Source organism: Loxodonta africana, chromosome 6, assembly GCF_030014295.1.
Source record: "Loxodonta africana isolate mLoxAfr1 chromosome 6, mLoxAfr1.hap2, whole genome shotgun sequence".
Taxonomy (NCBI): Eukaryota; Metazoa; Chordata; class Mammalia; order Proboscidea; family Elephantidae; genus Loxodonta; species Loxodonta africana.
Window position 1 is genome coordinate 40,080,900 of NC_087347.1, and position 288,358 is coordinate 40,369,257.

Below are 288,358 nucleotides of genomic sequence, written 5' to 3' on the forward strand. Positions count from 1 at the left end.
TTCAGTGTAGGAAAGAATTTAAACACTGAGACAAATAGTGCCAAGGGAGCAGAGGTTCATAAGCAAGCAGAGGGTTAGTAGTAAATGTACACTTGACTAGGAAGCATCAAGCGGGCTACTCAGGTAGAAAAAGAATCTGAGTGGCCCTAGTCGTTTCTCTAGGGTTTTATACCCTTTTTTGTCTCTTTATTTGTCTCTGTTAACATTTAAAAGCTGGGACAAGAGACCCTATGAAGGCTATTTCCTTGGCTTAAGGTTTAATTACCAAGTTAGGGATCTTATCAAGTTAAGGACTTTATCAAATCAAAGACCCCTGTAAAGATCATTTTCTGGCTTAAAGTTTAACTATATAGGGACCATCTTATTGAGGAATGTCACCACCCCCATCTCTTCCTTTGTAGGGATTGTCTTATTGAGGAATGTCACCACCCCCTGCCTCTTCCTCTTCCCGAGTGCAAGCTCTCCCCCTCCCCCTTACAGAACTGCCCCATAGAGTTTCTAAGGGGTGCCTGGTAGATTCGAACTGCTGACCTTTTGGCTAGCAGCTGAACTCTTAACCACTACTACACCACCAGGGTTTCCAACTCTTGCTTAGGGGATGGCTAAGTGACTCAGCCTTGGTCAATGAGATGTAAGGGTAGACGACTGGTGGGGCTTTAGAACAGATCCAAAAAACCAGTTGCCATTGAGTCAGCTTGACCCTGTGTGTGTCAGAGTAGAACTACTCTATAGAGTTTTCAATGGTTGATTTTTCAGAAGTAGTTTGCCAGGCATTTCTTCCTCTGTGTGCTTCTGAGTGGACTTGAACCTCCAACCTTTCAGTCAGCAGTCATGAGTGTTAACCATTCGCACCACTTAGAGACTTCTGAGAGCTGATACTATTTTTTTTTTTTCTGATTAAAGGGACAGACATAGTTGACACATGCCTTTTTCTTCATCTTTTCTCCCCTTTCCTGCCTGAAAAGCAGGTGAGGTGCCCACAGTGAAGTAGCCAACGCACAAGACTCTAGTAGGTGCTGGGGATATAGAGGTGAACAAGAGGGTTTCTAGTGTGATGGCACTTACAGCCCAGAGGAGGAGACAAATGTGCAAATGTATAATTACAACCCAATATTGTGAGTTCTAGGATGGAAGGCACCACGTGTGGAGCGGCTGAATTTGATTTTTGCATTCCTAAACACAGCTCCTGCCTGTGACGGACAAGTGCAGAGTGCCACTTGGATGTGATTCTAGGGAGCATGTGAGCCCGAGCCCTCAGGAAATGTCTCTTTTGAGGATGATTGAACTGCTAGTACTAACCTAGGAAAACGAGTGGATCTGACAGCTTGAATTGGTGGAAGAAACACTTGGACCAGCCTCAGGCATTGCTTGGGCACTTGGCCAGTGAAACGGGCATGACTAATCATGAAGCTCATTTGGTGGCGTAAAAGGGACAATTCTATTGGGGTCAAGTGATGGGTCTGGCGAATATTCCCAGGTGTGTGTTTTCCAGAATCAAAAGCGAAATGACTTTTTAACAATGACAGGATGGGCTACATGATCACTTCCACCATCTTTGGTTTCTTTTTTCTTCCCAGTCTTCAAAATCCCAGGGGTGTCAGTAAAAATATTTAACCACTAGCACTGACCAATAAGACTAGGTGCTGGGTACAACGATAGTGTGGATGGGGGCTTGCCTGTGTACATCCACTGAGTATCAGCTCCTCGTTTCCTCTGTCTTCTTTCCAGAAGGCTCATGTATGTGTCCGACTCCCAGAGCACATTGCTGTGTGCTGTACTCACAGGACGACATGCACAACTGTCATGGATTGAATTGTGTCCCCCCCAAAATGTGTGCATCAACTTGATTAGGCCATGGTTCCCAGTATTGTGTGGTTGTCCTCCATTTTGTGATTGTAATTTTATGTTGAGAGGATTAGGGTGGGATTGTAACACCACCCTTACCCAGGTCACATCCCTGATTCAATGTAAAGGGAGTTTCCCCCTGGGGTGTGGCCTGTACCGCCTTTTATCTCTCAGGAGATAAAAGGAAAGGGAAGCAAGCAGAGTGGGGGACCTCATATCACCAAGAAAGTAGCAGTGGCAGCAGAGTGGGTCCTTTAGATTTGAGTCCCTGCGTGAAGAAGCTCTTAGTCCAGGGGAAGATTGGTGAGAAGGTTGACAGAGAGAGAAAGCCTTCCCCTGAAGCTGATGCCCTGAATTTGGACTTTTAGCCTACTTTACTGTGAGGAAATAAATTTCTCTTTGTTAAAGTCATCCACTTGTGGTATTTCTGTTATAGCAGCACTAGATCGACTAAGAATTTGGTACCGAAAGAGTGGGGTGCTGCTCTAACAGATACCTAAAATGTGGAAGTGGTTTTGAAACCGAATGGATAGATTTGCGACAGCGGCAGAGGACCAGTGCAGCAGAGAACCAACAGCAGCAGAGCCAGGAGACCAGTGTGAGATGGCACTGAAGCTGACCCACGGAGTGAGACAGTTGAGTGCCTGTGCACGGGAGACTTCCTGGTGGAGTGGGGTACCTCCGGGCACTTATTGATGGAGCTCCAGAGCTTTGGAACACTTGTCCCAGCAGGGCAGGTGAGGGCATGAGGCCCAAGGAGCCAAGAGGCCAAGAAACCAGGAAGGAGAAGCAGAAGAGACAAAGAACACAAGCTGAGCTGCCTCAGTCTCAAAAGGTATGGCCATGACCTCAGGGATTTCAAAGGGTGGAGCCATGGCCTCTGGTGTTTCTAAGGGTGGAGTTGCCACTCAGATGGACTAGGAGAATGGTGTACCTAAAGCCAAGGGAACAGAGTTTCGGCAGGGAAGGTGGTGCTGAAGCCCAGGGCTGAGGGGCCTCTACTCAGAATCTGGAGAGTGTGGCCAATACCTAGTGTCTAGAGGGCAGGGCCGTTGTGTAAACTGTTCAGAGAACAGATGATTATTTTCAAAGCCCTGAGGGCTAATGTAATGTGTTCTGCTGACTTGCTTGGTGCCTGTTATGCCTTCTTTTCCTCCCAGTTTCTCCCATTTGTAATGGAATTGTCTAGCTTATGCCTGTTCTGCCATTGTACCCTTGGAAGCAGGTAACTTGTATTCTAGATTTCACAGGTGAAGAGGAATTTTTGGATTTTGGACTTGGAGTTAAGATTTTTGGTATGATATGATGGGGTGAATATGTTTTGCATATTTGCAAGAATGTGATTTTGGGGGGGCCAAAGGGTAGAATGTCATGGATTGAATTATAAAAAAAAAAAAATATCCCCCCCAAAAATGTGTGTATCAACTTGATTAGGCCATGATTCCCAATATTGTGTGGCTGTCCTCCATTTTGTGATTGTAATTTTATGTTGAGAGGATTAGGGTGGGATTATAATACCACCCTTACCCAGTCACATCCCTGATCCAATATAAAGGGAGTTTCCCTGGGGTGTGGCCTGTACTGCCTTTTATCTCTCAAGAGAGAAAAGGAAAGGGAAGCAAGCAGAGTGGGGGATCTCATACCACCAAGAAAGAAGCACCAGGAGCAGAGCGGGTCCTTTGGACTTGGGGTCCCTTTGTGAAGAAGCTCCTAGTCCAGGGGAAGACTGATGAGAAGGTTGACAGAGAGAGAAAGCCTTCGCCTGAAGCTGATGCCCTGAATTTGGACTTTTAGCCTACTTTACTGTGAGGAAATAAATTTCTCTTTGTTAAAGCCGTCCACTTGTGGTATTTCTGTTATAGCAGCACTAGATGACTGAGGCAGCAACTCTGCCTACTGAACAGTTGTAAACCAAACCCTGATGTGGGCAAGTGGTTAGGATTCTCTGTTTCCAGGGGTATTTGTTTTGTGGAACACTAATCGTACAAGATGGTACATGGGGAAGAAATGTTTCATGGTCAAATTGATTTGCTTCATGTTTTGTTTTCATCTTGGTGATTTACAGTGCATATTTATGTATTAATTGCTTTGAGAAGTCTTGCAAGAACATAACCTATTGAATTACGATTTACCAACATTTCCCACCTTTTCTTTTTTTAAAAAAAACCATGGAACTTTTTCTGCTCTCATCCCACCCCCAAGGAACACCTGTTCATGGGACAAACTTTGGAAAGTATTTGTCCTAGGATTTATAAATAATATAAAAACAATATGACGAGATATAAGTAGATAGAAAAAAGTATGACATCATCAGCAAGCCAAGAATAAGTACATTTTTGATTGGTTGTGGGATGGATATTTAACATACATATGAATTTATGCCTACCCAGGCATTGTTTAATTAGGAACAGTGTTCTGGTTATCAAGCTCTGAGAAACTGACTACCTCATCACTTAGTGCTGTTAAATAATATTTATTATGCTCATGATTTTGTGGGTCAGGAATTTGAACAGGGCTCAGTGGGAATAGCTTATTCCTGCTCCATGATGACTGGGATGGCTCAAATGGCTGGGTATGGTTGAAGCGGTTCAAATGGGATTGTCTTTGTCATCTAGTGCAGCTGTAACAGAAATACCACAAGTGGATGGCTTTAATGAAGAGAATTTATTCTTTCACAGTGTAGGAGGCTAGAAGTTCAAATTCAGGGTGCCAGCCCCAGAGGAAGGCTTTCTCTCTCTCTCGGCTCTGGGGAAAGTTTCTCGTAATCAATCTTCCCCTGGTGTAGGAGCTTCTCAGGGCAGGAACCTTAGGTCCATCGGATGCAATCTGCTTCAGGTGTTGCTTTCTTGGTGGTATGAGGTTCCCCTGTCTCTGATCTTTTCTATATCTCAGGAAGATTGGCCTAAGACACTACCTGTCTTAGTCATCTAGTGCTCCTATAACAGAAATACCACAAATATATGGCTTTAACAAAGAAAAGTTTATTCTCTCACAGTTTAGCAGGTTACAAGTCCAAATTCAGGGTGTCAGCTCCAGGGGTTGGGTTTCTCTCCCTGTTGGCTCTGGAGGAAGATTCCTTGTCATCAATCTTCTCTTGGTCTGGGAGCATCTCAGCGCAGGAATCTCAGGTCCAAAGGGTGCGCTCTGCTCCTGGCACTGCTTTTTTGGTGGTATGAGGTTCCCCCTCTCTGCTAGCTTCCTTTTCCTTTTATCTCTTGAGAGATAAAATGTAGTGCAGGCCACACCCCAGGGAAACTCCTTTTATATTGGATCAGGGATGTGACCTGGTAAAGGGTGTTACGATCCCACCCCAATTATCTTAACTCAAAATTAGAATCACAAAATGGAGGACAACCACACAATACTGGGAATCATGGCCTAACCAAATTGATACATACATTTTTGGGGGGACATAATTCAATCCATGACACTACCCAATCTTGTAAATTGAGTCCTGCCTCAATAACATAACTGCCTCCAATCCTGCTGCATCAACATCATAGAGGTAGAATTTACAACACATAGGAAAATCACATCAGATGACAAAATGGTAGACAATCACACAATACTGGAAATCATAGGATAACCAAATTGTCACACACATTTTGGACATAATTCAATCTATGACGGGCCCTATATCTGAGTCCTTGATTCTGGCTGTCAGTTGGGTTTCTCTGTTTTTCTCCAGTCATGTCTGCTGCGGCTTAAATGTCCAAGAGAGCACCTTCAATTTCATCTCTGGTACCTGGGTTGTAATGGCTGGACCAGCTTGGTCTGACCAGTGCTCATTCTTTCTCCACATGGCATCTCTGCTTTGCTAGTTTGGACTTCCTCACAGGATGGCAGTCTCAGGGAAGTCAGGCTTACATGGTGGCTGGTTTCTCCCAGGTTTAACGCTCTACGAGGCATGGTGGAAGCCTATCCTTGAAGTTCTAGAACATCACTGTTGCTAAATTCTGTTGGTGAAACAAGTCATGGTCATCTCAGATTCAAGGGGAAGGAAAATACACTCCATCTTTTAGATAGGAGGAGAAGCAAAGAATTTGTGGCCTTCTTTTATCTATCACAGGTATCTTACTAGTTAGCTCTCTTAAGCATCAGAGCTGGAAAGCCAATTGGGTCCCAGCTGACCTCAGATTTGTCTTAAGTAATGCCTGGAAAACTCCTTTCAGCTCAGGATGCCATTCATATAATATAAAAGATTAATTGAGTTGACTGAGCCTGTGTCGTGGGATAAACTTGGTACAGAATACAGAACAATAATTTAAATGCCTATACACACAACAAACTAGAATTACTATTGTATGTGGCTCTGGCATTAATGCTCATCTTTCTGTATGAGGGATGAACTGTTGCATGAACTGTTGGAAGTACAGAAGGGGTCATGGGAAATGGCTCTTATCTGGTCCCCTCTGAGTCCTCCTCTCCTTCGAACATCTTGCTCCCGTGTCTTCTACTTTTCTGTGATCCTCATTGGTTTGGGCTGGTTTGATCACATATAGGGTTTTTATATAAACTACTGAGAATGCTCAGTCTCTTTCTAGAATTATTCTATAGTAATCTACTTTTTATTTAATTTTGAGAAATAAAATATAGAAATATACAGAGAATATATAACTAATATTCATTGTCTTACCTCCCAGAATTTATAAATACAAATGTGATAATATATTTCCTGCAAGGTGTTTTTTTTTTTTAATTTAAATAAAAGAAATAAAACATCACAGAGAAATTTGAATTAGCTCTTGATCCAATTTTCCTTCCCTACATCCCAGAGGCAACCACTATCATGAATTTAGTGGGTAGGATGATATTTTAAGCCCTGTGTTTTCATTAACTGTTTTACAGCTCCATCTTCCCCTGTTTCTAATTTACTGCTGCACAGATCTGCAGCTGAAATTTAAGGAGGCCGACCCTCTCAAAATTCTCTGCTGCCTTATTATTTGTGACTTGATTCTCTATATAGTACGCTGATGAGAGGATTATTATCCAGGCTTTGGTGGAAAAGAGCTACTTCTAGGAAGAGGCACCCTAAAAAGGTCTTTCCCTCTGAACAGAAACAATGATGTTGTTCAACTCCCCCACTGAGAATGTTATATTCTGGGATTTAGTAATTAAGTGATATGAGGCCACGATGAAGATTTTTACCAACTTCTGCAGTCTGAAATTGATCAAACATGCAATTAAAATGCATTGATAGTTACTGGTGATTGGAATGTGAAAGTTGGAAATGAAGAAGGATCGGTAGTTGGAAACTATGGCCTTGGTGATAGAAATGATGCAGGACATCACATGATAGACTTTTGTAAGACCAATGACTTATTCGTTGGAAGTACCTTTTTTCAACAACATAAACGGCAACTATACATGTGGAACCTCACCAGGTGGAACACACAGGAATCAGATTGACTACATCCACAGAAAGAGATGATGGAGAGACTCAATATCATCAGTCAAAACAAGGCCAGGGGCCAACTGCTGAACAGATCATCAATTGCTCTTATGCAAGTTCAAGTTAAAGCAGAGGAAAATCATAACAAGTCCACAAGAGCCAAAGTATGACCTTGAGTGTATCCTACCTGAATTTGGAGACCATCTCAAGAATAAATTTGAGTCAATAATTTGGCGCATTGAACACTACTGCCCAAAGACCAGATGACTCATGGGATGACATCGAGGTCATCATACACAAAGAAAGCAAAAGATCATTAAAAAGATGGGGAAAAAAAGACCAAAATGGATGCCAGAAGAGATTATGAAACTTGCCCTTGAAGTAAAAAGAAGAAATAATGAAATGAAAGAGCCGAACAAAAGATTTCAAAGGACAGCTCAAGAAGACAAAGTAAAGTATTATAATGAAATGTGCAAAGACCTGGAGTTAGAAAACCAAAAGGAAGAACACACTCGGCATTTCTCAGGCTGAAAGAACTGAAGAAAAAATTCAAGTCTCCAGTTGCAACATTGAAGGATTCTACAGGCAAAAAATGGAATGATGCAAGAATCATCAAAAGAATATGGAAGGAATACACAGAGTCACTGTACCAAAAAGAATTTGTCAACCATCAACCATTTCAGGAGGTAGCATATAATCAAGAATCAATGGTACTGAATAAAGAAGTCCAAGCTACACTGAAGGCATTGGCAAAAAACAAGACTCTGGGAATTGATGGAATACCAAGAGAGATGTTTCAATAAACTGTTGCAATGCTGAAAGTGCTCACTCATCTATGCCAAGAAATTTGGAAAACAGCTACCTGGCCAACCAAATGGAAGAGATTCATATTTGTGCCCATTCCAAACAAAGGTGATCCAACAGAATTTGGAAATTATTGAACAATATCATTAGGATCACATTCAAGTAAAATTATGCTGGAGATAATTAAAAAATGGTTGTAGCAGTGCATTGACAGGAAACTGCCAGAAATTCAAGCCAGATTCAAAGAAGATGTGGAAGGAGGGATATCATTGCTGTTGTCAGACGAACCTTAGCTGAAAGCAGAGAGTACAAGAAAGATGTTTACCTGTGTTTTATTGACTATGCAAAGGCATTCCATTGTGTGGATCATAACAAATTACGGATAACATTGTGAAGAATGGGAATTCCTGAATAGTTAAGTGTGCTCATGCAGAGCCTGTACATAGACATAGGTTCTGCCAACAGAACTAGGGAATACTGAGTAGTTTAAAATCAGGAAAAGTGTGTGTCAGGGTTGTATCCTTTCACCGTACTTATTCATCTGTATGCTGAGAGAATAATCAGAGAAGCTGGACTACATGAGGAAGAATGCAGCATCAGGTTTGGAGGAAGACTCATTAACAGCCTGCAATATGCAGATGACACAACCTTGCTTGCTGAAAGTGAAGAAGACTTGAAGCACTTACTGGTGAAGATCAAAGACCACAGACCAGTATGGATTATACCTCAACATAAAGAAAACAAAAATCCTCACAACTGGACCAATAAGCAACATCATGATAAACAGAGAAAAGATCGAAGTTGTCAAGCATTTCATTTTACTGGGATCCACAATCAACAGCCATGGAAGCATCAGTCAAGAAATCAAATGAGGTATTGCATTGGGCAAATCTGCTGTACAAGATCTCTTAAAAGTGTTCAAAAGCAAAGCTGTCACCTTGAGGACTAAAGTGGGCCTGACCTAAGCCATGATACTTTTAATTGCCTTATATGCTTGCAAAAGCTGGACAGTGAATAATGAAGACTGAAGAATTGATGCATTTGAATTATGGTGTTGGTGAGGAATATTGAATATACTATGGACTGCAAGAAGAATGAGCAGATCTGTCTTGGAAGACATACAGCCAGAATGCTCCTTAGAAGGGTGGATGGCAAGACTTTGTCTCAAGTACTCCGGACGTGTTATGAGGAGGATCTAGTCCCTGGAGAGGGACATCATACTTAGTAAAGTGGAGGTCATCGAAAAGGAGGAAGACCCTCGATGAGAAGGATTGACACAATGGCTGCAACAATGGGCTCAAACATAGCAACGATTATGAGGATGGTGCTGGACCAGGAGGTGTTTCATTCTGTTGTTTACCTGGAATCTCTCCAAGTTGGAACCAACTCGACAGCACCTAACAACAACATGCCTGTAACCTTTGGGTTCTCTTTTTGGGGTAATAAAAATGTTTTGGCACTTGATAAGGCTGGTGCTTGCACAACAATGTAAATGTAGTAAATGCCACTGAATTATATGCTTTATAATGGTTAACTTTCTATTATGTGAATTCCTCTTCTGTAAACAAACCAACAACAAAAAATTACAATCTTCCCTAGATTTACGTATTAAGTGCAATTTCAGAAAATACAGTCAGTATTAAAAACATGCCAAATATCCCTGGTGTTTAAATGTAAATCCAAGTTAGGGTCCAGGCTCAGATAATTATAAACAGGTTTTTCTCTTACATGATTATATGGTGGGACATTCAGAAATTGGACAGGATTTTGTTGTAGGGGACAGGCCTTTACATTACAGAATGGTTAGAGTCCCCATTCCAAAAACAATCCCACAAATGCCCAGTATGTGCCCTGTTGTTAGTCACCATTGAGTCTTTTCCAACTCATAATGACCCCGTGTGACAGAGTAGAACTGCCCCATAGGGTTTTCTGGGCTGTAATCTTTATTAATCTTTATGGAAGCAGATCACCAGGGTTTTTCTCCCACTGAGTAGGTTGGTGGGTTCAAACCGTCAACTGTTAGTTTAACAACCGAGCACTTAACTGTCTGAACCACCAGTGCTCTGTAGTATGTGCTCTGGGGGTGGTAATGTTGAGATTCTGGTGCTTTGGTGGGTGAGAGAGCTCTTTGTTTTCCCAGCTGCCACAACAGTCTTTGTTTCCCACCAACCTTGGTCCAGTATTCAACACCTCTGCCCTGCCCCACTGCCCTGCTCTAGGCACGGTGAAGCGGAATCCACCACGAGACTTGTGGATAATGTTAAAAATATTAAACTCTCTCCTCATTTTCAAAGAGAAAGCCTGGTACGTTATTTCCAGGTTGGCAATCTTAGTGCTGTTAGCAGACCGTTGGCTTTGAGATGCTGTTTCATTTTGTTTTTCTTTTCCCAGGCACTAGCAGCCAAAGCCACAGTGCTTAAATACACTGTTCCTTTGGCTCTGCCTTTCTCTGGCCTTTGAGACGATGCTACTGCTAAGGCTGTTTGGCCTGCCTAGTATCTTAGAAACCACTTTCTCTGTGCTTCTCCTGCTTCTGTCCGTTGAATGCACCTTCCTTGCTAGCCTCACTTCATGTCAGCTGTGGAACACCCTACTGACAATTTGCCTCTGGTGAAGTCACCCTGTTTAACACAGAGACCCTTGGGAAAGAATTGCCAGGTGCCTAGACCACTAGCTTTCCAAAATGGAGGTGGTGGGAGAGAGAACTAACTGCCCAGCCCATGGAGGATGCCACCAGCCAGGTGGGGATATCTCCTAATGAATATGCTACTCTTCAGTTTCCTGAAGCACCTGCCTGATGACTCTAGCCATTTCTCTGAGAGGCCGTGGGAAGGGCCATGCTGGGAAGGGCTGCTTAGAAGGAGCTGCCTCTTGAAGACAAAGGTCATGTGTCATTCTCTGGGTAACAGGCCAAGGGGACCCCGGGTTTGTGGCAAAAGTCCAGGGCAAGAGGGGAGGGTGAGGACACAACCCAGCCCAGAGAGCCTGCCAGGGGAACACGAGGGGAGAAAACTGGAGAACTTTCCCAGGCATCTGTGAGCGATTTCCTCTGTCTGTCAAAACCAATGCACGTCTCAGATGTTTCTACTCTGTGCCCAGCTTTCTGCCGCTCACCATCATTTTCTTCAGATGTTTACCATGAGCTCGAGGCCAGCCACGTGGCAGCAGCCTCATTTGTTTTTATTTAGTTAGTATGAATTTGAGCTGTTTTGCACATAAAAAGAACCAAATGAGTGTTAAATGCTAACCACTAACAGTCCCTCCAAGTGCACATTCAGGCTTCATCTCTGCACACACGTGTGTTGTAGGACCAGGCCGGGCTGAGTTCTGTCTGCTTCATTCTGGTAACATCATTCTGGTGATATTGTTGCCTGGCTCCCACATGTGCATTTTTGTGCCCAGGCAGGACTCTGATTAGAAAGCATCACAGATAACCTAGCCATCTCTCTATTGCATGATGTCTGGAGGTTCCCAAATTATCTCTCACATAAATAGCACTTTTATATAAGAGGCAGCACAGTATTTTTAACCTTTTCTATCATCCCTGTGTGGCGGAAAATTCTTGTGCTCAGCTACTAACTGAAAGGTTGGCAGTTCGAATCCACCCAGTGACACCTCAGAAGAAAGGCCTGGCAATCTAATTCTGTAATATCACAGCCATTGAAGACTCTGGTGCGCAGTTCTACTCCGTAACACATGGGATTGCCATGAGCTGGAATTGGTTTGATGGCAACGGGTTTGGTTTGATTTGGATCATACCTTTTATGTACATTCCTCCTAAAAGAAATGGCCGGGTTCGTCTGGGGTCTTAAACACTAGCAAGCGGCCATCTAAGATGCATCAATTGGTCTCAACCCACCTGGATCAAAGGAGAATAAAGAACACCAAGGACACAAGGTAATTACGAGCCCAAGAGACAGAAAGGGCCACATGAAAAAGAGACTACCTCATCCTGAGACCAGAAGAACTAGATGGTGCCTGGCCACAACCGATGACTGCCCTGACAGGGAACACAACAGAGAACCCCTGAGGGAGCAGGGGAGCAGTGGGATGCAGACCCCAAATTCTCATAAAAAGTCCAGACTTAAAGGTCTGACTGAGACTGGAAGGACCCTGGTGGTCATGGCCCCCAGACCTTCTGGTGGCCCAGACAGGAACCACCCCCGAGGCCACCTCTTCAGACATGGATTGGACTGGACAATGGGTTGGAGAGGGATGCTGGTGAGGAGTGAGCTTTTTGGATCAGGTGGACACTTGAGACTACACTGGCGTCTCCTGCCTGGAGGGTAGATGAGAGGGTGGAGGGGGCTAGAAGCTGACGAAATGAACACAAAAAGAGAGAGTGGAGGGAGAGAGCGGGCTGTCTCATTAGGGGGAGTGTAATTGGGAGTATGTAACAAGGTGTATCTAAATTTTTATGTGAGAGACTGATTTGATTTGTAAAATTTCACTTAAAGCACAATAAAAATTACAAAAAAAAAAAAAGAAAGAAATGGCTGGGTTAAAGGGTATGAACTCGGTTTTTTGATTTACATATTCCCCGATTACTTCAGAAAGATAGTCTCAGTACTCAGTGCCCTTGGTGAACCAGGATACCTCTCTTTCATCATAATTCAAACATTCATCCATTGCAGATGTCTGTTGAGTGCCTGACTCATGCAAGTCCTGTGTTAGCAGCTGGGAAAATGGTGGCCAACGAGACATAGGCCTTGATCCTTTCTGCATGGAGCTCAGTTTCTGCAGTACCTTCTTGAAGCCTGGCTCCTGGTTCATTCCATCTGAATCACCTGGGTGTGTGCTTATTAAAAATGCAGATTCCTGGGACTCACCCCAGACTACTGAATCAGAATCTCCAAGTTCAGAGCCCAGGAACCTGTACTTCCAACAATATTCTCTGATGTACTGTAAAAATGGTGTGGTGATGTCTGATGTTTAACTTCACAAGGGGGAAGAATCACCACCAACAAGGCTTACTCCTATGAGGCAGAGGTCAGACATACCTCCTATCTCCAACCATTTTACCATTTCTGACATCAGCAGTCCCTTCTACGGCACTGTCTAATTCTCTACTGAGTTTGATAATTTGTTGCAATGGCCACATAGAACTCACAGACCTTTCTCAAACGTGTGGGGTTTATAAGGGAAGTAACAGGTTACAACTTGGGATCAGGATCAACAGTCTACAATTTGGGATCAGGACCAGGAAGCATGTATGTAGGCAGTTTCCCTTCTTCAGTGCAGGACAGCTTTCTCAGCTCCTCTTGGTTGTGTAGGGCTACTCTCGCCTCCTGAGAACAGGCTTCTCTGGGTCCCCTCAGAATAGGCCTCCTCTCTTGGCCCTTGGCCCATGGTCCTACTCAGGCCTGGCTTCTGCCCTGTTCAGGCAAGAGTTATGAAATTCTTTAGCTCTGCTGATACATACCTAGAGGTACCCTGCTCCACCAGGAAGCCTCCTGCCCGAAGGCACTCAGCTCTCTCGTTCTGTGGGTTGGCAAGCCCAGCTCTGCTGATGAGTGCCCAGAGGCACCCAACTCTGCCAGCAAGCCTCCTGCCCAAAGGTGCTCAGCTCTTTTGCTCCGTGGGTCAGCACACCCACTGTAGCCACCTTGCTCCATCAGCTGGGAAGCCCACTGTGCTCTCTTGTGCTGGTCTCCTGGCTCTGCTGCCACTGTTTCTCCGCCCCTGCGTCTCCCTGTCTCTTGCTGTCTCCAGTGTTACAGCTTTCTCTGTCTCCGGGGTCTAGGAGGTTCTCAGCACAGGATCCTGGGCCCACTCCTGGCTCTTCTTTCTCGATGGTACTGAGGTCCCTTCTGGTCTGCAGTTGACTCTCTTTTTAAGCCTAGTGGGATGGCAAAACTGAGCAGCCCCCTCATTAGGGTTCTGTACACCTTATTTGCATGGTCCCACTCCCACAAGGATGTCATGGGCCTTATTTGCATTATTAGCAGACTGTCCAATTCCCTTGGGGGGGCCACAAACAACTTATTTGCATAGTCCCACACAACTACTTCGTGGGAATCACAAGACCATGCATGGCTAGAAGAGCCATACAAAGTAATTCACTGCAGGGCATGCACACTCTAATTTGAGCACTGTCGTTCTCTACTGGAAAACAAAAATTTCCCTTCTGCTCCAAAGGAGACTTGCAGGGTTTAGGACGTGGTGTGAGAGGTTGGTCTGATAGATCAGCTGGAACAGTATGACAGAGCTGTGAAGGTCTTCTTGCCAGAATGTCACTTCCTACAGGACACAGACTAAGCCACCGAACTCTGGGCAGGCTGTGACTAACAAGCAAACTGAGTGGATAATTTTTGCTCCAGCTGAGCTTGTCCCTCCCATGGGCGGAGTTGCCTTGGACACAGAGCAGGATTAGAGCATTCTCTGGTATAGAGATCACAGTTTCAAATTATTTGAGCTGAGTCAAACAGCACCAGGGAGGGGAAACATGTGGCTCTGCTCAGGGAGGAAGCCATGTGTGGGGTACACATGCCCACCCATTCTCTGTGTGCAATCCTACCAGGCAGCAGAGCGGATGAGCCAGCTGGTCCAGAGGCGCTCAGTGGGAGCCGGGATGGAGAGGGAGGTTGCATTGTCTCAGGAAGATAAGGCTGCTTCTGCCAAGTTAGGGAAAGGCCTAGCCCTCACTGCTGAAACCAGGGGGAAGAGGAAGTGGGCCAGCTGTGTGGGCATGGCTTGGGCATACTAGCAGGCAGAACAGGCAGGGATAATTGCAAGGTGGAGTCCTGGGAGGAAGGAGATGTAAACCCGTATGTGTCAAGTTCATGGCCGCAGGAATTCCCCCAAGCTTGTGTCAGCCAGTGGCCAAATTTGAGGTATGTTTTGCTTGTTACCTACAACCTGTCGGTTTGTTGTACTGTGGTGGCTTGAGTGTTGCTGTGATGCTAGAAGCTATGCCACTCACATTTCAAGTGCCAACAGGGTCACCCATGGTGGCCAGTGGAGCTTTTAGACTAAGACAGACCAGGGAGAAAAGCCTGGCAGTCTACTCCTGAAAATTAGCCAAGAAAAACCTTATGGATCACAGCAGAGCTTAGTCTGACTTGCTTCCTTTGGACAGGCCACCAGGAGGGATCAATTACTATAGGAGGAGATCATGATTGGTAAAGTAGAGGGCTAACGAGGGCATGGAAGACCCTGAGTGAGATAGATTGGTATAGTAGGCTCAGTGATGAACTCGGACATGCCAGTGATTGTGGAGATGATGCAGGGCCTGGCACAGTGATTAGGAGCTATGGCTGCTAACCAAAGAGGTCTGTAGTTCGAATCCACCAGGCGCTCCTTGAAACGCTATAGGGCAGTTCTACTCCATCCTAAAGGGTCGCTATGAGCTGGAAGTGACTTGATGGCAGTGGGTTTTTTAGGCAGTATTTCGTCCTGTTGTACATAAGGTTGCCACAGGGCTTCAAGCCCAGATATGCTGAATCAGAATCTACAGTTTAACACTATCCCCAGGTGATTCTTATGTATAACTAATTTTGAGACCCACTGCTTTACTAGTGGGAACCCTGGTGGCGTAGTGGTTAAGTGCTACGGCTGCGAACCAAAGGGTCGGCAGTTTGAATCCGCCAGGCACTCCTTGGAAACTCTATGGGGCAGTTCTACTCTGTCCTATAGGGTCGCTATGAGTTGGAATCTACTCGATGGCACTGGGTTTGGTTTTTTTTGGTTGCTCTACTAGTGATTCTCAGAATTGGTCCCTAGCCAGCAGCATTAGCAGCGCTTGTGATCTTGTTAGAAATGCAAATTCTCAGCAGGGGTTTGAATCAGAACAAACTGATTCAAAGCCCTGGATTGCCATGAATCAGAGTCTGCTTGAATGGCAGCTATCTATCTCTGTCTATCATAGTTTGTTATAGAGAGGGCTGGCCCCCCAAGCGATAGACCAACTTGGAGACTTGGTGGCTTCAATAGTGCAAATCCTGGGTCTCTTTTCCATGGTTGCTGAATTTACCAGATATGTGTGCAAGATTCTTTGGGCATTTTTCAGGTGTTGGCTTGGTGTGATGGCGAACTTGGCTTTGGCTTATTTCTCTATTTGAAACAGTCTCCCTGAAGTGGTAGAAGCTGGCACCTTCAACACCAAAAGCAGGGAGGGCCTCGTTGCATGGCTCTTTTTAGCAAGCAGAGTTTCTGATTTTGCCCCAAATGGCAGTCAGTTCAGCATCCATTTTCATCAAGGCCTTAGTCACCCCATGCAGTATAGTTTGAGTTCCAGTTTGGAAATTTTTCAACTGTGGCTCTATTTCTTAATTTAGGAGAATGAACATCTGTTATTTTTTTCCTGGCCTGACTCTATGGTGCCTGATTATTTCAGAGCAAAATGGTTGACCCAGCATAGTCTTTGGAGGCCAAAGTATTTCTTGGGTGAGCACACGGGTGTTGCCCCACTGTTCCCAGGACCTTCCTTTCTGAACACTGAGATCTGTTCCCGTCATCTGATCAAGAGCATCTCATGTTCAACTATTGCAGAGTGTGGTGGACATTAGTGTTGTTGTTTGTTGTTAGGTGACATCGAATTGTTTCGACTTACAGAAATGCCAGTGTATAAGGAAGTATCTGCGACCTCATGTATATGAACTCAAACTGCTCACCATCTGTGCTGGAAAATAGAATGAGTGTGTGTGTGTGTGTGTATTTTCTTAAAGAGGACAACTATACTATTTGGTTAAAAAGCAGAGAACTAAAACGGAAACAATTGAGGAGGAATATCTATTGATCAGCAGAAACGTTTTATTTGGCGTCTGTGTGAAAGGAATCATTAATCGTGAGTAGTCAAAGAGAACAGACAAGAGAGCAAGCACTTCTCTTTGTTGCCTTTCACAGGAACACAGTTTCTCTCGCAGAAAAATCTGTTTTTGGTTTGACTGAAAAGTTGCCCCTTGAGTCATAAACATCTCTATATTTGTAAGGCTCTTCACAGTTGACAAAGCATTTTTTGCAAAGTTTTTTTCATTTGATCCTATCCACAGGGGTGGAGTGACGAACCCAAGACCACACAGCTTGTACATGGCAAGCGGGAACTCGATTCTGGCTCTGATGAGATCACGTTCCTTTCAGGGGCAGCTGCTTCACTAAAGACCAAGGCTGCTATGGTTGTGGAGAGGCCGTTGAACTGGATGGAGAAGGAAGCTGTCGCCGGAGCCAACTGCAACTCCATGGTGACCCCGTGGGTGTCAGAGTGAGAACTGTGGTCCGTAGGGTTTTCAGTGGCTGATGTTTCAGAAGTAGGCCACTAGGCCTTTCTTCTGAGGCACCTCTGGGTGGACTCAAACCTCCAACCTTTCAGTTAGCAGCCCAGCACATTAACTGTTTGCACGAGCCAGGGACTCTGGAAGGAGGGAATGCCTGTATATCAAGTCCTTTTATTGGTAAATATATATGTAACAGATTGATTGCCTTTTCAACCTTCTTCATATGTACATTCAGTGACATCAGTTATATTTATCATGTTGTTCCACCATTGCCATTACCTGCTTCCAAATTTTCCCATCACCCTTAATAGAAGCTCAATGTCCCCGAGCAGTGAGTCCTTTTCACCTCCCTCCCACCCCAGTATATTAAGTCCTGCCCTGCCATTGGCTCTGGGGCAACTTCAGCCTCATTTTCCCTCTTGAGATGAGGATGGTGACACAGACCTCAGTCTCAGGAAGCAAAAATGGTCAAGTAGGCTTGACCATTCCATGGATAAAGGAATTGTGGAGGTATCGGAGCAACAGAAGATGGAGGCCTGGAATAGTTTTTAGATATAGGCACTCAACTGACTCATCAAAGACAATTCTGCTTCACCTCCCCAAAAGGTGGGGCATGCCCACAACACCTGTTGGCTGCTCACAAAGAGGGGTAAAACCAAATATCAGCAGATTTGCTTGAGCACAGATGTTTTATGGTTTGTGAGAGATTATTGCCATTCCTGGGACACATGGGGCATCCTCAGAATCATGGAAGTTAATACCATTAATATTAATATGAGCAAGGGCCTTTATACAGCAGACTCAATGTTTCATTGTTTCAATGCATTTTGATATTAAATGAATAAGTACTGTGAATTACATCTCAACTACTGAAATATGCAAGTCAGCATCTGTTCTTTTAAGTCAACAACTTGAGCTTTATTATTATTATTATTAAAGGCTACAGACATATTCTTTTTCTTTGCTTCAAATGAGAATACAATCTTAATATGCCACTATTGCCTATCACTGAGCTATATTATTGGCTTCCTATTTATATGTTTATTCACTGCCTATCATCTCTCGACATAGGTGAACGGCTAATATTGCTAAGAATATTGCTCTGAGTGAACTCGCCATTCCTTTGTTTCCTTTGTAAATAGTTATGCTAGATTTAGATCAATCACTTCCCCACATTGCCCTGCATTTCTGTGTGCAGAACTGAGCTTCTTTAATAAAACAGACCAAAAATGTGGGCGCCTTTTCCCTCTTGCCTGTCTGCATTTACCAGAGTGCACCTCAGAGCCAACTAACCATACAGGATGGAGAGTACTTGACTGTGCAGTGTGTGCGCTGAACTTTGTAGCATTGACTTTCCCACTGTTACCACTGACAGCGAACTCCTCGGTGAGAGGAACAGCCCCCCTTCACACACAATCAGCACCAGCTGTAGCCCAATTAAACTCAACAGTGAACAGGTGTTCACAGTAATGACTTCCACACAAAAGCACGCTTCCATTTAATACTCTTTACATCCGATACACTAACAGCCCTAGTGAAAGGGGACTAGTAGAAAAGGAGACGGGAGTCAGTGGAGGAAAAACAGCAACCCCCAAACTCTTCCGTAATCAGCATCAGAAGCCCCAATTAGCCTCAACATTTCACAGGTGTCCACGGGAGGGTATTTTATTCAGAACCTACTGAAATCAATTGTCCTTGAAGAACTTCTTTGAGAACATTTTGAAAAGTTTTCAAATTCTGGCAGCTCTCTCACATTACCACCCCAGCTCTATTATTACCACTATTTAATGGCTTTCAGGAACCTACCCCGCTAGGTATGCTTGGGCAGAAATATTAGTGAAACTTATATAAATCTTAAAAATCCTCTTGGCGCATTGCATTTGCTCCCAAATTCTTTTACAGCTGGGACCTGTGCTCCATTTGAAATAATGAAACTAGAGAGAGCTTCTTGGGGGGCAGAATCGGCAGATGCCTAGGAGGGCTGTTAACTCTGACCCGATTTTACTTAAATAGCTATTCAGTGTCCCCAGAGTACCTTGCCGTGAGAAAAGGAAATAGACAAGGAGAACTTCCATGCTATTGCAAACCAGCACCTCTTCAGGGTTGGTTGACAGCTCAGGATCCAATCAGGGTCTTCCCAGTGGCTCTTCCTGGGCTGGATGAAGGATGACTAGTATCAGTGGTAGATTAACCAGTAAGCAAAGAACCCACGGGCTTACAGTAAGCGAAGTACACACAGGTTGAATTGTGTTTACTTACTAATTACAATTTTACATGGGTTTCACAGACATGGTAAAAAAACAGGTAAAATTGTGCACTACAGATTAGTAAGCAAGCGCAAGTGGGCCTGTGCCTACCTTGCTTACTGGCTAATCCGTCCCTGACTAGTACCCAGAGGTCTCTGGTAGACGAATTAGTGGCACTCTCCAGCGTCCCTCATCCCACAGCTTGCTGACCACTAGAACCAATGGTGCTATTGGAGTTGGAACCTCCCTCAACTTTGTATTTACAGGGTTTTTTCACCTCTGAGGAGAACAGAAAAAGTATGTGAGTAGGTCCAAGGGAGCTTCAAATTCTGCTTCCCTTTTCAGTCAGGGAGTGAGATGTACTCCTAAATCTACCACAGCTCATGGTGCAGAAAACATTTTTTTTTTTTTAAGTCAGGAACAATTTTATAACTCATACCAGAAGGAAACTTGTGTAATAGCCAATCCCAGATGTGACACGGCTGCTGTTGATGGTGTCAGTTGGCATAATCACATTGAAAAACTAGTAATTTTGAAAAACTAAAGCTGGACATACACATACCCTGTGACCAAACAGTTATATTCCCAGCTATAACCCCAACAGAAATTGTGACAGGCAGGTTCTAAGATGGCCCCTAATGATGCCCAGCTCCTGGTATGCATGCCTTGTGTAATCCCCTCCCTCTGAGTGTGAATTAGACCCAGGGATGGATTATCCAATAGCGAGGTACCATACTTACCTTGCTTACCAGATCATCTGTAATGAGCAAGTTCACATGGATTTCACCACCCATGTGAAATTGTTCACTGCAGATTAGTAAATAAGCACAAGTAAGCCCATGCTTATCTTGCTTACTGGATCGTCTGCCTCTGTCAGGGATCGTAAATTGAAAAAAAGGTTTTGATTCTGTAGGAAGGTGCTGTGGGTTTGGGAGAGAGATAGATACCAGCCATACCCAGAAGCAGAACCTTTGAGGTGATGAAAACATGTGAAATTGTTCACAACTGATGATCTGGTAAGCAAGGTATGCAGTATGCTTACCTTGCCTATTGGATAATCTGTCCTTCAGGGGACCTGTGACTTGCTTTTAACTCATCCAAAACCAAAAGCTAAACCTGTTGCTGTCAAGTTGATTTTGACTCATAGCAACCCTATGGGACACAGTAGACCTGCCCCATAGCGTTTCAAGGGTTTTTCCAAAGGCTTTATGGAAGCAGACTGCCACATCTCTCTCCTATAGACTGGCTGGTGGGTTTGAACCACTGACCTTTCAGTTAGCAGCTGAGCTCTTAACCACTGCACCACCAGGGCTCCTTCTTAACCCATAGGATACAACAAATGTGATGGGGTATCACTTCTATGAGTATGTTACATAAAATTGTGGCTTTTGTCTTTGCTGACATATTCCTTATACTGACTCCTTGGCTAATATGCTTTGATGAAGAAGCCTACATTATGAGGCACTGAGTATGGCCTCTGCTCAATAGCCAGCTAGGAATTGAGACCCACAGTCTGACAGTCTTTTAGAGACTGAATTCTGCCAACAACCACATGAGCTTAGAAGCAGATCCTTCTCTAACTGAACCTTCAGATGAGACCTCAGCCCTGGCAGACATCTTGATTACAGCCTTGTGAAAGACTCTTAAGCCAAGAACCCAGCTGGCTATGTTTGGACTCCTGACCCACAGAAATTGTTAGATAATAAATGTGTTATTTTAGGTTTGTGATAATTTGTTACACAGCAATAGAAAAGCAATACAGAAATGTTTACAAATGTATACCCAAGAACACGCACAAAAATGTTCATAGTAGCATTCTTCAAAATACCAAAACAGGGGAGAACTCAAATGTCTATCAACAATTAAATGGATAGATACATTGTGGTATATTCAAACAATGGAATACTATAAAGCAACAAAAGATAACCAGCCCTAGCTACATGCAGGAAACCCTGATGGCATAGTGGTTAAGTGCTATGGTTGCTAACCAAGAAGTCGGCAGTTCAAATCCGCCAGGCGCTCCTTGGAAACTCTATCGGGCTGTTCTACTCTGTGCTATAGGGTCGCTATGAGTTGGAATCAACTTGACTGCAGTGGGTGGGTCAGCTACGTACAGCAACATGGGTAAGTCTCACACATAATAATAGATTGAAAAATGCAAGACACAGAAAAGAACATACTCTATGATTCAATTTACATAAATTTCGAAAACAGGCAAACTTATCTATCATTTTGTTTGAGGTCAGGATGGTGGCTTCTTTTAGGGGGTAAGTAGTGACGAGGAAGAAACATAAGGAGCTTTTGAGATGCTGGTAAATATCCTGCTTCTTATGAGTCAGAATCGACTTGATGGCAACTAATGATAACAACAATAATCTGAGAGCTGGTTACAGGGCTGTGTTTACTTTTATACACTTCTGTTTTATGTACTTTTATGTATGTATTTTATAAGTTAAAAAGTAAAAACCAAATCAAAACAAAGGAACTATTTTTCCAGAGGTTTGATCTTTTCAACATAGGGTATTGGTGGATGTGTGGTTACCCGGCGCCATTGAGTCTTTTCCGACTCATAGCGACCCAATAGGACAGAGTAGAACTGCCCCCTCAAGTTTCCAAGGAGCAGCTGGTGGATTCAAACCACCAGCCTTTTGGTTGGCAGCCGAGCTCTTAACCATTACACCACCAGGGCTCTGGATGTGTGGTTAGAACGGTGTATCATCTAACAGACAGTATTATCATACATTAGGAAAGGACCTTGAGAACACTGAGTTCAAACCCCTTATTAAACAAAGGAGAAAACGAAGGTTCAGGGAGGTAAAGTGAGTTGCAGAAGTCACTTCCAATTATCGTTGAAGCTGAAGCTACAAGGCAGGGCTCTTATTTTTTTATATACTGGTTGGATGTATGAGCAATCTGGCTGTGGTGGCTGTCCCTCATGGATCTCGGTGCTTGAGTCCCTTTCTTCACCACCCCATGAGATTGCCTATCCATGTTGCAAACTTGGTTTAAAAAGAAGACTTTTCCAGATAGTCCAGTACCTAGCTCAGTCCTATGCTTTAAACTGGCCAATACTCAGTAAGAAGGAGCTCTTGATGCCTGTGCTTTCTTCAAGCTGCCACCTTGTCTTGTTTCACCTGAACCCTCTTTGCCATTTGTTTCCAGGCCTAAACCAAGACTTCTGACCTTTACCTGATCTTCTGTCCAAAGTCTAGTTCTCACCCAGTGCAACTGAACTTGATACTCTTCCCTGGTACTGAACTTGACAACCCTTCTTGGCTTTGATTAGGACTCATCTTTCAGTGTGTATCTGCTGCCAGCAGCTCTGAGTTATAACCTTGCCCAGGAGGCCTGTAGGCATCTTGCTTGTTCTGCCTCAGCCCCTGCAGTAGAGAGAAGCATTTTTTTTTTCCCCATCAAGGATCTACAAATATCCAATCTTTCCTACTGAGACCTCAAATATGCTCTTAAATTCCATTTTAGGATAACATCAGTTGGTATAGGCAAGATGAGAGTGAGCTTCCTATTCTTTCCCTCTTCTCTTCTTCCAAGTTCTTAGAAGCTAGATTATAAAATGAATACAATGGATGAAGTCAGCCATACACAAACACACCTTAGAGGCAAAATGTCTGCTATAGCAGAGCTCAGGTCTGGCACAACCTTACTGATGGTATGGATGTGTCTAAAGAAAGAATGTGTCAATCAAAAAGGGAGTTGGTAAGCATAGAACTAAGACTATGGACAGACCAGAGGGAGCCCTGAAAAGCTGGTATGAATGTTTCAGTGGCTATGGGTTCATCAGGCCCTAGTCACTGATGCCATTAAGCTTTCAGGTTGTCTAACTAAACTGTCCTTGCTCTGCCTCCAGACTCACCAAAGAGCTTTCTGATTGTAATTTGATTTCCTCAGTAGATTTTCTTCAGGAAGAAAAAGTACTGGGGAGAAGAGTTTGAATATTTCACCTCTTTGACAGTTGTATATCTCCTTGTCAATAGAAGTATTGACGTTCTGGATAGAAGTTTTGGTGTTTTGTGAGTTTAGTTCACATAAGTCAGCCTTCCTAAGTCAGACAAATCCTGAAACACTAACAAGATTGAATTTCTGGACCAGTAAGTCTTCTGGCCAGACCTTGGACCATGAAAAATTCATTAAGATAATGCCACTTTGGAAAGCTTCTTGGTGGATAGCCAGTCAGCCATTTCCTGGCAATATTTAACATGGCATTGGGCCCACTTTCAAAATCCTGATGGTACCTAACTGGATTGAGAGGGAGAGAGAGAGGGAGCAGAGAGACAAGGAGCTAAAATAGGGTGGTCCGTTAAAATTGGAGGCTACAAAATGGAAATTGAATCTTACAGAAAATTGACTACCTATTGTTTTTGTTTTTAGGTGCCGTTGAGCTGGTTCTGACTCATAGCAACCCTATGTACAACAGAACGAATCACTGCCCCGTCCTGCACCATCCTCACAATCCTTGCTATGTTTGAGCCCATCGTTGCAGCCATTGTGTGGATCCATTTTATTGAGGGTCTTCCTCTTTTTTGTTGACCCTCTACTTCACCAAGCACGACGTCCTTCTCTAGGGACTGATCCCTCCTGATAACTTGTCCAAAGTACATGACACAAAGTCTTGCCATCCTTATTTCTAAGAAACATTCTAGCTGTACTTCTTCTAAGACAGATTTGTTCATTATTCTGGCAGTCCATGGTATATTCAATATTCTTCGCCAACACCATAATTCAGAAGTGTCAATTCTTCAGTCGTCTTTATTCATTGTCCTGTTTTCACACACATATAAGGTGACTGAAAATGTCACGGCATAAGTTAACACGTTAACTTCACTGATAACATCTTCAAAGACCCTATTTCCAAACAAGTTCACAGGTACCTCTGCCACTGGGGAAACTTGACAAAGTTTGAGAAACTTCAGACAAATTCATATAATGTAGGAGTAAAATCTAAGGTGACTGTCTAGACTGTGGAGTCCATAGTAAGTGCTCATTGAGACAAGATTGAAGTAGGCAAAATCTGGCTTTGGGATGGCACAGTGGTTAAAGAGCTTGGCTACTAACTGAAAGGTTGGCAGTTCGAATCCACAAGCCACACCACAGGACGAAGATGTGGCAGTCTGTTTCTGTAAAGATTACAGCCTTGGAAACCCTATGGGGCAGTTCTATCCTGTTCTATAGGGTCGCTGTGGGTTGGAATTGACTTGACGCATTAGGTTTTTTTTGGGCTCTCTCCAGTTCCCACCCCACAACTCAGATTGACTCCTAGTATCCTCATTCTACCTGTTAGGTATTGAATTGTGTCCCCCTAAACACCCCAAAAGATATCTTGAAGTCATAACCCCTGGTACCTGTGACCTTGTTTAGAAATAGGGTTTTCGAAGATGTTTTCAGTGAAGATAACATGAGGTCATACTGGAGTACGGTGAGTCCTAATCCACTATAAGTGGTGTCCTTATAAAAGAAGAGACACAGAGATATACAGGGAAGAGTGGCATGTGATGGCAGAGGCAGAGATTGCAGCTGCAAAATAAGGACTACCAGCCATCATCAGAGCTAGGAGAGAAAGAATGGCCCATTGACACCCTGAATCTGGACTCCTAGCCTCCAGAACTGTGAGACAATAAATTTGTGTTCTTATAAGCCACCCAGTTTGTGGTACTTTGTTACAGCAACCCTAAGAAACAATGCATTGCCTGCTAGCTGTCTATGCCCTGGCTTGCATTTTGGCAAAAATCTCCTGCTCTGGACTCTCCCTAACTGTGGATGTCCACTCTAGCTTACATTCTCTTAGAGCCTGCTCTGGTGGGACTAATGTGTTCAAAGAATTCATGCTAAGGGATAGGGATAAAAAATACACAGTGCTTCTTGTATGGAACCCCTTCCCCCAACCATGGCAGACATCACTGATTCTTCAGCTCTGCTTCCTGCTGAGCCACTGAATCCTCAGTCAGAACTGCAGGCAGCGCTTGCAAATGGAGCACTGCTGGGTCTTGAGATGAATCTGATTTGCCATGATGGATAAATGATGGGTCATAGTAGCTTCATGGGTTACCCTTCGGTAACATTTGCATTTCAACAAGGTTTTCATTACTCCATTAACCCAAAAGAGGAATATGGAAATTTCCAGCATTCTGGTAGCTCCAGTAGGAGAGAGATTTGGGCAGGGGAAGGTTTTTCCATTGCTCCTCAAATTACACCACTAACCCGCTGCCTATGTCAATTGAATTCAATTCAGCTGATATTTATTTTGCTTACGGTAAAGCAGACCCTGTCTAGGAAGTCACATTTAACTCCATCGCTAGCAAGTTTTTAATTGAGCACCTGCTGTGTACATGGCAACTAACTAGGTGCTCAGGTGTTTCTTCTGCAATTATGTTGACTTATAATCACCTAGAGAGAGGTTCTGTTTCCTTCTTTCTCTCTGTTTGTTATGGATTGAATTGTGTCCCCTGTGACATTATATTGAAGTCTTAATCTCTGTACCTGTGATTGTGACACCATTTGGGAATAGGGACTTTCTTTTGTTATGTTAATAAGACCATACCAGAGCAGGGTGGGTCTTAAACCTGATCACTTCTGAGAGGTGTCTTATGAACAGAGCAGAATAGACACAGAGACACACACACACAGGGGGAGATAGACGCTATGTGACATCACAGGCAGATTAATCCACAAACCTAGGAAAGCCGAGGGTTGCTGCCAGCTACTAGAAGCTGAAAGAGACGGAGCAGCACTTCTAGAGCTGAGGCCCTGCATTTGGACTTCTGGCCTCCTGAACTGTAAGAAAATAAATCTCTGTTCTTTAAAGCTACCCACTTGTGATATTTTTTGTTATGGCAGCATGACATAACTAAGACACCATTCTTTCGTGGCTTGCCCTGCTATCCAGGCCCCTGGGGCTGCTTTGGATATGGCTAGGCCCCTCTAACTGCCCTTCCCCACATGCTGAGTACAGGTGCACTTCAGCCCTCTGCTGGCTACGAGGCACAGCATTTGCCCACACCATTCTCCCTCCCCAACATTCCCAAACCATGGCACCCCGACAGGGCCGCAACTCTTTGCAGGGACCCAGTAGTCTCTGCCCATGGCCGATTAGACTTTCTTGTCATCGCCTTCCTCAGGGCTTGTTATAGATTGAATTGTGTCCTCCCAAAACATGTGTTATAAATCCTAAACCCTAAGCCGGCATAGTGGTTAAGTGCTACAGCTGCTAACCAAAGGGCTGGCAGTTCGAATCCACCAGGCGCTCCTTGGAAACTCTATGAGGCAGTTCTACTCTGTCCTATAGGGTCGCTATGAGTCAGAATCAACTCGAAGGCACTGGGTAAACCTATGGTTATAATCCCATTTGGGAAGGTATTTTCTTTGTTATGTTAATGAGACAGTATTAGTGTAGGGTGTGTCTTCAGTCAATCTCTTTTGAGCCATAAAAGAGCAGATTAAGCCAGCAGCAAGCAAGCAGAGGTGGGGGAAGATAGATGTCAAGCCACATGAAGATCACCAAGGAACCAAGGAATAGAAGCTGAAAAGAGACAGGACCTCCCTCCAGAGCCAAAAGAGAGAGAGAGAAAGCCTTTCCCTGGAGCTGGTGCCCTGAATTTGAACTTCTAGCTTCCTAAACTGTGAGAAAATAGGTTTCTGTTTGTTAAAGCCATTCACTTGTAGTATTTTTCTTATAGCAACACTAGATAACTAAGACAGGGCTGCTTCACTGAAGTGCTGCTGGGGCAAAACTACAAGGTCTTTTAATCTTCCAATTTTTTTTTAGGGGAGGGAACATCAGTGGGAAGAATTTTTCTCCCACCTACCCATTCCACATAGTGTTTTATACTGGCAAGGGCAGAGCCATTCCTTCGTCCAGTAACACGTGCCTAACTAGATGACTGGAGTTGCCACAAGAGAGTTACAGCTATCTTGGTAACTGGGGGGGAAATGGGAGGCAGGAAACTGCCAGGACACAAGGTCAGAGATGTGCCTCTAGGTTATGGCTGTATGGTTGGTTAGGGCTGTATGCTTCAGTCTCTGAAATGGAGTTGGAAAGTCTGGGCTAAATGGACAGAAGGCAAATCTCAGCTTCTTCCTGCTGGGGCAACCTATTGGATGCTGGGGTTTCCAAAGGCCGGGCTATGGGGGAATGGGGCCTTAGTGCCCACCATGCTGGCTGTGGGCACAGTGGGAAGGGCTGCAAACATATGATTAGTTACTGAAAACTTGGATTTTGCAGAAGACAGCCAAATCTGTGGAAGGGTGGCAGCTGCTGCATTGAGCAGGTGCCCTAGGAAAGCCCTAAAGCTGTGGAATCTGCATATTTTCATCACCCCTGCCTAGGAGGCCAGCGCAGAGCAGTCATTACAGGACTTTCCTATAGGCATCAGGAAGCCAGGGCTGGTGATCTGTTTAGATTTGTCTGAATAGTTGCAGGCTGCCAAATCGTACAGACAGCTGCAGTCAGTTTCTTTCTTCATGCTGTTCAATCCATGCCATGCATTTTATCAGCCGCATCTCTGCTCCACCCTGGATGTCTTGGGAAATCATCATAACTTAATGGAGTCCAAGAGTCCTGAATCTGTTCCTTTTCTGCAACATTACTGCATTTTTTCAACTGTATCATTAGCTGGGAGATGATAGCCGACTGCAGCTTTATCCTCTTTCTAATTTGGGCATTTGTTTATTGAATCCATGCAGAACAATGGACTATGTGTGTCACTCTTGCCATGCTTCAAAAACCATCGCTTCTTCCAGAAGTAATAGTGATGGGAGTGAGAAAGAGAAATCCAGTTATGTTCAGACTGGAAATTCAGTGTGAAGGAAATTTTGTGGGCAGGACTGGCACTGTTTTTTGTTGTTGGGTGCTGTAGCGTCCATTCTGACTTTAGTGAGCTGAAGTGATAGAGTAGAGCTGCCCCATAGGGTTTTCTGGGCTGTAATCTTTACAGAAGCAGATCACTAGTTCTTTCTCCTGTGGAGCTGCTGGCTGGGTTAACCAGTGAGCCAGCAGGGCTCCCAGGATTCCTTTGAATAAAAGCAAAGCACTTCTTCCCCTGCCTTAGTCTCCAGGTGGGTTAAGGTAAGATCTGGGTGCTGACCTTGGTTGTCATCTTTCTGGTTTCTGTACAAAAAGTCAACCTGCTGTGATTCAAGAGCCAATTACTATTTATGGATATAGGTGAATAGTTGCCCTCTTGTCAACTCCAACTCATGGTGACCTTACGTACAACAAAACGAAATGTTGCCTGGTCCTACGTCATCTTCAAGATTGCTGGCAATTACTATTTATGTTGTTGTTGTATGCCTTTGAGTCGATTACAACTCATAGTGACCCTATATGACAGAGTAGAACTGCCCCATAGGGTTTCCTAGGCTATAATCTTTATGGGAGCAGATCACCACGTCTTTTCTCCCATGTAGTGGCTGATAGGTTTGAGCTGTTGACCTTTTAGTTAGCAGCCAAAAACTTAACCATTGTACCACCAGGCAGCCTTCAAAGTTGGCACAGAGTGGGGTTTGGAGATCGGACTATAGGGATGAGTTTTATGAGGTTTCCTTGTTTGACCATTAACTTGGCTTAAATCGAATCACAGAATCTTACAACTGAATAGAAACTTGGAATAACCTATTTCAATCCATTCATTTTATAGACGAGGAAACCAAAGTGTAGATGAATGACATTCTGAAAGACCCAGATCAATGGCAGAGATCTCCAGGTATATCAGGCCTCTCTAGGTGTCAGGTCTCCAGGTGTACCAGTTATTTTACTTTTTGGTAGCAAACAATAGAAACCAACTCTGGAAAACCGTACTGGAAGTTTATTGGAAGTATTTGAAGGCTGTTAGAAGCTTTCTAAAATGGCAGAGAACCTAGAGAACCAGATCTGAAAATGGACGAGAAATAAGGGCACTCTGGATGGCTAGGAAGGGGGCTGCATAAGGAAGTTCTGATACTAGGAGCTGTCTGGATCTCAGCTTTTTCAGACTCCATGTAACTTGGTTGACTTTTCAAGTTCCAGCAATGAGCATCCACTTGGCTTAGCCTGGTTGTAGAACAGATGCAGCCCGTGGGCTGCCATGTCCACTCGGCATACCACAGAGATCACCTGCAGTACTGTCCTTTGTGCTGATGGCTTCCTGCATTTCCTTGTCTGAGGGTACTCTCTGTCCATGGGGTTACGATTGGCCTGTGTGCAGGCCAGAAGTGCTGAGAACTCAACTCCCCAAGAATGATTCCAATGAGGGTCGGGAGTTGATATATAAATGTCCCAACTTCCTTTCTCCTCAGGGAGACCATTCTGAGGAGGGTTCCACCCTCTCAGAGGGTCTGAAATAGCATTGGCCTTCAGTTGCCCACAGCAGCGATATGTTGATTAAACTATACTTTCCGCCCTCATTTCTCTTTCTTAGTGCTTCCTGGGATCCATTACCAAATAAAATTCATCCAAATCTTGTTTGGGGGCCTACTTTTGGGAAAACTAAGTTAAGACAAGTCTCTTGCTAGTATCTTGGCTAGGGGAAAATAGGATAGCTGATTAACAGTCCCAGGAGACTATATCCAATGGAAAGGAAATGATTCTTCCAAAGAAAATTTAGGGAACCCTGGTGGTGCAGTGGTTTAGAGCTCCCTGGCTAACCAAAAGGCAGGCAGTTCAAAATCTACCAGGCACTCCTTGGAAACCCCATGGAGCAATTCTACCCTGTTCTATAGGGTCGCTATGAGTTGGAATTGACTCAATGGCAGTGGGCCTTTTTTTTGTTTGTTTGTTTTTTAGCAAAGTGCCTTTGGGGGACTTCAAAAAAAAAAATGTCCACAACACTAGCCCACTGATGTCTTAATTTTGTACATTGGTTCATGGAGTGTCTTTTGAGATTTGTGTTCCTTAGAGCTTGCTTATTATTTCTTCTAAATACTTCATAAATCTATTGTTTCCACAGTCCTCATTTGGGGCAGGGCCTGCTCCTTATGTCCCAACCCATTATTCCTTTCTTCCTGTTAGACATTTCCCAGGCTCCTTTGCAATTAGTTGTGGCCAGGAAACTAAGTGTGAATTAATGGAAGGCAAGTGGAAGTGATGGTGCAACTTCTAGGGCATGTCCTTTCAAAGGAAATTACTTGTCTCTCTTTCCCTCTCTCTCTCTTCCCTCTTAGAGTATTCATAATCTTTCATTAGACCATACATGGCCATCCATCCACCCGCCTGTACTGTATTTATTTTTTATGTAATGAACAACCGTGAACTCACATAAAAGCTAGAACTGTGACAATGAGTTACATCTAACTAGGTGGTTCTCCCCCACTCTAACCTCCTGCCTTTACCCACCCCCAATTAACCAGCATCCTGAACCCTGTATACACCATTCCTTTCCTTTCCTTTCTGGATAGATTCATTTTATTATATCCATCAGAGTTTGATTATAGAAACATAACCATAGGAATGATATAGAATATGAGATTTACGAAAGGGATTTGGCTTTAGGTAGTTGCCAAAAACAAAACCCATTGTCGTAGAGTCGATTCTGACTCATAGGGACCCTGTAGGACAGCGTAGAGCTGCCCCATAAGGTTTCCAAGGCTGTAATCTTTACTGACGCAGATTGCCACATCTTTCTCCCATGGAGTGGCTGTTGGGTTCGAAGTACTGACCTTTTGGTTAGCAGCTGAGCACTTCATTTAACCACTCTGCCACCAGGGCTCCTGTAGGTAGTTGCCAGAGCTAGTTAAACAACTGATGTACAGTTGTTACTTTTTTTATCTGGTGCTAGGCTTTGCCCAGGAGTTGGAAACAGTGAAGGAGAAGATTCAATGAGAGCATGATGAGGCATGAGCTCAGCTGTGGTCCCAGGATCTGCACTCGCTGGGCCAGGACTCAGAAGTCAGATGGAGTTGTGGACCTATCTGCTGTCCCATCCTAACATAATGAGCCAGCAGATTAGTGGCAATGAGTGTGAGCTGCAACAGTGCCTGCTGCCCACTGTGCCCACCCTCTGAACATGAGAAAATTTCACTGTCCAAATGTGCTGCAAAATATCTTTTGTAGATCTTGCTAACCCAGAACTATGCAAGAAAGCCAATTCCAGCTTAACTAAGTTAACATAGCACAGATCTACCACACGCATCCATCTGTATTCCTACAAGGTACGTTTTCTAAAAATTGTTTTTAATTTTATAAAAAGTATATCATTACATTGTTTCATTTGACATTAGATTTTAATATTCATACTGCTGTGTGTAGCTGTACTTCAATTCCTGTTGACTGCTCTATTATATTCCATTGTGTGAATATTCCACAGTTTATATATACTTCCATAGTTAATACTGGAACCCTGGTGGTGCAGTGGTTAAGTGTTTGGCTGCTAACCAAAATACTGGCAGTTTGAATCCACCAGCTGCTCTTTGGAAACCCTATGGAGCAGTTCTCCTATGTCCTTTAGGGTTGCTGTAAGTCGAAATCAACTAGATGGCAATGGGTTTGGTTTGATTTTTTTTATACTTCCATTCCTTTGTTGATGGGTATTTGGGTTGATTGCAGACTTTGCTATTGTGGACAGTGTTGCTGTGAACATTCCTGTAGATGTCTCCAGGTGCTCATGGGCAAAAGCCTCTCATTGTTTTCCACTAGGAATGTAATTGCTGGGCCAGAGATAGGTTGACGTTGCACCTTGGTTTGCCTGGGACAGTCCCAGTTATGCTTGTTGTCCAAGAATAATTATTATATATTACCTTTGACTTCTCCCCATTTGTAGCTTGTTTTTTCACTTTTTTTTTTTTTTTTGGCAAATAGAAGTTCTTAATTTTAGTAGAGCCAAGTGTATCAATATTTTGTTTTATAGTTAAGACTTTTTGAGTATTTTGTAAGTAATTCATCTTTATTCTGAGGTTTAAAAGATATTTTACCTCGGATTTTTGTTGAGAGTTTTAAAGTTTTATTGTTTATGTTTAAGTCCTTGATCTTCCAGGAGTTAATTTTGGTGTATGGTATGATGTAGTGATCCAGTTTCATATTTTTCCATATGGATAACCTTTTTCATCCTCCTCCACTGATTTTCCCACTCATCTGGCCTGCCACCTCTGTCATATACCAGAGTTCCATGCATGTGAGAGTTGATTTCTGGGCTCTTTATTCTATTCTACTGCCCATTTGTCCATCCCAGTGCCAATACCACTCTGTCTTAATTACCATGGTTTCACAACAAAGTATGTTACCTGGTGGGATGAGTCTCTCCTCTATGTTCATTTTTATCATAAATGCCCTGGATTTTTTTTTCTTTTGCCATTTTGCTTTTTCCTGTAAAATTTCACATAAGCTTATCAGGTTCCGTAAAAACACGTGCTGGAATTTTGATTGGACCTGCGTTAAACTGGGTAGATAGACAACGTTATGCTATTGTCTTCCTATTCACAATGTGATACAGCTTTACATTTATTTGGGTCTCTTTTACTGGCTACTAATAAAGTTTTATAATTCTCCTATAGAAATTTTGCATGTATTTTTAGGTTTATTTCTATGTCCTTGTTGTTCTTCCAAACTATTGTAAATGTCATCTTCTCTTTAATTATATTTTCTATTTGCTTATTGATAAGGTACAGTAATGCAATTGACTTTTGCTAAACTTTCCTATTATTTCTGATAATTTGCTTATAGATCCTTTTGGTTTTTCTATGTACATAGTTATATCATCTAAAAATCATGACAGTACTATTTCTTCATTTCTAATCCTTCTTTCTTTTTCTCCTTTCATACTGGCCATGGCCTTCAATATGATGCTGAATCAAAATGATAAGAGTGAGATGCCTTGTCTCATTTCTAATTTTAAAAATAATTATTTGAATGTTTTCTCATTAAATATGACATTTCGAAGTTATTGTTTTATAGATACTCTTTATCAGATTAAAGGAGTTTCCTCTATTTCTAATTTGTTAAGAGTTCTTTTTAAATCATAAATTCATATTGAATTTACCAATGTTTTGTTTGCATGTATTGAAATCATCATATATATATACATATGATCAAGATACAAGGTAGCCCTATCTCTGGCCCAGCAATTATACTCCTAGTGGAAACCAGTGAGAGGCTTTTGCCCATGAACACCTGGAGACATCTACAAGAATGTTCACAGTAACAGTGTCCACAATAGCAAAGTCTGCAATCAACCCAAATATCCATCAACAAGAGTGGAAGTCTGAACTATGGTATACTCACACAATAGATATAATAGAGCAGTCAATAGAAATTGACCTATAGTTATATACAGCAGTATGAATAAATATTGAAATCTAATGTCAAATGAAAAAATGTAATGATATACTTTTTTAATATGGTAATGTGTTGAATAACATTTTCAGCCATGCAGATCCTTAATCATTTTACTTCCCATGTACCCTTTCTCAGAAAGGAGACCTGGTGGCACAAATGGCTAAGTGCCTGGCTGCTAACTGAAAGGGTTATGGTTCAAACCTACCCAGTGGCTCCATGGGAGGAAGACCAGGTGTTCTACTTCGGTAAGGATTATAGCCAAAAAAAACTCTATGGGGGCAGTTCTACTCTGTCACATGGGATCACTATGAATTGAAATCTACTTGACAGCACCTCATAACAACCCTATCTCAGGAAGCTACTAAAGGATGCGCTTCACCAAACAGGGCGTAAACCAAGAAAGAGGAAGACATGGGAAACAGGAAACAGAAGACTGAATACAGGAGAGAGGAGAAAGGAACTGATGGGACCATGGTGACAACTCTGCACCCAAAGTTTAGGAGTTGAGAGCAACCTGGAGCTGACAGGAGGCTCCAGGAGAGATCTACTCAAGGGGGTAAAACTGAGAGTCTCTCTGTTGCATCCAAATGTATTGAGAAGAGGAGAGTCTGGATTGAATTAGTGGCAACAATATTTATAAGAGGAAAGCAGAATAAGATAACCACTAACTCTAGAGAAAACAAAACATAAGTGTAGGCAAGGAAAAGTAATTATAGGATAGTGGCATCTTGCTCTCTCTTCCCCCTACCTCCCCATCTAGCCTATTACCAAGCCCTCTTGCTTCTAAATAGCCCTCATCTCTGAACTCTTTTCTCTGTATCTCCTGCCATTTATTACCCTAGATGAGGCCACAGCCACTCACCTGGCTTTTTGGAATCACTCTTAACAGATCTCTGCCTCCATTACTGCCCTTCTTCAATACACTGTCCACCCTGTAGTCAAAGAGATCTTTGGGAAATGCAAATTTCCTTTCTTCCATTTAAAATCTCTCACCAGCTCCTCAATGCCCTAGAATAAATGTCAAACTCTTTGAAGAAACTTACAAGGCCCTACATGATCTTGTCTCTCCAGCATTATCTCTCGTCACACTTCTACTTGTCTCTCCAGCATTATCTCTCGTCACACTTCTCCCCACCACTGAGCTTAAACTTCATTTTAGTTCCTTAAATTCTCTTACTACTAGTCCCTTGCACATGTATTTCTTCTGTCTTGAACACTGTTTACTACACCCCATCCACTTCCTTTACTAATTCCTACTAATCTTCCATATCTCTGCTTAGATGCAACTTCTACCAGGCAGCTTTCTCTGACTGTCCTCCCCAAGTCTTGATGGGTGATCCCTCCTTTGAACTCCCAGAGGATCCTTTACCTTCCTTATCATAGCAATTACTGAGCGGTATACTGGTTGACTCATTTATTCTCAACATGTCTGTAAACTCCATCTGGACAAAGACTATACCTATATTTACCATTGCATCCTCAGTCCCTAGTCTAGTGTCTGGCAGTTGTTAATACTCAGCAAATATTTGTTGACTGACTAGCTGAATGTATTACCCAATGTTCTTTGAGAGCTGGGATTTTTTTGGAGGGGTGAACCAGGGTGAAGAATGTTAAAAGCTCCATTTGTGGTCTCTTATTGTTTTTAATGCTCACTTGTAGCCTCTGATTGTTTTAAGGCCTGGAGTACAAGAACTAATGGACATAGTTTGTTTGCTCCAGATGTGCTCAGACCAAGACATGTGCATGGATCAGCCAACAGGGAACCACATCAAAGGAGGAGGAAGATGGTGCCAGCTGACAGAGCCACCAAAGGCAGGGATGACAGGGTAGCAGTATACAGAATAGTGAGCTACCCATGGCAAGGCTAGCTCTGCTTTTGGTTAACAGTGCTGCTAACTGGGTTGGGTTTCATCTGGGACCACAATAAGAGAGTCAGGGAGGTTAGCAGAAAATTCCCAGATCCTCTTCGAGAGATGCTCTTGAAGTGTGGTCCAGGTTCCCTGGTGGTCTGCAAGGCTGGTCTCCTGCAGGGCGAATGTTAAAGAAGTATCAAAGTTTAAGCTTTTGTTGCTGGTGTGAATTAGTAATGTTCTTATGAGTCCCTCACTTGATGTCTCAGTTAAAGCAGGGCCCTTTTTCTCCTGAATTCCGGGTATCATTCTGGATGGTGAACAAGAGCTGTGAGAGAGATGCCTTTTGTCTCATTCCAGAGGATTGTGGGTGGGGAAGTTTGAGAGCCATTGCTCTAAGGGTGGCCAACAAAAGAATAGAACCTGGGAACTCCTCCCGTGGTCTCTTTCTCTCTCTCATTGTTGCCCCGTAGTCATTCTTTATGGGGCTGGCTGCTAGCCTCTAGCTTCCAGCTGCCTGGAGTGAAATTTATAAGAAGAGAACTGGAATTACTCATTAGGTCAGCAGGAAGTCCCTGCTGATGATAGTGGTGATGATGAGGGTCAATGAGAGCTTAGGTCCCGTTTGAGCAATTTTAGATTAGTAGCAGAAGCAGAGTTTCCAGAGGCAGCTGAGTTACTGATTCCCTTTCTTTCTGCTCTGGAAAATTAATTCACTCACTGACTCAGCCATCAAGTATTTTTTGAGCAATTACTATATCCTAGGTACAGTGCTAGACTCTGAGATAACACTGGTAAAAATACAGACTTGGTTTCTGACTCAGGGAGCTTACAGTCTAGCAGGGGAGATAGACATTAAACAGATAAAGACTCAAATAAATGCTTAATTACAAGTTATAATGTGTGCAGTAAAGCAAAATAACAGGGTGTTGTGAGAAAAAGGGATGGCTTCTTTGAGAAAGGTAAAGAGTAGGGGGAAAAACATTTTGGACTTAAACATGTGCAAAGACACTAAGACTGGAAAAAGCCTCAACAGACCAGAGAAAGAGCAGTGTAGCTGGAACAAAGTGAGGTAGGGAGATGATGAACAAGAGGAAGGTGGAGTAGTGGATGAGGACAGGTGATAGAGATCCTTGAAGGTCATGGTAAGAATTTAGTGCTTTATCTTAAGTACAGTGGGAAGCCATTGAATAGTTTTAAACAAAAGAACAATGCATTTTAAAAAGATCACTCTGGCATCTGTCTCAGTATCTAGTGTTGCTATAACAGAAATACAAGAGGATGGCTTTACCAAAGAGAAATCTGCTTTCCCACAGTCTAGTAGGCCAGAAGTCCAAATTCAGGGCATCAGCTCCAGGAGAAGGCTTTCTCTCTCTTTTGGCTCTGGAGGAAGGTCCTTGTCACTAATCTTCCCCTGGTCTAGGAGCTTTTCAGTACAGGAACCTAGGTCCAAAGGGCACACTCTGCTCCTGGCGCTGCTTTCTTGGTGGTATGAGGCCTCCCTGTCTCTCTGTTTGCTTCTCTTTTATATCTCAAAAGAGATTGGTTTAAGGCACAATCTAATCTTGTAGATCTCATCAACATAACTGCCGCTAATCCCATCTCATTAACATCATAGTGATATGAATTACAAGACACAGGAAAATCACACCAGATGACAAAATGGTGAACAATCTCACAACACTGGAGATCATGGCATAACCAAATTGATGCACATATTTTTGGGGAACACAATTCAATCCATGACAGCATTTTTGTGAAAATATGTAGAAGGCAAGAATGAAAGCAGTAAATAAAAGGGAATGAAGTACTGATACCTGCGACAACATGGATGAACTTTGAAAACATTATGCTAAGTGAAAGACACCAGACACAAAAGGTTGCATACTATACAGTTCCATTTATATGAAACATCCAGAATAGGTTAATCCACAGAGATATAGAGCAGATTAGTGGTTGTCAGGGGCTTTGGGAGGGAGGGTTAAAGGAGGGAGGGGTGACGGCTTAGTGGGTATGGGGTTTCCTTTTGTGGTGATGCAAAAGATCTGGAACTAGATGGTGGTGATGGTTGCACGAGATTGTAAGTGTACTAAATGTGACTGAGTTATACACTTAAAAATGGCTAAAATGCTGAATTTTAATTATGTGTATTTTACTACAATAAAAAAAGTTAAAAAAAAGAAAAGAAAAGAAAGCAAGGAGATCAGTTAGGAATCTATTGGAGTTGTTTCTGTGAGACGGCGTTTGGATTGTAGAGATGGAAGTGGGCCTGGAGAGAAGTGAATGAATTAGAGATATATATTGGAGGTAGAACTAAGAGTACTTGGTGATGGATTACTGGTGGAGATGACGGAGAAAAGGGATTAAAGAATTACTTCCAAGTTTCTGACTGAGCAACTAACTGGGCTGGAGGGGAAGACTTGAGAAGAACAGACGTAGGGAAAGGTAGGGGGAAGGGCAGACCAAGAGCTATACTTAGACATGTTAAGTTTAGGATGCCAATAAGACATCTAAGGGAGATTTCACGAAGGCAGTGGATCTCTAATCCGGGTGCCCAGGAAAGCAACCTGAGTTTGAGCCCCGTATTTGGGAGCTGTGGGTATGTAAAACCAGTTGCTGTCAAGTCGATTATAACTCTTGGCTACCCCATGTGCATCAGAGTAGAACTTGCTGCATAGAGTTTTCAGTGGCTGCTTTTTTAGAAGTAGAAATATAGGCCTTCTTCTGAAGTGCCTCTGGGTGGACTTGAACCTCCAAACTTTGGGTCAGTGGCTGAGCACATTATCTGTTTGCACCACCCAGGGACTTCTGAGGGGGGTGCAGATGGTATCTAAAGCAATGAGAATAAATTCCGTTACTGAGGGAGAGACTGTGAAGGTGAGAAACGAGAGAGCCAGGACAGAGCCTGAAAAGGTCAGTAGAGGGGGAGGTGCTAACAAAGGAGATTAAGAAGGAGAGACCAGAGAGGAGGGTGGCAAGAAAGCAAGAGAAGAGAGAGCAGGGAGTACTGAATGGGCCCTATGAGTTTTTGATCATGGATTAGTGATAATAATAATAAATTGTTGTTGTTGTTGCTAGGTGCCATCAAGTTGATTCTGACTCATAGCAATCCCATGCACAACAGAACGAAACACTGCCTGGTCCTGCGCCATCCTCACAATCGTTGCTGTGTTTGAGTCCATTGTTGCAGCCACTGTGTCAATCCATCTCATTGAAGGTTTTTCTCTTTTTCACTGACCCTTTACTTTGCCAGGCATGAAGTCCTTCTCCAGAAACTGGTCCCTCCTGATAACATGTCTTAAGTATGTGAGCTGAAGTCTTGCCATCCTCCCTTCTAAGAAGCATACTGGATGTACTTCTTCCGAGACAAATTTATTCATTCTTCTGACAGTCCATGGTATACTCAGTATTCCTTGCCAACACCATAATTCAAAGGCATCAATTCTTCTTCAATCTTCCTTATTCGTTGTCCAGCTTTTGCATGCGTGCGAGGTGATTGAAAACACCACGGCTTGGGTCAGGCACACCTTAGTCCTCAAGGTGACATCTTTGCTTTTGAACACCTTAAAGAGGTCTTTTGCAGCAGATTTGCTCAATGCTGTGCATCATATGATTTCTCGACTGCTGCTTCCATGGGCATTGATTGTGGATCCCAGTAAAATGAAATCCTTGACAATTTCAATCTTTTCTCCACTTATCATGATGCTGTTCACTAGTCCAATTGTGAGGATTTTTGTTTTCTTTATGTCGAGGTGTAATCCATACTGAAGGTTATAGTCTCTGATCTTCATCAGTAAGAGCTTCAAGTCTACTTTGCTTTCGGCAACTAAAGTTGTGTCATCTGCATAATGCAGATTGTTAATGAGTCTTCCTCCAATCCTGATGCCCCATTCTTCTTCATATAGTCCAGCTTCTCACATTATTTGCTCAGCATACAGACTGAATAAATATGGTGAAAGGATACAACCCTGATGCACACCTTTGCTGATTTTAAACCACTCAGTATCCCCTTGTTCTGTTTAAACAACTGCCTCTTGGTCTACCTGCAGGTCCCTCATAAGCACAATAAAGTGTTCTAGAATTCCTATTCTTTGCAATGTTATCCATAATTTGTTATGATCCACACAATGGAGTGCCTTTGCATAGTCAATAAAACACAGGTAAACATCTTTCTGGTATTCTCTGTTTCAGCCAAGATCCATCTGACAGTAGCAATAATATCTCTCATTCCACATCCTCTTCTGAATTTGGCTTGAATTTCTGGCAGTTCCCTGTCCATGTACTGCTGCAACGTTTTTGTATTATCTTCAACATTATTTACTTGGATGTGATATTAATGACATTATTTGATAATTTCCACATTCTGTTGGATCACCTTTCTTTGTAATGGGCACAAATATGGATCTCTTCTAGTCGGTTGGCCAGGTAGCTGTCTCCCAAATTTCTTGGCATAGAAGAGTGAATACTTCCAGGATTGCATCTGTTTGTTGAAACATCTCAACTGTTATTCCATCAATTCCTGGAGCCTTGTTTTTTGTCAATGCCTTCAGTATAGCTCAGACTTCTCCCTTCAGTACCATCAATTCTTGATCATATGCTACCACCTGAAATGGTTGAGCATCGATCAATTCTTTTAGGTACAGTGACTCTCTGTATTCCTTCCATCTTCTTCTTTTTTTTTTAAATAATTTTTATTGTGCTCTAAGTGAAAGTGTACAAATCAAGTCAGTCTCTCACACAAAAACCCATATACACCTTGCTACACACTCCCAATTACTCTCCCCCTAATGAGACAGCCCGCTCCCTCCCTCCACTCTCTCTTTTCGTGTCCATTTTGCCAGCTTCTAACCACCCCCCCACCCTCTCATCTCCCCTCCAGGCAGGAGATACCAACATAGTCTCAAGTGTCCACCTGATCCAAGAAGCTCACTCCTCACCAACATCCCTGTCCAACCCATTGTCCAGTCCAATCCATGTCTGAAGAGGTGGCTTCAGGAATGGTTCCTGTCCTGGGGCGACAGAAGGTCGCCACCGGGGTCTGTCTAGTCTCAGTCAGACCATTAAGTCTGGTCTTTTTATGAGAATTTGGGGTCTGCACCCCACTGCTCTCCTGCTCCCTCAGGGGTTCTCTGTTGTGTTCCCTGTCAGGGCAGTCATCGGTTGCAGCTGGGCACTATCTAGTTCTTCTAGTCTCAGGATGATGTAGTCTCTGGTTCATGTGGCCCTTTCTGTCTCTTGGGCTCGTAATTACCTTGTGTCCTTGGTGTTCTTCATTCTCCTTTGATCCAGGTGGGTTGAGACCAACTGATGCATCTTAGATGGCTGCTTGCTAGCGTTTAAGACCCCAGACACCACTCTTCAAAGTGGGATGCAGAATGTTTTCTTAATAGATTTTATTATGCCAATTGACTTAGATGTCCCCTGAAACCATGGTCCCCAGACCCCTGCCCCTGCTACGCTGACCTTCGAAGCATTCAGTTTATTCAGGAAACTTCTTTGCTTTTGGTTTAGTCCAATTGTGCTGACCTCCGCTGTATTGTGTGCTGTCTTTCCCTTCACCTAAAGTAGTTCTTATCTACTATCTAATTAGTGAATGTCCCTCTTCCAACCTCCCTCCCTCCCCGCCTCTCGTAACCACAAAAGAATGTTTTCTTCTCAGTTTAAACTATTTCTCAAGTTCTTATAATAGTTGTCTTATATAATATTTGTCCTTTTGCAACTGACTAATTTCGCTCAGCATAATGCCTTCCAGATTCCTCCATGTTATGAAATGTTTCACAGATTCCTCACTGTTCTTTATCAATGCGTAGTATTCCATTGTGTGAATATACTATCGTTTATTTATCCATTCATCTGTTGATGGGCACCTTGGTTGCTTCCATCTTTTTGCTATTGTAAACAGTGCTGCAGTAAACATGGGTGTGCATATATCTGTTCGTGTAAAGGCTCTTATTTCTCTAGGATATATTCCAAGGAGTAGGATTGCTGGATCGTATGGTAGTTCTATTTCTAGCTTTCTAAGGAAGCGCCAAATCAAATTCCAAAGTGGTTGTACTATTTGACATTCCCATCAGCAGTGTAGAAGTGTTCCAATCTCTCCACAGCCTCTCCAACATTTATTATTTTGTGTTTTTTGGATTAATGCCAGCCTTGTTGGAGTGAGATGAAATCTCATTGTAGTTTTGATCTGCATTTCTCTAATGGCTAATGATAGTGAACATTTCCTTTGCATCTGTTAGCTACCTGAATGTCTTCTTTAGTGAAGTGTCTATTCATATCTTTTGCCCATTTTTTTAATTGGGTTATTTGTCTTTTTGCAGTTGAGGTTTTGCAGTATTATGTAGATTTTAGAGATCAGGCGCTGATCAGAAATGTCATAGCTAAAAACTTTTTCCCAATCTGTAGGTAGTCTTTTTACTCTTTTGGTGAAGTCTTTGGATGAGCATAGGTGTTTGATTTTTAGGAGCTCCCAGTTATCTGGTTTCTCTTATGCATTCTTAGTAATGTTTCGTATGCTGTTTATGCCATGTATGAGGGCTTCTAGCATTGTCCCTATTTTTTCTTCCATGATCTTTATTGTTTTAGATTTTATATTTAGGTCTTTGATCCATTTTGAGTTAGTTTTTGTGCATGGAGTGAGGTATGGGCCTTGTTTCATTTTTTTTGCAGATGGATATCCAGTTATGCCAGCACCATTTGTTAAAAAGACTGTCTTTTCCCCATTTAACTGTTTTGGGGCCTTTGTCAAATATCAACTGCTCATATGTGGATGGATTTATGTCTGGATTCTCAATTCTGTTCCATCGGTCTATGTATCTGCTGTTGTACCAGTACCAGGCTGTTTTGCCTACTGTGGTGGTGGTATAATAGGTTCTAAAATCAGGTAGAGTAAGGCCTCCCACTTTGTTCTTCTTTTTCAGTGATGCCTTATTTATCCGGGGCCTCTTTCCCTTCCATATGAAATTGGTGATTTTGTTTCTCCATCTCATTAAAGAATGTCCTTGGGATTTGGATTGGAATTGCATTAAATGTATAGATCACTTTTGGTAGAATAGACATTTTTGTAATGTTAAGTCTTCCTATCCACGAGCAAGGTATGTTTTTCCACTTATATAAGTCTCTTGGTTTCTTGCAGAAGTGTACTGTAGTTTTCTTTGCATAAGTCTTTTACATCTCTGGTAAGATTTATTCCTAAGTATCTTATCTTCTTGGGGGCTACTGTAAATGGCATTGATTTGGTGATTTCCTCTTTGATGTTCTTTTTGTTGGTGCAGAGGAATCCAACTGATTTTTGTATGTTTATCTTGGATCCTGATACTCTGCTGAACTCTTCTATTAGTTTCAGTAGTTTTCTGGAGGATTCCTTAGGGTTTTCTGTGTATAAGATTGTGTCATCTGCAAATACAGATACTTTTACTTCTTCCTTACCAATCTGGATGCCCTTTATTTCTTTATCTAGCCTAATTACTCTGGCTAGGACTTCCAGCACAATGGTGAATAAGAGTGGTGATAAAGGACATCCTTGTCTGGTTCCCGATCTCAGTGGGAATGTTTTCAGGCTCTCTCCATTTAGGATGATGTTGGCTGTTGGCTTTGTATAAATGCCCTTTATTATGTTGAGACATTTTCCTTCTATTCCTATTTGCTGAGAGTTTTTATCATGAATGAATGTTAAACTTTGTCAAATGCCTTTTCTGCATCAATTGATAAAATCATGTGATTCTTGTCTTTTGTTTTATTTATGTGGTGGATTACATTAATTGTTTTTCTAATGTTGACCTATCCCTGCATACCTGGTATGAATCCCACTTGGTCATGGTGAACTATTTTTTCAATATGTTGTTGAATTCTATTGGCCAGAATTTTGTTGAGGAATTTTGCATCTACATTCATGAGGGATATAGGTCTATAATTTTCTTTTCTTGTGCTGTCTTTACCTGGTTTTGGTATCAGGGATATGGTGGCTTCATAGAATGAGTTTGGGAGTATTCTGTCCTTTTCTATGCTCTGAAATACCTTTAATAGTAGTGGTGTTAACTCTTCTCTGAAAGTTTCGTAGAACTCTGCAGTGAAGCTGTCAGTGCCAGGGTTTTTTTTTTTGTTGGGAGTTTTTTCATTACCTTTTCAATCTCTTCTTTTGTTATGGGTCTATTTAGTTGTTCTACCTCTGTGTTAGTTTAGGTAGGTAGTGTGTTTCTAGGAATTCATCCATTTCTTCTAGGTTTTCAAATTTGTTTGAGTATAGTTTTTCATAGTAATCTGATATAATTCTTTTAATTTCAGTTGGGTCTGTTGTAATATCGCCCATGTCATTTCTTATTTGGGTTATTTGCTTCCTCTCCTGTTTTTCTTTTGTCAGTTTGGCCATTGGTTTATCAATTTTGTTGAGTTTTTCAAAAAACCAGCTTTTGGTCTTGTTAATTCTTTCAATTGTTTTTCTGTTTTCTATTTCATTTAGTTCAGCTCTAATTTTTATTATTTGTTTTCTTCTGGTGCCTGTGGGTTTCTTTTGTTGTTCTCTTTCTATTTGTTCAAGTTGTAGGGATAATTATTTGATTTTGGCCCTTTCTTCTTTTTGGATGTGTGCATTTATTGATATAAACTGGCCTCTGAGCACCGCTTTCACTGTGTCCCAAAGGTTCTGATAGGAAGTGTTTTCATTCTCATTGGATTCTCTGAATTTCTTTATTCCATCCTTAATGTCTTCTATAATCCAGTCTTTTTTGAGCAGGGTATTGTTCAGTTTCTAAGTATTTGATTTCTTTTCCCTGCTTTTCCTGTTATTGATTTCCACTTTTATGGCCTTATGGTCAGAGAAGATGTTTTGTAATATTTCAATGTTTTGGATTCTGCTAAGGCTTGCTTTATGATCTAATACGTAGTCTATTCTAGAGAATGTTGCATGTGCACTAGAAAAGAAAGCATACTTGGTTGCTGTTGGGTGGAGTGTTCTGTATATGTCTATGAGGTCAAGTTGGTTGATTGTGGCATTTAGATCTTCCGTGTCTTTATTGAGCTTCTTTCTGGATGTCCTGTCTTTCACCGAAAGTGGTGTGTTGAAGTCTCCTACTATTATTGTGGAGCTGTCTATCTCACTTTTCAGTGCTGATAGAGTTTGTTTTATGTATCTTGCTGCCCTGTCATTGGGTGCATAAATATTTAATATAGTTATATCTTTTTGGTGTATTGTCCCTTTAATCATTATATAGTGTCCTTCCTTATCCTTTCTGATGGATTTAACTTTAAAGTCTATTTTGTCAGAAATTAGTATTGCCACTCCTGCTCTTTTCTGATTGTTGTTTGCTTGATATATTTTTTTCCATCCTTTGAGTTTTAGTTTGTTTGTGTCTCTAAGGTGTGTCTCTTGTAGGCAGCATATAGATGGATCTTGTTTTTTAATCCATTCTGCCCCTCTCTGTCTCTTTATTGGTGCATTTAGTCCATTTACATTCAGGGTAATTATGGATAGGTATGAATTTAGTGCTATCATTTTGATGTCTTTTTTTGTGTGTTGACAGTTTCTTTTTCCCACTTGATTTTATGTGCTGAGTAGATTTTCTTTATATATTGTCCTTTCCTCATATTTGTTGTCGTTGATTTTGTTCCTGCTGAGTCTGTATTTTTCTCTTGTATTTTATTTTGATGAGTAGGATAGTTTGTCTCCTTTAAAAAAAAATTATTTACCCCTATTTTTCTAAATTTAAAACTATCTTTTATTTCTTTGTATTGCCGCATCTTCCTTTCCATATGGAAGGTGTATGATTACATTTCTTAGTCCCTCTTTATTATTTTAATGTTGTCTTCTTTTATATAATAATATCGCCGTTACCCTGTGTTGTGCTTTTTTTTTTTTTTTTAATCTTGCTTTGTTTTTTTAGATTTAGTCTGGGTTGACTTCTGGTTGCTCTGCCCAGTGTTCTAGTCTTGGGTTGATACCTGATATTATTGATTTTCTAACCAAAGAATGCCCTTTAGTATTTCCTGTAGTTTTGGTTTGGCTCTGACGAATTCCCTCAGCTTGTGTTTATCTGGAAATGTCTTAATTTCACCTTCATATTTAAGAGACAGTTTTGATGGATATATGATTCTTGGCAGGCAATTTTTTTCCTTTAATTTTTTAAATATGTCATCCCATTGCTTTCTTGCCTGCGTGGTTTTTGTTGAGTAATCCGAGCTTATTCTTATTGGCTCTCCTTTGTAGGTGACTTTCCTTTTATCCCTCGCTGCTCTTATAATTGTCTTTTTATCTTTGATTTTGCCAAGCTCGATTATAATATGTCTTGGTGACTTTCTTTTAAGATCAACCTTATATGGAGTTCGATAAGCATCTTGGATATATATCTTCTCATCTTTCACAATTATCAGGGAAGTTTTCTGCCGACAAATCCTCAACAATTTTCTCTGTATTTTCTGTTATCCCTCCCTGTTCTGGTACTCCAATCACTCGTAGGTTATTTCTCTTGATAGAGCCCCACATGATTCTTAAGGTTTCTTCATTTTTTTAAATTCTTTTATCTGATTTTTCTTCAAATATATTAGTGCCATGTGATTTATCTTTGAGTTCAGAAATTCTAGCCTCTACTTGCTCAGTTCTGCTCCTCTGACTTTCTGTTGATTTATCTAATTCTGTAATTTTATTGTTAATCTTCTGAATTTCTGATTGCTGTCTGTCTATGGATTTTTCCAGCTTATTAAACTTTTCATTATGTTCCTGAATAATCTTTCTAAATTCTTCAGTTGCTTTATCTGTGTGTCCCTTGGCTTGTTCTGTGTATTGCCTCATTTCTTTCCTGATGTCTTGAAGGGTTCTGTATATTAAACTTTTGTATTCTGCATCTGGTAATTCCAGGAATGCACTTTCATCTAAAAGATCCCTGGATTCTTTGTTCTGAGAGCCTGTTGAGGTGATCGTGGTCTGTTTCTTTATGTGACTTGATATTGACTGTTTTTTCTGAGCCATCTATAAGTTATTGTATTAGTTTATGCTTGCTTATTGTGTCGTAGCTGCTTGCTTTGTTTTGTTTTGGTATACCCCTATGGGTTGCTTGAGTGAGCTAGCTTGATTATTTTCACCTTTGGAGCTCTGGTGTCCTGTCCCCAGCTGGCTAGAGCTGTTATCAGGTATGTCAGTCTAGGAGTCCATTCGGTTTTCTTGTATGAATTCAGCTCAGGTTTCCAGGTAGCTGATATCAAGTGTGTGGCACAGGCTCTGTCCTACAGTCTTAGAGAGGCAGGGGTGATTGGCGTATATACTGGTATCTGATTGCAGCAGGGGGTCACGCTCTGAACAAGGCAGGGGGCTGAGAACTGACCTCCAAGTGTCTCTGAGGAAAACTCGTCTCTGTTCCCTAGAGCGTGCTGGTGGGTGGGTTCTGCAGAGGGACCATGGGCACCCAAAGTTTTTGTTGTAAGGACTGGGAGGTACCAGTTATCTTTGGACCTCTGTTACGGGTGGCTGCGTAACCTGAGTGAAGCTACCAGTCCTTAGGTCCCTGTTGTGGGTAGGTGAGGACCTTGTTTAATAGGCAAAACAATGTCAAACGTCAAACACCCACCTCTCCACAGCACAGCTGAAATGGTTGGAGTTTGCCAACAAGGGCCTATTCTCCTGAAATAGACCCACACAGGTCCATGGAGAAGGGAAAGGTGCTCGAGGTCCACGGACAGTTTATGCCTGGACAGGAGCCGCTTCTGTCCTGAGCTCCCTCGGTTAATGGAGCTAGCAAATTATCTTTTCCCCCCAGTTGCAAATTTTTTCCTTCCCCAAGACCGGGAGGATGGCTCTAGGTGCTCACCAGGGTCTATCTTAGGCCTAGGGATTCAGCCGCTGAAGCCGGCTTGCCGGTAGTGGGGGAAGCGGTAAAATATATGCAAGTACTTAGCTTTTGCCGAGAGTGCTGTTCTACTCAGGTTCCAGAGGTGTGAGTAGGCTGTGTGGCTGGCTGCTTCTCCCTGAGGAAACTGCGGCGGAACGCTAGTACCAGCTCCCCGCCGCCGCTGCCGCCGCTCCGGAAATGGTGCCTGAGGGCTCCCTGTGATTCAGGTCTGGTAACTCCTCTCCACTTCTGAACGGCTTCTTCCTCCCCCTGCCCCTCAGTTCGTTATCTAAGCTTGTCTTTGATGCTCAGGGCTCCCAGCGTGTCACAAACATACTCGTTTCACTTGTTTTTTCGGGTCTTTGTTGTAAAGAGGGCTCGACAGAAGCGTCTGTCTATTCCGCCGTCTTGGCTCTGCCTCCCCTCCATCTTCTTTTGATGCTTCCTGTGTTGTTCAATATTTTGCCCATAGAATTCTTCAATATTGAAACTGGAGGCTTGAATTTTTTCTTCAGTTCTTTCAGTTTGAGAAATACCGAGCTTGTCCTTCCCTTTTGGTTTTTGCACATTTTATTATGCTTTACCTTGTCTTCTTGACCTGCCCTTTGAAATCTTCTGTTCTGCTCTTTTACGTCATCATTTCTTCCATTCACTTTAGCTACTCTATGTTCAAAAGCAAGTTTTAGAGTCTCTTCTGAAATCAATTTTGGTCTTTTCTTTCTTTTCTGTCATTTTAGTGATCATTTGATTAGCTTTTCAGTAAGTTTTAAAATTGGGAATGTGAGTGCTCCAAATTTATTCTTTTTCAAAGTTGTTTTGGCTTTTCTTGGTTGCTTACATTTTCATATGAATTTTAGAAGCAATTTGCTAGTTTCTACAAAAAAGTCCACTGGGATTTTGAGAGGGATTGCATTGAGTCTGTAGGTCAATTTAAGGAATATTGCCATCTTAACTATATTAATTCTTCAAGAACATTGCATGTTTATTTCTTTAGATTTTTAATTTCTTTCAACAATGCTTTTTAGTTTTCAGTGTACAAGTTCTGCACTTCTTACTCCTTTTTTTTTTGGATGCTATTCATCATGGATTGAATTGTGTCCCTCCAAAAAAAATATGTGTCAACTTGGTTATGCCATGTGTGATTGTCCTCCATTTTGTGATTTTCCTATGTATTATAAATCATAATCTCTGCCTGCGGTTAAAGACGATTAGGGTGAGTGTAACGCCCTTGTTCAGGCCACATTACTTTATCCACTGTAAAAGGAGAGGGAAGCGAACAGAGAGTTGGGGACCTCATACCACCAAGAAAGCAGCACTGAGAGCAGAGAGTGTCCTTTGGACTTGGGTTTCCTGCACCTGAGAAGTTCCTCGGCCGTGGGAAGACTGAGGACAAGGTCCTTCCTCCAGAGCCGACACAGAGAGAAAGCCTTCCCTTGGAGGTGATGCCTTGCATTTGGACTTTTAGCCTACTTTACTGTGAGGAAATAAAATTCTCTTTGTTAAAGCCATCCACTTGTGGTATTTCTGTTATGGCAGCACTAGATGACTAAGACACTATTGTAAGTGGATTTTTTTTTTTTCAATTTCATTTTCATATAGTTCATTGCTGATGTAAAGAATTAAAACTGATTTTTGTTGAGGGTTTTTTTTTATCACGAATGGATGTTGAACTTTGTAAAATATCTTTTGTGCATCAGTTGATAAGATCATGTGGTTTCTTGTCCTTTGTTTTATTTATACAACGGATTATATTAATCGTTTTTCTAATGTTGAAGCGGAAACCCTGGTGGTATAGTGGTTAAGTGCTACAGCTGCTAACCAAAGGATCAGCAGTTGAAGTCTGCCAGGCTTTCCTTGGAAACTCTATGGGGCAGTTCTAGTCAGTCCTACAGGGTCGCTATGAGTCGGAATTGACTCAATGGCACTAGGTTTTTTTTTTTTTTGGTAATGTTGAAGCATCCCTGAATAAAACCTGGTATGAATTCCACTTGGTCATGGTGAATTATTTTTTTTTGATCTGTTGTTGAATTCTATTGGCTAGAATTTTGTAGAGGATTTTTGCATCTAAGTTCATGAGGGATATAGTTCTGTAATTATCTTTTTTGTGGTGTCTTTACCTGGTTTTAGTATCAAGGATATGCCGGCTTCATAGAATAAGTTTGGGAGTATTCCGTTCTTTCCTATTCTCTGAAATACCTTTAGCAGTAGTGGTGTTAACTCTTCTCTGAAAGCTTGGTAGAACTCTGCAGTGAAGCTGTCCGGGCCAGGGCTTTTTTTGTTGGGAGTTTTTGATTACCTTTTCAAGGCGTTTGACAAAGGTGTTTGACGAAGTTCAACATCCATTCATGATAAAAACTCTCAGCAAAATAAAAATAGAATGAAAATTCCTCAGCATAATAATAGGCATTTATACAAAGCCAACAACCAACATCATCCTAAATGGAGAGAGTCTGAAAGCATTCCTCTTGAGATCAGGAACCAAACAAGGATGCTCTTTATTACCACTCTTATTCAATATCGTGCTGGAAGTCTTAGCCAGAGCAATTAGGCTAGATAAAGAAATCAAGGGCATCCAGATTGGTAAGGAAGAAGTAAAAGTATCTCTACTTGCAGATAACATGATCTTATATACACAAAACCCTAAAGAATCCTCAAGAAAACTACTGAAACTAATAGAAGAGTTCAGCAGAGTATCAGGATACAAGATAAACATGCAAAAATCAGTTGGATTCCTCTACACCAACAAAAAGAACATCAAAGAGGAAATCACCAAATCAATACCGTTTACAGTAGCCTCCAAGAAGATATAATACTTAGGAATAAATCTTACCAGAGATGTAAAGGAGCTATACAAAGAAAACTACAAGACACTACTGCAAGAAACCAAAAGAGACCTATACAAGTGGAAAAACATACCTTGATCATGGATGGAAAGACTTAACATTGTAAAAATGTCTACTCTACCAAAAGCCATCTATAGATACAATGCAATTCCGATCCAAATTCCAACAACATTTTTTAATGAGATGGAGAAACAAATCACCAACTTCATATGGAAGGGAAAGAGGCCCCTGATTTTAGAACCTATCATACTGCCACAGTAGTCAAAACAGGCTGGTGCTGGTACAACAACAGATACATAGATCAATAGAACAGAATTGAGAATCCAGATATAAATCCATCCACATATGAGCAGCTGATATTTGACAAAGGCCCAAAGTCAGTTAAATGGGGGAAAAGACAGTCTTTTTACCAAATGGTGCTGCCATAACTGGGTATCCATCTGCAAAAAAAAAAGAAACAAGACCCATACCTCGCACCATGCAGAAAAACTAACTTAAAATGTATCAAAGACCTAAATATAAAATCTAAAACGATAAAGATCATGGAAGAAAAAATAGGGACAATGCTAGAAGCCCTAATACATGGCATAAACAGTATACAAAACATTACTAAGAATGCATAAGAGAAACCAGATAACTGGGAGCTCCTAAAAATCAAGCACTTATGCTCATCCAAAGACTTTGCCAAAAGAGTAAAAAGATTACCTACAGACTGGGAAAAAGTTTTTAGCTTAGACATTTCTGATCAGTGTCTGATCTCTAAAAGCTACATGATTCTGCAAAAACTCAACTACAAAAAGACAAATAACCCAATCAAAAAATGGGCAAAGGATATGAACAGATACTTCAGTAAAGAAGACATTCAGGTAGCTAAAAGATACATGAGGAAATGTTCACGATCATTAGCCATTAAAGAGAAACGCAAATCAAAACTACAATGAGATTCCATCTCACTTGAACATGGCTGGTATTAATCCGAAAAAACGCAAAATAATGAATGATGGAGAGTTTGTGGAGAGACTGGAACACTTATACACTGCTGGTGGGAATGTAAAATGGTACAACCACTTTGGAAATCAATTTGGTGGGTTTTTAAAAAATTAGAAATAAAAATACCATATGACCCAGAAATCCCACTCCTTAGAATATATCCTAGAGAAATAAGAGCCTTTACACAAACAGGTATATGCACACCCATGTTCATTGCAGCACTGTTTACAATAGCAAAAAGATGGAAGCAACCAAGGTGCCCATCAATGGATGAATCGATAAATTATGGTATATTCACACAATGGAATACTATTCATCAATAAAGAACAATGATGAACCCATGAAACATTTTATAACAGAGGAATCTAAGTGAAATTAGTCAGTTGCAAAAGGACAAATATTGTATGAGACCGCTATTATAAGAACTTGAGAAACAGTTTAAACAGAGAAGAAAATATTCTTTGATGGTTATGAGAGTAGGGAGGGAGGGAGAGAGAGGTGTTTTCACTAATTAGATAGTAGATAAGAACTATTTTAGGTGAACGGAAAGACAGTACACAATACAGGAGAGATCAGTACAACCGGACTAAACCAAAAACATAGAAGTTTCCTGAATGAACTAAAAGCTTTGAAGGCCAGTGTAGCAGGGGCGGGTGTTTGGGGACCATGGTTTCAGGGGACATCTAAGTCAATTGGCATAATAAAATCTATTAAGAAAACTCCACGTCCCACTTTGGAGAGTGGCATCTGGAGTCTTAAACGCTAGCAAGTGGCCATCTAAACTAAGATGCATCAATTGGTCTCAACTCACCTGGAGCAAAGGAGAATGAAGAACACCAAAGACGTGAGGTAATTATGAGCCCAAGAGACAGAAAGGGCCACATAAGCCAGAGACTACATCAGCCTGAGACCAGAAGAACTAGATGATGCCCTGACAGGGAACACAACAGAGAACCCCTGAGGGAGCAGGAGAGCAGTGGGATGCAGACCTCAAATTCTCACAGGAAGACCAGACTTAATGGTCTGACTGAGACTAGAAGGACCCTGAACGTCATGGTCCCCAGACCTTCTGTTAGCCCAAGACAGGAACTATTCCCAAAAGCAACTCTTCAGACGGATTGGACTGGACTATAGGATAGAAAATGATACTGGTCAAGAGTGGGCTTCTTGGATCAAGTAGACACATGAGACTATGTGGGCATCTCCTGTCTGGAGGGCAGATGAGAGGGTGGAGGGGCTCAGAAGCTGGCCGAATGGACACAAAAAGAGAGTGGAGGGGAGAAGTGTGCTTTCTTATTAGGGGGAGAGCAGCTAGGAGTATATAGCAAGATGTATATAAATTTTTGTATGAGAGACTGACTTGATTTGTAAACTTTCACTTAAAGTACAATAAAAATTAAAAAAATAAAAATAAAATCTGCTTATTGTGAGGATTTTATAAAGAGCTTGATCTGGTGTGAAAGCTCATTAAATGCTAGCTTTGTTAAATAAAAATGATTTTTGTATTTAAGCGTATATCCTGCAATCTTGCTGAACTCATTTACTGGTTCTGGTAGTTTTCTTACGCACTCTTTGAAAAAAAAAAAAAATTTTTTTTTTTTTTTCTATTCCTAAATTCTGTCATCAATGCCTAGAGCTAGTTATACTTCCTTTTTTCCAATCTGGAAGGCTTTTATTTCTTTTTCTTGGTTAATTGCTCCGCTGAGAACTTCCAGCACAATGATGATTAGAAGTGGCAAGAGCAGACATCCTTGCCTTGTGCCTAATCTTAGAGGGAAAGCACTTAGTCATTTACCATTAAGCATGATGTTAGGTTTGGGTTTTTCATAGATGCTGTTTATTAGGTTGAGGAAGTTTCCTCCTATTCCTAGTTTGTTGAGTATTGTTTTCTGTGAAAGGATCTTAGTTTTTGTCAAATGCTTTTTCTGCATCTATTGAGATTTTCATATGCTTTTTGCTCCTTATTTTGTTAATATGGTGTATTATACTGACTGATTTTCAAATGTTAAACCAACCTTGTTTTCTTGGAATGAATCCCATTTTGTCATGGTATATGATTCTTTTTATATAATGCTGGATTTATTTTGCTAGTATTTTGTTGAGGAATTTTGCATTTATATTTATAAAGGATATTGGTTTGTAGTTTTATTTTCTTGTTATGCCTTTATTTGGTTTTGGCATCAGGACAATACTGGTTTTGTAGGATGAATTGGAAAGGATTCTTTCCTATTGTGCTTTTTGGAAGAGTTTCTGAAGAATTGGTATTAATTCTTTTTTAAATGTTTGGTAGCATTTAAAGCCATCTGGCCTGGGCTTTCTTTGCGGAAAGTTTTTGTATTACTAATTCACTTTACTTACTTGGTATATGTCTATTCAGAGTATCTATTCCTTCTTGAATCAGTTTAAGTAGGTTGTGTCTTTCTAGGGATTTTTCCATTCATCTATCTAATTCTTTAGCGCATAACTTCACAATATTTGCTATAATTGTATTTATTTCTGTAAGGTCAGTAATGATGTCCCTGTTTCAACCTTGGTTTTAGTAATTTGAGTCTTTCTCTTTTTCATCAGTCTAACTTAAGGTATGTCTATTTTGTTGGTCTTTTCAAAGAACCACCCATTGGTTTTGTTGATTTTTATCCATTGTTTTTCTATTTCGTTTATTTCTTCTCTAATCTTTATTATTTCGTTCTACTTGATTTGAATTTAGTTTTTGCTGCCTTTTCTAGTTTCTTAAGATGAAAATCTATGTAATTGTTTTGGGTTCTTTTTTTTAACCTAGGTATTCACAGCTATACATTGACTTCTAAGCACTGCTTTAGCTGCATCCCATAAGTTTTGATGTGTTGTATTTTCATTTATCCCAAAGTATTTCCCTATTTCCTTTAAGACTTCTTATTTGATTGATGGATTATTTAGGAGTATGCACTTAATGTCATTTTCACATATTCATCAATTGTCCAAATTTCCTTCTGTTATTGATTTCTTATTTAATTCCATTGTGGTTGGAGAACATTCTCTGTATGATTTCAATCCCCTTAAGTTTATTGAGGTTTGATTTATGGCCTCACATGTGGTCTATTTTGGAGAATGTTTCATGTGCATTAGACAAGAATTCATATTCTTCTTTTGTTGAGTACAGTGTTCTATATATGTCTGTTAAGTCTAGTTGTTTTTCAGTGTTTTCAAGTCTTCCATATCCTTGTCAGTCTTGTGTGTACTTGTTCTATGCCTTATTGAAACTGGAGCACTGAAATATCCAATTATTGTGGTTAAATTGCCTTTTTCCTTTCAATTCTGTTAATTTTGCTTCATGATTTTGGGGCTCTGTGGTTAGGGGCCTATAGATTTTTAAGTGTTACATCTTCCCAATGGATTGATACCTTTATCAGTATAAAATGTCTCTCTTTATCTCTTGTGGCAATGTCTGTTTTGTTTATGGTATCTATTTGCATATGTTTTTCTTTCCTTACTTTCAGTTTATTTGCATCTTTGAATCTAAAGTTTGTTTTCTGTGGATAGCATATGGTTGGATCTAGTTTTATTATCCAGTCTGAGAACTTCTGCTTTTTTATTGGATTGTATAATCCATTCATATTTAGTGTTTCTATTGATATGGTCATCTTACGGTATTGATATGGTTGGGTTTATGTTTGCCATTTTGTTTTTTATATGTCTCAAAACTTTTTGTTCCTACTTTACTGTCTTCTTTTTCATTAAGTAAATGAATATTTTATAGTATAATATTTTAATTCATTTAGTGATATTTTTAACTATGTATTTTTAAAAGTTATTGTCTTAGTGGTTGCTCTAGGGCTTACAATATTTAACTTATACTAAGATTTTGTAGATTTTCTCAAATGGATGTTTCTCCATTTGATTTATCCCCTTAATACAATATCTAGAGAATTTAAATGGTTGTTCTTTTATAATTTTCGCAGTTCAGTGGTTTTTACCTGAGGAGAGGGTCTGCCATGCTTCTTACGTAGGTATTCTGATGTCATTCCCCACCATATTATTTTAAAATAATTGTTTCATGCAGCAGTATCCTATCTGGAAACACCTTGGGCACAGTTTGAACTAATCCATGTCTAGAAAAAATATCAGGAAAGGTAAGTCATTTACTGTTATACACAGTAGAATCTCTCTTTATCTTGTGCCAGCTGCTTCAAACAAAAAATTTAGAACCATGGCCAAAATAACATGGTGATGGATTGATCTGGTGACTCTTTTTAGGATCATAGCTTTCCAAAATTACGTGTTCTTACATTCAGAGGGACTCTAATTTAGTTCTGCTTTGATCTTTGAAATTAGTTTTAAAGAGCATTCTGTACCTACTCCTTACTCTGTGAGTGTTGAGAGAGCCTTTGTCCAAATGCATTAGAGCTCAGACCTAGGACAAAATTAATACAGAAGGAATAATTAGTGACCAGTTAAGAACAAAAGCAGGTGGCACTGAGTTGAAGAGCAGTAGAAGTTCAGATAAGTGAGATGTTCGTGTAGGTTAAGGAACCCTGGTGGCACAATGGTTAAGCACTCAGCTGCTAACCAAAATGTCGGTGCTTTGAACCTACCAGCCATTTTGCAGGAGAAAGACATGCTAACAGGAGCAGATTATCCAATAGGCAAGGTAAGCACAGTACTTACCTTGCTTATCAGATCATCTGTAGTGAAGAATTTCACATTTTTTCACCACATCAAAGATTCTGCTTCTAACTATGGCTGACATCTGTCTCTATCCCAACCCCAAAGCTCCTTCCTATAGCATCAAAGCCCCTTTTCAAATTTACAGTCCCTGACAGGGGCAGACAACCCAGTAAGCAAGGTAAGCACTGGCTTATTTATGCTTACTGATCTGTAGTGAACAATTTCACATGGGTTTCACTACACCTTTGAAATTGTTTCACCACATGTGAAGTTGTTCATTACAGATGATCTGGTAAGCAAGGTAAGTGCCATGCTTATCTTGCCCATTGGATAATCTACCCCTGTGTGGCAGCCTGCTTCGGTAAAGATTGCAGCCATGGAAACCCTATGGGGCAGTTTTACTCTGTCCTATAGACTTGCTATGGGTCAGAATTGACTTGATGGCAATGGGTTTGGTTTCAGTGTAGGTTAGAGGAGCTGGTTGAGGTTTCAGAGGGACTCAAGCTAGGCCTTGAAAGATGAGTAAGATTAGGTCATCAGTGAGCAGGAAATAAGTATCTGCACCTTTCTTCCTGTCTGAAGAAAATTAATTTTCAACTAACAATAGTTAGCAATTCAATGAAGAGTATTGACTTGATTGAAGATAAAGGAATGTCTTGACCTCTTCTGATAGCTCCTCCATGAAAGGCAGCGTCTTATTCAAAGTAGGATCTGTAAACCATTGGCATCAGCATCACCTGGGAGCTTATCAGAAATGCATATTCTCAGACCTTACACAGACTTATTGAATTAGAATCTCTTGAGAGTGGGCCTGAGAATGTGTGTTTTATCAAGCTCATGAGGTGGTTTTTATGCCTGCTACAGTTTGAGAATGCCATTTTCAAATGTTTTGTCTGGCCACTCTTGACACCCAGGGTGTATTTGGAATGAAATAGCCAGGACCTGCATCTAGGGCCCTTAAGCATGGATCTGGGCTGGGCAGCTATTGATATCCAATTAGGAGATCATCTAAATGGAAAACCTTGGAACTGCATCCAGGCCAGCAGAGCAGTTAAGTAAATAAATAAAAGAATGCCTGGCTCTTGTCTCCCACAGCTGTCTCACATTTCTCAACCCCAGGCTCTGGGCAGCAGAACCTACGGGGATGGTGCTGTCTCCTTGGCATGGGGCAGCCTGGCTTTCTGGGGAGACGGAGCAGTCCTTTAAAGTGCCCTCATGAAAATAACTCACTTTCAGCATTATTCCTCAGAGCTCATTCCCCTGACAGGAAAGCAGAACCATAACCAAGACTCCCAGTCATCCTGTCAACCTCATTTCATACTTCCCACCTATTCTTTTCATTAACATTAGTTTAGGGAAAATTTTCCTGATTCATTGACCCTCCAAGCTCACAAATCATTGAGTCTTTGCTCCCACTCCAGACAGTCTCTCGAGAGCATGATGAGAACCACTCGTTTATTCTCCAAATAATATTGGTTTCTTGACAGTTTCCTTTAGCATAATAATGCTATAAGGAGCTTAGCAGGGAGAGTCTCCAGAGGAAGTCAGGGTTCCTTTAAGAAGTGCCTCCCCAGATGGATGGGTTTGGTTTCCAATGGTGGTTCGATTCAGCTGCCAAGAACCCAAATTAGGAAAGGTTTTGTTGACAGCTCATAAGAGGACATTCTGAAAGACTGATTGAAGGTTATTTCGAAACCTAGACAATTAATAGGCATATACACAACCCAGAGAAAAAACATGTGCAAATATATATGTGCAAATGTATATATGTTGCTGTGTGTTACCAAAATAAATGGGTTTCTCACAGTCTTTGCCATGAATAAAATGATCAAAACCAGCTGCTTCGTGTAGTTCTTTATTGAAAGCAATGGAGGGGTGGAGCTGGCAGTTATGGGATCTGCAGACACACTTCAGTATTGGTCTGACTTATCACTTCTCTGGAAATGGTTAACATGCCTGGTTCAAACCACCCGTCATGGGTATGTGAAGATGTGCCTCTGAGCAGTTCTGTAGATGACAGGTATTTACTTCACCCCCAAATCCGAGGGGTGGAGGGTCACCTCACAGGGGGAGCCTATTGCTTCTGAGCCAGTTCATTTGCATTTCTCATTAATCCAGGCTAGACTGTTTTTCAAGTCTCTACCATAATCTTTTCAAAACAGTTCAAACATTTGACTTTGTTTTGGTTGAGTTTACTCTAATGTGGTTTCTGCATAGCTCTCTCTTTTATGGTAATCAAATGTTCTGCCAACGTTTCTCCTGCTATGTGCACCAGCTAAGGAAACCAGATGCTTCAGGCTGGTTCTTTCAATGTATCAGAGTGTTGTTTTTGTTTAGTATTTCAGAGGTTTGACTAAAGGGTAAAAAAAAACCAAAAAGTACTGTTTTATAAATCTGACCCTTGATGTACCCCATTTCCCAATCTACTAATAGTTTTGGCTACTGCTCACATCTTGATTTAAAACTGCTTCCCATCACCATGCAGATTAGCATGTGGAAAGACAAGCTCATTTAATTCATCTTGTTTGATTTGCTTAATTTTCCTCTTGATCACTTATTCCATTCTGCAGGTTAAAGAGGGTGGGTAGAAAAGTTGAAAGGGTGACCCAGAACCACACCCCATATTGTCTCTCAACCAATCACAGACCTGAGTGGGATTGTTTTTTGATGTGTGGAGTGTTTTTTTCTCCCTCTCACACCATCAGTGTGGGAAGGAAGCAGGCCAGCTCTCGTGGGAGTGTTGGCTTATAATGCAGACTGAAAGTGTTTCAGAAAAGCAAGTTGGCATTGAATCAAACTAATAAGTGGAATTGCTTGTCTGTATGGGTTGAAAGAAGACTTTTTAGGGCCTCAAGAGTTTGTGGGAAAGAGAAGAGAAGAGGATTGAGGTGAAGTCAGAGGGAGCTTTGTGAAATATGGGGATTGAAGTCAGCATATGAGGAAAGATCCCTTAGAAATGAGGAGATATAAAATGAAAATGACCTGGAAAATTTAATCCCCTCTACTTTTACATAGTTAATCCTTAATTGAATTATTGGCTATTTATTAGTTATAATGAGGCCCTGGTCTGCATGGCATCATACTAAAAATAGGATTATGCGGGTTAGCTTGGAGAAGAGAAGCGTGTTGGGGACACAGTCCTTTTCCTCTAGAAATAGGCTAAAGATGAGATACGGCAGGGACACAGGCATCTTTGGCAGAGCAGCAAGCGAGAGCTGAGAAATAAAAACGAGCAAACTCATGAATACATAAATAATGGTTCCATTTATTAGCCCAAGTAGGACATTATACCTCAATTACAAGCTTTAGTTCTAGAAATTATTGACTGAGTTTGGATCTTGTTCAATTTTTCAGACGTACTTTTGAAAATCCAGGCACATTTAATTTTACTCATGGGCTATAATGAATTTAACAAAGGGAAAACCATCTTGTTTGAAAAAAGATGATTAATTTTGACAGCAGCCATAACACCAAAAGGCATTTGACTGTGGATCCTAACAAATTAAGGATAACATTGCAAAGAATGGGAATTCCAGTACACTTAATTGTGCTCATGTGGAAATTGTACATAGACCAACAGACAGTTGTTCAAATAGAACAATATGATACTGCATAGTTTAAAAGCATGTGTCAGGGTTATATCCTTTTACCATACTTATTCAATCTGCATGCTAAGCAAATAATTCGAGAAGCTGGGCTTTATGAAGAAGAGGATTGAAGGAAGTCTCGTTAACAACCTGTGATATGTAGATGACCCAACCTTATTTGCTAAAAGTGAAGAGCACTTGAAGCACTTACCAATGAAGATAAAATACTGTCACCTTCAGTATGGATTACACCTCAACATAAAGAAAACAAAAATCCTCACAACTGGACTAATAAGCAACATCGTGATAAATAGAGAAAATATTGAAGTTATCAAGGATTTCATTTTCCTTGGATCTACAATCAACACCCATGGAAGCAGCAGTCAAGAAATCAAAGGACGCATTGCTTTGGCAAATCTGCTGCAAAAGACCTCTTTAAAGTGTCAAAAAAACCAAGATGTCACTTTGACAACTAAGGTGTGCATGACCCAAGCTATGGTATTTTCTATCGCCCCAGTATGCATGCAAAAGCTGAACAATGAATAAGGAAGACCGAAGAAGATTTGATGCCTTTGAATTACGGTGTTGGCGAAGAATATTGAATATACCATGGACTGCCAGAAGAATGAATAAATTTGTCTTGGAAGAAGTACAGCCCGAATGTTCCTTAGAAGTGAGGATGGCAAGACTTCATCTCATGTATTTTGGATATGTTATCAGATGGGACCAGCCCCTGGAGAATGAGAGCTTGCTTGGCAGTGTAGTGGGTCAGCGAAAAAGAAGACCCTCTGTGAGAAGGATTGACACAGTGGCTACAACAATAGTCTCTAACGTGGCAACGATTGTGAGGATGGCACAGGACTGGGCAGTGTTTTGTTTTGATGTACATAGGGTCACTATGAGTTGAAACTGACATGACAGCACCTAAGAGTAACATATCAAAAATACCTAGATTAATGAGTTTTTCTACAATTATGTATGTTTACCATAAATAGTGAGAGATGGATATGCAACATGAGTAGATGGATTGAAGGTTAATAGATCATTTCAGTTTTCCAGGATTTGGCTTAGTTAGAAGAAATAGGTAAAATGGATTTGAACTACTGTGTCATTTAATTTTACAATTCTTTTTCTTTCTTTCTTTCTTTCTCTTTCTTTTTTTTTAAACATCCTGCTAGTGATTCTCCTCTTCTTTTACTTTTTTTAAAGATGTGGTACACTGACCTGTGCCTATGCATGCAAGTATTTGTGAAGGATGATAACTAGGGGCAGAGATTTTTACAAGAGGCTGAGAGGATCAAAGAGGTGCTCACAGAAGAGAATGTAGATGATTTTCAGGGAGTAATAGACCTCTGGAAATGTAGAGGTTAATAAGGAAATTATTTCAAGAGTTCAGGTAGGATGTGATATTGAGAATTGAGAAAAAAGAAAAAAAAAAGACTCAGATAATGCTGAAATTTTGAAGTAGGTTGAATGATGGCTTTAAAGTTCAGCCTTAGTGAACTTAGGGTCTTGGAAGGCTACTGGCACTGTCAACAAGGTTAGGGAAGGAGGTTAGCTTTTTCTTTCCCTGACTTTATCTGATGGAAGGACATTTTTGTGGAGGTATTGTGGTAAACTGATTGAAAAAATGCCCCTAATTATTTCCTTTCCTGTATCCATACTTCTTAAAACATGATTTTGCATCTCCTCCCATCAATAGATGTCTTTTCCCCCAAACCTTGAGTTTGGGTTGACCTTGTGCAATGCTTTAGCCGATTAGAATTACATGGTAGAAATGACAATGTTCCAGTTCTCAGCCTTGGCCTCAAGAGGCCTTATACACTTCTGTTTGCTGTCTTATAATGCTGTCAGTGCCATGTGAACATGACCAGGCTAGCCTGCTGGAGAATGAAAGATCTTGTGAATGGAGCCAAATCATTGCATCTAAGGCCATCCTAGACCATCTAGTCCTTAGCAAACCCACCAAATAATGCAGATGCATAAACCTGTCCAGCTGAGATCAATCAAGTTAGGCCCAGGTCACAAAACTATTCAAAGCATTCATAAACTTACAAGCAATAAAAACTGGTTACTGTTTTAGATGATGAAGTTTTGTGGTGACTTGTTATGCATTATTAGTGTGGCAATGAATAACCGATACAGATTATCTTGGACAGATTCATGCTGGAGATATAAAAGTGTCAAGGTGTACAAGCTGGAAATTGCATATAGAGTTGATAGGAAAACCACATGTTTAGATAAACACCTTATTGGAAATGCTACATGGAGAAGAATTCGAATGGAGAATATTTAGAAGATTTGGTCATTAGACAGGAAGACAAATAAGAATCTGCCAAGGAGTTATTAGAAAATTTGGAGGTGATTTACAACTTGTTGCCATCAAGTTGATTCTGACTCACAGTGACCCTATAGGACAGAGTAGAACTGCCCCATAGGGTTTCCAAGGCTGGTGGGCTCAAACCACTGACCTTTCAGTTATCAGTCGTGTGCTTAACCATTGCGCCACCAGGGTCCTTCTCTGAAGTCTAAACATAAGCTATTACAGCACTAGGAAAAGTGGTGGAAAGAAAATACCTTTGTACAAATATTTATACACACCAGAGTTATTGAGTCTGACATGAACAAAGCTGTATAGGGTAATTGATAGGAACCACCATTGCCTTGGAGTCGATTCCGACTCATAGCAACCCTATAGGACAGAGTAGAACTGCCCCCTAGGGTTTCCGAGGAGTGCTTGGTGGATTCAAACTAATGACATTTTGGTTAGCAGCCAAACTCTTAACCACTATGCCACAAAACCCATGCCAGAGGGCCAGTGCTGTCGAGTCAATTCCGACTCAAAGCGACCCTAGTCAGGTATTAATAAGCGAAGAAGAAGAGGTAAGTCCAAGTTAATGAGATTTCTTATGGATTCTAGAGGTAAAATGGTGGTGCCTCTTGTGGAGGGTAGAGTGGCCTAAAGGCCTCTAGGAGTAGAGGGACTAATGTATTCTTAAACATAGGGAGGAAAAACCAGGCAGAAGAGAGCACTTACTTAGGAGAGGGGGTGATAATACCGAGACTGTTAATGACTATAATGATGATATCTTGAAGTCAACATTTGACCTGAAGCCCTTCAGCATTTGCAGATATTCATTAATTCTGTGAAATTCCTCTGTGAGATTCAGTTACACATTCTACGTTGGTAGCAGCCCAAGAGCCAAAAATAACATGGCTATCATATTGTTTTACTCATGTTACAGATGAGTAACTTCAGATATCAAGTAGTTAAATAACTTGCCCAAAGTCAAACAGGAAGCCTGTTATTGAGTTGCAGAAAGACCCCAGTTCTACAAATAAACTTCTAGTCCACTAGCTTTTCACCAAATGAGTTAGTTAGAAGTCAGGTTGAGTTCATTTATTTATGGATCCATTTACTTCAGCAAAAAAAAAAAAAAAGGGTTACTTCTTATGGGAGCTCCTAAACATCAAAATGTCCTTATATCTAAAATGGTGCTTACTTTTTCATCTAATTTTTTTTTTTTCCTCTTTATACACCCTTTGCCTTTTACACAGACATTTTTATTTTTGTGTTTTAAGATAAATACATGCTCAGGAGTGTTAGGACCAAGTCGCAGCAGCCAGTTTTTCCTGATCCCCATTGACTTTTCATAGGAAACACAAAACTACTAAAACATTTATTAGGCTCTAGGGTCTAAGATTCTAGGGTAATTCCTTTAATCCACTGGCTGATTCTCTGTTTCAGAAGCAAGTCTAGGATGTGAAGGGTAATCACCATCTTTGGGAAATTTGGGGGAATTTTGGGAGTTCACTTAGGTGAATTCATTCCTGAACAATTATGCTTATCACTTGAAGGATTAATCTTCTCCCCCAAGATCATTTCTCCCATCTGTCAATTTCCTCTCTCTTTGTTGGTCCGGAGAAATCATAACCACCCTAAAGCTTTCAGACCTACAGTTGCTTTATAGAATGAGACTTTATGCTTTAAAAGCAGAGTCTGCTAATCAACCAGTCTGACACATGAAAGAGTAGTATTTTTTTTTCTATTTATACTAGAGATTAAGAAAACTAATGAATACTAATGACCGAATGTACTCACCTATCCTACGAAACAACATTGCATATGGGATGCACCTTGGTTTCCAAGGCAAATGGGAAATGTGAGAAACTGAGGACAGTCAAAATGGCAGAAGAGAGAGAGAGAAGACAGATGTTAGGGAAGAAAAGTGGCCAAAGTTTGATAAGAGAAAAACAACCAGAAGAAAAGAAATGCTGACAGTAGAAAGCAAAAGGAACTGGAGAAACTGTAAGGCTTCATTGAGTGGATAATTATTTTACATATAAATACATTCCATTATCATTACGTCGACAATTAAACTTAATTTCAAGGGTTTGAAATATACGGTGAAGATATTAATTCAATAAATCCTTTCCTGCAACTGTGAAACAGATCTGCCATCTTCTTTTCCACCGGGGGAAACCGAGGCAGAAGAAGCCAGACTTCACCCTAGGACATGGGTGAAGCTGGCATGAGCTCTCGTAGTCAAAGTGATGCCAATCCTGCTTTTCCGACCAGGCTTACGCCAAGGGGAAGGCAATTTGAACTTGGCATTTTAACAGTATTTCATGGTATGTTATTTTTGTTTGCAAATATTTTATGTATTTTAATTACTGTCTTAATGTATTTTACTTGGGCCCTAGAAGGCATAATTGAAAGAAAAAAAAAAAAAATACACACACACACAAGGAGCTAAAGAAACCATCGTGGAGTTCTTGGAATCCCAGCGTGTATTCTAACCCCTGGATACTGCTACCTTTTCCAAGCCCAGTGCTTACCCGAGCCTCCACCGTTTTTTGCCCTGGGCTTTCCACGTTGATTCTGGTCGCTTACAAGGTTACTTTGCATTCCATCTCATATAGGCAGCAAGAAAGGAAACCATATCTTTTCTCTTTCCTTTCTTTGGGGATCAGTTTCAAAGTTCTCCCCACAGCCAAACGTGTGTGGCAGGGGTCTTTGTAGTTCTCCTCGGACGGCCGGCGCTGGCTCCTCCCTCCCACCCCCACAATCTGCCCCTGCTTTTCATTCTTGATTCGCAGTCCCCAGTCCCCTCCTTCCCCACCAGGCCTCTGAGGCCTTGTCTTTCTTTAAAGTCTAGGTTGGAATCTTTTCATCAAGTTGCCTGGGCCTGAAAGGACGCCTATTTTTTCCCTCCTAGCTTAGATTTATGGCCCTTGTTGGGCCTTCCTGCCGTGGCCTCTGACAGCCCCTGCGTCTGCTAACGTCAGATTCATTGCTGTTCCTAAGGTCCTTTAAGATTTTAATGCTAAGTCTATAAATTCCGTTTCCTTTCTGCTTTAACCTTTCTTTAGACCTTCCCGTTGTCTGATGGGATGTCCCGCGGGCGTTGATTTGCAGCTCCGTTCCTGCACTCTAGGGCGAGCTGGAGGAGGAGCGGGTCGGTTTGAGCGAATGGAGGAGGAAATGGGGCAATGAACGGATGAATTTAGATTTCCATCAGCTCCGACAATTCTTCAGAGTTTGATAGGGGCTGACATTTTTCCTTCAAAGCTGTGATTTGCTGAGGACTCGTGGTGGCTTTCCATTAAAATGGTATCTGGGAGTTTTTTTTTTTTTTTTAAGAGTTAGCTGAGCAGATATTCAACTTCCCTTAATAAATGCGGGTGAGCTTACATTTTTCCTCTCTGATGTGTCAGCTGCGGACTCTCTTCCATCTCCAACACACAAGGCACTGCTTAAATCACGCTGATCTCTCTCTCTGAGGCAGCCTTTTGCGGAAGAAACTTTTCACACCTTAAGATAATAAAGCCCCCAGTTGAGAGGGGTGGAAATGGCAACCTGCTTGAAATTTCAGGAGACAAGATGAGGTCACTGCAGAGAAATAAAAAGCTTGCCGCTTCAGGGAAGCACAATGAATATTTTGGAAGTCTGATTTTTGAATTCATTTTGTCTTCCGTTGGTCTTGGTGTAACGTATTGTTCCCCTAGCTTTTCTTTTTCTCTTGTTCAGAGCACCTGTGATGAGGGGGAAGGTTGGAGAGAGGAGTGGGAGAGACAGGGAAGCAGAATTTTGGTGCCTACATCTTTGATTATATTGCTTGCTGAATCTTAAATTTATTCAGAGTAACTGTCAAAGTCTAGGGAGCAAGCCATTACTGGAACTTTGCATAATATGTAAAATACATGAAAGTCTTGCTTCCCCAGGCCAGCTTTGAGTGAAGTTAAGTCAGGACCTTTGTCATGTGAGAGTCCCTGGGTGGTGCAAACCATTAAACAGCTCACTGCTAACCAAAAGGTTGCAAGTTTGAGTTCACCCAAAGGTGCCTTGGGAGAAAGACCTGGCAATCTACTTCTAAAAAATCAGCCGTTGAAAGCCCTATGGAGTACAGTGCTATTCCGACACACATAGGGTCACCATAAGTTGGAGTGGACTTGACGGCAACTGGGTTTTTTGCCACATGATAGCATTTGTCTCTGAGAACTCAGTTTTCTTGCTTGGGTTCCAAGCACTGGAATCCTGTGACTCACTGATACATGACATGCTTTTACTCTAAGTTCTAATGTAGTTTTCCATTCCTTTGAGCCGGTTTTTGTTCATGCTGTTGTTGTCCCTGCTTCTCTGCCTGCTGCTACATTCAATGCCCTCCCCCTGTAGGGGGAGAATAGGACTCCCCCTATTTTCCAGCCTTGAGTAAGTGGTTCATGAGTCCCCACAAACAAATGATTAGCACTTTTTAAACCAACTTTAGATGATTGATATTTGAATAAATGCAGCTTAATATAGAGTGTGGCAGAGTCTGGCTAACTGTCTACTGCACCAGTTGCCTTTTCCTCTAGGGCACAGTGCATTTCCCAGCCTCCCTTGCAGTTATGTAACTTGACACCATGTATCTGAGTTCTGGCCAACAGGATGCAGGTAGAAGTGATGTACGCTAGCTCCAGGACTGGCCCATAAAATTCCTGCACAAACCTCCAGGTCCCCTCTCCTCCCTTGACTGACAGTAGGGTGTAAAATCTGCCTACCTTCTGGTAGTTCTTGGCATTCCTTGGCTTGAGGATGCATCTCTCCAATCCCTGCTTCTATCTATACATGGTCACCTCCCTTCCTTCCCGGTGTCTGTGTCACATCTCCTCTTTTTATTAGGACACCAGTCATATTGGATTAGGGCCCACCCTATTCTAGTATGACCTCATGTTAACTAATAACATCTTCAAAGACCTATTTCCATACAAAGTCACATTTATAGGTACCAGGAGTTAGGACCTGAATGTTGTTTTGAGGGACACAACTTAACCCATAAAAGTTCCCAATTCTTCACCCCTCCCTTTATCTTTATGCTTTACCATTCAACTTTGCTTTGCAGTGCCTTGCACCAATAGTAGAGGGTTCTTTCCTGCCCTTTGCCCTTAAGCTCAGCTGTGTGACGTGGACTTGCTTTGGCCAATGAGAGTTTGCAGACATGATAGAAGCCAGGACTTGAAATGTGTTTGAGTACTGGCTTGCCTTCTTGTGTATCTGCCATTGCCATGAGAAGAATATGTGCTGGGTAGTCTACTGGTCTGAGGAGAAATAGAGACCTGTGAGACAGAACTGGGTCTAACCTACAGCTTGGAATCATGCCCAGCCTAGCTCAGACTAGATTGCCTCACCCACAATCAACTCACAGACATGTGAACAAGATTAAATACATATATTTTTAAAGCCATTGAGTTTTGGGATTGTCGCACGACTTTGTTTTGGCAATAGCTAACTGATACAAAGCTCTTGTTTTTTTTAAGTTGTGATGAGATATGTATAACAAAACGTTTGTCACTTTAACCATTTTCACTTGTATAGCTCAGTGACAGTCATTCATTATCTTCTCCATGTTGTACAATATCACCACTATGCATTTCTAAAGCTCATCTGTTTCACTTCACATTTCATGAGCATGCGAAAGCTGGACGACGAATAAGGAAGACAGAAGAAGATCTGACGCCTTTGAATTGTGGTGTTGGCGAAGAAGAATATTGAATATACCATGGACTGCCAAGAGATCAAACAAATCTGTCTTGGAAGAAGTACAACCAGAATGCTCTTTAGAAGCAAGTATGGCGAGACTACGTCTCACAATTTTTGGACATGTTATCAGGAGGGATCAGTCCCCGGAGAAGAACATCATGCTTGGTAAAGTAGAGGGTCAGTGAAAAAGAGGGAGACCCTCAGTGAGATGGATTGCAAAGATAGGCTCAAGCATAACAATGATTGTGAGGATGGTGCAGGACTGGGCAGTGTTTTGTTCTGTTGTATGTAGAGTTGCTATGAGTTGAAACTGACTCAATGGCACCTAATGACAACAATTCTGCTGATGTATACCATGTTTTGAGATGCTTGGCCGAGTCCACTTTTTATCATGCTCCTTTCAAACGAGGAAGTAGGTGTGGATGTCCTGAGCATATTCCCCTTCCCCCATTTCTCCTGATACTTGATATTACTTGGTATAGAGAAGAGCTGACTACCAATCTTTTTTAATTATGATCCTCAATTGAATACCAATGAGGTTTGAGAATGCTAACATGGTAAGCCCATCACAAACCTCAGTAACTCCTTGTATAACACAATAATTGTTAGGGTACAAAGGCAGCTCCGTTAACCTTTAGACTTAGTTTGTAGCATGTCTCTGGCCACTTGTTTTCTCTTTCTTCCCCACATGCAGGCTTCCCAGAGGCCAGAACAGAACTGAAAATGGTGGTGGCAGCCCCTTCTGTGAACTTAGTGATAAGCTGAAGTATCCTTGGGCTTCCTCCTCCACAAATGGAATGAAATCAGGCAAGTTTCTTACCATTTTGTGCCTCAGCCTCCTCACCAGTAGAACAAACATGCCAGTAGAGCCTATCTCAAGGGCATATTGTGAGGATTTGATGAGTTATTATTTGAAGCACTTAGAACCATATCTGGCACAGAGCAAGCACCTATAAATATTTAACTAAATTACAAAAAAGTCACGTTATAAGCAGTCATCTGCCATTGAAGTGGCTGGCTTGACTTTATCCACTTTTCCTGAGTTCTTCCCATCCCTAAACTTCATTGATGGTCTTCCTAACTATGTTTTGCCAGGACACATGGAAACAGTTCTTTTCCTTATGGTCCTTTTGTAGATCCATCTGGACTTGAGTTTGGATGGTCCCTCAAGGCTGGGGATCAATGGTGTAGAATGAGCTCTGCATTATTCTGAACCTTAGCCTCCTCTGTCTCCTCTGTGTGAGCTTGAGGGAGCCCAGATGGCAGGCTGTTCTCTGTAAGCCTCTCATTGGAGGAGAGGTGAGCCCAGGCACGTGCCTGAGTCCCATCACAGGATTGGCATGTGGCACTGGTGGAACCCTTGATGTGTGAGTCAGATATTTCCTGGAGACCCTTTACCTGAGGTAAAATTAGGAAAGGTTTTCTTCAGAAATGGAATTAAGTAACTGGTCTCTTTCTAGCTCATTCATTATGTAGTCTGTTCAGAGCAGTACATGCAAGAAAACAAATGTTTCATCCCCCCACTTTTTCTATTTCTTTTTTTTTTTATTGTCAAAGTTTCATATAGCTGCTTTGCTTTCCAATTCCAGTGTTGACATCTGATAACGGCACCACCGATTTATAGCGGGAGAACGTGGAGGTGAATTATTTATTCTCCCCGTGTAAAGGATTAGCTATTTCCACTTTTAATGGATTTTTGTTGCAGTGTGTTTATGTATTTTTAGATAGATTGAGAAGTCCTCTGACCTCTGGTATCACATCATACAAAGCTATTTGCAAATCACATTAAATGTCTGAACTTGAACCGATGAAAGCAAAGAAATGAAGAGTTAAAATATTGAGTGCATGACCCGAGGGATTTTTCTTAATTTATATTCTTGTGTCCTAGGAAGATTACATAGATGTGAGAAGAGGACCACAGCCCGATGAACTGTATTAAGATAGACAATACAGATGTCCAGCTCTCTAGGCACAGTTACCCATCTCAAAGATAGAACCAACCAGAGTAGATGGGAAAGAAGCCTGGAGGATGAGGAACATGACTGCTCAAGACATTGAACTTTCAGGACACCAACCTTGACCATAAGCGCACTGGCAGATGAATAACCCTCTTATGTAGTTGTAAGACCAGGCTGTCTTTTTCTTTTTACTTGAAAGAAAGATTGTGTTTCTCTCTCTCTCCTTTGATTAGACAATACCAGAAACTAAAAGTTTTATAGTGAAGAGTTTTCCCTCCTATCCTTTGCCCCTCTCACCCACGCCCAACCCCCATCATTTGCCTAGGTCTTCATTACCTTCCGTGGCAATCACTTCTTTCAGTTTCTTCCATATCCTTCCATAGTTTCTTAATGTAAAAAATAATGAAAGTGTATATTCTTATTCTTCCTCTTGTATATGAAAACTGGGATATTTTATACATCGTTTTTCTGTGCCTTATTTTTTTGTTTGTTTTTTTTGTTGAGAATATACACAGCAAAATATACACCATTTCAACAGTTTCTACATGTACAATTCAGCGACATTGATAACATTCTTCGAATTGTCCAACCATTCTCACACTCCTTTTCTGCATTGTTCCTCCCCCAATAGGATAAATTCCCTGCTCCCCAGGGTTCCTGTCTAATCTTTCATGTTGCTGTTGTCACTTTGATCCCATATGGATAGTTCTTAAAAGAGCATAATGCTTAAGCTGTGCCTTATTTTTTAAATTTAGCAATATATCTTGGAGATCTTCCAATACATGTACACAGAGATCTTCTTCATTCTTTGTTACAAATTTGTTAATTGCCGTATAGTTTTCCATTCTATGCTTATACCAATGGTTATTTTGTGAGCTCCCTGCTGATGGACACTTGGCTTGTTTCCATTTTGCCAATCCACACAAGTCTGCAATGAATATCTTGTACATATTGTATGTCAGTAGGTGCAAGTCACTCTGTAGGGTAAATTCCCCAATGTGACTTTCAGGGGTGAAAAGTATATGCTTTTTTAATTTTGATGGAAGTTTACAAATTATGCTGTATAGGGATTGTGCTGCCATACACTCCTGTCAGTGGTGCATGGGAGTGAGACCATGTTCTCTTAATCTTTGTATATATGTGCTTGTGGTTTAAATTTCTTTGAAAGTTGTGATAGTATTTAAATAAGAGGAATAGGGTGAGGGAAGGAAGTGGGAGAGGCCCTTCTAGGTTCCCAGAATGCGAACAAGAAGCAACAGTGGCTGTAGATAATAATAATACCAATAGCTAATATTTACATAGCATTTTTTTTTAGCTATATGCCTGGGATTAAGTGCTTTACTGTATTAACTCATTATTAGATTAGACGTGGCTGATTTTCATTTGCCTTTCATCTGCTTTTCACAAAACAAGTATTGAGCATTTACTGTGTGCCAGGCGCTCTGTTAGTTGTTGGTTGATAAAATTTTTGTTGACAGAAGTCCTGCCAAGTGTCAACAGGAAGGGAATTTTGGAGGCAAAATCTTACCCATACTGACCAAGATTCTGTGGAAAATGCCAACAGGGTTTCCACTATAATCTTGTCTCAGATGCTGTATAATGTCTCCTGAAGCATGTTTGCCTTGGAAGCTGTAACACAAGGCAAGGTGTGTGGTTGACTCACCTGGTATATGTGAAGCAGGACCAAGTCCCATAGCTGCCTTCCCATACATGTGTACTCATGGTCTGCACTCATGGTTTGCTTTGTTTCATGTCTCTTGGTTTAATAATTACAGTTCGGTGTTGGAGAAGGTAGGAAGGGGACAGAGAGAACTTGATCTGTGTGTGTGTGTGCGTGAGTGCATGCGTTGGAATACTCGTCTAAAAAATAAGTCCAGTTCAACCACATATCAGATTTCGTCAATAGCTGGCAGTCATAATTAATACATGCAATGTACTACTACAGAGGAATATTGAGAAGGCAAAAAAAAAAAAAATTTTTTTTTTGAATGAAGATAAATGAAAACATCCCCAAGACCTTCAGGCAAATATACTGGTGCTGAGCATCAAAAAAATCAGAGGCGAGAATTAATTAACGTTGAGATCCAGTTCCTTCCACTATTCCGTGATTTTTCTCTCATTTTCTCACTTTCTTTCCTCTGCCCCAGGCCGACTTCAAGATTGCTTCAGTACCCCGTTATCCCTCATGTCTGCCACTGACTTCTAAAGACAGCCCCTTCACCTCAACTAGCCTACCTTCTTGGATTTTGTTACCAAGCTATCTCATGGCACCAGAAGATGTTTGCCCTTTGTTTAGCGGCTCACTTATCCTTACATCCCACACCATGGGCACAGGATACCAGTTGTTCCTGTTTCCTTCAGGATGGATTTGAATAATAGAGGGGTCTTGGGATGGGCCATCTATGGTTAAAGGCATTAGAAAATAGCTTTGGAGTCCATATTAGAAACAAAGGAGTCCCTGGGTGGTGCAAAAAGTCAAGCGCTAAGCTGCTAATGGAAAGGTTGGTGATTTGAACCTACCCATAGGTACCTTGGAAGAAAGATCTGGCGATCTGCTTCCAAAAGGTCACAGCCATGAAAATCCTATGGAGCACAGTTCTGCTCTGAAGCACATGGGTCAACGTGAGTCAGAATTGACCTGACAGCAGCTGATTTGGCTTTTGTTTTTTATTAGAAGCAAGAGAAAGTGTTTAGGGTAGAAGGGCAGTCTTTTGAGGGTATTAATGCCATCTGAAATAAGGAAAAGGGGGGACTGACAGTAAGGAAAGTAATTTGAAGTAATTGAAGATTGTTTCTCAGTCAGAAGTAGAGGAAAGTCTCTATTCTAGAAATCTGGTTAAAATACTGTTTCAGTCAAGGTCCAGGTAGGAAAATGTAAGCCATGGGAGTGATTTAAAATAGGGAACTGGATACTGATTTCAGATCTTGTAATAACTTGACTTAGTTTAGAATCCGCTGTCCCTCTTTAGACAGGATGTGTATTCTCCTGTGTGTCACAGGCCCTGCTTGACCCGCTACCTGATTTATATTAGTGGTTGAGGCTCTGAACATGTGATCCTTGTTGCCGAGGAGTTTATAGTAGAAGAATCAAGAGATGCTCTTTGGATTAGGGCGTTTCATCTTTTTGGTGTTTTGTAAGCAGATTATTATTACCTTTTGGTAACCATTGATGGGTGGCTCCATTAATTTTTGGACCTACACTTTGAGCTCCTTAAGAACAGGTCCAAGGCCCTCTCCTCTTCTTAGGCTGTATTCTTCCCTTAGAAATCCCATTCATACCATGACTTCAGTTATGCAGGACTCTTTCATGCCTCCAGTACAGTCCTCTGCTCTGAGGTCCAGATCCTTAAAATGCAACTGCCTCATGGATGCCTCAAAGGCAATTATAACTCAACGTATCTGAGACTAAGCTCGTGATGTCCCTGTAAAACCTGGTTTTCTTCCAATTTCTCTCAGGGATGAACACCACTGTCTATCCACCGTTTCAAAACAGAAACCTGGGAGTCATCTATGATCCTGTCTCATTCCCTCACATCCAATCCATTACTAAGTCCTTTAATTTTACCTCCTAAATGTTTCTTGAATCTGTTCTTTTCTGTCTCTTTCCACCACTACCGTCATAGTCTAAGCTACTATGAATTCCCTGAATTATTAAAATTGCCGTCTAGCTAGTCTGTCTGCACCCATTTTGACTTCTCTTCATTTCATTGTCCAACTGATTCTTGTGTGCTCTTTTCAAAGGCATATTTCATACTAACATGTCATCTCCTCAGGGATGCTTTCTCTGTCCTTCATATCACTTATCACAGTGGCAGTTTTACAGTTCTGAATGTAATTCTCAATTACTTTCAGTCTTCCCCTATGCTCTATTAGATCTTGAGGGTAGGGGCAGTGCCTGTTTTTGCTTGTTTTTATTTTCTTTTTTAACATCCCTAGCCCTCAGTATGGTATACAGCACATAGCAGGCACTCAGCAAATATTCCCCATAATATTTAGCACAGAGTTTTGCACTTAATAGGTGCTCAGTAAACACTACCATCATTACCAGTTGCCGTCAAGCTAATTTTGACTCGTGGTGACCCCATGTGTGTCATAGTAGAGCTGTGTTCTATAGGGTTTTCGATGGTTGAATTTCAGAAACAGATTGCCAGGCCTTTCTGCCAAGGTGTCTCTGGGTAATGATTGTTGTTTGCTGTTAGGTGCCATTGAGTTGATTTTGACTCATAGCGACCCTATGTACAACAGAATCAAACACTGCCCCGTCCCGCACCATCCTCACAATTGTTGCTCTGTTTGAGCCCATTGTTGCAGCCACTGTGTCAATCCATCTCATTGAGGGTCTTTCTCTTTTTTATTGACCCTCTACTTTACCAAGCATGATGTTCTTCTGTAGGGACTTGCCGCTTCTGATAACAAGTCCAGAGTACATGAGACAAAGTCTTGCCATCCTTGCTTCTAAGGAGCATTCTGGCTGTCTTTCCAAGACAGACTTGTTCGTTCTTGGCAGTCCATGATATAGTCAATATTCTTTGCTAACACCATAATTCAAATGCTTCAACTCTTCTTCAGTCTGCCTTATTCATTGTCTAGCTTTTGCATGCATAAGAGGTGATTGAAAATACTGTGGCTTGGATTAGGTGCACTTTGTTTCTCAAAGCGACATCTTTGCTTTTTAACACTTCTAAGAGGCCTCTTGCAGCAGATTTGCCTGATGCAATACATCATTTAATTTCTTGACTGCTGCTTCCATGGGCACTGTGGATCCAAGTAAAATGAAATCCTTGACAACTTCAATATTTTCTCCATTTATCATGATATTGCTTTTGGTTTGCTTGTGAGGGTTTCATGATGTTGCTTTTGGTCCAGTTGTGGGGATTTTTGTTTTCTTTACATTGAGGTATAAGCCATACTAAGTAGTATGGATTAGTAATGCATACCAAGTAGGCTGTAGCCTTTAGTCTTCATTGATACATCGACATTCAATTTAAAAAACAGATTGATAATCATCAACCTGTCTAAAAGTACAAAAGGAAGTGTCTGAATCTCTGTTTTCCGTGGGATGTAAAGGAATATCAGTCAGGGATTTTAGTCGCAAGCAACAGAAGCTGGATCTGACTGATTAAGCTGAGAATGAATTTATCAAAAGGGTATCAGGGACTTCAAAAAATCACTGAGAGGTCTGAAGTATCAGACTAGAGGCAGAGCTTCCAGAAACTGTAGAACTGATGGGAAAACCACTGCTGCCACCACCATGACCTTGACACTGTAACTTGCTCTGCTGCAACTTCTGCACCAGGAATAGGACTCGCTGCCCCCACCGAAGCATCTGCTTGGTAGAGCCCAGGTCACATGTCTGTACTACAGTTGCAAGGGATACTGGGACAGTGAGCTCTTCCCCAAACATAAGAATGTTTAAAACATGTGAGGCAGCACAAACATGACCAATGGCCTCAATAAATGTAAAGTCTTCACTTGCTCCCCATTCATCACTGGGCATCTGAACATTGGCTTGTACACAATAATAAGTATAGTTATATAGATAAATGGTAAGAGCTTGACCCCAAGTACTTTAAAGTCTTTTCCTATCTTTGTAGCTGATTTTGCATTTCACCATTTCACCATTGGGTGCTTTAGTTTAACCACCTAGAAAATTAATGTAATACTATCTACCAAATGCCAAGAATCAGCAGTAATAGTAATGTGTTTTGAGGTCCTTGGATAAAAAGCACTTCAAAGATTCACTGTATCATTATTTGAAATAGATGATTTCTAATGAAAATGCTAAGTTCAAAGGGCTTGATGGCTTCGCAGGATGCAAAATGGGCAATGCCTGGTATATTAGCTTAATAAGCCAGTCCTGAAGACGTTTACGTTACTCTTTTTCCTGCCGCTTTGTGAGCATTAGAAGGCAGAAATATGCAGGAATGGTAATGGGAGTAATCAGTCACAACATGTGAGCTTATTATATTGGCTGCCTGCACAGTTGGAGCCTTCTAAAGCTAATCACAGCCCTTTTGCAAAGTTCACTGGGTTGGACTTTCTAATACATCCTCATCCCAGGTAGGTTGAGAGGCAGAGAAACCCCAGATGAGGCCCCCGATAGTACCATTTACCCGTGCGTTGTTCAGGGTGAGAGAATTACATGTGAAAAACACAAATCTCTTTTATTTTAGCCATGGGATCTCGGATCTTTTCCAACAGGATAGTAGCAGCAACTGGTTTCCTCTTATAGATCTCCTTCCTTTTCTTTTCTAGTTCTTATGTTTTTTTTTTTAAGGTGAAAGTTTACAGCTCCAGTTAATTTCTCATACAAAAATTTATACATATATTTTTATGTGACCCCAGTTGCAATCGCTATAATGTGACATCACACTCCCCCTTTCCACTGCAGGTTTCCCATGTCCATTCAACCAGCTCCTATTCCTTTATGCCTTCTCATCCCACCTACAGACAGGAGCTGCCCATTTAGTCTCATGTATCTGCTTGAACTAAAGCACACTCTTTATGAGTATTATTTTATGTTTTATAGTCCTGTCTAATCTTTGTCTGAAGAGTTGACTTCAGGAATGGTTTTAGTTCTGGGTTAACAGAGCGTCCGGCAGCCATGTCTTTAGGGGTTACTCTAGTCTCAGTCAGACCATTAAGTATGGTCTTTTTATGTAAATTTGAGTTCTACACCACGCTTTTCTCCTGCTCCATCGGGAACTCTCTGTTGTGTTCTCTGTCAAGGCAGTCATTGGTGGTAGCCAGGCACTATCTAGTTCTTCTGGTCTCAGGCTGATGAAGTCTTTGGTTTATGTGGCCCTTTTGCCAGCTGGGCTAATATTTTCCTTGTGTCTTTAGTGTTCTTCATTCACCTTTGTTCCAGGTGGGTTGGGGCCAATTGATGCTTCTTAGATGGCCACTTGCAAGCTTTTAAGACCCCAGGTACCACTCACCAGAGTGGAATGCAGAACATTTTCTTAATAAACTTTGTTATGCTAATTGATCTAGATGTCCCCTGAAACCATGGCCTCCAGGCCCCTGCCCCTGCAACTCCATCCCTCGAAGTGTTTGCAGTACTCAAGAAACTTCTTAGCTCTTGGTTTAGTCTGGTTTAGTGCTCACTTCCCCTGTATTGTGTGTTGTCCTTCCCTTCACCTAAGATAATTCCTGTCTACTATCTAGTTAGTGAATTCCCCTCTTTCTCCCTCCCCACCCTCATAACCATCAAAGAATGCTTTCTTCTGTGTTTAAACCTTTTCTAGAGATCTTATAATAGTGGTCTCAAACAATACTTCTCCTTTCGTGCTGTCTAATTTCACTCAGCATAATGTCTTCCAGATTTATGCATGTTGTGAAATGTTTCGTGGATTCATCGTTGTTCTTTATCATTTTATAGTATTTCACTATGTGTATATACCATAATTTGTTTATCAATTCTTCCATTGTTAGGCACCTAGGTTGTTTCCATCTTTTTGCTATTGTGAGCAGTGCTGCAGTTAACATGATTGTGAATGTGTCTATTTGTGTGAGGGCTCTTATTTCTCTAGGACATACTCCAAGGAGTGTGATTGCTGAACTGTATAGTACTTCTATTTCTAGCTTTCTAAGGAAGCACCAAATCGATTTCCAAAGTAGTTGTACCATTTTATGTTCCCACCAGCAGTGCATAAGTGTTCCAGTCTCTTCACAACCTCCCCAACATTTGTTATTTTGTGTTTTTTGGATTAATGCTAGCCTTATTGGGGTGAGATACTATCTCATTGTAGTTTTGATTTGCATTTCTCTAATGGCTAATGATTGTGAGTATTTCCTCATGTAATTGTCATCTAATTTTTCCTCAAATAAATTGGTGTCAAGTGCTTTATTTTCGATCTCACTAATTCTGGCTTTCGTTGCCTTGATTCTGATCCTATGACTTTCTATTGAGTTGTCTAGTTCTGAAATTTTTTTGTTAATCTTTTGGATTTCTATTTGCTGTCTCTCTATGGATTCTTGCAGCCTGTTAAGTTTGTCATTATGCTCTTGTATACCCTTCTTAAGTTCCTCTATTGCTTTGTCTGTGTGTTCCTTGGCTTGATCTGCGCTTTCCCTGATCTCCTTCCGGATCTCTTGAAGAGCTCTATATATTAATTGTTTGAATTCTACCTCTGGTAATTCCAAGATGTTATCTTCCTCTGGGAGGATTCTTGGTTCTTTGTTTTGTGCTTGTTGAAGCCATCATGGTCTGCCTCTTTATGTGATTTGATATTGACTGTTGTCTCTGAACCATCCATAAGTTGTTATATTTAATGTTTGCTTACTGTGACCTAGCTTCTTGTTTTGTTTTGTTATGATATGCCCAAATAGGCTAGTTGTGTGAACTACTTTGGTTATTGGCTTATTTGAAACTCTCGTGTCCTGTCACCAGGTGGTTAGAACTGCTACTAGGTATGTGAGCCCAGGTGTCCACTTACTTTTCTTGTGTGGATTCAGCTCAGGTGTCCAGGTTGTCAGCCACTGAGTGTGTGGTGCAGGCTCTCACCTATAGTCCTAGATGGGCAGGGCTACATAGGGGTAATCAGAGCAGGCACAGGTATCTGGCTGCAGTAGGGGGTTATGTGCTGAGCAAGGTTGGAGGCTGATGGTTGCCCCTGAGTGCATGGGTGGAAGGCCTGCACCTGTTCCCTAGAGTGAGTAGGTGGATGGGTTTTGCAGACGGACTTTGGTCACCTGATGCTTTTGCCTGTAAGGACTGGGAGGTACCACTTAATTTCAGACCCCTGTCTTGGGTGGCTAGGTGGAGTGGGTGGAGCGACCGGTCTTCAGGCCTCTGATGTGGGTAGGCGAGGACCCTGCTTAATGGGTAGGGTGGTGTCAAATGTCATGAACCTGTGACTCCCCCCTAGCTGTTGCAGTTGAAAATAGGCTTCAGGTATGTACTCTGTTGTAGTATGCTAATGAGGGCCTACACTGTTGAAATGGGCCCACACAGGTCTATGCAGGGGTGAAAGGCATTCAAAGTCCATGCACCCTTTAAGAGTGTGCCTAGGCAAAGGGACTGTGGCTGCTCTGGGGTCCTGGTTTAGGGAAGGTGGAAAATTATTTTTTCCTGTTTGTTATTTGTGTATTAATTTGTTCCCTCTCCAAAGTCAGGACAGTGGCTCAGAGTGTGTGATGGGCTCCACTTCTGGCCCAGGGGGTGTGGCAATCATGGAAGCCTGACCAGGACTGGAGCAGAGTGGGGAGGGGTCAGATAAATGGGAGAGAGGTACTTCCCTGAGGGGAAAGGGTTTTTTTGATCCCACGTGATAGGTTAGACGCTTGCACTTCACTTTCACAGACTCAGTACTGTTTTCCCCTGGTTCCACAGGCTTATGCAGACTCTCTGCCACTCAGTTTCTCCCAGTGTGGAAAATGAGTCACAACCACTACTACTTGCCTCAGCCCGTGCATGCTGGATGATCCAGCCTGCAGTGCACTGGCCAGGTCAGGTCTGGCAAATCCTTGCTGCTTTTGAACTGTCTCTCCCTCCCCCTGCCACTCAGTCCAACTCTTTGTCTTTGTCTTTGATGTTCAGGGCTCCTAGATTGTCATATATAATAGGTACAGTTTGTTTTTTGGGGGGGTGTTTGTTGTAAGCGGGACCACAGGAAGCATCTGACTACTCTGCCATCTTGGCCCTGCCTCCTCTAGTTTTTTTTTTTTTTTTTTAAGTGCACTAGCCTTAGCTCTCTTCTTCCCCAATGTACTAATCAGTTCTTTGTCATTGACTCTCCCACAAAGAACTGCTAGGCCCCAGCTTTTCAATCCCTGTTGACCTCTTGCAGCTTCCCTCTTCTTTTGTGCATTGCTCTCTGCCTCAGAAATGCCTTCACAGATCCTCATCTCCCTCCTTAACACTCCTTCCTTCTTTTCCCATTCATTTGTCGAGTCTCAGAACTCTGGTACCCAGAACTCTATGGATTTTTAAGATAAAGTCCCAATGCATCTTTATGTCTCCTATTTATGGTCTGCAGTAATTCCTTGTTGTTTCATCCTTTCTATTTCTTCTCATCAGCTGGAACAGACGAGTTGCTCTCCCTGTAAAAGACCATGGTTCTGTAATCAAAGTGAATTCCATCACCTGGCTGCCTGCCCAGTGCTCTATGTGGAGTGAGGCAGGTTCTCTTGGCCTCTCAATGAAATGAGGCCTATGTAGGGAAGGAACCCATTGGGCCCCTGCATCATGTTACACCAGCTGAGCTGCACAAACTCTAGGAATAATTTAGACAGATTCTACCAATCCCAGTACATCCAAGCTTATTTGGCAGCAGTTTGGAGGAAAAAATGCGCTGGGAGCTCCTTTATTGGATCAGCTACTAGATGGAGGAGCACAAAATGGGCTTCCAGCTGAATTTGGCCCCTCATCAGCGAGTTGGTGACTGACTATGACAAGAGAAGGAAAGACACAAAAGCCTCCCCAAACAGCCTACAAATTATAGTGGGGTGGCCATAGGCTGAGGGAATATTGGAGGGAGACTGAGTATTTAAAATATCTCATCAGCCAGATTTATTTTCGTCTTTCTTCATAAGATGTGATAGTTTTGCATCAGCGCATCTAAATGAAATAATTTGCTAAAGGTCAAACGCGAATTCCTCCAGCCAGCTTTCATTTACCTTCTAATTAATAGCTAAATGTTCACAAGTACATTAGTCCAAGGCTCATGCATGAAATAACCACTGTTTATTGAACACCTATTATGTCCCAGGCATTCTGCATACATTATCTCAAATTCTTAAACCCTAGAAGGTAGGAATACGCCTTTAATACCCATGCTATTGAGTTGATTCCAACTTATAGCGACCCTACAAGACAGAGTAGAACTGCCCCATATGGTTTCCAAAGAGTGCCTGGTGGATTCAAACTGCCGACCTTTTGGTTAGCAGCCATAGCTCTTAAGGCCTTTAACAGGGGAGGAAAATGATGCCTTCGTCATGCAAATTGCTGTCTGAAGCCAAATGCTCTTGTGATTTCTCACAATGCGCTGTAAGTCAGTGCCTCCTGCAACAGTTTGATATCTTGCTCTTACTACAGAATGGAGTACTGAATGGAGAGATGAGATGTCAGTATGAAGTCTCTACCTTCTGCATAAAACTCCTCCCCACTGAAGGAAATAGAGTTGCCCAAAGCTTATGCTCCTTGACTGTTGTCATGGTACTAAGAGCTAGGTAACTGAGATGAACCATGGGGACCTTGGAGGGGGGCCAGAAGAGCCTCTAAAATGATGAAAGTTTTAGGAAATGGGTCCTCCGAGATGTCTTTGGTTCCACTAAGCCATTGTAGGCTGAACTTCTCTAAGGAAAGATGTCTTACTTAGTTTGAGTTCATTTGACTTTTCTGGGAGGATGGTGGTCTTGGTGGGTTGGTGAAAAATAAATCTTCCTCTGTAGAATTTCTCAGCATGATTCTGAGAAACCATTTTTCTTACCTTTGTATTGACCTATGGTGGCCCAGGCTACAGAGATTCCTGGTATTGAGGCCATCCTGCTACAAGGAACTCTCTTACTAATACAAAGGAGGTCCTTGTGTTTGGGAAGGGGACAAAATTATGCACAGTACAAGGGTCCCCTTCATTCAAAAAAATTGTTTTTCTTTTTATGTCCTCTCGGTTGAGGGAGGGGTGGTAATTGACTCAGAAGAGCATACTCTGAACTGGTAAGGGGGATTTGGAAAAGCCTCACCTGGAGGAAAAAAAAAAAAAATTTGAGATTAGGTAAATTGGGGTAAACAGAGGTTTGCAACCAAATGCTGACAGCTTAACACAGGCATTAATAAACTGGCTTGAAGTTTAGTATCAGGGCATTACTTCCAGAAAGACGCAAGCAGAATTGAAAAGTAGGTAAAAAAATTTTGTAGCTCTCCAGACTTCTTAGTGTTTCCAATGTGTCATGGAGTTCTAAAGTCTACAGATAACTTAGCCATTATGCAAACACAGCTGCTTTTTTCTTTCTTCCACATTACTTTTGGTATTGAATTTGTAAATAACTTTGAAATATTTGTTGTTAGTTGCTCTTGAGTCAGTTCTGACTCGTAGCAACCCTATATACAGTAGAATGAAGCACTGCCCAGTCCTGCGCCAACCCCACAATCGTTATGCTTGAGCCCATTGCTGCAGCCACTGTGTCAATCTATCTCGTTGAGGGTCTTCCTCTTTTTTGCTGACCCTCTACTTTACCAAGCATGATGTTCTTCTCCAGAGGCTGATCCCTCCTAATAACATGTCCAAAGTATGTGAGATGTAGTCTTGTCATCCTTGCTTCTAAGGAGCACTCTAGCTGTAGTTCTCCCATGAGAGATTTGTTCAACCTTTTGGCAGTCCACAGTATGTTCAATATTCTTTGGAAACACTATAATTCAAAGGTGTCAATTCTTCTTCAGTCTTCCTTATTCATTGTCCAGTTTTTGTATGCATATGAGGTGATTAAAAATGCCATGGCTTGGGTCAGGCAAACCTTAGTTTTCAGGGTGACATCTTTGCTTTTTAACACTTTAAACAGGTCTTTTGCAGTAGATTTGCCCAGTGCAATATGGTGTTTGATTTCTTGACTGCTGCTTGCATAGGCATTGATTGTAGATCCAAGTAAGATGAAATCCTTGACAACTTCAGTCTTTTTTTCATTTATTGTGATGTTGCTTATTGGCCCAGTTATGAGGATTTTTATTTTCTTTATGTTAAGGTGTAATCCATACTGAAGGCTGTAGTCTTTAATCTTCATCATTAAGTGCTTCAAGTCCTCTTCACTTTCAGCAATCCACCTGCCTAATTAGACTATCATAGACTTGCTATGTATAGGAATCGACTTGATGGCAATGGGTTTAGGCTTTTTTTTTTTTTCTTGGTAATTAGATTATCAGGGAGCTTGGGTTCAGGAATATCCATTTTTAACAAGCTACCTTGGTGATTCTGATGCGCATAGTGTTTTGAGAATCACTCACTTGGAGAAAAAGAGAAATACAAATTTAGAAAATCTAAATAAAACTATACAGTAAGGACAGTATAGAAAGTGGCCTTCAACTTACAACAACATACAAAGAAGTACTCTAGAAACATCTATGTTCAGGCTAAGTTCTTTGTGCCACTAGACTTTGATCGTTATCAATCATTGCTTAAATGTAACTCTGCATTTTCTTTTTTTCCCTATGAGTAAAACTTCCAGGTTCTCGGTTACTCTTAGAGTATTGAAAACCTGCAATCCTTTGGTCTCTCCTCACAAGCTATTGGCAGCATTTCTCATTCTGCAGCTATTACTGTAAAACTTTAATGCTTTGACCTCCTTGTAATGTCTCATCACCTGGCTAAGGTTCAGCTAGTATCTTTCCTTAAGAAGGTAAAGCTTTATTAATCTCACAAAATCCTAAAACCACCTTCCTGCTTCCTGTGTTTCATCACTCTGAAACTGAAAAGAAAAAAGACCACATGGCAGTTTACATAAAATTAAGATTTTTTTCCCCCATAAAGAAAGTGTTCTTTTGGCAACCAAACCATACCTTTTCTTCTACAACTTGTTCTTCCAGATGTGGCAAAGGAATTATTTTCTTTTAGATGGCTGATTATTTTCCAACTAAACTAGCAACTACCTGAACTCCAGCTGCTTTTGTTTCCTTCCACATGACTTTGGGTGTTGAATTTGTAAAAACCAGCCAAACTTTTTTTCTTTCTCTTAATACTTTAAATTTGAACAAGCCAAACAAGCTTTAAGTTGAGTAGTTACTTGACAATTTCACAAAACACATTTAGACACTTCAAGGGCATTATATTAAGTTGATCTGCAAAGTATTCCTCATTCATGCATTCATTCATAGTTCCAACAAACATATATATTGAGGACCAATCCCATGCCTTGTGTTGTTTTAGACCCTGAAACAGAAAGAGGTATCTGAAATTGAACTTCTCTTAAAAGCACTCACCACAGTTTAAAAAAAAAAAGAAAAAACCTGTTGCTGTTGAGTTAGTTCTGACTTGCAGTGGTCCTATAGGACAGAGTAGAGCTGCCCCATAGGGTTTCCAAGGAGCTGCTGGTAGATTCGAACTGTTGACCTTTTGGTTAGCAGCTGAGCTCTTAACCACTGCACCACCAGGGCTCCTACCAAGGTTTAGTGGGGAAAAAATGCAAGACAATATAGGTGGTATAAGTATGTATATAATTTTATTATATAGATGCCATTCTGGTATCCTAGGCAATTAAGCAGGGGAACAATTCCTAAGGGAATGTCAGGGTTTGGTCCCACCTTCGTGATACTTCTATGACCACTTTGAATCAAGTTCCAGAGTATGCTTTTTCTCAGCCCAGGAATGCCAACACCTGCCTCTGATTGTGATCTCTGTTGCTCTGGATTATGGTCTAGATTTATCTGTACTCTTGGAAATGATTTCCCTTGTTCCCGTCAGCCTCAACCTCTTATATTACTTGGAGAGTTTGAGGTTAAGTCTTGAGAGGACCACTCCCAAGTAGTGTCAAGTTGTCATAATTTTAGGAATTTTTTCCCAAGGAAAAGAGCATGAAGGAACATCTTGGACCTTAATGTGGGCTTCAAACAATGGTGGTGAACCTAGAGTTCATTTACTTGGCAACAAAAAAGAATTCACAGCTATATCTACCCGATGGAAATAGGCAACCCTTACTTCCTAATTTGCCCTGTTGTGTTCTGGACAGTAGAAGATTCTATTGAGTGGAGCAGCCGAGAAGAATTACTGCATTTTAATTTGATATTATAGATCATTCACATTAAAGATGGGGCTTCCTTCCTCTGTGGTTAATGATTAAGAGTGTGGGCTTTGGAGGAAAGATGTCTGTGTTCACACCTGGCTCCCTCCCTTACTCTGTGGTTAATGTTGGTCAAGTTAGTTTTTAGTTTCCATATCTATAAAATAAGAAACATAGTAGAACCTACCTCATAAGGAATCATGAGATTTAAATAAATAATTCACTTAGCATATTGTAGGCAATCAGTCCATGGGAACTATTGTGAGTATTTGTAGTTCAGGAGTATCTTAGGTTCTGCTACCATTTCTCCTGGTTGTACTACCCTGGAGACACGTGAATGTGTAGGGAAGTTTAACTGGAAGTGTCTTGTTATTACTGATATATTTATCCAACCCATGCTTTTAATGAGATTTAGAGTCCCTCTGCTCACAAGACAAGCACTTACTAACCTATAGGGTAGCTGTGAGGATAGGCACTAGCCCATGTGCCTGAGGCCCAGCAAAGTTCAGGGGGTGGGGGAAATCTAATAGAGATCAGAAAGTGAGATAATATTTTCCATTTTTTTGGCTTCATAGGAATCTATGTCCCATGGCAAGCCAGTGGGTGAGAAAGAGGGCAGTTGTTGCTTTAGTCATTATAATCAGATGCTTCTGTTCTTGTGGCTTCTTTCTATTTCAAGGACCTCCACAAAGCAACATGTAGTTACCGATACATGTAGATGGGTACCAGTGTGTTTTTTAGAATCTGCGTGGGGCTTTCGGGAGCCCTGAGGACTTTTCTTAATTATTTAATTACTTAAATACATAACTCATTCGCATGGTCCAGACATTAAAGATATAAATAGATATATAGTGAAAAATTTCCTCCCACCTGCATCCTCTTACCTCCAAATTCTCACTCCCCCCCGCCCCCCCCAAAATGTAACCTTATCATTTAACATTTCAGATTTAATGCAATGGGAGCACACTAGCTGGACAGGCTTCATGGACATGCAACCTGTGCAGTCACATAGGGCTTCATGTTCAGAAGGACGTTGTATGCAGATGGCCCCATGCTTGGTTTTATACTCTGTTGTTGCCATTTCTTTAATTCTTAATTTTTTGAACTCTGTATTTTCCTTTTGTGCTGAGTCCTGTGAAGTATATAGCTGGTCCTGCATACTAGACAATGTTCTTTATCTTTTCTTTTTTCTCACTTAACTATATACCTTAATGTTTCAACAAATGGATGTAATGCTGGAAGTGCTCACTCCTCTCTATGCCAAGAAATTTGGAAGACAGCCACCTGGCCAACCAACTGGAAGAGATCCATATTTGTGCCCATTCCAAAGAGAGGTGATCCAACAGAATATGGAAATTATTGAACGGTATTATTAATATTACACACAAGTAAAATGCTGATGATAATACAAAAACGGTTGCAGCAGTATGTGGACAGGGAACTGCCAGAAATTCAAGCCAGATTTAGAAGAGGATGTAGAATGAGAGATATTATTGCTGATGGCAGATGGATCTTGGCTAAAAGCAGAGAATACCAGAAGATGTTTACCTGTGTTTTATTGACTATGCAAAGGAATTCCATTGTGCAGATCATAACAAATTATGGATAACATTGCGAAGAATAAGAATTTCAGAACACTTAATTGTGCTCATATGGAACCTGTACATAGACCAAGAGGCAGTCGATGGAACACAGCAAGGAGATACCGCGTGGTTTAAAATCAGGAAAGGTGTGCGTCAGGGTTGTATCCTTTCACTGTACTTATTCAATCTGTATGCTGAGCGAATAGCCTGAGAAGCTGGACTATATGAAGAACACAGCATCAGGATTGGCAGAATGCTAATTAACAACCTGCGATATGCAGATGACACAACCTTGCTTGCTGAAAGTAAAGAGGACTTGAAGTACTTACGGATGAAGATCAAAGACTACAGCCTTCAGTATGGCTTACACCTCAACATAAAGAAAACAAAAATCCTCATAACTGGACCAGTAAGCAACATCATGATAAACGGAGAAAAGATTGAAGTTGTCAAGGATTTTATTTCCTTAGATCCACAGTCAACACTCATGGGAGCAGCAGTCAAGAAATCAAACGACGTATTGCATTAGGCAAATCTACTGCAAAAGACCTCCTTAAAGTGTTAAAAAGCAAAAATGTCACCTTGAGGACTAAGGTGTGCTTGGCCCAAGCCATGGTATTTTTAATTGCCTCATATGCATGGGAAAGCTTGACAATGATTAAGGAAGACGGAAGAAGAACTGATGCATTTGAATTATAGTGTAGGTGAAGAATATTGAATATACCATGGACTACCAGAAGAATGGAGCCCTGGTGGCGCAGTGGTTAAGAGTTCAAGCTGCTAACCAAAAGGCTGGCAGTTCGAATCCACCAGCTGCTCCTTGGAAACCCTATGGGCAGTTCTACTCTGTCCTATAGGGTCGCTATGAGTCAGAATTGACTTGAGGGCAAAGAATGTATATATATATATATTTTTACCAGAACAAATCTGTCTTGGAAGAAGTACAGCCAGAATACTCCTTAAAAGCGAGGCTGGCAAGACTTTGTTTCATGTACTTTGGACATGTTATCAGGAGGTAGCAGTCCTTGGAGAAAGACATCACGCTTGATAAAGTAGAGGGTCAGCAAAAAAGAGGAAGAACTTCAGTGAGATGGACTGACACATTGGCTGGAACAATGGGCTCAAACATAGCAACAATCGTGAGGATGGCATAGGACTAGGCAATGTTTCGTTCTGTTGTACTTAGAATCACTATGAGTTTGAACAGACGATCACATCTAACAAGAACACAATGTATATCTTAAAGATCTTTTCATATTTACGCATAAAGAGCTTCCTCTTTTTTTTTTTTTATTTACAGCTGCCTAATGGTCTATTCCCAGGTGGTGCAAACACACTCAGCTGCTAACAGAAAGGTTGATGGTTTGAGTCTACCTAGAGGCACCTTGGAAGAAAGTCCTGGTGATCTACTTCCAAACAATCAGCCATTGAAAATGCTGTGGAGCACAGTTCTACTCTGACACGCATGAGGTTACCACGAGTCAGAATCAACTTGACAGCAACCGGTTTTGATTTGGTTTTTTAGTTGTCTGTCCTTGAGGATTTAAAAAACTATCTACATGACTACTTTAGTAGACCCTCTTGGGTTGGCGTAGTGGTTAAGAGTTCAGCTGCTAATCAAAATGTCGGCAGTTTAAATCCACCAGGCATTCCTTGGAAACCCTATGGGGTAGTTCTACCATGTCTTATAGGGTCGCTATGAGTCAGAATAGACTCGATGGCAATGGATTTGTTTTTTTTGGGGGGAGGGATCACTGTTCCAATTTTTTCAGGCTTTTGATGCTTCCAAACTTAACAGAGAGAGATAGTGAGAAACTGATTGATAAGACAAGCATCAGAATTTATCTTTTCCCTGCCTGAATCTCTCATTGCATCTGCATTGGTTTTAGAAGCCCCTAGAAGTCACTCCCATTTCTTTACCCTGTTACTGACCAGCTGTGTTCCTATTCCTCGTGGTTCTTTCCCCATCCCCCCCAGTCGCCTTCACCTTCCCACTCCCTATGACTGAAATGTTTAAGAAGGAATCATCTGGGCTCATCCAGTCACAGCAGACCTGTATTTGCCTCGATCTGGAGAAAAACATTTTGGGCTGAAGGACATAGTAGCCACCAGAGACCCACTTTTAAAACTTCCCTTCTTTCTTCATTCCTACTCATCATCACCCCTGGTGAAGTCTATGGTCATGGCTCAACAATTTGGCTACTTTTGAGAAGATGGCATATGCCCTCCCTCCCAAGGAATCTCCAAACCGTTAGAAGGCACTAGAGTAATGTTCTGAAATCCATAACTCATTGTGAAGCATCCGGTAACTCTGGCTCCATTACATATTTTTGTTCCTGAAGCCCTGTCTTGGAGTTAGCGATGGCTGCTCATTCGTCCAGGAAGCAGTCCTATGTATAAGTAAGTGCCCGGCATTGTAGCAGCCTGGAGCAGCTGTTTCTTTGGAAAGAACAGAGCCCAAAGTCCACATTCCCCTGAGAGGCTAGTGCTTGGACCTGTCCATGAGCACGTGTTTTGTTTGTCATCCCTCCTCTGGTCAGGGCTTGGGTTTGAAGACGCTGATGCCGGATCTTTGCACCAGACTTTGTTGTACCAATGTGAGTGGCAACTGTAATAGCAGCCCTCCTGCCAAGCCCGGCAAGATGCTGGCAGCCCAAGACAGGTTCATGGCTGCCACAAGGCCTCGGCCTGTCCAACAGCTGGATTGTGCACCCTGTGGCTCGCACTTACACAAGGCAGGTACACAGAAGCAAAGAGCGCAGCAGGGTGGAGGGGAGAGGGCACAGCCTTGGTATGTTAGCTCCTCTGTTCCTTACCATGTGAGAGAAACCACAAACCACCTAGTGGCTTACTTCTCCTTGTTTCAATCAAGCCGTGCCCTCAGCACCTGAAAGGAAGATTAACTAGATGCTAAAAATGCACTTTCGGCATCTAATTCCACTGCCAGGAAAGGCTTCCAGGTATCCTGAGACTCCACCGGGAGAAAACAAGGCTACAATTCCAATTAAGCACCATATTGAGTACTTTGGTCTCAGTACACTCTATTTGTTTAGTTTATTTGAATATTTGATAAGAAAAGTGCCTGGGTGGCAAAAATTAATTAAAATAAGAAAGAGTGATCTTCAGAGAGAAGGGGGGCACTAAGAAGTCATAGATGGCTTCTCCCCACACCTGCCAGCAATTAATTAATCACTAATCCGTTCATTATTTCCAATTTCAGAATCTCCATCCCCAGGACAAAAAAAAAGTTATTATTTTTTAAATGTCTAATTAAAACATGTTGAAAGACCATCTCTAAAATGGGTTTGGCCAGTGCTAATCACATCCACAATATGGTTGGGAGATGCTGAAGTGTCTTAATCACATCCACAATATCGTTGGGAGATGCTGAAGTGTAGTCTTGGGGCTTTCTGGAATTGGAGAAATCTTTTCTCATCAAAATGCTGAGCATTCGAGCCTGTTTTCCTCACATTTGCTCCTCCTCACTCACTCCCAGTATCAGTGGGCAAGGACAGGGCAAGAACATCAACAACGCTCACTTCCTCATTTCCTCCTTCCTGCAAAGATGGGAGGTGGGAGCCGGGGGAGGGGAAGGGTTAGGTGAAGATTTCCACCGCCATCATCCTGGGCTGCTGGTTGTGAAATAAATAAATAAGCAAACATACATAAGTACATACATATACACACACGTACACATATGTTGTTGGGTGCTGTCGAGCCGATTTGGACTCATAGCGACCTTATATGATAGAGTAGAACTGCCCCATAGAATTTCCTAGGCTGTAATCTTTATGGGAGGAGATCACCAGGTCTTTTCTCCTAGGTTGGCAGTTCAAACTCACCCAGAGATGTCTTGGAAGACAGGCCTGGCGATTTGGTTCCGAAAGGTCGTAGCCTTGAAAATTCCGTGGAGCAGCTCTATTCTACATACGTGTGGCCGCCATGAGTCAGAATCAACCTGATGGCAACTAACGACTATCTATCTATCATCTATCTATGTGTCTGTCTGTCTGTCTGTCTTTATAACAGTTTTATTGAGATATAAGTCACATACCCTAAAGTTCACTCTGAATTATACTTCACTGTCTGCGGTTGACTCAGGAACATGCTGACCGTCACCTGGGCTGAGAACAGATGGACAGAGTTATAGGAACAGAGTTGGCTTCTGCCCAGGCCTGCGGCCAAGAGGCCTTGTCCAGCCTGCAGCTGGCCAGCCCACGCAGCTGCCTCTCCCCTGTTTTCCTGTTACCTGTTCATCCCTCTCCATTTTAGCAACTGAGCGTCTTTGCCCAAAGTGACTTACGGTCGCATTTTGGCAGGACGGGCCTGACGCTGATTGAGTCCCTTATCTACCTCTATATTCTCCCTGATGACAGCCTCCCCTCAGGTATCAATCAGCGCATCAGCTCTTTCTTCCTGAGTGGGGGGTGGGGGGGTGGGGGCTGTCAGGGATGCATTCTGACTGTCTCTTCATCGGAACTGCCACCTGCCTTCACTGCTTAAAGAGTCTTTCTAACGTGTGCAGAGGAGAGGAGGTGCCCACCCGCTCCCAGCAGAGCCTGCCACGAGCTGGGGTGATTCTGTGCATTTTGAATGTGTGCGTGCCTGATTAGTTTTAGAACAAATTTGGGGAATGTTGTCTCTAAAAGGCAGCCCAGAGGACATTAACTTGTATCAGCTGTTCAACCTCCAAATCCTTGTCAGGAGGTTGATGGGGCTGGCGACAGCCTCACCTGACAATTCACCCCTTCCCACCTCATGCTGTAGAAAGTCAAAAGGATGTCCCTTCAGCAGGAACTGCAGCTGTAAGGCTGAGGCCTTCAAAGAAGGCAAATGAGGAACGTACAACAGAGGAGAGACAGACAGACAGCAAATGCACACAAGAAGGAAAGCGGGGGTGGGCAGCCCCTGAAGACTCCACAAGAGATGAGAGCACGGAGGGCAGGGAGACAAGCGTGAAACACAACCTACGTCTAAGCCTGGGTTTTAAATTGGCCCCAAATGCAGTGACATTTTCTTTTTTGGCTGCTTTGAAAAAGGAGGAGAGGAGAAAACGCAGACTCTGACATTAAAGATGGGTGGGGCTTAGACAAATAGGACAATTTTGAAGGGGTTTGACAAACGGAATAGTGTTGAAGGTTTCCTGGTGCTGGAAAGGCTGAGGGCAAGTCTCTGTGGTGTGCTTCCTGGACAGGCCAGCTCTCTTTTTCTTAAGCCCAGAGAAAGTTGCATGATGAAAGGACAGCTCTCAGCCTCAGCCCACCGCAGGGAGGTTTAATATTTAACAACTTACCGGCTGGTGAGCGTGGTGGGGCTCGTGGACGCACTTCAGGTTGACATTTGAAACAGGAATTGACTGGGCCACTTGGTGGTGTGAGGCAGGGTGCAGGGGACCACGTCTAGGTGCTGAGCTAACTGGTCTCCTGCAGAAGGCACTTGTAGAGCCTTCCTGTTAGGTGGCCCCACAGCTGAGCTGGCTGCCCTGGGCCTTGTCACGCATTTGACTTTAAAAGAGCTTCTGGTTGGCTGGCCCCTCTGTCTGTGAATGGCATCTTGAAGGATCAGAAATCCCATTAAGGAAGAACTATTGACCCATTTGTCTGCATGCTGTTGACTGTCTGCTACCCCTCCATTTGTGGCCTGTGATTCTTTAATATGGGAAGTGGAAGTTGGAGAAGAGAGATTAGAAAGAGAGGCAAAACGATAACTGCCTGTGACGCTGAGTAGCAAGAATTTGAAGGCCACTTGATCTCTAATGTCCTCTTAAAAAAAAAAAAAAATGTCCTCTTGGCCACCCCAAAATAGAGGCTGTTCAGAACATATTGGTCCACAGCTGCTCTGAACACAACATGTCTCGTTTATCTTAGTCATTCCACAGTCTGCTGCACAGGTCCTATGCTGGCACCTACCTTATCCTATGTCTACATCTACATCTATGTCTACGTCTATATAATGAAAGGTTAAAATCCCAGGGAACCTGGGTGCCAACAAGGATGAAGTCCAGGCACATCCAAGGGAAACACATGCAACCAGATGCGAAGCGAGTTACATGAATAGTTAAAAAAAAGACTGTCTGTTTTAATGCCGTATATAGGTGCCAGACTACAGTGGCCATAGCTGGTGCATGCTGGGCAGAAAGGATTCATGTAGCACGCAGGTCGAATCTGCCGCAATTGGCTTTGGCTGCTACCATGGCTCCTTTTTTGATTAGTATAGCTGAATTAACTTCCCCTGTCTTTGGGCTTTGCTCCCACTATGAAACACAAATTGAAAGAGTAGGGTGGCAGGCGGTGGCACTGGGGGCTGTGTTGGGGAGGGGACTGCAGGGACCTTCCATCTTGTTAATCTAACACTTCCTTATGTGATGGGAGCTGAGAGCAGCCCGTAATGAATTTCTCCTCTGGTAATCATTCACCAGGGCATTGTGACCTGTGTGTTTTTGCTGTGCTACACATTTCCAGACTTTCACAGTGACTTGTCAGCACCTAGTAAAAATGAATTGGACATGACCCATCTCTTCATGCAATGCCCTCCCCAGCTGCCTTTCGTCTAGGCTGAGAGAAAGTGTAGGTGGGACCACCTGGAATGGCCGCGGTAGACTCTGGGGCTCGGGTCTGGTTCTTGGCCCATCTCACAGGCAGATTAGCGTAGGCATGCCAAGTCTGTGGGCACTCTGGCTACGTTGAGCCATGTTTTTTGGTCCAAATGGTTCCAGAGTGGCCTTTGCATTTTGCACCTGTTGTTTCTTCCTGCACAATGAGCTGTGCGGGCAGTTTTTTTCATCAAGTTTTTTCATGGGTGCAAGCGGTGGTATAATTAGGCATCTGGGCTCCCTGTGGGGTCTTACCAACTCTGGTGTAAAGATCCATTGATGGCAGGGGACAAGGGCATCGACTGAGTCATATGCACAAGAGTCACCATCTGCAACTGTAATTCTAGCCACGTGGTCAATTGTAGGAAGGGGTTTATAAGCAGCTTTTACTGCATTCGTGGATCGTGATGATTAAACAACAGATGGGAAACCCAGCCAAGATTTCTAATCTCTACCTCTTCACTGATGGAGGGAGCAAAGGCTGAGGAAGTCACTGTAGACTCTGTTGATGGGTGAATCTATAATGAGGGCGGGCACCCTCTGCCCCCTGCCCCAATTTTCTGCTACTGTCTGTGCACTCATTCTTGTCATACCACAGCCTGGAATTTTGGTTTGGAAAATAGGGTCCCTGAATCCTGGGAAGGCCCTAGGAGGTCCGTGGTGAAGAGGCACCCACTCAACCAGCATTGCCAGATAAAATACAGGACACCCAGTGAAATTTGAATTTCAAATAAACAACAAATGATTTTTTAGTATAAGCACGTCCCTAATATCACTGGAGATATTTTTATTTGTTAAATATGGCAACCCTACAACTGTTCCAACAGTATTTTCATCTGAATATTATATTTAACCAAAATTATCATATTTAAACAGAAACAAATATTGCCCATCTTCGGCTAGAAATTGTGACCATAATTTCTCAGTTCAGACTCTAGGAAACTTACTCACACAGTTTCTACAACAGTGAAGCACAAGTAGCAATAACCCCATAAAACCAAACCCAGTGCCGTCGAGTCGATTCTGACTCATAGCGACCCTATAGGACAGAGCAGAACTGCCCCATAGAGTTTCCAAGGAGCGCCCGGTGGATTCAAACTGCGGACCCTTTGGTTAGCAGCTGTAGCACTTAACCACTACGCCACCAGGGTTTCCAAGTAGCAATAAACAAGAACTAAAACACTCATCTTTTAGTCTGAGAGCTTGATGCCTGTCAGAAAGGGGGATTTATACAGGTCACTCATTCATTTGTTCATTCATTTTGCATACACAGCAGGTGCCAGGCATGAGCTGGGGTTTTCGATACAAAGGTGACCAAGATGCTTCTCCTCACCCCCAATCTTTGCTCTAATAAGATTGCCATCTACCCCTGCATTTTTGTACATGCTGGCCCTTCTGCCTGCCAGGATCTTCCCTGGCCCTCTGCCCTCATCCTACTCACCTCTGATTTCAGCTCACAAGAGACACCACGTTCAAGGGACTCTTCCAGGGCTCTCAGACTAGGTTGGGTTCCTGCTTACATAGTTCTCTACACTTTACTTTGTATCTCTTGTCCTGACTGTTATATTTGTGGGGTTATCTGATTCACCTATGTCTTTTTCTCTAGACTGTAAGCTCCCTGGAAGCATGTTGTTGTTGTTGTTAGCTGCTTCTGAGTCGGCCCCTGATTCATGGCAATTCTATGCACAACTGAACGAAACGTGGCCTGGTTCTGTACCATCCCCAGGATTGGTTGTGGCTCAGATCATTGTGATCCATACGGTTTTCACTGGCTGGTTTTCCGAAGTAGGTCACCAGGCCTTTCTTCCTAGTCCGTGCTAGTCTGGAAACTGCTGAAATCTGTTCAGTATTATAGCAACAACCAAGCCTCCACTGGGAGATGGGTGGTGGCTGTGCATGAAATACATTGGCTGAGAATTGAACCTGAGTCCCTGTATTAAAGGTGAGAATTCTACCACTGAACCACTACTCCCCCCCATCAAGGCATATGTGCTATTGTTGTTAGGTGTGGTCGAATTGATTTTTGACTCATAGCGACCCAATGTGACAGAGTAGAACTGCCCTGTAGAGTTTTCTAGGCTGTAATCTTTATGGGAGCAGATTGCCAGATCTTTTCTTGTGCAGAGTTGCTGGGTGGGTTCAAATTGCCCATCTTTCAGTTAGCGACCCAGTGCTTAACTGTTGCACCACCAGGGCTCCTCATCAAGACACATATTAGACACTTAAGAACAAAATATGTGGATTATATGAATGTATGTGCGAATAGTTTCTGTCCTCAGGAGCTAGTGGAGGATAGACAAGTATGTCAATTTCTACGTGAGAAGATAGGAATGGAAGGTTCTGGGAGAAAGAACAGCTCTGCTGCCGAGGAGCTAGAATTTGGAGCCAGCTCCACCAGAACATCAAGTCCAAGGATGCTACCTCTGGCCTTTCTGTAGGAGAAAGCCCAAGACAATGCAGGATGGGAGTATCTGCCGAGCTTTGTCTTCACTGGGTTGTACAGCACAGACCAAGCAGAGCCACTCCATGGACTAGGATGTCAGAGCTGGGGGCTCAAAATTCAATTAGTCTAAATCCTCACTTTACAGATGTGAAATCCAAGATGTTTCATGACCTTCCCAAGGTCACAGAGTCCAAGTGGTGGAACTGAATCTCAAACCTCGTCCCCCAAACTCTTAGATCAGTGCTTTTCTACCTGCTCAACACATCCAAGTTCAAGGGGAGGGGTACTAGAAATCTCAAAGCCCTAGAAAGTTTCTTTGAACTCCCTGTAGGTGCTAAAACAGTTTGGTGGGAATAGAAAGGTGAATGCTCAAGGAGAGGTGAGATGAGGGTGAGGGGAGGAAAGAAGGTGAGGAAAGAAGGCAAATCCAGAAAGGTCACACTGCCTCCGGCTCGGGAGGGCCCAGTCAAGGCCCCCTCAGAGCGATCATTTGGGAGGCTCGGCTTTGCAGAGAGGTGGCCAGCAGGGGTACAGGGGCAGCGAAAGGCTGCACTTCAATTCCCAGTGGAGGCAGTCAAGGGCTTCAGGTTGGAGATTTATTAGCAGAGCTGTGCTCCAAACCATGGCAACTTGGCTCCGGAGCCAGTTCTGACAGGCCTGGGGAGCCGTGCAGGCTGCAGCCTGTGCCTTGCAAGCAGAACCGGACCAGTTTTCAGGGAGAGCCATTTGAGCCAGGGCAGTGGCGTCACTAGGTTTGATGTCACCCCCTCCCCATGGACCTCCTCCGGTACCAGACCATACAGAATCCTTAGTAATGTTTTTTTACTAATGTTACTCATAAATGATAATTCTTGTATATTACATCTTCTTGTCCTTTACTACTTCATTCTCAAAAAAGTTATTGGTACTAATTACCACAACACTGTAGCTAAAACACCAGAAAATCTGACAAAATCAGTGACTAGAAAAACACTCTCAGCAATGAAAACAATAGCAAGTGCTTGTAGGGAGTGCAGATGAAGCCACGTGATCGAAGCGTCATTGTAATTGGGTAATAATGACAGCTCTGACCTGAGGGCATTAGAAGGTTCAAAAAGTAAATGAGCATAGGATTTTAGCCTTGTAGATATATTGATACAGGTAAGCTGGGCTTCATGAAAAATGTTTTTCGTTGTTATAAGTAACTACAGGGTTTAAAAAAATTTTTTTTATTGTGCTTTAAGTGAAAGTTTATAAATCGAGTCAGTCTCTCATACAAAAAATTATATACACCTTGCTATATACTCCTAATTGCTCTCCCCCTAATGAGACAGCACACTCCTTCCCTTCATTTTCTATTTTCGTGTCAATTCGGCCAGCTTCTGACCCCCTCTGCCCTCTCACCTCCCCTCCAGACAGGAGATGCCAACATAGTCTCAAGTGTCTACTTGATCCAAGAAGCTCACTCTTTACCAGCATCATTGTCTATCCTGTAGTCCAGTCCAGTACAGGAATATTTTTATAAAAAGTAATAAATATCTGCTAAAACACTGCACAAAATATTTATAGACAGTCATTTTGGTGTCATGCCTCTGATAGTGTCACCCAGTACAGTCTGCACCCCCTGTACCCACCTAGTGACACTACTGGCACTGAGGCCAGGTGGGCGCATTTCTTTAGGGGGAGGGTCTATATTTCTGCTTGTAACACGTGCTGTGACAGGAACAGTGCTTCTGTACACTTACACACACAGTTGTCTTACGGTGTTTCGTAGCAGGGAGGGAGAGGAAGCAGGTGTCATAAGGTACAGAAACAACTTGGCTCATGGCTCCCTCAGAAATCTCTGGCTTTGGTCTCCAGAGAGAACACGGAGGGCATGTTCTTCCACCAGGAGCCTGCTCTTAGGGTCACCAGAAAAACGAAGGTGGACCAGCCTTGGGGGGAGCTTTAGGGTGGATGATGGGTGGAAGTTTAGGGATTCTGAAGGGTAGGAATTCAGGGGCAAGCCCTGCCTTTGCCTCAGTCTTGGCCAGCCATTAGACTTCTTAGGACCCTTCCCATTTTCTTAATGGAATTTAAATGCAGGCATTAAAATTACTGTGGGCCTTTGTGTAGACAGCAAAGTAGCTCTGAGGACCTTCGACAGACAGGTAGCATTTCCTATTCTGACCATTACACCCACTGACCATAGACCCCCATCCATCTCACACTCTACCACCTGGGGGGAAGCATTTTTCCTAGGAGTTTTGGTTAGCTCAGCCTGGGGTTAGAGCCTGAAGCCCATGGGAACCAGAATAGAAGCATTTATTGAAATTCTTCTTTAGAGTCTACACTACCCCCATCACCACCACCAGCGTTGTGGGGGCAAAGGTGGCCTTAGCATCCAGATGGGTTCTGTTTCCCTCAAGGATGGTCCTGTTCCAACTTCATTTCACTGGCTGGACTGCCTGCCTCCCCTGATGATTGTATAAACATTTCCAGAAGGACGCAGATAAGAAAAAAAAAAAAAAATCTATGTAAATACTAGATGGCTAGGGACCAGGAGATATTATTAGTTTATTAGGGCTTTAAAAATACCCAAAAGCTCAACAAAAGGAAAGAAGAAATTTGCTTTCATTTTAACCTCTTTTTTTAATTGTTGCTAGCGTCAGTAATACGATGGAACCAGGAATCTCATGAGACAAATGATATCCTAAAGATCACAGGAGGGGCAGAAAGGGAAGTTGCAGAGATTTGAGGAAGATGACCTTTCTGGTCAGTGAAGAATAAGGAGGTGGGGCTGGGCAGTGCCCTTGGTATAAATTAATGGAGGCTGAAGAGAGAGACAGATTAGAGAGCAAACTCCTCATCACGGCCTGGCTCCCCAACGTCATCTCAAGCAATCTCTCCCTTGCTGATCATGCCCTTGCTGTGTTCCTAGGAATGAACCAAATTCTCCCCCAGCAGGATCTTTCTATGTTGTTTCTTCAGTTGGCAACACTTTCCCCATCCACTAAAGGCTTGGCTGATTCCTCCTCATCCTTCAGGTTTTAGCTTAAAGTAGAAGGTCAGTGAAAATGAGGGAAACCCTCAGTGAGATGGATTTGACATAATGGCCAGAACAATGGACTCAAACATACTAAAGATCATGAAGATGACTCAGGACTGGGCAACGTTTCGTTCTGTTTATACATAAGGTTGCTATGAGTTGGAGCTAGCTCAGTGGCAACTAACAACAAATCACCTCCTCCAAGAGGCCTTGCCCGTGGGGCTTTGAACCCAGGTTCTTTCAGGTTTGAACCCTTGCTGAGAATTTGCATTCTCGAGTTCCCAGGCGATGCTAATGCTGCTCTTAGGGACCAATTCTGAGAGCAACTAAACCAAAAAAAAAAGCCGAACCCAGTGCCTTCAAGTCGATTCTGACTCATAGTGACCCTACAGGACAGATTAGAACTGCCCGATAGAGTTTCTAAGGAGCGCCAGGCAGATTTGAACTGCTGTCCCTTTGGTTAACAGCCGTAGCACTTAACCACTACACCACCAGAGTCTCCGTGAGAACCACTAGCAGAGCCAAAACCAAAACCAAACCCATTGCTGTAGAACTGCCCCATAGGGTTTCCAAGGAGTACCTGGTGGATTTGAACTGCTGACCTTTTGGTTAGCAGCTGAACTTTTAACCACTACACCACCAGGGTTTCTGCTGGTAGAGCAGTGGTTCTCAAAATTTATTATACGTAAGAGTCACCTGGGGATCTTGTTCTAATGTAGATTCTGATTCAGTATATTTGGGGTGAAAATGCAAATTCTCAGTGGGATTTGAACTGGAATGAACTGATTGGAAACTCTGCTTCCTTGAACACTTATTTAGAGGGAGGGACCTGGTAATTCTGCACTACAGCCGTCTGTTTATTACCTTCACAGCACTTACTATAACAAGTCCTTATTTTATATGTTTGTCTGTTTTTTTGTCCCCTCCCCCCACCAAAAAACCAAAACAAAACAGGAAGCACTCAAACATATCTCTTGAATAAATGATTGAACCAAATTTCCTCTCATGGGTGAACAGAACCTCAGGATTGGGGAGAGTTGGCCCAGATTCACAGTTTCGAGTCTCCCATGGAAACTCATGATAGAGCTTCTCCCTGCTCCTTGGCTGGGAATTTATTTTGCTAACTAAGAGTGTAGTTTGCTTCCTTTAGCGTCCGCTGACCAAGCCTGGTTTGATCTGGATCCAATAACCAACACATGAAAAGAATCCTAACCACTTTGTGAGACCTAACTACTTTGTGAGGCCAAGCTCCTTTTCATTTCTCCTAGACCAATGGTCCCTTAACCTTGAAAGTGCAACGGAATCTCCTGGGAGGGCTTGCTAAAATGCAGATCACTGGGCTCCACCCCCAGGGTTTCTGATTCAGAAGATCTGGGTGGAGCCCAAGAATTCACATTTCTGACAAGTTCCCAGGTAATGTGAATGCTGCTGGTTCAGGGACCACACTCTGAGAACCCATTGCTGTCAAGTAGATTCCAACTCACAGTGACCCTGTAAGACAGAGTAGAACTGCCCCGTAGGGTTTCCACGGAGTGGCTGGTGAATTTGAACTGCCAACCTTTTTGGTTAGCAGCCCAACTCTTAAGCACTGCGCCACCAGGGCTCCTACACTGAGAAGCAGCATCAAAAACATTGAAATCACTAGAGCTATTGACTATTAAGACTTTGAGCAGGAAAGAATATAAAAAAGCAGGGGATTGGCCATGTCTAGAGACAAGGAGTGTTTGTAGGGATCAGTCTTAGGAATCCACCAGTTAAAATTTTGAGTTAAAGTAGTCCACCCGAACAGGTAGCTGCCCACCACCTCCTCCCATAACATTTTCATTTTGTAAAAAAAACCAACCAGCCAATCAACCTACTAACTCCACATGAATATGCTGAGGAACATTGACCCAAGAGACTGATCAGTCACCCTAGTTTGCCTGGGACTCAGGGGTTTCCCGGGATATGGGACTTTCAGTGCTAAAACCCGGAAAGTCTTGGGAAAACTCGAATGGTTTTGTCACCCTACTGTCAAATCTTTGTCTTTAATAAAGAAAATGCAGAAAAATATCTCTGGTATAATGTTTATTTAAATAGTAATCTTAAAAAGGCTTTATACAAATCATATAAACACAGTTTGACGTTGTTGTTTATTTTTTACATTGACGCATCACAGTAAAAGCTCTCGAGTTCCCGTGATCTGGCTCAGCCAGCGAATGGTCAAATACCTTTAACTGCAAACCCTGGAAAAGTTAACTTTTTGTGTAACAGTTTAACTTTTTCCCTTGTTTTTTTTTTTTAATCATTCATGCTCATCCCTTGGCCCCTGGTCTCTGTCAACTTTTCATTCCCACCAAAGAGAGAAAGCAACCCTATGGCCCTGTTGACTGCCTAGTAAGGGAGAGCGTAGAGGTAATGTGTCATTCAGTACAAGGCAAAAAGGAGATCAATACTGTGAGTTGGGTTTCCCAAAGGGGACTACTCGAGAAGCCCCGTCAGCTAGCCTACTTGCAGATAAAGGTAACAAATGCACCAAGGTGTTCCCTGGCCAAGTTATGATTGGCACAGCTGTCTTTCTTTCTGCCTGACAACATGCCGGCCTCTAGCCTTGGTGAGGTATCTACACGTAGCCCTGTGTAGCCTGGTTCTGTTCAGGGTCTCCGAATATGGATATAGGGCATTTAGGAGATTGGAGGCTGAGTTGTCCGTAACTCAGAGGTGAACTGCAGGCCTGAAACAGGACTGGTCTTTGGGGAATTGTGAAATGGCCCACTGGGCATAAGAGGGGCAAGACCCCAAGAGTAGGCTTTCAAACTTCTTCTGCAGGAGATTTCTGGAAATCCCTAGACTTGCCAGCTTCCTGAACACTGAACTGCTTGGGAAAGTGAGCTAATTAAAAACTTACTTCTGCATGCTCAGCTCAGGGGAGGCCTACAGCTAAGCCCTTGGACTTGACAACCTTACTTCTCACCTCTAACTACCATTGTGCCAACGAGTGCCAAAATCTGCAGTACACTCGGGCCCTAGGTCAAAGTCACAATAACATCACTGAGTCCCACATGACCATTCACATACACAGTAGATACAGAGAACTCAAAGGCCGCAAAGACACACACACATATGAATAAATAGCTGTCAATATGAACTCTCCCTCTCTGCATACAAAACACTGTGACATTACCATTGGAACTATCATTTCCATAAGTTAACATTTAAAGGAATCAGCCAGCCCCATTCACCCTTTCCCTTTCGCTGGGCATGAGACAAATGAAATTGTGTGTGACCATAGCAGCAAAAATGGTCTGACAGTTTACCGCTGATCCGCGGTAGGCTGGGCATAGTGATTGGGTTTCAAACGTAATTCCAGCACACAGGCAATCCTTACACATTAATATGAAATCAAGATTCAGATCTTGATGTGGACAATCTTCTCCTTCACAGTTTCCTTCTATTCCTGATGCCTCCCTTTTTGGAGTAGTTGAGAGTCATCTAGGGCTATGACTACCACTTAGGTAGCAGGGCTCGTTCCATTAGTAGGATCACCGGAGAGTTAGGGGGACTGGGAGTGGAGCCATTGGGGGTAGGGAAGGAGGAACGCCTTAACTTGTATGATATTCGCTGATTTCTACATACAGGGGAAAATACATTTTTCTTCGTTTTGCAAGGCACTTAATAAAAAACACATAAATTGGTATGCGCATGTGTGTGTGCACATGTGTTATGTGTGTGTGTATAAGAACCTAAGTCTCTCTGGGGTTGAAGTAGTGTTGTTAGCATTTTGGTCCAAAGTGCTTGCAGACTTATGGTTGGAACCAGCTCGCATACATCTTAGCTGTGACTCATGAAAAGCTGAGGTGGTGGCTGTAGCCCAAAGGAGAAATCAGTGTTTACTAGCCTATTGGAGAGACTAGTTCATCAAAATGTCTGCCTGCACAAGCTGCCCAGCCTTTGCCATCACATGGTCACAGAGGCTGGGCTTCTCTTTCCCTCTCCACTGCTCTCCTTTCCACCCCAGGTCACCAGATACAACACTGATAGCCTGCATTTTCCCTGCCTGACCTCTGAGAATATCAACCATGCTATTTCCTAGGGCTTAGAGCCCTGACAGGAGTCCCTGGGTGGTGCAAATGGCTAAGTGCTGGACTACTAGCCAAAAGGCTGGCAGTTTGAAACCACCCAGAGGCCCTCAAAAGGCCCTTCTGAAAGGTTACAGCCTTGAAAACCCTATGGAGCAGTCCTACTCTGCACACATGGGGTTGCCATGAGTCAGAATTAATTCGACAGCAACTAACAACAACAACAGAGATCTGACAAATGTCTAGTGTGTTGTGTGTGGGTGTGTGTTTTAGAACAAGGGGAAGGGAAAAGAAAAGGCAAAACCACCACCAGAACCCCCACAAGGAAAGCCTCCCCACGGTCACAAACTCTGGGTCTAGATTTAATGAATGGCTCCTATTCACAAAGCACTTTAAGGCTTGTCCGCTTCTAACATGGAGGCATGTCTATGGGTTGTGACGTGTGAAGTTTCCTTTCTGGTTTGTTCTGAGTCGTATATAAGAAAGAGTTGTTTATGCTGACCCTAAAGTGGCAATTTTCCCCTGGATAAAAAAATTTAAAGGCAACAGCATCCTACTTAAATGCTAGGACTGGCAACGGCAGCTTATAGGGGTGGCTAGCACAACCTCCACTAAGCAAATCCCCAAAGGCCTGAGATGACCAGAGCCTGGGATAAGCCGGACGGCTTTTTTTGCCTTTTATTTCTAAAGATGGAAAGGCTGAAAAGACCCTTTGTTTACAAGTATTGATTAGAAAGAGAAAGTGAAGAACATTATCAACACTCAGCTCCCACCATTGGAAAAGTTGTTATCCTTTTCTGCCTCTTTGAGTTGCTCACAGACCAAAGAAAATATAATAATAATAACAAACGCACGAACAAAATAGAACTGTGACCCCAAAGAGATGAGCTCCTGTCTTTGTCCCAGCAGACAGCACGGCCCTGTCCCTGCGATGACTCAGTCACCACAGTGTTGGTGAGCAGTCATCCCCTGCTGAGGCTGTGTCTCCCCTCCTCCTTTGACTCGCCTGCCTGTCTTGTCCACACCTTCGGTATTCTGGATCAGTTTGACCGAGATTATGGCATTCAGTTTCCAAAGGAAAAAAAAATCTAATCTTCACCAGCCCATCTTGCTGGAATGAAACATCAGATGTGATTCGGGTGCAATCCGTCATGCCTCGGAGCAGCACTTCTGGTGGTTCATCTTGACCTTGTGCTTGAGGCCGTCGTAGAGCTCGAAGTTGTAGTTCTCTAGCGTAGTGCAGCTGCGGGAGCTCAGGCCCGAGTAGGAGCACGTGCAGTAGAGCAGGAGCCCGGCACAGGTGGCCCCCAGAAGCACGCCCAGGGAGCTCATCGCAATGATGGTGATGAGGATGGGGTCCAGGGTGTACAGCCAGCTCTTTTCTTTGTTGGCTGAGGAGACACCAGACCCTGAGGTTGGGGAAGAAGAGTTGCTCCAGTCCATGTCATACTCATCTATGATACAAAAACACACATAAACTTGTAGGTGCTGACTATTTTAAGGTGAAGCTATTGCCTAAGCCCTTCCCAGCCCACTTCAGAAGCTCCTCGAAGCATAAGAACTCAATAACTAGATTGCTTGGGTTCAAATCCCAGTCCTACCATGTTCAGCCTTGGGCAAGTTATTTCGCTTTTCTTTGCCTCAGTTCTCTCTTTGATAAAGTGAAGATACTAATAATACCCACCTCTTCCTTTCTTTGGGTAGTAAGGAGAATTAAATGAATTGATATTTGTAAAGTGCTTGGAATGGTATCTGGCACATAATAAGTACCATACAAGTATTTGATCTACCACAGCCTGTGAATTTGTCTGCACTGAGGTGGCTTGCGTGTTGCTGTGATGCTGGCAGCTATCTCACTGGTATTTCAAAGACCAGCAGGGTCACTTATGGTGGACAGGTTTCAGCAGAGCTTTCAGAGTAAGATAGACTAGGAGAAAGGCCTTGTGATCTACTTCTAAAAATAAACCAATCAAAGTCGTATGGCTCTGTCATGGACTGAATTATGTCCCCCACCCAAAATGTGTGTATCAATTTGACTGAGCCATGATTCCCAGTATTGTGTGATTTTCCTTTGTGTTGTAAATCCTGCCTTTACGATGTTAATGAGGGAGAGGATGGGGAGCAGTTGTGTTAGTGAGGCAGGACTCAATCTACAAGATTGGATTGTGTCCTGAGGCAATCTGTTGAGATATAAAGGAGAGAAGCCAGCAGAGAGACAGGGGACCTCACACCACCAAGAAAGCAGCGCCAGGAGCAGAGCATGTCCTTTGGACTTGGGGTGCCTGCGCACAGAAGCTCCTAGTCTGAGGGAAGATTGATGAGAAGGCCAGCAGAGAGAGAAAGCCTTCCCCTGGAGCTGACACCCTGAATTTGGACTTTTAGCCTCCTTTACTGTGCAAAAATAAACTTCTCTCTGTTAAAGCCATCCCCTGTGGTATTTCTGTTACAGCAGCAGTAGATGACTAAGACAGGATCACAACAGAACACCATCCAACTCGCTTGCTTAGATATGACATCAGGAGGGATCAACTGCCAGATCAAATGCCAGAGGAGGATACCACGTTTGCTGAAAGAGAGGGCCAACAAGGGTGTGAAAGACCCTTGGTGAAATGGATTGGCACAACAGCCACAAAGACGGACTCTAGCATGCTGGCAGTTTTGAGGATGACCCAGGACCGGGCAACATTTCGTTATGTTGTACATAAGGTTATCATGAGTTGAAGTTGGTTCAACAGCATCTATCCTGTCTATCTTTCTATCTAATATTTAAATAATTTGACTGATATTAGGTAAGCTTAAATTTTAACAGAACTTTCCCAGTGCCTTTGAGCACCTGGATGACCCTGTGTTCTAGGTACCCTTCTTTATTTGCTTCCTCATCCCTCACTTCCAACAAAGGACAGGGTGACTATTGTCTCATGATGGGTTCCCCAATTTAGTATTCCTGGACATGCAAGCAGCTGGTGTTTTCTGGCCACCAGGACTCATTTGACATACACTTTCCCTTACATTTCGATAGTGTGGCCAGGGCATGGCCAACACGCCCACAGCTCATTTACTGGGATCTCCAATCGTCCTATGAAGAAGGCAGACTGATGGTGTTATTTTTTTAATAGAGGAGGAAACAGGGTTTAAAGAAAATGGGTGAGTAGATGGTTGACTCAAGATCACAGAGTTAGCAAGCTGGGAAGTAGGTCAGGACTCAGGCTTTCTGCATCCTCCTCATTCCTTGCTCTTTCTGTCACATTGCAGCATTTCTGCTGCTTGATCTACTGCAGCCTCTCCGTGTAGGTCAGTCATGCAGTTCTGCCCATAAAAGGAGTGTTGGACCAGGTTTTGCAGGGAGAGTCTGTGTTCAGCTAGCAAGGTGCTGTTTGGGTTAGTCTTTCGAGTTTCTATAGCTACACTTTTGATTAAGGTCAGGTTAAAAGCAGCTGCTCTATAAACTGTTCTTTTAAACGCATCAATCTTGTGCAAAAGCCGTTCTTTGCATGGAATCTTGCTGTTGAGTCTCTTGGAGATCAGCTCTGGCACTCAGAGACCTATGCTGCTCTGAGCCGACAGGGGAAATTATATCTACGTGTTTTCTCAGTGGCCCTCCAGTCAAGACTCTTGCTCCAGCCTCTTGAAGTATGTGTATTTGAAGTGGAAAAATGTAGTTTAGAATAAATATAAAAATATGAGATGGGCAGTGTGGGAAAGAAACCTAAATCTTGCAATGAGCCCCAACTTGGGGGGTTGGATAGTGTGAGAAAGGTTCCTTAAAGCCAGGGAACCGGAAACCACAGCAGGCCTGGAAGAATATTCTCGTTACACTCATTTACTCAGGCCCTTTTGGGGAGGAGGTCAAAGGGTTCAAGCAGCAACACCGATGGAGGAGCTCGCCTTCTACTTCTAAAGGGTTTATATAAATTTGACCATCAATGTAGAAGGTTGCCAAATGGGGGACCTGTTTCAGATTAGGCAGAGCTAAGTCAATAAACTTCCTAAATCTTTAAATTTGACCTTACAGAATAACTCATGGTTTCTTCATTTTTCTGTAGACTCTTTTCACTCATGTTTCTGACTGCTAGCTCTAAATTCTGGCCCTCCAGTACACTGGACATTATTTTTGTTGATGTCTTTATAACCAAACTTGAATTTCATGATTACCTGCTAAATCATAGCAAAAAAAAAAAAATCATAGCAATACTCACCATCAATTTCCTCATCATAGCCCCCTCTACCGTGTATTTCTGGGATGTCCACTATAATGAAAAAAGAAAACAAACCAAGTTATAACAAGTTCTATCAGTATGGTTAAAAGGCAGAAATGCAATCTTCTTGAGGCTGGCTCCTCTGTATGGTGGACAGATAGAGAATCACCATCAGCTTCTGGATCATTTAATATATATACATTATTGGATCATTGCCCCTTCATGTAACTTGTTTTTATTTCCAGTAACAACCAGAAGAACAGAACAATAAGAAAAGCCAGGTTTTTAATGCTAAGTTGTGTCTTTAAAACGATTATTATTCATTACCAGTGGGCTTTGTCTTAAGGCAATTCAACAGCATCTACGCCATTACTGTGATGCCCATTTAGTGTAGCACGTGTCACCTTCTCATACGATGCACCTACATAGGCACAAAGTACAGAGGCTTTTTCCTCTCAGTTGCAAATAAATGTACAGTAATTTAAGGAAAACACATTTCATCATTATGTGTTTTAGTGTAGGCGTAGAACTGGAAAAAATGTCATAATGCCTGTCCACCTCCACATATCTGTGCTAATATCTCTCATCTCTCTCTCCCAGCCTATTTTTCCTATTGGCTTTCTTCACAGTTTAGAATAGATCACACATGGGCATCCAATCTGACTAGTCCAGGCTTGAATAGAGCTAAGTTAATTTACTCTGAATGTTCTCCAGTATTATCACTATCTATCAGACTCTTTTTTTATGATAATGTTTTAGGATAATACAGGTCTGTCCATTCACTATGCTGTCCACAAATCAGGTCCAATGAATATTACCTGTCTGAAAGGGCAAAACACAATAAAAAAAGAGAGTCAAATATGTGCTGAAGAGCAGGAGCTTATCATTTCTTCCTATCTCACAAGTTAATTATGGCTGTCCAGGCATTCAGCTCAAGATCGCCCCAGTGAATGTATGCAGCCCTTGTGGAGTTTCGTTCAGTCCAAGGTCAGGTGAAAAACTGTGAGTTCAGCACTATAAATTGATATTATAAAATGACTGCCCTGACAGGGAACACAACAGAGAGTCCCTGACAGAGCAGGAGAAAAGTATGGTGCAGAGCTCAAATTCACATAAAAACGCTAGACTTAATGGTCTGACTAAGACTGGAGGAACCCTTGAAGCCATGACCCCCAAACACTCTGTTAACCCAGAACCAAAACCATTCCCGAAGCCCACTCTTCAGACAAAGATTAGACTGGACTATAAAACATAAAATAATATTCATGAGGACTATGCTTCTTAGTTCAAGCAGGTATATGAGACCAAATGGGTGGCTCCTGTCCAGAGGCAGGATAAGAAGACAGAAAGGGACAGGAGCTGGTTGAATGGACATGGGAAACCCAGGATGGAAAGGGGTACTGTGCTGTCACATTATAGGAATTGCAACTAGTGTCACATAACAGTAAAAGAAAAGTAAACAAAAAATCAAAGTTTAAAACCCCAAACCCAAACCATGGAGTATCATATAAGACGAAAAACAACTTCAGATGGACCTGAGCTTCTTCCTCATGAGCACTACATTTAGGAATGATCTACTTGACCATGACCTAAACCGAGCCTCCATTTGTCACTGCCAGACTTGAAATCCAATCTTTTCCTGCAGGCGGCAGTTTTAATCATGTTAGAAGTCTTCTTCATTCCTGGCCAAAGCTCTCAAGCTCATCTCATCCCCTTAGTTGCTAGTGAGGGATGCACAAGATAGCGTGCCAAGAACCCACTTGGAAGGACCTTGGCCCTGCCTACCACATGCTATGTGGCACTGTTCCTCCATAAATCCAGTCTGTTCCTGGCATTTTGCGCCACAGCAACTGGCACCTGCAGGCTACGCCTGCTTCCCCACTTTGATTCCCATCCCTTGTATTATTGTCCAGGTCCCTACAAAGCAGGCTGTTTCCTTGGAATGAAGACATGAACATGAATCAACAAGAGGCAGGTGGTGTCTATCACAGGGATCAAATCAAGTTTGTCAAAGTCAATCCAGAGCTCTTTTCTAAACTTAAGGGGGAAAAAAAAAGTGAAGATGGGAGAAAATGGTCACATTTCCAATAATTAATCATTTTGATGGGATGCTCATATGTCTTAACACCTTCACAGTTAAAAGATGAGAAACACTGGATAAAAATATATGAATCAGCATAGGAGGAGAACTGTGGGGCTCTTGCCAGTGGCTTCTGGGCCAAATCCTGTCCTTGCTTTTAGGGATTTCGCCCCTGCCAAGGATGTGACAAATTCTTGGAAGCTAGAATGCCATCCTGCTCCATCTCATACCCTCAGGGAGGAACTCTTAGGGAGCTATTGATCACGGGCTAGAAAAGGGTGAATGTGGCATTGATCTTGGAGGGAGGGTAAAGTGATGGTCATAACTACGAGAGTACTCTGTCCTAGGAGACCACAGCCTGCTGTCTCTGGGGCTTCTGTTGCTTTCTTTCTTTCTTTTTTTTTTTAATTGTACTTGAGATGAAGGTTTACAGAACAAACTAGTTTCTCATCAAACAGTACACACATTGCTCTATGACATTGGTTAACAACACCATGACATGTCAACACTCTCCCTTCTCAGCCCTGGGCTCCTTATTACCAGCTTTTCTGTTCCCTCCTGCCTTCCAGTGCCTCCCCAGGCCTGGTGTGCCCTTTAGTCTTGTTTTGGTCCATGGGCCTGTTCAATCTTTGGCTGAAGGGTGAACGTCAGTAGTGACTTCCTTACTGAGCTGAAAGGGTGTCGGGGGCCATACTCTGAGGGTTTCTCCAGTCTCTTCTGTTGCTTTATTATCTAGAGGCAGAGAGCTGGACGAGATGACCGTTTAAGAACTGGTCTGGTTCTAAGGTACTAAGAAATCGATTGCCCAGATGTGGCTGAGATTTCTGCACCTGGAGAATCAAAAGCTACTTAAGGTGAAGAAGAACATTTTAGTGGCTTGACTTGAGCGTTTTATATGATTACTGCTCCCAGGAGTTTGGGTGAGTGGGAAGGGGTCAAAAAAAGGATAAATTAATCAACATTTTCCAAAGCACATCTGTTTACCAAGGCATAAAGAAAGAATGGCACGCTGGGGAAAATTCAAATAAAGGGAATATTTGTATAAAAAGCAATTTACTTTGATAGCAATTTTCTCTATTCCTCTTGATAATATCTCTGATATCTGTGTTTGATTCAGAGCTTTCTCTTTCCAAAGTCTCTTTGCCCTTAACAGGTTACTTTCCTTTCCTGTCAAGTCCAGCAGATAAACTTCAGCTTGTTTCCTGAGAATGTTGGCAGGAAGAGTGTTTCTGCACTAGGTCCCTGTAGTTCTAGCAAAGACAAGGCAAGGGAGGGTAGCTGCCAAGAAGAAATCCAGGGGGAAAGGTACTAGCCCTTCCTGGGGGTAGGAGGGAGAAGTGGTGAGTGAGGAGCTCAAGAAGCACCTCCCTGAGAAGGGGAAATGGCACTACAGGATGGAAGACCCAGCTGGGGAAGTGAGGGAAGATAGCAGGAGAATGTGAGGAACACAGATGTAGAATTTTGTTTTTAATTTCCTTTAACGGAGAAAAACTTGAAGAGGACCTTCTAGGACTCTACTTTAGTGAATGGGTGCGTTTGTGAGAAGGCGGGGGCAGAGAAGAATGGGCCACACCTCTAGGAGAACAAAGATCAGGAATGGATCTTACCACCCACAGGACTTGCACTTTCAACCTGTGTGCACACATGACCCCATTTCCTTTGGGTTCCTACGTGGATTCAATCTCAGGTCAGTCTGACTCCAAAGCCAGCAGCCTAACTCTCAGTATTGTATTAGGGCCCGAGGAGATTCCTAAGTCTGCCCACAAGTTCTTCTGTTGTGGGCAGAACATTGCAACTACCACTATATCACTACTACCCCATTCTAACAGAAGAAAGGGTCTGTCTGCCTTGTCTTGGATCCTGACTGGCTGGATGTGTACTCTCTGGCTGTTTGTCTGAGTCACTGGCTGACCATTTTGGTCAGAATTCATGGGGCTAGACATGAATGTGAAAATGTGGTGATCTAATATTTGGGGCTTCACATTTTCCCATGGTAGGCATTACCCAGAAAGAGAAAGTTAATTTACATTAGTCTTCAAAGGAAAATCTTAAGCAAGCAAACAAGCAACCGACCAACCAACCAGCCAGCCAGCCATCATTTATAAGAGGGCTCACTAGGTGCCCAGGAATCATACTGAGGACTTTGAGAACAAAGATATACGGGACCAGGTCTCTACCATCAGGACCCTTCCACTTGGATGGGGAACAAAGATTCATTCATGTCAAAATAGCATAAGAGAAAGGCTATTTGTGGTGGGAACTCCAATGCTACAGGAGTATGGGGCATGAAAACAAAAACAAAAACAAAAAACTCGCTGCTGTTGAGTTCACTCTGACTCATAGTGACCCTAATGGACAGAGTAAAACTGCCCCAGAGGGTTTCCAAGGAGTAGCTGGTGGATTTGAACTGCCGACCTTTGGGCTAGCAGACGAAATCTTAGCCACTGGGCCATTGCCAGGAAGGAAAATTTGGGAGTGGGATGTGTTGGAATTGAGGCTTCTGCAAGGTGGGGGTTGGGAGAGTCCTATATCCTTTACCTGTTTGTTTGATAGGAATGATTTCAAATGTGGCCACTGAGCCTTTTTACTCATGTACTGATCTCTCGGCTTTTTGTTCGTATTCACTTTTATCAGACCCACCAAGGACTTCAAAGTGATTGCCTTGCCTGGCCACAAATCTTCTACCCTGTATTTCCCTCGGTGGGTGTCAGGTCTCTTCAGCAGCTGCTGCAGACAAACCAGTAAGAGAAACTGGTGAACTAATGAGTAACTGGCAGGGAGGTTAATAGAGTTTGAGTAATCAAGTGTGGCCCAGTAGCTGTGACTTAAAATAAAACAAAACCTCAGCAAAACCTGGTCATTTTCATATTGAGTAAAAATTTCTAGCGCTAAACCCCATTGCTTTCCCAGGTGTTGCTTCCCTTAGCATCATCAAGAGATGTATTAGGTACATGGTGAAGAGTGATTCAAGGCACTACCCATTTCCTATTGTCCTGATTTTTCAGAGCAAGAGAGCCATACTAGTTATTAAAATCCACTGGACTGTTTCAGAGCTCCCCCATCTTAGAAGAGTCACGTCTTCTCTAGTGCCTTGTAAGTAAATTGCAACACTACAACACAAACAGTAAACAAACCAAAACTACTCCAATGAAATACGTTTCTCCCTGAGGGGTCTGGAACACGGCCTGGTGTTGTAAGACCACACTTGCTATTCAGGGGAAACACCCTCAGGGACACTTCCAACCTGCAGCCGGGAAATTCCCCAGTGAGTGCGATTTAGGTCTCAAACCAGAATGCCCTCTCTCTCACAGTTCTTCTCATCCATTCTCTCTCTCTCTCTCTCACACACATTCTTTATCTTTCCTCTCTCCCTTGTTTTCTTCCTTTTTTCATCTTAAATTAAGAGTTTTTGGGACTGGCATTCTATCATTAGTTTGCTTTTCTGTAGTTTCTTACAGAAAAATTGCAAGTGCCCTTTCAGCCCGTCCACTATGCTGGGGACTGCACTGAGTGTATTGGCCTTGACATTGTTCTGCTTACTTTCTGCATCATAAAGGGAGTTTCAGAAGATTGCTAGGAGAACAAGACTTCTGCCCAAAACCACTGACTACTTTTTGATAAATGATTTAAGACAGTCGGTCCCTGGGTCACTTGTACACAGATCATTTCAGGATGCTGACTTGCATTAGTTGTCTTTGAAGAGTCCCTTCCATGTCAGCTCTGAGCAGTGGAGTCAGAGGCCTGGTTGAAGCTGACAATAGATTTGCCATCAGGATGGATAGCAGAGACACTCTAAGGACACTTTGATGTCAGCATCTCTCTGAAGGGACCAGTATGGGATATAAGCAGCACTGGGAGTAGAGTCCCTGGGTGGTGCAAATGGTTAAGTACTCAGCTCCTAACTGAAAGGTTGGTGATCCAAATCCACCCAGGGGTGCCTTGGGAGAGAGGTCTGGCAATCTACTTCGGAAAGATCACAGCCATTGAAAACCCTGTAGAGTACAATTCTACTCTGAAACACATGGGGTCACCAGGAGTTGGAATTGACTGGACAGAGACTGGTTTGGTTTGGCTGAATTGGGAGCAGGGTGCCTACTTCTTGTTTGGGTTGTGCTACTCATCCTAGTTGTAAGCACTTGGGCAGGTCATTAAACCTCCCTGAGGCTCAGCTCACTCCATAAAGTAACCTCTGACGTTCCTTCCTGCTTGAAAATTCTGTAGTCTTTATGGAAAAAAAAAAAGCAACTGATAAAGATCTTTCTGATGAGGGTTATCTGAGCAGGCTGCTGGAACGAGGTAGACATTGTGACTTCTATGTGAGAGGGTGCTTTTGCCCCACACTGCTCACTGCCTCGTTTTTCACCCCAGGTCTGTCCTATTCAGGAAGTGGTAGCGCCCAGAAGTCATCCATCTTAAGGTGGGCATGGAAAGAGATGACAATGAAAAGGGCAGGTAAAGGGAAGAGATGAGGTTCCATCTTTTCAATACTTGATGGTTTTGCTTAGGAAACAGTCCTAGTAATACAGGAACTAAAAAGTGTCTAAATTGTGCCCCAAGTTTTAAATGTTCACCTTAACTGAGGTAGGACTGATAAAGCCTTGTGAAAAGCAGTTTTAACATGTCCACTTAATCCACCCAACTTCAACTAGCCTTTAAAGCAAGGGTCTAAGAATCGCTTACACACAGGAAATCATTGCAATCCTTCATTTTCACAGGTACCAGGCGTCATCACTTCTATTTTAAAGATGAAGGAATTGAGGAAGGAGGGTAAAAAAAAAAAATGCAGTAAGTTATTGAAGAAATCAACAGTAGAACTGAGAGTAAACCACAGATTTTCGACACCTTGTTCAGGCAGGCCTGTGATTTATTTGAGAGAAGTTCTTGGCCACTTAGAGCCTTTGCTGAATTTGATTCCAAGTTCCTGAACCCCCTAAACCAGAAAAGATAAAAACAAACAAACAAAACCAAACTGCCCCACTGGGTTTCCAAGGCTGTTATTTTTAAGGAAGCAGACCTCTACATCTTTCTACCATGGGGTGGCTGGTGGATCTGAACCACTGACCTTTTGGTTAGCAGGCAAGCACTTAACCACTTTGCCACCAGGGCTCCTCCCAACCCCCCTGAGCCAGCTAAATTACTGGATTGTTCAGATGGGTTTTCAGATGGGAGTAGCCTTCAAAAAACTCTCTCAACCATTTTGCTTTGATCCCAGCAGGAAGTATAACACTGAGACCCAAATAAGTGAGAAATAATGAAGGACTAAGGATATATTTCTTGGCTCTTCAAAGTGTTTAATTCAGTTTAACATATAGTAATAGATGAAGCTCCCCCGCCCCCCAACACACGCACTCAATTTTCTTAATTCAGTTTGTTCATCCCCAGTTGCAGTAAGAAGCCAAAAGTTCAGATGTTGATCTAAACTTTGCCAAATCTCCTCCTTTAAAAAGTCGGGCTACTTGAGAGCCATTTATCCCTTGCTGGGTTTGGCTTGAGTTTAGGAACACTACCAGAGGATACTTTATCATGGGTTTTTATCTCTTGGGCCACAGCCAAATCTATGTAAGGTCATGAAAAAATACTTTTGGAGTTTTTCAAATGGTTTCAAGCTGGAAGAGAGAAGGGGGCTTGGTTTGAGATTACTGGAAGAGTTTGATCTTGAATTTAGTCATACTTTTCTATTATTTTTAGTTGAATAACTAGGAGGAAAGACTAAAAAGGATTGGAAATACTGACTGGAAACAAGAAGGCTGTGAAATGACCTAATAATATTTTCAAGTGTGGAGGCAGATGAGCAGCTGAGGCTGGAATGGCTCCACTGAGCCCCAACAACGGCATGAAAATAAGAAAAATGCAGCCAGAGAAATGTTTCGCAGTTGTGCAGACTGGAAAACCCAGCAGCATTGATGGTGGAAAATTCTGGAATCTTTTTTTTTTAAATCTTAGGTGTTTGAAAAATCAGAGATATTTTCCATCTCTGTAGGTACATAGGCCGACAAAAAAAAAAAAAAAAAAAAGGCTCTTTATACTTTTATTTGTTGACTTGTTTTTGTTTTTTTTTCCATACTAGGGTATGCAGATGGGAAAAACACAGAAAACATCAGGATAAAGTTTCCTTTTTTTTGTATTTTTTTCCCTTTCCCTCTGTGTTATTTGTTCTTGAGATGGTAGGAAAATAGTTTTATTTCTTTACATTTCAAGTGGGCTTTGGCATTTCTTCTGTCCTCCAGTCCCAAATATCAAAAAGAGGTATGCATAATAGAAACGTCACTTAGGTGGCATGGTTTGGCAAAATCTGGGTCAAGTTAAGAGGAGGGAGTCAAAGAAACAAAACTGGATCCACTTCCAATGTGAGAAATCATGTCTTCTTAAAGGTTGTACCTCATATTTTTGAAGGTCCTTGAAAAATGCTCTTTGTATCTCACCAAGAGAACTCACTTGTATCGCACCAGGAGAATCGGCTAAACTTAAAAGCTGGTGCTTCTTCGGAACACAAGAATGAATGGCTTTGGAGGTGCCAAAAAGGTACCTCTCTCTATTCATTCAAGAGATGATTTCTTTCAGTAGCTTACTGGTGACTGAGGACTGAGGCTTAAACTTAAGGTTTGGTCTCCTATAAGAACGCCAAGTACTTGGAAGAAGTAGCCAGTGAAACCTGCCTAGACCTTTGTGTGATGAAATCTGACCCATAGCTTTCTGAAATAGGGCTTTGGGAGGGCACACAAAGTGCTGAGTGCCAGTGGAGAAGAAAACAGACCACCAGGAAAGGTGGAAGGTATGGAAAGAGGAGGTTAGAGGTTGAAGATGAACAGTATCTGGCACAAAGGCAGATGGGTGCAGATCATGTCTTCCTCAGGGAAAGAGGGGTGGGATGGTGGCCCTATCAGGAGTTGCAGAGCCAGAAGGTGATGATGATGTTGTGGATCCATGGCTTCACATGAACACCATTATTACTGAGTGCACCTTTTGGGTCTACAGGTGGCTGGGGCTAATGAGGCACCTCTGGTGCTCTTTGACATACCCATGGCAGCCCCGTCCAGGCCCTAATGACTATCTTCCCACCTTCAGTAACAGCTGTCAGGACTGCCCCTGGAAACAATGCACAAGCCCCCACCAGCCTTCACTGTCCTTATACCCCTTCTTCTAGCCCCTTGGAGGTAGTAAGGAAACACAAAAGCACAAAAAGAGTCTTTAATAGACTGTGCTAAAATGAAGCCTCACTAGGCAGCAGGCGGCTGAGAATAGGACTTTGGTCAAGGCCAACTCCTGCTCAAAGCTTTCTCTGCACTTCCATCACTACTGGAGCTGGCTGCTCTCTAACAAGTTGCAGAGAACTTGAGTCCAGGCATTTTGTTAAGAAGTCCTGCCGCCTGAGAAAGAAACTGCTATTGTTGAAAGGCAAGACATGGTACAATATCATTCCAGTATTGGATCAGAGCTTTTGCTTTTGGGAATCTTAATGATATTACAAGGGTTCAATTTTGCACAATTACACAAAGAAGACAAAACAAGGTGAGCATGTGCTTGTTGAAATGTTTTAGTCCACCCAGACCTCACACTCATGCTGTTCTTTCCAGAGCAATCCAGAGTTATATACCCATGCCCCCTGCCCATGAGGAAGCAGTCTTAGATTTCTGGCTGGTCAGAGAAAGCCCGCAAAGCACATATGTGGCCATGGCCACTATTCATCATGCTCAGATTCAAAGTCACATTATCATGACCCTTTTGTCTTAATGCACGATAGAAATCAGGGCAGTGCTGTTGGAAGGAATGGTGTTTCTGATTAACAGGTCCCTTGGCTTCTCCTCTACCCATCACTCCTTGCAGAAGCCGTTTGGGGCTAGTAGCTTTGCCTACATATATAAACATCTCACTAGAAAACAACCTTGCCTCCTGGCACCTTTCCTCGGGGGACAAGAACCTGAAGCTCCTCTGAAGAAAGCTGGATGCTTCCTTTCACCTGGAAGGTCTGTTCCTTTCAGGGCCAGTGCGGGGCGGGGGGTGGGTGGGGGGCCTGGCTCACAAGGCCTCAAGGATTTGAAGCTTTCTCTTGGCGTGTGGGCCTACCTGTGGCTGCTGGAATATTTTAGTTTGCAGTACAAGACTGTGCACTGACCTTAAAGGATGTTTTTTACATGAATTTTTTAGTAGAAAACATAAATAAATAACAGCGAGGCCCAGCACAGTCACTCTTTGAAGAAACCAAGTGGAACTCATTAATCATGGAGAACAGGGCTCTGCCGGCTGACCCCAAGGATAGAATTAACTACTGTGCCACAGCTCTGGTGAGCTGCCGTGTAGAGCCACGGCTTTTTTCTCCACAAACTGGCAATGGTTAAAAAAAAAAAAAAAGTTCTGGAGAAACCATCCTTGAGATTAAAATTCCCTTCAGCTAAAACTTGCAAACACTACATCCATTTCAGAGAAAGAGAAATAGTAGCAGAGATTGTCATTTGTGCAAATGTTGCAGGGGATATAATCCTGGACGTCCCCTAGTCTCTGTTACCCTCCCAAATGGGGCTAGATTCTTTTTAAAAAAGTAAAACTCTGCCATTTGAATCATCTATTAAAAACAAAAACAAATGCATTATCTGACCTAGAAATTTGGTCCTAGAGAAACATATACACAATGAGGCAAATTCAAGGATGTTCACTACAGTATTGTTTACAACGGTAAAAAAAGTAGACACAACCTGAATGCCCATCAATAGGGGAGAAGTGAAAAAACTATGGTACATCAATACAATATGGAATGCTTTGCAACAGCTAAAAAGGATGGGATAAATCTGTCTGTATGTACTAAAGTTATTGTCAAGAATTGTCAAGTAAAAAGCAAGTCATCCAACAAAATGAACGAACACTATGATATCATGTATGCAAAAAAAAAAAACAAACAAAAAAACCCCAAAAAGCAATCCAAACACCAGCCAAATCAAACCACACAATTCTACATGGACATATATGTTTGTAAAGTGAAAAAAAAAAAAAAAGGTCAGGAAATATATATTCTGGATCACCTTTCTTGGTTATTTCCAGTGAAGAGAGTGGAATTGGTCAAGAGTAAGGTGAACTTCTGCTTTTTTTGTATTGGTTGTACTTTTTGAGGATGTAGTCATGTATAACTTGTGAGTTCCAAAAAAATAAAAAGCCCAGCCAGCTACTATCCTAAAATTTCTCACAACGACCTCTTTCAGTATCTACAATCACTACGGAGACACAATGTGGGGATTGCAACCAATGTCACAAAGCAATTTGTGTATAAAGTTTTGAATAAGACTAATTTTGTGCTATAAACGCTTACCTAAAGCACACACACACACACACATACAAATAGCCACCATTGAAATAAGCCACTAAGAAAAGATGTTCCTCCACCAACACCCAGTCTTGCCTTCAGCATCTCTGTTGCTGATCCTTCCAATGACCTTTCCTGTTTCTTGGTCCAATGCCTCTGGAATTTTATTTCAGTGTTTTTGGATCTCAGAGGTCAGCCCAAGAACAATGACTTGGCCTAGAAGAGAGGAGAATGTTGCTGAATCTCCTGCCCACTGGGCTTGGGGTAAGAGTAGCTTCTGCTGGTTGCTCTGAAACTCTTAGATTCTCCATTGTTCCATGCCACGGTAAATGGGCTTTTGTTCTTTGGCGAGTTCCCAAATCTTATATATCTTCAGTGCTTAGATGTGGGGCCAAATGAACCTCCTCCAAGTAGTCGGTGAATGCATAGGTACTCTGGCTGAAGCTTCTAAGTGTGGATTTCTGATTGTATCTAACCTCTATACATATCCCAGTGCACCTGATCTATGTAAGGCTTAATTAAATCTTACATGATTCCTACATTTTAATTTATTTATACAAGGTGATTCTCTCCCCTGCTTATTCTAAGACCATCAGCTGGTGCTCCTGTCTCCCCTCCTTCTTCTCTGGTTGGATTTGTTTTGTGTTTTCTTTGGGCCATCACTGAAGTGGATGAAAGGCAAATTACAGCTGTGAGAGCCCCAGTGAGCTGCACAATTAAAGAGAAAAAACAAGCCCGCACCTACAGGTCTGCAGTTTGGCTCTGATGTGTGGCCCACAACGCAGCCAAATCAGAACTTGAAGATGAAGTTCTTCTTCATCACAGATTACAGAAAGGCCACAAGGCTTTTGCAAAACAACTGTAGGGTGAGTGAGGAAAACAAACACGGGGCCACATCGGGCTGGCTGAGCTTCTGTTATCCTGGCTGGGAGGGCAGTGGTTGAAGCAAGTATGCACATTCAAACCATCAGAAAGGACCTGGTAAGAGCAGAAACAGACCATACTTGGGCCTTGACACCTGGTATTTATGATCCACGGAAACACAGTTTCTGTAGTATTTATGCTCGGGCAACATCTGAAATACTACACTGAGGAATGATTACTGGTAACAGTGCTGCATTCAGTGTCTAAGATTGGAGTCCTGACAGTCTTTGTCCTTCTGAAAAAAAGGAGTCAGAAAAAAAAAAAGCCCGTGCTGTCGAGTTGATTCCAGCTCATAGCGACCCTATAGTGGAGTACCCCTAAAATAAGCCATAGGACTAAAACCAAGGTGGGAAAAGCAACGATGAAATTCCCAAATGTGGCTCCAATAAAAAGTAACGCTAACAGAGCATGCCAATGCCAGTTGCTGTTGAGTTGATTCCAACTCATAGAGACCCCATGTATGTCAGAGAAGAACTGTGTTCTACAGGGTTTTCAATGGCTGATTTTTTGAAAGTAGATCATCAGGCCTTTCTTCCAAGGTGCCTCCAGATGGACTCAAACCTTCAACCTTTTGGTTAGCAGCTGAGCATATTAGTCATTAGCACCACCCAGGGACTACCAAAGGCTTGGCGAATTTGGTCCCAGGTCAATTCAGGAAAGTGTTGACAGCCTGGGTCTTTGCTTGAAATAACTACTTTTGAGATGCTTTCGTTTCATCCTTTAGTAATGGGAACAAATGGCATTAAGGAAAGCCCAACGTTGTCTAGACAAAATGGTTATCATTATATGAACCAACAATGCTCTAGTCATGGACATTCTACTAAATTCTACAGAGGACAGATAGTGACATTTATACTGAACCATCGTACTGATGGGGCTTTCTGCAAGATCTGAAACCAGAAGCCCATCTCCTTTTAGCATCACTTGGACAGGTTTTATGAATGCTCCTCCCAGGATCTAGCTTGATAGGAAGAAAAGCCGGATTCTGGCAGAAATAGGGTCTTCTGGACATGTCCTTTTCCTCAGGACGTTCAGGGATAGTGCCCAGAGCCTCTAGGAAGGCTCTTGGGTTGATGGAATGTTCCTAATGGGTGGGGGTATTTGGAAAATCCTTCCATGACCTCTTGTTGACCACCACCTAGAAACCTTGAGCAGCTGGGAAGTTGTCTTTTTCTAATCTCCTTCTGGTAAAAACATTTTATATAACTAGATCACTAAACTATCCAAAGAGAAGGACCAAAAAAAAAAGCTTGTCAAACAAGCTCTGGCTTTTTGTGTAAGTTTCCCTAATCCCTTTCCTCAGAGTTTTTATAGTGTTGCTTTTATAGACATTTCTCCTTGATTGTTCCAGGTTCACGGAAATCATGTGATTATCTTCATTACTTGATAAAAAATGAAATCTAGGATATCTGAGTCCTGAAGATGGCTACAAGTTCCCGTTTTGTCTGAGAAAGTGCTCATAAATTGGAAACCAGCGTCCCCATGGAAGTAATAATTTGGTAGGTGAGGGTTACGATGTTGCTGTTTCTTCTCCAAAGGAAGCTCTCTCTCTCCGTAGAACTGAGTACATGATTCAGCTTAGCTGGTCCCACTCCCGCTGGGGCCTTTGAAAGTACAGTCCCATCTCCAGAGATTTGCCATCAAGAGAAATTTTGTGGAATCACATTTAGCAATTTAGCACTTAGCAACTTTTGCAAAATCCCACACCAATCGTAAAAGTTGGCTCAGCTGCACAAATTGGATAAACTCCTAACAAGCAGTAATAAAAATAAAAGAAGGAAAAGCTGGCATTCGGCCTCAAGGAGAAAACCCACCTACCTCCCACAGAAATGCCCTGTAGCTCAGAAGGTGATGTGACAACTTTGGAAACATCAGTTGGTTCAAAGCCTACATTTCAACTTTGCTCTCACAGGCAAAGTGGAAAAAAAAAAAAAAAACCCACATGTTTGTATAAAAATATCATCATTTTATTACATTCCACACAATACATTTTCAAATAGTTTCCAACGTCCACAAGTTATTTTGACACACAGGCAACTGAGCAATGCAAGGGGTGTCACAGTTACAGGGGGAGGGGGTAAGAACAGGAAGTAAAAATCTTGACGTTTTCTTGTTTCGTTGCTGTTCTTTGGTAATTTTTTTATTATTTAGGTGTTTGTTTGCCTGCTAGTTCATTTTAAAGAGAGTCTTTTTAAAGATGGGGTATCAACCTCAGACATATTACTGGATTTCCTATTCAATTCTGGCTTTAATCCCAAAAATGTGGGACAAGGGAAACGATAATTTCACTTTATTTTCAGCATCATGGTTTATCACTGGCAATGTTATGATTTTTCCCCCTTTTTCTGCCTCTGCCACTAATTAGGTGATAACAATTCCTAATATAATATCAAGGAAGGGAATGTTACCTCAGAGACAAGGGGTCCCCTCCTGGAGGTGTTGACGTGAAACCTCTACTAAGGCAAGAAGCTTTACTAGAGCGAGGCCTTGGATTCGTTCATTCATTCATTTATATTTTAATAGTTGCTATCACATCTTTGTCTTCTGAGAAGCAATTCTTTAACACATGCATGCATGCATTCACCTGTCCAGATATTTCTCTTAAAAGACAGTGACCCTTCCCTCTCTCCATGAAATACATTATTTTGCTTTTCAAAGCTGCAAGGCATGACATTTCTACAGAACTGCCCTTTTAGCATAGCACCTGGCTAATACTATGGAGTTGCTGGGCAGAGAGCAGGAAGGAGAGAAAGGAAGGAGAGGGAGGGGGAAAAGAAGGGGAGAGGGAGGAAGGAGGAGAGAGGAGAGGAGAGAGAGAAAGTGACAATCCCAGCTGAAACGTAGCCTGGCATTCACGTAAGATTTGAGCAGTCCTGTACTGTCAACTATGGCCTATACATAAAGATGATGTGTTTTCCCCACATGGGGCATCAGATAAAGATGCAGCAAGTTCACAGAAGTTGTTGTCATCTTCTTTTAAAGAAGGGAAATCCTCAAGGGTATGTGGTAACTCAGCCAGTTGCTACACTGGCTGGATTTTCCAAGTGTTATTTCCAGCCTCCAGGGGTGTCTACAGGGATGCCAATCATTTCCAGGTGATGCCTGGCCCCAAACACACAACTGGTTGTGGACATTAGCACACCTTAGATACAAAACCCTTAGGGACCTGGCACAGAAGTCGCCACATGGAATCCTCCCCTGCCCATCCTCTCTCTCCATCTAATGCTGGGGTAGGCCACTTCTAGAAGTCTCGAGGTGTCTCCTGCCCTCTAGCCTTTCATCTTTTTTTGGAAGGGCTGCTGTGATTGAGCCAGAGTAGCTTTTGAAACAGAGTGAGAGTGGGAGAGCACCGTTCTTTCGGGAGGATAAAACAAACCAGATGTGAAAGTGAGTGTGTGTGCTGGAGGGACATAACTGGATATGCTGAAAGAGTGCGAAAAGTCTCTCTCTCCCAAGAAGAAGGAAAAAAAATCACTAGTATTTTGTTTTCAGAGGTTACCTGCAGGCGTTCAGCCCAGGCAACCATCTTTGGAGAGAAATCTTACACTTCCCCAGTGAGGACCTGGCAGAAAGATGAGAAATAAACACCCCCAAGGCTGAGCCAAGGTACACTGAGAGTCTTGTTAAAATACACATTTTCTACCAATGAAACTGACTTATTTAATCTATCCTTTATACAGTATCATTAGGCAATTTCTCTCTAATATCCCTTTCTCTGCGTTGCGTTGCTTAGAGAGGACAAACGGACAGCAATGGATTTATCTTCATTATACCTTCTCTCTTACAATGCAGCAACACCTGGACACGCCAGGCCAGCCTGCTAGGGTGTATTTACCAGATGCCACTAATGCTTTAAGGGGTCGCACACTGGCACATTTAAAAAAGGCTTACTTTCTATTCTCTCATAATACTTAAGTAAATCAGGTGGACAGCTTTATATTTGAGTGGCTACAGATTCAGGCACACATGAACACCGTGAAAGGAAAGCAAATGATCCCTTTTTCCCCATATTTTACAAATGCTATTACAATGATCAATACAAAGCAAAGAATACGGTATTTAACCTTCATATTCAACCCCATCCCACGTCGGGCCCAGTGAACCCCCAGGGTGAGGAGACTTTCAAAAGACATTTCAGTCCTTCCTTCGCCCTCCTCTCCTTCTGCTCTCGACGTAAACAGACTACTGCTTTTTCTACATCACTCTCAGATTTCTTATTCTCTATGACTTATTCCAAGATTGGACTTAACCAATAAAAGCTAAACATTCATTATGAGATTTTCTTTTATAAGGCAACATGAGACAGATTTGCTTCAGGGCTGGAAGTGAGATGGTTCCGTCTGCACCAATGGCTGTTCTCCTGTTACTTCAAAGACACCAGGAGACATGACAAGGGGTCATGTCTGAGTCCATTGGGGGAACCTTCGTCTTGGGTCAGGTGGGCTGGGGGTGGGGAAAGGGATGGGAAGGGCCACATTTCATTCCGTGTGACCTCTATTTTTTAGGTACCTGGAGATGATAATGATGGCCAACAGAAACCCAGCCAGAGCTAGATAAGGCAACAAAAAGCTTCAATCTCTTCTCCAAGTAAACAAAACTAGTACAGTATATTATTTTCTTGTAAAATGTACCCTAGGAGAAGTAACACAAGAGTTAAAGGGGGCCTTCACTGAACACTCTCACATACCCCCACACACAGTGAACCACATACTCCCTCACACACCCACACACAGAGCTACTCACACACGCAAATGTATACTATGTACAGACACACAGGTCCAGGCTTCCCATCAAGTCTCCTGGCAGACTGCCCACCGAGAGGAAGTATGGGATAAGGCAAGGGGAAAAACAAGGGACCAGTCTCTGGAACAAAACCAGCTGAGCCTTGAGTTGTGAAGTGCTTAGGGTGGTATCTCTTCTCAAAATAATCCAAGATGCAGCATTAGAGTTGGGTGTTGTTGGTTTGGAATCAACAAAGGAAGAAGAAGAAAAATAAAGAAGCCAAGGAGAACGGTTGGGATGGATAAAAACGCACAGGGTTTGGGGACCTGGGAGAGAGATGTCCTAGAGTTCACACAGAGACTAGGCGAGGAGAAAAAAGTGCAAAATCGAGGCAACGTGTTTGCAGTCTTTCTTGTTTGTTTTGGGTGCTGTCCTTGCTTCGGCCCTCAGCAGTGGGAGCCTCGGTCTTGCTCTAGCTTAATGGTTAGGGTGGGCTCCACTGCCAGAGGGGCCCCGTTGGTGTAGTGGGAGGTTTTGTAGGTGATGGAGTGATCAGTCTTCTTGGCCGCATAGCGGAACCGGTGGTAGTGGAGCACGAGGGCCAGCGTGACGGAGACCAGCACCAGCACGGCGCCCCCGGCGGCTATTACGTAATACCAGTAGGCTGGGATGGGCTGCACGGGCACCGTGTCCACTGTGGGCTCGGTCCCTGGTAGAAGGGTGCCCCCTGGTGGAGAGACACAGAAGAGTGTTGCTAGGCTGAGAGCATGCAGACTAATCAAAAAAAAATTAATTAGAAAAAGAAAAAGAAGAAACACACACATGCTTTGGAGTGGGCTGGGGAGAGGACAGGGGACTAAGGTGGTACTGAGCATCCAGTACGTGCCAAGAACTTTTAAACGATATTATTTCCTATTCACGACCTCCTGAGGTAGGTACTGTCATACCCATTTTACAAATGAGGGCACAGAGGACTAGAGAGGTTAAATTAACAATGGTCATACAGCTAGGAAGTGCCAGAGTAGGGGATTCAACTGTATGATTACAAAACCCTTTTCCTTCTGTTAAACCACAATGACTTTATAATACATAATAAAAAAAAAAAGTGTAATAATACTCACTCGCACACACATACGCACAGGTAAATGGTGCTGAAATAACTTCTGAGATTCGGCAGGGTAGATCCTCCAAACGAGTGGAAATACTGTATTTGGTCTGGCTGGCCAGCATTCTCAAACAATGTATTAATTAGGCTGGCTAGACTTGAAGGTAAATTCCACTTTGGCTTGCCAAGCCTTCCGTGCCCACCGAAATCAGCCTGGTCTCGTCTAAACAGGTCAATTTCCGCTGTCAAGCAATGACTAATGTATCTTCATTTTTTAATTGGACAGGGGATTTAAAGAGCAGATTGGAAGGGAAGTTGCAACAAAAAATGTGGGCACAAAATGATAGCAGGTATGTGAGAGCGAGAGTGAGTGAGTGAGAGCAAAGAGAGAGATGATTTTTAATCACGGAAAAGACTGAGCCGGGAAGAGAAGCTAGGAGAGGATTTAGAAGGCAACCATATTCACTGGCCGGCCTCTGGTTGCCATGGAGATGATGTAGTAGATTTAAGCCCAGGGTAACTCTGGGGAAAGACTGGCTAGAGTCCCACTCGATGCAAAACAGTGCTACAACTTGATTCTCCCAAAGATTTACATCAGATGAGAATCTGGATCAGAATGGGCTGAGGAGTTTTGAGCTTGCCAAAACCAGACGTGATCTTTACTTCTGAAAAATGGTGTATGCTTAACCCATGAAAAATGCCTCCCTAGCTGCTTGTATCAAGTGGTGACGGCCAGAAAGATGTGTCTTCTCTACCCACGGGATGCTCCTGGAGGGGAGCCCTGGACAGGAGGTGTCTTCATGTACTGTTGGTCCCACCCTGTGGGTGTGTCTGGCTGAGAGGCAGGCTGGGCTCACTCATGTTTTTGTTTCTCCCCTGTGAGACTCGGAGCTCCTCATGCAGAGAAACTCACTCTCCTCTGGGTTTCCACCTAAGATGTGCGTGCACACCGGAGCCTCTCATAAGGGCTTGGGGAAGAAAAGACTGAACTGAAGCTAAAACTATTTCTGAGTTAGTACTATCCAACTCCTATGGTTCCTGGAACACCAGAACTCCTCTCTTTGATTTGGGAAGTAGCTGTAGGTCAGGCTTTATAATGTCTTCTCAGAGGTGGGACAAAATAAGAACATTTTCCTTGGAACCTCATTTGGAGCCTGCCCACCTTCCCAGCTCCTGGACACCGGTTTCTCCAGTTCTAGGGATCTCCCTCTGCTAAGGTGAAGGACTCATCAGTGTCTCTTGGGCCACGAGAGATCCCACAATACTGGAAGGGCTTCAAGGAGGACATGCTGCTCAGTACTACCACCCCCACCCCCCACCCCAGCAACATCCATAGACCCTGAGGTGGAAAGGCTCTCAGAATTCTAGGACCTCAAAAAAGCCCCTTTTGTTATCCCTGTATTCTCCCATGATACTGCCTATTCTCTTTTTCTTTGTTCCCCAATTTTCTGAGGGCTTTCTATGATTTTTAATAATTTCATTATTGTGTTGAGAAAGGACTCTCTTTCTCTCACTTTTTTTTTTTGCCATATTGGAAATTATGCATAGAAACAGAGAAAACAAGGCGTTGAAAATGGCTCCTTGAAATGGCCAGCTTGCGAGTCACAGTGAACTGTTGTCAACTCATTATTCAGGTCACCAAGAGTATCTGCTGCCTGGCAACCATCCTGCTGTTGGGTTTTCATGCAGGCTTGCAAGAATCCCCGGGAAACAACCAAGTGTGCTGGGATGGGCCCAAAGTTCCTCAGAACCATCCCTCCTCTGCCCAAAGGCGTCCTCTGGTTTGTCTCTGATTGCAATTTGGCACCACAGTGAGGGCCATCCTCTAATGAGGCTTCAGCTCATCCATCAGAGAAAAGAAAGGTGGTAAATCCACAGGGAGTAACTCCTTGTCTGAAACACCTGACCAGACCACAAAGGTAGAAGCACAAATTTTTGTCAAACAGAAAAGTCACAACTGCCCATGTTCCTTCCATTACAACAAATTCTCAGTTGAAAGGTTTGCTTTCCTTCAGCCAAAATGCTGGTTTTCAACATTAAATACACCATCCAGGACTCAAAGTGCTGGGGCTGGGGAAGGTTGAGGCTTTAATGCTACTGTTAAAAGTGTTTCTTACGACAGAAACAAAATTGGGGTCCAGTGGGAAGAATCTAGGGAACCCACTGGAGGAAGGTTAAACCATAAAATGTGGATTATAGATCCGGAATCAGAGATACTGACCCATCACCTCAGAATTCTGCTGTTCTTTCGAAGACAAGCTCCACTTCTACTTTGGACAACTAAATCTCCTTCCCTACCAATTCCTCTCACTTGAAATGATCAACATGTAGAAAATTTTTGTGATAAAAGCCATTTAAAGGACATTATATTGGCTCCTTAAACATTTTCACTGGACATTTGTTTGGAGAAATGAAAAAAAAAAAATACTATGTGAGTTTGTGTTTTTAATGTTAAGGGGGTTAGAAAAGAGAGGATACACCTAACAACCTTTCTCTCATCCCCCACAAACAACTTTTTGGTGACCTGCAGTCAGGGGCCAGAAGTTTCCTTGAACATTCTCTGGCTAATGAGAGTCAGTTCCCAAGGGCAGGTGGATTGTGCCAGTTTGGAGTCCGGTGCTGTGGCAGCCTTCAAGGGTTGTACGCTAATGAGGCTGTGCCAGAGAAGAGGACGTGACAACTCAGCAGGGGCTAAATCTCATTCGAAGCAAAGCACCTTCCCAGATAATAGTAGTAATCCAGTGAATGCCAGATGGATGGATGGATAGGCGGATGTCATGGATTGAAACTGTGTCGACCAAAAATATTTGTCAACTTGGCTAGGACATGATTCCCAGTATTATGACTGTCTACCATTTTGTCATCTGATGTGATTTCCCTATGCGTTGTAAATCCTGTCACTATAATGTAATGAGATGGATTAGTGGCAGTTACATCGATGAGATCTACAAGATTAGATAGTGTCTTAAGGCAATCTCTTTTGAGATATAAAAGATAGAAGTGAGCAGAAAGACATGGGAACCTCATACCACCAGGAAAGCAACACTGGGAGCAGAGTGTGTCCTTTGGACCCAGAGTTCCTGTGTGGAGAAGCTCCTAGTTCAGGAGAAGATTGATGACAAGAACCTTCCTCCAGAGGCAACAGAGAAAGAAAGCCTTCCCTTGGAGCTGGCACCCTGAATTTGGACTTGTAGCTTACTGGAGTATGAGAGAATAAATTTCTCTCTGTTGAAGCCATCCACTTGTGGTATTTTTGTTATAGCAGCACTAGATAACTAAGACAATGGATGAATGGATGAACAGATGGATAGACAGAGGAATATATTTTAGATCAACTTTCAGACTCGCTGGTAAACGTTGGTGACCCACTGGCACTTCACAGAACAATGAGACTAGACACTACTAGACACAATGAGTGCTAGACACTACTCTGCTAGTTCATATCATGCTTCTATGTGAAAATGGAAAGGGGTGTCCCCTTTGGGCAGATGCTACCTGCACCAGGGGCCCTGGTTGGTAAGTGGCTATATTTTAGCCTCACTTGCCTCCTCAGCCATATGGGGTGGCTGATACATTGCTTTACAAAAAGGGAGCCCGGACCAGGTGCCCCCAAATGGATGAAAGAGCATGTGTGAGCCTTCAGCCTCACCCAGAGCTTGTGAAGAGATGACCTGAACTTGCCCTTGGATTGTTCCAGCTTCTTCAGCTTACTTTTTTTTTTTAATTGGAAAATACTTTCAACTCCTGAACTATTTTTCATTAATTTCCACCCCCTACCTATTTCTCTACCAAGTTTTTTCATTGTGTGAGATAATGAGAAACAGATATCTAAATAGTCAATAGCTCCAAGTGTACTTGCAAGGTTGAGCAGGCTTCCACCTGTAACGGTCTGAGTCCTCTGGAGAAAGGGGCAATGCGAATGCAAAGATTTGAATTTTGAGAACCAATAAATTCTGAGAAGCCACACATGGGAGATAATAAGGAAAAAATTACATAGTATGAGTGTTCTCTCCATTTCTCTTGTGAAAATAAGGTTACTGAATTAATCAGCAATGGGGAAATGTAGCCATAACAATAGCTACAGTGAGCAGACATTTCCTGTGTGCGAGGCGTTGGGCCATGCGCTACACAGAATCATCCTGTTTACTCCTCATGACAATCTATGAAGTACCTACTATTATCCTCCTCATTTTCAGATGTCGGACCTGAGGATGTGAGAGGATAAGAGGTTTTCTCATGGTGTCGTCTAGAGGAAAATTGAGGAGGTGCGCAGAGAAGCACACAGTGAAATTCAACTAGTGGTCCAGAGCCCCTGACGCACATTGACGCTGATGGTAGGTGGTACAGCCAGGACTACAGCCAGCTGGACAGAATGCTCAGCCTATGCTCTAATCCAGGAGTCAGCTAACTATGGCCTGTAGGCTAAACCAGCCCGCTGCATGTTTTTGTAAATAAAGTTTTATTAGAGGAGGCCTGGTGGTGCAGTGGTTAAGAGCTCAGCTGCTGACCAAAAGGTCAGCAGTTGAAATCCACCAGCAGCTCCTTGGGAACCCTTTGGGGCAGTTTTACTCTGTCCTCTAGGGTCACTGTGAGTCGGAATCGACTCCACAGAAACGGGTTTTTATTGGAACACAGTCATGCTCATTCGATTAGGTATTGTTTCTGGCTGGTTTCACATGACAATGACAGAGTTGAGCAGTTGCAACAAAGACTATGCCCAACAAAGTCCAAAATATTTACTATCTGGCCCTTTACAGGAAAAGTTTATGGACCCCCCAGTCTAACCAAGTAGGGATGGAACAGGAAGCAGCCTCCTCTTTCTGCCTCCTGCTGCTGCCTGAACCTGAGGATTGCTGTGTCTCAGTCAAGACAGGTCTCACCGAGTCACTGAAAAGGCAAAGCATCTCCTACGGCTAAGTTTACAAAGTATCATCTGGACCTGGAGCAGTCACACAGGTTTCCAAAGGCAATGTTTTAAAAGATGGCAATGGCAAATCTTCTCTCTCAGGGGAAAAAAAAAATTTTTTTTTTTTTTTTTTTTTTGAGAAGGAGGGGAAAAAAAAAAACCTCATTTGCAAATAAGACATGTTTTAGGCCTGGCCTGTCTACGAAGTCCTTTCTGTACAGGTTGAAATGAAGTGGCTGGTGAAGGGGCATTTCAGATAAAAGGTTTATTTAATTTGTGAGATTTAAAAAAAAAAAAAAAAAGGTAGATCCTCCAGGAAAGTTTACAGAAGATAGTAGAAGAATGTAGTCACGGCCACTGATCTGTTTGGAAAGAGAATGTAAACGTGCAACGTATCGCTGAGAGATGACTTTTTCCCATTGCCTGATGAGCAGCGTCTGGGGGGTGCACCAGAAGGTTTTCCACTAGGTTAGCGCTTTAACATTCTCCATCTAAACTGCCATGCCTACCACATTCAGATCTGCGACTGGCTGAGGTCTCGGATGCTTGTCATCATTTTGTTGGTGCGTATGCTGCTGTCGTTGTCAGCTGCTGTCGAGTCAGCCCCTGACTCATGGTGACCCCATGCATGACGGAATGAAATGCTGCCCAGTCCTATGCCATCCCCATCATTGGTTGTGGGTCAAACCATTTTGATCCACAGGGTTTTTGCTGGCTAACTTTTGGAAGTAGGTTATCAGGCCTTTCTTCCTAGTCTGCCTTAGTCTGGAAGGTCCACTGAAACCTGTCTAGCATCACAGCAACATGCAAGCCTCCACTGACAGATGGGTGGTGGCCGTGAAAGAGGCATATTGGCCAGAAATCAAACCCAATCTCCTGCACAGAAGGCAAGCATTCCACCACTGAACCACGATCGTCCCCTGCGCTTGTGCTACTTTCTTTAAACGAAGGCTTGCCTTTGTGCTTTTGCAGAGGGAACAAGTTGGTGAAAAAAATTTCCTTCTCGCCTTAGACAAACTGATCTTGGCAGTTGTTTAGATTAATGGTAAACTTTCGGAGAGGGGATAAGTCAGGCCACTGTGACAGGAGGCAGCAAACTCACAAAGAACGCCTTGGTGCCCACCCCAGGCAAGTGATGGCAGCCAAGCAGTACCCAGTTTACATACATCTGATCTCCATGCTTCCTCGCTCAGCAACACCTAGTCATAATCTGGCAGCTGGAGACATGTGGTGGGTGGGGGGCCCCGAGGAGGGGGATTCACACACCACAGCTGCCTATCTGGACCCCCGGCAGGGTTTAAGAACACTTCTCTGCCTTTCATCAGTGGATTACGTGCAAGAACCCTATTTAACCCTCACCGCGTCTCTGAAGTGTTTCTAGTAGAGAGAGCCGTGGGAGAAAGGGACACTGAGGCCAACCCCAGGTCCGTGTCCTGATGGACAAAGCCTCGGGGGGCAGCCAATAGGGAATGAGAGTGGGGATGGAAAAGGGGAGATGGGGTCAGAGATGTCAGGGATTGGCCAGTTGGGACTAAAACAAACAGAACTTACAACAAAACCTAAAACAGCTAAAATCTAGCCAGTCCTACCAGTACCCAAAAATGGCTCTGTCTTAAGACTGCTCCCCTCCACTCCCACTGCAGCCACGAGACAGCCTTTGATGTCCACTTTCTCCTGCTTTGTTGCTGCTGTTAGTTGCCGTTGAGTCGATTCTGATTTACAGTGACCCCTTGTGTGCAGATGTTGTGACCTTTCAGAAGCAGATTGCCAGGCCTGTCTTCCAAGGTTCCTCTGGGTAGGTTCGAACAGCCAATCTTTTGGCTAGTAGTCAAGTGCTTAACTGTGCCACCAGGGACTCTTCCTGCTTTATCTGATGAGAATTGTGAAGTTCAGCAGAGAGGTACTTAATGAACGCCAAGAGATGGACCCCACGGCCCTCAGAAATGGCCTAAGCCATAAACCCACATTCACAGTGATAAAGGAGGTATGTCAATGTTCCTTTTAGCATCTGTAACTGGTAGACACAGCAGTTCTGAATCCTCCACTCTAACCACTACCTTCAACATGTGCACCCATGCCTGGGCTTCCATGGGGCTCTAACAGGTAGGGTACCAGGCCCAGTCTCTCTGTGTATGCTTTGTTCAAAGCCCACAGGCTCTAACACCAACAAACACTTGCTTCCACTGTGAGCTGCTGAAAATAACCACCGGATCAACAACTACAGAACTCTGAATATGGGCTTCATATATTTTTACTGGCTTCTTTATTATTCTTTTTTCTTTTATTGAAAAAAGAAAGTATTAGTTAAGAGGAAATAATCCTTCACCTTAATTATACCACTTTTCAGTTCTCCACCCTCCCCCACTTTACACAGTTTTTCATTTGTTAGAAGCTCAAATCCCAGGAAAAGATACGTGATGGCTTAAAAAAAAGAAAAGAAAAAAAAACATGTACATCCAGGCTACATTGTTTAAAATGTGACTCATAACAGCAGCTACAAAGGTCTTTTTAAAAATCACATGACAACACAGTTTATTCATCCTGTCTTCTTCTCTCTTCCCTACACAGTTCTCTTGTCCTCCACGCCTTGTTTCTCTTCGTACTGACTCATCATGGTCTACAATCAAAGTATTCCCACTAAGCAGAAAACACAAAGTGATTTGAATAAAAAGTAAATGTTTTAAGGCAAGAAATGAGAAAGAGGCAGAAAATGAAAGATACTTCAAAATCTAAAAGATAAGGATACCTAATAAGCCCAGGTCCAAAGGCCACTTTTATTGCATTTCTTTAGAGATTTACCTAGTACACATTGGTCTCTCCCAAGGAATGAGATTACTTCTGTCTCTTGGTTAATTTATAATGGAAAAGAAAAACAAATTAAAAAAACACACTATCATTGTAAATGTCTGTTGTTAAGATGGTTTCGTCATATCTTGTCTGCCCAAACCTGACTATTCCTTGTTTCTGCCTTTCAGTGCAAACAGTGCTTAGATACCAAAGCACTGGTGCCTTGGTCAACAGGGGGCCCTACTGTCCTGACCAGAAGAGGAAACTTATGCCACCGGTCACTTGGTTAGATGAAGCACCTGATCCTCCTTCCTCTCCCAAATGGACAACTTTACTTGAATTAAGACAAGGAGTTGCGTGCTGAGGTCAAATGGGCTCCATGCCAGGCAACAAGAAGAGAACTCCCACCCGTGGATTCATCTGGATGGCCACCATCTTGAAATGTCAATGTGATCACAACTGTCACTCTCAATTTCAACTCTGGTCTTGACCCTGTGTTCCTTGGTCAAGTCTCTGCTCCCCCACACTGGGTTCCCTCCTTCCAAAGATACTAATCTTCCAAGATGACAGCCACAGACCAATCTATGCAACAACCTGAACTGCCTTTGCTCAACCCCCTAGCCAGCCCATCGTAGGTGCACTGGAAATTCTTACCTTCAAGACACTAAGCCCTCTGTTTATTTTGGCTAAATGAGCACTGCTGTTCTGATACTGTTATGTATTATTTATATATTTCAGAAAAGAGAACATGACCAGACTGTGAAATCTCATGGTAAACACCGCTTCAAGGAGAGCCCATGTGCCCTGGTTTGTTTATTCTCTTACAGAAGCGAAACACTTAGCCACCACACTTGTCAGTCTTGGGCCAGGACACGCAAGCTCACAAAAAAACAGTGTCTATGGTAGTCATTGGCAAGACTTTAACCAGCCTTTCCTGGGAGTTTTGAGTCTCAACAACATAATAAGAATCACATGAAAAAACATAAGCAGGTTTTACTTCACCAACACGAGTGTTACCTTGGGTTCCGAAGGTTAGAACTTGAATTCAATTGTAATCCAAGCTGTTCGGTTTTGCTCTTTGCTTTCCCTCCAATACTTTGGATTTGCATTCACATAGATCTCACACACAAAGAGTACCAACATGTATATATGAAGACTCTTAATACTTTAAAATGCAGAATGGGCAGTGGGGATGGGGCTCAAGGAAGCATGGACAGGTAAGAGAGAAAGAAAATATATTCTGTTTAGGTCTATCACTCTCTTCCACCCTGCTGCCTCCTTGCTCATCTACTATCTCAGAGCTGTGCGTGATGGGTAGCGAATTAGGCGAGATAATTCGAAGTCAGAGAGCACAGCTAGGTGGCAAAGCAGGAATTCATCTCTCTCTAGCCACGAGCTGGACAGATTAATGAGGGTCAAGATAACAAGTCTAGACGTCAGATATAAAAATGACTTCCCTTATCTCTGAAAAGCTGTCACCTGTGGGGTTAAACCCAGGCAGTACAATCCCTCACAATTGCCTGGATAAAATGGGTTATAAAAACTCCCTGTCACTGGGTGAGGGTGAGTGTCTCTGACTATGGTTTTACACTCAGGCCAAATGCAGGGATGTGATGCATTTAGAGTGGCTTCTGATAACGCTAGCATTCAGAACCTGGGTGGAAACTTCAGCTGTGCCAATCAGTTGTTCTGCAAAGAGGGCAAATGTAAAACCCATATATTTAACAGCACAGATATTTACCATCACCCAAGGTTGGAGGCCTTTTTTTTTTTTTTCCCCTAGAAAAGCAAGCATCCCAAATTCTTCTCTTTGTGCTCTACTTTATAAAGGAGAAAATGCCCTTTTTCTGTTTTTTCGGGCCAGTCCTGTGTTTAAAGGGCTCTAACTCCAGTCATCGAATGTTCCCTTTACCAGACACCAGCTCCTGAATTCTGCAACTTTTGCTCAGGATAATCATTCCTTGTGACTTTTCCCTAACTTTCTTCCCTCACACAACTACCAGTCACTGCACCTCACTGAGGGTTAATTGCAACTGCTGCCTTGGAACCCTGGAACTGGAAAGAAACCCTCTCCAGGCTAAAATAAATCATTGCCACCTCATTTCACTTTGAATTTACTGCTTTTTTTTTTTTTTGGTTCTGTCTTCCCACAGCTTCTCCTTTCTCACCACTCATGCATTTTCAGCCTCATTGCTCCCCGCTGGACAATGCAAGGCTGAAAGGTTTATCTGTAACCTATTTGTCTCTATTATAGGTTTCTAAACTTTAATTAAACAAGGGACAGGGAGAATCTCAATCCCTCCTTCCCTGGATCTAGAGGTGTTGTTGGCGCCATCTAGTGTTGGGAAGGTATGGAGTCTAGTTTCTATTGCAAGAGTTGCCAGATTTGGACGTTTATTCCCTCCATCAAATTCACATCACATGGGGGAAAGGAAAAGACATGCAAAAAATTTTTTTTACCTTGAAAATTCTCACCTGCAAAAGCAGAGATCGGTTCTAGAAAAAAAGAAACAAAAAAATTTGAGTTAGATAAGGGGAAGAAACCATGGGTGAACACAGGATATGAAGTAGGTAGCTTAGGTGTTTTCATAATACCGTCCGAATTTGCCTGTGTCCTGCACGTGTTCCAGACTGGCTAACGCTTCATCGTCATCATCACTGGGCAGGGTGGGTGGAGAGACAATCTCAAACAGAAAGTCCTTCATGGAGTAATGGGTCCCCGAAGCACTGTAATCAGTCACTTAGCACTGATTACTTTCTCAGAGCCTGGTTTACTTTTAGATGCCCAAGGCCTGAGAGGTGCCCGGAGGGACTGGGGCGGTCCCAGGTGCTTCTGACATCACCAGGCGCACACACGCCCAGGACCTTGTGCCAAGAAAAGCACTTGGTGAGTTATTAAAGTCACTCTGCTGACTGAAAGTGGGTCCCAGTCTTTCTCAGGATTGCCCTCTCGCTTTTGGGGACGTCCGTGGCTCTGGTGGGAGATGGTCTGTGTTCCCTTGGAGTGACCCATTCCTCAGGGGGAGGCAATTCATTCATGTAAAAGAACTACTCAGGTAATTGTGTTATCACTCTTACATAACATATGCACTATTTTTAGACCCCAGTGAAGGCTTCCATTAAATCCATCAAACCTTCCCAGCATGTAATTCTGACTGGCAGTTGCTCTCGTCCTCTAGCATTTTCTTTGCTAAAAGCTGGAGTTTGTTGATGGGGTCTTGGCACCCTGGATCTCCATAAACTTAGTGCCTGTCTATTTCTGACTGGGGCCAGGGATATAAGCCTTCACCTCATCTCCATCCTCCCATCCTGAAGTCAGCCTAAGATGCAACCACACCCACACCTTGGCTCCTGCATGGAGTGCAGATGCCCTCCCTGCTGGCTAAACCCCGTGTTTGAAATGGCATGCAGCCTTCTCTTGTATATCCCAGCCCTTGGTGTCTAATTTGTACAAGCCATGAAGAGATGGATATTCACGCACCCATGCAGTTCTCCAGCGGGACATCAGTGCTTATCCGAATATCATCAATGGCGATCTCTCCTGAACGGCCTTTCCCTATCACTCCCTCAAACACAATCTAGAAGCCAGAAGAACAAGAGTCAATGTTAACCGAGCTTCCTGGCCCAAACAGTGCAAAGATTTCTAATTTTCTGTTAACTGTAGTTTAAAGTGTATGTGTGTGGGTATGTAAATATGTGTGTGTGTGTAGGTGTAAGAGTACGTAAATGTGTGTGTGTGTGTAGGTGTAGGAGTACATAAATGAGTGTGCATATGCCTGCACCTGGTACACATCTGTTGACCACATGGCTACAGCATTTGAAATCTTAATTTAAAAAGATTTAGTTCAAATCAAATGCATATTTCAGGGAATAAAAAACAAACAAACAAAAAAAAACCAAACCAACAAGATGATGGATATTATTGTCCAGTAACTAGAATGTATTGATTAAAATGACCACAATCGGGGTGTGTTTAAGGGACAGTTGAAATTTCCCTAGCTAATTTTGAGGTTCCTTTCTCATAAACCTTTCAAATGACCAATCCTGGCATTTGAAAACTCAGAAGACATGAGCAGGTGGGGGTAATCTGAGAAATACAGCACACAGGTTTGGATCCCCTTGGGGGTGACATTGCCTTATGGCTCCATTATTACGGCTCCATGATTACCACAAGGAGGGAAAGGATTTGTTCTTTCGCTAATAGTTTACTAAGCACCTACTAGGTGCCAGGCATAAGGACAGTTATAGAATGCAATAAGTCAAGACCCTCTGCCTGCAGAAGCTCACCATTAGTGGGTGAGACTAAAATGCAAACAGGTACTTATAACCCAGTGCATGAAGGAGCCCCCGGGGTGCAGTGGTTAAGTGCTTGGCTCCTAACCGAAAAGTCAGCTGTTGGAACCCACCAGCCACTCTGAGGGGGAAAAGACCTGCAGATCTGCTCCTGTAAAGATTACCACATTGGAAATTCTATGGGGGCAGTATTCTGTTCTATAGGGTCACTATGAATAGGAATCGCCTCAATGGCAATGGTGGGGGTGGGAAGGATCTCAGGACACCCTATGACCTCAAGAGACAGTGACCGCAGGCTCCACACGGGAGTCCCTCTGCTCTGTGGTCTCAAATCACCCCTCATCCCTTCCCTCCCTAGGTTCTCTCTGCAAAACTAGCGCATGTCCTCTGGCAAGCTGAGCGAGCAGTTGGCCGCCTCACCAGCCATCTGTTGCTGCTTCTCTTCTGGGGAGGAGCAGGTTAATGCTTTGGCTGGTTCTCAGTCACCTCTTCTACAGCGTGTCTACTCCTACCACAGCTGCGTACACCCATCTGTGCCTCAGTCTCTTGCTCTGTGGGACAGAGATAATAGAAGCAACTCGTGGAGCCGTGCAGAGAGAAGTGGCTTGTCAGGGAATCTCTTGGGTCTGCTGGTCACAGAGTGCAAACAGCATTCCTCCCCCCTGACTTGTGTTCACAGTCCCTGGGACAGGTCTGGGAGCTTGTTCCCATTTCCTTCTCAAATTCTAAGGAGACTCAACAGGCCTCTTCCCTTGTGTGTGGAGGGTTTGTTTGTGTTTATTTCCCTGGCTTCTGTGTGCCTTTGTCAGCCTACCTGATAGCAATCTAAAATAAAATGGAGAGAAGAAACATTTGTTGGAGAAGATTTCAGCAATATAAAAGGCAATAGGAGGAACAAAGAACCAAGTCTGGGTGTAGAGATAGGCACATTCTGAATAACAAATAAGAGTGTCATTTAGTTGCCATGACAACGGGAGAAACACAATGAAAACAGCAGGGCTTAACCACGTTCCCTAATGATGAATGGGCACAGCCCTTTGAAATATTGAAACACAGATCACAATGATCTCCTCTCCGACTCCCTTCACCACCCCACCTGATACTCCATGTCGTAGCTGGGCAAGATGAGCCGGCCGTGCTTCCACTCGCTGCCCTGGTCCTCGCGGATGACCCACAGGAGCTTGCTCTCCTGCCTGGCTTCCCGCACCACCTGCAGCGTCACCCCCTGGCTGCCTGTGGCTTGATACTGGAACTCCATGCACACGGGGCTTCGGGGCAGGTGGACAGGCGGGCTGACGAGCCGCGCGTACTGGCCCTCTCTCCTGCCGTCATTCTGCAGCTTCAGGAAATTCTTGTCATCTGGGGGAAACAAACCCAAAGACTGGTTCTTGATAAATGCTTGGGAAAGATACCACTTTACAGCCCCTCCAGGGGAAAGCTGGGACTGGACTTTGGCTACTAACCTAAAGGTTGGTGGTTTGAACCCAGCCAGTGGTGCTGCAGGAAAAAGGCCTGGCAAGCTGCTTCCCAATAATTACAGCTAAGGAAAGTGTATGGAGCACCGTTCTATTCTGTAACCCATGGGGTTGCCATCAGTCAGAATCAACTTGATGGCAACGGGTTTTTTTTTTTTTTTTCCAGTCCCTTTCTTAAGGCTCTTTCAGGACCTTGATGCAAATGCTGAGTCCCCTTGAAGCCCCTTCTTGAAGTCTGTAAGTCAAATCAATCCCTTCTGCCTACTTTTCCGGATCCCGTTCTTTTTTTATAAACAGCACTTTGCTCAGTCTGGCTTATGTCTTAGCTGGCTGTGTACATGTTTGTCTTCTCCCACTAGACTCTCAGAGGTCAGACCCACATCTTATTCATCATTAGCTTCCTCAAAGGGGCAATGAAATCTAATGACCAGAATTATAAAGGAACAGTTTACAGGGGCGAGATGGCTGCTAAATTGGAGGACGACTCTGGCCAGGTGGTTTATGCTTCAAGCCTTTGTCATCTTGGCTGGGTGCTGTCCAAATGGAAGACATTTAAAACCTTCTGTCTCCACCAATGCTACTACAAAACGATGCCTGGATTCTAGGAGCTGGGACTGCAATTCAGAAAGTCCAGCGTCAACTTCAAGCAGAACAGGGAATAGCGGCTGAGTGGAGGTGGTTCCAGAGGGCCCGATAGCCCACTTGGTTCTCTATCTCGTCTGGGAAGGCCTGAACTTGGAGGCCTTTCTCAGCCAGGCACACACAGCTCCACTGATAACAGGCACTGTCATCATTAACAGAGACTATTTTTGTGTTTAGCAGAGAATATACACATTCTGGGAAGTCGAGATTTTACCCGTTCAAATGTTTGGGGAATGGTTCTTTTGGCTCAGCGGTTTTTCAAATACACCAAACGCTATGCAGAAGACTGAGCTCCCATTACTGCTGGCAGGCCATGCTTTGCAGACACGGGTGCTGGGGCCTGCACCTGCACATCCAACTTGTGCAGGGACTCTTGGGCCACTTGTACAGAGGGCAAGGGGCGTCTGGACAGGAAAGCTCACTGCCCCTTTTGGGGCTCAAACATAGGAGCATCTTAGTTTGAACGCTTCTGCAAGATGGTAAGGATACTTTTCACCAAATACCCAGCACAGAATGTGGGGCACCTCAGCCCCGTCAGGGTCAGCTGCATCGTGTTCGTCTGAGGCACGGGCATGGGCACACAGCTCTCTTAATCCACAGGGACGCTGAACATTACATTAGACCCTCCAAGGTTACTACTCCAGAAGCCATCCTCCCTGGGAGTCAAATTAGGCCAGCTTAGGATGCGTATTTGGGATTCCAGCTTATCTCCTCAATTATCCAGAGCCATGTGTGTCCATGTACCCTACAACATGTGACCTCCTCAAGGCCAAAATTAGCACAGATAACTAAAAAGGTAGTTGTCTATAGAAGCTCTGGTGGCACAACAGTTAAATGCTCCGCTGCTAAGTGAAAGGTTGGCAGTTCAAATCCACCACCCAGTGGCTCCACAGGAGAAAGGCCTGGCAATCTGCTCCCATAAAGATTATAGCTTAGAAAACCCTATGGGGTAGTTCTACTCTGTCACGTGGGGTTGCTATGAGTCAGAATTGACTCGATTGTACCCAACAACAAGGGTCTGCTGAGGGGGGAGACAGTGACACTACAAACTAGACACTCAAAGATCTCCTAGCTTTACTCTTCCCCAATGTTATTACTACTGCTGTTAATGATAATAGTTATGACTCCTATTTGCATAATGCCTTATGGGTCACAAAGCACATTCATTATTTCATTTAATCCTCACCATACGTTTGTGGAAACTCTAGTGGCATAGTGGTTAAGAGCTACGGCTGCTAACCAAAAGGTCAGCAGTTTGAATCCACCAGATGCTCCTTGGAAACCCTATGGGGCAGTTCTACTCTGTCCTAAAGGGTCGCTATGAGTCAGAATCAACTCGAAGACAGTGGGTCTGGTTTTGTCTTGTTTTATACATTTGTGAAGGAGATATTATTCAACCTCCTTTGCAAGTGAAGAAACCGAGGCTCAGGAAGGTTAATATCACCTGTCCATGTTAGAGAGGCTAGTGAGCAGTGGAGCCGAGGCTTGAATGACTTCTAACCTCCCTGCTGTAAGCTCTTTATTTCCGTTGTGCTGCAGGTACCTTGCTCCACAGCTCTTGCAATCACTCTCTATTCAAGGCAAACCTGCTTCCCTGCTGGGCCCCTTGCTCCCTTTCCTCCTCTCACCTGTAATTCCTCACTCCCACCACACCACCTATCCCATCTCTTTTGCTAGTTCTTCTCCCAGCCATTCTGGCACATGCAACATTAATCCCCTCTTCTCTCAGCAACTCCAGCATTTACTGACTGTACCACTGATTTTGCCTTGTTCTTAAAAGGATTTGAGGCTATATTCCATGGATTTTAGCAGGTAACAACACACTGCCTTCCACTATAATTTAACTGTTCCATGTGTGGCTTTTTTTATTGCCCCAGTTAGATTGTTAGATCCTGGTCTCACTCATATAGGGCTTAATACTTCTTCTCTCCCTCACCCCTAGATGGTTGTATATATATATAAAAAACGTATATATATGTGTGTGTGTATACATGTGTATGCATATGTATGTGTGTACATATATATATATACACACAGACATGTATATATGGCTGTGGTGATTCAGTTCCTATAGAACCCTTGCCTTCCATGCAAGAGACCCGGGTTTGATTCCTGGCCACTGCACGTCTTGTGCAGCCACCACCCATCTGTCAGTGGAGGCTTGCATGTTGCTATAAAGCTGGACAGGTTTTAGTGCTGCTTCCAGAGAAGATGGACTAGGAAGAAAGGCCAAAATCAGTCAGTGAAAACCTTCTGGATCCTAACGGTTTGATCCACAACTGATCATGGAGATGGGGCAGTGGTTTGTTTTGTTGTGTGTGGTGTTACCATGAGTCGGGGTCCAACTTGATGCTGGCTAACAACACATATATACTCTGTTGCCATCAAGTTGATTCTGACTCATAGAGACCCTATAGGACAGAGGACAGAGTAGGACTGCCCCACGGGGTTTTCAAGACTGTAAACATTACAGAAGCCAACTGGCACACCTTTCTCCCGTGGAGCAGCTGGTGGATGCAAATCGCTGACCTTTAAATTAACAGCCTAGTGCTTAACCACCATGTCACTGGGGCTCATATACACATGTATTTTTTTTTTTTCCAAGACAATTTTGTTCCTGTGAATAAGTAGCAGACAAATGGATAAAAGGAGCCCTGGTAGTATAGTGGTTAAACATTTGGCTGCTAACCAAAAGGTTGGTGGTTCGAATCCATCGGGTACTCCTTGGAAACCGTCTGCAGCAGTTCTACTGTATCCTATAGGGTCACTATGAATCGGAATCGACTAGATGGCAACAGGCTTTTTTCGTTTTTAAACGGATAAAGAATGATAGGAGGCTATGTACTGGAAACAAGGACAGAGGGAGAATCGGCTAGCCTCTGGTATTCCCTCAGATTCATATAATCCCTTCTCAATTCCCTCCTGCCCTCCTGAGCCAACAGTCCTTTCTGAAGGTGAAAAAATAATAACAGGGTGACCTGGACAAGCATCCAGTCCACTGAGCCATCAGCGAGAACCCCCAAATGCTCCCAAGGTCCTGGTAATTTCCAAGCCTTTCCTATTTCTAATTAATACATAAAGGAAACCAAATTTCAGAGGCTCATTACTCAGTCTTCTTCCTTCACAGTTTCACAAATAAGACCTACGTACTTGCTGACTGAAAACCATTTGGCAGAAATACTGTCACTTGTGTGAATTTATAATCGTAAGCAGCAGGGGAATCATAGCATAACAGTTAGAATTTAGTAAGTAAAATATGTGTGGAGGTGTGGAGAACTGGGCTAACTGGGCTTTACCTGGGTCTGTTCTATTTATCCATCCTGTTACTAAAACTAGGCCAAAGGTTTCATGGACTGACTCTCCCAGGGACCCTAGACATCCCCTCTCCTCTCCTCACATTTCCTCTCCTCCCCTCTCTCTCTCTTACAATAAGATGATAATCGCTATGCATGATTTAAAGGACTGCTGGAAGACCAGGGAGTTAATGCTGGTGGCGTGCTAAGCACGAGCAGCTGAAGGGTCATAATTCAGTGCTGACATCTGAGCTAATCCACTAGTTTGCAGAATTTCAAGACAAGCAGGCCTCTGAATTTCACTTAGTTAAATCATTTGTGCCCCACTTGTCTGTTAAGTGCTATGAGCTCCAGGGAAGAAAGATGATATGTAAATTTAAGGAATTAGCAGTAGACATCAGTCAGAGGGACGCTGAGCTGCAAAACAGCTCTGCCTGTCACTGAGGGAGGCCTGATTAGATCCAGGGACATCATGAAGTGATGGTTCAGACCAGAAAATGCCCAGGAAAGGGGTAGGGAGGAGAAGCAGAGGGAAGAAAAGTGATATTAACTGAGCACCTACTATTGCCAGGTATTATATATACCACAGGATCATACTGGATGCTTTATCTAACTTTTGCGATTTTCCCAGTAACCCACTGAAATAAGTATTATTTTCTCCATTTTTACTAGTAAAGCAAATGAGGTTCAGAGAATTGAAATAATGAGTCCAGGGCTACTGCTAGGAAAAAAAAAAAAAAAAAAAAACTGCTAGAGAGTGATGGAAATAAGACATGAGCCCTGACCGAACTGAGTGTAATTACCAGAGCATGAGCTCTCACCTGTGTTAGAATCCTGGCCTAATTGCTTGCTAACCATTTAATGCCTCAGTCTTCCCATTTGCAAAATGGATATAATAACAGTATTAATGGGGTGGAGTAAATGGAACAAGCCATGTAAAGTGCTTTGCACAGTAACAGGCACATGGTAAGAGCTACATTATCATTATTATTACTACACTTGCTATACATACTGCCTCCTGTGCCTGCCTTTACTTTATTATAAAGAAAAAGGGTAGAAGGAAAACAAATAACCTGGAAAGGCCAATCCAAGACCCAAAAGGAATTATGGTATGGTCTGAGTACAATGAAGATGTTCTTAGGAACAAGATAGGATTCCCAGATCTGCCCTACCCCAGAAAACAGCCAGCCCAACTTGCCCATTATGCACTGTCTACCCAATGCCTTTTGTGTCAATCTACAGTGGGGGGAAATAACACATTACATGATCCTGGAACGAGAGTGGGGCCTCAATAGCTGGTTGAGAGCAGGCCAGCCCTGCCTACCAGAGGAACCATTCTGAAAACATCCCCAAAACAGCTGTCCACCCTTCGCTTTACATTCCCCAGAGAAGGAGATTCCATAGGTCATGTTGGCAGTATGTCTTCTGGGTCACAGCTCTAACTGTCAGGAACTTCTTAAACCCAGACTTAAGTTTTCCTGCTGTCATTTAGACACATTTCCTCCTTTTATCCCTGATGGAGCACAGCCAGTTTCTGTCCTCTGACTTTGAAACATTTTCACTTATAAAGAATTAAAACTCTTAGTCTTCACTTCCCCAGGAAACACGACCCTTGCCCCTCTAAATAACTACTTTCCAGGCCCTCAGTTATGGTGGTGGGGCTCCACTGACCCCCCCGCCCCAAGTGCACTGCCTCAGCTTTTTTAAGTCATGGCATCCACATGCGGACACCGCAATTGAACACCGTGCTGCAAGTGAAGTTTGTTCTTCTGGAATATCCCAATTTATGGCCTGCCTGACAAACACAGATTTTAAGTTCTAAGAACACGGTGGCTGTTGATTATGTGATAGAGAAAAAAGCAGGCATGGCATGGGTGGGCTACTTTATTGATTTACTTGGACATTAAGGAAAAGTCCTTTGAATTTGTCAAGAGGTGGCCAGAACATGACAGTTGACCAGCTAAGAACCGGCCTTGCCTGCTGGAGGCTGCCTTCTTGTTCTTATAGCTAATGGTTGTGTGATGTGAGCAATGGATAGCTTCCAACACAAAGACAATGGAAAGGAAATATGTTCAGTTGCTGAAAGAGAATAAAGAAAAAATGTCCCAGAGATACAATCCCTCTCCTCCAGGACCTGACGTACTCGGGAGGCATTTTGCTAGGTCCTTGACTCAAAACATCTGTTGTTGCCCATGATACAGGGAAAACAATCACACGGGAATGAACAACAGGAGTTCAAAAGGGCGGAGAGGGAGCTCAGAGGACAGGGCCATTCAGGCATTGTAACCTGCTGCTGTCTCTGGGAAGGGTCCCCTGATAGTTCACCTGGCAATTTATGGCTGCATCTGGCTTCAGAGGAATAATGCAGTATGAACACGTGACCGTGGTTGGCCAAAGAGCAATGCAATCGATTGTGTTTCCACCTTCCCAAACCCTGAAATAAATCACCAGCCTGATCTTCCTGGCTATCACAAAGCCAAACACACCATCTGTCTAACATATACATCTCCTGGCTAGCATCTTGCCCTCCTACTAGAACAACCATCTGAAAGAATATTTAGTGCTGCAGGAGATGTAGTCTCTTTGTATAGGTCATGCTTAAAACATGAGTCAGCCCCTCAGCTGGCCTCCCAAGGTCATTCCATCTCTGCTAAGGTCCTCAAATTAACAACCAGTTAAGGGAAACACTGACTTTGGGTGAACTCAGCAGGATGTTCTCAAGGTTTACAATAGACCATTTTGTGGACGTTTGAGATTTCAGGCTTGGTCTTTGCAGGAGTCTACCTATAGCTTTTTTTTTGGACTTAGGATTTCATGAAGGTTTTGTCCCTTCATTATCAACCTGCATACAGCTGGGGAACTTGACCAATCATGACTTTCAGAAAAAAAGGGTGATAGCTTCTACTCTCTACTGCTGTCTTTTCTACAAAGCCAGAGAGTTTTTCCTACCCTCCTTAAAGAAGGGTCTCTACTCTTTCATTTCCAGTTGAAATTAGTCCTTGAATATTGGCTTCCTTTTAGCCAAGCTGTTCCTGGTCTTTACCTATTAAAGTCCACAGCCCGAAAAGCTCCTGTCTCTGTATCTGCAGTGGCTGTACCCCCAGCAGAGCCAAAGCAAACTCTGGAGGCAGAGTTCTGGAGGCAATTCGGTGCTAATGCCAATTCAGTGCCTGGGTTTCCTGCTGCCATCTGCCCACCTATGAGGAAAATCTTCTAAACTCAGACAGTTGCTTTTTAACATCACTAGCTCACTGTCAAAAATCAGCCCCACCGTAAGTAAGTGAACTCATCATTTATTTCCTTTGATTTCCTTGTAATCGTCCACCCATCCATACCCACCCACACTTAATCTTCTCTTGTCCACGTCCCACAATGAATCACAGTCCTGGTTGCTACTCTCATGGAACATATTCAATGGCCCAGCTTGCATCAAAGCAAGCCAAATGAGGAGTCAATAAGTTTACCACTTACATCTCATGGAACAGTCACCGTTCATAAAGTTTTCATATCTTAGAACATTAGGGTTTTTGACTGACTCCCACTTGAGCTTGTTTGTGAACCTAGAGTAAAGGTCCTGTTCTTTCAATCCTGTAAACATGGAAATGCTAGGCAGCCAAAGCTCTGTGTTTTCATAGGCTTTGCTTTTTTCTTTAGAGCTCTCCCTACCTTGACTTAAAGTTACTGAAAAGAAATAATAGTCTAATGACACTTCACAAGGGCAACCAATGTATAAAACAGCATCACTTAGGGAGAACACACTTGTGGGTTCTGAAGCTGGCCACACTGGACTGGGATGGTATACTATTCTTCTTGTCTCGTTTTAGACAGGAACATAATTATAACATAATAATTATTACTGGTATTACTTAGTACTTAGGATGCTTTTTTGATTGAAAGAAATAGTTTCTACAACACTTAATACTATTCTACATGCTTATTTTATTATGGTTACTCACTGAAGGTAGGAACACACAATGATAAAAATTCCAGCAACTAAAAACTCCTGCCAAGGGATCACAGAGATGTCATACCCCCCGACTACTTGCTTCTTGGTTTGTGCCAATCCAGAGGGCAACAGTATCAGCAAGGGCCCTGGAGGTTGCCTTTCATGTTGATGTCTAAAGGCACTAGAGCAGCACCGTCCCATACAACGTTTTGCAAAGATGGGAAGGCTCCATATCTGTGCTGCCCACAGCGTGTGGCTATTGAGCCCTTGAGATACGCCTAGCACCATGGAGGAACGGAATTTTTAATTGTATTTCATTTAAATTTAAATAGTCACATGTATGTAAGTAGTGGCTACTGTACTGGACAGTGTAGCTCTAGACACATTAGCTTATCATATCACCTCAAGGAGTTTTTGGCTCGTTTCTTAAAGACCTGAATCTGATTTTCCCCCAAAACTCTTTTATGGTCAAAGCAGCTAAGCACGCCTGGAGAAAATATGCTGACTCTTGCTAAGGGTTATGAAAAACACGGACACTTCCTATGTCACTCTAGCTACAGAGAGGAAGGCAAAGTGGCTTCTCAGAGAACATGGGACTGGCTCCGTTGTGACCACCAGGGGTCACTGAATTCTGAACAGGGTCCCCAGGGGTGAACATGAACACATTACAGGCAGCTAAGCCACAAGCAGAAATCTAAAAAAAAAAAAAAATCTGAGCGGCCTGAAAGACTATTTTGGAAAACAAAAACAGTGGAATAAAACCAGTGGGTGTCTTGTCAGCCTTGAGCAACCATTACCACCAGCCAAAAGAACTGAATTGCTTACTTAAAAGGAAAAGGAAAAACAAAACAAAACAAAACAAAAACGAAAACAAATCTGAAAATATCTAAGGAATGTAAGTAGTTTCCACAGACACTTCTAATCAAATAGGCTGTGTATGATACTTCAACATGGCTGTTTCCTCTCTTCTCTTGACTTCTTTCTCTCCCACCCCTACTCTACTACACTTGGTGGACACACCTCCTTTCTTGAATTGAATTACCTTTGTTTGCTGGTCTAATAAGAGATAAAACATATGGCACGCTTCTCTCAAAGGAAGAGAATGGTCTCCTCTTTATGGAATGGCAAAGTGTGGGTGCCTTTCTGGCTTGCAGTTTGACTTGGAAGGAGCCAGGGACTCTGAACCCATTAGCATTTGCCCTGCCCCTAACTAAGCACAGCTGTTTCCTTTCTCCCAACTGCTCCCCTCAGGGCCCCATTCTTTTTGAAGAAGAAAGGACCACCCTGAGAAGAAAGGGCTTTCTATCTTCTCCTGCTTGGAGCCCAATATCAAGTTTTGTAAGGAGAACAAAAATGGAAAATACAGAAAATGGTTTTTAAAAATCATCAGAAGACAGAGGGAGGGGCTTTGAGAATAATATTATGATTTTGTTTTCCGGAGGTGGCTACAAGTACCACTTTTCCAAACTTTGGGGACTCCTCCTGGAAGAGTAAAATAATTATTTTCCTTCTCAATATCGTAAGGGAGGCACAACAGTAGATTTAGCAGTTCCTTTTTTTTTATGGCCCTAATTTTCTTTCTGTCCCCATCCATTCAGCCAAAGGTTGGAATTCTGCCCGCTTCAGGAGCTTGCTCTGAAAAGCCCTCCCAAACCGCAGGGTGTAATGAATCAAGTGGAATGAGGACAAGGACTAGAGTTCCCAACCAGTAGCGAGGGTCAGCTGACGGGCGTTCAGGTGACAGCGAGGACTGGCCAAGGAGGAGGCAGAGGGGAGGGGGCAAAGGGGCAGAGGTAAAGGCCAGGGTCAAATGGAGAGTAACTTAAGCTCTCCCAGAACTGTCACTTGCTAATTGGTGGCCTTGAAGGCTTGGACATTCTTAGAGAAAATCTGCTTAGAAGAGTACAAAGGAGTATGCCGCAATTACTAGAAAGAACCCGAAGACGGTGGCTGAATTACAGCTAGGAAATCCCCCACTCTGTATAGGAACAACATCAAAATTCCTTTATCCAAAGTGCCACTGCCAAGTTGCCCCCTTATACACACACCCCACAGACACACACACACATGCTCATGCATATAAACCAGAAACACACTCATACACAAATACACAGATGTGCACACACAAGACACAGAGATTCACACATAAACACCTGCGCATACATATTTATAAACACATGCACATACACACAAAACGCGCACGCCTACGCACATACAGAAAACCACAAACACCTTCAGGCAGAAATACATACACAAACATGTACACACACACAAACACACACATGAATACTATGTATATACACACTTACACATACCCAACGAGTCTTTTTTACATTTGGATAAAAGGTGGGGGTTGGGAAAGACAACCAATTAATTGGACCAAGTCTCACAGGAGAGGAAATGAAATGAAAAATCCAGGCTGGGTTATAAAAATAAGTATTTTTTTTCTAACGTGCAGGAGGCTCATTATATTAATTAAACATTATTGCAGTGAATGAGAAGGGGGAGGGTGATTATCGCTGGGACTAGGGTAAGTGTTCTCTCCTGTTGCCCGAGGCCGTGGTGATCTTCAGATATTAATCTCTCTGAGCACTCAAATGCTGAAGAGATAAACACTTGAAATATGAAAATGTTTTTCTCCGGAGCAGACGCTGTGACCCTCTGGGACAGCAAGTGCCGAAGTGTGTCAGAAGGAGCGTGCCAGGACAAGCGTGTCAGCAGGTTGGCTGTAGGTGCTCTCATGGTGCCTCCCCCTACGGCTGCCCCTTGGGGTCAGGGGGCACAGCTGTCCTTGGGGTGAGGGGCAGCATAGCAGCTCTTTGGAGCTATGTGGGGAGTAGGTAAGTTTTCTCTTCTCCCTTTTATTTTCTAGCCTTTTCCCCATTGTACCCTGGCAAAGTTTGATCTACTAATTTCTAGAATTAATCCCTGTCCCTCAAATGCATATGGGGGCCTGCGGCCTGGGCTGGGGTACAGAAAAACCTAAGGCTAGTCAGTGGCGTACTGCAACAGACTAGTACTGGCTTACAAGAGCCGATCGTTAAATTTTCCAGAATTTTGCAAGCTAGCTGTTAAGCACAGTCATTATTAAAAATTAAATGACATAAACTTACAAATAAACTTATATTAAAGACTAAAGGTAACAAATACTTAAAACTCATCACTTTCTGTTTTAATCTCTTCTCAACTATACCTCCAATGACCTCATGTTGGTAGCTCAAGTTCAGCCATGGTAGGAGTCCCTAGGTGGTGAAATGGTTAATGTGCTGGGCTTATAACTGAAAGGTTGGACGTTGGAGTGTACCCAGAGGCACCTTGGAAGAAAGGCCTGGTGATCTACTTCCAACAAATTAAAAAATTCTGAAAATCCTATTGAGTGCAGTTCTACTGTGATACACAGGGGGTCACCATGAATCTGACTTGACGGCAATTGGTTAGGAGTATTTATACCACTGAAAGCAGCAAACATTATAAAGCAGCGCCCTCTTGCCTCCCCCCCCGACCCAGATTGTAGATAGTAGACAACTCTTGCTTATACTGGTTAGAAGGGGTAAGGGCAACCCGTCTCTAACAATAGTGCCAACACAAGGTTCTGAAATCTGTCGCTCTGAAGCCAGACAGGTCGGCTTAATATTTCAAAGACTAGCAGCAACACTTTCCTAGAACCCATGTCCCTGGCAGCAATGTTGAACACCCGGGACATGGCAACATTTCAGTGCCTTGACTTGGTTTGCTATATAAGCAATGATACCCTTGAAACAGTATCAGGCTGACTCAAGGCCAGTGATCTCCCAGTGAGCCATGTTAAGAACAAACCCAGCCTGAGGTTGACAAAAAGCTCTGTGATGGTGGCAGCAAATGCTGGCTATGGGAACAAGGGGACTTTGACTTGTCCCATCTCCTAGGACCTCCCAATTCCTCCTTCTTTCTTTCTTTCTTTTTGCTTGGTCTTCCCCTCTCCCTCCCATCTTCCAGGCTATGCTATAATCACAAGAGAGGACTAGGAACCACCAACCAACTATTCTGTGGGGTGATGTCTTGAGCAAAGACTGTGGTGGTTTGTGGGCAAAGAGCAGAAGATTACTCTGCGGTGGGAAGTTATGAAGCTTGTAAGGGAATCTCGGGCTGAAAAACGTGGAGCAGGCTAGCCTTAACTCTTTCTTAACTTGCAGCTGGCTTACCTGGAAATGTTCGGTCATTTGGGCTGGAGCTGCCGGTCCAGGTGCTCCTGAGCCACTTGGCATGGTCGTACATCCAACCACAGGACTCCTCAGGGAAATCGAAGTTGCAATTGAATCCTGAAGGGAGCTGCAATTCTTTGTCTGAAAGGGAAAATAAATAAAGGACCCAGAGGAAGGCAAATGAAATGGGTTCAGAGAACAGCCACACTGGTGCTATTTACATGGCTGGCAAAGCCTAAGTGGAGAGCAGAGAAAGAAGTGGCTCCCTTTGCTCATTCATTTAAATCATCTTGGCGATCGTTAGCTTTTGGGTCAGCCTTTGGTCTCATCCTTCCCAGGCATGAAAGCCAAATCTGCCAGTGGTTCCCATAGTAAGCAATTATAAATGAGGCCACCAAATGGCTTCGGGCTCTAATCAGCCTCTTCTGTCCACCTTGGAGAGCAGACAAATGAGAAAATTGCTGTTCCCTAAATGCCAGTGAAGAATATCTCCCCAGTGCCTCAGTGGAAGTCTGGCTCCCAAAAAAGTATTATCTCATCTCCTGCCAACCTGCTCTCAGAAGTGATGGGGGCAGCCCAATAGCATCCAGAGCAGCTTAAATGCCTGCGAGGTGCCTGGCCAGGGCGGGGAAAGTGACCTCAGAAACAAGGGAGGCTTGTCTGCTCTCCTTCACCTCTTTGTGATATGTCTCTTGTTTCAGAAGACAGGGACAATGAGGCACCTCCACAGGGAGGTACTGTGAGACAGGCCATTTGGCCTTATAGGGGCAAAATGAAGGGGACAGACCAGCTGGCTCCCCCATTCAGCCCAGACCAGAAGGAAAATAATTTCACATTGTGCCCGAGTGCCTGAAGTTCAGGATCCCAGGGGCAGTAGAGAACGCTTTCCCCATGGAAAGAGAGTGACTACACACTGGCTGCTGTCCCTGAGTGGTGCAAACAGTTATGTGCTTGACTAGTAGCTGAAAGATTGGCTGTTCAAACCCACCCAGAGGTGCCTTGGAAGACAGGCCTGGTGATCTTCTTCTGAAAGGTGATAGCCTTGAAAACCCTATGGAGCAGTTCAACTCTGATATACCTGGGTCATCATGAGTCAGAATTGTCTTGACAGGAACTAACAACTGTCTGCTTTGGTTTTTTACCTGCCTAATTTTTTTTTTTTTTTTAAGCCAGAAGACTGAACCCAAAGGGTTTCTTTTGAGGTTTCATCCAGCTTTAATAATCCAGTAAGAGCTGATGCCAAATATGTGATTAAGTAGGGGTGGGTGTGGAATTCCAGGAAAGAGAGAAACTGGGAACACAAATCTGGATGCTTGCCTGAAGCAGTTGTGAGATGGCAGAAAAGTGCTGGCCAATGCTGGTAGCAGGGAGGAAGCAGGGTCTTTGGCCTTCTCACATCCCTTCCCAGGGTTCCCAGAGAGAAATTTCTGTGGGGAAGGCTTAGGATGCAGGATTAGGGAAGCCTACGGGAACAGCAGTCTGGTAGAAACAAATTGCTCACCATGGGGGAGAGGAGGGCTCACCTCTGAGGGGAAAGGACACTATCTGCCTAGGTGGCAGAAGGCAGATTGCCACCAGACTCTGTTTGTGCCTCCCCTTCCCAACAGTAAATATTTAATGTTTGCCCACCCTTGGCCAAAGTCAGCTTTCTCAAGAAGAAACACATGGAATCTACTACAGAAGCATCAGCCTGTGGCTTGGAAAAGTCAGCCCTTAGCCCTCACCATTTCTCCTTCCTACAATTTTTGAAGGTCTATTTTTCCACTCAAAAATATGGAGTAATTCAATATACCATAATTCCTTCCCAATGTTTACATGCATACTGTATCTCGGGAACCAAATTCCACAGAAAGATCTTTTGCAAAAAGAGAAGGGAGGAACCTCCAAAGAAATCTCCAATGAAAGAAACCACTATAAATGGGACAGTTGTATTAAAAATAAACATCTGAAATTTTGTAACAGAACTCTTAAATTTTCTTTTGGATTGTCATTTAGATAGAAGCCCACACCCCGACCCCCAACAAGCGAACTCTGCTGATTCAATATCATCTATAAACTCCTTATGCATTTCATTTTTGGCTCTCAAACGATCTTAAACATGTCTTGGAAGATGCTCCAAGTCTCCTTCTTCTCTTCATAAAACAAGTTCATTAAAATGTCAGAATTCTGCATTCAACTAACCCTGACCAATAGTATCCCCCCTCCGCCCACATACTACACAAAAGCACACTCCCCAAAGCATATGCGTTAAATTATCTTTTTTCAGTCACACAACTTCAGCATTTATTTTTGGCTTTCTTCCCACTCTTCTTCGCAACCACATCTTGGATAAGTCCACTCCGTCAGTGCAGTCCTTCGTCCTGTCATGTGTCTGAGCGAGCAGGCTTGACAGGCCTCACCATCCACCTACTGAGCTGGTGCTATATCTTTATGTCTCCATCACTTCCCAAGTCTCTTTGCCAATCTTCCCTCATTTTCTTCAATGAACATTCAATAACCAGTAATTTACTGTAAATTGAGGCTGTCAAGCTTAACATTCTAGCCAAAAATGTCAAGTGTTCCAAAATTTGTGCTTTATGAGGAATATTCTCATACTTGGTGACCTTAGTAGTACGGGTGAAAATGTGACTTGCTTTTGGGCTCTGCCAATTGCTTCTATCTGACTTGGATATACTCAGATGATAAAACGAAAACAATACAGATATCCCATGTGAAGAGATGAATCCAAAAATGAGGAGCCCCTATATTTTGAAGGAACAGCAGAGGGTGCCTTTTCACATTTCTGCCTTTTTCTCCGACCCTCTGAGATGGGGTGTACTATCTCAAAGAATCATACTTGTTCCATTTTCTTACTTGGTAGAAAACACAGGGAAGTGCAATGAAGTAATGGTTAACTGCTGAATTAACCCGACTATCACAGACCAAGTCACCCAGATGATGCTAGATCTTCATTTGACTGTGCCAGGAGACGCAGCTTTGCAGGAAAAACTAACACGAATGTGAACGAGAAGGACGAGAATGGCCTTCCTTTCACTGGGGGAGGAAGGTAGTAAGGACTTAAAACATAGCTTCTCAAAGGAGGAACTCTCTTTGGATGGATCCTCATCTCGGCTGACCATCAGTGGGTTCACATCAGAAGGGCTGTACTGGTTGTTACCATATCTGACTATACGGGTTGTGTTCCTGTGGTAGAAGTCTCACCTTCTGTGTGGGAGAGCTGAGTTCAGTTCCCAGCCAATGCTCCTCAAACGCAGCTACTACCCGTCTGTCAGTGGGGATTACGTGTTGCTATGATGCTGAACAGGTTTCAGTGGAGGTTCTACACAAAGATGGACTAGGAAGAAAGGCCTGGTGAGCTGCTTCAGAAAAATCAGCCACTGAAACCCCTACGGATCACAACTGATAGTGGGGATGGCATCTGACTGGGCAGCATTTCTTTCTGTTGTGTATGCGGTTGCCACAAGGCAGAGGCCGGCTCGAAGACTGCTAACAACAATAATAACAAATAGTTCCTGGGTGGTACAAATGGTTAACAACTTTGACTGCTAACTGAAAGGTTGAAGGTTCAGGTCCACCCAGAGGCACCTTGGAAGAAAGGCCTGGTAATCTACTTCTGAAAAATTAGCCATTGAAAACCTTATGGAGCACAGTTCTACTCTGACACACACGGGGTCACCACAAGTCAGAGTCAACTCGATGGTAACTGAAAATAGCCACTGCCTCAACCCCCTAAGTACCCACATCTCCCTAACCCTTTCTCTAAGAACCCCCATACCTCTGACCCAGCCACAGGCCAGCCTTCATTCTGACTGGGTCAGCTCATGCCCTTTCGGTTGAAATGCGACTCTCGCCCCATCCTTACCATCCTCAAAGCTGCAGTTCTCCCCACACTCCGTGGCCTCCTCGTCGATGGGATATGGGGTGGTCGTCTCTTCACTCTTCATGGTGGGTCCTAGTGTCTCTACTGTGGGCCTTGAGTCTGTATAAAAGCAAAGGTAGAGAAGTAAGTGCTGCACCAGCCAAAACTGTTTCCTTTCCAAACTTTTATACGAGAAGGAGAACAAAAGAGGAGAAGAAAAAGAAAAGGAAAATGAAGACGCAAACAAAACTCTGCAATCACTTCTGTGTGCTGTCAAGGAAGCCGGCAGCTTCATCTAAATTGAATGGGAATGGTCCCCAAGCTGCAGAAACAGCCAACACAGAGTCGCGGACAAAAATCCATGTTTTTTAGTACACGGAAGAGGCCCTGTGCAGATGCCGGGGCTAAAAGCCACCAATACAATAATGAATGTGGGCAATGGTGATCCCAATGTGGGGCTACACCATGCTCTGGGTATTCTGTTTAAGACCGAAGATACACAAACAAAAAAATTAATGGTGTCCATAAAAAATGGGTTGTAAGATTTTGGTGCTTAATGAAGTGGGCTTCAGTTATGTGGAAAAAAGGCATCCGTGGACGAACGTTTGAGTGGTGTCAAGGTGCCTTCATTGCTCGCCCTGTTTTCAAGGAGGACAGACTTGCTCTGTTTTAGCCTTCTCTGAGTCAGACAGAACTTTTCTGAACCAAAGCTCACCCTACAAAACCTTCCAACCTAGACGGCCCACCTATAATAAGATAATCAGAGGCAGCATCGCCAAAGCCACAAGCAAAGCCAGACAGCCTGGGAGGCAGACCCCTGGCACTGTTGGCTTGTGTTTGCACAAACCTGGATGGAAGGGCCTCTAGATTTAAAGAGACTCAGACTCCACTTTATGAAAGTAATTTGGGCTGTGCCTTTAGGTCAGGGTGTGGCAAATTCAAATGTTACTGGATCCAAACAGCTAACAGCAAGGAAAACTGACTGGGGGTTGGGAAGAGAATAAAGTGTGGCGGAGTTGGCGGCAGAGCGGAGCACAGGGACTTAGTTTAAAGGAGGTCACCATAAGTTGCCCCAGTAGATTGAGGCCCTGAGAGGAGGTGGCCTAGTGGGGCCAGGTCTTTGGAATTAAAAACCCCAAATTTTTTTTTTACAAGAAGTCAAAAATCCCTCTGTAAAATCTCTAGACTTGTAAATGCTGACAACTTATTCAAAATGTTAAAATAAGTAGCATGCAAAGAAATCTGGTAGGGCCCAACCTGGCCTGCAGGCAGTCTGCTTTGGCCTCTCTGCTCTAGGTGATTCATTCACCCAGTCATTCGCTTGTTTATCTGCTCGCCCTATTCATTCATGCAGTTACCAGTTGGGATGAATAACTGCTATGAGTCAAGGGTTCTGGTGACTGGTGTTCATGTCCATGGGTTGTGGGGTGGTGTCTTCATTCCAGAGCTGCCTTCCAATAAGGCTCCCCAAATAAGCCTAGGCATTGTTCTTCCCATTTCTATATATGCTCCCTAGCACTATTGTATGTGATTAGACGCCTTTGTCAGGCACCCTTCAGGATACCATTTAATAAAGCCAGGAGCTGGAGGAAATAGCTAAATACACTCAACAGCTTTTTCACGGTCGACTTCCCACCTCTCTGCTATTAAATACTACACACATAACCTTTCATACTTCCTTTTGCCGTGTCTGCCTCTTGCTCACAGTAAATAGCAAATAACCTCGAAGCGTCCTAATTTGTAAGTTCAAATTTGTCACTGTGTCATAGAATAGCAAATGCAATTGTCAAGCAAACTATGGACAGCAAGGCAAGAAGTAATCATTTGAAACACAAACAAACAAACTAGCAGGTGAGGCGGCCCTGTCAAATCATTTAGCTGCAGCAACTCAACCTGCCCCATTATTTTCCCTGTTATCCTTTTGGGGTGGGAATGAAGAACCCAGATGAGCCACAGAAGCTGATGGAAATGTGAAATGTAAAAACAGCCACATGGCCTAGGAGAACAGTTTCTGGAAATGTCAGGTAGTAAAATGGGTAAGCTGGTTGGTGAAAAAGACAATGTTAAATCCAGGGGCCAGCAAGGCAAGGAGAGGGCAGGGCGTGGAAATGAAAGTGAGGAAGTGGCAGACAGCCTCTGTGTCCGCAGTGTTTGTACTGGGCACTCAGAGGTAACTGCCCATCACATAGCAATGCTCCCCAGCAATTGAAACCAGATGTCAGAGACTTCAAAGGCAAGGAGGCTGGGCAGAAACTAGCACGCCTCCACTCTGATCTTCCAAGAAATGGCCAGGCAGGGCTTTGAAATGAGAAACCTGTTGCTGACCATCAGTGGAACTGGGGCAGTTTGTGGGGTGGGGTGGGCTGGGGTGGGGCAACAAGGGGAAAAGGCCATCAGTAACTGTCTGGCTGGTCATAAAGCAGGACTGGGCTGGGAGAGCCCTGGTGCAGAGGGGCAGAAAAGGGAAGTATGAGGATCTGGGTTGGCCTCAACTAGCTGAGCGATCCGTGGCAAGTATCTTCCTCTCTCTGGGCCTCAGTTTCCCCATCTATAAAAGAGGAGTGGGCCTTGATCTGTGTTTTTTCAAGTGGTGTCACAACCTATTAGTAGTAATGGAAATCAATTCAATGGGTTATGATTAGCATTTTAAAAATATGGATGATAATATTTTAGCATGCACTGTGTACGGTAAGAAGCAGCATTGCTCTGGGGAACTTCTGTTTCATTATATCTACATATCACAACCCATTTGCTATGTGTCAGGTACCAGTCTAAGTATTTCACATCCATTGTTTTATTTAATCCTCATAACAACACCTAACTAACTAACCAGTTACCACTGATAACAACATGTTGTTGTTGTTAGTCGCCATCGATTCCAATACTAGGAGGTATAAATATACCATTGTTATCCCCATTCTTCAGCTAAGATAATCAAGGTGCTGAGACGCGGAGTAACTTGTCTGAGGCTGTGCAGCCAGTGATTAGCAGAGGCAGAACCTGAACCTGACAATCTGTCCCCAGTGCCCATGCACTTAATGATACATTACACTTCATAACGGTGGCAGCTGGTGGTTCAACGGCAGAATTCTCGCCTTCCATGTGGGAGAATTGAGATTGATTCCCGGCCAACGCACCTCAAGTGCAGCCACCACCTGTCTATCAGTGCAGACTTGCGCGTTGCTATGATGTTAAACAAGTTTCAGCAGAGCTTCCACTCTAAGATGGACTAGGAAGAAAGGCTTGGAGATATACATCTGAAAAGCAACCAGTGAAAACCCTATGAGGATCACAACAGTCTGATCCTGTTGTGCATGGAGTCACCATGAATCGAGTGCCAACTCAATGGCAGCTAACACAAAACACCTCACACGTACTTGAGTGTGTGTGTGCTTATGTAAATAAATTGGGCTGTGACATAAATTCATTTTAAATTGTGGGTGATGATCAAAAACGCTTGGAAGCCACTGGTCTAGAAGCTCCTGAGTCCCCGGCTTCGAGGAGGCCATAAAGGATGCCAGCTTGTGGCCCTTTTGGAGGGTGGTTTTAAATACCTGTGAGGGCACCGGTGACGCACATTCAGCAGGCTGCAGGGAAATGTGGCCTCCCCTACATCACAGGCAGACGGTATCTTCCTACTAAAGTGTCTTCATTGGGGCTGCCCTCACTCCCAAGGTGATGGAGGCTAATTTGAGCCCGATTCCCAGCCTGCACCCCTCAGTGGGGTTCCTCACACAGGCTGCACTTTTCTCCCTGGGAGTTAAAAGCACTTCTCCGACATACCCTTATTAAGCCTGCATGATGCCCTGCTGGGTGTGCTGATGACAGGTGGGATACAGACAGGAAAATGGGGATACCTGGGGCCCTGGAGAAGAAGAGCAGGATAGCTCGGTTGCCTGCTGCTCCTGCTGGCACTGGGCTCAGGTCCTGTGAGCCCTGGGTGGCTGCCCCGAGCTCCTTTTGGCAGGCAGTGAGCAAGCTCCGGAGGAGACCTAGAGCCAGCACTGTGGAGGAAGGAGGGCTGGTGCCCAGAGGTAAGGCAGGGCCTGAATCAGGAGAAGGGGTGGCACACTCAGTTAGGGAGAATCAGGGGTGTCTCCAGCCTGCGGCATCTTCGTGGGGACAGGAATGACCAAGCGTCCTGCAGCACATAGGGGAGAGTCCTATTCCTGTCAGCTCTCCCACAACAGGGTCCCTCCTGAGCAAATAAATGCCTTTTACAGATGTGGCTTCAAAATGAAAATGAAGTCTCTTAGCCACTGACATCTGGAGACCAGATTCAGACATAAACCGATTACTTTATTATCATGAGGGGTTTTTTTTTTTTTTTCCCCTAAATCAACAGCCACAGCCCTCTGGCCTGAAGAGGCAGGGTCTAATTGAATTTGGGTGGGTGGGGTGCAGTTATGATTTGTTTTTGAGAGACTCGGGTTAGAGAGCTGCAATGATCCTTTACGAGAGACAAAGCACATCCCTTCAGAAGCTGTTCTTTCTGGGTCCAGAGGCTGCAGTACCCATGGCGGAGAAAGGAGAGCACAGAAGGTCCCAGGACAGACACCTACGTGGGGCTTCACCAGCGATGGCTGCCCTCTTCCAAAGTCTGACCTCCTCCCAGGGCATCCTGGGGAGTGAGAGTCATAAGACCGTGTAGGACCCGAGGAGGAAACAGGCCTTACCTGTCCAGTCACAGCCCAGCACCTCCAGCCTCATCCCGATCCCTGCCGGCGACCACCTCTCGGGGTACACCCGCACATACTGCGCCGGAACGGGGTCGAACCTCCTGATGTCAGGGGTGTCGTAGTGCATGTTCCCTTCAAATAGCTGTGGGGGAGACAGGCTGCTCAGCTCTTCTTGTATGGGACCACCTCTCCTCTGCTTCTCCCCTCTTCTTCTCCCTTCTCTCCATGTTCCTCATATCCAACCAGAAGGATGACTGTTGATTCATGGTCACTGGGACGTTATGACCCATGGGACCCACCTGTGAGTCCATTTTCAGACCAAGGTTTTTATTCACTGGGAAGGTGGTAGGGGCCCAGAAACATGGAAAACAGGGAGCAGACAAAAGCAGACAATTGCCAGGTTCTGTCTTTTATCCTAGGACTGGAACTGAGGACTTGGGGAAATAATTATGTTCTGAACGAGTCTTAAGCTGCACTTTGCAGGAGAGAAGAAATCTTAGGCTGGCCTAACTATTTGGAAGTCTTTGGTGTACAGAAAAGGGGATACTTCTTTTTCTGATGCAGGAAAGTCTAGATTTAGAAAGTCCAGCTGACTGACAACCCCTAGTTCACGGAGAGCCTAAAGGCAGAGTGACCACCCCCTCCTCTATGCTAATGATTGGTCACACACTGACAGTCTATGACTGTGTTTCCCAAACCTTTGCTTAAACCTGCTGCCATCAAGTTGACTCCCATGCATAATGACTCTGTAGGACAGAGTAGAACTGCCCCATAGGGTTTCCAAAGAACAGCTGGTGGATTCGAACTGCTGACCTTTTCGTTAGCAGGTGTAGCTCTTAACCACTATGTCAACAAGGCTCTAACCTTTGCTTAGTGGAGGTAATTGTCAAAATAAATCTCAGCTAGGACCCTGATATATCAAAATGACAACAGGGGAGCTGTCCAAGCTGAAGCCAGGTGGGTGTCACAGACCCAGAGCACATTTTGGAGCTACTAATCTAGGTGAATGGCAGGTTTGAGGGTGACTGGGGGGCCCCCAGGAATGCTTGAGGACCATTCTATTTTGCGGTATGCCCCAAATCCATGATTTCAAAAAGTAGTAGTCACATACAGGGTAAGTTCTGAACCCACATAAGACCATCTCCTTTCCCAGGCCTCTAGAATAATCTAGAAAAGGCGAGGTCAGCTCTCCCCGGGGAAGCCTGTGGCCCAACTTCTGCCATGTCCACAGAGGGTCCCGGTTATCAAGCCCTGAGCCTTATCAAGTCTCTGGAATTGTGAATGGGGAGTTGACATCAGAATGGCAAAACTTCCAACCCACCCTTTGCTTCTGTATTCAGAATGGAAATATTTGCTTAGGAAAGATGGCTGACACAGACACCTGACACCTCCTTCTTTTTGGGGGACCCTGCTCATCTTAGAAAAGCAAGGGGTAACTTGGAAATGAGCATAGGGAAGCCTGGCTAACCAGGAGATTAGCCGGGAGAGGGAAAGAGGCACGATGGCATCTCCTCATCTCAGGCTCCTGGGTGCCCTGTGTTGAGGCCAAGTTTCACTCTCTGACGCAGGAGGGGTGGGTGGTACTGGCCTGAACTTCTGAGCTGCAATAAGTTTCCCCTGGTTCTCCCTGGTCTCAGCACAAGAGGCAGCAGAGATCTAAGCAGTCAAGAATAGGAAAATACAAAGACTGGCAGTGACATCCAGAGAGACAAGAGTTATTTTTGGAAATAAATCCCTAGTTTCTATAGTTGAATGTCCAAAAACCACACCCCCTTTGTTTGCGAGGCCAATTTCAGGGAAACTTTGTTTCAAAGATGGTAGAACTTTATAAAGGCAATGTCGAATAGTAGCCAGGAGCTTGGAATCTGGAATCAGACTTACAGTGTCTGAATCATGACTCTACCATAGGCAAACTGTGTGACCCTGGGCAAGACAGCAAGTCTCAGTTTTATTGTCTCTATAATGGGAGTGACAAAAAGATCTACCTTATAGAGATGTTGTGCAGATTGAAAGAAAGTCTAAATAAAGCATTTAGCACAATGCCTGGCACAAAGTAATCCCTCAATTGATACTTGTCGTTTTGCCATGATTATTAAATTATAGGGGTTTGATGATGTCTCTCTAGAGGGGAAATCAGCACTTCCAATTCCCTACACCCCACTGAACCTCCCTGTCTGGGGTAAGGTTATGAGCCCTCTAGGAATGGCCCACCTTTGGCTGCAGGATCCTGGGGTCCTGGATGTATTCCCAGTCCTTGCCGTTTAGGCTGTAGGAGACTTTGAACTTGCGCACAAAGGCCCTGGCTTCCACTGCAGTGATGCTGTCTCCTCCGCGGGCTCCCTGGATGATGACACCCTTCACCATCTTGGGGGCTCCCAGATCCACCTGAAGCCACTCCTCACCCGGCTGGGCCTGAGGGATCCGAGGAAACCAGCCAGAGCGGCTGCTGACCAGGCGGGCCACACTGGGGTTCCACAGGTACTCGCGGGTGGAGGAGGCAGAGATCTGGGAATCCGCAATGAGGCCAGAGAGCATCCCCAGCATGTTGGAGCAGGGGGCATCTGCAGAGAGGGGAGGAAGACACTAGAGGTTATGGATAACACCCTACTAACTGGGATCACACCACTAGTGGCGGGGAGCTGAAAAAGAATCCAATTATCAAGCCCTTTAAGTCAACATTGTTCCCTTCGGACTTCAAGGTAGTGTGACACTGTGGTTAAGAGCACAGACTCCAGAGCAAGACTGCCTGGGCTCATGTCCCAGTTCTGCTACTTACTAGCTGTATGACCTCGGGTAAATTTAGTTGCTCTGTGACTCAGTTTACTCATGTCTAAAGCAGTACCTATCTCACGGCATTGTAGCAAGGATTCCATTAGTTCCTATATAGAAGCACACAGTACAGTGCCTGGCACATGTAATAGTCTGTTAAAATCTGATGCCATTGAGTTGATTCCAACTCATAGCCAATTTATAGGACAGAGTAGAACTGTCACATAGGGTTTCCAAGGAGTGGCTGGTGGATCCGAACTGCTGACCACGCTCTTAACCACTGTGCCATCAGGGCTATTCATTTTTACAGCTCTAACCAGATGCCAAGGACTCCTCAGAATAAGTGTCTAGCACATCCTTGAGGTTGACACCATTCCCCCACAACTGACTTTCTCAGGGACAGTGTGTGCAGTGGAGCTCAGCTGAGTGTTGAATTGGATGGTCATTTGGCCAAGTAGATCAAAGCCGCCCTGATGATCGGTATCAGGTCTCTTACTTCCACACAGGTTATCACAGCTCTTTACTGCCTCAGGTCCTCCCCACATGCTATTCCCACTACCCAGTGCTCTTCTCCTCATCACCAGACTAACCTTTACTCATCCCAAGCTTAAGTCTCACATCCTCAGAAAAAAAGTCACCAACCGTTGAATCAACAGTGAATTAGATCTCCTCAGTCATCGTTCTCATTGCTCCTTTCCTTCAGACATGCATCCTAGTCTGTAATTACCCAGTACTTGCGTTTGTTTATTATCTGTCTTGCCCACTAGCCTGGAAGTTCCAGGACAGCAAAGACCCCATCTGCTTTGCTCACTTCTCTGTCCCGATCTCCCAGTGTGGGGCCTTGCACACAGCATACCCTTAGTGAGTATCTGTGGAGTGAATGAATGCGTGGGAAATGCATGAATAAATGGTGTCTATTAAAAAAATTTTTTTTTTTTTTAGTTGAGGCAGTAGAGAATATTATTTGAGAACAGAGGTTCTGGATTCAAACTGCCTAGATTCAAACCCTGGCACCACTTATTAGCTGGGCAACTTAGCTCTCTAAGTCTCGATTTCCTTAGCTGTAAAGTGGGGAGAATAATAATACCTACCTCATAGATTCCTTACGAGGTTGGTAGTTCAAATCTGCCAGGCGCTCCTTGGAAACCCTACGGGGCAGTTCTACTCTGTCCTATAGGGTCGCTATGAGTTAGAATTGACTTGATGGCAGTGGGTTTTTTTTGGTTTAGATTCCTTGCACACACCAACCCATTGCCGTTGAGTCGATTCTGACTCATAGCGACCCTATAGGACAGAGTAGAACTGCCCCATAGGGTTTCGAAGGAGTGGCTGGTGGATTTGAACTGCAATCCCTTTGGTTAGCAGTCAAGCTCTTAACCACTGTGCCACCAGGGCTCCTAGATTCCTCATAAGGATTATAAAAGATAACACATCTTACATGCTTAGAATGGAAACTGGTACATGGTTTGCATTCAGTAAATGTTAGCTAAGATTTATTGTTCAAATCTTAGCTAACATTTACTGAATGTGATCGAACAAATCTGTCTTACTGCAAGTACAGCCAGAATGCTCCTTAGAAGTGAGGATGGCGAGACTTCATCTTGCTTACTTTGGACACGTTATCAGCAGGGACCAATCCCTGAAGAAGGACATCATGCTTGGTAAAGTAGAGGGTGAGTGAAAAAGAGGAAGACCCTCAAGAGATGAATAGACACAGGGCCTGCAACAATGGGCTCAAGCATAGCAACGATTGTGAGAATGGTGCAGGACCAGGCAATGTTTTGTTCTTTTATATAGAGGGTCACTATGAGTTGGAGCCAACTCGATGGCATCTTGTAACAAATGTTAGCTAGTAGAAATAGTAGATGCTTAATCCATACATCATACATACATACATTCATGCATACTGAATGAAAGAGAAGACAAACTGGTAGGACTTAAGCTCTTGGGCCAATCTTTCTGGAAAGGTCAGATGGTGTAATTATGCTGCTTGCAGACAGCTGAAAGAGAGGGCAGAGCCTGGGACCCAATCAGCCCCCCAAACTCATTAGAGCCCCCACCTCACCTGTGACCCGGCAGCCAAAGAGCTCCAGCCGGAGAGCGATGCCTGAGTGCCAGGTCTGAGGCCGGATCCTGACGAACCTCGTCAGCAGCGGCATGTGGAGCTTGTTCAAAACCACCTCGGTGGCATCGTTGTTGGCTTGGAATACCTGTTACATGAGACACAAAACCAACTTACTGAAATCCATGTTTGTTGTTCGTCACTGGAGCAGTCTTCTCTGTCTGAGGGGGGCGGGAAAGTTCTGTTGAATTTTATTTCCCTCAAGTTTAAAAATAATCAGTGGGTTTGTTGTTTGGGGCTTTTTTTTAGAAATACCATGGAAAAAATTAATTTCTCGCACCGCTCTAGCTTGAAAACAATAAATGGTTTTCACAGAAACTTTTGGAGGGAAGGAAAATGTTGCCTCTGGGCTGAGAGTGAGCAGAGGAAGGAGGCTTGAAAAGGAAAACACTTCAGAAGCGAAGAGAAAAAATGAAAAACAGAGAGAGATGAATAAATGGAATATATTTTGAAAACAGAGTGGAAACGTTCATCTTTTAGGGGCAGCCGACCTTACTCGGGAGTTTGAAATTGACTCCTCCTCTTCCCCATGTCGCAGGCATATAGGAATATTTGCAGGGCATTTTATAATCGTAAAGTGCTTCACAGTTGTTTTTGCTAGTTACTTAAAGGCCTCCCCTGTTCCACGAATGGGTGAGTGGGCACAATGTTCCCCCAGTGCCCCTGTGTCAATCACCACTTTCACGGTTCTCTCTGGTCTTTGTTGTAGGGTCAGGGTTGCAGACAGTCCCTTGGAGTCCTGCTCTGGCTTCCTCTTGCTATAGTCCCCGCCCTGTAATGAAATCCATCCCTGTCCACATCTGACCAATACATCTCTTATGGAAGGAAAGGCTTTTCGAAGTAGCTTCTGATCCAACATGGTAGGAACAAGTTCTAGCTTACCAGATGGCTCAAATCAATAACTGCCATATGGACCTTATGCTTTTTTGTGCCGCCCATTAAAAAGAAAAGTAACTAGAGTAAGTCTATGTGGGTTTCTCTTGGTTCCCTAGATAACGGTGGAGGGAAAAACCAACCAACCACCCAACCAACCATAACTTCTAAATCATACCTGTCATACCTGCAACAACCAAATTACTCACATCTCACTGCAACAACCAGCGATTTCTCTTGGGTAGGGGAAGTTGATGCTTTGGCTCATGATACCCAGAACACGTTTGGTGTTTGGGGGCACTGACAGGACCAGAACAAGAGGAATGGGGGAACTGGCATATCTGAATACCTGTGAGCCAGACACTGTGTAGACACAATCACCTCTATAGGACCCTGGGAGGTATTATCATCTCCATTTTCTTGATGAGAAAACTGAGGCTCTGAGATGTCTGTCTGGATCCAAAGGCCTTGCCATATTGTAGACTTTAAGCTTGTAGTTTCCCAGGCTGGCCTTCATCTCTTTTAATAAATTTACAGGGTTTTTATAGATGGCTAGGACTCATGGAGCTCTTAAAGTCTCCAAGCATGAGTTGAATGGAGCGAGAGTTGCTGTCTGGTGATGTCTTCCCACTATAAGTTTCTAATCCCATCTTAGAACGGCCTTGGGTAATAGCAAAGAGCAGCACTGACGCTTAGAGCTGATTAACAATGTAGTCCTTTCTTCTCCATGAACTGCAGCTAGGAACTCTACCATTTGGCAACCTTGAACCCTTCATATTTCCCACTTGCTAAGGTTAAAAGTTAGGGCCATTTAATAACAGACCACTGAGGGTAGGGATAAAGGAGAAGAGATTTCACACCTTTTAGTGTCAAATGAGGGGAAGTGGCTTGCTCAATATAAACAGAGGATAGTAGAGAAGGATAGGGGTTTTCACTGGTCCACCATATTCGGTTTAAACCCCTTGTTCCTGATGCTAAGCCCACTGAATCTGGGGGCTTCTACCTTGCCCACCCAACTTGCTTCTCCTTCTCTTCCCCTGAGAAGCCCTCCTGCCCTGGTTCTAGGCTGTCGGTTTCCTCCTCTGCTGCCTTGCTGACCACGGGGAGTGCAAGGGGAGGACTGGTTGAGTGTTCTCTTTCAGGTTCTATTTGGCTGCCTCCTGTATTGTGACGAGGACAAGGAGGGGCAAGAAGACAAGGCAATTAGGGAGGGAGTAGAGCCCATAGAATGAGGTCCCTGGGTGGCACAAATGGTTAAGTGCTCAAATACTAGCCGAAAGGTTGGTGGTTTGAACCCACCCAAAGATGCCTCAGAAAACAGGCCTAGAAATCTGCTTCTGAAAGGACACACCCTCAAAAACCCTATGGAGCAGTTCTATTGTACACACATGGGGTTGCCACGCGTTGGAATCAATGGCAACCAACAACAACAACAAACAAGGCACAAAGAAATAGAAGGAAAGAGAGTTAGAGCTGCAGGTTGGGAGAAGGCATATGGGGAGAGGCTCCAGGCCCTCTGTAAATTCTTAATCACAGAGAAGGATGATCAGAAGAGGAGGGAACGGGGTCCAGGAAAGCCCTGGCCTCACCGTTCCCATTCTTTGCCGTCCTCAAGGCTGCTAAGAGGCTCTGCTGAAAGGAAAGGAGGAACTGAATCCAAGGACAAGAGATGAATCAGTTCTCCCAGAATTCAGCACGAGGCAGAGGCTTTCCATTTGTTTTTGTTTTGTTTTCTTTTGGCAGGGAAGAAACAAAAGCAGCACTTTGCTTACTTTGGATGGGTGCGGTGAGTAGTAGGGGCCATCTCTGGACTGCTCCTCTCTGGGGAAGGTGATCGTGACTGTGTGTGTGGCCTCTGTCATGAGATGCTGAGAAACTCATTCATATGGGGTAAGGGGACTTTATCTGCCACATGAATGGGTAATTGGACTTTTGAGTGGATTTGAACTTTACCACAGCTGCTAATCCACAGCACACACACCATGCTGGTACTGTTTAGAAACACAGCACATTTTATGTGTTTTTAATATCCCATTTCATCTTATCTGACCCCTTTCATTTCTTAGCATTGGCAGACAACACCAAGAAACCTTTTCTTTCTCCCCCCTCAGTAAGAAAATGATTGCATTCTTGGACTGCCTTGGGGAACGCTGGCGTGTGTGTCAATGTGTCTGTGTGTGGGCAGGTGAGTGTACACGTTGTGTGTACATGGTCTGGAGAGGGGGTTGGTGTCCTCTTGGTTGCATATGGCCACAGGATTTGGGTGAGTCGCCCGTACCTCAGCCTGCAGTGGCACTAGTCAGAAAGGGAGACCAGCACAAGGATTATCTATCTAGGCAACTACCTGGTTGCTCAAACTGAACTTTATTCTGCCATTCCACCTTGCTAACCCTTCTCCCACACCTGGAACCAACTGAAGGCCCTTTTCAACTTGGCTTCAAATTATTCTTCATGTTTCCCAGACTAGTTCCTTTGTTCTTGACCTTGTGTTCATATCTGCCCTCTGCTCTCTGGACCCTTGGCTGAAGGAATACCATTTTCTTTATTAACCGTATCACACACCTTTCACTGTGAGTGTGGTGTAATGGGGGAAAAAACAACAACAACACAAAAACACCACTGAACAAGGAGCCAGGAGACAGTTTCTTCTGCTAATTAGCTCGTGAGTGTAGGCAAATATCTCTGTCTCCCCTGGGCCCCTGTATCCTCCTCTGCTAAATGAGGGGATTGTAGAGTCGATTTCTAAGGTTCTTTCCAGCCCCCAGATTCTAATGCTTTCTTCACAAGGGCTATCTAATCTAGCTCACAGTTCACACTGCCCCAAGAGTGTCCACCTCATAACAGGGGCATTTTAGTTTCATGCTGTCCCTTATAGTCTAAGTGCTTTTGTGGACAAGTGCTGTGGATTTTTATACACATCAAATAGTGCCCAGAACACTCAGTGAGTGCTCCACTCATAGGGAGAACGCACCTTGTTGATGTGTTGGTTCTATAACAGTTCGAATTATTAATAACAAAGAGTAATGAATAACAATGCCTTAGTCCTCACATATTGTCTTTTGCCCAAAGATATCAAAGTGCAATTTACGAAAATCCATTTTTAATGAAATATTAAGCAGTTTCTATTTCTTCTGACCCTATGGATTTACAAGGTCTCTGTTTTTCTCTCTGCATTTACCTATTTATAGCTGGTAAATGCTATCATATATTATACATCTTTATGACTTTCTCAATGCTTCTGTGGTCTCAGAATCACCCTTCCTATGTTTTCGGATCAAGTTCCCTGAGATGGATTCTTGGCTTCCAGTCTAGGCATTGCAAGGTAAGGGATTGTGTGCATGGGAAGTGATGCCAGGAAGCTGGTTTTATTCCCTACTCCCTGCCGACTCACTGAATCACTATAGGCAAATCGATAAACCTTAGATACCTTGGTTTCTCCTTCAGAAAATAAAGTCAATAACAGGCTTGCAGATAGACACTAAAGTTCACCCGCCTTCTCTGCTGGCTCCAATGCCAACACAGCACCCAGAACAGATGTTCCAGTGAAAGCTAAGCCACGAATGGGCCTTTGGGCCATTGAGAGAGTTCAAGCTCTGAAGGCCACTGGCTCCCAAGTCCCTCCTTGGCATATATCAAACATAATGATCAAATTTTAACATCTGCTTTAAAACCTGGATGTCACAGAGAATATACATTTCTATTAGTTTTAAAACGAAAGTCCTAACTAAAATGGTTGCCTTACTACCCAAAGGAAAACTAGATGTGTGTTCAAGGTGACCCCAGCTTTCTCGAGAGATGGGGATAGTGTTGACTCTGTTACATTTATTAAAGAAAAAATATATACATTTATGATAATAAAAAAAAAAGCTGTGTTGAACACAAAGATATCTTCAAGTGCATCTCTGTAAAAAGAGTTTTAAAAAACACTTCAGGGCACACAGCGGTTTGGATAATCCATTTGGCGCCTTGCTGAATTCCGAACGTAATCCAGCATCTTCTGATTGATTCTTGAGCCCTTTGGTTTGTTTTCAGTGAGACAGAATATGAAAACCAGCAGCATTTCCTGGGTTTTCCGATTTGCTCCTCTAGGGGGAGAGGGGGCACCTGCCAGTTAAATCTGCTGCTATCCAACCTCCCAGTTTGGTTATTATCCACATCCCCAGGAAGAGAAAATTAACATGTTTGATGGTGTCTGTGAGTCTGTAAGGAATGAACTCTAAAATACGGTATAAAAGAATACGTATATATAATCTAATAAAAGCCATCTAGCTGGTAATCATCACACAGATGGTTTTGACGTCATGTTTGCTCTGTTTCTCGCCCCATTTCTAGTCACAGCACCTCTCCCTTGCTGACCTCTCCTTATATCCAGTTGCTTCCAACTCACGGTGACACCTAGCGACCCTATATGACAGAGCAGAAATGCCCCATAGGGTTTCCTAGGCTGTAATCTTTATGAGAGCAGATCGCCAGGTCTTTTCTCCCATAGAGTCGCTGATGGATTTGTGTCTGAGTGCTTAACCATTGTGCCACTATGGCTCCTCTAGGCAGGAGCATTTTCTGTCTGCCTAAATCTATCTCCTAAACCAAAACAGTTCCCATGAAGTCGATTCCAACTCATAGCGACCCTATAGGATAGAGAACGGCCCCCTAGGGTTTTCAAGGAGCGGCTAGTGGATTCCAACTACTGACCTTTTGGTTAGCAGCCAAGCTCTTAACCTCTGCACCACCAGGGCTCCCATCTCCCATACACCATTAATCTTTGCCATCAACATCCAGGTACCCAGGATAGCGTAGACACTACACGTCATCATCCCAGCCTCAGGGAGCCAATGAGAAAATTTCTGTCAGCCTTTGAGCTTCTCTATGGAGGGAGGGAGTGGAAGCTCACAGCACTCCCTCACTGTTTAACCCTCCTAAATGAGGCAGACCCGTTGTTAGTCAGATGCAGTTTCTTATTAAGTGCACTGCCTCCGATTTGAGTGGGGCTTCAGTATTCTGTCTGCACACGCCTGTCTCTTCATTACCTATGGTGCAACCTACAGTTTATTTCTATTTTGCTGTAAATATCTGAACGCAGCTCCAGGGATTGCAAAGAAGCAGGAAATTTTTCAAAGACAACTCAGTGCTGGAGCCCCGAGGTAGAAATTGTGCACGAGATGTTCTTCTTTCCTCTTTTTATTAATAAATATTTCTCTCCACTAATAAATGTTTCATTGCATCCCAAGTTCTCCTTTCCCATCTACTTGGCACAGACACTCAAGGAGGAGGAGAACAAAGCAGGCGGAAAGGAGAGGTGGCAGGAATGAAGGGCAGAAACTGGGGAAACCAGTAGCACATTTTAAAAATGTATCCCAGCAACAATCGTACCAACTCATCCTGATTGTAAAACCGAGGGCCCATCCTCCCTCGCATTCTTTCCAAAACCAGCCAGGTTTATACATAAAAATAAATTGTTAATCAATGAATGTCATCGTATTTAATTCATTTGTTGCACCAAATAGGCAAGAGGGGGTGTTGCACGGGGGGAGAATCATGTTAAGGTCATGGGCATTTTTTTTTTTCTGTTTGTAAATTATGGCCCTGATATTTCTCTCTTAAAGACCACTAAGAAAAAAATTAAAATCTAGTTTCGTTCTAGTGGATGTAGGAACTAAGCCAGGTGTAGAGTCAGAAGGGATGTGTCTGTGTGTGTACACATGTGTATATATCTATATACACATGCATACATACACAAATACATACACAAACATCTAATATACATGTATATATGAGAGGGCGAGCAGAGCAGGGCAAAGGAAGCTCGCTCACAACAAAATGTTCATTTATGACCATGATGACCTCCTCTTGTCTCCTCCATGACTTTAGGGCTGTTTTTGTCATCAAGCTGTTTTCAGGACATAAAGGGAGAGATGAGGAGCAGGAGCGTGTCAGTGGTGTCGGGCGGGGGAGGCTGGCTGGGTTCCTTCTGGGTGGGGGTGGAGGTGGGTGGGATGTGTACGTCCCCATCTGTGTGTGCCTTGTGGGGCCCACTAGATTTACTGCAGGATTATGTTACCCCCATGGAGACGCTGAGCCCTGGAACACAGCATACTAACAGGATTAGGGTTTCAGGATTTGAGACAGGAAAGCATCAGAAAGGAGAGGAGAGGAGGACAGCTCAGGGATTTGGGGCTGGAGGAGAGATGGGGTGGGGGAGGAGGGCAGCTCGGAGCAAGGATGGGCTGGCAGGGAATGGCCAATGCTCCCCTGTAAAAGTGGATATGATTGTATCATCTGGCCATAGTTATGTATGTTCTAAAGAAGGCCAATGCCCTGGACCTCCACACCTGAAAAGCTCCTGTAACTGGCATGGCCAAATTTCTTTAGGAGGTGCCTTTAACTGCAAGGTGGGATGGAAGAGAGTAAGAGAGTAGACCTGTACAGAGAGTGAGGTTCCCAAGCATGTCTGCCACCTGGGTTCCTCTCCAGATGGAATCTCAGCAAACCACAAAGCAGGGAAATGGTGATAGCAAAGAGCTTGGCAAACTACCAGGTGAAGCTTCCACGCCAGTACTTATCTACCTATGCTGGGGCTGGGGCAAGGAGGGCTGCTTCCCCAGACCATGCATATCACAACTCTCTTCCATGTCCCCTTCCTATTTGCTCATTCCAGCTGGTCTCTGTGCACAGAGGATTGGCCTGAGGAGCACAAGGAATTTAGCACTGAAGCTGTGAGCACCAGGGAGGCTGGCCTCAGCTCCCGGAGACAGTTCAGCACTCATGGGAGTTGGGTGAAGCCAGCATGGGAGCCTGGTAGGGAAAAGGTTCCAAGCTCGTGTGTAATGAAATTTTCCCTTGAGGTTCCTAAGTGGAGAGGCTAAAGGTCTAAGCTCATCCAATGGCAAATGAATGAGGGACAAACTTAGTTACCTAGGGCACTGGATTCTTCTCAGTTATAATTGAGGGGGGCAGGTAAACTAGGGGGACTTGAACTTGGAAACAGCATTGGCCCTCTTCAGAATATCCATAACCATTACCATGGTTAGACTATGCAATCATATCCACTACTTCTGAAGGCCGATGCCCATTACTAGCTTATGGTTTCAGTCCTTGTTCTAATCTTATACACAACAAAATCATACAACAAAATGGAAAAGGGGAAGCCAGTCACTCACCAAGAGGTAAAAAGGTGTTTCTTTTGAAAACTCAAATTATCAATTGAAGGAACAATTTCTTCCCTCACAGAAGAAGGAGGCTAGGATAGGTAACGTTAATCCGAGGCAGCTCAGGTGCAGGCCTCGCCAGACTCAGGAGAAAGACCTGGATGACTTATCACACTGCTTTCCAGACCTATGATTTCAAAAGAGGCAGATAAATATCCCATGGGGCCTTGTTACTTTTTAAATTGATAACTTGCTTCTGCTCAAGAAGAGCTTTGTGGGGCCTAATACATTAATTGTATCTGCAGAGAGCCTTCCATCCCCAACTCTCAAGGTGCTTTGCCAACAGCAGCTAAAGCACCATTCCGTTTGGGCAGACAAACACCGCGGCAGGGAGCTGTTAGGAGAAATTTCCAGGGTCACATGATGTGTCAGCTAAGAGGATCTGAAAATAGAAGTCCCGGCACTCTGGACACTAGCCGCCTGATCTGGAAGTCTGGTTTTCTGACACCACTCTGATCATTTCACAGAGGGTTTTCAACTCTCCAATGCATTTATAAATGACTTGTTTTAATTTAGAAAATAAATATGGGACAGAGAACTTTCGAAGTGGAGTGTTTATTTGTTTGAAAAAGATGTAGCCAAGTCAAACAAACATCGACTTCTTCCAACTTCACATCCTTATGATTCCATGATGAGGCCCAAACTCTGAAGTGAGGACCCCAGCATCGTAAGCCATGCTGCCCAAGCATGGCTGGCCTCTGATCTTCGTTGTAGCAGAGGCTTTCAATGAAAATGCACAATTCGAGGTCACTGTCCCCCTGGATGCAAAATGACAAGGAAAGCCTGGATCTGACAGTTGAGAGCAACAGCTTGGAAATCAAAGCCTGGCAACCAGGCGCCTTTCAAGGGGACTCCCACTCCCACGGTCCCCTATATCCCTGGGGCAAATTACTTAGTCTCTGAGAGCTTCAATTCCATAGTCTGGGAAATGCTGTTAAATTCTGAAGCTAGTAAGCCAGTGCCTGAGGGCTCCCTGAGCCCCTCAGAGGCCATCATTACATTAATATGTTGAGCTTAGTGCATTTGTCACTCATTGTGGGGTAATTTTGAGAACTTTTGGACCCAAGCCTTACCTCAACCCTGTCCTCAACCTTCCATCCTCAACTTGGCCATCAAGATATAGTTAGCACCCCAAAGGCTCTCTTTTATCCCAAATTTCTTCTAAATATATAACAGTAGGCGAGCAGTGCTGTGACTAGGAGCAAGGTAATCAGAGTTATGCTAACAAGATGGTCACGTTTACCAAATAAGGGAAACCTGAAGACTAGGACTGGTGCTTAGACATAAAAGGGCAATGATGTCTCTGGGAGCCTCATCCCCCTGTCCAGACACCAGACATGGTCCCATCTCTCCCGCACAGCCTATCCCTCCAGTACAGACTCGTGGAATCAGCATCTCAGAGGTGGGCAGGACCTCAAAAGCCCCTGTGGCTTTGAGATCTTCCCATTTTTCTCCACGCACCCCTCTTGGTATGTGTATACATAATTGCGTCTATAATTATATATACACACACATACAAACCTACTACTATTATATTTACAACATTATGTCTATGTCTGGGGTGTTACTAATACAGCTGGTGAAACCAAAAGCAGTAGTTTCTGCTTGTGGTTTCTGAAGAAATGTATGTGAAACAATTTGTATAATCTAAGTGAGCACATGGGCTGGAAATGGGTTCCATCAGGCATACGAGCTCTCTGCCTTGTGGTTATGCCATAAATATGGATAAGGAGGTCTTGCCCTATATGAAAATCATAAGTTCCACATTATGGCATGTGGAACTGGATAAGGATTGGGGATGCGCTATACATGTGGCCTGCGTGACTGGGCTACATTTTGCCAGAAGGATGCTTTAATACCCCGGAAATAGCATAATTGCCTTTCTCACAGGTAACCCCACGATTACCTGTTGGATGGAAAGAGACGAAGAAGAGGCTGGCTTACCGCCTGAGGGAGACTGGAATAGAGTTCCTTAGTGTTTCTTACCTCCTGGCAGCAAGAAAGTCATTCCCCCATAGGCCTAAGTCTTGCCTCAGCCCAGCCTGGGCCCAAATTGTAAAGAGAAATTTTGCAAAGAAATAGCACAGGCATCCGCCCACCGTCTTGAGCACTCATTAATCTTGTTTTCCTCTGATTTCCCCAATTCCCTGGACTTTGGTACACTGCATCAGTGTTGACAGTGATTGGGGAATTGAAATCAAGTTCCCACATTTCCACCCCAAACATTCCCCTCTTCACACCCCCTGCACCGGGAAGGCTTTTTTAAGCCTTCCCTCCGTACCACTGAACAAAACAGGCTGCTGCCTCCACCCCTGGTTTGCTTGGCTTCTAGGTCCTGCTGTCTGAATTTCCCTTTCAGGCCCACCACTTAGCACTAGCTAGCTTGGCGCAGCGCCTACCATCCAGCAGCTACAAAGAGAACCTCAGTGGTGGCACTCAGTGTGGATGAAGCCTCTCCCCCTACTGGCCCCTACTCCCCTCCTCACCCTACCTCCCCCTCATGGCATCAAATCAAACTGCAGTAGACTTGACAAATCTATTTGGCACGGTTCACTCAACTATTTCAACCCAAACAGTGCAGAGCGCAGCACTGACGCACCATGACCAGTGTGGAATCTACACATTAAATACTGACATGATGGGGGGCGGGGCGGAGATCTGCTAATGAAGGGCAGCAGAGATCACTCTGCAAGGCAGGGACTCGGGTGGTCTTCCCCACCACCCGCCACACCCTTGGTGGGCGAGGGAGCTGGTAGGGGCCAAAACCTAATTGGTAGGCTTTCCACTTTCCTGCCTTCTCTGGGTACCTGGAGGGTGAATGTCTAACGGGAGAGAGAAGGCTTTTCCTCTGCCTCAGCTTCCTTTATTTCGACAGGACTGATTCCCTATAAAAATCTAAGTTACCCCTTGACTGCTAGGGAAAGAAATTTAGCCAAGAGTGGGAAGAGGAAGAAAAAGAGAGAAGAGAATGTATTCAATATGAAAATGCTGAGAAGAATAATTCTAAAGGAGAGCATAAAGCGAAATTCGATTCTCAGGAATATCTTCCCTGCAGAACGAATTCCAGGGATAAAGCCAGGGAGGACAGCATTCTGTCAAAATGTGCAGTGCTAAGGTATTTCCAAAAGCAGTTTTCCTACAAATGGTGTTTTAAATAGCATCCTTGTCCATCTGTGTGCTTTTAAAATCAGCTTATGCTATAGTATCCCTCTGGCCAGTGCTGATTAGTCATTGAGCCTAGATGGGGAGAGAGTCAGGTGAACTGCCTTCCTCTCCCCCAGGACCCACCCTAACCCAACCGCCTGTCCTCACCTACTGAGCAGAGCTTCAGGGCAGGGCTTCAAACCAGTTCCTTCTGCTTTGAACTCCTGCTGAGAATCTGCATTTCTAACGAGCTCTAGGTGATGCTAATGCTGCTGGTTAGGGACCAATTCTGAGAACCACTAGTACAGCAGGGGTTCTAAAAATTTATTATACATAAGAAGCACCTAGAGATCTTGTTAAAATGCAGATTCTGATGCAGTATATCTGGGGTGGAAATACAAATTCCCTCAGCAGGGGTTCCAACGCAAGCAACTGGTTTGAAGCCCTGCTTCAGGGTTCTATCAGTTTCTTATTGAAAAGGGTAGGTGAAGAGAAGGTATGAATGGAAAAGGATTGGGGAGGGATGAGGGCTCAGACCACAGTGCTCCCAGCACCCTCTGCCAATTCAGGCTGGCCATTCACCGTGTTTGGCAATTCCTCCTGAAAGAAGTCCATGAGAAACCAGACCTGCCCAGCACATCAAGGTGGGGAAGTCTTCCAACTGTTGCATACTTCATTTCCTCTATCTGTGGAATGGGGGCATTTTTTTTCTTTGTTACCTGGTAATATCTGGAAGCCATGACTTTCAGATGAAGGGCGCCATGTTACTAACGCAATTTCAATTGGGGAAAAAAAAAAAAACTACTCTAAAACACTCAGGTTTCCTTCAGTGAAACAGTGCCAGCATTATAGTTCAGGATTTTCTGTGTCCAAAATCTCCAGCTGCACCGAGAACAAGTTGCCTTGGGGTGGCGATGGGAGCTGAGAAGCGTCCCTTGGAAAAGGGCTTGGGCACCTCTAGGCTTGGCCACATGCTCCCTTTTTGATAATTCACATCCTGGCAGACCAGGGTCCTGGTGAAACTGTGGTATTAAAGAGAAGAGGCCCTTTCCCTCATTCCCCAGTTCCTTTCTCAGAAGGGTGAGCAGTGCCTGATATCACATTCTCCTCACAGACCTGAGTCAGCCCACGATGAACCCAGTCTGCAGGGCCACCATGACAGATACCCGCCCCCGAGGTGAGACCTCCTGCTGTTTCCAATAAGCTCCCCCCATAGGCTAAGGGTACTGTATAACCAGCACACTGCCAGCAGCTCCAGCTGCAGGCCCGCTCACTGCCAGAATGCCATGTGTCTTCAGAAAGCCGAGTGCCAGACATTCATCCATATGTACAACAAAAACCCCACATCACCCACACGGACCACACCTCCGGGAGCCGCAGACACTGAAGGCACCAGCCAGGAGGATTCAACGCCTTGTTGCCAAGTGCAATTGCCAGTTCAGATCCCATCTCCCTGACATACTGAATTTCTGCTCATTATTTATTGTCCTCTTTCTTCTTGGGGACATTGTGATTCCCTCTTAGGATTTGTGCCCTTTCATTTCCAGACCTCAGTAACTCCTGAACTGCAGTTTCATGTGGTTTTGTGATTGTTTGCCCAGCATGAGGAAGGGACTCAGGCCATAAATGCTCAATGAATCCTGTATAGGGAGACACGGGCTGGGAAAGCATTTTCTCCTTCATTTGCAGTCAGAGAACACACTGCAAGCAGCTCTCTCTCACTGCCGTGTAAGAGGCAACAGCAGCCAGGCTGTTGGAGAAATGGTGTTTTCCAATCACTTTAGCATAAGACAGAATATTTGCAGGGCAAGCCATCTCCCTTGCCTCCATCAATTATTTGAGCCTCACTAAACAGGGCCTCCTCCCCCATGTGGAGCGGAGGTGAAGCTCCTTCTGCCCACCCCTGTGCACCGTTTCAGCATGCCTTTGAGTTGGAGAAATGGATTCACCTTGTGGTTTTTGCCATGCCGGTACATCATCCAGTCTTCACCATTTGTGCTGACTTCCAGCTTGTACGATTTGACATAGTACCCATTCTGGGTCTCTCTGGAAATTGCTCCCTGAGTTGCAATGGCAGTGAGCATGGTCAGGAAGCGCAGGTCCACCTGGGGGAGAGAGGTAGGTGAGTAAGCAGACCACCGCTCCCAACACAAGGCAGCATCTTATGTTTTCTTCAAAGGGCACAACTGTAACACTTGGCTCACAACCTATGTCTGTGATTCACTCACATGTATTTGCAATTAGTATCAGTCTGTGATTCTACCAGACAATTAAACTCAACTTATTGGATGCTAAATTGGGCATCCTGAATACATAATTTGATTCTTTCTTGCAAATCTTAATGGACAGTATTAAGTTTATCTTAGACTAATCATTGACCATCTAGAACTACGATCTCTTCTTACTAAACTATGGCCTGCCTTGGATTGTGAAAGCAGATGCTGTTTTAAAGGAAGAATAGCTAAATCCATTCCAATCAACTCCACTTCAATCCAGTCCAATCACTTATGAGGCACTAGTTGCAGAAGCCTCGGCTCATGGCTTTTCCCCTTCCCCTCAGACCCTCACTCCATTGTATTTTAGTTGTTCAGGTCACTAAGGGGTCAGAGGGCATGCAGAGTCTGCCCAAGCAATTAAGCTTATGCACTAAGTCCTGACCTTTTGCTCTATGAAGAGAATGGCCAACATTTTGAGGCACATCCCCCTCCACAATGCCAAATCATTTGGAAAGCGCTGGATGTCATTCCTTTGCTGGCCACAGCACTTCTTAATGGCAATCTCTGTTTCACCAAAATTTAGCCAGAGCACACTGATAACATTCAATTCGACAAGTGCTTATTGGCAACTTACTATGTGATCAGCATTATTAAGCATTCAAAAGAAGTACGTAATATAACATATGTACGTCAGAAACAGGTAGAGACTAGTAAGAGAAAATGCATGATTAAGGACCAAAAATAATGAATATAATCAATGGAATGCCTCAGAGAGCTCTGTACTCCCGATTATACAGGAGAACTTTCTGGAAGCTTAGCAGGATGAGAAGGATTTTGGAGTGGCAGACAAAAATAGCCTTAGGGTTGCATAGTTAGAACCTCTGTGGACACCCAGAAGTTTATAAGTGTTCTTTCTCCCTTTCCTGTTGTCTGCCCTGTGATGTCCATCTCAGAGCAGAGGTCACTAAGTCGCATCAGAGGAAGGACAGGCTTGTCAGTGGTCCCAAGGCTATCTGTCCTGTGTCAAAAAAGCCGAAATTGCTCTAGTTTGGAAGTAGCAGCTTGCTCTTCCCCTATTTATTTCTTCCCAGGGGATGAGAACTGGACCAGTCTGTACGGCAATGGGAGATCACCCAACACAAACTGCAAGTCTTATTCAGAAGGAAAGCAAACACTAGTCTGAAAAGATGCTGCGAAGCATCTGGGCAACCTGGCTTTCATTCCTGGTAGTGACATTTTCCCATGTGTCGTTCTGATAACTATGTGCAAAAGACCTTCCTGGTGAGCTTCTCCCTAAATAGCAAAGTTCAGGAGGAGCTGTCATGCTTAGCTTGCACTTCAACAAGCCTGCCCTTAGGAAAATGCTCCCTCTACCTAGCCAATCTCTCATGCCACCCTATGCCAAGAATGAGGAAGGAAGATTTGGAACTGTTTATAGAATGATCTTTGGCTATCTATAGTGATAGGACAAACAGTATCTCCTGTCTCCTGGCCAGACAACTTCTCCAAGTCTGGTAATCTCCACAAGGGAAGACAGATATTTGACTCATCACTTTATCCCAGCACTTAGCACAGTATATTTGCATCTGGCTTTTATATATACATATATATATATATTTTTAAAGAATGAATGAAGTTCTTATACCTGACGTATTTGTTTTCTTTATGCCCTTCTTCCACTCTAACCGAGGAACCATTCCCCTGCCCCCAAAATACACACCCTCTGCACACCCTCTGGTGTCTGAATAAGTACCTGGAGATACTCTTTGTTGGAATCCAAGTTCGGGGTCCAGCCATTGTCATCACCATGAAGCCGACTTTGTTGCGGGGTCCACCTCCTGTCCGAGTAGGTAGATGATGCGCTAATCTGTTCATTAGCAATCCGGCCAGACTCCATTCCCAGGGGGACATTGCACTGAAAGTCTGGGGAATGGAGATGGTCAAGGGCAGAGTCAGGCTTCTCAACGTCAAACCCCCAGGACCCATAAAACTCGGCTCCCTTCCAGGGACAAGTCCTTGCAGGCACGTCCTTATCTTAAAGACCTAATTATATACTCACATTTTAAAAACAACTATACTGCGTCATAGAGCTTGACAACCCCTCTGGGTTGAAAGAAACTAAATTGGACCTAAAAGAAACCAGGCTGTGGATAAATAAGAATCACAATATAAAATAAAAATACAATCTAGAGCACAAGTACTGTTACTGCTGCAGGCTATGGATGCTCACAGAAACCAGATGCACCATTTCTGCACTACAGGTAAATGTGAGTGAGACTCGCGGCAATCTGGGTGGGCTGATACATCGTGGGAAGCCTGCTTCATTAATAAACACCCAGGAGGCATTTTTGCTTCTTTCTTTCACTCAACTATCTCGTGAGTTCTGGCACAAAAGACAAGACATTACAAAGCATAAATGCCTTGTCTTTGGGAAGCCTTTCCACGAGCGCTTGCATGTCACTCTCTAGTCCTCTGTACCGCTTGTCTGAACAAACAGACCCAGAAGTCACTTACTCTAGCCTTTTTGTCCATTAAATTCTTGTCCTTCCCATGGACACCATGAACACTGATCAATATTTGTATGTGCAAGTGTCTGATAAGGGCCAGCAATCTCTTTCAGGTATCAAACCTATTCTTTAGCTCAGTGACTGCACGGACCATCTGCGGAATCTGGTGCAATTTGCGATACTGCTTCTTTGTCACTCAAACTCCACAAGGACTTGGATGAAAAAAACAAAAGGAACACCCAGAACAAAACCCAGCGACACTCCTGCAGGCCAGGCTGCTGTGTGTGTAGTTACGCGTGGGGAGTTGTCCATAACCTAGGTAGCATTCCTCCAGCTTCAATCATGCTAAAGTGTTTCTTTAGTCCTAAAAGTTGTCCTTGAAATTTTCTAAATGGGAATGGAAGTACATTTGAAGTCCGTGTCCAAGAGGACCTGATCTGAAGATGTAACTCATGGCCAGAGGCTGATAGGCCTAGAATGTAAATTCCATGACGGCTGGATAAAGAGCTACATATTTCAATGCTTTGCACGGTGCCTGCCATATTAGTGGAACGTCACAAAACTAAACTTAGTGGGCATATGAGATGAATGTCCAAGGAAGCTAGGGAAACTTTCCCAGGACCAGAGATGTTTAATGTCCAAAAATATATAAAGAGAGATTTAAAATTGCTCACTTTTTGTGACAATGGCCACTGAGTCTTGGAGAGGGAGAAAATTGGCCCTGTATTCAAAAATGTTAGCACAAAAGTAGACCCTATGTAGATCATCCTAACTAGTTTCCCTTTTATTCACAGAAGAGAAAATTGAGGTTTGAGATGGTAATAACCTTCCTTGGGATTAACTAATTCTTTGTACGCATTTTTTTTTTTCCCCAAGAAACGAGCAATAGGTCAACATTTGCTCTTTTCTCACTAATCTCTGCCTGGCAAAAGGATGTGACTTTCATTCCTTGGACTCTGATGCCATAGCCAATTGGGTTGAGTTCCCACGTCCTTCCCTCAACAGAGGTCAGCCTCTCTTCACCTGTACATCCTCACAGCCCTCATGCAAGGACAGGCCAGAGGGTCCCAACCAGCCAACTCACTCTCTAGTGGTTCTTGCTGAACCAGGTAGTAACGTGCAGAAAAGCCATCCTTGGCAACCGCCATGTCCGTATGAAAGGTCAGTGAGAGGATCCCTGTAGAGGAACGGAGTTCGGAGGGTGTCTTGGTCCCACAGTACTTGCCGATCAAGGGGCCAACTGGACATGCAGGAGAAAGAGGCCAGCAGAAATGGCAATGTCAAACTCAGTGTTCGATACATTCTCCCTTCCTACCATTGCACTGCATTCGATAGAGCATCACTTTGTACACTTAGACACAAAAAGAACAACCAAAAATATGTTTTAAGAACAAGTCTAATGTTCTTATCTATTAAAAACCATTTTAACTGACATGGCCTTATTCAGTTCTCACAGCTCCGGGAGTTGGACAGGAAAGGTATCATTTTAGTACCTGTCTTTGAGAAGAAGGAATTGAGCTTTGGAGAGGTCATGTGACTTTTCCCTGTTCACACAGCTAGGAAATAGTAGAGCTGGGACTCAAACCCAGGTTTTCTGACTAAACTGTATGCTTTCCCCAGGAAATAATGTTGCTCTTCTGGCTTAGCCATCAAGTCTCCCTTATACTGCAAAATACTTAGTGACTATAAAAGTGAAAGATGAGTTTCCTTGCTGATATTGACTATGCCCAAGACCTATGTTGGTTTCCACCTGGGTGCAGGTTCCTCTTTGCCTTGGATGGTGTCTTATCCTCATTTATGGCTGTATTAATAATAAAAATAATTACAGTAATAACAATGATGATGATAGTAATTAACTTATACAGATAAGACACAGACAGGTTAAGTAACTTGCCCACAGTTGCCCAGCTGGTAAATGGCAGAGCCAGGATTCAAACCCTGGCTCTAACGTCCTTTTGTTAAGGCATAGGGGTTGGTCACTGAGTCACTTTCTATGGAAATCTCGATAACGTGGAGTGAAAAACAACACCATCTACAGGTTTGCTCATCCTCACCCAAGTATCCACTAGTCTTATCCTTTTCTAAAGAAATACATCCAAGAAAGGAGATTGCCTTTCTGCAGTTTTTCTCAAATGATCCTTGGCTAAGGAGAAGACAAAGTCATCATGGATTATATAAGAACCCTAAGGAGCTTTGAAGTCTTTGTTCTCTTTTTTTATTATTATTATTGTTACGAAAGCAATTAACAGGCAAAGGACAAAATACTGAGAAGTGTCTCTGTGACAGCGACTTCACTCACCATGCTGAATGCCATCCCAGATGTCCAGCCAGTCGTATTTGCAGTCTCCCTCTCCCACCTGCAATGGGTCATGCTCCAGGTCAAAGGTCAGAAATTGCAGGACAATCTCCATCTTGGGTTTGGCCAGGATGGTAAAGGTGCAGTCCAAGTTGTGTGGGTACTTCTCGGGGAACCCAGGTGATTCGATGGTTCCGTTGGGACTTGTGAAGTTCTTTGAACAATCTTCAGAGCCTGCATGTAAAACAACTGAAGCATTAGGAAAGTGGAAGAATATGCCTCTCTTTGCTGCCTCTGTCGCATGGGTTATTTAAATGTTTGGGCCCAGATCCCCCTACTTGCGAGGTTTTTGTTTCCACTGGAGTGGCCCTTGAAGCAGCACACACACATCCACATGGCCATCCTCTTGAGGACAGAAATTAGGGAGGCACAGCTGGCTGGCTCTACATATTAGAGTAAGAGCAGCAATTGAGGAATTTGGGGGAGAGTGTAGAGAGAAGTGTGTGTGTATGTGTGTGTGTGTCTGAGAGAGAGGGACAGTCTGTTGAAGAGAGGAACAGAGTCTTCTTTCTCAGTTACTCAGCTGCTTGCTCCAGAAATGTAAGTTATTTCAATCCTTAAGGAAGGCTTGCCGATTGCCAGCACGGAAAACAATGTTACGCCTTATTTATTGCTGACCTCAACACTGGCCCCTATTGTACCACAGCCAACTAAGTGCCCCCTTTTGCCTGCAAGATCCAAGGTGCCTCAGGGGAGGGGCAAAGGGGAGCTTGGGTCTCATTCATGTCATGACTATATTAAAACGAGCTTCTCTGTAGTGGTCAGACAATTAACAATTGATGTTTTTAGCCGGTGGATCACAGCAGGGTGGCTGGGATGCTAAAGGCTGCTCCAGAAACAAGTTTGGAAAAATGCAGTAGTGTACTGACATTTGGAAGCCTTCTGGTTCTTTTGTGGTGGGGATGGCCTTGTTTCTCTCTCCTCAGCACTGGTGCCTGCTTTCTTGGGACCCTTGGAGGCGTCCTGATTAAATGTTGTACACATTCACATCCTGATGCAGCTTGGACAGCAGCAGGAGCTCTTAAGTGGAATACAGCCACCGTGTCTTCTAATGCCTCTAGGTGGAGTCATATTACAAGGGCCCTCTTGGTGCTGGAAGAGCCAATAAGGAAGACTGAAGAAGGACTGATGCCTTTGAATTATGGTATTGGTGAAGAATATTCAATATACCATGTACTGTGTGAAGAACGAACAAATCTGTCTTGGAAGAAGTACAGCCAGGGTGCTCCCTGGAAGTGAGGATGGTCAGACTTTGTCTCACCTTCTTTGGGCATGTTATCAGGTGGGACCAGTCCCTGGAGAAGGACATCATGATTGGTAAAGTAGAGGGTCAGCAAAAGAGAGGAAGACCCTCAAGGAGATGGATTGACACAGTGGCTGCTACGATGGGCTCAAGCATAACAACGATTGTGAGGTTACTGCGGGTCCAGGCAGTGTTTTGTTCTATTGTCCATAAACCAAAAACCAAGCCCGTTGCCATCAAGTCAATTCTGACTCATAGTGACCCTACAGGACAGAGTAGAACTGCCCTATAGAGTTTTCAAGGAGCGCCTGGTGGATTCGAACTGCTGACTTTTTGGTTAGCAGCTATAGCACTTAACCACTATGCCACCAGGGTTTCCTATTGTCCAAATTGTCCATAGGGTCGCTGTAAGTCAGAACTGACTCAACAGCACCTAAAAACAACAACACGGTTCTGGAACTCAGCCACCATTTGCCAAGACAGAACCATGAGTGCGGGCAGCACGGCAATCTAGACACACTGACCCCTGGATACACATGCAGCAAGAACTGACCAGCCTTAACATGGTGGATGGAAATGCTGTACAATTAGAATTGATTACATTACGTTCTGATTTAAAAAGAAGGGAAGAAAGGTAGCTGGATTTATGAGGAGAATAATACACACTCTAAGCATGAAGGAAAAAAAACACACACAGAACTACTTGATAAACCAGGTGTTTACTGGCAGGAAATGTCCTCCAGGACCCTACTGAAATGTAACTATGTGACATCAACATGCTGATCTTAGCCGCTGTGATGTCTTTATCCCCACCTCCTGGAGCAGACCCCTCCACTAGTCTCTTTATTGATAAAGGCTTTCTGGAAAGCAACAAATGTCTGACTTGGAGAAGGTGTCATGCAAACGAGCGGAGGAGGGGGAGACTGCAACTTTCTTTAGCACCAGACAGGAAATTCCAATATAGGCTCCCTACCCATCCATCACCTCCGCCCTTTTACCCAGCATTTTACATTGGCATGGCGGGGACGAGGGACACATGAGAAATGAGAGCTAACCTTTTCGTGGACTCTTTGGGGCTCTCTAAGTGCCACACCTCGGAGGCTCTGCACTCCATCACTGGGGGCATGGTGGCAGCAGGGCAGACCCAGGGCTGCTGAGTGGGCAGCTGCGTGGGGGCAGACGGCGGGGCAGCCTTCACCCCGGCTTTGTTTACCACTGGGCCTGAGCTCCTGTGGGGCTCCTCGGTGGCTCAGGGATGAGGCAATTCAGCAAAGCCAAGCCAGCTGGCAGGTCTTCAGGGGGCCGAGAGGAATTTTGAAAAGGTTAAAGTTTATGGCTGCTGCGCAGACGTCTTGTGGGCTACTTAGAGCAGCTTCACATAGGGCTGGGAGGAAATTAACTCTATTCACAACTTGCTTGGAGAGCTAGCAAAAGCATCCTGACATTCCCTCCTATTGTCATGCTCTTTTGAGGACAAGGGACATCCCCTCCCCACTGGCAGTGGGGAATTTATGGTGGAATCTTTCTTTGGTCCCTCCCATGCATGGGGGGCAGGTGTTTCCACAATGGACATCTGTCTGGTGAGTCCAGGGGAGGCCTGGAGAAAGAGGGGTTCTAAAGTACCCGGGGTCCTGAGGTCCTGCATTTGGCTAAAAAGAAATTTCAACCTTAGGTACTTAAGGCAAAAAACAAAAACAAAAAAACCTGTCTATCGCTAACATATGGCTATAAATGAGTATACCCTCTGGCTTATTTTGAACGAGGTAGAAAATGGTTTTATCTGTTTTATGTGGAAAACAATCAAACCTGCCTATTAAAATCCTGCATTTGTCTCTACTTGTGCCATCTCACGGCTTGGAGCATGACCAAAGCGTCAGAAGAAAAAGAAGCAGCTGAATATCAAACGCTGAGAGGAAATTTCAGAAAAGAGTGACCATTCTTGAGACAAGAGTTGAGTCTTGCAGGTATCTACCTAATCCAAGATCCTTTTGGGCAATGTGTTAAAAGAATCAAAGGTTAAAAAACAACGCAGTCAACAAACATTCAAGTCCACTCGATGCTAAGATTGTCCACGGGGCAGGGTGGTGGGGAGTGGGGAGAGCTCTGTTGCAGTGAATGATTTCATACCAAATGACTCCGGGATGGAAAATGCCCACCCCATGTTTTTTGACTGTAAATTGTAACATAACTCTGCAAGCAGAAGAAACTACATGCATAAAGATATTTAAAAAAATGGATTTCTCCTGGTCTGAGTCAGGTCTGACCACAAAACGTTATTTCAGTTCCTTGTTCAGGGAGTAGGGAAAGGGGAGGGCTTGGGGGCACTCCAGCTTTTCTGTATCTGTGAATGACCCCAGAAGTTTCAGTTTCAGAAAAGCCACTGGGCACCAGGAGAGAAAACTTGATCTTGAACTAGGGTCAAAGGAGCATCAGAAAAGAAACACATTTTCCACCGTTTCATTTTCCAATGTTACCTTTCAAGTTATTTAAAAATTCCTTTCCCTGTTTTGCTCGTGATTTGGTGATTTGAGATCTTTTAAGCCTGCAAATTGTTTTGGTTTACCTTTTAATATGTGGATAGTTGTCTAGAAAAACAATACAGAAAAAAAAAAAAACGGTTACCGTTGAGTCGATTTCCACTCATGGCAACCCCATGTGTTTCAGAAGAGAACTGTGCTCCCTAGGGTTTTCAAGGCTGTGACCTTTTGGAAGTAAACCACCAGGCCTGTCTTCTGAAGTGCCTCTGGGTGGGTTCAAACTGCCAACTGTCAACCTTTTGGTTAGCAGCCCAGTGCTTAACCATTTGCACCACCGAGGGACTCTACATAAATCGCTTCATTTAAGGGAGACATGAAGCTCCCATTCCAGCTATGTGCCTGCTGTCTGTACCCTAATTGTAAGTCAGTCTTTCAGAATCATTCTTCAGGAGGGCCTTGCTAGGGCAATGTGCTGTCGCAGGCTTCCAGAGCCTGCTGTATAGTTATTTGCGTATCTGTGTTTACAGTTTCCCCCTTCTTTCTCTATAAGAACCTGACTAGCAAACATAGCTGTGTTCGTTTGGATTTCTTCAGTGTATTCACGTATTTCTTTCATGTTCTGTGGATGACGTAAACGTTGTGTATATTCTCTCAGGACTCCAACAATGGAAATACGGGTGCAAGACACGGCACCTGGCAGAGTGTTCATCTTCTTCTCAGCTGAGAATTCTGTACCCCTCTGTATCTACAGGAAACCCTGGTGTCTTACTAGTTAAGAGCTACAGCTGCTAACCAAAAGGTCAGCAGTTCAAATCCACTAGGTGCTCCTTGGACAGTTCTACTCTGTCCTATAGGGTCGCTATGAGTCAGAATTGACTTGATGGCAATGGGTTTTAGTTTTTTGATGTTATCTCTATGTTTCACGTAGGTTTGACTTTCATGCTGAGAGCTGGTGTTCTCGATGGGCATTGTGGTGGGTGTGCCTGACCCTGAGAAGGCCAGTAGGGCCTTCATTCTCACTTTCCTCAGTAGTGTGGGTCTTGTTGGCAGGGTTGTCTCTCACTACAGCAATCTTTCTTCTGTGGACCATCGCAGCCACTAAAGAAGGCTGCCCCTTTCTCCGTGCCCAAACTACCTTCCTTGACTAACCGCTATTGTTTTTGGCAGTCCATAGACTTGCTGCTTCTTTGAAATCCTGCTTCCGCCTGTCCTCAAGACAGCAATGCTGAATGATGACTTCCTTTTACTATTTGCTGTTTAAATTTGCATGATAGAGAGAGTTAACATTCACTTTTTCTGTGGCTTTCTGGAGAAGGCAGCATCATCCCTTATAAAATACTAAGATGGGAGGAATGAAATCAAAGGTGAGCTTCGATGTCCTGCTCACCTTTGCTCTGACTTCTGTTGGCTGGTTCCCGGTAAGGTTCTACTTGGAGCTGTGTTCCCTCCAGGTCAGAACAGGAAGTCTGAGTGACGGCATTTGCACTAGGGACCTACTACCTTGCTGTCCAGTAGATGCTCCAGATCACCCTGCTCCTCACCTTGTCAAGACACTTGACCACGCCATCATTTTCCTAACCACAGCATGTTAATCTGACCTTTACCTAGTGCTTAGCTCATTCTGCCTATGTTATAGCTTTCTATTCAATTTTTCCATACCTACTCATCCAACAACATCTCCTGCACATCTGTATATGCCGGGGGGCTACACATCTGCCTCTCCCACTGCTCCTGTAAGCTGGAACTACGTCAGCCCCCAACTCATGGTAACCCCATGCACACTGGGACAAAACGCTGCCCGGTCCTGTGCCATCCCCATGGTGGGTTGTGGATCAGACGGTTGTGATCTCTAAGGTTTCCAGTGGCTGGTTTTTGAAAGCAGATCAACAGGTCTTTCTTTTTTTTCCTGAATTGTACTTTAGATGAAGGTTTACAGAACAAACTAGTTTCTCATCAAATAGTTAGTACACACATTGTTCCATGACATTGGTTAACAACGCCACGGCATGTCAACACTCTCCCTTCTCAACCCTGGGATCCCTATTACCAGCTTTCCTGTTCCCTCCTGCCTTCGGGTCCCTGCCCCAGGGCTGGTGTGCCCCTTTAGTCTTGTTTTGTTCCATGAGCCTGTTCAATCTTTGGCTGAATGGTGAACCTCAGGAGTGACCTCATTACTAAGCTGAGGTGTCCAGGGGCCATACTCTCAGGGTTTCTCCAGTCTCTGTCAGGCCAGCAAGTCTGGTCTTTGTTTTTGAGTTAGAATTTTGTTCCACATTTTTCTCCAGCTCTGTCTGGGACCCTCTATTGTGATCCCTGTCAGAGCAGTCAGTAGTGGTAGCTGGGCACCATCTAGTTTTACCGGACCAGGCCTTTCTTTCTAGTCCATCTTAGTCTGGAACCGGAAGCGCTGCTAAAACCTCTTCAGTATCATAGCAGCACAAAAGCCTCCAGTGGCAGATGGGTGATGGCTGTGCATGAGGCATGCTGGCTGGGAATCAAACCAACGCCTCCCTCATGGAAGGGGAGAATTCCACCACTGGACCACCACTGCCCTCTGTCTCTCCCACTAGAGCAAGACAAACCCTGTATTAACTCTTTTTTCTCTTCTCTCTCCCCACCACCTCCTCAGTTGAGGATGGTATAGTAAGTGTTCCATCAGTGCTTGTGGCAATGACCTGCGGCTTGTACCCGACTCAAGGGAACGTAGACAGAGCTACTCAGGAGCCTCACAACAGCCCCAAACCACCGAGTGTCACGCAGATTCTGTCAATCTCTGTAGCCTCTTTGTAGTGAGGAGCACAGCAACCCAGACTGCTCAGTCCTGTGGCAGACGGACCTTCTTGGGGCTGGTCCCCTGTGACAGCAGGAGCTCCCTCTCTGGCTTCACACAGTTTCCTCTGTCTCTGCCCCTTCATTTGATTGTACGTTCTTGTTCCCAGGCAGACAAATCCAACAAATATTTAGACAGCATGGATATAAAAAGTGCTTTCAGCAGCTACCACTTCCTTTCAAGAATTGTTTAGTGAAAAAGAAAATATATATGAAGTTTCCCTCACACTGAACTCAACAGGCGCCAGTCTTGGGCCTCTTGATGACAAGGCTGACAGCCTCCCTTTTAACCAGAACTCCATCCTTGAGTTGTAAAACTTAGGCAGAGGGGAAACACACTTACAGATGGATTGTAAGCCTCTGAGGCGGGGGAGCAGGGAATTGGAGGACAAGCTTCATTTAGCCTTGAGATAATAAGCTCCACGCATATTAGAGGCAGAGAAAGACACACTATTTGGAATACTCAAGTATAGATGCAGAACCAGCGTCTTGTACCAGGGAGGGGAGTGAGTAAAATTCTCTACACCAATCACGAAATAAGCACTGGCCCTATTCTCAGGGTCTATGGTAGTTTAAGGGGGACATACTGGAAACTGTTAACATGCTCAGCAGCTAAGTAAAAGCTGGAGGTTTGCAAAGTTGAGAAGGTAGAGTGTTGACATGTTGTGGGGTTGTTAACCAATGTCGTAAAACAACATGTGTACTAACTGTTTAATGAGAAACTAGTTTGTTCTGTAAAACTTCATCTAAAGTATAATTAAAAAAAATGATTATTTAAAAAAAAAAAGGTTGGAGGTTCGAGTCTATCCAGAAGCACCTTGGAAGAAAGGCCTGGTGACCTTCTTCCACCAAATCAGCCACTGAAAACCCTGTGGGGCACAGCTCTACCCTGACGTGCACAGGAGGGGTCGCCAGGAGTTGGAACCGACTGGTTTTGTTTTTTATGATGGAAATCAAGCAGACAGCTTAAAAGAAGTACAACAGTTTCTGCCCCTCTTTCTGCTCCCTTTTTGATTGCTTATCCGGGAGTCAGCTTCCTTTGGGTTTAGGAAGCAGGGATTCAGTGGACAGAGATGGGAAACGTGGATCATCAAGGGGGATTTTCTAGGAGCCGTATTTAAATTTAAAAGGTAAAGCATGACCCCATTTCAGGGGTCACAGTAAAATCTTTAGAGACTCTAAACACTGACAAGATTATGCCTCTCAATCCCATGTAATCTGAAATAAAAGCAACATTCAACCATATAGTAATTGTGAGAAAGTTCGACCAAGTTTTGCTTTTTCTTAGGAGGATTATTTTGATTTTTAAAAGCATACAAAAATCAAAGTCTTCCCAAAAGGTCTTTTTTTTTCTTATTTATTTGGTGCCCCTGCTCTGCCGTTGCCACAAACCATGCTGGCCAGCACTAACCTGCAACTTGACCTCTCAAGTTGGTTGATAACCTAAACTGGCTTTGCATCTCCTGGTATCTCTAGGTTCACCTTGACCTTCTCTTGCCTCCACTGCCTTGCTCTAGCTTGATAAAATTGTAACCCTTACCATGTGTCTAGGAGCCCTGGTGGTGCAATGCTTAAGCACTCAGCTGCTAGCTGAAAGATTGGCAGTTTGAACCCACCAGCGGCTCCAAAGGAGAAGGACCTGACGATCTGCTCCCACAAAGATTACAGCCTAGGAAACACTAGGGGGCCGTTCTACTCTGCCCTATTGGAGCCTTATAACTTGTAATCAACTCAATCACATGTCTAAGCCCCCTGGATCCTATTGCCCACCTTTCCCTTACATAGCACATTATGGCCACACACAGATGGCCATGTCCCATCTTCTCCTCTAAGATGCCCTCCTCCCAGGTCTTTACTCATGACCACACTGACCTGTCTTGAAGATCTCGTAACGCAGGGAGAAGCCTGCCCCTTGCCGGGCATAGTCAGAGGTGAACTTGATGTAGAGTACAGAGCCAGAGGAGATGATGGTAGGTGGGGCGATGTTCCCACAATGCTTTCCCAGGAGGTCTGCAGATTCACTGTCCCCATCCCGAATTTCAATGAAGTCATATCTAGAGGGTGGCACAAAGGGACACATATGAGAAAAGATCACTCTTAAATAGGTGTCCCTGGGTGGCCCAAATGTTTAAGTGCTTGAGTATTGCCTGCAAGGTAGGAGATTCAAACCCACCCAGAGGCACTCAGAAGACAGGCCTGGCGATCTGCTGCCGAAAGGTCACAGCCTTGAACACCATATGGAGCAGTTCTGCTTTGCACACATGGGGTCACCATGAGTTGGAATCAACTCATGGCAACTAACAAGGAGATGAAAATGACTATAGTCTCACTCTAGCTGCTGTTCTCTCCATTCAGGTACAGATATTCAGGTGTTTCGGATTGATAAACAAAGGGCACTTCAGGTTTGCTTGTACAGACTGGCAAAAATAGACACAAGAAGTAGAATTGCTTTATTAAAGCCACAGGACGTATGTTAGCTAGATTTTAAGGCCTTATCTCTTGCCCACATAAGAGCAGTAGCATCATTCTATCAAAGATCTCAAAAAAAAAAAAAAACATTTTTCTTCCTTCAGTAGCACCATTTTTATTTTTAACATGATCTTTATAATAAATCTCAGTCTCTCCTTTTTAGCTCTGTGTTCTTACAAGCTTCTTAACGCCTTTGTGCCTCAATTGTTTCATCTGTAAAATGAGGATAAGATGAGGGTTGGGATTGAGAATGGATGATAAAATGTATGTAAGGTGCTTGGCACGGCATGGTGCCAGGCACACAGGGGAGTTTTGGAGATACTCCTTTATTGTCCTGCCCTCCCCCCTTTCAATTTTCTCTCTTATCTTTCTTTCTTAGTGACAATGACTCCTCAATCTGTGGGCCACCTCCCTGAGATGACTCTGCAAAATTCACATCAGCAGGGTCTAGTCAACAACACGTTTTTAAAAGGAATCAGCATATTAGATAAGGCAATAAAAACCTTTCTCCAAAAGCAGGGGGTGAATCCCCAGGGACCCAGCATCTCTGAGCACATAACTATTAGCCTCAGCAAGAGGCAGAGCAGGCTGCCTCCCTAAGCTGAGGTCTGTATTCATTTCATAAAGTCGAATTGGCTGAGGGTGCGCCGGCCACCTTGAAGACATCCCTGGCTAGGTACATGGGATGACACACACAGAATGCGCCATTTTATCTCCACAGACACACGTTTCTCAGCCTTGGTGTGTGCTCTGGCAATCTTCATGGTGCTGTGTTTGTGTTCCCCTTCTCAGCCCCCCGTTAATACTCCTGTCACAACTGCTTAGGTGGGAAACTTCTTCCCCAACAGCTCCCTCCAAAGTGCTGGCCACAGTAACATTATTTACTGAAAACCATTCATCTCCCTCTCCCTCCCTCTCTGTTTATTTATTTTGCATCAACCTGTTAAAACAACATGCAACAAATCTTTTTATTAAGGGTAAAGAGAGAGGTTAGAAGTGCTACCCTCTCTCGGATGCTGCCCGCCTGGTCCTGTTATACACACAGGGGCTGTGGGAGCTGGCTGCCTGCAGGAGAAATGGCTTGTTTAAGCTGCAGTGGCCTGAGGCCTCACTTCAGCCCCCGGGAGCCATATTTCAGACTGCTCAGCCACTTCCAAATAAATAGGCCTGCGTGGAAGTATAAGGAGCGGACCAGCATGAGTTCATTCTTAGACCCCAGAGGGCTGGAATCCTACAGTCAAAAGAAGCGCTGAAGCTGGTTAGAGTCTGGGCAAGATGAGATTGGCAGTGCTTTCCCCCAGGAGCTCCAGAGAGATGGTCAGAGATGGCGAAAGGCAGCGGGGGTAGGGGAATCTGTTGAGGTCTGTGATTTCAGTGTGGGCGATGCTGCTGACTTTCAATCATGTGCCTCCTCAATTTCAAAACAAAAGTGCAAAGAAACTTAGCTCATTCTCAAAACAAAACAAAACCCTGAACCTTCTGGAAAAACCCCTCCTTGCAATTTCCACATGAGGTGATCATGACTGTCCGATCACTCCCTACTGAGTAATGGTGATGCCCTAACAACACACTCAAAGGTTGAGAGGCACTGTCACCTATAGTCATTGATCAAACTTTATCAAATTCACCTGGGATAGGGAATTCATGGCCCTGGGTAGATGAGCCCCAATTCTAAATTAAAGCTGAGTTTAGATCCCAGCTCGGCCACTTGCTAGCTGGGTGCCCTAAGGCAAGTTACTTAAAATTTCTTAGCCTCAGAAATGGGGTAATAAGAGTAAACTGGGGGTATTCGAACCTTTCTCATAGAGTGTTGTGAGAATTAAATTATGTAAATAAAATCTAATCTATATAAAAGTTTATCACACAGCCTGGCACATAGTGCGTGCCTAATAAATGTTAACTGTTTTTCAGAGTATTATAACCACTTGCCATTGAGTCGATTCTGACTCATAACCACCCCATGTGTGTCAGAGTAGAACTGTGCTCCATAGGGTTTTCAATGGCTGATTTTTTAGAAGTAGATTGCCAGGCATTTCTTCCAAGGCACCTATAGATGGACTGGAATCTCCAACCTTTTGGTTAGCAGCCCAGCACATTAGCCATCTGTACCACCCAGAGACTTCATGCCTATTTCAGAGGGGAGGAGGCTGGGCCATGGGCAGCAGAAGTGACTTGTCCTTGGAGACAGGCTGAGTGAGTGGAGGCACAGGATATACAGCGGTGTAAACCTGTCCAAACACCTTGGAGGGCATTTGGCAAAAGGTGACAAAGCTAATACGCACATACCCTTTAATCCAGCAATCCTACTTCTAGGAATTTTTCCTATGAAAATAATCGGACAATTTTGCAAAGATGTATCCACATCTTTGTTTATAAAAGCATATAAAAAAATAAAAAGATGTTTTCTTTATAATAGCACAATGTCTAAATGTCCAACAATAGAGGGCTAGATGAATAAATTTTGGTGTATTTAGAAAATAGAATACTCTGTATTTATAATAAATAGTGCCACAGGTCTATACTTTTTAATTAAAAAAGTCCATGATATACTATTAGATTAAAAAAAGCAGATTAAAAATTTTGTGTATGTATATGTCATAGCCACCCCAGGTGACAGAGAGAGCTTCCCTGTATAATGCTTTCTAGGCTGTAGTCTTTACAGAAGGAGATCTCTATGAGTCAAAATCGGCTCAACGGCACCTAACAACAACAACCAACATATACATAAACATGCACATACACACACATATGTATCCAAGCATATATGTGTGTATGTGTGTGTGTTTTTCTCGCATGTATGTACAGAAAAAAGCCTGAAAAACTCTACACTAAAATATTAACAGTGGTGTTTGGCTGATGGAAAAACTGGTAATTTTTACTTTCTTCTTTTCTGTTATCTGAACTGTTTATGATAAGCCTGCATTTATTTAATAAACCAAAATGTATAAAGTAATAGTGCTTCTATTAAAATATGTTTTAAAGGAGAAGAGCCAAGAAAAAGAATTCAGCTCTCATGATTTAGCTGGTGAAGTAAGCTCACCATCATCATCATCACTGCCATCATCCATCTCAAAAAGTCAGAGTGAAGATTAAGACACAGTCCTCAAAGCACGCTCAATGAACATTTAAAAAAAAAAAATTTTTTTTTTTTTTTTAAAGATCACCAGGTAGCTCCAGTCCTTGTATTACCAGTTTCTTTAGGAAACTCAGGAAGGACAAAGAAAAGCTCTGGTATCCCTCTAGCTTCTTCATCAGAAGTGGGAGCATTTTATCTGGTTGCCTAATTGCCCACAGAGAAATTTAGGGGACAACAGAATCAGCAATGAGGCTACCCGACCTATGTCCCAACTACACCCATCTACAAGCCTGCCTCAGTGTACTCAGTAGATGTTGTTGTGTGCCATTAAGTCGATTCTGACTGTCATGGATTGAATTGTGTCCCCCCAGAATATGTGTCAACTTGGTTAGTCCATGATTCCCAGTATTGTGTAATTGTCCACCATTTTGCCATCTGATATGACTTTCCTATGTGTTGTATATCTTATACAATGTTAATGAGGTGGGATTAGTGGTAGTCATGTTAATGAGGCAGGACTTAATCTACAAGATTAGGTTGTGTTTTCAGTCAATCTCTTTTGAGATACAAAAGAGAGAAGCTAAGAAAGAGACGTAAGGACCTTATATCACCAAGAAAGTAGTGCCAGGAGCAGAGTGCGTCCTTTGAACCTGGGGTCCCTGCACTGAGAAGCTCCTAGACCAGAGATGATTGATGACAAGGACCTTCCTCCAGAGCTGGCAGAGAGAGAAAGGCTTCCCCTGGAGCTGGCACCCTGAATTTGGACTTCTAGCCTACTAGATTGTGAGGGAATAAATTTCTTTTTGTTAAAGCCATCCACTTGTGATATTTCTGTTATAACAGCATAAGATAACTAAGATACTGACTCATAGAGACCCTATAGGACAGAGTAGAACTGCTCCACAGGGTTTCCTAGGCTGTAATCTTTACAGGACCAGATCGCCAGGCCTTTTCTCCTGGGGTGTGGTTGGTGGGTTTGAACCAAGGACCTTTCTGTTATCAGCTGAGCACATAACCATTGTGCCACTGCCTCAAATCCTTTTTTGTAATGAGGCCAGCTGCAAATACATCCTTACATATCTACAAACACATATAGTGAAAGGATGCATTTTTTTCCAAGTTTCATATAATCAATCTTATTAAAAATTTTCTCTCAGAGCTTGTTATTTAAAAGACTGCTCTGGTGAATCCTTTTGTGAAGTAAATAATCTGCCTTTACTTGGACTTCTTAGAAAAGCTGGATTTTCCTATCAGGTTTGCTTTAGGGGACAGTGACCCAGAGTTCTAACTGGCAGGCTGAAATCCCCCTCCATGCCCTGGTTCTGCCTTGTGGACCAGCCGCACTTAACCACATGATCTCCCGGCTGGGCTTTTTGTACAAAGGGTACACTCCAGTGACATGCTGACTTCATACAGAATGTCTCATTTACCTCCTGTGTGACTGACTCATTTGGGGAAATTTTTGTTATTAGGGATTTGCTACAGCTGAAGTAAATCTCCTTAGAAATTTCAGTGTTGTCAGGTTAATTTGTGAAGAGCTAGGAAGAGGCTTAGGAAATTTGTGGCCTTAGAATAAATATGGCTTTGCATCTAGGATCTAATCTTCAGTGTTTGTTTGATGAAGGAATCTGGGATACAAACTCAGCGTCCACCCCAACGATAGTCAAGTAGGATAACCTGAAAAGCTGCCCTCCTTAAAAAAAAAAAAAATTATTCATTTTCCGGATGGAAACATAAACCTGCTAACAGACATATTAACTATTGTGTTTGCATTTCATTATTCATAATCTCTCTCAAATGAAAAAATTCCTTTCAAAGCTTTAACACTACCTCTTATTATTTTATTTTTTTCTGAGCTGAAGTAGCCATCTCTTCTCTTCAGTTCTTTTTTCTCTTTAAAATTGTTCCCCAGGTGCCTTTTTTACCTTTCTCTTCACAGATTCCGACATCTGCATGTTGCACATTTGTCTAGAGAACGTCTTCTATACTTTCTCTCTCAACTTCAAAGTCTTAATTTCTCTCCCCAAACCCACATTTGGGGCGTGGGAACCTTGACGGTGGAATTAATTTTAAGAGTCCACGGGAGAGAGATGAAAAAGCAACAATCTCATCTCTTCTTCTCATCACTAGGCAAACATGAAAAGAGATTTTCTAGTTTCCATAACTCTATTCAGGCTTATACTTCCCAGCAGGGTACCAAAGGCCAGGGTAACCAAAAGAACTAGTGCTAGAAGACTCACCAAGCCCAGGCCCTTCACCAGGGGGAGAAATGTCTAGCTCCTCCAGAGCCTACCTTTGTGGATGTCACATAGAACTGCTTGTCCAGTGGTTTCTATATCATAGAGTACTTAGATGCTGAGTAAGAGAGCTGGGCCAGTGCAAATGGTTAACACACTCGGCTGCTAAAAGGTTGGAGGTTCGAGTCCACCTAGAGGTGCCTTGGAAGATAATCAGCCATTGAAAACTCTATGGAGCACTGTTCTACTCTGACACACATGAGGTTGCCATGACTCAAAATCCACTCAATGGTAACTGGGTTTTAGGTTACCCATCCCATGGAATTTGGATTTACGAATCAGAACACACGTGGCCAAGTCCTGGTGTCATTACTCTTGCCAACCAGGCAATGCACCATAAAATATTGAAGCCATTACATTGTGTACATGCCACGCTCCTTCCAGCCTCCAAGTCTTTGCACTTGCTGTTCCCTCTGCCTGCAATGTTGTTGTTGCTGGGTGCCGTCGAGTCGATTCTGAATCACAGCAACCCCATGTGACAGAGTAGAAGCGCCCCACAGGCTTTTCTTGGCTGTAATCTTTACAGATCACCAGGTCTTTCTCATGCAGTGCCGGTATGTGGTTTGAATCATCAATCTTTCAGTTAGCAGCTGAGCACTTAATCATTGCACCTGACTGCAATACTCTAACTTTTTCCAAGGCTGGTTCCTTCACAACTTTCAGGCCTAAGTGCAATTTCATGGCCTCAGAGATGCCTTCCCTGACCATCCTATCTCAGATCCCAAGCCTTTATTCTCTATCTCACCATCCTGTTATTTCCTTTGCAGCTATTATCATCATCTGTAAAGGTTTTGCCAGGGGCAAATTAACCAGTAAGCAAAGTACACACAGGCTTAATTGTGTTTACTTGCTAATCTGCAGTGCACAGTTTCACCCACGTGAAACTGTGCACTACAGATTAGTAAGTAAGCAGGAGTAAGCCCGTGCGTACCTTGCTTATTGGGTAATCTGTCCCTGGGTCATACTGATATACTTGTTTATTTGTTCATAATCTGTTTCCTGCACTAGATGGTAAGCATCATGAGGGCAAGGGCTTTGCCTTTCCACTTCTGAATTTATAATATTACTTGGTGCCCGGGCACATAGTAGGGCTCGCTACTTATTCTGAGTGAATAACTGAATGAAGAAATTGACACTGGGGCTATCTGATAAGAAATTGCTTTCTCAGTCGACTATTCCCGGAGGGTTTGACATGTTTGGCCCATTTTATACCCACTGCCTTTGTGTTGCAACACATCCACTGAGCTATTCTGGTTGTATCTGGAAAGCAAAATGTTGGCTCGTGACTCAAAAACATGAAATATAACATTTTGAGGGGAAGAAACATCTCAAATCACGCTGACAGCATTTTCACTATTAGCGGCAAACAAATCAACTATAATTAAAATGCTGTCAAAGTGATTTGAGATTTTTCTCACACTTTCAAAGTTCCATATTTCATGATTAGATTATCCAGGCCACAGAATTTATCACCTCCTGGAGTGCCTTTCTTCCAGGAAGCTCAAAGGCGTCTACAAATGCTATCTTATTAATCCTTACATTAAAACCTGCGGGGAAAATAGGAGGGAAAAACAACACTGTCATGTCCAACTCCCCAAAGAAGCTGCCGGAGATGCCAAGAGGCTGCAGGTAGGTCTATATAATGCTGAGTTCTCTGGTCAATTCGGGCCCAAAGCTAGGCGGCCTGTTTCTGGGCTCACTACCCATGCCCTGCCTTTACGAAGGGTAGGGTTTTTAAGAATCAAATTTCATTTCTTTGGGTTTCTGTTTTTCATCAGTACCATCCATCTAATAAGAAGCTAGTATGAAGTCCCTGTCAATAAGCCCCGGTGGTGCAGTAGCTAAGTGCTTGGCTGCTAACTGAAAGGTCTGTTGTTCAAAACCACCCGTTGCTTCAAGGCAGAAAAGATCTAGCAATCTGTTCCCATAAAGATTCCAGCCTTGGAAACCCCACGAGGCAGTTCTACTCTGTCCCATAGTGCTGCTGAGTTGGGATCTATTCAATGCCAACAGGTTTGGTTTGGTTTTATGGCACCCCTGGGTGGTACAAATGGTTAGCACACTCAGCTTCTAACTGAAATGTTGGAGGTTTAAGTGTACCCCAAGGTGCCTCCGAAGAAAGGTCTGGTGATCTAGTTCTGAAAAATCAGCTATTGAAAACCCTAGAGAGCATAGTTCCACGCTGATACACGTAGGGTCACTAGGAGTCAGAATCAACTGGGTGCCAACTGGCTTTAACTGCTAATTTCAATAGAAAGAGCTCACATCTATTGAGCATGTACTATAGACCAGCCCCTGGGTTTGTATGTTATTTCATTGAATCCTCACACCAGGCCCTGTTAGATTCACATTCACCTGCAGATGCAGAAACTGAGGCTCAGGGGTCAAGAGAGCTGCCCAAGGTCATATGACAAGGAAAGGTGAGAGCCAGGCTTTGAGCAAGGTAGTCTCAGTCCAGAGCACACAAGTCTCACCTCTCCTTTGCAGCACTGTTATTCATATCACCACACCAGTTCTCTTTTGATAATTATTTGCATGGCATATTTTTTTCCAACCTTTCACTCTCAACCTGTTGATGTCTTTGTGCCTAAGGTATATCTCTTGTAGACAGCACATAGTTGGGTCATGTTCCTTTGTCTCACTGTTGAATGAGATCTGAGAACAATGAAAATACTAGATTGCCACAGCACAAAAGCATTAGAAAGTACCAGGTGTAAAGAAACTTCTTGGCCTCTGGTTTTCATAAAATGGACATACAGAATACAAGACGCTTGATAGAATCTTGTTCTTTTTTTTTTTTTTAAATTTTGTTTAGACAAAGCCTAAAGGACTTGCCAAAATCCATAAAACAAATCATCAGTTGAATCAGTGAATTGATTTGGAATTCATGGTTTCAAGACTCACCCACTAGAAATCTAGCCTGTAAGTGTTCAGATGGGATACCATATTAATGTTTTTAAGTGTGGTATTTTTATAAGCACATACACACCCGTATGTGAACATATGGCCCCACAGAGTGAGGAAACTGTATCCTGTATATTTATAAGCTCTGTATAAGTACCATCTACAGCACGTATTCTTCAGTCCATGGATTTCCAGTAAGATCCATACATGAGTTTCAGTAGGTTAGGCGACCTCTGTAATTATATGCAGAAATTTTGCCATGTTTGTGTATATACACAATTTCCTAGGGAAGGGATCTATGACAAAAAAATCTTAAACCACTGTTGCACAGAAATATATCTGTCTATTACAGTGCCACATACATAGAAAAGTGTAGTGTATGGGCTTTGTTGGCAGACCCACTTAATTTCCGGCACTCACTAGCGGTGTGGCTACAGGCAAGGTACTTAATCCCTCTAAGCCTCAGTTTCTTCATCTATACAATGGAAATAATAGTATTCCCCACCTCGTGGGTTGGTTGGAAGAATTGTGAAGGTACATAAAGGCCCAATGGGTGCCAGATGCCTTAGAAGTGCCTAATAGATATTGGCTATTTTTATTATATGTATTTGGGGCCCTGGTGGTTAAGAGCTGGGCTGCTAACCAGAAAAGGTCAGTGGTTTGAGTCTATCTTGGAAACTTTATGGGGTAGTTCTACTCTGTCCTACAGGGCTCCTATTGAGTCAGAATTGACTCGATGGCAGTGGGTTTAATTTTATTCTTATTATCAGTGTTCTACAAAATAGGGATGTCTGCTTTAGAGGTTAGAGTTTATAGGGAGAGAAGAGTCACATACACATGACACTCTGGAAACCAAACAAGTGAGAATAAAATGGGATGTCAAAGTTAGAGGTCAAACCTGTTGCTGTCTCAGAGTGACCCTAGTCCATATCAATGCCCCAAACCTTGGTGCTAGAGGGTTGTTTCTAAACCCCGCTCCCCCACGCCACACAAATCCATCAACAGTCCTTCAGTAACTTTCATTTTTGAGGTTTTTATTTCAATCTCGTGTTTCAGAGTCCACACTCTGGAACTGGCCTGCCTGGCTGGGTTCAAATCCAAGAACAAGTGATTTAGGAAATAATACTGGAGTCATTATTCCCTGTCCTTGAGCATAGAGAATGTGACCCAGCTGAAGCTGGGCTCACAAGGACTCACAAGGACATACCAGTTGGTCCCTGAGATAAAGACAACAGGTATAATAATCTTGGAAAATATCTTTTAGGGAATCTTTCACATAAGCCAGAAAACAAAAGACTTTCCACTCATCATTTTCTATTAGCATTTAGTGAAGAGAAATTTGTTGGACCAATGAAGACCCTCCTGACTGTCAGTTACTGAAACTTGTACCAATGATCGTTGAGAAAGGTAATTCAAAATGTAGGATCCCAGTTTCTAGCCAATCCATGAAAAGGTGAAGCCTTCAGTGGTTTTGCCCATTTGTATTGTTAATATATACTGATGACTATAACCTTCCTCGGACTAGGGCAGACATGGCTGGGGCAGCACGCAGGTCTGTTTTCCCATTCTTGCCTATTCTGTAACATTCTCTGGACTCTGGCAGACACGGCTGTGGCAGCATGCTTGTCCGTTTTCCCATTATTGTTTGTTTTGTAATATTCTCTGGGCTTGGGCAGACATGGCTGTGGCAGCATGCTTGTCCATTCTCCCTTTCTTGTTTATTCTGTAATATTCTCTGGATTTGGACAGATATGTCTGTGGCCGCACACTTGTCTATTTTCCCATTCTTGTTCATTCTGTAATGTTCCTTGGACTCAGGCAGACATGGCTGTGGCAGCATGCTTGTTCTTTTTCCCATTCTTGCTTACTCTGTAATATTTCCTTGGATTTGGGCAGATGTTAGCTCTGGCAGCATGCTTGTCCGCTTCCCACTTTTGTCTTTTTGAATATATGCCGAAGAAAACTTTCTTTTTGCTTTACTAAACTTTGTGATGTTTTTCCCCCTGGGACACAAGGTAGCCAACCTCCCAGCAATTTAAGTTAAACTACATCAATGGCTTAGCACAGTGTCTGGCACAGTAGGTGCTCAATAAATAGATGTCAGTTGTTATTGCTGCTACTATCATTATTATTTGTTATCTAACGCCAAGGCCTCATACAGTTCTAAAACTCTATGTTTGTGTTTTTGCGTCAGTGCCAGGTGCCTTTTTAGGAGCGGCTGTTGGAAGTTTCATTTTCCTCCTTCGTTTCTTCTCACCACAAAACTTTCATATTTTGAGTTTGGTATTCACCACCCCCTTGCAGCCAGGGTCACCAGGGTCTTTCAGAAGGGAGGAAATCTGACCACCCAGCAAAGGATGTTCGTGGGGAGAATAACCCAAAACGAACGGGAGGAATTATTCCAAAAAAACCTTGAAGGCAAGAAAATGGAAACTACAAATAACATCTATTTATAATTGTTGCTTGTTTTTCCGCAGAAGCCCTGGGATGATGGTGAGGGCCCCAACAAACTCATTGTTCCTCATGGAGGAGGCTGCCAAGAATGCCTCTCACTGTGAGGAAGGAGGCTGCTCCGGACAGGCTGTCTGATGAGTCTCACTGAGATGAACGTCCAGAGAATTAAGGGCACACAACAAAGTCCCCACCACATCTCCTCTGACCCTCTGGTTGAACTCCGCTTGCCCTCTTGGTGCCCAACCTGGCTCCCCACAAGGCTCATTCCTGAGGCTATAGGGCCCTGGCTCTGCTCAGCTCCTGGGCAAGCAGGCCCTCTGGAGACAGGCTTGGACGGAATGCAGTGGCTTATGTAAGAAAGGGTTTTCAAGGCAACCAGTACCAATGTGAAATTTAAGGCTTTGTGCAGGCTGTTTTCAGTGTGACTGTTGGGTCTTCCTTCTGTCTTCTGTACTCATTGCCACTGAGTTGATTCCAACTTATCAGAACCCCATGTGTTGAAGAGTAGAACTGCTTCATGGGGTTTTCTGGGTTGTAATCTTTATGGAAGCAGATCGCCAGGCCTTTTTTCTGCAGTGCCACAGGAAGGTGGGTTCAAGCCGCCAACCTAGGAGTTGAGCACAAACTGTTTGCGCCACCCAGGGACCTCTGTCTGCTGTATGCATCTATAAAATCCTCACCTTCTACAGTTCACTTAACGGGCCCCTTGCTAGTATTTTGTAACGATACCAGAGTAGGAAGAAGTTAAGATTGGGCCATAGTTTATTTCCATTTGTTTCTGCCTTGGAGGCAGCAGCAGCTGCTCAAAAAGGCCTCCAGCAGACAGGTACTTGGGTGTGAACATGAATTCCAGCAGTGCCAGAGACTCATAGGACTCAATTGTCCTAAGCTTACCTGGGTCAGTCAAGCTGTCATGCCTCAGTTTGTGTCACCTCATAAATGGGAACAGGGACCAGGCCCCTGTGCCTCTCAGGGCTGATTGGAAAGTGCATAAAGCAACTGGCAGCCACTGAGGGAAAATCAGGGCACATCCGCCTGGGCTGTGGTGTGCAACAGTGGTCCTTCACTCTGCCTGGTGAATGGTTTCCTCCTGGACAGACACTTCCTAACCCTGGTTCCCAGAGGGTCCATGTGAGAACAAGTCATAACCTCCCATCTGTCCAAAAAACGGGAATGGAGGTACTCAGGCACCAGGGACTCAATCACCATATCAGCAAAGTCCTCTTTGTTTTTCTAGAGATTTCGGCTCCTCGCCATTTTTCTATCCTTCTTTGCTGGCATCCAGTCTCCATAACAAAACTTGGAAAACACAAAACTTGTCTGAAAAACAGTCCATGCAGAAATCCAAGCAGGGGGCACTTTGAGGGCTGATGGGCCCTGTTCTTGGGTTTCATTCCCTCAGAGCTTCAGGTTACAGAGCCCGGAGCTCCTTCTAGTTCCAGGGGCAAACTCGTCACTGCTGTGCAAAAAACGCATGGTGATGGGCTTCTACTAATGTCTCAGGCAGGAAGGGGCTGCTGCCATGCCAGAGTGGAGATTCTGAATATAGCACTCAGTGGCTAGTCAGCTGAAACGGCTTCCGCCTCTCATACCACCACTCCGTCAGTGTGCTCCATGGCTGTGCCCCGTGCAAAAGCAACCCAGTACACACAGAGCACAGTAAAGCAGTTGCCTCTCCCATTACAGAAATGACCCTTCAGTTCTGAAAGAACTGGTGGAGGTTTGTTGGGTGTGGAAACAGCAGATGTTTTTGAATGCTGGGTGTTCCTGGCTGGAGGCTCACAAGACCTTTGAGAAACATGTCTTGAAAGGACACCAGCTTCTACAGGAAAGGCAATCAGGTTGCAGGAAGTCTTCAGGCAAGATGGGAGCAGTGTGACTCAGACCTTGAAGAGCCTTTCTTTGTCCCACAGCCATAAGCAGACTGTTTGCTGCTAGCTGGCTGGATGGCTACCATATTACAGTGGCTAGCACAGCCCACCCAGTATGTGAGGAAACATTAGTACCAGGGAGGAGTTCTGGGAGCCCAAAAGGGTAAGGGCTTTGGGGTGGGGGAGAATCTACACGTAGAAACTTCCAGAAGAAGAGTCAGGACCCCAACCTTTAACCCAGTAGCCAGCCCTTTGGCTTAGACTAAATGCTGTATTTGCTTGTGCCTCATTTCCCCAGCAGATAAGACCAAAAATAAAGTAATAACAACAATACTTTCTTATTCTCCTGCCACTCTCAAAGGGATGACACATACGTAAATCACTTTGAACTTTTAGATGAAAGGCGCTCCATAAACCCGAGGTCTCATCAACTGTAATTGTTACGGTAATTATTTTAATGATAATAATGATGATAATGGGAGATGGGGGGGGCGTGGAGAGGAAACCTCCTACCCCAAGACAAAGAAAAACTCTTGGGTTAAAACCTGCATCACGATTCCTTCTGCTTCTAGCTCTCAACTATTTCTTTCAAACTGCCAATTCCTGGGTTGAAATATTATTTACTCCTTTCCTTTCCAATAAAACAATTATTTGTTCCACCATTTTCCCTCTCACTCACTCTCTGGTGTCTAGCTTCACCCTGACAGCTCAGCCATGGTCTGTTTACACGTCTTGCTCACCCTCCAAGACTCTGGTTCAGCTCCATTGACACTAAAGGCAGGAGAATTCTCTCCGTGTGAGAAATCAATTACTTCCGCTGACACTCTATTACTAGCCCTCACTTCTTCCGATTCCAGATGGAGAGTGAAGGTGGTGGTGGGAATGGCAGGGAATTTGAAAGGGCTGGGGGGAGGGGGTGAGGAGAAGGTAGATGACAGGGAGGCAGACAGACTATTGACTGAGAGTCAGGCCTCCAGCTTTGTATTTAAAGACACAGAAAGCTCTCTCTCTCCTTGACTGCCCTGTCGGAATCCGGAATCCGGAGGTGACCACTTGGCAGAAAGAGGCAAAGAAGGGAATGAAAAAGAGAAAAGGAAAAGGCTTGTCAAGGATATCTAAAGAAATCAGAGAGGGTTCAAATACCTAAGCCCTGGGATGGCTGATGACAGCTCCTTGGCAGACTGACACACGTATAAGGAGGCAGCTTGGTGGAGTGGAAAAATTGAACATGATTCTAAAAATTGACTACCTGTTTTCAAATCCCAGCTCTACCATCACTATCTGTATGAATCTCTCAGGGCCTCAATATCCCCATCTGTAAAATGGAAGTAACAGTCCCAAAAGGTCGCTGTGGGAGTTAAACATGAAAATTCTTAACACATCTCCTGACGCATGGCATAAGGGCAATAAATGTTTGCTATTATTGTCCAGGAGTTCCTGGGTGGGGCATATAGTTACTACACGTGGCTACTAACTGAAAGATGGGCAGTTTGAGTCCACTCAGAGGCATCTTGGAAGGAAGGCCTGGCAATTTACTTCTGAAAAAAATCAGCCAATGAAAACCCAGCACAGTTCTACTCTGACACATATGAGGTGGCCATGAGTCAGAGTCAACTCCACGGCAAACAATTTTCAGTTGGTATTATTGTCTCACTGTCAGTTCCTACAAACCACCTACAAACATATAGTTGAGTCTGTAACGGGGCGCAGCAGAAAAATGTACAGAGACTGCCAAGATACTTGGCCACAAAGCTAGGGGGAAAAGGGCCCAAAACATCATGCAGATTTTCCTTTATCACATGGAGCCCTTCGCTGTCCTCCAAAACCTAAGTGCCCAATTTACATGTTTTTCTTCCTTCTTCTTTTATGTTTAATTTTTATTTTGACCCACCTAACATTTCTCAGGGAATGTCCTTCTAGGAAAAAATTTTGATTATGTAAATCAAATCCAACCGTCTACTTTGCAATCAACTGAGATGAGTTGTGAGCACTGGGTCCCATTATGAAGGACGAATAGGGAAGCTCTTTTCAGGAGGAAAGACAAGGGCAACTAATATATATTTTCTTCCCTGAGATGATTTATCTGGGCAGAAGTAGAAGAACAGAATTAAATTATCTCGAGTCTCTCTTAATCCAAAGGTTTATGTTCTCCTGCCACTAAAAAGGAAAAAAAAACAGAACTTTTTTTTTCTATAGGACTTATAACTATAGAAAAATATCCACATCCCTTTTTAGAAAAATCTCACTTCTTTACTTGGTTTATTTCCCTTCTCCTTTTTATCCCTTCCATACCTGGAGCTCCCACTGAATTTCTTACGACAAACTCTCACACGGTGTAATTAGATGAGAGAATTACATGGAGTTACATGGGGTGAGATGCCAGCCCTCTGGGATCTCTGGCTTCAGAGAAGGTGCCAGATTTGAGAGGCAGAACAAGCGGGATTATGTATTATAAAATCTCAAGTGATTTCCTCAATCAGAGGATAAAATGCATTGTTAAAAAAGGACGTCCACAGTGAAGCTTGTATTTGGACAATCATGGATGGCAGCATTGCGTATTTGAAAACAAACTGCCAAAATAACCGTTGTCCTAACTGCTCTTTAACCTTGGTGGAAGGCGGAGGACAATCTGTGGGTTGTTTTTCCCCGCTTATTCGGCAAGCTGAAGTTACTGGGTGGAGTCCTTGGTCAAGGTTGGCAAAGCGTGGGGTCAGCTGCCAGCTGAGCTCTCGTTAGCAGGACTGTTTCCATTTATTGCACCATGTACCTGGAGGTGGATCTGTTTCTGTCGTTAAAACGGTTGTTGCAATCCAGAAAAGGATTACTGCTCTTCAGTTCCTTGGTGGAATCAGAATATTTCTGTGGTTTGGTGGGTGGTCCATCCTTAATAACGTTAGGCGTAATCAACCTGAGGGTCCCTTCTGGGCTCAAGATACCCTTGTGAAGCACAGAGAACTCTCGCTCTGCTTTGCAGGATTTCCAGAGACTTCTCTGGACCCTGCTGAAGCCGCGCCTCCATTGGGCAATCTGGCCTCTAGCCCTATATTGACAGGGGAGAAGCTCCTATTCAGGGAGAGTTCTGTGTAGGAGTGCACGTAAACTGACGAGAGGAGCTTAATCCAAAGTGTTACCTGGACTTTTCCAGGCCAAGCCCCACTTTCAGGCATTAAAATGAGGGTTTCTGGCCATAGGGTATGTAACTACAGAGGCCCTGGCCAGGGTGGGTGGGGGCAGCACAGAGTCACCATAATCTCAGTCTGTTCTGCTTCCTGCCCACAGACAGCCCTTCTCCCTAAGGAGATGGTGGAAGTCGCCTGGCCAGGAAACACATTAAATTGCATTGCTCAGGCATCTCTTCACTGAGAAGGAGGTTTGTATCCACAAGTCACAGGGACAGCCCTTCTAACTCTATCCTTACAACACACACACACACACATAAAACCTCTGCCCTCAAGTTGATTCTGACTCACAGAGACCCTATAGGACAGGGTAGGACTGCCTGACAGGGTTTCCTAGGCTGTAATCGTTACGGAAGCAGACTGTCACACATTTCTCATGTGGAACGGTTGGTGGGTTTGAACCACCAACCATTCAGTTAGAAACCAGGTGCTAAATCACTATACCACTGGGGCTCCTTGGACAACATTCACAGGGAAAGAAATTGAGTGCAGCCGTGTTCCCTTACTGTGGTTCTCAAAGGCATCAAACTCTTTCACCTTATCTTTGAGTAGGCTGCTCTCTGCCTGGACTACCTCTGACACACACTCCCCCTTTGCCTGGGTAACATCTTCTTTAGGATCCGGTCAGGCATCACCTCCTCCAGGGAGTATCCCCTGATCTCCCCAGCCTAGGTAGAATACCCATGTTGTGGGCTCACATAATATGCCCATATCACATCCCCAGGCATGGGGTAGGCATTACAGCATAAAAGGAAAGAGCACAGGTAGAAAAGCAGGGTACACTTGCTTCAATTCCCTTCCCTGCCACCTCCAAGGTGGGACCTTGGGACTTCTTTGAGCCCAAGGTTCTTCATCTGTAAAGTGAGAAGAGTACCAGTGACTTCAGAAGTTTTTGTCATGAGGATTCACTGAGAAAATATCTGTAAAGTGCTTAGCAGAGTGCCTGGCTCATAGGTGGTACTCCAGATGTGGTAACTTTATTACCAATAACCATCTTTTCCTTGTCTCCTCTCACCCACGCCCACCTCTAAACTCTATGAGGGCAAAGATTATGATTTACTAATTGCTGTATTCCCAATGCTATCACCGTGCTTGGCACATTAACCCAAACCCATTGCGTTCAAGTTGATTCTGACTCATAGCGACTCTACAGGACAGAGCAGAACTGCACCACAGGCTTTCCAAGACTTTAATCTTTACAGAAGCAGGCTGTAGCATCTTTCACTAGCCGAGCAGCTGCTGGGTTCAAACCACTGACCTTTCAGTTAGCAGCCAAGCACTTACACCATTGAACCACCACGGTTCTCTGCTTGGCACATAGATATTTAATAAATATTTCTTGATGAGTGAATGAATGATCTATTGCCATTTTGTTGATGAGAGGAAGTCACTGAGAGGTTAGTGACTTCCATAAGCCTGTGTCCTATTCTCCTGCCCTCATGGTTATATCATAACACGGACAAATAGGGAAGACATATCTGTCTGCCTTCCAGTGCTGGTTCATGGCATGCTGAGCTATGTCCTAGTATCTCAAATGTGAAAAAAAAAAAAAAAAAATCACTAAAACAGTCATCTGCACACACCTGCTTAGCAGCCACCAGCGCTAGGTGCTCTAGGGGCACAGAAATGAAACATGTGGTCCCTGCCCTTGGAGCAAACCCATTGCTGTGGATTCACGGCAGCCTCAGGTATCAGAGTAGTACTGTGCTCCATGGGGTTTTCAATGGCTGATTTTTCAAAAGTAGATCACCAGGCCTTTCTTCCGAGGCAGCTCTGGGCAGACTTGAACCTCCAACCTTTTGGTTAGCAGCCAAGGATATTAGAACGTTTGCACCATCCGGGGACTCCCGGATGACTTAAGCAAACTAAAAATGATGGCCTTGAGTTGCACTCCCTTGGAGCAAAGTTTAGACCCCAGAAACTTCCCAACAGATAAGAAGTCCTCCTGAAGCAAGATCAATAAACACAATAAAAGAGTTAAATGAGTAAGAAGAGGTAGGTTTTTGGGAGCAGGTATACTGACAACAGGAAGTGACAACAAGAGTACTTATAGAAAAAAAGGAAGTCCCAAATTTTCCTACAGCAAAGCACAAAAATGATAACACAGTTGCTAATTTATTGAGCATCTACCATATGCAAGGCACAGCAATCTTGCAAAGTAGTTATTACCATCATAGTTGGACAGATAAGGAAACTGAGGCCTGGGAAACTGTACAGCTGAGGAAACTGAGGCCTGGGAAGTTTAAAGGCTTCAAATCTAAATCTGCCTGATCGCAATATGACATTACCGGGCCTCTGTCCCAAAAACTGATGTTTAGAGCTAGAAGCCTGAATCATCAAGAAAAAGCTGACGCTCCTTAATGTTGGTTTTGTTTAAGAAGAAAGGGAAGCACAGCACATGTTTTAGAAGGGATGAATCAGGAATCTTGGAAAAAAAGAATGTTTGGAATTTTAAAGGACATTTTAACGTATCTGGAAAGTTCACTCCGATGCCGCATCATTCTTCAATGATAACTGTAAATAGATGTTGCACAGAACTTAACACACAAAATCACGAGAGTTGCTTCCTTATAAGGGTTTTTGCTTCACCAATATTCTTTCGCACCTTCGTGGAGGTTTTTGGACTTTGTGAAATGTCTTTCAAGGTACCCATCTGGAAATTACCAATTCTTAAAATAACCCAGACTCTTCATTTTGGTTTTACTCTGTGGAGCCTCGCTGGGATGCCACACCTGGTTCAGGACTCATGAATCAGCTGTGCATCATATGCAAGTCAGCGTTTTAAAAAAAAAAAAATACATATATTTTTCATTTCAGAAGTGGAAAAAATGCTCAACTTTGTGTGTTTCTAAAACCAGAACATTCAGCCCGTTGGCCGATGACTCAAGGGAAAGGCCTCTGTCCGGCAGCCGAAACAGCAGCATCCTCGTCACCACCACAGGGATGGAACGGCTTCTCCCTGTGTGTCCAGACAGCCTTGAGGCCTGCCCTTTTGTCCCTCGGCCACATGAACCCAGCAGCACCACAGTGGCCCCAGAGCAGTCTGTGGGTGCTAGGGGCTGGGATCTCTACAAGTGGCTGGAGGGAGGAGTCAGTGGAAGCTCACCAGAGATGGTGGCCTTGGATGGCACTGACTCAGGCAAAGCTGAGGCTTGTGAGTGAAATTTTCCAAGCAGACAGCAAGCTTGAATGGAACAAAATGAACAAGTGGCGGTTAAGGGGAAAAGGCTGTCTGGGGCTTGATCAGCAACAGCCTCGACCTTTGGAATGTAGATTTCAAGGTACAGAGAGTGAAGGGTTTAGGGGCCACTGCCCTGGATAATCCTTTCCTATCCGGGCCTGTTCCCAGCTAATGGTGCTCGTAGGAAGAAGTGAGGACAACACGAGGGCAGGCATGCTGACCACTGCTCTTCTCCCCAGCTGGGATGGCCCTTTTTTGTCTGACTTTCCTATTCATTTCCTCTTTTTGCTAGTGTCTTCCTGCTATGGTTCTATCATCAGCAGGACAGTTTCGGCAGCTTTCTTTTGGGAAATATCCACCCTATGAGCATGGAGAGCCAAATCCAATTTGGAACACGCACCTGAAATCAAAGGGGAAGGAAGGGTAATTTCCTTTCATAGTTAAGTGCCTTCCAAACCCAGGAGCTCCCATGGAACAAAAATGGAGTACAGGAGAGAGAGGGAGGGAGGGAGAAAGAGGGCAAGAAGGAGACAGAACTTCCAGGACTTCAATTAGATTAATCGCTCCTTTCACAAGAAAGTAAAACAAGGCAGTGGGGGGAGAAGCCAATTTATTCCGAATGTAAATGGCCAGGCAGCAATGTGAAAAAATACCTGGAAGAGGGAGAAGCTGAAGGAGCCGGATATGTCTTTATAAGAAAGACAAAGGAGGAGTGGAAGAGCAATGGAGGAGGGGAGGGGAAATAAAGGACAGGATTAAGTAGTTAAGGCTTAACCCCAAACAGAGCCTGAAGACTGGGGCGTTGGGGGGAACGCACCCCCCAAAAGATTTTTTCTGACCTTCCTGATCTTCTAGGTACAAGTCAGAACCATGGGATGGGGCAGTAAGGAGAAAAACAGGAAGCCACTTAGCAAGGATGATAAATCAGAGGGCAACCTGCGACTCACTGCTTCCCCTACTCCAACTTCAGGAAGAGGCAAATTCTTTGTCCCTTCTGTTGTCAGAAGCATGATGACGGGGCTGAGCCCTGTGAAGGGAACAGTCACCTTCCAGCCCAAAGCAGGGCAGGAGCAGGATTTTCTGACCTTTCATAGTTCCTAGCATGTTTTCAGCCATGCTCACTAACTCCCGAATTTTCCCTTCCGAAAGCGGCACCTTCCCCCTCTGCCACCATGAATACACATAAGGTGACCTCCTAGCAATTTCCCTGGGAAATCTGCTGGCATAAGCATAACAGGATTTGGCTCTCAGTCGAGAGAGGTGCTTAGTCAAATTTCTCTGAGCTCAGACCCAAGCTTTCTGTACATTAGGCTTCAGTGTGTGCCTACCCTCTGCAGCCCAGCCAGAGGAACCAGGACAAAAACACCTTATGTATAGAAGCTCTTCGAACAGAAATATTTGGTCGAGTTCACTGTCAGGGACTAGGAAGCCTGCAGATGTTGGGTAAATGTATCTAGTGTGTGCATTTCACTGAGACAAGGAGGAACTGATGAGTTACCCTATGTTATCCACTGGGTCGAGGGTGGATCTGGGATTAGAAACAGCATCGTATGACTCTTAGTCACATGAAGCATTCATCCGGGAAAAACCCCTCGCTTTTCAACAAAGACTACCTCTTGTTAGAGGAAAACCATTATGTAGGTGCAAAGTAGTCCTAAAAAAAGTAGTCCTAGGAGGATAATAATGGCATCAATTCACTGCGCCTCACAGTGTAGCATTAGTTAAAGAGGGGCCTTGTTTCCTTCACAAGGAAGCCAAGGGCCAGACCTAGGCCTGCTCTGAAATATGTGCTAGGAGTTTCGCCTGCTCCTTGCACCTTTCCCGCCAGCTGGCCTCCTTTCTGAATTTTCAGTACCTCACTGCCCTGGTTACAAGGAATGCTCAGACTATTTACTAATCAGATGGGAGTGCTGAATGCCCATTGGAGCAGTGGCACCTTGCAGGTGCTTGTTTGGGACAGAACATGGTTGTTGGTGCATTCTTTTCTGCACAGAAAGCTCTCGCTTTTGTTTCAGCGAGGGAAGACTTTAAGATCACGCCCATCAGTCAGTACAAAAACCAGTAACAAAAACCTGTTGCCTTTGAGTTTTTTTTTTTTTGAGTTAACCCTGACTCATGGAGACCCCATGTGTGTCAGAGGAGAGCTGTGTTCCATAGGGCTCTCAGTGGCTGATTTTTTGGAAGTAGATCGTCAGGGTTTTCTTCCCAGGTACCTTGAGGTGGACTCAAACCTCCAACCTTTCAGTTAGCTGCTGAGTGTGTTAACCATTTGTACCACCCATGGGTTCCCAAACGGTACACGGGGCACCCATAACCTTGGCATTCCAATGTGGCCTGCTCCCCTGCCTTAACTCTTAGGGGCCTTAGTGCTAACACGACCTTTCGAAAGCATTCATAAACATCTAAATGTCCACTAGGTATCTCCTAAGTCTCACATTTCCAAGGGGGCACAACTGATGTAAGACCAGCTGCATCGCCTCAGGTAACTTACTCAAGCTCTGTGTTTCAGTATTCTTACCTGCAAAATGGAGCCAGTAATGGCAACCATCTCCCAGGGTTGCTGGGAGAACTAAATGGATTAACATTTGTAAAGCAAATAGAACAGTATTTGTTAAATAAATCCGCAAGACCAGCTTTGAGATTCTAGCCTGTGCAGCACAGAGATCAAGACTCAGTATGAATCGCTGACCTACTAGTATAGACTTGGATGTTTTAGTCTCTCTTTCTACAAGGAAACCAGCTGCCTCTTTGTAAAACAACAGCCTGATTATCCAAGGCTGGAAGTAGAAGAAGCCCCTGCTTGGGATTTAGCTATTGTTTCATAAACCAGGCTGGTGCTGTTCCTATATGTGGTAGCAACAGTGGAGAATGGGGAGATCTCCAATGAAAGGTAAATCGCAAAGTTAAGAAATGGGGTTTTAAAGTCCAGCTGCCTGTCACCACATGAAAGTTCTCCCTCCACCACCAGGGCGTTATTCTTTACACTTTTCACCCAAGAAGGCAGTCCCCAGGTGGTGCAAACTTTTAAAGCACTGGGCAGCTAACAGCTATCTGAAAGGTTGGAAGTTTGAGTCCGCTCAGAAGTGTCTCAGAAGAAAGGCCTGGAAATCTACTTCTGAAAAATCAGCCATTGAAAACCCCATGGAGCACAGTTCTACTCTGACACACATGAGGCTGCTATGAGTCGGAACTGACTCAAGTGTAACAGGTTATGGGATCAACTGGGCCTCTTTTTCCCCATGAAAGAGAAAGTCATGTTGAAGTTTTGCTCTATGATCAAGACGTACCATTGGTTAGTGGGTGCTGGGGCAATGGGTGCTGACGTTGGGTGGCAGAGGGAGCAGGAGTATGAGGGGGACAGGTGAGCAGTGTTACTCCCACGGGTACCACAGGGGACTGGGATAGTGCTTACTTGCAGTCGTGCTTCTCGATTTCAAAGTGAGGGTTGAAGTTGAGGACGATCTTCTGGTTGGGTTCGGGGGCATAAACAATCCACTCGCAGTTCTGGTGGGAGGGATAATCCTGGGGATAGCCTGGGGAGGTGATGTAGCCAGCATCCTTGGAATTCAAACGACCCCCACAGGATGGGTCTGAAAGAGAAAGCAAACAACCTAAGAACTTCAAACATGTTACAGCTTTCTCCACACACCCCCACCCCCCCGCCCCGTTTCTCTTTTCTACCAGTGGCCGATTAAAACTATTTTACAGACCTTTTATGGCAGTCCGCAAGGCTAACCTACTTAGTCATTCAGTGGAAGAGATATTTCAGCTCATCCACCCCCTCAAAACAAACACACACACACACACACACACACACACACACACTCTCACTCTCCAAATGAAAATATTCCAGAAAATGGTCATAAATATTCCCAATTACATGGTCTGAGATTAGAAAAACAAGAAAGCTGCAAATTTAACATGCTCCCCTGCCGTTTCCTGTCTCCCTTCTTTGGCCCATCTTCCCTCTCTCGTTCAAACCTTCCATCTCTATCTTTATCTCATAAATCCTTCATTTTACTCCGTGTCTCCCAGGCCAGCCCAGGCAGCCAGCGGTACAGGCTCCAGGAACTGACAATAGTGGTTTTGTGGTGCCGACCCACAAGCGAGCCTGGTAACAATTACATGTGAGACGGAGGAAGCACTTTCAGCTTTGGGCCAGAACAGGCCCTGGAGGGTGATTTTCAGCTTTTTTTTTTTTTTTTAAGAAAGAAAAAGCAAAATCTCCAAACATTTAATTTTCCATAAACCACAAATTCTATTTATTATTTCATTATACACCAAGTGGAAAAATCTGCATTGGAGAATCCACTGGCTCCAACTTCAGAGTTTTGACAAAGGTGCTTTGTGCCAAATGGACTCCTGTATTGTTTCCACGCTTTTCTGCTCACTGTCCCTCCTGCCTGGACACCAACACCAGAGTGTGCTGCTGCTTTACCCAGCTGTCATCAGCCATGTGCAAGGTGGCTGCAGGGGAGTAGCTGACTCTCCCCTTCCCAGCGGTACCTGGCTAGAGGTTAACAGCACCATGTGGGCCGGGAGGGAAGGGAACGATCTTCAAAGGCAGCAAAGGTGGGTGATGACATTTGAAGACGCTCATATCTTTGGGAATAAAGTTCTATAGTCCCCAGGAGGGGTTCTTGGGAAATGGGGGGTTTTGCTTAACACCGCAGCAGAACAGAAGACAGGAAGGCACGAGAGACATGCAAGTATTCAGAAGCCACTTGGAGATCTTCCTGAGATGTATGCCTCTCTTAGCATCAATCACGATTTAATATCGCCATCTGCATGGAACAGCAAGGGCCCGTGAATTATGTATTACGGCTCAGCAGCCACCCTCCAGGATGGGGTCTTTCTCCTGTGTTCCCTCTTTGAGGCAAAGGGTCATGCATTTTTTAACTCTACAGGTGCACTTGACTATTCCCCACGTCTGCTGGCATTACTGTCTTCCAGATCTCTGCTTTAGATTAGCGCTTGACAGGCTTTAAATGCATAAAAGATGGGCACGCTGCACAATGGTGGTTGGGACACACAACTCCAAACCAGTAGCCTTTTAGGCATCCCGCCTTCAAGAGCTCAAACTGTGCCTTGCGGAACTGCCAGAATCTAATGGATTCAGGTTCCATTTCCTACTGGGTGAAAAACAAAAGCAGGCCATTTCTCCTGGCTAGCAGAGACCACATCATCTTCTTTCTGATGACTGTGCACCTTGCCCAGTCCAGGAGGACAATGAGCCTGTCCCTCACACCCAGACGCGGATGAGGCCAGCCCTGAGGCCAGGGACTGCCTGCTCCTCTGCATCCAGTCCTGCAGGCTTTCCAGGAGCCCACACCACTCACCCACGCTGGGTACTCAGCATCTTCCAGCAAGTTGTCAGATTGTGGCCTATTGCTCCTGGCTCATGAATGTGAAATAGGGCCAAAAGTGGCCATCTGAGAAAGCAGAAGAGTGGGTACTTAGATCACCAGTTGCTCTTGCCAAGCTAGCAGAAGAGCAAATTTTCTATGATGTAGAGCTTCTTTTAAGGCCTCTGTGTAGCAGAAACCATTTGCACGTGACTGTTCACATAAAGAAAACCCTGGTGGCATAGTGGTTAAGTGCTACGGCTGCTAAGCAAAAGGTCTGCAGTTCAAATCCACCAGGCGCTCCTTGGAAACTCTATGGGGCAGTTGTACTCTGTCCTGTAGGGTCGCTATGAGTCGGAATCGACTCAACGGCAGTGGGTGATGGTGGTAGAGTTAATATAAAGGTTGTTGGTTCAAAGCCACCCAATGGCACTGTGAAAGTCCTGATGATCTGCTTCTGTAAAAGTTACAGCCCAGAAAACCCTGTGGACAGGAATAGATCACCCAATAGACAAGGTGTGCATAGACTTACTTGTGCTTATTCACTCATCTGTAATGTACAATTTCAAAGTAGTAGTGCAAAAATTTATAGTGCACAGATTTCAAAGATGTGGTGAAACCCATGTGAAATTGTGCACTACAGATTAGTAAGTAAACACAAGTAAGCCTGTGCATGCCTTGCTTACCGGTTAATCCGTCCCTGCCTATGGAGCAGTTCTACTCTGTAACACAAGGGGTCACCAGGATTTGGAAGTGACTGGATGGCAAGGGGAAACCCTGGTGGTGTAGTGGTTAAGTATGACTGCTGCTAACCAGAAGGTCCAGGCGCTGCTTGGAAACTCTATGGGGCAGTCCTACTCTGTCCTATAGGGTCACTCTGAGTTGGAATTGGCTCAGTGGCAGTGGGTTTTTGGTTGGATGGCAATGGGTTTGGTTGGTTGTTTGCTTTGTTTGTAGAGCTCCTTTGCCAGTTATTTTGCAGAAAACTGCAGCCCATAATATTAACTGTAGCCCCAACTCACCCCACGCCGTACCTTTTGACATGGAACCCATCAGAAGAAACCTGAGCTGAGCTCCTGATAGTAACCATTATGACTTCCACATCATCCATACTCTCTTCCTCCTTTCTCCATCCTCTCACTCCTTCTCTGCAATTACTCTCAAAAGAAAAACTTCTCCTTCTCAACACCTCACACCCCAGATTTAAGCTTTTAGTAATTAGACCAGGCAATGGTCTGACTGCTGTCAGCAGTAAGGACAGAAAATCTTCCTCATAGGAAGCTTCTATTTCTCATTCACATCAGAAGTGATCACTTCCCCCCTTAATTTTTTTCAACTACATATATTCCATAGCATATAGTCTACATTTTCTCCGTTTAAAAAATGAAGAAAAGGAAAAAGAAGTAGCCTGCTTGTCTTTTTTGCCCTTTCTTTAGCTGAAGAACATCAAGGCATTTATTAAAACATCTGAGAACTCATAAAAACATCTGCTTTCGTTGTGTGTGGTTAACCTCTTCAACACCCAAACATTTATATCCTCGACATTCTTATTTGGATCGCGCACACACTCAAAAACGCACACAAACACATATATTGAACACACATCAGTTACATGTACGTATTAGTAATTCACACTTCAGTCCTGTACACACTTTCACACCCTCTCACAAAATATTACACATCATTTGCACAGACGTATATCCACAAAGATAAATACTAGAATTTCCATCTCTATTTTTCTCGGAGAGAACAGAATTCTTGAAATAGGTAAGTAAAAATTGCAAAGAAAACCGACTTCATCCTTCTATACCTCCTCTTGATAACTGTTCATTTCCAGGTTTGGGGTTTCTTAAACATGCACATACCCCAAATTGAAATCAGCTAGAATTTCTTCTGAAGAGCTGTATCAAGCATTACTTTGGGGCCCTTTATTGTGTTCCAAAACGAAATTCGCAAATGCTTTCTGTTCTGTTTTAGAAGAGTCAAGCCAAGCCAAAGCAGAGTTGAACTCAAGGGCAAACCCCTGAAGGCCAGTCTCCACATACAGATGGGAAGTTGACCCTGCTGAAGCTTGAGCTCCTGAGCCTGTCTGGTGAGTTGACAAGGGCCTTCATTCTCCAGCTATTTCATGAGTACCTTCCACCTGGGGCAAATCCATTTCTCAAAAACAAGTAGCAAAACCCAGGCCTGGACTGTTCAAGGCAGGTTTCCTCTACATCAGGGAGAGAAGTCTACAGGATGGGCCAGGCCAAGCCAGATAAAGACCCGAGAGGCCCAAGAATGAAAGGATTAAAGTCACACCTCTAGATGTAGTTTGAAAGAAAGAGAACAGTAAATTATAAAGTGTAAGGAAGTCCAACAAAGTTCTGATTTTTTTCCCCATAATGACTCCTTAGGTACTTGTATTTGAAATGTAAATGTCAAATAATTTTAAATCTCTGTATTTATTCATGGTTTGTTTTTAGTTTTCTTTCAAGTACCCTTGCTTTGTTGGTGGCCTGAGCACCATCTTTTGCTGCCTGGGGATAAGACGGACCTGGATCAGGTAGAGGATTGTGTATTCATCTATTTATAATTCTAAGTCACCTGGCCAACTTCAGAAGGAGCTTATCCTAGTACAGAATCAATTTAAGAAAAATCACAGGCCCCTTGGTAATCAGGAGTCCCTGGGTAGCGCAAAGGGCTAAGCACTTGGCTACTAGCTAAAAGGCTGGTGGTTCAAACCTACCCAGAGGCGCCTTGGAAGACAGACCCGGTGATCTGCTTCCCAAAGATCACAGTCTTGAAAACCCTATGGAGCAGTTCTATTCTGCACACACGGGGTCACCAGGAGTCAACAACAAATTACCAGTTGCAGTCAAGTCAAATCCAACTCATGACAACCCCATGTGTGTCAAAATAGAAGTGTGCTCCACAGGGTTTTCAATGACTGATTTTTTTTTTTAGAATGAGATTGCCAGGACTTTCTTCTGAGGCATTTCTAGATGGACTTGAACCTCCAACTTTGCGGTTAGCGGGTGAGTGCTTTAGCCATTTTCACCTCCCAGGGACTCCTAGGAAGTATTAGGAAGGGGTTGGGATAAAAGAAGCTTGTAAAAAATCTGGTCTGCATTCTAAGGAAATTCAAACGGAGTTGTTTTAAAGGAACATGGCAAGGCCTGAACTTGACAATAATATTTACTAAAAACCAAAGCCTGGCTATAGTGAGGACTCTTAAATAATCAGAATTACAATGCCTTACTCCACAACAGCCCAGGAATCTAGTTGGTGATACCAGGCAACAGCCTGCTGGCAGCCCTGCGGTATAAGAAGAGCAATCAGATCAGCTGGTTAGTTGAACTAAAGGACAGAGTCCTTGGCAAAAACAGGGGAACCTGCAAACTGGCTGGATGTGGGGTTGGTAAGTCAGGCTGTTGTCAAGGTGGATCTGGTGTAATGGAACTGGGTTACTATGAAAAGAAAAGGGTGACTTCAGTAAGAAGAAGAAACGCAGCCTCTGGATCCTTAATTCAGTGTGACCTTCCTGAGTCTCAGTTTCCTAAACTGTAAAATGAGTGGATTGAATTAAGTCTGTAGTTCTCAATGTTCTTTTTAAAGGTGGTATTTTTTTTTTTTTCCTCAAGCAAAATTCTACCCAGAATCCCAAGGTTCAAAGAAGATAAAAGTGGAGCTCTTCTTGGGTGCTGGGAAGGAAGGTCTCGGGAGGAGTGTGGAATTCCATCTTCCCAGCCCCTCCCTTCATCCCTGAGGGGTTTTTCTGCAAGAACATGTGGGGCTTCATGGAATATGGTTTGAAGCCCACTGAACTAGATCTCAATTCCCTTATTTATTAAAATGACATGGAAAAGAGAAAGAGTAAAAGGATTAGAAGAAATCTATTTCTTAAATGTACCTGAGGACACTTGGAGGAGAAAAACATTTGGACTCATTTCTCGGAAAATAATATCCTTCGTTTACTTTATAACTTATCCTTTATCCACAGCGTAATCCCATCCTGTCCCTATTTCCACAGCATTGTTTTCTTTTAATTATTAGTAAACTCTTTCCCCTACTTAAAAAGAGAGAAGGTTGTCACCTTGCCACTTAACTCACTCCAACAGGGCAGTTTACTGGGAGTATTATGGAATCAAGAGTAAAATCAAACCAGACCAAACCTGTTGCTGTAGAGTCAATTCCGACTCATAGCGACCCTACAGTAAGAAGCCTTACATTGCAGTCTGGTCTCACCACTGGCTAGCTGTGTGACTTTGAGTGAATTATTAAATGTCTCTGAGCCTTTGTTGTCTCATCTCTATGAACGACAGGAGAGTGATTCTAAAAATTAGTTCTGTTGTTGTTATGTGCCATCTCCAATTCCAACTAATAGTGACCCTATAGGACAGCAGAACTGCCCCATAGAGTTTCCAAGGCTGTCATCTTAACAGAAGCAGATTGCCACATCTTTCTCTGGTGGAACAGCTAGTGAGTTTGAACTAAAGACCTTTTAGTTAGCAGCTGAGTGCTTAACCACTGTACCAACAGGGCTCTTCCAGTATGGATACACATTAACATAAAGAAAACAGAAACCCCACAACTGGACCAATAAGCAACATCATGATAAACCGAGAAAAGACTGAAGTTGTCAAGGATTTCATTTTACTTGGATCCATGATCAATGCCCATGGAAGCAGCAGTCAAGAAATCAAACAAAGTAGTGCATTGGGCAAATGTGCTGCAAAAGACCTCTTCGAAGTGTTAAAAGGCAAAGATGTCACTTTGAGGACAAAGGTACACCTGACCCAAGCCATGGTATTTTCAATTGCCACATATGCATGCAAAAGCTGAACAATGAATAAGGAAGACTCAAGAAGAACTGATGAATTATGGTGTTGGTGAAGAATATTGAATATACCATGGACTGAGGGCACTGGGTTGGGCCAGAAGAACGAACAAGTCTGTCTTGGAAGAAGTACAGCCAGAGTGCTCCTTGGAAGCAAGGAGAATGAGACTTTGTCTCATGTACTTTGGACATGTTATCAGGAGGGATCAGTCCCTGGAGAAGGACATCATGTTTGGTAAAGCAGAGGGTCAGCGAAAAAGAGGAAGACCCCCGATGGGATGGATTGACACAGTAGGTGCAACAATGGGCTCAGGCATAACAACAATTATGAAGATGCCGCAGGACCGGGTAGTGTTTCGTTCTCTTGTATTTAGGGGTGCCATGGGTTGGAACCGACGGAACAGCACCCAACAATAACAACATAATGAGGCACAGAAGAAAGGCCTGGTGATCTGCTTCCATAAAGATTATAGCCGAGAAAACTTACGGAGCAGTTTTACCCTGTAGAGTCAGCGTGAGTCAGAATTGACTCGACGGCAACAGGTATTTTTTTTTGAGGGGGGGTGGTTTGTAATGAAGTGGGGAAAAGGTCCTATTGGCTAATAGATTGAACCAAAAATTAAAAAGACTGTTTACCTCCCTAGACAACAAGACATTTACTCAACGTATTACCCTTTTTTTGCTGGGTAAGCTTCAAACAAAACTTCAAGATTCTTTGGACGAACACGTCTGTCTTGCATTATGGCGAGTTCGAATCTCTCTTTTCATCACATTAGCTCTGCTGACGTGGGTTTCTTAACTGAGTCTGTGGTTGTGTATTTATAAATATTATGGATACACAGTTCTGTGTGTGAGCGTGTCAACAACAGTGATGCATGAAAAGACCAGAAAGAGTTTCTTTAAATCCCTTGCCCGATCATCTAAGTCCTTTGCTCAGCATTTTAACCAAATTTTGTTCACAAGCTCCGGGTAATCTGCTTTTTAAGAGTTATTTCTGTGATCTGAGGCTGGATTTTGTTTAATTCAAAGCGACGTCAGTCTGTCACAAGACAGTCTCATAAAATCTGTATCTTGGCTTAAGCTGGGGAGAAATGAGCCAATCCATCAGCCCAGGAATGTGGCTGTTTGACCACTTCCTAAGGCAACTGGGAAGGGATACAATCTATTCAATTTATGGGGCCGGTGGCAGTGAAGGATGCACTCCTGAAGGCACAGCAAATGGAAATCTCTCCGAAAAAAAGGGCCATCTGGGAGGGAAGGAGGAAGGGAAGCAGAGAGCGGGAGAGGAAGTCTGCATGTGAGCATGAGTGGCAGTGTGGAAAAAGGAGTCAGGAATGAAGCAAACTTCGCTCTTCAAAAACACCTCTAATGATTTCACAGAGGAAAGAACTGGAAATTGGGCCTGGGAAAAAAACAAAAAACAAAACTGAACCCACTGCTGTTGAGTTGCTTCTGACTCATGGAGACCCCATGTGTGACAGAGTAGAACTGCTCCCCAGGGTTTTCTACTCCGGAATCTTCCCAGAAGCTGTTCACCAGGCCTTTCTTTCGCAGAGCGGCTGAGTGGGTCTGAACCACCAATCTTTAAGTTAGCAGCTGATTGCAAATCACTCGTACCACCAGGGATCCTAAGTCTGGAAATAGAGCCTTTTAAAAGTCTCTTTCCCTCAATCTGGATTCTAAAAATGAACCCTTATTTAATCGTTAAAATGTAAGTTTGATGTGATTACCTCCCCTGACCTCCAATCATGCCACCTGTGGTAACCTTGTTATTTGTCATCTTATATCATAAACAAATGCAATTCCAATAGGGCAGCCGATGTAATATCATTAGTTTATATTTATGTCCTCTGTTTCCCAGCCCTCATTGCAAATGCAATTTTGATGCCATTGATGAGAGATCTGGGATTACAATTCCTGGCCATTTCAACAGACATTTGGGGAAGGAAATAGGAGAATAATTTTGAGGTTTCTCCAAAAGAAAAAAAAAAAGGGAGAAAAAGGTAACACAATATTTTTTCATTTATTTTGATCAACCGAAGGCTTGTGTTGAAACGCCAATGGCTCCCCATTGGTTAGTCAATGAAATCCAAACCGCTTGGTCTAGCAATTTGGGCCTTGCACTTAGCCCACGCTATTATTTCCAGGAAACCCTTGTGGCATAGTGGTTAAGTGCTACGGCTGCTAACCAAAAGGTTGGCAGTTCGAATCCACCAGACGCTCCTTGGAAACTCTATGGGGCAGCTCTACTCTGTCCTATAGGGTCGCTATGAGTCAAAATCAACTCAAAAACGGCTTTGGTTTTTGGTTTTATTATTTCCAAACTTGTTTGCAATTTTTCCCTTCCACACATTCTAAGCTACAACTTCTGAGTGTTCAAACAAACATAATGTCCTTTTCTCTGCTTTCACTGTCCCCTTCACGTGGGATGACTTTCCCAGCTCTAATCTCATCAGCCCTCTCAAGTCCAGCTCAGATGTCACCTCCTCTATGGAGCCCTTCCTGATCTCCCACACCAGGCATATCTTTCCCCTCTCTATACCTCAAATACTGAGTCTGAAGCTCTTTAGCATCTTCTAAGAGATGGCCTTATCAATCCTATTGGACCAAAAACAACTTTCTTTCTGATTGATCTTTGCCAAATCTTATAGAATCAAACCCAGAGCCTTGCCTAAAAGTTAGACTCAATACATTTTGATGAATTAGTAGTTGACTAAGGAATATAAAAAGTATCACTAGAAAGAATCCTAAGAAATCCTAGTTACTAAGTTGTTCTGCTTCTTCAGCTACTACCCTTCTTGCCCAAGCCACAGCTGTTACTAAACACAAATGTTTTTTAAGGGTAAACACAGAGCTTAAATAACTTGTCTGGGATAATAATACCTAATCACAGGTCAAGGTAGAGTTGGTGTGAACTATTTCTCTGAGGACACACTAACCTCAGACAATACGACAAAGCTAAAAGCATACTCACATTTTAATTATGATAATAGTCAAATTAATTTAGCTGACGGTTTTCTTTCCCCTTTATTTTAACCCCCAACCCTCCCAACGGCAAATTCTAAATATCTGTTGTCAGTAGCACTAGAAAGATACAAACTATTAAATTTATCACCAAACTATTAGCTGGTTGTAGACCTTCTCTTACTTGAATTCAGCCCACATCTTTCTACTCAATCCCTCCCCATGTCCCTTCCCCTGGTCCCCAATATGCCTTTTGGGCATACCAGTTTTATTTTCCCCCTTTATCAAAACAATTATTTTTACCATCCAGTCCAGTAATTTGCAATAATTCCCTTTATCTTCTTCATTGAAAGAGGCACTAGAGCCTGGATCATTGGTTATCGTGGAATCTTAGCAGGCCGTGAGCAGGGCGTGCCTGGACATGTGCATTATGCTGGCCTGGCCAGGAGCCCCGTCCACTGCAGGCTACTGGTGAGTACTTTCCTTTTGTTATTCCCAGCCCCCTGCCTTTTTTCTGGATTAGGTCATGACTCTTTTACGAAGACCCAGAGGGAAATGGGATTATTAAGAGTCTTGCTGGGTAAAAGCTATTTTGTCTTTATGATGCCTTTTTTTGAGTTCAGCTGCTGAGGGGCCTTAATGCCAGAGTAGAAGTTATTACATATTCCAGACAGCGCCTTAAACACTGTGTTCCCTGCTGAGCACACTTTCAGGGATGAAGGATGGAAGGGAGGAAAAGGAAAGAAGAGAGAAAGAAAGGAGGGAGAGCGAGAAGGAGAGAGAGGAGGAAAGGAGAGAAAGAGAGAAGGAAATACAGAGGGAGAGAGAAATAAAAGTAGAGGCAAAAACACTGAACGCAGAAGAAAAAAACAAAAAAAACAAAGGAGACGTAAATCTTAGATGAGACTCCAGCAGAGAAGATCCACCTGTGAAGAACAGTGTGGTGGGAGATTATCTGGTCCTTATAAAACACAGACAAAGGTCTAGTGGGGTAAGAGCTGAGAATGAATGAATAATTATTTACTCCCCCCACCAAATCTTATAAAAATAACATAAACTTACTACAAGAGATATAGCGTGCTTTCTAATGACCATGAGATATAGTTAATCCCAATAAAGCTGGTTTAAAAACTAAGTGACATCCAAATAGGCTTCATATGTGCCAAACAGCATGTTATGTATTCTGACATAGCACAATGAGGTAGTACTATTATTAAATACATTTTACAAATAAGGAAGCTGAGGCACAGAGAGATTAAGTATACTGATCACACAAGAGTCTTTGGATCACGGAGCTGGTCAGTGGCTGCGCTGGCTTCAACATCTCTGAAGCTGAGAAGTCCAGTGAGAGTTCCCCCCAAAACTTCTCAGTGACAAACTTATTCAGTGGCATTTAGGGAAAGACACACATGTTGCCTGTTTGTAAACCCCTTTTTCTCTCCCTGTGCCAGTAATCTGTCTGTGTGAACAATGAGAGATGTGTCCAAGGCTGGGTTGTGAGTGGGCTGGAAGCACTTAACACCTTCTCTGCTCCTAGAACACACAGACGCTCCTTGTCATCCTGGCCCTCTTTCCTGTGCTCTGGGGACCCAGGGGGATAGGATGCTCCAGTTTGACACTGTGTCACAACATCGGAGGCTGTTGGCAACTCTCCTTTCTTCTCGATCCCACTTTTCCCTATACTAATATCACATTGTTATTGTTCTACTGCATTGGAGCAGCATTTTCAGAAATTGGGATTTATTTTTATAGCACAGCTGGTCTGCCAAAGGTCACATAATTTGGCAACATTCCCAGTAGTTAAAAATTAATTTCTCCTTATTAATACAACCAAGGTCCCCTAGGATCGGAGCTCAGCCTTATCTAAACTTGACAGCTTCCTAAACCTTTAGAAGATGCTTTCTCCTGGAGGGCCAGCCACGACACAAGGCCACTGTGTCCTGGAATCCACCCTCACTGAATCCAGCTAGGTGATGAAACTGTTGAGCCTTTGGCCATTTCTCACCAAGTCAGATAAAGTTTTGAAAAATGCTGTAGGCTCTCCGGGATAAATTTGGGCAGCATTATCCAAGAATGGGTTAATTCAGGGTGGGGGGGAAGGCAAATTCCTTACTTCTGGGGATCAAAACACATGTCTGACACTCAAGGAGGGTACCACAAACATTATCTGGTAGCAAATGATGGCCAGATGATCAATTACCTCAGATATATTAATGCCCCCTGTTAATGTCAATTAATTGCTGCCTACACTTTACCTTTTAAGTACTTCCTCATCAGTTCAAGAAACTTAATAAGGTATTCTTCTGCTCCATCCTTTAAATAATAGGATTTCATCTTTATTTCCTAAAGTATTTCCAACAGGGCCTTTGGGGAATATACTTTGAAAACTCTACCAGTGAACTTGGCTCTGAATTCTGGGAACTCAGAATTGTCCCACACTTGGGTCACCCAAAGTCAGCTGATTCTCTTGATTGTGTTCGTGAACAGTGAGTGAGATGGAAAACACCACAGTAGAGGCCTCAGAATCACCTAGCCTGTGGTCTCTCTCCTTTTAGGAGTCTCTTGGACACCCCCACCACCCCAGCCCGCCCCACTGCCAGGTGCCTCCCCAACTGTTATTCTCATTCATGCTTCATTGCATGTAAATTGGCATTTGGACTCCGTTGCTTTTTCATACCACGAAGACAGGGACAGCCCTTTCTGTTGCAGAATGTGGACTTCACATTGAGCAGTGGGGGAGGAGAGCCACTTGGCGGAGGACGGTGGGAGTCCTGTCTTCATAGACCACGTTCTAGTCATTGCACCCTCCCAGCCTTTCATTTTGCCCATTGGATGCTCTGTGGCTTAATGTCTGAGGGCCCTGTGGGATGATGACATAAAACTCTCAACACACAGTGCAGCCTGGGCATTCACATTCTACCAGGCACATCTTGAACAAGCAGGGGCCTGTGCTGGAGCCCTCTTGGGGATCTCTCTCTGCTGTTTTGCACTATGTGTTCTGTTGGCAAAGGACAACGGCTACTTATGGGGTACTTTACTGGGCACCCACTGAATGTGGGCATTGAACTCGAGCCCAGAGCAGCTGTCTGTACAGAATCTAAGAGTTTAGAGTTTTGCTTTGCAAATTATTTTACCTGCACACAGACAGCCAGCCCGCAGTTCGGGGAGAGAGACTAAAAGAAACCCTCTTCAAACCCTGACCTGGCGCCTAGACTGTCATTCCTTCTCTCTCAGGATTTGTTTGAACCCAGATCTGTTCCCTACAGCCAATTTACACCCCTTATCTGATCATCCTGTCCAGACTAAAGGTTGAATTGACCCTGTCTGCCCATGTCCATGACAATGGTGTTAAAGCCCAAGCACGGATCAAAGCTTTCCTATAGGTGGGGGTGGGGTCGGAGGGTGGTTATAGGGCCTGGGCTTTTTTGGCTAAGAGCGGTGTGTCTCGGAGGTGAGGACTTCAGGGCTACGCGTCGCCACCATATGAAAAGGACTGTCCATTGCCAGTTTGAATGATTTCTTGAGCAAAACCCAGTCCCCCGCGGCCTGCGACTAACTAGCAAAAGGGCGTTGCGTGGCCAGGCGCAGACGCGGAATGGCCAGCGCCAGGGGGCTCTCCACTCGGTCTGAAACCGCAAGGAAGGGAGGGGAGAGAGCTGAGCGGTGAGCACATGTCAAGAAACCGGGCATCAATCCCCTCCCCTTCCAGAAGAAATCCAACCGGAGCCGCAGGAGCTGCAAGACAACCGGTCGGATCCTCTAAGCTTGGTTGGGAAAGTTGATTCCCGCCCCGTTGATGACTGCCAGAGGGGCAACCCCACCCCCACCCCGCCGACCTCCAGACGCTCAGCTCTGCGGGTCCCTCCGCCCCTCGCCCAGCAGCCTGGCGCTGGGGTCGTAGAGGGAGCGGCTGCAGCGCAGTCAGCCCGAGGCAAGTGGTGGGGACACCATTTAATCACAGCTCGCCTCGCTTCTGTTAGTGTGTGTTGATATTAAAAAGAAATCAATCAGTGGAAATGAAGCCTTGGACGTGCATTTCTTTTTCTCACGTGGAAAAGCAAAGAGCGAGGCGGCGGGGGAGGGGAGGAGGGAACTGTCCGGCGACTGCAGAGGTTTCTCCCGGGGAGAGCGCCGCAGCCGCATCTTAACTTTCCGGCGTTGGGCAGCGTCGAGGAAATGTCGCAAGCTTCTCCCTAGGGGTGTCCTGAGTCAGGAGGAGGAGGAGGGGACCGGAAGTTGGAAGTGGCCAACTTCGCCGAGGCTTGAGCCTCAGCTTTGCTTTCGCTGGGAATATAGTTGCCTAATAGAATGTTTACGGCTCTCTCGGCTCTGTTTCCGCTGCGTAGCCCAAACAAATCGATGCGGCGTTAGAGACGGCGCTGGGTAGTGAGGGGTGGGGACGACCTGGGGGGCCAACACGCCCTCACCAAGTGGATACCCTAACCCTAGCGCCGCAAGCTTTTCACCTGTTCCGGCGCACGGGCGGGCGCTCGGCGCCCAGCACTTCAAGGGGAGGTGCAGATTGCGCGCGTTTCCGCGGCTCAAACCGGCTCCTCCCGGCCTCTCTCCGTCCTCCACTCGGAAATCCCACCCCGGCTTCCCACCACCCAGCTCGGTCTGTGCCTGGGTCCCTGACTCCGCCAGCCCCGGGTCCCGCAGAGCCGACTCTCCAAGCACGGCAGAGAGCATTTGGCGCAGAGCTGTGCTGGGAGGGGGGAGGGGCGGAAGGGGGCGCCCCGGGCCGGGCAATCAGCCCTGAGTGCTTGGGCCTAGGAGGGAGGAAGGCAGGCGGCGGCGCTGCGACCTGGCAAGGCAGCGTGGCCGGGAAAGGGGAACCCAGTGCGCGGCGCCCTTGCGCCCTCTCTGCCACCCGACAGCCGTCGGGACCGCGCGCCGAGGACGCGGGCTATTTGCGCAGTGGCTGTCCTGCGCTCACCTTTCACCCTCCCTTTCCCCTGACTCTCCTTTTCGGAATCGGTTCCCGCCGGGGGTGGCGGCGGCTGGGCCCGGCCCTCTCTCGGTCGGCGCGCACGGGTGAGTCAGAGGTCTCGATCGGCCTCGCCCTTTTCAACCCGGTGCCATATCCTCGGGTGCCAGTCGGCTGCTCGGGCTGAAAGCCCGAGGGGCCCGCGCGGCATGCGATCGCTTTTTGACTGGGCTGGAGAAGAGGGGAACCCAGTGCCCGGCGCCCTCACTACGAGTGGGTCCCGGCTGCCCGCGCGGCCTCGTGGTGGGTGACTTGCCCCGCGCCTCTGCGTTTCTCTGGAAGTGACGCAGCGCGGTCCCGGGTTAGGGATGGGAAGGGGTTCCGCAGAGAGCTCGGGAGGCAGGTGGCAGAGCGGGAGTTGATTCGAGCGGGTGTCGCACACACACGTACACGCACTCCAAACAGCGCTCGGGGACAGATGTGCGAACATCTGGGTTGGAGATAGCCCGAGTCTTCACGACCCCTCCTGTTGCGCACAGCACACGAAACCTGAAGTTGTGTGTGTCTGTGTTTGTGTGCCGGTGCGCGCTCTCGCGCGCCTTGGGCCTACAGGAGTCTTCCTGAATACATAATGTACCGTCCGCACCCTCACTGCGCGCGTACACACATACACAAACAGCGAATCACACAAACATACTTAATTTACGCAGTATCCAGGTCTGTAGGAGGTAATTTAATTTCGCTTCAAGCTGGGAATTTAGAATTAAGGCAAGAGGAATGGGAGGCACAGGGAATCTCCCCAAGTGTGACCTGCACCCATCCCTTTGATGAGTTTTGCAGCTGCCCTGACGACCAGTCATGGCAGAGAAGGGGCAGCAAACTGGGGAGTTGGGAGGCTTGTGCATTCCAGAATCTTCCTCCCCCTAAAATACACACCCAAGCTTAAAGTGGGTGTGTGTACCTGTGCTGGAAGGGGAGAACTGGAGTGCCAGGCACAAAGCTCCTCTTTCGTTAAACCAAGCTCTCACAGGACTCACTAGCGGATGTCGATGATGCCCAGGTGGCTGCATGGGGTGAGACCTGCAACTGAGGCCATGGCCTGGGGTTAGAGCACTTGAGGAAGGTTTTTTTCCTCCTCTGTTTTCCCTATTTCCTCCATAGCTGGGTTCCCCATCCCTAATCACCTGTAGCAGCAGCTTAGCTTTGTCAAATTCCAGACACTTTGCAGACGGGAGAGAGGCTCGCCCTGGAGTGTGGTCCTGGGAAGGAAGGATGAGTCTCACTAGATTCCCTGAGGTCAGAGATTCCTTGTCAGGGAGTATGTCCCTGCTACTCCCCACAAATGCTGGCCCCAGACTGTTCTGGGCCTTGGTGCTTATCTCCTGCAGTCCGTCCACACACCCTTTTTGGCAGTGGTTGAGTACAAATTCCACTCAAAAGTTTCTAAGCACTTCACAAGAGTGAGAGACCTTAGAAGGCCAGGCATTTTGCTTTATCTAATAATAATTTTTAAAAGAACACATGATTTACTTTCCCAGAAGACACACGGATAAGGGAAAGAGAACAGGGACCACTAACGGCCTTGGTTGCCAGAATCGACCAACCCCAAGCCCCTGTCTCAGCCACAAACCAACTTGCTTCATCAGTCAAATCCAATGATTTTTTTTTTTTTGAGTGGTATCCACCCATTCCACGAAGAATCTGCAGCATTGAAAATCCAAGTTAGTCTCTTGTCTTTCCGAAGCCCTTCGGTTAACATTGCTCAATGTAGCTAAGTGGAGGGAATGCAAATGATTTATATTTCGCTGGCTAGGTTGAGGAAACTCAAGGGAGATGTGTTCTGCTTCAAAACGGGGAAAAAATCCCCCAAAACTGTAATGCTAAGGCTTTGTAGTATTTTTAAACCTTTGATTCAGTCCATATGTGACATCTGAACACCGCCAAATTCTGTTTCAAAACACACCCGCACACACACACACACACACACACTCCTAGCAGGAGAGAAAAGTTGGGTTTTGACTGTCTCGTTGGTGTAGGGAGGGCCAGCAGGGATCTCTTTAAGTTATTGAGTATTAAGGGAGCCTACTTCTGTACTGTGCCGCGTCGCCCCCTGCATTAGCAGTCGCTTTTAAAGGAAAAGCATGTTAAAAAAAAAAAAAAAAAACTTTCTGGGGCTTACCTGGTTGGCCTCTCACTTCTTGTCCTGAATAGTAGAGCGCTAAGAAAACCCAGATGAGAGAAAACATATCCATTTCGGAGAAGGAGGCTTTCTCCAGAGCTGAATTTGTAGGTTTCTTGTAATAATTAAAGTCTTTGTGTTTCTTCTCAGTCTCTTATTTTCTTCCTTACAATGTCTTCTGCAAAGATTTCTAATGGTCAGTGTTTCCCTCCTGGGTCCGGACGGCCCGTATTCACCTTTATTCTTGCTGGAATTCCAATCTCGCCAGGAGGAAGGTGGCTCCTGAAATCAGCAAAGGGGGAGCAAGCCGGGAGGAGGGGACCAGTTTCCTCTGAAGAACAAAACACATGAATGTTCTTTTCAGTTCCTCAAAGTGTCATTTCCTTTATCCTACAACATCACGAATATTTCCCAAAAGCCAAACGTGAAAATAATAAAAAAAGAAAAGCCAGGAATTGCCGTGGGCATCGCACGGCTTCCAAGCAGCTGTGTGATCTCAGAGGCGTAAACTGACACACATCCCCCGCCGGCACCCTGGACGGACGCGCGGGCGTAGGCACCGACCGACCGACGGCGCGAGCAGGCGGCGGCCACACAGCTCTTGCCCTCGCCGGGTTCCTCTAGCGGGAGCTTCCCCCGCCGGCTACTGCCGCTTGGTCAGCCTCACGAGGGGAGCCTGCGGATGGAAGCTGCTGCTGCTGCTGCTGGCTGCTGCTGTTAGTGGTGCGGCAGCGGCGGCGGCGGCGGCGGCTGGGATCGCCTGGAGTGAGCGAGCCCCTCTCCGAGTTCGCCGGCGCCCGCCCTCACCTCCACCTCGCCCAGCGCCTCGCCGAGTGGCTTCGCGGCAGAGGATGTGCTGGGGCGGGCTGCGGGCTGCTGCCTCCCTTGCCTTCTCTGCCTCCCCTCGGGCTCCCCCCGCCTTTTCAGGCTGAGCCGCGTGTGGATGTCAGTGCCGCGGCAGAGCTATCCGATTACGCGCCGGCTCAGGGCCCGCCCCTTCTGTGTTCCTGATTAAAGAGGCAGCCGCGGAGAAGCGCGGCGCAAAGGCGAGCTCCGCGGCACCCAACTCGGGCGGGGCGGCTTCCCCAGCCGCCTCTGGATCAAAGTAAAGGCAGCTACCCAGACGCCCCTCTCCCAGCCCGCACCCCCCGCCAGTCCTGCGCACCTCTCTCTGCGCCTGGCCGCGCCGCCCGTGCTTAACGCCCGGGGAAGGAGCGCCCGGTACACCCACCCCCGGGCGCGCTGCCCTCGGCCACGTCGCCCTCGCCCTGAGGGAGACTGTGCGGGAAGCGGAGGAAATCCTTGTTCCCCCTAAATTCCGTGATTCCGATGCCACCCACGCAGAGCCCAACACAATGCCACGCGCGGTGGCGTTACAAGAGGCGCTGGGTGGTGTACAGTGTTTGGGGTAGGAGCTAGGCGGCAGCTCAGCCATGCGTTCGCACAGGCAGCAGTGCGTGGCGGCGACACACACCGTCAGCCCCGGCTGAATAAAACCCCAAACACTTCCAGCGTTTACTACTCAGATCCTTTGTTGCGTCCCAAACATGCTCCTCTGCTCTCCTGTTGAAGATGTAGCTATCCCTGCGCCCCTAACTTGTAGCTATCAGAAGAAGGGCAAAGACCTTCTTCCAGAATTTTTTTTTTTTGTAATTAAATTTGATCCCCCCCCGCCCCCCAAAAAAGTACAGGTACACGAGGGCATCTCCTCGAAGTGGTGCCGTCACTACTTCGATTCACATTGTCCCTATGGAAATGTGGTCACAATGCGAGAGGAAGAAAACAGCATTATGCCAACTGTTTTTAAATGGAGGCCTGAAAACTGTTTAGAGGAACGTGCAAGCTAACAGTGGGGGAAACACTTGTATCTTTGTTTTTGAGGATGGCTTTGTGGATTCCAAACTGTCTTGCTTCTCAAGGCACGTATTACTACCTTATCATAAAGACTATAAGAGGGATAGTATAAATAACACCCGGCATATACCTTTTCTGCCATTCTGCAGATCAAGAAAAATAAGTTTTCAGTAACAAGAAACACACATATCTGACTCCTTTTCTTCTTTGCTTGTCCTTGTGGATTCTTCTGGGTGGTTTCCCTCCTTATCTAGACTTGCCATTAGCTTTGTTTATCACTTTTAGTGTTTGAAAAATCTGTAACTCCCACTTAACTGTTATTTACACTGAGATAACCAAAACAAAATTGAATCAGAAGTGATTTGCAAATAGTTGAGCCGATCCACAGAGGGATTTTAAAGTGCCATGCAGACCCACAGGCTGCATATCACACTGTTAATCTTAGATGCCTGGTTTGAAAGGGCATGTAACAGAGGCCTGGGGAGCTCTTCCAGGGAGCTTATCTTCTGGTTGGTCTAAAGCTACCTTTCATTTTCTTCCTCTCTTCCTTCCTTCTTTTTTTTTTTTTTTAAGGCTTGAGAGCACATCCACATTATTAAAAACTCCGAATTTACATTTTTCCTGTTTAAAGTTCAATTGTAAAGAAAGACTCCCACCCCTCAATATTTAATGAAGTGAAGAGGCAGTCCAGATTCTGAACCTTAAGCAGAGATCACAGTTTAAGTCCTTGCCAAGATGCTAATCTAAGGACAAATAACACTATCTGCAGTGACACCCCCTGAAAGAAGAGGACCCTTTAGTGCCACCTTCCCCCACCACCAGGGGTACCAAACAATTCTAGCAAGTACCCAATGTGGGGCAGTCCTGTTTCTGGAAACATTGTAGTGGGGGTTTAGGTCAAGGGCCTGGGGAGAGGGGAGAGGAGAGAAAAGGTAAACCTAAGGTCACTAAGGAACCCTAAGAATAACAATTCTGGATTTCTAGTCTTGGGGTGAGGAAGTATGAGGATACTTCCAGGGTCCTTGGTCTGGTAGAGGGAAGGGTCGGTCTTGGTTTTCTGCTTTCTGTTCCTGGACCTGAATCTCAGCATTATGGATTTACATTTTTAAGAGATGTCCTAAGCTGGGGAGCTAACTCACTTCCTGCCAGTCCTCTGTACCACCTGAGGCAAGACTTCTCAGTAGTCCACGCCAGGAAAGGTCTGACTTCCTGCAGTAGGATAGGGGGTAAGGCTTTAGTTCAGAGTTCTGGGGTCTCCAAACGGCTCAATGCCGGAACAGTTTTAATCCTCTAGGGGGCAGCACTCAATAAATAATGGTAGCACTACCTAAGGTGACACTTCTGGTTGTGCTTTCGCTTCTAGGTGCTCAAAGTGCTTGTCAGACCAGGAAAAATCTGGAGTGAGACCAGATCTCTCCCAGGTCACTCTGAACAAGACCTCACTGGCCCAGGGAGGGCTTAGAATTGTTTTAACCTAAGACTTCCAAGGGCTCTTGGGAACTAAACACAAATCCCAGGCGTGCCCTATGGAAAATGAACCTTCAGGGAAATTCTCCAGTCTGGGACTGGCTCAGCCATGCTTTCATCTAGGCTGGGATCTCAGGGGTTTGGCTTCAGCTGATTCCCTTTCAACCAGAGGTGCAGTGGTGAGGAGCCAGGCACCCGTATCTTCCAGTATTTTGCGAGTTCACACCTATGACCCTCAGGGAAGCCTGACTACTGAAAGGTCAGTAGCATGATTAGAAACAACAGTTAACAAGTGAGGTTGAGTTCCTGGCAGCAACATCACTCACCAAGGATGTTTTATGTCACTATCCTTAATTGTGAAATAATAATAGACAATCCCATCCTACATTCCATTCCTTTGACAGGAAGGGATGTGGGGAACATAAAAAATAGATTTGTAAATGATGCTAAGAGAAAGGTGTTACCTAGCCACACCCCAGAGGCAACCTTTCCCAGTGGAAAGTTCGGTGTTCCCAGCTAGAGAGTCCCAAACCTGAGGGTGCATCAGAACCACCTAGGGAAAGTGTTAGAAATTCAGATTCCTGGGCTCCATGTTCCTTCAGATTGGGTTCCTTAGGTCTGGGGTGGTATCTGGGAATATTATTTTTAATCCACATTTTAGGTGACTCTGATGCAAATGTTTAATAGGCCAGCAGATGAGAACTTCTGTTCTGATGTCTTATATTTACACATAGCCTGTAATATATATTCATCTGTTGAAAGATACCTGGAAAAATATTCCTTCATCTTTCCTCTCCAGGTACTTTTCAGGTAGAGGCAGATGTTTCAAGAATATGTCACCTAAAGTGCCAGAGTGGTGGGATTCCAGAAATAGCTGTGACAACAACATCAAGAAACCTCACTTCTGGGGATATGGTGGGCTGTGTGTGCGTTGCAGGAACATGTTCTCAGTACCAGTGATGGAGTTTATAGAACTAGATCCAGCCCTTTCACCATCAACCCACTCAGCCATTGCCTATTACTAAAGGTTTGTTTCAGGTATGGTTTTCCATCTATGTTCATCACACTGTACTTATTAAATGCTCATGGATGCATGATTATGCAGGAGGTATGGAAACAAGTAAGACATTTGGGTCTTGAACGCATGATCTGAAAACTCCAGAAGTTTCATGATTCCACGAAGGCTCAATAGATGCCACCTGTCACATGGTGTTTCCCCTTATCTGAGCCTTAAAATCAACAAGCTCTCACCCTGAAAGGGGGATATATGAGGCATAATTGCTCTTTAATCTGTAATTTACTACACTGTACTAGTATTTTTTTTTTTTTTTACTAGTTAAGGCTTAGGTGCATCTGTATCAGAGGCAAAGCTTCAGTTAAAGTGTAATAAAAAAAAAAAATAACCTTCAGTTAAAGTGTTGAGTTGAATCCGACTCATAGTGACCCTATAGGTCAGAGCAGAACTGCCCCATACGGTTTCCAAGGGGCGCCTGGTGGATTTGAACTGCCGACCTTTTGGTTAGCAGCCGTAGCACTTAACCACTGCGCCACCAGGGCTTCCTAGAATTATTCTTTTGTTTGAAGATGAAGTCCAGGTTTCTGGTCAACAGAATTTGTTTTCTTACTTCCCCTCACCACTACCACTTACCCCTTAAACAATCAACATTTTTCTTTTTTTCAGCGTACTTGCATACTACCTAAACCTGTTGCATCCAGTTGAATCCGACTCATAGTGACCCTGTGGTTCAGAGTAGAACTGCCCCGTAGGGTTTCCAAGGCTGTAATCTTTATGGAAGCAGAGTGCCACATCTTTCTCCTGCAGAGCAGCTGATGGGTTGGAATTGTCCACCATTCAGTTAGCAGCCGAGCATTTAATCACTGTGCCACTACTGCCTTGTAGTCTCTATTTGAATATTTCCATTGGTGAGTTCCCAGAATCCTTAAAGATTTCCATAAAAATTTGAAAACTCCTTTACACTGTAAGCATGTCTCATCAATTTCTCAGGCACAAGCACTGGGTCTCATAAGAGGTAACCTTATTAATGAAAAAAAAGCAAAATCTACTCAAAATCTACTCAAACATCACTCAAATCCTTGGTCTTCAAGTCAATTCCAACTCATGGAGACCCCAAATGTGTCAGAGTAGAACTATGCTCCATAAGGTTTTTAATGCTGATTTTTTAGAAGTAGATCACCAGCCCTTTCTTCTGAGGTACCTCTGGGTAGACTCGAACTTCTAGTCTTTCCGTTAGCAGCCAAGCACATTAACTGTTTGTACCACCCAGAGACTCAGAATCCTTGGCAGAGGAAACTGAAGAAGTTATATTGCTCCCTCTGCTTTGCTTGGCTTAATCATGAGGTAGGCCTCCCTCTGCTATGCTAATTTTCATATCTTTGAGGAATTAATGCTTCAAAAAGAACTCAGAGCTGTGCTTGCCAATAGAACTATCTACAATGATGGAGATAACTGTACTTTTCATGTAGCTATTGGGCGTTCGAAATGTGACCAGGTAACTGAATTTAAAATTTTATTAAATTTAAGTTGCCACATGTTTAATGGCTACTATATTGGACAGCTTTGCTTTAAACAATTAGAAGACTAGAGCCTGAGATTTTTCATTGCAGTCCATAGAAATTCCATAAGGCTACCACACGTGTTCTCCGAGAAGGGAACCCCAGTAGGAGCAGAAGCTCTATGGCTAAAGTGTCATTTGAAAATGCTTGGTGTCTATTTGGCTAAAGACGAGAAAGGCTAGATCATATTACTGTCTATCTTTCTGTTCCCTTTCTACGCTCTCTTGATGGCTTCCCCAAAGCACTCACCAGGAATCAGGGCCTTCACAGTGCTCCTCGGGGTCCTGCCCTACCTCCAACCCTTAGCTGATACCACCCCAGAGAAGATGGTTGGGGCAGCAGACAGCTTGAGGCCAAGGAAAATGGACCCTAGGCTTCTGCTGTCCTTAATGAAATGTGTGCTCTTGAAATGTCTTTTAATCAATTTGGGACCCTTACCTGCTTACATGCTTTTTACCCCTTTCCAGATTTGAATTTTGGCAAGGGCTGTTTCCTTATCCCATCCTCATTCATAAATTTCATCTCATTCCATCAGCCACTCTAAGTAATTGAAACTAACCACCATTTATCCTCAAGAAGATGTTAATGGTTAAAAAAAAAAAAAAAAAAAGGATAGGAGGGGCTTAATTGGATCTTTCATCAGCACCGTAGCTGCACTGGGTACCTTTCCCCAAACAGTGAGTAATAATGAGTATTTTAGGCATCTTGGCAAGACTTTCAGAGATGTTTTTGGACAAAGGCATTTCCTAGCCCATCAAAAGATAATGACTCCACTTGGCTATCACGAAGAAAGGCCAAGCGTTTTTTCCTAACGACCTTTATAGTTGATGTGGCCAGAAATTTTAGGGTTACGAGCTGAAGTTTTTTTTTCTTTCTTTTTTTTACCATGAAGCAAAATCTTATTTCGAGCTGAAAATTCCCGTTTTTTTCACTCAATTCATAGACTAATTTTTTTTGAAACTTGAATCTTCCATTCTATGAGTGCACATTGCTTTTTTCTTCATTTGCATACCTACATATCCTATCAAACCCCTACAGATTTGTAAGGTATTTTAATTTTTTGTTATTGCTGTTTTCAAATTTGTAACCTGTGACTTGTGGTACCTTAATTAGACATCTATATGTCAGGTGATTGTTACATTATGAAGGCAATAGCTGCTAATTTGAGCATGAAAGTCATGATGGAAAGGCAAGAGTCAGGGAGCTGACCTTTTGCTATTGAGGATACTCCAGGGTGAGTTAATTCACACCCACCACAGTCATTAGTTCCCACCCTCCTCCTTCATATTTACTCCTACGCAGTTTACTGAGCTGCCAATCAACCCCTAGTATCCCGATGCGTGGGCTGATGCGGAGGGGGCTGGAAATGGTGCTTGCTTCTGTAGGACGCAAGGAATCATTTGTAGAGGCAGTCTCCAGACTTAGATTCTATTTATTTTCGAAATTAAAAAAAAGGGAGGGAATATAAGTAGTACATATACACTGTTAAAAAAAATTCAAACAGCACAAAAAGGTGTTCAGTGGAAAGCGAAGCCTTCCTTTCATCCCTGTTTTGTAGTCCACCTCCTCACTAATACAGGTTACAGGCTTTTGGGTATCCTTCTAGAGATTTTTTTCTAGAGATATTGGGATTCAATTCCAAGTTAAAAGCAAAAACTCTGTGTTCTTCTCTAGCTTTCGTTCCCTAGCTCTCTCTCCCTCCTTTTCTCAGCTCTGGTCCAAATCAGTAATGATCTGGGAAACCAGTAGGGGGCAGCTGTGACCAAAAAAGGGAAACAAGCGAAAATGAAGTTCTAAAATCCAAGAGGAACAGATGCAAACGGAAATGAAAGGAATGAATGCTAAGGAGAGAGAGCAGCAAAAGAGAAAAATGAAAAGGAAAGAACTAAATAGAGGCCAAGTGTTATAAAATAAAAGGAACTGGAGAATGAGGTAATAATATAAAAAAGTTAAAGGGTGTGTGTGTGTGTGTGTGTGTGTGTGTGTGTGTTGAGAGGGGGGACATTTGCAAAGGCCAGGGGATTCTATGAGCTTCTTCTTCTTTTAAAGCAAACCTGTAGAACCTGAATGGGCTCTAAATTGGCAGAAAGTAGGAGGCTATCTTTTTCTGAGCTGGAAGATATTTATCATGTTGGACTTCACATTGTTAGAGCAAGTTCCAGACTGAAGAGTTCGGAACACCCTCTGTAAATTTGGGCTTGTAATGTTGTGGTGGGTGTGAGGAGAAGCAGCTCCCTTCCCTTACATCTTCGGAATGCTTTCAGCCCTCAGCAAGCCAATGAAATTAGCCTGAATATAAAGGCGCAATTCTATTTCTCAATGCAGCAGAGCTCAGAAATGAAGGAATGGGTTTCTTTTGAAGCTGATGCCATAATCAAAGTGCTTTCAGGTGTACTTCAAGCAAACCTCCCCTGGATTCAGCAGGTTAACGTCATTAAAGCTCCTAGCTACTGCTTTAATGTTTTCTAACCCCCCCACCCCCCATCCCCGGGTACGTTAGGTGGAAACAAGCCCTCATGGGAGTCCTGTACCCTGATGTTTTGCATTGTGAATGGAATGCAGGCACAACATTTATGCGGGGATACCATGAAATGGAAAATTGTTTCTAGAGCACAATAAATACCATCGCTTTTCATTGTCTTATTTTTCTAATCTGAACTTCCCCTCCCCAACTTTAAAATTGACCGCAAAAACTTTAGGAAGCCTGGTTTAGGGTCACCACCTGAGACACAGGATGCCTGAATATCCTGTATTTTTATTTAAGTCTGATTCAGAAGACAGACTACCTTCTAGCCTCCCCCAAACTCCATCCCCAGTGCCACTAAACAAAGTCCAGTGAAAACTTTGATTTTAGGACCCATGTCACTGTCCCCCAATCATCTGCATCATAGTTATTAGACTCAACATATTTTCTGAAGAGTCAGGGTGGGCAGGGGACATCTTGGATATGATGGGGTTACTAAAGAAAAGCCTGTGGTACTCTTGCCACAAACCAAAAACCAAACCTGTTGCTGTCAAGTTGATTCCAACTCATAGCGACCCTAAAGGACAGAGTAGAACTGCTCCATAGGGTTTCCAACGAGCACCTGGTGAATTCAAACTGCTGACCTTTTGGTTTGCAGCCATAGCTCTTGACTACTATGCCACTAAGGTTTCCTACGCCACCAGGGTTTTCCCCTTGCCACAAGGAGCCCCTATACCCCTTGCTAGATGAAACTGGGATTTTCTCAAGTTGGCACTGAGGTTAGCTTGAATTGAGGTAGGTTGTAAGGTGAGCTATTTCAAACAGCGGTCATTTTGCAGAATTTGGGTCTTTCTCTGTATCCTTAAGTCAGAAGTTCTCTCCAATCATCTCTCTCTCTCATTGCCTTTTTCTTTGTGATAGATTCCTGGAGTTCAGTTTCTAAGAAGTTTTAAAATTCGTATTAGATACTTGACCACACACAAACTTCTCTGACCAAAAGCAATTTGCTTCCCTTTAAACGAGTTCCCCACAGCTTAACTACAAACTCACTTGACTTCTTGTCTCTTTGCTAGAGTTTGGCAAGAATCGAGGAGGCAAAACCATTTCCCATTTCTTTTGATTATAATTTAGAAGGAAAAAACAAAAACAAAAATTTTGACCTTTGAATACATCTGGAAGTCTGTTTGCTACACCTGACTGGCTGTTATTGTTACAAACACTGTGGGTTCTCCAACAGGGAGCTCCCCTGGCCCTTGGAAAATGGGAAGTTCACACATTAGGGAAGAGGAGTATTCTGGGGCAAATCAGCCTAATAACGTTAATAATTAGGTTAATGGTAAGACCACATATTAAAGGGAACTCATGGCTCCGAACTGGGGTCAGGAGACCTAGTTTCTGGTTCCAGCTTTTGCACTGATGCTGTGTGTGCCTTGTGTCAAATCTTTTAATCTCTCTGTTATTCCATTTCCTCACTCATAACGGGCATGTTGTTATTCCATGGCAATGACCCTACGAAGCTATTCAGGTGGACCTACAACTTGGTATACATCAGGGTCCAGTTTAAAGCACTTTTATTAATTCAAAAAATGTTTATTGAGCATATACTATATGCCAAGCTCTCATGGGTGGTATACCAGTTGGTACATTGTGAAGATGCCTTTACTTCCCAGTGGGGGAGACAGATAACATCCATGTCAGCCCTGAGCAGGATCATTTCAGATGGTGATAATGAGTACTAGGAACAAAATAAAATAAGATAATGTGTTACACACCACTAAGCTAATGGACAGGAAATCTGGTTTAGCCCTTCCACTAACCAAGGCTCTAATGTAAGCAAGTACCTTCCCCCAGCTCAGGCTCAATCTCTGTCTTTAAGATAAGGGATTGTGACACATTGGTGTTTTTCAAAGTTCAGGTTGGGATCCATTAATTGTTGTGAAGTCAATATACAGGGTTGTGATCAGCATTTTAGGAGTCTCTGGATGGTGTAAATGGTTAACTACTCAACTTCTAGCTCAAGGCTGGTAGTTTGAACCCACCCAGAGGTGTCTCAGAAGACAGGCCTGGTGATCTGCGTCTGAAAGGTCATAGCCTTGAAAACCCTATGGAGCAGTTCTACTCTGCACACACAGGGTCACCATGAGTCAAACTCGACTCGAAGGCAATTAACAATGATCAGTGTTTTAAAAAAAATTCAATAGATTAGAATAGAATAATAGGGGTATGTATTGTTTCATGAAATATGTATATATATATATAAATAAAATAGGAGCCCTGGTGGTGCAACAGTTAAGTGCTCAGCTGCTAACCAAAAGGTTGGTGGTTCAAACTCACCTAGCGGCTGTGTAGGAGAAAGGCTTGGTGATCTGTTTCCATAAAGATCACAGCACAGAAAATCCTAGGGGGCCGTTCTACTCTATCACATGGGGTCACTATGAGTCAAAAATCGTCTCAATGGCACCGAAAAACAGCAACAACAGCAGCAATATATATGTATGTGTTTAGGTATGTATACATATATGTATGTATGTACATATAACACACACAAGTATACTGGGTTACTGGGTCACATGTAAAATATGTTTCTTTCTGTGGGTAGCAGTGGATTAGATGACCTCTACTTTTAAACTCTCAAATTCTATGTTTCTATTAAAATTTCCTAGTAAGGGGCCCAGTGTAGCACAGTTTTGCTTAATCGTACTTATTTACTGAATAGATTTTACTATTGCTTATCAGAGAATCCCAGTGTTTAACCCAACTTCAGGCACATGATAGGTGCTTGATTAACATTTGTAATTAATAGAAAAATGAGATTTATACACTAGGTCTTAAAACAATTGTAGCAACCTAATATGAATCACCAAAAAAACAAAGTATCAAAATAATCTATTATATTTGCCCAAATGTTAGTTTTATAAACCAAATGCAGAAAGATACTGCCCCTTCTCCTTGTGATGCTTCTGGGAACTGCATTTTCTTAGAATTCTCAGAAACTCTGTCAAGATTAAGGAAAAAAAAAAAGGAGGGGGGCGCTTAAAATGTTTTTATCCCAAGTAGGACAAACTGCCTCCTTCCTACTTATAAAACTGTAATTTAATAAACCTTTGGACTGTTTAAAGATAGAAAAGAATTAGTGGAGAAATTTTTCTGTTTTTATCCTTGGAGAGCCCGATAATTCTGCCTTCTTAAAAATTCCATTGACTGAAAGACTTTTCATTTCTTAAGCCACCTTTTTCAGAGCGGCAGTCATCTTTAACACAGACTTTTTCCTTAGTTATGGCTTACGTAGTAGCTTTCTCAGTCTCAGAGTCATTTTTTTAAATCCTACATTTGATTAGAAATAGATGACCCAAGTCTTCCATCCTGCCTCGCCTGGAACCTTGTTGGCGTCCATTGGGGTGAGAGAACCAGACCGAGGCGGTCCCATTGAGCAACCAATGATACATCATCCTTAAGAAAGGCAAGAGTCAATGGCCCCTCTCAGAGTCCAACGCACATGCCTATGAGTTAATTTTCAAGTCCATTTCCTTAATTGCCTGAAAATCCATGGCCAGGGAAATTGACTCAAAGTTGATGATTGCTACACCAACCTTCTGTGTCTATCCTCTCCTGCCTTCCCCAAAGTGGGGCAGACACACATATACCAAGAAGAAAGAGCACCACCCTAGCACCCCAGTCACGTTACAAGTGCTCGCCCAATGAGGGCCACCGGCCACAGTCGTGTTTCCATTATGGGGCACCTTGGTTCAGGCAAAACGGTGCTACTGAGATGTGATATGGGAAATCACATTTTTGTGAATCAAAGTATATGATAAATAATCTAAAAGAAGAGTAATCTAAAACCTTTGAAAAAAGCCCACATTTTTAAAGGGAATGCAGACCCCAGAGTTGATCAGTTCCATAGGTTTAGATTGACATGGAACTAACTCAAACATATCTGGTGGGGATCAGTTCTGAAACCACCATGTAGTCCACAATTTGTAAAACTCATGTAAGGCCTGCACATCATTTTGTGGTCTTTGCATTGGTATTGTTGTTAATTACCACTTCTGTTACTTGTGATGAGTATACTACTAGTGATGAGTATACTGCTATGAGTGACGAGTATGCCTAGCTCAGGGAAGTTCACTGTACTTGCACTTTTTTCCCTTGCATTGTCAAAAGTAAGTCAGATCAGATGCAAGCCCATTCCATGTATTTCCTTAAGTAATTGCAGTTTTTGTAGATTTTTCGTTTTGCAGAATCTCTCACAGAATCATTTTAACAATGACACCCTGGTGGAGATGTACTAAGACTCATAATTTTTGTTTTATTTTATTTTATTTTTTTGGTAGATGAAGTTAACTGCTCTCATCATTCCGAGACGCGACACCGAGAAATGGCAGCTTTCAGTTAAACAAATGCAAAGCTGTATTTAGGCTCTTTTGCAACATTGCGATGGAAGAAATCAAAGCTTCTGCTGCTGTTATTTTTAAAATACTCACCAGGGCCATGCCTCAGAAATACAGTTACGAAAGCTTTTGTATTTTGATCCTTTCTGTTCAAGGGTAACATGTTGGAAGAAACCCCAGATCCAATGAAAACAATTTTAAAAAGTCAATTTGAACAAACACTGCATGGTTTTTGTGAGAGTTAAAAAAAGAAATCTCAGAATTTCTTAAAATGGGGTGGCGGGAGGGCTGTTTAAAGAGGGAGGAGACCTGTACTGTGAGTGGAAGGAGTGCAAAGCCTGGGATCCTACACTAAATGTTTCAGACAAGACCCTTTACCTTTGCTAATTGCAAAATAAACAGATCCCCCTTGCCGTAGAGTTGTTTAGAAAGTCTCTCTGCCTAGGGGTACAGGGACGTCAGTTTATTTATCACACAGAGAGTTGTTGGCGGAGTTCAGGAAATTAAACTCTAAACTTCTGACACCAAGTTCTGTACTCTCACCACAGGGCAACGTTCAGTCTTGCAACATACCACAAATCAGCATCAGCTGGCCAAACTGGGGTCTGTCATCAGGATGTTGAGTTAAAAAAAAAAAAAGCAATTATCACTGCCGTAGTAAAAACATGTCACCCTACAATAGCATTTACTAAGCACCTAATTGCTCCTGGTGTGGAGTCAGGGACATAGAAAGAGATAAGTACTCTTTGGGTGTATCTGTGAGCATAGACACACCAAGTTAGACTACCCATGAGCAGGAGAGGGCAAACCTCATGCATGACATCCATGGAGACTTAGATCTACGTTCCTGAGTGAAAATTCATGTGTTGCTGGCGAGGCAGGTCTGTCCAGATACCAGCAGGTGGGGTCTTCTTGAATGGAAGAACCATTGAATATTTTTTCCACTAGTTCTGATGGGAACTAAGTAAAATAAACAAAACCCCTGTCTAACTGGGGACAGGTTGCCATTATTTGTCATTTAAGCTTTCTCAAAAAGCAAGTAACTTCTTGTGGGTGTGCTTCTTTGACAAAAAAAATTACTGTGTTTAGCTCAAAGAAGGAGCAGAGTAAGGTAGAAAGAGTAGCTTTAAAGAATAAGCAGTCTAGTTTCTGTCACTAACAAGCCTTTCAAGCAAGTTTTACTTGACTCTCTGGGTTTCTGTTTCTTCCTCTATAAAATGAAGGGGCCGTAGTACACTGGTATCCTAAGTTCCTTCAGCTCCATAGTTCAATGAAGCGTGAGCTCACTTGACATTTGTATCAACAGCCCTCTTTCAAAGTTGTGTTCTTTCATGAGGTGGCTGGCTGTACATGATTTCAAATGGTTGTCCATACTTTAGGAGAAAGAGCCTGGCAATTTATAGGTCAGCACCTTTTGTCCCAAAGCAGCAGGATTAGGCTCAGGAGCAGGAATGCAAACATCTTGAGGATCAAAGGTCATGACCTTTCTGGGTAGATACCAAGACAACTGCATACCTGAATGGCACTGGGGTCTTGATCTGGGCCAGCCGCAAGATCCTTTCTGGTTGGAGTAGTCTGTGAGTCACAGGCCCTGGATATAGGAGCTCTGTGTTGGATCCATTAGGGGGCACTGGGTGGTATAAATGGAGTTCAGGCTAGGGTTATTTAAGCAAATGTAGAAAGACAATTTGGCAAACTGAGAAGTGAAAGGCCCAGTGCACATAGGCATTGTTTTGGAGACAGTTTAGAAGTGTCAGTGTGTGGCAACAGTCCTGTGCTATTTCTCTGAAATATATGTGGGCTTAAACATTGATGCCAGAACTTGTGACAATGGTAGGAAACAGTGCAATACTAGGAGCACATGAGGACAGGGGACTTTGGAAACTCTTTTTTGTACTTGGCATCTTCCAGGCAGCAGAAAGGTCCTGAGGGGTATAAAGAACCAGCTGTACTTTTAGAAGAGGGGAGAAAATGTAGTGGTGGTGGTGGCAAGGTGAGACAGTTCAGCAGATGTGGATGGCACCCTGCATAGGGCTCCCTTTGATCATGGGGCAGAGCTGCCCTTCACGGACCTGCTGCAGTGCAGGCAAGATAAACGGACAAACAAAAAATAGAATACACACACACTGAGAAATCTCACAAACGCAGCAACTAAGCACAACTCCTTAGGATAAGTCAACAGAAAAGTAATTTGTATACAACCAAAGGTTGTGGAAGAGACCATTGTGGACTGAATTGCATCCTCCAAAATATATGTTGTAAATCCTAATCCCTAGACCCGTGGTTACAATTCCATTTGGGAATGGGTTTTCTTTGTTTAGAGGCCATATCAGTGTAAGGTGTGTTTTAAGCCAGTCACCTGGAGATATGAAAAGAGCAGATTAAGCATAGAGAAGCAAGCAGAGATGGGGGAAGACAGACGCAAAGCCACATGAAGATCCCTGAGGAATCAAGGAACAAGGACCTTCCACTAGAGCTGACAGAGAATGCCTTCCCCTAGAGCTGACACCCTGCATTCAGATGTCTACCCTCCTACACTGAGAAAATGAATTTCTGTTAAAGCCACCCACTTGTGGTATTTCTGTTATAGCAGACTAGATAACTAAGACAGAGACAGAAATCTTTTTAGCATAAGAACGTACAAAAGCTTTGCTAACAAGGAGAATATGAATCTCCTCTATAAACTCAGGGCAATCTATTGGCAGAAAAACTCTTGCGGTATATCTAATTTATTTTAAATATGTGGCCAATGCTACAGAAATTCAGAGAGAAGGTGAACAAAAGCAAGCTGCCTCCCTAAATCAAGATCTTCCTCTTTGAGCCTCAGGGCTTGAGGCTTTCCCTTATCTTACCCAGCAGAGGAAATGAGAAGGAACAAGAACATCTGTCCTCATGCCCCTAAAGATTCTCAAGGCACGAGAGGAAGCTTTGGGAAGGGTATCAGTCTAGGAATGAGGGGGAGGTAGGAACTTCAGGAGAGTAGAATGAACAAGACTGAGGCACTGTGTATTTGGAGGGATTTAGGGAAGGAAAGGTGTGGCATGAAGACCAAAACCCAAAACCAAACCCATTGCTGTCCAGTGGATTCCGACTCATAGCGGACCTATAGGGCAGAGCAGAACTGCCCCACAGAGTTTCCAAGGAGCGCCTGGTGGATTTGAACTGCTGACCTTTTAGTTAGCAGCCTGAGCTCTTAACCACTAAGCCACCAGGGTTTTGGGACAGGAAATTTGGTGGGGTACACTCAATGCTTCCTGAAGAAATAGCAGTGAGCTGATGCTCCCAAAATCTGGACAGTGAGACTCCATGATAGCTCATTGAAGGAATAAACAAGTTAGCTCCTCCGTGAAAGCAAGGCTTTGAAATGGTTCATTCTAGTTCGAACCCCTACTAAGAATTTGCATTTTAAACAGGTTCCCAGGCAATGCTAATGCTGCTGGTTAGGGACTAATTCTGAGAACTACTAATAGAGCAGTGGTCTTCAAAATTTATTATGAGTAAGAATCACCTGGGGATCTTGTTAAAAGGTAGATTCTGATTCAGTATATCTGGGGTGGAAATGCAAATTCTCAGCAGGGACTTCAACTGGAATGAACTAATTTGAAGCCCTGAGTGAGAGCCTCCCCTTCCCTTTAACATCACCAACTGATACAGATTGTATAATTGGTCCCAATTATTCACCCCGTTTGCTATAAGAGGATTATATACCTTGTCTTTGTTCTGTGGTGTGCAGTGCCTTTTCTGTTGCTGTTAGGTGCCATCAAGTTGGTTCTCTCTCATAGCAACCCTTTGTACAACAGAACGAAACACTGCATCATCTAGCCACTGTGTCAGTCCATCTTGTTGAGAGTCTTTTCTTTTTCTCTGACCCTCTACTCCACCAAGCATGATGTCCTTCTCCAGTGACTGGTCCCTCCTGATAACATGTCCAAAGTATGTGAGACGAAGTCTTGCCATCCTCACTTCTAAGGAGCATTCTGACTGGACTTCTTTCAAGACAGATTTATTTTGTTTTTCTGGCAGTCCATGGTATATTCAATATTTTTTTGCCAACACCTCAATTCAAAGGCATCAAATCATCTTCAGTCTTCCATATTCATTGTCCAGCTTTCACATGCATATAGGCAATTGAAAACACCATGGCTTGGGTCAGGTTTACCTTAGTCCTTAAAGAGACATCTTTGCTTTTTAACACTTTAAAGAGATCTTTGGCGGCAGATTTGCCCAATGCAATGCATCGTTTGATTTCTTGACTGCTGCTTCCATGGGCATTGCTTGTGGACCCAGGTGAAGTGAAATCCTTCACAACTTCAATCTTTTCTCCATTTATCACAATGTTGCTTATTGGTCCAGTCGTGAGGATTTTTGTTTTCTTCATGTTGAGGTGTAACCCATACTGAAGGCTGTGGTCTTTGATCGTCAGCAAGTGCTTCAAGTGCTCTTCACTTTCAGCAAGTATGTATTTGTCCCCACTCCTTTGACATCAGACCTGGCCATATGATGTACTTTGCCAGTGGAATGTGAGTGGAAGTGACTATCTCCCTTGCTCTCTGCCATGAGAACAGCATGTATCAGTCAAGGGCCACCCCTCCATCCTGGACCCCAGCATAAGAGGTCATGAGGAGCATAACCAAACTGCAGGTGAGTCATTGCTGATGTGTGCTGTGAGGAAGACCAAAACCTTTGCTCTGTGAATCACTGAGATTTGGGGGTTCAACCAAAAAAACAAACCAGTCACTGTCAAATTGATAATGACTCCTGACAACCCCATCTGTGCAGAGTAGAACTGCACTCCGTGGGATTTTCAAGTCTGTGACCTTTCGGAAGCAGATTGCTAGGTCTTCCTTTTAAGGTGCCTCTGGGTGGGTTTGAACCACCAACTTTTTGGTTAATAAAATTAATAAATAAAAGACCAAACCCATTGCCATCGAGGCAATTCTGACTCATAACGACCCTATAGGACAGAATAGAACTGTCCTAAAGGGTTTCCAAGACTGTAATCTTTATAGAAGCAGATTGCCACATCATTCTCCCGTGGAGCAGCTGGTGGGTTTGAACTGCTGACCTTTTGGTTAGGAGCTGAGCATTTAACCACTGCACCACCAGGACTTTTTTTAGTTAATAGTCGAGCACTTAACTATTTGTGCCACCCATGGACTTCTGAGATTTTGGGGTTATGGCAGCATAATCTAGTGGAAGGTGACAGATAGACCAATTTTGAATAATGTGGGTACTCCCTAAACAAAGTGATAGCTGAGACGCCCTAGGGTCTGAGTGAGGCTGGGTCCTTGGCAGAAAAGGGTGTCGTTGGCACCCCCACTGTGGGCAGTGAGAGATCAGAAGCCACAGGCAGTCAGCTCACCTGCTAAGCTGTCAGTTTAATGTCCCTGCCCACATTTTCTCCTCCCTAAACAAAAAAAAAAAAAAAAATTTTTTTTTTATTTAAACAAAGGAGAGCTACAGCCACCTCTCTGGGCCCAGGAGAAGGGCCTAGTGAAAAAAAAAAAATTTTTTTTTTATTTAAACAAAGGAGAGCTACAGCCACCTCTCTGGGCCCAGGAGAAGGGCCTAGTGCCTTATTCACAGTTAAAAAGCAGAAATAACTCAGGGAACTGATCCACAAAAGGGGAAGTTTGGGCAGGGGGATTCTGCAGGCAGAGTTCAGGAAATTCCACTGAGTCAAATTGTGGGTGATGATGAAATGAGCAATTTTTATGTGGAGATGGGAGTGGAGCTGGTATTCAGAAAGCAAAGAATCCTGTTTTTCCAGGAACCTAAAGAGGAGAAAAACAAAAAAGAAGCTAGAAATGTGAGACGTATTGACATTTGAAAGCAAAAAAAAAAAAAAAAAATCTCTTTATCTTCTAATAGTGGCAGTGGGAAATTATCTGGGATTTGGTGATAGAATCTTCCCAGACTAAAATTTTTCTTCACCTGTTGGAAAACTCACCAAGCATCCTGTCAGCAACAAGGCCTTCTCATGGGCCAATTCACAAGAAAAGCTTTGTGTGGTTTCTTATAAATCAGTTAGAGAGCTGAGGTAGAACTCCCCATTTCACTGGGCAGGATATGGTAGACGAATCGACTCGACGGTGTTGTTTTTTTTTTACATTGGGTGGGAGGTAGGACTGGATGACCTCTAGTCAGCCAGGTTAATATTTATTATTGGTTGTTGTTGTTAGTTCCCATCAAGTCAATTCAGACTTATGGTGACCCTATGTGTGCAGAGTAGAAAGGCCAAAAGGCTGTGATCTTTCAGACACAGGCCTATCTTCCAAGATGCCTCAGGGTGGGTTCAAACTGCCAACCTTTTGGCTAGTAGTTGAGCATTTAACCATTTGCGCCATCCAGGAACTCCTTAGATTGATATTTATTATTTAATTCTATAGCCTTTGACATTAAAATGCCAAAATTGACTTAATTAGGGCAAACAAGCAGTGTTAAATCTGAAATGTAAACACACGATTTTATCGTTTTAATCTCTATAAGCCATATCAAATTCTTTATAGGAATGAAGTGGGGCATAAATAAATGAATGAATGAATGAGCAAATGCATTAATTAATAAAATGGCGTGTTGCAGCCTGATACCATTAGACATTTTAAAAACATTCAGACTAACACGAATGAGCAGTAGCAAGTTTGGGGAAGTATAAGAGCATAGAAAGGGGACCTTCAATTATGGGGAAAAATCTAATAAATTCAGGTGAGAAGGGAAAAGGACTGTCAGTGTTTGTAAGGTTCATGAGTTCCAGCACTTACACAAAATACTGGAAATGATTCAAAGGGAAAGGAAACCATTTGGTGGTTCCCAGCAGGCACCTGTGAGAGACGTGCCATCGCTACAGCTTTACATTAACTTCTTTTTTATCCCAAATGTTCATTTTTGTCTCCTGAGAGGATTTTTTTCCTCTGGTGTGACAAATTTTCCAATTTTGTAATGGGAACCAGGAGAAAATGGACTTTTCTTTATAGAAATCTGTTTTGTAGCCCACTTTCTTGAGATGCACCTATCCCTGAAACCAATTCCCTTCATCCAGGTAGATGCAGCTGAGGTGTTTAGGGCCAGTTAAGTGGATGGCTGACAATTTGCTCCTGGAGCTTGTGGGAGATTTAATAGCAAGGCCTTGGGGGGAAATGCAGGGAGGGTCACCCTCTCCAGGCTCTTCTCAAGCTGCACTGTTCTCTATTTTGGCTAGAGCAGTGATTTCACAAGGGAGCAGGCAGGATGTGAGGGCTGGAGCTGTGAGTTGTTTAACACCAGAAAGCACCAGTGTCAATTATCCTGTATATATTTCTCCAGCATGCTTTGGAATCTGGCTGATAAACCACACACCCCACCAGCGAGGCAAAGGGAAGACAAATCAACAAAGGAGAGTAGTGTAAAGGTGTGCCCTGTCACACAGATCTGAAAGGCCACTGAGGATTTGGGGGAAAGTGGAAGGGATTGTATAACTAGGACTAGAACTCACGTCTAGCTGGCCACTTTCCCTGGCTTCCATTCCAATACTGCCTCTTTGGGGCACATTTGTGATTATGTAATGGCAAAATGAAGGCATTTGGTAGTAAACTAAATCAGTTTTATACTATGTGGGTGAGTTGCATGCAGTGTATACCGCCAGGCTTTGATGCATTCCAATGTGGGAAATGTACTTCAAGCATAACAACTGGCTCTTCTCCATCTGTTCATGTTCCCCATTTGACTCATCCCTGCTCTGTAAATACTCTCTGACTTGTTAGCAAGTTGAATGAATTTCAAAGCTCTGTGAATGAAGTGCATGTAGGTCAGAAGTTACCTTGTGGGAGACCTCAGAGGACATATAAACTTGCCTTTTTTACCATGGGAAACTTTTCATCCATTTGACACTCCTGAACACCTATGCTTCTTGCACAAGCAAGGGGAGGCAAATGAAGATCAGACGAGGGCTAGTGGGGAAGGAAATTGGAGAAAAAAAGTAAAAGTTTATGCCCCAAAACTAAAGAGACTGTAAACCTACCTTTGGGTACGCGATAAGGAAAAAAAAAAAAGTGTTCACAAAGGTAATAAACCCTTCTCCCCCTAAAATAAAAACAATGATAAGAATAATAATAATAAAAAAGCTTAAGTGAAGAGCTTTGTGGTTCTTAACTGAACCATGATGGATATCTTTGGTCTCCTCTCACTGGTTTTCAGAACGGAGCCTCAGGATGCCGTCTGTGACTGGCCAAGGTGGTGACACACCATCATAGGCTTTCATGAGCATGCCACCTGCTTCCTAGTCCCACAGGATAGAGCCTGAGTGTGGGAAACAAGTGCTTGAATTTCACAGGCAAAACAGCCAGAAAAAACATGAAGTGCACCTTGTACAGTACAGAGCTGCTGATTGCTTCTGTACATATACACCCACAGTTGAATGAGGACTATAGGCCAGGTTTTATTCATAATAATACTAAAAAGATTGAGTATTTACTATGACCCAGGCACTGTTCTAAGTGCTCCAATGGTACAAATTAATTTATTTTCACAATAATGAGTTAGGTTTATTTTTTGTCCCTTTTTGGAAACAAGAAGAATGGGACAGAGAGGTAATAATTGACTCACAGTCATGCAGTGTCCAGGATTTAATACGAGGGAGTCTGATACCAGACATGGAGTTTATAATCGTGCACCACAGCTACATGTACTAGTCAACAGAAAGCCTGTGAGTTAGAATACGTACATGCACACACATACCAATTAAGCTTGAATGTATCGACTGGCCTACCCAGTCAACAGAACAAGTGGATATACTGCGTGCTTTAAAGTCAGGAAAGGTGTGCATCAGGGTTATATCCTTTCACCATACCTATTCAATCTGTATGCTAAGCAAATAATCCGAGAAGCTGGACTGGCATCAGGATTGGAGGAAGACTCATTAACAAGTTGTATTATGCAGATGATACAACCTTGCTTGCTGAAGTGAAGAGGATTTGAAGCAGTTACTGGTGAAGATCAAAGACCACAGCCATCAGTAGGGATTACACCTCAACATAAAGAAAACAAAAATCCTCACAACTGGACCAATAAGCAACATCATGAAAAACGAGAAAAAGATTGAAGTTGTGAAGGATTTCGTTTTACTGGGATCCACAATCAACACCCGTGGAAGCAGCAGTCAAGAAATAAAAAGATGCTTTGTATTGGGCAAATGTGCTGCAAAGACCTCTTTAAAGTGTTGAAAATCAAAGACGTCACTTTGCAGACTAAGGTGCGCCTGCCCCAAGCCGTAGTGTTTTCAGTCACCTCCTATGCATGTGAAAGCTGGACGATGAATAGAGAAGTCCACAGAAGAATTGATGCCTTTGAATTGTAGTGCTGGAGAAGAATACTGAATATACCATGGACTGCCCAAAGAATGAACAAGTCTCTCTTAGAAGAAGTACAACCAGAATGCTCCTTAGAAGCAAGGGTGGCAAGACTGCATCTCATATACTTTGGACATGTTGTCAGAAGGGATCAGTCCTTGGAGAAATGACATCACATCATGCTTGGTGAAGCAGAGGGTCAGTGAAAAAGAGCAAGACCCTCCATGAGGTGGATTGACATAGTGGCTGCAACAATGGGCTTAAGCATAAGGATTGTGAGGATGGTGCAAGACTGGACAGTGTTTCTTTCTGTTGCACATAAGGTTGCTATGAGTCAGAATCAACTCGATGGCACCTAACAACAACAACCCAATCAAACTGATCTCAGAATAAGAGCCACTCTTTTGTGCCACAGGAATCCTTGGATGGTACAAATGGTTAACGTGCTTGGCTGCTAACTGAAACGTTGGAGGTCTGAGTCCACCCATAGGTACCTTGAAAGAAAGGCCTGGTGATCTACTTGTGAAAAATCAGTAATGGAAAGCCCTATGGAACACAGTTTTACCCTGACACACACACGGTTGCCATGAGTATAATAGGTTGGTTTTTTGCATCAGCCTTCTCTTAAACCTAGTAAGTAGTATGTCACAATCAATACCAATTTAGTAAATGCAGAACTTACCATGCACCAGGCAGTGTACTAAACATTCTGGGGTTCCAACACTGCCTCCAAAGAGCTTCTGATCTATCCAGGGTACAACATCAAATTCTAATGAGAATAATTTGATGCAAATGGCAGAGCAACGAGATGAGAATGGAGACTTCTGATGGGACAGGAGTAGAAGACAAGGGAGAGCATGAGGGAGAACTCATACAGAGGAGCCAATGCCAGGGGAAGAGTTACTGTTTGACAATATGGATTAAATTATAAGAAGCAGGCAGGGAGAATGGATCCCAAATATCTAATGATGCTCTGCTGTATACATGAGGAAACTGACTATATTCACTTTGGGAAAGACAAGAACATCTCAAATCACTTTTTTCTAATTATACACATATTAAGAAAAGATTCAGGTAGCAACACTTTCATCCAGTCATAGAGGTTGGGTCTCCATGGTTTACCTTCCTCCAAATGTGAACGCGTGTATCTGATAACTCTTCACTAGTAAGCTGATGCCTGTATTAATCAAGCCTCTATTTCAAAGAACAGATATTCAATTCAATTTACTTTAAGTAAAAGGGGAATTCACTAGCTCATGTAACTGGGAAATCAGCAGTTTAGGCAAGCTTGGTGCCAAGGCATTAAACCATTGCCTCATAGTACTCATATGCCCCCAGGTAATCATCTTTCTCTTCAGTTTGTCTCTGCTTGATGACATTCTTGAGAAGGCTTTGTTTAAGTGCAGGCAACTCAAATCATCCCAGCTTCCCAGCATCAGTGGAAATAGAATGTCAATGAAATCTCTCCCAGCATGTGTACATCAATCACAGAAAAGACTCCAATTGGCCATGTTTGAGTTGGTGTGCATTGCTTAGGCCAGAGGATGCAATGTTCTGATTGGCCAAACTGGGTCTTATGCCCACTCTCATATAGGGTGTGGAGGGACTCCATACCTCAAAGCTCCACTGTATCACGTGATGTTAGGGAGGAATTTCTCAATGGAACTAGGAGACTAGGAAATGGGGCATGGGAAAGACCAACAAAAACATAACTGCTACGACCCATATGATAATGGCTAATAGTTTCAAGTCTTGGGGCTCTTCAACTTCCCTTATCATTGCTAGTTAGCACAGGTAATAAGCATACCACATCTTAGAGATGGGTACCTCAGTGTGATTCATAACTGTGAGCATTTTGTGTTCCTATAACTGCAGCTTTGTTATGACTTGACTCCTACTATTAATAGCCACTTACTCTTGTATAGTACTTCACAGTTCACAAAGCATTCCCACATAAAAATGATTTCATTCTATCCATACGACAACATGAAAAATATATAGGGTCGCCATCATTATTGACATTATTTCCTCAGGGAGGTTAGTGACTTATTTAGGGTAACATGATTGGTAAGTGATCAACCCAACTGGGAACTCAGGTCTTCCAGCTGCAGGTTGAAATTGGAAGATTTATGTGAGCTTAGGGAATCTTTCTGAGATCACACAGTGACTCAACCCCTGAGATAGGATTAGAGCTGGAAATCATGATTTTGTTCTAGTTTTTATGGCTAGAAATTTGCCCCCTTTAGGAAATTCCTGTCTTAAAACCTGTCCAGAACTGATGCCAGGAAGTTCTGTTTCAAAATGCATTCAGTGAGGATTCTGAGGGCTGATTTGTCTCCAGCACACACTGAGCTTCTGCAATGCTATACATGCTCTCTTGATTTTCAGGCTCCTTTTAAAAGGAGCCAATATGAGAGATTTGTGCTTATGAATTGCTGCACTTGTAATGAAAAAAGAATTACAATACATGCTTGAGATGCTCACATGGTGCGAGGAGCATGCAGCTTCTAGATGGTTAACATGGTGTCTGACTGTCCATCCTGTTAATAATCCCATTAAAAATTTTACTAAAGATAAGTTAATTTCCTTTGGGGGGGGGTGCATGCTGGAGGAAAGGTGGGGGCTGTAGAACACAACCTGTTCCTGCAATTATAGATGCTAAGGCATAGGATTCGAAGGTGTAGTCAGAATACTGTAACTCGTTACAGCTGCTAATTGGGCTCTCATCTGACAAGCACCTGATTGCTTTACAGGGGAGGGAAAAAATAAAAATAAAACAAGCAGCTCAGACAATTAGGGACCAAACAAAATTAAACAAGTCCTTATGGCCATAGGTATCGGCATATTTTGCCTTGCCGTGCACTGTTAGTGACTCATGTATTATGAAGCACTTAGGGATGCTCGCTAATGGAGGCTCTTTCCCTCCTGGAGGGCGACTTGAACATTAGACTCTGACTCCGGTGCAGAAACTCTGCTGTATTAGTGTGGGCAGAATGCTGCTTTCCTCCCTCATGGGGGTGTAGTGAGGCTTAATTAATTGTTGGGGAAGCACTTTGAGATTCTGGGATGAAAGGCACTATATAATGATAATAATTTGCATTGACAAGGTACATTTCTTCAGTGGAATTCCAAGCACTTTACAAACATTAATTAATCCTCATAACACCCTGGCGAGGCAGGTAAGTTTTCCCAGGACACACTAAACAAATCCACCATGTTATGAGTAAGAAGGAGGCTACTGCTAGGAACTCACTTTATTATTTATTTTTGGTAGGAACTTCCAGAAAGGCAGATGTGGACCCTGCTTCCCATTAGTCCAAACGATCTACCATTTGCTTTTGATTACCCACAGATATCATTCTGCTTGGAGGACACGTGTCCTAAGCAAAGCGAGTCATAAACAGCTGTCACTCCAATGGATATTAATGCCTATTGTCTCCCATTCTGCAGCTCTGCACCTTCCCTACACATAGAGAGTGGCAGGGGAGCGGGTGACATCTGTTTCAAAGAGTCTGCAGCCACACTAGATAGAATGCACCTGGCTTCCACTTTCAAACCCATGGAGCCAGTAGCTTCTTGGCCCTTTTTGTCACCAGCACATTTGATATTTTACATTCTTTTTTTTTTTTTTTTTTTTTTATCTCCAGGCAACATAGAGAAATGGCATGGACCTGGTGGGTGGAAGAGGGAATTCTGGGCCACCTGTCAATAGGGCAACGAACTGTTCCAGCATCAAGGTTCTTTCACACATCTGCAGCAGTACAGAAGCTGCCCAAACGTCAGGACCCCAACAACTTCCCCTAAACTCCAACCATTCCACTACTGACATAAGCCTAAAGGGGAAAAACAATCCTCCAGTTAGACCAACGACTTCAACATGCTGAGTGGTTGGCTTGTCAGTCTGGAGTGGCTCTCCAGTGATAACTCTGTTGCCACACTCCTGGCTTTAATTCTGCACACACTCATTGCCATTTCCCAGACTGAAAAGGAAAAGCAAAAGAGCAAAGAAACTTGCTTGCTGTCATTCTGCAAATGCACCCACGCTTCAAGATGGTTGTCTCTCAGCCAGCCTCCTAGGCTGTGGGGAGAGCGTGGGACTGATGAATCAGTGTGTCATCCAGGTGATGCAAGTGAGATGCCCTGACAAGAGAAGAGAGTGTGCTTTCACAGCTATGCTCTAATCAAAGGGAGGGTAATGAGTCTCTGGCCTGTGTTTTATTTTGACCAAAGCTCATCCCTGGTACCAATCTAGCACACTCCTGTAAGTCACCCCAAGTCTACAGCCTCAGTTTACTCCTTTGAAATGATGGGGTTGAAACAGATCGTTTTTTAAGGTCCCTTTCAGCTCTAATATTTTATGCTGTGATGACCTGGCAAAAATTCCCTCACTCTTTCCTGCAAAGTCTCCCAACCAGTGTGGCTCTGAAGAGACATGTGTGCATAGGTACTGATGCTGTTAGTCCTTGGATGGTTGAAGTTCCTGACAGGGTCACCTCCCCTTATTTTTTTACTCCAGGATGCTGTGCAAATATTTTTATTTTTTCTCTGTGCCATGACACGAAAAAGTTGGGAAGTGTTGTTCTACTGATTGGTCCACAGATGAATAAATGGAGGCTAGGAATCCTCAAGTAACTTGCCCATTGCTAGGTAGCTAGAAAGTAATAGAAGCAGGTCTGTCTGATTCCAAAAAGTTCTCAAGCCTGGCTGCTTATTAATACAGTAGAATTGCCCACACCATAAATTCTAATATCACTAGCTGGGGGTGGGATCTGGGCACTGATAATTCTTTTGGGCTCCCCAAGTGATTCTAGTGTGCAGCCAGCACTGCAAAACACTTAACTAAACTAAATGGCTTCTTCTGTAGCTGTTGTAGCCAAAGGATTTTATAGTCTGCCCTTCAAAATCAAAAGTCGGTATATAGTTGTTAATCATCTACCTTATGTAGGAGAGGCAATTTTCTATTTTCATACACACATAATGAGAGCTAAAAATGTGTTTTAAAGTTAAATATTCAAAACCAAGCAGCAGAGGTGGAGCCAACATAATGCCCTAAAGATGTATCATGCCATCTTTCTACAAGAAAGACCTGAAAAACTAAGTAAAACAGACACATACATCAGTCCTAGAACCATAAGCATCAATGGAAGGGATAAAAAAAAAAAAAAAAAAAAAAATAGATCAAACACCGAATGGAAGAAGAAATTGAAGAAAAACAAAGAACAAGGAGAGACATGGAGTGGAGGTCCCTGCCAACTAACATGGCACAGCATCGTCATCTTGGAGCACAGCCAACAATGACCCCAGACAGGGAGTACAGGAAGGCAATTTTATGGAGCTCCCAGCAAGAGACAGAGTACCTGGTGACCAGAGAAACACGCTTTCCCACCCCTCACTTTCCCTGCCCTGTACTCCTCCTCTACCCATTCTCACAGGGCCATGCTGTGCCTTGGCTAGAGAGGTACTGGACCACTGACACCACAGGTCCACCCAATCCCCGCCTGACAGCTCCCACCACACCATTTTTTTCATTTCTTCGAGTCTTTTTCCTTTTCTTTGTCCCCCCTCACCTAGCCCTGCACCCAACCCCACTTTCCCCCAGCCCTCACTGTCCTGCAACTATTAGAGTGTTCCCAGTTTGGGGCCACTGCCACAGCAGGCCCACACTGCTCCATCCCTCCTGCCACTTGACCAGCTCATAAACAAAGGGAAGTGAGCCCATACTAGCAAGGGGCTCTGAATGCTCCCACACCACTGGACCAACATCAGGAGACAGGCAGCACCCACTTAGTCTGCCCTCAGCCACCTTGCCAAGCCGGTGCAGAGTGAAATGGGCTCACCCTGCCTGTTGCTGCCCTGCCCAGCTGGACAAGGTAGTGAGAGCTATCCTGCCCACAGATGAGCAAACAGCAAAGTATACCTGGCATGCCTACCCTGACATCAAAACAAAACAAAGAAGCAAGACAAAACAAATGAACATACAATTGATAAAGAAATTAATACCTTAATGTCTCAGAGACAGCAGACAATATCAAAACATATAAACAAGCAAGACAAGATGGCTCCAGCAAGTGACCAAAATAAACTACCAGATGACCTTCTGGTAGAAGAAAAGGCAGTGGAATTACATGATATGGAATACCAAAGACTAATATTTAGGGCTCTCCAAGAGATTAGGAAAGAGATCAAGGAAAATACAGACAAAACCAAGAAAAAAATAGGCAAAACCATGGAAAACATAGACAAAATCAACACAAACATCCAGAAAAGTAATACAAGAACAAAATGTCAAAATAAATAAACAATTAGGAATCATACAAAAACAGCAACTAGGAATTCAAAAGATAAACAACAAAATTTCAGAAATGAACAACTCAATAGAAGGTTTTAGGAGCAAATTTGAAAAAAATAGAAGGAAGAACCAATGAGATTGAAGACAAAACCATGGACGCCACTTTGTCTGAGGAAAAACCAGAGAAAAGAATGAAGAAAACCTAAGTACTATATGGGACACAAGAGCAAAAATTTCCATGGGATCAGAGTTTCAAAACAGGAAGAGAAAATGGAAAACACAAAGAAGATTGTTGAAGATTTGCTGGCAGAAAACTCCTCAAATATCACAAAAGAGGAAAAGCTGACCATCTAAGATGCCCAGCAATCCCCAATAAGACTAAGCTCTGATTACTCAGCAGAAACTATGAGGGCAAGAAGGCAGTGGCATGACATATTTAACACCTTGAAAGAAAAAAAAACTTGCCGACCAAGAATAATATATCCTGCAAAATGCTCAAATAAGATGGTGAAATTAGGGCATTTCCAGATAAACAGAAATTAAGAGAATATTTAAAAACCAAACCAAACTTATAAGAAATATTAAAGGAAGTAACTCAGTTAGAGAACCAATAACATCAGACAACAACCACAGTCTAGGACACAGGACAGCATCAGCCAGATACCAACACAGGCAAAGAACTCTCAATGATAAAAACAAAGGGAAACAGAGTTGTCAATCTGTAAATGACAGCAACCTCAGGACAATAAAGAAAGAATAAACAGTGTAGGTATAGAACATTCAAATGGAGATGAAGTCAAGGATATATCAAATAATGAAAGACTGGTTCAAAGTTAGGAAGATAAGGGTAAACTTCAAGGTAACCACAAATAAAGTTAACAAACCTACTCATCAGAATGAAAAAGAAGAAAAACATAAAATCTCAGTAATCACAAAATCTATAATAATGAACGAAAAGAAAAGAAAATCCACAAACAAAAGGAGCTCAGTGCAGGAAAGTAAGGGGAACAAATAAAAAACATCAGCACCACAAAATAAAGCACAACGGTATGACAGCAATAAACCCATATCTACTGAATGTAAATGGCTTAAATGTATGTGTAAAGGGACAGAGAGTGGCAGAATGGATAAAAAATAATGACCGATCAATATGCTATCTATAAAAGACATACCTTAGACAAAAAGACATAAATTTATTAAAAATCAAAGGATGAAAAAAATTCATCAAGCAAAAAGTAACCAAAAAAGGGCAGAAATGGCAATACTGATCTCAGATAAAATAAACTTTAAGGCAAAATTGACCATAAAAGACAAGGAAGGACATTATATAACGAATTAAAGAAACAATCCACCAAGAAGACATAACCTTAATAAATACCTATGCAGTCAATGACAGGGCTCCAAAATACATAAATTCTAAAAGCACTGAAAAGAGAAATTGACAGTTCCACAATAATAGTAAGAGACTTCAACACATCACTCTCAGCAAAGGACAGAACATCTAGAAAGAAACTCAACAAAGATACAAAAGATCAAAAGGCCAAAATTAACCAACTTAACCTCATAGACATATATAGAACACTCCACCCAATAGCAGCAAAGTATATATTCTTTTCCAAAGCACATGGAACATTCTCCACAGCAGACCACATTTTAGGCCACAAAGCAATCCTCAGTGAAATTCAAAACATGAAAATAATATACAGCATTCTCTCTGATCACAATGCCATAAAAGTCTAAATCAGTAACAGGAAGAGCAAGGAAAAAAATCAGATACATGGAAACCGAATAACAGCTTGCTTAAAAACAACTGGGTAATAGAAGAAATCAAAGAGGGAATAAAAAAATTCCTAGAATTAAATGAGACTGAAAACACATCATACCAAAACTTTTGGGACATGGAAAGGCAGTGCTCAGGGGTCAATTTATAGCAATAAATGCACATATCAAAAAAGAAGAATGGGCCAAAATCAAAACATTAGCCCTACAACTTGAACGAATAGAAAAGAGAGCAGCAAAAGTTGCCAAGAGCCACCAGAAAAAATAGAAATAATAAAGATTAGAGCAGAAATAGAGAACAGAAAAGTGACAGAGCCAACAAGACCAAAAATTACTTCTTAGAAAAGATCAACAAAATCAACAAACCATTGGCCAAACTGACAAAAAAAAAAAAAAAGGAGAGGAAGCAAATAACCCAATATAAGAAATGAAATAAAAAGAATCGTAACAGAACACTATAAAAAATTACACTCCAACAAATGTGAGAAACCAGAGGAAGTGGACAAATTTCTAGACCCACACTATCTACCTAAACTAACACAAGCTGAGGTAGAAAATCTGAACAGACCCGTAAAAACAGAAGAGATTGAGGAGGTAAAAAAAAAAAAAACTTCCGACAACAAAAAAACCCTTGGCCCAGACAGCTCCGCTGGAGAATTTTACCAATCATTCAGATTTCATTCACACCAGTACTACTCAAACTATTTTAGAGCATAGAAAGGGAAAGAATATGCCTGAATTATGAAGCCAGCATAACCCTGATACTAAAGCTAGGCAAAGATGCCACAAAAAAGAAAATTACAGATCAATATCTCTCATGAATATACAAGCAAAAATTCTCAACAAAATTCCAGCCAATAGAATTCAGCATCATATCAGAAACATAATATACCATGACCAAGTGGGATTCATACCAAGTATGCAGGGATGGTTCCACATTAGAATATTAATCAATGTAACCAACCACATAAATAGAACAAAAGAAAAGAATCACATGATCATCTCAATTGACGCAGAAAAGACATTTGATAAAGCCCAACACACATTCCTGATAAAAACTCTCAGTAATATAGGAATAGAAGGGAAATTCCTCAATATGAGAAACAGCATCTATACTAAATCATCGACTTGACGACAGTGAGTTTGGTTTTTTTTTTAGTTTATACTAAATCAACAACCAACATCATTCTCAATGGAGACAGGCTGAAAGCATTTCCCCTGAGAATGGGAACAAGACAAGGATGCCCCTTATCATCACTTATTGTGCTGGAAGTCCTAGCTAGAGTAATAAGGCCAGAAAAAGAAATAAAGGTATCCAAATTGGAAAGGAAGAAGTAAAACTATTTCTATTTGCAGATGATATGATCTTATACATAGAGAACCCCAAAGATTCCACAAGAAAACTACAGGAATTCATAGAAAGATTCAGGGAGACCAGAGTGGCTTTCAGTCTTTATCATTCTAAGGTGGTGTAAAGTTCCAACCATTCGGTAAAAGGCCATGGGTCTCAGTAACCAATTTCTCAAATGAACCTATTTGTCTTTTAAGACACTTGTAGAAGAAAAAACGGTCTGGTTCTCAAAAGGTCTGCACACATGTTGCAAATCTAAGACTTTGAGTTAAGTGCTAAGTTCACACTCTTCCTTTTACAACTATCTGGTGTCAGATTACCCATGCTGGCGTGAGAGAAGAGGCAGTGAGAGTAGATGGGTATATCAGGGTCCTCTCTTTACCGTGAGCCTGGCTGGGCTCCTGAGGACAGAATTGTTGACTTTGATGGAGAAGCACCTATGCTGGAAGCCATGGGCAGAGAGTAACAGTGCTGAATCCTCTTAGGACCCTAAGGGGTGTTAGGCTTATGTTAGAATCAAATAGCAACCTGAAACAAAGATTGCTTATATGTCAGTTAAAGTGGGCTCAGCGGGTTTTCCTAAGCAGAAATTGTAAGGGCTAGAGTTAGGGCAGAAAAAACAAAAAGTATGCCAAACGAAGCAAGTGTCTGTGTCCAGACCTCTTGTTGGCTCCTGAGGCAGGTAGCAAATTTCTCTTAGTGACTGGTCACCTTTTAGTGTTTGATCACCAATGCTGGGAAGTGTGGTTTCTAAGAGGTCAGAAATCAGTTGCTTAAGATTTCAGCAGGCCTTCCAGGGTCATTTAGTGGATAGCTTGTGTGTGCATGCTGCTTGGTATAGGCAGATGGCAGGCTAAGAATGTGTTTCTGTCTTGGGATATTGTTCAATCAAGTTGGGGAAATACTGGTTTGTATTCAAACTTTGGTTCTGATGGGACTTAGGGACCATACCACGAATGTCCAAAGATGAATAAATTATGAAAGTTCATCCCAACCTCAATGAAAAAACCTGGGTGGAAAACACCCCAAAATGATGAGGTGGCTTTAGCATGACCCTTAAGATCAGGATGGGAAATGGCCCTTTCGCCATTTGCTGTTCAGAGCCTTGTTTCAGAGCTGCTCTTAGAAATATGGTTTTAATTGGGAATGAAATCATAGGAGGAGGAGAATAAGATGGAAAAATCCAGAGCTGTGCCAGGGGCCTCTTGGTGTTAAGACCCAGCCCACTGAGAGCTCCAAGACAGAGCATTTAACTTATGCTGCTAAAAGGGGATTCTCAACAGAGCAAAGGGGTGGTCCAGAGCTGTGGGAGAGCCCTCCTTTGAAGCTTTTGTTTCTCTAATAGACACAAACATGGAAGGATCCCCAAAGGAAAGGGGCACAGCAGCCCGGGTGTTCCTATGAGCAAACAACTCCAAAGGCAGAGGCAGAGCTGGAGGATGGCCGGTGGGGCTCCTTTTCCTTCCTGCCTCCTCTTGCTGGAGATCAGCCGCAGACTTGAAATCCAACTCGGCCCTGGCACTTTGAAGTCTCTTCCCGCTTGAGGTTTTGGTGGAGGGATAATGAGTGGATGAAAGGCCTTTTTAGCTGGGGCTGCAAACAGCTAGTTCCAGATGAATGGGTATTAGCAACACAGGGCAGCCTGTGAGGCTTGTTCAAGTGGGGGTGGGGTGAAGAACAGAGCAGGCCTTTGGACGGTGTCTGCCCCCAGCACTAGCCCTGGAAACAATTAGTGAGGGGAGGGAGCCAAAGGGAAGGAAGGATGGAGGATAATCTTTGCAGACCCAGTGACTCACTTAGCTTCTGGGTTTGCCTCCCTTACGCATCTGAATAGACTAAGGACAGTAGAGGATGTGAGCTTGGGGAATAAGGCACATTCTGGCAAGATCTCTTTCTTGCATTGATGGGAACCCTTTTATCCTCCTGTATTTGTGGATCAAGGGCTATAATCCTCCCATGTTTGGTCACAAAGCAATCTCTCAGACCCCCCTGGCCTTCTGGTCCCTGTAAGATCTTGTCTTCCGGCTCCAGAGCCTTGGAATCCTCCTTGTTTATTGTTGAGGAAATCTCCCTCTCTTTCCTCCGCACTGACCTGAGGGACCAAAAGCCTCAGGGATTTTTTTCCATTATCCCTGAAATCCACCCCTTCCAAGGCCATAGTTTGGTTACTATAATGTAGACCACAAACCTGTAGGCTGCAAATGGGCTATGTGAGGCTCATAGAGGGTTTAAAGTTGAATTCTTTGTCATCATTTAACAATCAGGAGATTTCGCAGAAATCAGGCTCTGTGTTTCTACTTGACAACAATTGTCTGAACACACATAGGGGTTGGAACCTTTGGAGGGGCATGAGGCCTCTTGTATCCTAAGCACCACCTCTGCCTCCCCGTGGTTCTCCAGGGCCCTAAGACTGCCTGTAGGTGCTCTGGATCATCTCACACTTCCCTGCACAGCTGCAAGCATTTGGGTTTGTGACACCAGATGAACTTTCAAGGCAGAGAACCTTCTTTCCTCAATTTCTTGTTTCTATGTGGAGAAATTTGTCTTAATAGAAATACAACAAGAATGTTCCTTAGAAGCAAGAATGGCAAGACTTGGACTTGCTTACTTTGGACAAATCACCAGGACAGACCAATCGCTAGGAAAGGACATCACGTTTGGTAAAGTAGAGGGCCAGGGAAAAAGAAGGAAACCCACAATGAGATGGATTGACGCAACGGACTCAAACATCCAACGATCAGAAAAATGGTGCAGGACTGAGCAACATTTCCTTCTGTTGTACACAAGGTCACCGTGAGTCATAGCTGACTTGACGGCAACTAACAACAACTTGTGGGGAAAGTTTTATTGGAGCAACACTCCTAGCCTCTCTCTTTTCCTTCACTTGGTAAGTTTGGAAGAAGGACCTGGTATGCTCAGCCAAGCCCTTCCCTCTTCAGACAGGCCTGCCTTGCCCAGAGGTGAGGGCTCTCCTTCTAAGCTGGAGATTTTTCAAATCTTCACTTTTGTGTTACAAATTGAAAAAAAAAAAAAAATTCTAGTAAATAAGAGAAGTGTTATGGATTGAATTGTGTCCCCCCAAAAAGATATGTTGAAATCCTAACCCCTGTACCTGTTAACATGACCCTGTTTGGAAATAGGCTTTTCTTTCGTTATGTTAATGAGGTCATGTCAGAGTGGTATGAATCTTAAATCTAATCCCTTCTGAGTGGTCTCTTATGAAAAGGGAAAACAGACATGGACACACACACACACACACACACACACACACACACGAGGAAGAGACCATGTGAGAATCCATACACAAGCCAAAGAATGTGAACAAACACTTGGGGCTACAGAAGCTGAGAAAGACAGGATCTTCTCCTAGAGCCCACAAAGGAAAGGGAGAGAGCCTAACCTTACCTACGTCCTGAATTCAGACTTCTAGACTCTAGAATGGGAAGAAAATAAATTTCCGTTCTTTAAATCCACCTACTTGTGGTACTTTTGTTATGGCAGCATTAGGGAAAAAAGAGTCCCTGGGTGGTGCAAATGGCTAAGTGCTGGACTACTAGCCAAAAGGTTGGTGATTTGAACCCACCCAGGAGTACCTCAGAGACAGGCCTGGTGATTCGCTTCCAAAAGGTCACTGACTTGAAAACCCTATGGAGCACAGTTCCACTTTGACATACATGGGGACACCATGAGTCAGGATTGACTCAAAGGCAACTGACAACAACAGGAAACTAAGACAAGCTGTATGCTAAATGTGTTCTATATACTGCCACCGAGTAATATCGAAAATGGAAGTGTTGCTTATTGGCTCCTTTGAGTGTTACATAAAAAAAAAAAATCTAACTAGAACCCACTGGAATTTGGGGCCAGATGCTCTCACATTTCACAAATTGAAAGTCTTTTACTGAATATCTCACATGTGCTCAGATTGTCTTCAAGGAGCTTACAGCCCCAAGGAGGTATGATGACAAAGTTGTGCCTGGTATTGGGGCTCCTGCAAGATTTATCTGTGTTCAGACATCAGGATAGATCAATGATTAGGGAGCAATAAGCATTACAAACATCAGGCACATGTTTAAACATGAATCACTGCAAAAAAGCTGAGGTTAGTATGAACACCTTTCATTCCCCTAGTAGAAAATCGAGCCAGCTGCATCTCTACACACAGATGCAATGATGCCTGTGTGGTTTCTGTGTGGTCAGAAGCATTAGTATGGGTCTTGTCTATATCTATTAGGAGGCAGGAAGCCCATTTAGCAAATTAAAATTGTTTTTATTCCCCCAGCTAATTGTTTTCTAATTGTTTAAGTAAAATGATTTTGGTTTTGATTAGAAGCTTTTAGTAAGTTACGGTAAATCTGCCCACATTTCACAAGTCTAATATTCAGATCAGAGAGAGGCAGTAATGGTTAGTGAAGTTTGCTATGGCCAGAGTTTGAAAATATTAAATGTTGATGCTGAATAGGCCTTAGAGATTATCTGGTTCCATGATCTCCTCTTACCATTGAAAGAACAGAGGCCAAGATAGGCTAATGGTTTTGTCCTAGATCGTACAGCTTGGGAGTGGCAGAAGCTAGGCCAGAACCGAGATCGGTTGTCCCAGGCTGAGCAAGCATTTTCAGTGGAAATACCTATGGTCAATACCAAAAACCAAAAGCCAAACCCACTGCCATTAAGTCGACTCCAACTCATAGCAACCCCGTAGGGTTTCCAAGGCTGTAAATTTCTACAGAAGCAAACTGCTACATCTTTCTCCTGAGGAGTGGCTGGGGTTTCGAACCAACCACCTTTTGGTTAGTAGTTGATCACTTGAACCACTATGCCATGAGGGCTCCTTAGGGTCAATACAGAAGGCCTTAATTAAACATTTAACCTTGAAAATAACCTGTGCGCAAAATAAATGGGGCATGCAGTAACATTAATCAGGCAGTAACATTAATGCAAATTATGTGTTTCACATTTTAATGTGAACTAGTTAGTATTTGGTATTTAAATTTTTCATGGGAAAAATTTAATATACCAAAGTAAGAATTTGTAAAAAGTCACCTAAAGGTGACATAGTGTTGCACACAAGAGTGAGCACACACTTTTCAAAATAAAGTCAATATGTTCCACTATGCTTCTTACAATAAATGTGAAAAAGAATGTTGGTGTGATGCGATGTTTGCCAAAGTGTGTTCCTTGGAACCCCATATAATTCAGCAGAATGACAACAGATTTTTATGGAGGGGAAAATGATTTGTGATCAAATGAAGTTGGAAAACAACAGGTTACAGAAGTTTAAACAGATTTTTTTTCTTTTTTACTTTCTTTCTTTACTTTTTTTTCTCTCTTTCTTCCATTTCCTTCCTTCCCTTCCCTCCCTTTCTTTCTTTTACCCTTTCCTTTTCTTTACAATCAGGCCATTTAGAGCCTTCAGCCCTGTGAATCACCTGGGTCGGATGGGGATAGGAGGGGAACATAGTATTTTATTCCTGCTGTTTTTTTTTTTTTTTTTTTTTTATGAAATCCCAAGTACTAGTGAAGCTGTTAGAGTTATAAAAATTCTTATGTAATATGCCCTTCCATTCAACAGTCTTCCATACCCCACCCCTCCACCCACACACAGATCTACCCCATCCCTTGCCACTCCTGACCTACACCACAAAGCCCTTCCCCTATTTTAGAGGGCAATTTGGTCAAGATGAAATTAGTCATAGGAACTTTTTCATGGAATTTGTGTTGTAAGAAATGTACCATAAAAACTACTGCCAGAACATAATCTTCTTTCTTCCTTTGTTTGAGGGAATCCCAGGTGGAAGGTGGGGCCAGACATGGCAGATTAGATCAATCTCTGTTGGACTCTGGTCTTTAAAGCTCCTCCACTTTGGACTTTACCCTGGTGACTCTGACTCCTTATTCCCTGCATTCATCCTCCTGGTAAGCCATGAGTATAACAGTAACTAGTGCACTATTTTATTTTTAATGTAAAGTATTTTCCTGTAGGCAATAAGAATTGAGGTACCAAAAAATCACAACATTCCTTCATTCATCATGCATGTATTCAGCTCCACTATGTGTCCATTACTGTGCCTGCTACTAGCGATACTAAATAAAGAAGACCTGGTGGCGTAGTGGTTAAGTGCTACGGCTGCTAACCAAGAGGTCAGCAGTTTGAATCCACCAGGTGGCCCTTGGAAACTCTATGGGGCAGTTCTGCTCTGTCCTATAGGGTCGCTATGAGTCGGAATCAACTTGATGGCAGCAGGTTTTTGTTTAGCCTCCACCATGGAAGAGTGCACTATTATATGATGGATAAGTAATAAACTACATATTAATTGTAACAGAGTCATGGCATTGGTGTCAGACAGTCTCTAACTTCACGACGGGGAGGAGAAACTATCACCATCATAATCAGCACTGTGAGATGGAGGTCAGACATACCTCTTCTCTCTAACTTTTTTTTTTTTTTTACCAATTCCAACACCAGTTATTCCTCCCACAGCACTCTCTACTTCTCTCTTGGGTTCAATAATTCATTGCAATGGCCACACAGAGCTCAGAGACCATACTCACAGTTATGGGGTTTGTTAGGAAAGTAACAGGATACAATTCAGTATCAGGAATGACTCAAAATACAGTTCTTCCATCAGGACAGTTTCTTCTCAGCTGTGCCCGAAGGCAGGCCTCTCTGTGGCCCTTGATCCCTCTGCCCCTCAGCACTCCCTCTGTTTCCTGGGTTTAGGAGGTTCTCAGTACAGGGACTCTGGGTCCAAAAGACGCACTTCTCTGCTGGCTCTTCTTCGTGGTAGTGAGGTCCCCTCCTCAACTTCTGAGATTGGCTCATTTTAAGCCTAGCAGGATGGCAAAGCAACCAATCCCTTTGTTAGGATTCCATACACGTTATTTGCATGGCCCCACCCCACAAGGGTCCTGTGTACCTTATATGCATTATTAGCAGGCTGTCCAATACCCTTGGTGGGTCATAAACATTTTATTTGCATAGTCTCACCTAATCGTTGTATAGGAGTTACAAGACCATGTATGGCTAAAAGGACCATATTAAGTAATTCACTGCACTGCACTAATAATAATTAGTACTTGTTGAGTACTTATCAAGTACAAAGCATTATTGTAGGTTCTTCATATGTATAAACTTTTCCACCTTCACAGCAACCCTGTGAGGTAAGGTACTATTATTCGTTTCACTTTATAGATGAGGCGGCGACACAAGGAGAAGTTACAAAACTTGCTCAAGATTGAGTAACTTATAAATAGGTAGCCAGGGCTTGAAATCAGGCAGAGTAGCTCCAGAACATGCTCTTTCAACGTTGGCTGTAGACTGCCTCCTGAGCGAGTGATACATACTCTATCTGAGTTTAACCAAAGGCTTTGGCAACACAGAGGAGGAAACAACCAGTTTTGTATGGAGGAATAAGGGAAGGTTTAAGAGAGGTGGTAAAATCCGACGAGCATCTTGAAGAACAAATAAGTGTTTGCTGAATGGAGAGGAGTAAAGGAGAGACTTTGTGGACAACAATTAGCATTGGAATAGTGTTCTACTCTAAAGAGTTCCTGTTGGTGTAACGGATTGAATTATGTCCCCCCAAAATATTTGTCAGCTTGGTTAGGCCATGTGTGGTTGTCCTCCATTTTGTGATTTTTCAGTGTGTTATAAATCATAACCTCTGCCTGTGGTTAAAACGGATTTGGGTGGGATTGTAACACCCTTACTGAGGTCACAGCCCTCATCCAATGTAAAGAGAGTTTCCATTGGGTGTGGCCTGTGCCACCTTTTATCTTACAAGAGATAAAAGGAAAGGGAAACAAACAGGGAGTTGGGAGCCTCATACCACCAAGAAAGCAGTGTCAGGAGCAGAGCGTGTCCTTTGTACCTGAGGTTCCTGCACTGAGATGCTCCCAGACCAAGGGAAGACCGATGACAAAGACTTTCCTCCAGAGCTGACAGAGAGAGAGAAAGCCTTCCATTGGAGCCAGAGCCCTGAATTTGGATTTCTAGCCTACTAGACTGTGAGAGAATGAACTTCTCTTTGTTAAAGCCATCCACTTGTGGTATTTCTGTTACAGCAGCACTAGAGGACCAAGACAGGATTCATCTGTGATCTGGGGAAGGCTGGCCTGAAGCACACCAGAAATGTCTTCGTGTCCAGGATTGTGCCCTGGTCCTCTTGGAATTGTAGTTTCTCCTTCTTCTCCACCAGTGCCTACTCACTGCTCTATTCAAGATCCCAACATCTTCTTAGCTTTTCAACTCTCCAGCCTTGTTTCCTCTCCTCTCCTGTTCTTTCAGCCTTCACTTAAAGCTCTCTTTGCCAACAGGCTGGGATAATTTCCATGGTCACTTTAATACTGGAGGGTTATCTAGCCTCTTCTAGAAAACAAAAAGGCACTTCCTGTTTACATTCAGAGAGAGACATATAATCGTATTTTTGTGAAAATTCTGGCAGAGCACAGTCCTGTACCAGGTGTGAGCTCTGTGAAAACATTATGCCTCAGACGATCTCTGCCCTGTCCAGGTTAGATCTGTGAGGGGACTAGCGGTAGACACAAACTTTCCCTTACTTATACAGTCACTTTTGTTATTAACAGCCTTGTAGAAATAAGCTTGCCTGCCTTGAAATATGGAATGACTGACAATACAGCCCTGGGATTTATTGCTCCACACGGCAGGCAGATACAATTTTTACATGGCTGCTTTGCTGTGATGACAAGATTCAGTGAGGCATTAGGCAAGTAAGTCTGAATTACTCAGCTAAAATATGGGAAGTCCCTGGACATTCAGTCCCTCTGAGAGGATACCTCATTAGCCTTGGCTGCTCTGGGGGCAGGGCAATGTTTGGAGTCTAATTTCCATTTGGCTGACTTGGAAAGGTAGGAAACAATTTGGCTAAGACAGTCTCCCTTTTGAGACTTTTGAAGGAAAGTGTGAAAAACGAAGACTGGTTAGTGAGCTGCCACTCAATGTCAGTCACTCAGATTTCAGATAAGAATTCCTTACTCCTTTTTTTTGTCTCCCTCACTTAACCTCTGTCTTGTTTCTTCTGCATTCCTTCTGGGGGTAGGGGGAGAGGAGAGTGGGGCAAAGAGGACTTTCTTTTCAAGCCAATAACCATTTTGGTTCAAGACTGTAAATAAAGGTTAAACTGAGAAGGAGCCTGAGTTAGCACAACAAATGCCCACTTGAGCTTCTCAGGGAGCTCTCTCCCCCCACTGATCAGTCTTCTGAGCCTCCCTTGAAGAAGCAGCTGCAAAGATCAAACCCTTTAGCTATTTGGTCTCTTGAATCCAATTTGACTTGGCCCCACTATCACCCACTGACATTTCAAGTGTGTCTATTTAAAAAGAAAGAAAAGAGCACAAATAAGAGGAAAAATATATGCCGGGGATGCCATATCCTGCGAGGCAAGAAAAAGAAATATCCGGCTTTGCATAGATTGAAGTGTGGGTACGTGTAGGGTTCGTTTTTGTTTTTTCTTTTTGTCTTGGTCTTTTCCTGTGTTTCTGCCCTCACACTCTCACATTTATTAATATGATGCTAAGGATGACTTAAACTGAGTTTTTCTAGGAGGTGAAAGGGAGGGGGCTTGGAAAATGAATGAACCAAGCCCACCCTTTGCTCAGCCATAGGGCAGTGCTTTGAACTGTGTCCTCAGGCTCTGGGTCACTGGCTGGTTGGGTGAGGAAAGCTCCTGGAGGAAGTTGGCTGGCCTGAGACAAAGACAACAGACATACCCAACACAGGAAGAATGTCCTTGACCTGGCCTCCGAGCCCCAGACCAAGGGAACAGGCTCCTTCCTTCAGGCTTACCATTTAGAAGTCAGTAAGCATTAGATGTGCCCACTGAGAATCTGTTTATAAAGGAGTCTGAGAAGGGGGCTGTCTGGGGAGTTCCTAATGGGGGATTGTGACATTTGTTTCTGGCATCCATAGGTCTTCTATTCAGTACTTCTGAATCCTGCTAAGATGTAGGTTCTGATTTAGTAGGTCTGGGGCAGGGGTGAGGCCTGAGATCTTGCATTTCTGACAAGCTTCCAGGTGATGCTCCTGCTTGTCAGCTACAATTTGAATAGCAAGCAGTGTTTGCTTAGCACAGTACCACACTGTTTTGATTACCATAGCTTTATAGTACATTTTGTAATCGGGAAGTATGAGTCCCCCTATTTTGCTCTCTTTTTTTTTTTTTAAGTCAAACAATTTTAATCAAGTTAATAGCAAGAATCAAAGTGGAATTACATGAAAAGCCTATTTTTTTACACATTTAAATTGTTCTTCATTGTCTCTACTTGTACGGTGTTGAAGGTGGGACCCACTCCTGAATCTTCTTTCTAGTGGTGTAATAAGGTACATACTGTCCTGGAGTGCTGCTCATGTTGAATTTATGGTTCGTCCAAATGAATTTACAAGGAGTAGGTGGTTTTGTTGTTGGAGGATCATCAGTCATACTGTGAAGCCAACGATGCCATTCAGGGGGCACCATGCTTCCATCTACATCCCAAAATGTGTTTTTGTCATTCATTTCAGTAGTATATGTAACCCATCGTTGACGACCAAAAAACTGCTTGTTGTCTTCATAGTATTTGTTTCCATATTTGTCCTCGCCTACTAATGTTATTTTTTTTTTTATTTTTTTACTAATGTACTAACCTTTGTATCATTTGTCCTGAAGAAAACTCGTAAATAGCCACGGAGGCCGCCGTGGCCGGTGACCTGCTCCAGCACCCGTTTCAGGACCTGCAGGTACTCCATCTTGTCCCGCAGGCCCAGCTTCTCCGGTGCGCGGGGCAAAAGCCACCAGCCAGAAGCGGACACTTGGCGGCCGGGCTATTTTGCTCTTTTTTTCAAGATTTTTTGTCTATTCAGAGCCCCTTGAAGTTCCATATGATTTTGAGGGCTGGTTTTACTATTTATGCAAAAAAGGCTGTTGAAACTTTGATAGGGATTGAGTTGAATCTGTAGAACTCTTTGGGTAGTATTGACATCTTAATGATATTAAGTCTTCCATTCTATGACATGGGATGTCTTTCCCTTTTTTGTAGGCCATCTTTAATTTATTTCAGCAATATTTTGTAAAGTTCAGTGAACATCCCCTTTTTAAACATGGTGTCCTTGAGTAAACCCGAGTACCTTTCTTCTTCCTTCCCCCCCATTTTTTTTAAATTTTAACTTTACCTTCACAAATCAGGTGACAATCAAGGTTTGAGAGTTTTGGATTATCTTCCCCAGGTTCTGTTAGGGTTTCACCTGCTGACTTGCTGAGCCAAGTCGAGAAACATTCATCCCTTTTCTGTACCTTAGTTTCTTTATTTCTAAGAGAGACTGATAATGCCTGCCCTTAACTCACTCATGCAGATATTTCCAGAGTTATTTTGGGACAAAATCTGTAAATCTCTTTGGATTACTGAGAGATAGAATGATAAAACATCCAAGGCATTATTGTTGTTTTTTTAGTACTTATCACAGAATTCTTAGCTGTTGCCCTGTAAGACTAGGGGCCATGGTGGCTCAGTGGTTAAGAACTCAGGCTGCTAATCAGAAGGCCAGCAATTCGAATCCACTAGCCACTCCTTGGAGACCCAATGGGGCAGCTCTACTCTGTCGTATAGGGTTGCTACGAGTTGGAGTTGACTCAACTGCAACGAATTTAGTTTTTTTTGTGAGACTACGCCTGTAAGACTAGTTTTTTAAAAAAACCACTTTAAGGGAGAAGGCAAAATATCCTCCTGAACAGTGTCTTTGTACTTCTGCAGAGACACGTTTCTGGCCTCCCCTATTAGACACTGGTGTGAAACTGTAAGAGGCAGAAGACAGGGGAATCCTATTACAAGTTATGTAATTTAATTCTACTTTGAATACAGTTTCTATAACATAGATCAGGTAAGTGGTTGTCATATCAGTTGGGTTCAACCAGAGGAGCAGAACCAGTAGGAGATAATGTGGACACCTCCCTCCTTACGCTACCACTTTTCCACATTCTTTTACTAATGATTCTTCAGTAAATTGTTAACCCTCATTTTCCCCAAATTCCTACCTCTGACCTTTCTAAGGCCAACTGATACCTCTCCTCCTTGAAGCATTTTTCAGAATCAATTCGACGACAGTGGGTGGGTTTAATAGCTATCTATATATAGAATGGAGTGCTGGTGGTACAGTGGTTAAGAGCTATGGCTGCTAACCAAAAGGTCAGCAATTCAAATCCACCAACCACTCCTTGGAAACCCTATGGGGTGGTTCTACTCTGTCCTATAGGGTTACTGCGAGGTGAAATTGACTCAATGGCGATGGGTTTGGTTTTTATATATGGAATGCTTGTAATTAACTTAGTATTTCATTTAATTTGCACACAATCCTCTGACCCAGGTGTTATTATTTTCATTCTTTAGGTAAGGAAACTGAGTCTTAGAGTGGTTGAGTAAATTGCCCAGGATCATATAGCTCATAAATGGCAAAGCCAGAATTTGAACTCATTTTGATTTTATTCCAAAGACCATACTCTTAGCTACAACTAAGATATTTTGAAGGTTGCTTAAGTGCAGAGTTTCCTCAAGGGTAGGGTATCTAAATCAGGGTCACCATATTAAAAATGCAGATCTCTAGGCTCAACCCCAGGACTACTGGATCTGCATCTTTGGAGACAGGCTCAGAAGTCATAAGTTTTAATAAGCTTCTCAGGTGGTTTTTACATACTTCATATTTGGAGCAACTCTAAAGTAAGGAGTAAAGGGAAGGGTTTTCAAAGATGAACTGTCTTGGCTGTTGCTAGTTTTCAATTATTAATGTTGTTGAAAAGAAGCATTGTTAAATGTTGAAAACAACCTCCTAGATGAGTTGGTGCCAACAAGCAGGGAGACTTTCCATTGCTTGGAGAATAACCGAAAAAAAAAAAAAAAAAACAACCTGTTGCCATCAAGTTGATTCTGACTCATAGCAATCCTACAGGACAGGGTAGAACTGCCCCATAGGGTTTCCAAGGAGTGCCTGGTAGATTTGAACAGCCGACCTTTTGGTTAGCAGCCATAGCTCTTAACCACTGTGCCACCAGGGTTTCCACTTGGGGAGCAGGTAGGGAATAACTAGAAGAGTTTATTCTTCCTGCAGGAGAATTTTCCCACATTCCCTAGAGGTTCAAAGATGGGTCCCTGCCAATGCCACATATCACGTGCTCAGAGGACCAGTTCCGTCGCATATATCATTTGTCCAGGTACATTCAGACACAACCACGAAATGCTGTTATTACTGTCCCCAGTGCAATAGAGATGACATTGGATGGATGGATAGTTCAGATTACAATGAAATTTTTGGTAACAAATATATACACAGAGATTTATAAGACCTTTTCATTACCCTGGTTTTGCTGATAAAGGCAGGGGTGGGGGAGGAAAGGAGGCCAGAGGGACTTTGAAAGACATATGGATAAAAAAGAACGGGGGGAAAGAAAAGCTTATTCTCATTCCCAAGTCAGATTAATCATTATTCCAAAGTGATCCCTAATCAAAATCCAGCATATGGTTTTTATTAATTTGGGGGCAATTCCCCTACCATCTAGTGCAATAAAAAGGATGTTGATATCATAAAAGATTGTAGCGTCCCTTATCAAGCCAACAAGAAGTGTAAAACCCAAGATAATGAAATAAATTGAATTGCTTCACCCTCTCCTTCCTCCCCCGGTTTTTATTATTATTTTTTTTATTGCTGAAAGTTCTGTGGGAAGAGATTCAGAGCTGGGTTATGAATAGATTATAAGTCAAGTTCATTTCAGTACAATCTGGTACCAAGGGCCCAAGCTTCTCCTCAACTGCCTCAGTGGGGAGAAGGCAAAGCACTATCTTTAAGCTCTAATTTGCCAGAATGATTCACCCATATTCAACCTTCTGCTTTCTGAAGATAGCTAAAAACTGGGCTTATGAATCTTTTTGTTGTCAATGATTCAACGAACTCTTGTCCTCTTTAGTATAATATATGTTAATGCCACTTTCTCTAAAGCTAAGTCACAGGACAATGGAGACTGATGGTCCTTGTCCAGTCCCCACCTCCCCCCATCCCACTGAGCAGTATTATGTCCTTCCCCAAGGGAGGCTGGCTTTCAAAGCTTTTTAGCTCTCTGTGAACTCCTGAAATGTACCCCTAAACTCTTACCCATTCAGATACAGCCTGGGAGAGTGAAGGTTGGCGATACAGGAGTAGACCACACACCCACCCCTCCCACCCACCCACCCACTGCCGTCTAGTCGATTCAGACTCATAGTGACCCTATAGGACAGGGTAGAACTGCACCATAGAGTTTCCAAGGCTGTAAATCTTTACAGAAGCAGACTGCCACATCTTTCTGCCAGAGAGTGATTGGTGGGTTTGAACAGGCTATCCTTTGGTTAGCAGCCAGGTGCTTAACCACTGTGCCAACAGGGCTCCACACACCCACCTCTAAACCAAAAAACCAAACCCATTGCTATCGAGTCAATTCAGACTCTTATGAGACACCCATCTCTTAAAAAAAAAACCTCTAGGAGTTGTTAATTCACTGTTGGGAGAGGCTGAGAGGGAGGGGAACTGGGAAGGAACCTGGCTGGGTGCTGGGCTAGATGTGTCTACACAGGGTATCTTAATCATCTTCTTAAACATCCTGTGAGGTAGGAATTGTTGCCAATACCTTATAAATGAGGACATTGTGGGTCAGAGAAGTTGGCTAATTTGTTCAAGGTCACACAGTTAGTGGTGGAGCAGGGATTCCAACCCATGCCTGTCTGACTGAGAAAGTGCACCCTCTTCCATTCTACCTGGTGGCCAAGTTTCCCTCCAGCCACAGGGGCCGGGGAGAAGCCAGGGGGCAGGTGAGAGAAGATGAAAGAAGTCTTTCGGCTCCACTTCCTTGCTCGCAGCCCTTAGTGGAGCCAGGTTTTGTGCACAGAGAAGGAGCTCAGTGACACCTACCTCATCTCAGGATGGACTCTGACATTGGCGAGCAGAACAGTTAAGGGCTCACCAAGGTGACAGCTACCTTTCTGCGAGGCAGCTCTGCATTGCCAAGGAAAATTCTAACCCACAGATATTTTTTGCCAAACTGCTGAAAACCCTGCATTACTTTGCAGATGAGCATAGCATAAGTGTTCAAATGAAATGACCAGAGATGGGGTAATTCATGAAGAAGAAAAGATGGCACCACGTTTTTGGATAAGGGGTGGCTGTATCAGAGAGGTGGAGTCTGGCTACCTTCTGTCCTCCTGGTCTAATCTGAGGTGAGGCGTGATATGGAGGGTTCTGACTGCAAGCAAATGGCATCTGAGCATTAAGCAGACAGGGCCAGATTCACTCCTACCTCTGCTGCTCTTGAACTGCTTTGAATCCAAAGAAAGGACCTGCAGACAGCTCTTCTGTGGGGCCTAAGGGAAGCTCAGGGATTTTTTCAGTGAATGAATTACCGTTTCAGGCCTTAGTAACTGGCCCCATAAAAAAAACTTTTTCCTGTTATCCTTAAGTAATTTTTCCAACTTTGCTGCTTTGGAACAGAAATGTTCCCTCGAAACCTCAGCATCCTGTTTCTAAAATTTGGGAAATATACCAGAATAGGCTTCATGGAATGCCCTGTGTGATACACAGTGCATGAAAGAAATTTAACATTGAAGGTGCATCCCTTAGATTAAAATGCAAGAGAACTGTTTAGAGAGAAGCAGACACCATAGATGGAGTTTGGCAGACAAGAGGCTTTCTCACTAATAGGGCTAACAATTTAGAGGAGAATGTCATCAACTGTAATATAAGTTTACTTTTCATCTAATGAATTTTAATGGCAGCTTTCACTATTACCTGCAGGAATCTATAAGAAACAGAAAAACCTGCGTGGAAACTAATTTGATGGTCCCTAAAGCAAAGTCTCTGGCATTCTCTCAGCTCCATTTCTAAAGCACATTATTTTCTCACAAAACATTTTAAATACAGCACAAGAAATATTCATCGTATTGCTTGTACTCACTGCAACCTGAATGCAGATTCTTTTTTGAGAAATCTTTTTTTTTCTGCATATTTTATTTTGTTATTCAAATGATGAAGCATATTTTGCATAAAGTCACACCTTTTTAGAGGCAGGTTTTGTTCTGGAAAATTGGTGCAGCATTTCCATTTCTCACATCTTTATACAACTGGTTTTTTTTTTATATATATATATACAACTGGGTGCTTGTCAGGAGAAGTTAACAGCATTTGACAAACCAGCCCTGTAATCTGTGTCCCTGCAGGTAGCGGACGTCAGTGTGCTTCCTAATTTCTAATCAGGAGGATATACCTTCCTGAGGAAAAAGGTTAAAGTGGACAGGTGTTTCTCAAGATCTTGGGTATTTCTTTCACCAAATTTTGATTTAAAACACAGGCACCTGTCCCCTGAGAGCCAACTTTGTCCTTAACATAACCTTCTGATTTAAACCTGGCTTCCTGACAAGAATGGCAGAGAGAGCAATTGGGTGCATACAAGGTCCTCATTGACCCAGCTTATTTGACTGGAGAGGTTCTGCTGAGAGATGGAAACCCAGGAAGTTTTCCTTCTTGCTCTTTTTTAAATGGAGTTTTTGACATTAGAAGGTGGCATTTTGCACTCATTATCAAATACCAAAATCACTGGACTGCAAGCCAGGTGCTTTTCAGAGAAGCTGGCTATACAATATCTTTTACAGACACAGCCCTATTTATCCCTGGCCTTTCAAGCCCTAGTTAATGCTCTCACTGTGATTCCACATGATCCCTCTAACTAGCAGGGCCATTGCATTGCACAACTGTGGGGGACACTGTTTGCATTGTATTTTGTATGGAGGACATCACTGGGGCAATATGAGTGGTTTTTTTTCTTGAGTTGTATATTGGTACAGCCTTGCATACCACATTAAAACAAGGTCAACCGCACCATCAGCCCAGGAAACATCATGCCAAAAATCTTTGTGATTCTGTGCAGTGGCAGGATTCTCCCTGACCTTGGTAAACAACTCCTTGGCTCATTTTCCTCTCCAAAACCCCCAATGTAGCCCTCTAGATAGTGCTTGAAATTCCATTCTTATTTCTATTAATTATGGAGCCTTTTAGTGAGTCCCAAGACCGGGGTTCTAGTTTTGGCTGTGTTGCTAGTTAGCTAGATGACTTTTAGAAATTTGTCATTTCCTGCGTTTTAGTTTCTTCATCTATGAAATGAAAGGATTGGATGAGGTTGATGTTTTTCTTAACATGAGTTGCAAGCCATGTGGGTCATGAAATCATTTTAAGAGCTCTTGACCAGAATTTAAAAAAAAAGAAAAAGAGAGAAATGGAACAAAATAGAATATATAAGAATGAAACACTCATAGACTAGTACTATTTCATGAAAACCTTTTTCAATTTTTTATGTATAAATGTATGTATGTACTAGATTGTAATGTGATCAAGGTCAAGGTCAAAACATATTTGAAATATCCTGGACTAGATGAAATTAGAGGGCCACTCTAATGCTAATGTAATTCCCAGTCCTTGGGTAAAGAAAAGCTTCTTTGTGATGCTCTTCATACTTGGGTGCGGCCTGGTTTGTCTCTGGCTCTAGTGCAAGAATCAGCCAAGTGCCTCTGCTGTCACCCACCGCTGAGTGAGGAGGGGCCAGGGTCAGGCAAGATCCTTCTCAGGGAAAACCTGCTAGGGCAGTACCATCTCTCATCTCAGAACATTCTTGCTTCATTTCATTCCCCTTCACTTTACCCTGAGTCCTAGGGCACAGCCAAACAGATTGCCTCCAGAAGTTGCTCTACCTTCTGGAAGCCTCAGAGACCCCTGGGGCACCTCTTCATGACTTAGCACAGTGTTTCTAAACTTTACTTTTCTACCATACAGTGTTTTTTACTTTATCCTTCTGTACCATTATTTACTTAAAATTTACTTAAATAAATTTATTCCTAATTGTCTTAGTTATCTGATGCTGCTATAACAGAAATACCACAGTGGATGGATTTAACAAACAGAAATTTATTTTCTTACAGTCTAGTAGGCTAGAAGTCCGAATTCAGGACACCAGCTCCAGGGAAAGGCTTTCTCTCTCTGTTGGCTCTGGAGGAAAGTCCTCGTCATCAACTTCCACTGATCTAGGAGCTTCTCAGCTCAAGGACCCTGGGTCCAAAGGACATGTTCTGCTCCTGGCACTACTTTCTTGGTGGTATGAGGTCCTTCCATCTCTGTTTGCGTCTCTCTTATGTATCTCAAAAGAGACTGACTCAAGATACAGCTTAATCCTGTAGATTGAGTCCTTCCTCATTAATATAAAAAAAATATAGCTGCCTCTAATCCTGCTTCATTAACATCACAGAGGCAGGATTTACAACACATAGGAAAATCACTTCAGGTGACAAAATGGTGGACAGTCACACAATATTGGGAATCTTGGTCTAGCCAAGTTGACATACATTTTCGTGAAACACAATTCAATCAATAACGCTAATGAAAACTTATCTCACTACCATAAAAGGAAAAAACAGGATCATTTTATCTTAAATAGAAGATGACCTTGCAATTAATTCAATAAAAACAAAACAGTATTATTAAATCATTTTTTTTAGAGCCTGCAGAGTCTGATGCTTGCTCTCTTAGCAAAAGGAGAGTAGCAGGTTTTCTGTGAGTGTTGGTCTTTTTAATTGCCTCACATTCATGTGAAAGTTAGGTAATGAAAAATGAAGGCAGAAGAAGAATTGATGCATTTAAATTGTGGTGTAGGTGAAGAATATTGAATGTACCGTGGACTGGCAGAAGACCGGACAACTTAGTCTTAGAAGAAATACAACAAGAATGCTCCTTAGAAGTGAGGATAGCGAGACTTACGGCTTGCTTACTTTGGACACATTATCTGGAAAGACAAATCATGTTTGGTAAAGTAGAGAGTCAGAGAAAATGATGGAAACCCTCAATGAAATGGGTTGATACAATGGCTGTAACAATAGACTCAAACATACCAGTTATCATAAAGATGGTGCAGAACTGGGCAACATTTCACATTTCATTCTGTTATACATGTCACCATGAGTCAGAGTTGAGTTGATGGCAACTAACAACAGTAACAAGAACAAAGGAGTTTTGAAGACATCCTAGCACCTGACCAGGTCTTCTGTCTTCACCAAAACAGAGAACTGGAAAGGAAATAGCTTTCTCATGGTGATTGTGTGCTGTTTAACTACCAACTAAAATCAGGTTCTTTGTGAGAATCAGAGCTCATAGTAATGGAAGCTAACAACATTGAGCCTGCGTAGGCTAATGTACTAATTACTTCATGTACATCATTTCATGTAGTTTTTATACCACCTTGAGAGATCAGCATGATTATGACCACTTTAGACACAGTCAGCAGAGGCCAAGAATTTGCAGGGTCACCCAGCTTGTCAATGCAAGAGTCACTAGTAACCCTCCACCACAGTGCCTGACTCTAGGATGACTTACCCCTCCCCTCCATACGGAACTGGGTGAGAGAAGGAGGCGGGCCCACCAGTAATCAAACCCAAAAGTTAGCCAAACATGACCCTACTAATCAACCTGGTTCCAATGGCTTAGCTGGGGCAGAGTGATAGTATAGGATCCAAGAGGTAGTGATGAGTGAAGTGTTGGTGAAGACACCAAAGAGAGCTGGGGATTCTGCTAAGGAAAGATGGAGATGTGCTGATGCCAGGCTCCTGGAAAGGACCTCATTGCTTCTCAACAGAAAATGGCTGTTGAGAATATTTTCAGCTGAGAATACCACATCCTTCTTCTCCACCCCCAGCCAGGCACAGGCCTGTTTTGCGTGTTGGGGGAGAGGGTTATATATCGTCAGAGGCAAAGCTCCGCGTCATGGAACAACAGGTGATTTTTCACACAGGGCATACCTGTAAGAGAGTTGGCTCACCTGCAGATCCATATATGCCTGTCTCTCCTATGATATGTCCTCCCCTGGGGCCTGCATCCTATTGCTTGATTTTGCAGAACACAGCTCAGAGAGCAGGAGCCTTTGAAAGTGGTCCCCAAAGCAGGCAGTCTATACCTTTTGGAGGCTTCCGCTTTAATAGCTGTGTTAGTTAAGGTTATGTGTCAGCTTGGCTGGGCCATGATTCTCGGTGGTTTGGCAGTTATGTAACAATGCAGTCATCCTCCATGATGTGATCTCGTACGGTCAGCCAATCAGTTGTAAGGGGAATTTCCTGGCAGGTGTGGCCTGCATCCAATATATATGTGGACGTTCTTGAAAACTCACTTGCTCTGAATCCTGCACCTGGCTAGTCATCATTTGACCTCCGGTTTTTGGGACTTGAGCCAGCTGCCTTCCATACTGCCTGACGATCATGATTGGCTTCTGCAGCCTGTAAGCCAGAGGCCTGCTGTCTGACCTGTCCATCTTGGGTCTGTCAGCCCCTGAAGCTATGTGCATCAGGAGAAGCCACCAGCCTGATGCCTGACCCATAGACTTGGGACTTGCCAGGTTCTACAACTTCATAAGCCATTTTCTTGTAATAAATCTCTTTATATATGTATATATATATACATACACATGCCTCACTGGTTTTGCTTCTCTAGAGAACCCAGCCTGAGATAGCCTGGATGGAAAAAAATCACTGTGAAGAAGCACACAGCCCCAGGCCAAATACCGTCACACCATGAAGCTCAAGGGAGGGTGAGGAAAAAGCAGATATTGAAAGGCCACCTGGAGAGCAGGGCTGTGCATGGGTCTCCATAGCCCCCTCCCCACCCACAGTCTTACACCTGGAGGATTGGGAGGTAGGAGGGTGGAGAGCACAAAGCGAAGGCTCTGCTTTCCAATCACCCAGAATGCTACTTATCTAAGGGATTGGACTCCTAGGTTGGGGAGCTCTTGGGAGCTTCCAAGCTGAGAAGGTATATTGTTGTTGTTGTCAGATGCCATGGTGTCAGTTCCAGCTCATAGTGACGAAACACTGCTCAGCCCTGCACCGTCACAATCATTGCTAGGTTTGAGCCCATTGTTGCAGCCACTGTGTCAATCCATCTTGTTGAGAGTCTTCCTCTTTTAGCCTGACTCTCTACTATACCAAGCACGCACGATGTCCTTCTCTAGGAACTGGTCCCTCCTGATAACGTGTCCAAGGTATGTGAGACCAAGTCTCGCCATCATTGCTTCTAAGGAGCATTCTGGCTATACTTCTTCCAAGACAGATTTGTTCATTCTCCTGGCAGTCCATAGTATATTCAATATTTTTCACCAATACCATAACTTAAGTGCATCAATTCTTCTTTGGTCTTCCTTATTCATGGCTCATTTTTCGCATGCATACGAGGAGATCGAAAACACCATGGCTCGGGTTGGAAGTACATTAGTCCTCAAAGTAACATCTTTGCTTTTTAACACTTGAAAGAGGTCTTTTACAGCAGATTTGCCCAATGCAATATGTCATTTGATTTCTTAGCTGCTGCTTCCATGGGCGTTGATTGTGAAAGGTATAATATGCCTAACCAAAAAATACCAAACCCATTGCTGTCCAGTCGATTTCGACTCATGGCGATCCCATAGGCCTAAAAGCTATATACATGCCTAAAAGCCGCTTTAATATAGCACAGGGCTGAGTTTGAGCTGGAAGCTTCATAAATCAAAGGGTGACACCTGGGCAGTCTCTGAAGATCAGCAAGACAGTGCATGGTGGGGCTGGGGAGGCCCTTAAATCTAATTGACAGCTCTTTGAGCAAAAATACAGCAGAGACTGGCAGACAGAGGTGGCTGCACGCTGGAAAATATCCTGGATGCATGCACATTTTCCAGGTGATAAGAATGCCGAATGGTTCTGAGTTGAGAAACCTTGGAAAACAATTAGCCAGAGAAACAAGATAACCTGTTGAAATTATGGCTGTGCACTTTACTGCTCTTAATAAATTTTCTGGCAGCCTCTTTCCAACTCAGGGTCCTGGTCTGTTTATACCTTTAATAGTTAGCGGAATTAAGTCATCAAAATTTCATCTACCTGTCTGACTTCAACCAGAAGTACAACTTATTTGACTGGATACCTTTCAAAACTGCTGTCTACATAGATTATAATTTAATATATGGTGGGACTAACACAAGGCTGCCTGTTTCTCGAGTCTAAAATGTCAAAATCTGCATTTACACGTTCTGAATTTTCTTCAACATTGCACACACTTGAAATAGTAATCACAGTGTAAGCTCTGAAGAATTAAAAGAAATTACACTGTGATTTACTTTTAATCTCCACTATTCACTGGTATAGCAAGAAGGAACATAGGCTGTGGACTCAGAGCTGAATCTGAGAGCAGGGCTGCCACTTTGCTAGCCATGTGGCTCTTGAATGGTACTTATTTTACAAAAACAAAAACCCACTGCCTTTGAGTCGATTCTGACTCATCATGACCCCCTAGGGTGTCCAAGGCTGTAAATCTTCATGGAAGCAGACTGCCCCATCTTTCTCCCGCAGAACCACTGGTAGCTTCAAACTGATGACCTTTTGATTAGCAGTCATAGCTCTTAACTACTGTGCCACCAGGGCTCTTACAGCCTTAGTTTTCTCATTGACAAAATGGGGATAATTCCCACCTTACTGATGTGAAGCGAAAATGAGATAAATGTAGGGAAAGCAACTAGGATAGCTCCTTTACACTTGGTGATTATTAACCTCCTCTTCTTTCTAGACTTGGAGCCCTGGTGGTGCAATGGTTAAGTGCTCAGATGCTAACTGAAAGTTTGGCAGTTCGAACCCACCAAGCATCTCTGCAGAAGAAAGACCTGGCAATCTGATCCTGTTAAAATTACAGCCTAGGAAGCCCTATGGAGCAGTCCTACTTGTCATGTGCAGTAACCACGAGTTGGATGAGGGCACGTAACAGCAACAACCTGTTTCTAGTAAGGGCTGATGATTTGATGGGTCTTTTCAGTTCAATTAGCATGGTGGATTTCATCCCAGTCAGTTTTGTTTAAACACCTATTTGTGTGGGAGTTTCTCCCAAGTATCTAAGTAAGTCCCTGAAGTACCTAAGTAACTTGCCCTTTGCTGGATATGGAAGTCCGAGGGTAAGTTACTGAATTCATTTAAGGCTATATTTTCTTATGCAGCCTGAGGGTTAAATGGATAAATGATGAAAAACATTTAGGCCAGTATCTGGCACTTACTAAGCATTTAATAAATATTAACTATTCTGATTATTAGGAACCTACAGTTCCCCTACCTCCATCACACAATCGGTTCCCTCATAAATTACACGTATTTGGGGGTTTTCTCGGAAACCATGGTGGCATAGTGGTTAAGAGCTTTGCTGCTAACCAAAAGGTCATCAGTTTGAATCCACCAGGCGCTCCTGCGAAACCCTGTGGGGCAATTCTACTCTGTCCTATAGGGTCACTATGAATCAGAATGGACTTGATGGCAACGGGTTTAATCTTTGGTTTTGTTTCCATGCAGATGTTTGTGTTTCGTTCTTCATCTGGAAAGCCAATACTCTTTTTTTTCTTGACCTGTTTACATTCTCCCCATCTTTTTTTTTTTTTTTAATAATTTTTATTGTGCTTTAAGTGAAAGTTTACAAATCAAGTCAGTCTCTCACACAAAAACCCATATACAGCTTGCTACACACTCCCAACTACTCTCCCCCCAATGAGACAGCCCGCTCTTTCCCTCCACTCTCCCTTTTTGTGTCCCTTTCACCAGCTTCTAACCCCTTCCACCCTCTCATTTCCCCTCCAGGCAGGAGATGCCAACATAGCCTCAAGTGTCCACCTGATCCAAGAAGCTCACTCCTCACCAGCATGCCTCTCCAACCCATTGTCTGGTCCAATCCATGTCTGAAGAGTTGGCTTTGGGAATGGTTCCTGTCCTGGGCCAACAGAAGGTCTGGGGGCCATGACCACCAGGGTCCTTCTAGTCTCTGTCAGACCATAAAGTCTGGTCTTACGAGAATTTGGGGTCTCCATCCCACTGCTCTCCTGCTCCCTCAGGGGTTCTCTGTCGTGTTTCCTATCATCGATTGTAGCCGGGCACCATCTAATTCTTCTGGTCTCAGGATGATGTAGTCGCTGGTTCATGTGGCCCTTTCTGTCTCCCCATCTTTTAAGGCTATTTCAGACGTGAGATCTTCCATAAGACCTTCCCCGATCCCATCTACTCTCAAAGTCAGAAGTTAGCCTCCCTTTCGCAGGGTCCCAGTTGCTGTGCATCTCCCTCGAGCACACACCACACTCAACCTTGGGAGCGGAGTCTTTGTACACGTGTTTTTCTTTCCTACTAGACCCTCAGGCCCTTGAGAGCAGAATCCAAGCCTCGTCCATGTCTGGGATCTGCTGTAGAATTCTACAGTGTCTGTCCTGAAGTATCTATTCAATGAATATTTGTTGAGCTATATTTGAATCTCATTTTATTCTTGTGCTCTACTGCTAACCTAAAGGTTGGCGGTTTAAACCCACCCAGCATCTCCACTGAAGAAAAGACCTGGCAATCTAATTCCATTAAGATTACAGCCATGAAGACTGTACGGAACAGTTTAACTCTGTAACATATGGGGTCAACATGACTCTGGACTACCTAGTTGGCTTCTCTGTACCCCAGTTTGTTCAACTGTAAAATAAGTATGAATCTGATGTTCTTTGACAGTATGAGAAGCAAATGTTTTTGTGATCAGTGAAACATTCAGCAACTAACAACAACATTAGATTGAGCAGGCAGAAGAGCTACAAAGTCAAGGGTTGTTAGGGTCCAATTAAAACTTTTTTTTGTGGTATCACAAGTTCATTATTATGCAACAAACTTAAGTGTTTGGGTTTGCGTGGGGGAAGGCTGGTCAATCCAATAAAGGCTCCAGTCAAAAGAATGGTTTTTAAAATGGTCTTTGAAGATATTGACAGCTGAAGCATCCCTCTTTTACTTGTAGAGGATACTGGTCATCTTTAACCATGAACAGTGGCGCTCAGAGAAAGCCCAAGTGAGTAGGATGATACGGGTATGATATGCACACTGGTCAAGTACTGAGGAAGGATCTTCGTGATGGTTAAGGTTGTGTGTCAACTTGGCTGGATCATGATTCTCAGTGGCTTTGCTGTTATGATATAGTTTGGTAGTTATGTAATTTGGCAATTATGTAATGATGTAATCAACTCCATGATGAGATCTGCTATGAATAGCCAATCAGTCGAAAGCAAGTTTCCTTGGGATGTGGCCTATCTCCAGTATATAATTGGATGTTCCAGCAAGGCTCTTTCTCTGGATCCTGCATCCGGCCCGTATGACCTCCGGCTCTTGGAACTTAAGCTAGCAGCTTAGCTACTGGTCTTGGGAATTATCAGCCTCCAAAACCTGTGAGCCAGCGGCCTGCCATATCATATGACCTACCGAGTTTGGGTTCGTCAACCCCTGCAGCTATGTGAGTCAGGAGAAGCCTCCAGCCTGATGCCTGACCCATGAAGTTGGGACTTGACAGCCTCTACAACTGCATAAGCCGTTTCCTTGAGATAAATCTCTCTCTCTCTATATATATATGCTTCACTGGTTTTGCTTCTCTAGAAGACCCAGCCTAAGAATATTTTGCAAAGCAAAAAGCCCAAGTAGAAGCTAGCACAAAATGCTTCGAAAACATTTAATGAATAAAAGAAGCTCAGCTCTCTTGTCTCCCTGTATGACTCTGGATCACCTGGTTGGCTTCTCTGTGCCTCAGTTTCTTCAGCTGTAAAATAAGCATGAATCTGATGTTCTTTGTACGAGAAACAAAAATTACTACGATCAGTGAAACATGCAGCAGGTAATGTAAACAATAGTTAGTAACAATAAACATGGTCACTGAAAAAAAAAAAACTTCAATTGCTAAGACACTTACGAAGCAATCTCTAGTCTCTTTGGATATGTCTAAATAGAGCCTTCGTTAAATCTTTAGTACCATTGTATGTGAGACTCCATTTCCTTACAGAAAGTCAGGGAACCATTCCAACTCACCTCCTACAGTTGTTGAAAGGAAAAAGTAATGCAAGTGATTGCAAAGCACTTGCCTGAAATCCAAGGAATTATACAATAATAATAGTAATCATCTGTCACTAAAAGTATTTCCATCTTAGTAGGTTGTAATAAATACATTTTCTCTTTACTTAAGTCTCTCTTTACTCTCTAAATAATGCATTACCAATTGCATCTACAATCTCCTAACCCATTTCGTGTTTTAAATTAGAATCTGGCCTACCCACGTGAGCTCGCACCTTTCACCTCAAGCATAATACCAGGCATCTTTAACTACGGGACTTTGAGATTTATGGTTTGAGCTGCAAGGTGGAACTTCAGCAGTGCAGCAATTCAGAAAAAGAATCTTCACACCTCATTTCTTCATTTAAATGAACTCAACAAATATTTCTTGAGCATATAGTCAGAGCCAGGAAATGTGTTACAAATACGATCCATATTAGAAGGCCACACAGACATGGAAACTAATCATTGTAATAGGGGTAATAAAAGTTTTATTGAGGATTTGCAGAAGGTATCTTGGTAACATACAAGATGAAATTACTGACTATGCCTCGGGAGGAGGGGCATGGAAGGTGTCTTGGTCAGTTTAGTTGCAGCTAACTGAAACCCTTGTAACTAGTTTAAACAGAAAGTGATTTAATGTGGGAAATTAGAAGTTTACAGAATTTTTGCAAGGGTCGGAGGAGCAGGCTTAGGCAGGGCTTCCAGGAATAACTCTCAAAACAATATTATAAAACTGGCCCACTAAAGGGAGTCACTACCCCTGCAATTATCAGTGAGTCAGAGGATCAAAAAGCCACCGCCAGCTGTTGGAAACAGACTCACACTGCGTCAGCTGTGATCCATGGTAATACAATGGTGGCCTTCACACAATCTCTTGATCTTAGGAAGCTAGAGACCAGACACTCCTGCAGTAAAACCAAATGACTTTGCTACTATGTTTGCCACCAGAAGCATACCTGGCCCTTAATTTCATCTTCCAGGAGGGTTTGGTTTTCTTGGTAGAAATTGGGCCTCATATGGAACTCAAGGTGTGAGAGTCTGGGAAATGTGGTCTCCAGTGTTACAGCTTCTAGCCTGCAGTAAATCCTGCTACAAGAGAGTAGGATGGATGTGAGGGAGCCTAACTCTAGTTTCTGCCTCCATGGCTTCTTGGAAAAAGAGCTGCTTGATTGTAGGATCCACAGGACAAACCAGGGTAGGCAAAGAGGGTATTTTGGGCAAGTACAGCTATGCTTATTGCACATTGCCCTGGCACAGAGGTATAAAAATACATGCTTGGATCAAATAAATAA

General features: G+C 43.5%; 1 protein-coding gene across 6 annotated transcripts; it reads right to left on the reverse strand.

The window, feature by feature from the left end:
* Positions 1-100,057: 100,057 nt before the first annotated feature.
* On the reverse strand, positions 100,058-230,460 carry NRP2 (neuropilin 2). Of its 6 annotated transcripts, none has more exons than XM_010602342.3 (17): positions 229,643-230,460; positions 212,821-212,998; positions 189,850-190,031; positions 181,372-181,602; positions 180,157-180,312; positions 178,319-178,488; positions 176,299-176,454; positions 163,071-163,215; positions 160,448-160,797; positions 158,234-158,378; positions 153,561-153,677; positions 149,699-149,839; positions 137,258-137,520; positions 135,350-135,446; positions 134,329-134,364; positions 106,053-106,103; positions 100,058-103,310 (listed from the first exon to the last, which is right to left on the reverse strand). In XM_010602342.3, exons 1-17 carry the CDS (start codon positions 229,713-229,715, stop codon positions 103,006-103,008), a joined length of 2,796 nt encoding a protein of 931 aa, XP_010600644.1. In that variant the 5' UTR covers positions 229,716-230,460; the 3' UTR covers positions 100,058-103,005. The 6 variants fall into 6 exon arrangements, with proteins under 6 accessions (XP_010600644.1, XP_010600649.1, XP_010600651.1 ...); XM_010602347.3 differs by having other exon boundaries at positions 134,344-134,364; positions 229,643-230,459; XM_010602349.3 differs by lacking the exons at positions 100,058-103,310; positions 106,053-106,103 and adding an exon at positions 120,294-123,797.
* Between the last annotated feature and the right edge of the window lie 57,898 nt (positions 230,461-288,358).

Bases quoted from the DNA above. Each gene is read 5' to 3' on its own strand.
- NRP2 (XM_010602342.3), bottom strand. From the start codon at position 229,715: ATGGATATGTTTTCTCTCATCTGGGTTTTCTTAGCGCTCTACTATTCA. The intron at 212,999-229,642 runs GTAAGCCCCAGA...TTTCTCTTTCAG, and splicing joins AGAAGTGAGAGGCCAACCAG to ACCCATCCTGTGGGGGTCGT. The intron at 158,379-160,447 runs GTGGGCCATTCC...TCTCCCCCACAG, and splicing joins CCAGGATCCTGCAGCCAAAG to CTATTTGAAGGGAACATGCA.